The sequence below is a fragment of the Oryctolagus cuniculus genome, chromosome X (genome assembly GCF_051225735.1).
Source record: "Oryctolagus cuniculus isolate XC-2025 breed Fujian yellow rabbit chromosome X, ASM5122573v1, whole genome shotgun sequence".
NCBI classification, from domain to species: domain Eukaryota; kingdom Metazoa; phylum Chordata; class Mammalia; order Lagomorpha; family Leporidae; genus Oryctolagus; species Oryctolagus cuniculus.
Genome location: NC_142888.1, coordinates 99,684,706 through 99,973,063, shown reverse-complemented (window position 1 = coordinate 99,973,063; position 288,358 = coordinate 99,684,706). Strand labels below are relative to the sequence as shown.

Sequence of the window (288,358 nt, the reverse complement as noted above, 5' to 3'; positions counted from 1 at the left end):
TGTAAATATTTTCTCCCACACTGTAGCTTGTCTTTTATTTTCTAATATTTTTGTGCTTTTGATATTAGGTCACTGCTGTTTTCATAAAATGAGATGGCAGTTACTTTTTTCAATTTTTAGAAATTGATATAACGTGAACAAATTTCATGCATTTCATCTATATAGATTTAGGAGCAAAGTGATGCTTCCAACACTATACTCCCTCCCCATTCCTTTCTCATTCTTTAAATTTTTTCTTCAATTTCCTTGAAAGCTTTTTGCAGCATTGCTATTATTTATTTGTCGTCTTTTTGGTAGAATTAACAAGTGAAGCCATATGAGCTTAGGATTTTCTGATTTAAAATATCTTTAACTATAAATTCAATTTCCTTAACAGGAATGAATGCTATTCCAGTTTTCTATATATTTCATAAGTGATCCTTTGTAGCTTATATCTTTAAAGAAATTCATCTATCATATATATATATATATATATATATATATATTCCTATCACATTATTTGTATTAGTGTTTCCGCTTACTTGACTTGTTTTAAACATTATCCTTCTTTGATGGCCCCTTCTTTCCGCTGGGGACTCACTCACAGAGATCCTTCATTTAGAATATTTTTTCACAGTGTCTTGCCTTTCCATGCCTGGCATCCTCCCACAGGCTTTTCAGCCAGACCAGGAAGCCTTCAGTGCTGATTATGAGGTCAAAGTGTTACCTAAAGTGATTGTCATTCTATGAGTCTGCTGTGTGGACTGCTTCTCATGTTGGAACATTCTCTCCTTTTTAATTCTATTATTATTACCAGATACTTGATCCTATTTATATGATCACTTTAATACTTAATCCTACCTATATGTTCACTTTCATATATAATATGATCACTTTAACATTTAAGATGGAATTTTTACCACCCAGATTAATGGGATTTGGAGTCCCATAACAAGGTTTTAACTGTACCCTTAGAAGTAAGTCCATATGAATGTATGCAGAACTATAGAGCTTTAAAGTTACAAAATTCCTCCCCCTTCTTTTATTCTCACACGTATATTTTACTGAGATTCAACCTGAATTGCCTTTATACACATATGATTAACTCTATGTTAAGTAAAGAGTTCAACAAATATTGTGAAGAATAAAACAACAACAAAAAAAAATAAGCAAAAAAATCCTGAAACTCTTCCTTGATAGTCAAGAGAAGGGCAGCTCAAGTCATCCCTTATTGAAGGGTCAATTTCAATTCTATAGATTTCGTTTTAGGTGTTCTATTAGTTCTATGAGATCAGGGAGAACATATGGTATTTGTCCCTTTGGGACTGGCTTATTTCACTAAGTATGTTTTCCAGATTCATTGATTTTGTTACAGATGACCAGATTTCATTTTTTTACCACCGTGCAGTATGCTAGAGTGTACATATCCGATAATTTCTTTTTTTTTTTTTGACATGTAGAGTTAGACAGTGAGAGAGAGAGACAGAGATAAAGGTTGTCCTTCCATTGGTTCACCCCCTCAAATGGCCACTACACCCAGTGCGCTCCGCCAATCCAAAGCCAGGAGTCAGGTGCTTCCTCCTGGTCTCCCATGTGGGTATAGAGCCCAAGGACTTGGGCCATCCTCCACTGCCTTCCTGGGAGACAGCAGGGAGCTGGACTGGAAGAGGAGCAACCGGGACAGAACCGGCGCCCCAACCAGGACTAGAACCTGGGGTGCCGACACCACAGGCAGAAGATTAGCCTAGTGAGCCACGGCTCTGGCACCCCATAATTTCCTTATCCAGTCTTCAGTTGACAGGCATTTAGGTTGATTCCATGGCTCAGCTATTGTGAGTTGAGCTGTAATAAACATGGGGTGCACATAACTCTTATTTACTTGTTTTATTTCCCTTGGGTAAATTCCCAGGAATGGGATGCTTGGGTCATATGGTAGGTCTGTATTCATATTTCTGAGGAATCTCCATACTATCTTCCCTTGTGGCTTTACCAGTTTACATTCCCACCAACAGTGGATTAGGGTACCTTTTTCCCCACACCCTCACTAGCATTTTTTTTTTATTTCTGCATGGAAGCCATTCTAACTGGGATGAGGTGAAACCTCATTGTGGTTTTTATTTGCATTTCCCTGATGTCTAGTGATCCTGAGCATTTTTTTATGCGTCTGTTGGCCATTTGGATTTCCTCTTTTGAACAGTGTTTAACTCCTTGGCCCATCTCTTAACTGGATTGTTTGTTTTGTTTTTGTGGAGTTCTTGATCTCTTTGTAGATTCTGGTAATTAATCCTTTTTATCAGTTGCATAGTTTAGAAAGAATATCTCCCATTCTGTCAGTAGCCTCTTCACTTTCCTGAGTGTTTCTTTTGCCATACAGAGGCTTCTCAATTTGAGGTATTCCCATTTGTTAATTTTGGCTTTGACTGCCTGTGCCTCTGGGGTCTTTTCTAAGAACTCTTTGCTTGTGACAATATCTTGCAGGTTTCCTCAATGTTCTTTAATAATTTGATGGTGCAAGGTCATAGATTTAGATCTTTAATCCATGTTGAGTGGATTTTTGTGTATGGTGTAGGGTGGAGTCTTGTTTCATACTTCTGCATGCAGAAATCAGGTTTTCCCAGCACCATTTGTTGAAGAGACTGTCCTTTCTCCAGGGACTGGTTTCAGCTCCTTGGTCAAATATAAATTGGTTGTACATCTTTGAATTGATTTCTGGCATTTCCATTCTGTTCCATTGGTCTGTTCGTCTATTTTTGTACCAGATTCAGGCTGTTTTGATTATAACTGCCTTGTAGAATGTTGTGAAATCTGGTATTGTGATGCCTATGGCTTTGTTTTTTAGTATAAGAAGGTTTAACTCTTTGAGGTCTCCTGTGGCTCCATATGAATTTCTGCATCATTTTTTCTATACCTGAGCATAATGTCTTTGGCATTTTGATTGGTATCATGTAGAATCTATAAATTGCTTTCGGTAGTATGGACATTTTGGTGATATTTAATCTTTCAATCCATGAACATGGAAAATTTTCCAATTTTTGTATCATCTATTTCTTTCTTTAATGTTTTATAATTCTGTATATATTTGTTAGGTCCATTTGGTCTTTAGTGTTGATTAACTCTGCTGTTTCCTTGATGATTATCTGTGTCATTTATCTGTCCATTGCTGAAATTGGGGTATAGAAGTCCCCCATTACTATTGTATTGGAGTCCATGTCTCCCTTTAAATCTTAACATTTCTTTTAAATAGCTAGGTGCCATTTACTTATGTGCATATACATTTTTAATAGTTACATCTTCCTGTTGAACTGATCCCTTAATCATTACATAGTGCCTTTCTTTGTCTCTTTTAGCAGTTTTTGTGTTAAATTCTATTTTATCTGATATTAGGATGGCTACAACAGTGATTTTTTAATTTCCATTGGCATGGACTATCTTTTTCTATCCTTTACTTACAGTCTGTGTACATCTTTGTTGGTGAGATGTGTTTCTTTTAGGTAGCAGATAGATGGTTCTGTTTTTTTAATTCATTCAGCCAGTCTTTGTCTTTACCTGGAGAATTGAGGCCATTTATATTCGAAGTGACTGTTGATAAGTAACAACTTTTCCCTGCCATTTTTCCAAAATATTCCTATTTTTTTTACTTTGAATTTCCTTTTAACTTTTCCTGGGAGATTTTTTTCCTTTACCCTCTTTCCTAGTAATGACCGTGTATCTATGTTTCTGTTTGTAGCACATCCTTAGGCATCTATTGTAGGGCTGAACTGGTGGTTACAAATTCTTTCAATTTCTGTTTGTTATGCAGGGTATTTATTTCACCTTCATTCATAAATGAGAGCTTTGCAGGCTATAGTATTCTGGGTTGACAATTTTTTTCTCTTAAGACTTGGAATATGTCTCACCATTCTCTCTTAGCCTATAGGGTTTCTGATGAAAAGTCTGTTATGATTCTAATTGGAGATCCTCTGAAGGCAGTCTGGCATTTCTCTTGTGCTCATTTTAGATTATTTTCCTTATGTTTTACTGTGGAGAGTTTTATTACAATGTATCATGGTATAAATCTTTTTTGGTCATGTCTATTAGGAGTTCTATGTGCATCCTTTACTTGGATGTCCCTTTCTTTCTCCAAATTAGGGAATTTTTCTGTTATTATTTCACTAAAAAGGACTTATAATCCTTTCTCTCTTTCCATGCCTTCAGGAACTCCTAGAACGCATATGTTGGGTTGTTTGATAGTATCCTGTAGTTTCCCAACATTGTTTTTCAGTTTCCTAATTTCTTGTTATTTTTTGGTTTGACTGTATAATTTCCTGTGCTTTGTCTTCTAAATTGTACATTCTTTTTTCTGCCCCACTGATTATGTTAAGGCTTTCCACTGCATTTTTATATTTGTCCTATTGAATTCTTAATTTCATTTTGATTTCCCTTTAAGATCTCAGTTTCATGGGAGAAATTTCCTTTCAGTGGTTCATGCATTTTCTTCTCATTGCTTCTATGTAATCTTATGATCTTTTTTTGTATTCCATTTCTTGCATTTCTTCAGTCTCATTGTATTCACAATCTAGTATTGAAGTGTTGTGTTCTTTTGGGGTGTTGAATTGGTGCATTTGTTATTAGCTATTGGTGGAGATACTCATTTGTTTCTTCTGTGTTGTGTTGTGTTTTGTTTTGTTTTTTTGCTGGCTTTTATCTTTGTACTGCTCCTCTGTAGATAAGTGGAGTATCTGCTTTCAGTGAATATCTAGAGGTATGTAGTGGGTGTGGCCAGAGAGCTCTGTTCAGTTCTCCAGGGTTAAGGGCTTGCCTAAGATGACACAACCAGGTTTGGCATGGTAAATCTCCACCTTTTTTTTTTATCAGAAGGGAAGTTTATTCTGCTCAGCTGAGCTCCTCTCCTCAAAGGAGACCAGTGCCTGAGGGCTACCCCAGCAGGTCTAATATTCATCTGCTCTGCCTCAAGGACCAAAGGATCTGTGGAGTCCTTGGTGTAAGCTCAGATTCCCTAGCAATGTCCCTCACCAGGTCACCAGGAAACCCTGAACATGTGGAGTTTCGCACAGTGACTGCCCAAAGTCCCAGCCACGTGGTGAGTCCTCCCACACAGCCTCTGTTTTTTCACAATCCTGGCACACAAAGTCACAAGCACTCAGACCCCTGTTAGTTCTCCCCACCAGAGTCAGGAGTGTCCACTCAGCTGGTTGCTGGGCACAGACACGATCTGGCACAGCTGTTATATATGTCTAAAATGGTACCCACTCTATCAGCCTTTTACAGGACATCATTGTAAGGTGATCAGGGAGAGAGAAACATGTCCCTCCTTTTTTTTCTCCTCTAGTTTGGCAGGTATTCTGTCCCCCACAGGGCTCCAAGCAGGGTTTCCTCTAGGCTCTTCCTGCAGCTTTATATCTAGTGGCTTGGGCTGCTGCAGTCTGGTTTCACCTCACTCTCCAAAACTGGTGTGTAGGCTCCTGGCTGGTGGAGTCCTGAGTTGTGGGCATCCATGCCCTCCATGTAGGTACACTGTGTTACTCTAATTTCCATGGAGTTTCCTCTGTCATTTTCTCCCTAATTCTTCCCTGATTTCCCTAAGACTGCACCCTTCACTCTTTTTTTTTAAACTATCTTCTCCTAGACTAGAGCAGTAAGTTCCCTTCCTACTCTACCATCTTGGAAGCTCTCTTATATATTTTTAAAACTAGGTCTAAATCTGCCCCCAAGACTTATACATGGTTAAAAAAAAGGAAGAAAAGGAGACTGGCAAAAAAAGGGGGCTGGCAAAACTATTTTCCTTAACATTGAACTAAGCTGAGAAATAATGATACAAGTAAAACCTTGGGGCCACTGTCATGGCACAGTTGGTTAAGTGGCCACATGTGATGCCAATTTCCCATATGGGTGCCAGTTCAAGTCTCTGCCGCACCACTTCCAACACAGCTCCCTGCTAAAGCAGTGGAAAATGTCCCAAGTGCTTAGGCCCTGCACTCACATGGAAGATGTGAGCAGGTGGAAGATCCCTGTCTCTGTTTTTCTTCCCCTTTCTCTCTCTCTCTCTCTCTCTCTCTCACTATGCCATTCAAATAAATAAATAAACATTTCAAAAAAATAAAATCTTGTAATTTATGTTAATATCTGTATGGTAAAAAGTACTTAGGCTAAACTTTTTAAAATTAGTTACAAAAGATGGCTTAAGAAATAAGAGAACACAGAAAAGAAAGTGAAATGATCCACCAAGTTGTCTCATGTATTTACTTTCCAGTTTTATAAATCGTTTTTATGGAAAATGGAGGTGATCCAATCCTATTTCCCAGAGACTTTAATTGTAAGTTTAGAAATTGGGACTTGATACCATAGATGTTCTTTTACTGGATTATGGTATATGAAGATTTTAGAATTTGAGAAGTCATATAAATTGAAAAGGTTCAGAAATGAGTCTTTGCTTCCTTACATCATTCTAGCAGCTGAATATTGAAAATGCTTTTGGTTTTACTTCAATGCCTCTGTCCTGGCTTTGCTATCATTAGCCACTGCTGTGTCAGATTACCTTTGAGTTTCCTTCACCAGGTCTCCTTTGGGACATGTATTCAAATCATCTCTATGCATTGCAAATTATCCAGCAACGTCAAAAAGTGACAGTGTTGTGATTTTTATTCTAGAGTATGCACTGTCTAAATTTATTGTGGCAGCCGATTCTATGTGAAAGATATATTTTGAAAGGTGAAGACCGTGAGAGACTCAATGATAAATTTCCATTGTTCCAAAAATGCACTCCAACCTGCTTAAGTAGCAACTTGCTTTCTTCCTATGTTGCTAGACCTTAAGGTATATAGGTAAACAAATCAATATTTTCATTGGCAAAAATTAAAAGTAAAAGTAAAACAATTAAAAGCACAATTTTCTGAGGTAACTATGGAAGTCGATACAACAACAGATATAGAAGACTTTTCACGGTCCAGATTAATATTGTCCATCTAAATTTGTCACTCTGGGACTTCTCTTGCTTTGCATCTGGGGATCTGGGTGAGTAGGAGAAAACCAGTTGACAATCTATGAAGTGTTTCTATAACTCTTGCCCTATAAATTATTTCTGGAGTTCAGCTTCAAAGATCACTGATTTCCTTCCTCTGTTCATATGTTTTGGTTTATTTTGGTTCCTTTTGTTATTTTGAAGGGAAAATGTCCTGTTGGTGTGAAATTCCTCTTACTGTGCTGTCTTATGAAGTCTGAAGAAAGGTTTATTGCTCTTTCTGGAGCACAATAAAGTTCTATCTTGCTTCTACCTGCAAAATAATAGGAAAAAGTTACTACACATACACATTCAGGTTCAGAGTCAGCCAGACCTTAACAAGAAATATATGTCCATCAGAAAAAAAACATTGGTTTTTCCAAGACAAGTTGACACACTCATTCTCAATCTTTTGTGAAAGGAGAAAAATAATTCACTTAGTTTTGCACACAAAGGAGAAAACTTTCTCTCAAAACAATCACTTTAGCATGAGAAATGACTCTTGTTATCTGTGGATGACAAATGTTAAACTCAGAAGAAATTGAATAGATCACTAAGATCCCTGGGACTGGCATTTTAGGAGAATGCACAGTTCTAGGAATAGAGGGAGGTGTGCAAAATGGAAACACATGAAACAACTGGAGAATATATACAAAACATCAGGTAGAAGAGTCTACTGAAACAGAAGGACACAAGATACAATAAGGGTAGTTATGGGGGCAAGTTAGGAATATGGGCATCATTCATCACTATGGATACATAGGAATTGGTTTAATGATCCATTAAAAATGAATTTGTGATTTAGAAGCAACCTTACTTGCATCTGAATAAAAACATGCATAATAAATTATAGAGTAAGAACAGAAGGACCTCTTTTGTATGAATAAAATGATCTCCTTCCTTGTCCTTTTTGTCACATTTAATTCAGGTAAAAAGTACTGAAATTAGTCAGACAATGAGAGATAATTTTGATGTATTCTTAGGAATTATTTTTAAACTTTCCTAGAGACAGATTTTGAGGAGAGCAACATTGAGAAGTGAAAAATGGAAAAACAAAAAAATGCAAATCCTAATTTCCTTTTGGCTATTAATAAGCTTAACTTCTCTTTTGCCAACTTCTTAGCCCTCATTTTCCCCACCTATGAAAAGAGAACTACTTCTAAGTTAATTTCTAAATTCCCTTTCTACTGCTACATTTTTTGCCCTCCACAGATATTTATTCCTAGAGACAGATTGCCTAAATTTGCATTTTGATGGTCACTTAAATGCTGTCTGAACTTCAGTCAAATCAAAACTCTCTAAGCATTATTTTTCTCACCTATAGTAACAGTAACTACATAATAGTGTTATTAGGTAAATTAAGTGAGTCAATATAAATTTTTTTATTTAGTAAATATAAATTTCCAAAGTACAGTTTATGCATTATAAAGGCTTCCCCCCCATAATTTCCCTCCCACTCGCACTCCTGCCATCTCCCTCTCCCATTCCATTCACATCAAGATTCATTTTCAATTCTCTTTATATACAGAAGATCAATTCAGTATATATTAAGTAAAGATTTCATCAGTTTGCACCCACACAGAAACACAAAGTGTAAAATACTGTTTCAGTACTAGTTATAGCATTACTTCACATTGGACAACACATTAAGGACAGATCTCACATGAGAAGTAAGTACACAGTGACTCCTGTTGTTGACTTAACAAATTGACACTATTGTTTATGGCATCAGTAATATCCCTAGGCTCTAGGCATGAGTTGCCAAGGCTATGGAAGCCTTTTGAGTTTGTCAGCTCTGATTTTATTTCAACAAGGTCAAGTGGAAGTTCTCTCCTTCCTTCAGAGAAAGGTACCTCCTTCTTTGATGGCCCCGTTCTTTCCACTGGGATCTCACTTGCAGAGATTGATGTCTGGCACACAGTAAACTTCATTAAAGCTTAATTATTAATATTATTATACGAAACACCATGTTAAATGTTAGAAAATAAGAAGAGATAAGAGATCCTTTCTGTCTTCAAGGAATTCAGTGTCTGTAGGAGGAAGTCTGAGTGGGAAACAAAGGAAGATGGTATTAAAATTACCTAGAGGTTCAGGAAAGGCTTTATGGAGGAGATGACATTTTGAAATAAGACTTACTTGAATTTTTTACTTAGTGTAATGTGAAACTTAAGAGTATAAAATAGACTGAGACTAGATCATTGTAAAAATTAAAGAATGGTTCTGTTAAAAAAAAAAAGAGAAGAAATTATCAATTCCCAACTTGACTCTCACTGGGATTAAACATGACAATAGGTCTGATCTGATTTCATCATCATTTAAAAAATCATCTATTATTTTTCACTTTATGTTTCTGTGTGGGAGCAAACTGTTGAAATCTTTACTTAATGTATGCTAAACTGATCTTCTGTATATAAAGAGAATGGAAAATGAATCCTCATGTGAATGGAAGGGGAGAGGGAATGGGAAAGGGGAGCATTGCGGGTGGGAGGGACGTTATGGGGGGGAAGCCATTGTAATCCATAAGCCGTACTTTGGAAATTTATATTCATTAAATAAAAGTTAAAAAAAAATTAAAGAATGGGAAAGGAAGGAGAAGGGAGGACAGGATGGGAAGCATTACTATGCTCATAAATCTGTATATGTGAAGTGCATGAAATTTGTTCACCTTAAAAAAATTTAAAAATTAAAAAAAGAAACAAAAATGTAAAAAAATAGAATTTTTCCAGACTAAAAGGTACCGAGAGTAAGCCTTTGTCTGGCACTTGAAATGCTGGTTAGGATGCTTGCTTCCCATATCAGAGTACCTGAGCTCGATTCCTAGTTTCAGCTCCTTATTCTAGCTTCCTGCTAATGCAGGTCCTGGGAGGAAGTAGTAATGACTTAAGTGGTTTGATTCCTGCTACCCATGTGGGAGAACTGGATTGCATACCAGTCCCAGCCAGGCCTGCCCCTGCATTGGTGGACATTTGGGCCGTGACCCAGCAGATGAGATCTATCTATCTACCTATCATCTATCATGTATAGATCTATAATTTATCAATCATCTATTTATTGATCATCTATCATCTATATATCTATCTCAGATAGATCTCAGATCTGTAAAATTGTAGTTCAAGTTCAAGGGACAGAATGTATGCCAATGAGTGATAGAAAGTTCTAAGTTATATGGGTCATATTCAAGCTACATAATAGAAAGGATTTTATTATCTTATTGGTTTATTAGTCATAATCCAACTTCAAATACCTCTGTTGATCAGTTGTGGTACACAATAAGGTCTGGCAACTCTCCCATTTGCCCAAGGATAAATTTATTTTTGATTCGTTCTAAACAGTTGGCTCAGTATGGTTAAGATCATAAGAAAAAAACTCTTCCAGGCCAGCTCTCTGCTGTGGCCAGGGAGTGCAGTGGAGGACGGCCCAAGTGCTTGGGCCCTGCACCCCATGGGAGACCAGGAGAAACACCTGGTTCCTGGCTTCGGATCCGCGCGGTGCGCCGGCCACAGCGCACCGGCCGCGGCGGCCATTGGAGGGTGAACCAACGGCAAAAGGAAGACCTTTCTCTCTGTCTCTCACTCTGGCTGTCCACTCTGCCTGTCAAAAAAAAAATCATAAGAAAAAAAGCCTCAAATGTTATACATAGTGCCATTTTCTATACCACATGCCATTGGTGACTATAAGTATTTAGAGTGGCAAGGCCTATCCATTATAAACACTCCTCCAGCAAGAATTCTTGGTATCCTTCATCATACCTACAACTTTGTTAAGTCAAACTTAGCTCTGATTAGAGAGACAATTACTTGATCTCATTTTCAGCCTCACCAAGGTATAATTGACACATAAAATTTGTATATATTGAAAGTATACAACATAAAACATGTATTCATTGTAAAATACTTACCACAGTTAATTAACATATCTGTATACCCACATATATATGTTATTTTTGTGTGTATGTGATAAGAATACTTCAAATCTATTCTCAGTAAATTTCACATATACATTATAATTAACTTTAGTCACTGTGATGTACATTAGAGCACCACAAATTATTCATATTATAATTACAAGGTTGTACCCTTTGACTAATATCTCCATGTTTCTCCTACCTGCTGACTTTGAGTAGTCACCTCTGTATCCTGTTTCTATGAGTTTGATGTTTTTAGACTACACATGTGAATTGTATCATGTATTTCACTTACCATAATATTCTCTAGGCTTACCCATGTTGAATCAAATAAGTCTCAACCCATTAGCTTTGGGGTGCAGGATTGTCTGTCATCTAAATACCTTATTTTTCTTGCTTAGCACGATTCACCAGGAGTCATAGTTACTCCAATGCCCTCAAGTTTATTTAGGATGAGACTCCTGAACGTCATATATCTAGCTATGATGACATACCAATTATATCAGACCTCCCAAATGTGAAGTTTTGACCAAACCATAGCCAGTTCTCCCATATTCTTATGCCTAATGTGTACTTATATGAACTAAGTTTCTTTCCAATAGTTTCTATCTCACTGAGTTGCAGATGTCTCTACCTTCTCCAATGACAAGGTGCTAGACTTCCAACTGGCTATGTGGCTTAGACATTCTGAATTATGGTCACAGAAGAGCTAAAGATGAACTAATATTGTTTACTATTAAATGTTAAAAAACAGACATACCTCATATGAAACTATTGTATGGACCAATCATTTAAAAAGAGTTAAATGAAATAAGGATTATGACTTGTATCTAACCAATGAATCCCAGCAGATTTTCAATAGTTTGCTCTACAGTGTATATTAATATTATGTATGTGTAAGACAGAGGATAAATTATAGTGTAGAATCATCCCAGTTACATGCTTGAATTCTCATGCTTATTATTTCCATCCCAACTGATTTTGGAATTTTTAGTTTTGAGTGCATATGTGGCACTTTGCAGCTTAAAATTGAATTGTTTCTCAAATTGGGCCCATTGATGACCTAGCTGCTGAATACTGTGTGAGAAACAAATTCTAACCCTAATATTCTTGCTTGTTTTTCTTGGAAGCAAATAAATCTATAAATCATCTGCTAAAGATAAGTTGCCTTCTCATTAATTTAGCACAGGGGGAGAACTATAGAACTTAGCTACATTTCCTTTAAATCATTAAAAATGTTCAAAAAGACAAATGTGCATCTGCTGAAATGTCTTTTGTCATATGTAAGTGATGAGGTCAGCATTTGTGAGTCATTACAACTTAACTTTCATGGCTTTACTAAATGAGCTCCAAACGTGAGTGATGGAATACACTATCATATATATCTTAAAGCACTGACATTTTATTTATTAAATCTTCAGGTGATTTTGTATGGTTGTATTTGCTCTCTGGGTCTGAAAATTTGGGAGGCTTAAATTATGAAATAATTATTATAATGTATTGACTAAATATCTGGCAGACCCAAGAATAACAACTTTCAGAACAGATTGAAATCACGTTAAAATTGAAATAACTAAGAATTTAGATTTCAGTTGAAGTTCAAAGTCCTTCCATCCTTCCATATCTATTTCTGTGATGCATCATTGAAGGATCCAGCTTTTTTGTGCACATGATCTATTTGAATAAAATAAGATAAAAGGAAAAACATTGATATTTGTATTCAATTATAGATAATTGAATTTTAAAAATTCTAATCAATCTCATTTTACAGATTTAGTTTGCTCTTTAAGGTACAATGTTCAAGCTCACCTCATTTTCCCACTCACTTCTCGTCATGTGCATTTCTAGTTTCTCTCTCTCTGACTTTTTTCTTTGCTGTTTCTACCTCAAACTTTAATTTCCAATCTCACTGTTTTTCTACCAGTTCCTGGGATACATTATGCCCACTTGTGCCTCAGGGCCTTCAATTCCTCAGGGAGACCTTCCCTGGCCTCAAAACTAGATTGAAACTATCATAGCACCTGAATTTCCTATTTATAATATTTCTCATGCCTGTTTTATGTATTCATTGTCTTCTAGCCTAAAGTACATGAAGTCAGAACTTATATTTAACTTGTTCACTACTGTGGCCTCAGAATCCTCAATAGTTATGAGATAGTTATCAACTTCCTGGTAGGGCTCCCTGGAAGCCATTCTAGCTTAATTTTTCCAGACATTTAGCAGTTAGCAACACTTTCTCTAGAAGTTATGTGTGGCAGGCATTATATGAATTTCCATGTGCTTATCATTGTCCTGCGACTGTTGAATATCTGCCATAGAAATGATTTTATCTTATCAATGAGATTAGTGGCTCCTTGACAGGCAGAATAAAGTTTAATTCCTTCATGTTAAACATCTTGACTATCAACATGCTCTGACTTCATTGAAAATAAGTGCTGTTGTATAAAGATGCAAGAAAACAATAATATTTCCAAATATAGAGATAGTCATCTTGTTTTCTTGACTAAGCTGTGTTGAGTCTTATTCTGAACTAGTATAAGCTTGATTATTTCTCCTCCACCAATATACATCAAGCATTTAAATTACAAGGCACAGGAAATATGTTTAATTTTAAGAAACTAATTTGATTCCTAACAAATATATGTAGGCCCAACTTAACCTCTTTCACAAAATTCCCTGCTCATAAACACTTGAAATGACGAGAGGTAAATGGGTTTACATCTGTTGCTTCATAACCATATAGAATATTGCAATCATTGCATTGATTTGCTTTTGAAGGATCAGAAATCAGACTTAAGCAAATCTCATAGGAGGATGTTTAAAAATGTTAGTATCTGACTAAGATTCAAGCATCTGCTACTGTACTTTGCCCCCTCCACACATGATCTTGCCTGTTCTGTTCTCTAGCCTTGTTTAAATAACAGTTTTTGAAAAAAGGAGACCTTAGAGTCTACAGGCAAATGTATAGGTTGAAAATATTCTATTTTCAGATATATGTAAAATTTAAAGCATGAGACATTTCTCACCAATACTTGTTAGGATCCACTACTCATCCTAGACTTAAAGTGCCAGATTTGGTGCGTTTAAATTAGTGGGGATAATTTATGAAGACAGTAATGTGCTGGCCATGAAAAAAAAAATGAGTGCAGCATAAAATCCTTGGTTTGGAACTTACAAAAATGAATGTTGTTTTATTTGAGAAGGAGACATGGAGGTACAGATGGAGGGAGAGAGAAAGAAAAAGAGAGAGATCAATCTCATCTTCTGGTTCTCAAATTCAGGAGCAAGGAACTAGGCCGGTGCCATGGCTTAATAGGCTAATCCTCTGCCTTGCAGGGCCGGCACACTGGGTTCTAGTCCCGGTCGGGGCGCCGGATTCTGTCCTGGTTGCCCCTCTTCCAGGCCAGATCTCTGCTGTGGCCAGGGAGTGCAGTGGAGGATGGCCCAAGTCCTTGGGCCCTGCACCCGCATGGGAGACCAGGAAAAGCACTTGGCTTCTGGCTTCAGATCAGCGCGATGCGCTGGCCACAGCGTGCCGGCCGCGGAGGCCATTTGAGGGTGAACCAACGGCAAAAGGAAGACCTTTCTCTCTGTCTCTCTCTCTCACTGTCCACTCTGCCTGTCCATAAAAAAAAAAAAAAGAAAAAAAAAAAAAACATTTGTCTAGCAATAGCATCAAGTTTATAGAGCTTTTACATGCTGGTTTTAGCTAAAAATGTTTAGCTAAAAATGTTTTCTAAAGGTTTACTTAGTTGAAAATCAGAGAGAAATACAGAGTGGGAGTTCTTTATCCACTGGTTTACTCCCCCAATGCCCATTAGCAGCCAAGGATAGGTCTGGCAGAAGCCAGGAGCGAGGAACTGCATCCAGGTCTCCCAAATGGGTTGCAGGAACCCAAGTATTTGGACCATCATCTGCTGTCTTGCAGGTATATTATCAGGGAGCTGGATCAGAAGAATAGCCAGGACTTGAGTTGGCACTCTGATGTAAGATGTGTAAGACCCAAGTGACTGCTTAACCAACTGCACCACAATATTTACCCCTACTAATATTTTGATTCTGACAGAATTTTTCACACTCTATTCTGGTTATTTGTTTATGTCCGCAACCTAATTTTAATTTCAAAATAAAATGTGGATTTGAGTTATATTCAAATGACTATAGACTCTTAAAATATCAAATAAATTATACTTTTCTATTGTTCTTTGTTGTACACCCAGAAGAGTACTGTGCAAAGAACAGGCTTTCACTAATGAATATCCTTTGGAACATAAGTCAAGAATCTATATTTTATGATTTCCTCTCTTCAGGTGTTGCTGATGTGGCCTTGGGGCCGTCTTTTAAGAAGTATTGCAAATAAATTTGATATCTCTCTGATGAATGAGGAAGCCAATTTGACAACATCTTGGCAAAACTCACAAAATCTATGGTTGTGGTAGATGTCTAAGAGCTAAGTCTGGGAGTTTCAACAAAACTCATAGTGTGAATGTATAGCAGTGGTGATCTAATACCATCACCAATTCCATATAGCATAATGTATTGATTCTAAGATATATTTCTGTATTGACTAACCATAGAAATGTGCATTCATTTGGCTTGAATTATATCTGAGCAAGAAAAAAATAATCTTGAAAATGCATCTAAGAATTTAGTCAGGGCCGGCGCTGTGGTGCAGCGGGTTAACACCCTGGCCTGAAGCGCCAGCATCCCATATGGGCACCGGTTTGAGACCCGGCTGCTCCACTTCCAACCCAGCTCTCTGCTGTGGCCTGGGAAATAAGTGGAATATGGCTCAAGTCCTTGGACCCTGTACCCACATGGGAGACCTGGAAGAAGCTCTGGCTCCTGGTTTTGGATAGGCACAGCTCTGGCCATTGCGGCCAATTGGGGAGTGAACCATCGGATGGAAGACCTTGCTTTCTCTCTGCCTCTCCTCTCCCTGTGTAACTCTGACTTTCAAATAAAATTAAAAAAAAGAATTTAGTCAATTTAGTCAACTACATTAGGGTACATAGTCTATGATATGCTGGGTAATATTTTTGAGCAAATTTTATTCACTGGAAAATGATGGGACAACACATTTATCAAATGGCATAAAATAATACTTGAAATTTGTTTACAAAAAGCCATTTCAAGGTGACATTAATGTTACTTGTGCTAGTAAGCAAGGAAATTCTATAACTGAATTGTGATCCTATTGTTGCCAAATCGACATTTGAAAATTATAATATTTGAGTCCTTGCTGCTATGATTCTTAACCTAAGAAACTCATTTGAACTGTTATTTTTTAAAGATTTATTTTTGTTTGAAATATAAATGTGTGTGTATATATATATATATATAGAGAGAGAGAGAGAGAGAGAGAGAGGTTTTCCATTTACCAGTTCACTTTCCAAGTGACCGCAAAGGTCAGAGCTGAGCTGATCCAAAGCCAGGAACCAGGAGCTTCTCTGGATTTTCTTCATTCGTGCAGGGGCCCAAGGACTTGGGCCATCCTCTGGTGCTTTCCCAAGCACAGTCTCAGGGTGTGGAGCAGCTCAGGACTTGAACCTGTACCCATATAGGATGCCAACACTGCAGTCTGTGCTTTAACTCACTGCATCACAGTGCTGGTCCCTGAATATTGCAACAAAAGAAATAATTAGTGAAGAATTCAAGAGGCCTGTGTTGTCTTTCAGACTCTACTAATAAATTGGTGTGGTCTTTCCTTTCACTTTCCAGACTTTAACTTCCTCATCTATCAAATGTGGATGATTTTTGCTTTATTTTTCATTTTGTTTCACTTACAATTATTCTGAACCAGTTATTTCTGTAAATGCACATAGCAGTTCTGTGAGATGTATCAGCAGTTCTGTGAGATATTTCTGAAAAAGAAAAACTATTTCAAGGAAGGGTAGTGCAGTTTAATCTGTCTTTTACTCAGGCACACCTATTGATTCTCTGCTGTTCACCAGGGTCTTCTACTCAACATTATACCTACCATGCAGCTTAAACTGCAACTCAGATAATTTGCATGGCGATAGGTAAACTATTTGGAAAGAATAAAATATCTTGTTTAATATATTGTATAACACAAAATATGGTAGAATTGATTTTTTATAATAAAATGTGTCAGAAAAGATGTGTTCTTTCTTTAGGAGAATTTTCATGACATAAAACAAGGGAGGACCATCTTGCCTGAATGAAAAAAAAATGGTACTGTTAGGCTCTGGTACTGCTAAGTTCAATATGATAGCCACTAGCCACATGTGGTGATTTAGTTAAGTAAAATTAAAAATTCAGTTCTCTAGTCAAATTAGCCCTACTTCAAGAGCTCAATAGCCATATGTGGCTAGTAGCTACTATATTAGACAATATAGACATAGACCATTTCTATTATCACAGAAAATTGTGTTGAACAGCACTGCTGCAATGTAATTGTTAACAAAAAAGGAGTGATTGGAAGAAAAATTTACCTTAATAATCATTATTTTCCTTTTGAAAACATAAACTGTTGAAGTTTCTTTAAAACCTCCTCGCTCCTGCTTTTCCCTATTCTAGAAACATCTGATTTCATCTTTCACCCTTAACCTTGCTACCATTTTGTCCTACAGTTTGAATAGTATTAGCAAATGTTCCAGAAACAAAATCAATCTGCATCAGTAAAAGGGGAAGAAACCCAATGCTTTACACTCAAAAAACAAACAAACAAACAAACAACTCAGTGGGAAGAAGATCATTGATTTGCCTACTCATTTTTTCAATCTTGAGGAATTAATTAGCAATTTAAATGGTGAGCTTTTCATTTCCCATCTGTTTCCCCACCTAGCAAGGTAATATGTTAAATTAGATAACTCCCAAAATTCTTGTGGCTATGATTGCTAATACAAGAGCCTCAATGACTATTGTATTAGTGAGAGTTAAAAAGGATTCTTTAATTACTGAGAAGTTGGGCTAATGGCCGCTGAGAATTCTTCCAACTTTAGGACTATAGGGGCCAGCGCCATGGCTCACTAGGCCAATCCTCTGCCTGTGGCGCTGGCACACCGGGTTCTAGTCCCGTTCGGGGTGCCGGATTCTGTTCCGGTTGCCCCTCTTCCAAGCCAGCTTTCTGCTGTGTCCCGGGAGTGCAGTGAAGGATGGCCCAGCTTCTTGGGCCCTGCACCTGCATGGGAGACCAGGAGAAGCACCTGGCTTCTGGCTTCAGATCAGCGCGGTGTGCCGGCCGCAGAACCAATGGCAAAATAGGAAGAGCTTTCTCTCTGTCTCTCTCTCTGGCTGTCCACTCTGCCTGTCCAAAAAAAAAAAAAAAAAAAAAAAGACTGTAGGAGGAATGAGGAATGTCTCTTCTAATTGCTCCTATTATTTTAGTTCTGATTCGGAACCTATGACCTATGTGTCCATTGAAGCCAACTATTTTTTTCCTAACCACAAATTAAAAACAATTCCATGTTGCAATTTTGGAAATATACATAAGATCTATTGTAACCACAAAAAAAAGCTCATTGATACACTGCAAAAATTCATCCAATCACAATGGAAGACACCAGGATTGGTTAACCCGTTACTGAAGCCACATTATTCAATGAACACATTAAGATGGATTTTAAGTTTGAACTATTAAAAATAATAGGGACTGGGACAATTGATAATAAATGGATGTGAAAGCTAAGGTTGTGTTTCTTGTGAGATTTTGGGATCAAGGATTGGGAAGTGAGAACAATAAAACCAATGACCACATTAATGATGCTGAAAGATTTAAAAATGATCTCTGGCTAGATTATTCACCTGAAAGATAGGAATATTTAGCCATCATTTATAATGTCCCTGAGAAGAAAAAGCATAATTAGGTCTCTCATCACTGGGAATAAAAAGATCATATAACATTTAAAGAATTCCCAAATGGTAGTTTAGAGTCTGAACCCATGGCAACCCACAAAGGCTTCTTGGAAAAATCCTGGTGTTATATCCACAGGCATCTCTAAGAGACTGAAAGTAGTACTAACTGTGGTACAAGAAACCCAGATTCCATCATAGCTTTGCCACTAAAGAAATATTTAACCTTGATTTGGTTACTTCTGTTTTTTTGAACAAATCATGCTATACTTAAAAAAGAATGGTTTTCAATTCATATATTAGATAATCAGGTTCCTTCCATCATCATCACTATATAATTTGTTAAGTAACACTGTGACAATAGTGATTACTCCCATTTATTGCATGCTTACTATGTGATAGATGCAGTGTTCACAATGCTTTACATGCATTCAGTGCTCATTGAGTGCTTATAAGAAAGTGAGGTAGGAACCATTACAACCTTTGTCGTTCGATACAAAAATATGAGAGCTCAGAGTTATAAAATAAATTGTTCAAATGAATAGTTGATAAAGCTAGGTGTTCAACAGTGATGTATCTGATTACTGATATCAACTTCTTAAGCACTACGTTGGCTTTCCTATCTAATATGTGACAGTAATGTAAATTCAGTACATATGGATCCCAGAACGAAAATGGCCATGTTTTGTCTTTCTCCTCCTCTGGAATTTCAAAAACTGTTCAACTCTTTAAGAATCCTTGATATTATAATTACTATTTATTGATTATTTTCTTTTTTGTAAACACTGTGCTAAAAATTAACTAATTCTCAGACACTCCTATGACATTTGAACCCTTCCAATTATTCCCTTTCTATAAATGAGAAAACAGAGGCACCAAATTTGATCATCTAATTGAGTTAAAAACAGATGTGGCTTGATAGGTAAATTTAATCCTAGTTCTTCCTGGCACAACACTTTCTATTTTTTAAGCTCTGTATTCTTAGACGTGAATACAGGGATTTATACAAAAGAATTCTCCAGGAAAAACAAACACACAGATACATGCATGTAATATCTCTTTTCCTCTCTCTCTCTTTCTCTCCCCTCCCCCTCTCCCTCTCAGCCCCATTCCTACGTGCTCACACGCACACACACACACACACATCAACATATGCCTTAATTACTCATACCGTTATTTGGAGGATGTCAAGACACATGAAATTCTCAAACATCTGGCACTGAAGCCAACAGGAAATGAGGATGGATGAAAAAAAATTTATTTTAGATCCTTGAGTGGGTTTATGTTGCTCCCACAGCACTCTGTAGTCTTTAATTTGGTCGACTGTTTTTCTATTTCCAAATCTATAGAACAGTTGGTGCATATTTGCCTAACTTTGGCTTCTCATGAAGTATTAATAATTTCTGCCAGCATCTGTCAGTTGAAATCAAGCCTTGTTCCTACTTAGTGTGGGAACCTAGCACATCAAACACTTAAGGAACACAGGCAAAAAAAGCACAAGGAAATATCAAATATATTTATGTTATATTGAGAAAAATAGTCTTAGCAGGAAGTGAGGTACAAGAAACTCAAACTATTTCTCCCCAAGGAACAACATATTCTTAAAATGCAGTTGAACTCCTCAGACTTTTATTTTACTCTGAGATAAACTTATATCTTCTAGATATAATTAATAATATTCAATTATATAACTGAAAATAGGATTTCTAAAGTACTTGCCATAAGGAGATGGTAAAAGTTTAGGGTGATAGATACACTAATTACTCTAAGTTGAGCATTAACCAATATACATTAGTTTAAAAATAGGTACTCTTAGGCCGGCGCCGTGGCTCACTAGGCTAATCCTCCGCCTTGCGGCGCCGGCCCACTGGGTTCTAGTCCAGGTCAGGGCGTCGGATTCTGTCCCGGTTGCCCCTCTTCCAGGCCAGCTCTCTGCTGTGGCCAGGGAGTGCAGTGGAGGATGGCCCAAGTACTTGGGGCCCTGCACCCCATGGGAGACCAGGATAAGTACCTGGCTCCTGCCATCGGATCAGCGTGGTGCACCGGCAGCAGCACGCTGGCCATGGCGGCCATTGGAGGGTGAACCAACGGCAAAGGATGACCTTTCTCTCTGTCTCTCTCTCTCACTGTCCACTCTGCCTGTCCAAAAAAAAAAAATAGGTACTCTTGTAATGAGAGCTGTATCAAATGGATTTTTGTAGGTTGGGTCTTATTTTCTCACAGATAGTCTACACAAAACTCTTTATTGGAAACTAATAAGCCTATATACATATGTACATATATACATGTACATGTGTTTGTATATCAATGAGTTTGAGTAAAATAAGTCTCAATTTTAAGAAGTAATTAAGTTTTTGGTAAAGATTTTGATACTCTTGTGATTTTGTATTGCATTATATCAGTTGTGAACACTTGGTCAACCTAAACCCTTTCATTTGATTTTTCCTGGAGTACAGAAATCCCTACATTGCTGGATCTCAAAAGAAAACCTCTGTAGAGGCTTTCCTTATCTAGAGGTATACACAATATTTCCTAGAGCCAGATCAACACACACACCTTAACAAGCAGAAACTTTTTAACCTCTATTATTAATATTGTTTTGTTGAAGTGTCTGTAGTTAGTGTTGAATAACCAAGTACACTATTTTATCATGGTTGTAAGCCCAAAATGAAACTATAATTGCTTTGCATGAAGGATACCATACTTTTCAACTCTATTCCTAAATAATAAGATTGCGTAAGGAAAACCTTTTCATAAAACAAAGGAATTTGTATATGAGGTGTTTTGGAGGCTTACATCTCTGTACAGGGCCTTTTCATATGAATTAAGGGCATGTTGTCCAATGAGGACAGATATCTATTCCTCACATATCTAAGACTGGCCCTACCTTACAAATGAGTAGCTAAATCTATTCTGCATAATTCTGTTTGATAGTTGAATGTTGAGGGAAAAGGGAAAGAAAATTTATTTTTTAAAAGATGTATTTATTTATTTGAAAGAGTTACACAGATAAAGGAGAGGCAGAGAGAGAGTGAGTGAGTGAAAGAGAGAGAGGTCTTCCATCCGCTGGTTCACTCCCCATTTGGCTGCAACAGTCAGAGCTGCGCCAATCCGAAGCCAGGAGCCAGGAGCGTCTGCTGGGACTCCCATGCAGGTGCATGAGCTCAAGGAATTGGGCCATCTTCTGCTTTGACAGGCCATTGCAGAGAGCTCGATGGGAAATGGAACAGCCCCTTCTTTAAACCGGCACCCATATGGGATGCCAACGATTTAGGCCAGGGCGTTAACCCACTGTGCCATAGCGCCGGCCCCAGGAAAGAAAATTTAAACCATTGTCTAAATATTAGTTGAGGTTATAGATCCTTAAAATTAAAAAGAAACCTTTGAAATGAGATTAATGTTTGAATATACAGCTGAAGAAAATGAAGGCCATAAAACAGAAGTGACTTGACCAAGACCACACAGCTAATCAGTAGTAGAACTAATACTTAAATGATGTTGGCATTTATGTATACCAGACAATGCACTGATAGATTAAATTTCAAACTACAGTTGAAATATCAAATATACTTGAAGATTGGGATGATGTTCCAACCATAGAACCTTTGCATTGCTGGCTTTATTAAAAAAAAAATCCGTGGGTTGGAGGGCACTGAGATTTATTCTGCATTGTGCTCAGGGAGTATGAATTAGGTTGCAGCAGAAGTGATTTAAGTGGTAGGTTTCATTTCACAGTTGATCACAGCAAAGACAGAGACCATTTGGTGCCTTTTTCAATGTCTGCCAAAAGTTACTTCGTGTCTCAAATACTGATTGTTTCATTGACGTGCAGACAGAATTTAGCCCCCAAGGAAGCCTGTAGAATTGGTTGAATGCCAGAACTGGTTTATTTCTCTGGTGAAATTGAACTATTCTTATACTTTTAAATAGTATTTTATTTCATTTTTTTCTAAAATCTGTGTGTTCCTAATGGAAGAACTGATAAAGCTTGGTTTTATTTAATTTTGTGCTTATATTCTATATAGCCTTTTTTTCACTTCTTGGCATTTAAATACTTAATTCCTAAATGTTACTTTAGGAAATAGATTTAAAATTGTTTAAAATTAGTGAACTGAGAAGATTTCTAGATGAGATGGAATACAAGGAATATAGTGTTAGGAAAATAGATGCCCTTTTATTTCCTTTTTTTCTAATCCCAAGCATGAAATCACCAGTTAAAAAGTCAGTCTGCACAAAATCCCCATTAAAATATTATACTTGATCTCACTTGCATGCTCTCTCTCCCTTCTTTCCTCCCTCCCCACAACAATGTAAATAGGCACAAGTGAAAGCACACTGGTGCAGAGAGGAATAAATGAAAAAGCACAACAATTGGAGATACAAAAATAAAGGTCTTGAGAGGATGACCATCAGGTACATTGCAGATGTTGAATTTTTGTGACTCTTTTTATTAAATATATTTTACAGACTAAATAATACCTTGAATTTCTTTTAAAAATCACTCCCCAATTACAGACTAGGATCAAGTAACATGAAAATTCACTTTTTATATAACTTATAAAGAAATAAAGGACAGGCTGGGACAGGCATTTGGCATTTAAGAAATTCTGCATCCCATATCAGAGGCCCTGGTTTGAATCCTTGTTACTTTGCTTCCAATCCAGGTTCGGCTAATAATGCACACCCTGAGAGGCAGTATAAGGTGGCTCAACTACTTGAATTTCAGCCACCCATGTGGGAAACGTGGAATGAGTTCCAGGCTCCTAGCTTTGGCCTGGCCCAGCCTCAGTTGTTGTAGGCATTTAGGGAGTGAAGCAGTAGATGGAAGTGCCGTTTGTGTGTGTGTGTGTGTGTGTGTGTGTATGTGTGTGTATCTGTCTCTCTGCCTTTCAAATAAAATGAAAATAAATCAACTTTTAAATACTGGATGCAAGATTAAACATATAAAAAATAAGGAAATGAAAATGCTAGTTACCCTAATTTGATCAGTACATGATATATTATATGTACTAAAATATCACACTATACCCATAATATGTACAATTTTTACACATTAAACAAACATTTTTAAAAGTTAGAATGAGCACATATGTATTATTGGTGGTCCCTCAGCTAAACTATACTGGATTAACAATAGATTTTCTAACATGAGCTTCATCAAGTTTAAAATCAGGCAATTCATAATTCATTATAGGTCCTAAACTGAAAGAAAAACAGAGGAACAGAGGTAAGTATGGAAATATTATGTATATAGTTCATATTGTATTGGGCTTTACAGTTGGTTCAGGACTCCATATTTCAATCATCAGCCCATCTTGGTATGCAATTAAGGGATGCAAAATAGAACATTGCATACACATAATGTGGAGCTGGAATACCTATAATACCCATGAAATGGTTTGATAGCCAGTTTCTATTCCCATGAACTCAATGGTAGAGCCCAGAAAGTATACAGAGTATATAAGGCTACAAATTAGCAAATCATAAAGTGGTTTATGTAGGCACGTCAAAGAGTGTGCAGAGCGAGTGAGTGTTTGTATAGTGGTTTGGGTGCCACCTGAGATGCCTGCATCTCATACCAGAGTGCCTGAGTTCAAGTCCCGACTCCACTAACTTCATGCTAATGTGCACTCTAGAAAGCAGCAGGTGATAATGAATCAAGAACTTGGATCTCTGGAAGACCCAGATTGAGTTCTCGGCTCTTGGTTTTGTGTGGGTACTATGAGCTTTTGGGGAAGTCAGTCAGTGGGTGGGAGATGTCTCTCAGTCCATCTCTTGCTCTGTCTCTGTCTTTGTCTTTCTATGTCCCTGCCTTTCAAATTAATTCAACAAATACATTTTTGAAAAGCGAGAAACTATGCTAAACAAAACCAGGTGAGAATGCATTGCACCTAAAGATCTAAAAACAATGCAATGCATTGTTAATTTTCTTGCCAATATTCTTATCTATCCTTCTGTTTCATATTGAAGTTTTTTATTAACTACATAACAGCACACCTTGTCAATACAGCCTTCAGAACATTTTTGCTTTGTCCACTTTTGCAAAATAAAGATGAAAGCTCAGGCAATCATATAACTTTTGACTGAAAATAGACGTTTTCATCTTTGTCATTAAAATAATCAAGGTCAATGACCTTCACCTGATTTTTCTGAAGACATTGGTACAGAAACCATCTTTTAACAGTTTAAAAAATCAATCTTAATTAAAAAAATCTAGGACCTATTCAAGACAGTCTTAAAGAATACACTTCCATAAAAACACCTGCAATGCACTTTGGAGATTTTTAATTTTCGAAAATAGAGATTTCAGGAAATCCCAGCTGCAATATGAGGTTATTCAATGTGTTTCATCAAAGCAAAATAAAAAAAATTAGAAGATTTAAAAAGAAGTATTGATGCCCTAGATGACTACACTTAATGCAAAAATGCAATTATAGCACCCATTCATTTCAGCATAATTATAATTCAAATGCTTTCTTCAAAACTGTCTGCACTGCTCTCACTCTTGAGAGTCCATTTATATGCTTTGGATTTGTTGAATCTCAGATCAGTATGCTTTCTATTTCCTAACATATGATAAGCACTCAACAAATGTTTGTTGACCTGAAATGTAGTTTAAGGGAATTTTCAAATGATTTTGCATGTGAAACAAATGGGTTTTTAGGCATTTAATTTCTATGTATAAGTCAAGTGTGTTGATCATTTATATCTGTACAGTAATTGCAAACAACTACTCAATCCAAAAATGAAAATTAACTAGCAAGGTTTTGTCAGCTCCAGGGATGTGGACATCAATAATTCTTGTATGTTTCATGACATTAGCAGCACTACCCCATTTATAACTCAGTGCAGTCTAAATTGGAGGAAAAATTTAGGGTGTTCATAATCACTATAAATAGGTATCCCTTGACTTCAAATGAACAGGAACAAAAACAGCCTTTCACGCTCAACAGAAAGCAAACTCTCACTGCAACAATTCAGAGTTATATTTGTACCACTAAGATAGCAGCAATTGCTCTCAGTAAAAGATTCGACAGCAAATGGTACCATGAGGGTACTCAATGTCTGTATGTTGAAATGGTTGAGAGAAAGAAATAGTGCATAACTTAGTTGTGTTACTATAGATGAGGTCTGGTTACATAAAACAGAAACATAAAATAAAGTAGCTTAAAAATGACAGGGAATTATTTCTCTCTCATGTAAAACAAGTCCTGAAGTAGGCTGTCGAGGACCTACAATATGACAGCACTATAGCCATGAGGCAGCCTGACTTGTCTAGCTTTTTGCAGTTTGGTTGCTATGATATGGCTTTGATCCTTCCGGTCCAAGATGGCTACTGGGCTCCTGTCATCCTCTCCAGTTTTCAAGCAGCAGGATGGAGGAAGGGAGGAAGAAATCCATATTCCCATCCTTGATAACATTACTTCTGGAAATTCTACAAAGCACTTCTGTATACTCTTTGTTATTGGTGGAAACTTAATCATATACCATCCTCAGGTACTAGGAAGGCTGTAAGTTCAGTCTTCAGTGTGCTCCTCTAAAAGTCAAGGTTATGTTCATTTAAATAGAAAAAGAGAATACATAATTGGTATCTAACTAGCAATCTCTGAGGTGCCTACCTTTGTAACAATGGAAATTAAAATCTTGATTAAGTAGGAACCACTCAGATTATTTTTAAATATTCCTGACACCACCAATGGTTTTCAGAGTTTGGTATCATTTGTTGGCCTATAGTTTGGCAGGTTTTACTGATTGCAAGACCACATGCATCTCATTGACAACACATCTATTAATAACTTTCATGTTTCACAGAGTAAGATATCACATTGTTTAAGGAGAGTTGAATGGCTGAATGTATTTCATTTCTATTCTATATTTGATTGAAGGTAATCTTTTCCATTTTCTGCAGGAAGAATTCTGAATATGATAGGCTAGTGTCTTGACTTTTGACATCACTGTAAACCTTTCTTACCAGATGATTTTACATATCAGGCCATTATAAAGCATATCTCTCATGGACAATAAGTTTATTTTTAATTTATATTAGATTGCATATATAAGTTAGTGGAAAATAAGCATCTTTCTTTAGTGAGAAAAATGACCATTCTAGCTAGAGAAAGGGAAAGTTGAAGAAATATTGAGAGTGTAACACTGATCCCATTTTCAGATAGCTACCTTCTGCTTTTCTTCACATTTTTCCTCCTCTGCTTTCTTCTTTGTCACTGTCACTTTTCTCCAGGCTTCTGCAAGGCTTGGCCTTTTTTACTTTAATGCTAAAGGAAACAAGATCAGTGGGGTGTGATGCATGACATATTTGGAAGGGCGGCAAATGTTTAATAGATGATATGGTAAATAATGTATATAATTTAGCAAGAAACAATGTAAATATTTCATGGATTGCAGTACAGCTGTTAGGTTGGAATTAAACCCTTGAGTCTAGAGAAAAGCTACAGAGTACTTGCTGCTCTGGGATCTCCAGTCCACAACCTAGGAGGAGTGGTTGGCATATAAAGTGTAGCCACATTTTGGATAACACCATGATACGAGTAATGTGGATAATTAAAAACAGTGAACAATCCAAATGCCAATCTGGATGCAGAAGTGACTTCTTTTCTTCATCATATTAGTTTAATGATGATATTGACAAGAAAATTTTACTCTACCCTGTATTCATGGACTTAGACAAGCTGGCCCTGGATGAAAGATTTGCCACAGATCATCAGATGCACTTCTATAAAATGCAAGTGTGGCTGTGCAGCCTTCTCTCTCGGAGCTCCTTTGGGAATCAACCAATTTTTATAAGGGAAGTCATGCATCTCTCTGACCTACTTGGAAAGAGGTTGAAGAACTAAGCAATCTCCAAGTGTAGGGAAATCACCATGTCCAAGCTGAAAAAGCAATAGTTGTTTACTTGTTACTAGTCTTCCGCTGGGTGTGTGCTATGACCCCAACACTGCATTGAGAGCCACAGAAAGTATTGAATTTCTGTAAGAAACATTCTCTTGCTTAAGAAAGTTACAGTTAGACAATGTTTAAGCATAAAAAAAAATTCCCAACCAATAAAATACTAACTGGTGTGTTTTGATAACTAATATTGTTAGGAAATGGATTGAATTTATTTCACATTCATGCTTATTAACGCGGGCACTCTCTGCAGCTCTGCAGACCTTTCTAGTTTGATCTTGTCCCTAATGACGTTTCTCCAGAAGTGCTGGTTGTAACAAAGTCCAAATATTCCTAACTTTAACCTTAACTTTTCTCTTCCTACATTCTTTGCTACCATTAGATGACTTCAATTCATATCTTTCCTGCAGTGATTAGAAGTATTTTCTTTTCAATCTTAAAATTATTTTTTTTTACTCTTCCATCTTCCACTACAAGTAACACTAACTATATTTATCAAAGTCAAAATTTCTGACTTAGGAAAGGCTATGCCTTCCTATGCCAATGGAAATGTGGCCTCTCAATATCCCTTCTTGCTTTTATCATCATTATATTGCTTTAATTTGTTTAATGTTCCTCTGTACATGTAATCAACATTTTTTATCATGATGCTAAAATAAGATAATGATGTTGATAATGGTATTTAGCATTTATTGAACATCTAGTTTTAAGCACTGCCCTAGGTTCTGGGTAAAGAATCAACTTCTTTTGGTATTTGCTGTACTGGGTGTCCTGGCTTCCAGGTCCTCTTAGTGGAGAGAGCTATGGAAAAAATGTATATGTATATACAGATGTATCTTTCTAGCTATCTACAATTATATTAAAAACAGTTCACAATGATTTTAATCCAATATCGCAAGGTTAATTCTAGCCTTTCTTCCTTCTCCCCTTGTAATTAATTTGTAATTCATTTGCTGACAGTGAAAAAACCTGGTTTTTGTTATCTACAATGTATTTACTAACTTCCATAATCCTACAACACATATGATGTAGTTATAGAATTGCTAACCCATAATCCTATGAAAAATAAACCTGTTTATTAAAAGATTAAAACATAATATTTGCTGTGGTTCTCTATGTGTCTTTTCCATTATTTATTTATTTTTGAACTTTTTATATTTTTTAACTTTTATTTAGTAAATATAAATTTCCAAAGTACACTTTATGGATTACAATGGCTTTCCGCCCCATAATTTCCCTCCCACTCTCACTCCTGCCATCTCCCGCTCCCTCTCCCATTCCATTCACATCAAGATTCATCTTAAATTATCTTTATATACAGAAGATCAATTCAGTATATATTAAGTAAAGATTTCATCAGTTTGAACCCACACAGAAACACAAAGTGTAAAATACTGTTTCAGTACTAGTTATAGTATTACTTCACATTGGACAACACATTAAGGACAGATCCCACATGAGAAGTAAGTACACAGTGACTCCTGTTGTTGACTTAACAATGTGACACTCTTGTTTATGGCGTCAGTAATCTCCCTAGGGTCTAGTCATGAATTGCCAAGGCTATGGAAGCCTTTTGAGTTCGCCAACTTCGATCTTATTCCGACAGGGTCATATTCAAAGTGGAAGTTCTCTCCTCCCTTCAGAGAAAGGTACCTCCTTCTTTGATGGCTCTGTTCCTTCCACTGGGATCTCACTCACAGAGATCTTCCATTTAGGTCTTCCTTTTTTTTTTTCCCAGCGTCTCTTGGCTTTCCATGCCTAAAATACTCTCATGGGCTCTTCAGCCATATCTGAATGCCTTAAGGGCTGATTCTGAGGCCAGAGTGCTATTTAGGAAATCTGCCATTCTATGAGTCTGCTGTGTATCTCACTTCCCATGTTGGATCATTCTCTCCCTTTTTGATTCTATCAGTTAGTATTAGAAGACACTACTCTTTTTTGTGTGATTCCTTTGACTCTTAGACCTATCAGTGTGATCAATTGTGAACTAAAATTGATCACTTGGACTAGTGAGACGGCATTGGTACATGCCACCTTGATGGGATTGTATTGGAATCCCCTGGCATGTTTCTAACTCCATCATTTGGGGAATGTCCAATTGAGCATGTCCCAAATTGTACATCTCCTCCCTCTCTTATTCCCACTCTTATATTTAACAGGGATCACTTTTCCATTAAAATTTAAACACCTAACAATAATTGTGTGTTAATTACAGAATTCAACCAATAGTATTAGAACAAAAAAAATACTAAAAGGGATAAAGTATTAAATTGTACATCAACAGTCAGAACAAGGGCTGATCAAGTCACTGTTTCTCATAGTGTCAATTTCACTTCAACAGGTTACCCCTTTGGTGCACAGTTAGTTGTTGCCGATCAGGGAGAACATATGGTATTTGTCCCTTTGGGACTGGCTTAATTCACTCAGTATGATGTTTTCCAGATTCCTCCATCTTGTTGCAAATGACCGGGTTTCATTGTTTTTGACTGCTGTATAGTATTCGATAGAGTACATGTCCCATAATTTCTTTATCCAGTCTACTGTTGATGGGCATTTGGGTTGGTTCCAGGTCTTAGCTATTGTGAAAAAGAAATTAAAATGATACAAATTGGGAAGGAAGAACTCAAACTATCCCTCTTTGCAGATGATATTATTCTTTATTTAAGGGATCCAAAGAACTCTACTAAGAAACTACTGGAACTCATAGAAGAGTTTGGGAAAGTAGCAGGATATAAAATCAATGCACAAAAATCAACAGCCTTTCGATACACAGGCAATGACACGGCTGAGGAAGAACTTCTAAGATCAATCCCATTCACAATAGCTACAAAAACAATCAAATACCTTGGAATAAACCTAACCAAGGATGTTAAAGAACTCTACGATGAAAATTACAAAACATTAAAGAAAGAAATAGAAGAGGATACCAAAAAATGGAAAAATCTTCCATGCTCATGGATTGGAAGAATCAATATCATCAAGATGTCCATTCTCCCAAAAGCAATTTATACATTCAATGCAATACCAATCAAGATACCAAAGACCTTCCTGTCAGATCTGGAAAAAATGATTCTGAAATTCATATGGAGACACAGGAGACCTCGAATAGCTAAAACAATCTTCTACAACAAAAACAAAGCCAGAGGCATCCCAATACCAGATTTCAGGACATACTACAGGGCAGTTGTTATCAAAACAACATGGTACTGATACAAAAACAGATGGATAGACCAATGGAACAGAATTGAAACACCAGAAATCAATCCAAACATCTACAGCCAACTTATATTTGATCAAGCATCCAAAACCAATCCATGGAGTAAGGACAGTCTATTCAATAAATGGTGCTGGGAAAATTGGATTTCCACATGCAGAATCATGAAGCAAGACCCCTACCTTTCACCTTACACAAAAATTCACTCTACATGGATTAAAGACTTAAATCTATGACCCGACACCATCAAATTATTAGAGAACATTGGAGAAACCCTGCAAGATATAGGTACTGGCAAAGACTTCTTGGAAAAGACCCCGGAAGCACAGGCAGTCAAAGCCAAAATTAACATTTGGGATTGCATCAAATTGAGAAGTTTCTGTACTGCAAAAGAAACAGTCAGGAAAGTGAAGAGGCAACCAACAGAATGGGAAAAATATTTGCAAACTATGCAACAGATAAAGGGTTGATAACCAGAATCTACAAAGAGATCAAGAAACTCTACAACATCAAAACAAACAACCCACTTAAGAGATGAGCCAAGGACCTCAATAGACATTTTTCAAAAGAGGAAATCCAAAGGGCCAACAGACACATGAAAAAATGTTCAAGATCACTAGCAATCAGGGAAATGCAAATCAAAACCACAATGAGGTTTCACCTCACCCCGGTTTGAGTGGCTCACATTCAGAAATCTACCAAAAATAGATGTTGGAAAGGATGTGGGGAAAAAGGGACACTAACCCACTGTTGGTGGGAATGTAAACTGGTTAAGCCACTATGGAAGTCAGTCTGGAGATTCCTCAGAAACCTGAATATAACCCTACCATACAACCCAGCCATCCCACTCCTTGGAATTTATCCAAAGGAAATTAAATTGGCAAACAAAAAAGCTGTCTGCACATTAATGTTTATTTTTGTTTTATTTGAAATGTAGTAAGACAGATGTAGAGATATCTTGCATGTACTGGTTAACTCCCCAAATGCCAGCAATAGTTAGGGAAATGTCAGGTTGAAAGCAGGAGCCTGGGATTCAGTTTGGATCTCCTATGTGTGTGTCAGAGACTCAAGTATACAAGCTACCAATTGTTCCCACTCAGAGTGGGCATTGCCTGGAAGCTGTAGCAGAAGACAAGTAGCTGGGACTCCAACCAGGCACTCTGATATGGGATGAGTTTGTCCCAAGAGAGGACTTAACTGCTGTTCCACACACCTGCCGCTCTAATATGTATTTACCTGAGTTTATATGGTTCCAAAATAGTATGTTACAGTGTTACCTGAGTAAGTTACCATCATCCTGCCTACCTTCATAGTGATTAAGCTTAAGGTATCCATTTGACAAGCAGCTTCATTTATTTCTGTTTGTATTTAACATCTGAACTTTCCCCCCATCCTTGTTAAATTAATGCACTTTTTCTGCTGTGTTTATATAATTTTGAATATGTAAAATAAAAACATGGTTCAAAAAATTAAGACTATTTAGAAAGAAAGACTAGATTTTTGACATCTCAATGCATTCTAAATCACTCACATCTGCAATCCTTTCTGTCTTGTTCCTACTCACCTACTGTGTAACCAGTCTCTTGTTTCTGACTTATCTTTGCTATGTTTCTTTTTTTAAAAAATCGGGAGTTATTTGTATATTCTATTGTTTTTCTATATTTATTATGAAGCTAGCATACCATAGATACTCTACACTTCATTTTAATATATCCTAGAAGTTACTCCCTATCAGTTCTTACATTCTTCCTCATTGTTTCTTGCAGTTGTACAATATCCCATTGTGTAAACTGATGCTAGTTTATTCAACTATGTTTTTACTGGAGGGCACTTAAGGTATTTCCAGTGTTATATATGTATAAGAAAATGCTGCAGCAAATAACCCTGTATTTATACATTTTTTATTGTTGAAGTTGCATTTTCAGGATGAATTCTGAGAAGTTACGTGGTTGTTTTGAATGATAAGCACATGTACATTTTACATATTATCCAGTTCCCCTTCATAAGGGTTTGTAGCAATGCAATTCATACTCCCACCAGAACATGGAGCTGTATGTATATGTACTTATTTTTACACAGTCTAACTAACAGAATGAATATGCTTTCAAAGCAAACTTTTACATTTGAGAAAATTTTGTATTTACAAAATATCTTGGAGACAGTGAAGAAAATTCCCATATACTCTATATCCAATTTCCCCTATTGTTAATATTTCATATTAAGGTACAATTTATAATTAATGAATGAATGTTTATACAATATTAACTAATTCCATATTTTATTGAAATATCATCCCTTTTTCTATTTTTTTTCTTTTTCAGGATCCCAGTCACAATAAAACATTTTGTTAAATCATCTTAATTCCTTAGGTTCCTCTATATGGTGACATTTTATCAGACTTTGCTTGTTTTTCATGATTTCAACATTTTTTTTTTTTGACAGGCAGAGTGGACAGTGAGAGAGAGAGAAAGAGAGAAAAGTCTTTTTTTTTTTTTTTTTTTTTTTTTTTTTTTTTGCCGTTGGTTCACCCTCCAATGGCCACCGCGGCCGGTGCACCGTGCTGATCCGATGGCAGGAGCCAGGTGCTTATCCTGGTCTCCCATGGGGTGCAGGGCACAAGCACTTGGGCCATCCTCCACTGCACTCCCGAGCCATAGCAGAGAGCTGGCCTGCAGATTTCAACATTTTTTAAGAGAACAGATCAAGTATATTGTAGCTTGTCCCTCAGTTTGAATTTGTATGATGCTTTATCTCATTGTTAGATTTGATTATAAAAGTTTTGGTAGGAAGAGCAGAAGAATAAAGTGTCATTTTCATAATTCTCAAGGGGACATACAATTAACATTATTTATGATTTATCTTGATCACTCACTAGCTTTTCATCACTGTAAGAAAATATGAGAAACTATTTACAAAGGAAAAGGTTTATTTTGACTCTCGATTTTGGAGGTTCATAGTCCATGAATGTATGGGTACCATTTGTTCAGGTGACGCCGGAGGATGGCAATAGTGTCACAAACACAAAAGATAACAGGGCAAATGAGGCAGATAGTTTTAGCTAGGCTCCATTCATCTTTAATAATCAACACACTTGGGACAACTACCCTCTGAGGGCCCTCCCCTATTGCTCTAAGGACCTCCCACTAGGCCACCTCTATGACATCATAAATGGATTAATTTTCCATATTCTTACTACCATTATCACTTTGCTGAAGTAATGCTTGTTAGGATTTTTCACTGTAAAGTTAATCTTTTGTCCATGCTATAATGTCAGAAAGGAAGTTATTATGCACAGATGTGGAGAATTATGTTTATTTCCTGAAGTGCAAAACTATATATAAATTACTTGGAATTTTTCTGAATTGGTGATGCTTCTACTTTTCCTCATTTAATTATTTATTCCTTGTATAATTGTATAAATTTGTGGACATTTATTTTAGACTGGATTTTAATGCAATGCTATTTTATTTCATTAAATTTCTTTCCAGTTTTGGTTGTGAGTGCTCTTCAAGTTGGCTCCTGGGTCTCTTTGATATATTCCAATCATTGTGTGTTGGTTGGTTTGCTTTAGCATTTCCTTACTTCATGGCATGATAGCATGAACGACAATCATCTTAAATATTTACTGCCATTGTCCTGTGATCACCCTTTCTTCAAGGGCTCTTGGTTCCTTTCATAGAAAAATGGTATTAGAAATCAATGTCTGGATGCTAGGTAAGCTCTTGATACTGGGAAGTCTCTGCTTCTAGACTTTTGCAGTGGATGTAATTGGGAAATATATGTTATACTAACAGACATATCTATCTATCTATCTATGTATCAATTATCTATCGATCTATATAGTAAACTAAGCATTAATTCATATTGATGTTTCTAATTCTACTTCATTACTACATGGATCAGGCATGCCCCCTCTACTGTCTTATCTGTTACCTCCCACTCCTACAGTGAAAAACTCAAATTCTGCCATTCATCATCCATTTAATTTTTCCAGAACAGTACATGTATGAGTACATTAATATCATAATATTTACTCTTATGGAAAACCTTATTGTACTAAAGTGTTTATGTACAGTGTTTATGTATGGCTTATTTTGCTTTTAGTCCTATGGTTTCCACTCGTTTTCAGGTTGTCAACACTTTCTCCCCACCATTTTACAAGAGTCTCTTCCATTCATTTGTAACATAATTAGATTATTTTGTCATGTTCTACATTCCATTCTGCATCCTCTGACTTTCTAAACAAATTTCCCTTTTTAACAGATTTATTTATTTATTTGAAAGTCAGAGTTATACAGAGAAAGAAGAGGAGAGGAAGAGAGAGAGAGAGAGAGAGAAAGAGAGAGAGAGAGAGATCCTTCATCTGATGGTTCATTCCCCAACTGACCACAACGGCCAGGGCTGTGCCGATCCGAAGCCAGGAGCCAGGAGCTTCCTCCATGTCTCCCATGCGGGTGAAAGGGTCCAAGGACTTGGGCCATCTTCTTCCTGCTTTCCCAGGCCATAGCAGAGGGCTGGATTGGAAGTGGAACAGCTGGTACTTGAACCAGCACCATATAGGATGCTGGCGCCTCAGGCCAGGGAGTTAACCCCTACGCCCAGATTTTCTAAAATTTGTATACTTTAAGATTGACTGTATTGCAAAGTTTTATATCTTTTGATGAATGTATAATGTCATTACAGCATTTTACTGAATATAGTCATTACACTAAAATATGTGTCATGCTTCACTTATTCAACCTTTCCACCCTCAGACTTCCTGATAGAAACGACTTTTATTTGCTCTCTAGTTGCCTTTTCCGTATAAGATTCATCTGTATCATTTCTTGGCTTAATATACTATTTTTTTCTGAATACTATATCATATGACTGTAACACAGTATGTTCTTCCATTCACCTATAAGACATATTGATTGCATCTAAGTTTTGGTGATTATGAATAAGGCTGCTATGAAAATTCAGGTGCCATAAACATTCCGTGTGGACATAGTATTTGATTCAATTTGGTTAAACTGTATAATCATGGTTGCTGGTTTGTGTAGTAAGAAATTTTACCTTTGGAAAGAAATACTATGCTTATCTCACTAAGTATAATGGTTTCCAGTTGCATCTATTTTGCTGCAGAAGACAGGATTTCATTCTTGTTGATGGCTGAGTAGTATTCCATACTCTGTGTGTGTGTGTGTGTGTGTGTACCCCACATTTTCTTTATCCAGTCATCAGTTGATGGACACCTGGATTATTTCAATATATTAGCTATTGTGAATTGAGCTTCAATAAACATGGGAGTATAAATAACTTTCATATTCTGATTTCATTTTGTTTGGAAAAATTCCAAAGTGGAGGATGGCTGGGTTATATTGATAGATCAATTTTCAGATATCTGAGGTGGAATCTCAATACTGTCTTCTATAATGTTGTACTAGTTTACACTCCCACCAACAGTGTACTAGTATAAACTTTTCCCAACATCCTCACCAGCATTTATGATTTTTTTATTTCTGGATGATAGCCATTCTATCTAGGGTGAGATGAAACCCCATTATGGTTTTTATTTGCATTTCCTTAATGGACACATATCTCAAGCATTTTTTCATGTCTCTGTTGACTCTTTGTATTTTGTAATTTGAAAAATGCCTTTTCATGTCCTTTGCCCATTTCTTACCTGGATTGTTTGTTTTTTTGTTGAGTCTCTTCAGCACTTTATAGATCCTGTATATGAATATTTTATCAGTTGCATAGTTTGTTGATTGATTTTTCACTTTATTGAGGGTTTCCATTGCTCTGCAAATCATTCTTGGCTTAATTTTATCCCATTTGCCTATAATAGCTTGTATTGCATGTTTTTCTGGAGTCTTGTCTTTTTTTTTTTTTGTTTTGTGTTTGCCAGGCAGAGTTAGACAGTGAGAGAGACAGAGAGAAAGGTCTTCCTTCCATTGGTTCACACCCCAAATGTCCGCTACTGCCGGTGCGCTGCACCGAACTGAAGCAAGGAGCCGAGTACTTCCTCCTGGTCTCCCATGGGGATACAGGGCCCAAGGACTTGGGCCATCCTCCACTGCCTTCCTGGGCCACAGCAGAGAGATGGACTGGAAGAGGAGCAACCGGGACAGAATCCGGCGCCCCAACCGGGGCTAGAACCCAGGGTGCTGGCGCTGCAGCTGGAGGATTAGCCAAGTGAGCCGCGGCATCTGTTCTAAGAAGTCTTTGCCTGTGTCAGTATCTTGTGGTTTCCCGGATGTTTTCCTCCAGTAAGTTGATGGTATAAGGTCATAGATTTTCATCCTTGATCCACTGTGAGTTGTTTTATTTATAAGCTGTAAGGTAGGGGTCTTGTTTCACACTTCTGCATATGTAGATACATTTTTTTCCAGCACCATTTATTAAAGAGATTGTCCTTTCAATTGGCTGTAAATTCATGGATTAATTTCTGGGCTCACGATTCTATTGCATTCATATGTATCTGTTTTTATACTAGTACCAAATTGGTTAGAAATCAATTCAAACATCTAAAGCCAACTTATATTTGATCAAGCATCCAAAACCAATCCATGGAGTAAGGACAGTCTATTCAATAAATGGTGCTGGGAAAATTGGATTTCCACATGCAGAATCATGAAGCAAGACCCCTACCTTTCACCTTACACAAAAATTCACTCTACATGGATTAAAGACTTAAATCTATGACCCGACACCATCAAATTATTAGAGAACATTGGAGAAACCCTGCAAGATATAGGTACTGGCAAAGACTTCTTGGAAAAGACCCCGGAAGCACAGGCAGTCAAAGCCAAAATTAACATCTGTGATTGCATCAAATTGAGAAGTTTCTGTACTGCAAAAGAAACAGTCAGGAAAGTGAAGAGGCAACCGACAGAATGGGAACATTTTTTTGCAAACTATGCAACAGATAAAGGGTTAATAACCAGAATCTACAAAGAGATCAAGAAACTCCACAACATCAAAACAAACAACCCACTTAAGAGATGGGCCAAGGACCTCAATAGACATTTTTCAAAAGAGGAAATCCAAAGGGCCAACAGACACATGAAAAAATGTTCAAGATCACTAGCAATCAGGGAAATGCAAATGAAAAATACTATACAGCAGTAAAAAACAATGAAATCTGGTCATTTGCAGCAAAATGGAGGAATCTGGAAAACATGTTGAGTGAAATAAGCCAGTCCCAAAGGGACAAATATCATATGTTCTCCCTGATTGGTGACAACTAACCGATCACCAAAAAGGAAACCTGTTGAAGTTAAATGGACACTATGAGAAACACTGAGTTGATCAGCCCTTTTCCCGATTCTTGATGTACAGTTTAATACTTTATCCCTTTTAGTATTTTTTTTTCTACTTAATACTATTGGTTGAACTCTGTAATTAACACACAATTATTCTTAGGTGTTTACATTTAACTGAAAAGTGATCCCTGTTAAATATAAGAGTGGGAATAAGAGAGGGAAGAGTTGTACAGTTTGGGACATGCTCAATCGGACTTACCCCAAATGGTGGAGTTAGAAATGTGCCAGGGGATTCCAATAAAATCCCATCAAGGTTGCATGTACCAATGCCATCTCACTAGTCCAAGTGATCAATTTCAGTTTGTTTTAGAAACTACAGTTTTATAATATGCTTTGATATCAGGTATTGTGATGACTCCAGCTTATTTATTCTTGTTCAGGTCACTTTTGCTATTTGAGGTCTTTTATGATTTGATATGAATTTTAAAAGATTTTTTTTCTAACTTTCTCTACTGCCATCAGTATTTTGATAGAGATTGTGTTGATTGTGTAAATTGTTTTAGGTAGTATAGATATTTTGATGATATTGATTCTTATGCATGAGCAGGGAATAACTTTCCATCTTTTTTGACCTTGATTATTTTCTTTGAATCTTTTCATTGTAGAGATCTTTAATTTATTTGCCTAAATTTATTCCTAAATGTTTGATTAATTTGTTGTTATTGTGAATGAGCTTTCTTTTTCTCTTTCTGTGAGTTCATCATTAGCATCCAAAAAAGCTACTGTTTCTTTGTATGTTTATTTTGTAACCTGTAACTTTACTGAATTGGCTTATTTTAATTCTAAGATCTTTTGAATGGAGTGTTTAGGTTTTCCATGAACAATATCAATCTTATCTGCACATATGGATAATTTGACTCCCTCTTTTCCCAATTTAATGTCCTTTATTTCTTTTTCCTCCCTAATTGCTCTTGCTAAATCTTCTAGTAGCATATTGAATAAGACTGGTCTGTTTCCAGATCTGAGGGGAAATACTTTCAGTTTTCCCCCATTCAGTATGATATTGGCTGTTGTTTTGTGATATACACACTTTATGATCATTTAACGTTTTATAATTTTCATTGTGGAGATCTTACACATCCTTGGTTAAATTTATTCCAATGTATTTAGATTTTTGGTAGCTATTTTAAATGAGACTCCTCTTACAAGTTCTTTCTGAGCCATAGCATTTTTTGTATGTGCCAAAAGCTTTTGAATTTTGTGTGTTGATTTTATATCCTGCACATTTACCAAAATCTCTTTCTGGAGGGTTTTTTTTTTTTTTTTTTTTTTGGTTTGTCTCCCCTTTTGTGTGTGAGTGTGTGTGTGTGTGTGTGTATGATTATGTCAATAAATGCAAAGAAATCATTTGATATACTACAACATCCTTTCTTGATCATGTCATTTGCAAACAGGTATAATTTGACTTCCAACTTTCCAATTTGTATCCATTTGATTTCTTTTTCTTGCCTAATGGCTCTAAAACTTCCAGAAGTATATCAATTAGCAATGGTAAAAGTGGAGCTTCTTAGTCTGGTTCCAGATCTTAGTAGAAATGCTCCCAACTTTTTCCCATTCAATTTCATATTGGCTGTGTTTTTCATATATTGCCCTGATCATACTGAGGAATGTTCCTTTTATATCCAATTTGCTTAAGATTTTTTATCATGAAATGATGTTGCAGTATACCAAATGCAAATAATTTCTTTGAATTTATTGAAATAATCATATGTTTTTCATTTTTCCATTTGATAATGTGATATATCATGTTTATTGATTTGTGTATGCTGAAATATCCCTTCATAACAGGGATAAATCCTACCTGATCCAGGAGAATGATCTTTTTGATGAGTTGTTGGGTTTCATTAAGTAGTATTTGGTTGAGAATTTTTCATCTATGTTCATCAGGAATATTGGTCTATAGTTTCTTTATTGTATCTTTTTCTGGTTTTGGAATTAAGGTGATATAGGCCTTATAAAGGAATTTGGAGGGTTTCCCTTCCTTTCAATTATTTTGAATAGTTTGAGGAGAATTGCAATTAATTTTTCTTGAAGGTTTGGTAGAATTCTGCAATGAAGGCATCAGATTCTAGGCTTTTCATTGTTGGGTCGTTCTTTATTACTGATTCAATCTCCATCTTGATTATTGGACTATTTACGTATTCTATGTCCTCATGACTCAAATTTGGTAGATTGTATGTATCCAGAAATCTATCCATTTCTTCTATATTTCTGTTTGTTTGTAAATAGCAGTTTGCAGTAATTCCTGGTGATTCTTCTTATTTTTGTAGTATCCATCCTTACATCTCATTTTTTATCCCTGATTTTGTTAATTTTGGTCTTCTCCATATTTTTGATTATTTAGGCCACTAGTATATTGGTTTTATTTTTTTTCAAAAAAATAAGCTCTTCATTTCACTGGAAGTTTTGTATTACTTTTTTGTTTCAATTTTGTTTATTTCTTCTCTAAGATCTATTATTTATTTATTTTTTGCTTGATTAGGAATGTTAATTTAATTTTTTAAACTTTTATTAAGTACATATAAATTTCCAAAGTACAACTTTTGGATTATAGAGGCTTTTCCCCCCATAACCTCCCTCCCACCTGCAACCATCCCATCTCTCACTCCCTCTCCCATCCCATTCTTCATCAAGATTCATTTTCAATTATCTTTAAATACAGAAGATCAATATAGTATATACTAAGTAAAGATTTCAACAGTTTTCACCCACACAGAAACACAAAGTATAAAGTATTGTTTGAGTACTAGTTATACCGTTAATTCACATAGTACAACACATTAAGGACAGAGATCCTACATGGGGAGTAGGTGAACAGTGACTCCTATTGTTGATTTAACAATTGATAATCTTGTTTATGACGTCAGTAATCACCCAAGGGTTTTGTCATGAGTTGCCAAGGCTATGGAAGCCTCTTGAGTTTGCCAACTCCGATCTTATTTAGACAAGGCCATAGTCAAAGTGGAAGTTCTCTCCTCCATTTAGAGAAAGGTATCTCCTTCTTTGATGGCCCATTCTTTCCGCTAGGATCTCACTCACAGAGTTCTTTCATTTAGGTCATTTTTTTTTTTTTTTTTGCCAGAGTGTCTTGGCTTTCCATGCCTGAAAAACTCTCATGGGCTTTTTAGCCATATCTGAAAGCCTTAAGGTCTGATTCTGAGGCCAGAGTTCTGTTTAGGACATCTGCCATTCTATGAGTCTGCTGTGTATCCCACTTCCCATGTTGGAACGTTCTCTCCTTTTTAATTCTATCAGATAGTATTAGCAGACACTAGTCTTGTTTATGTGATCACTTTGACTCTTAATCCTATTATTATGATGAATTGTGAACTGAACCTGATCACTTGGACTAGTGAGATGGCATTGGTACATGCCACCTTGATGGGATTGAATCAGAATCCCCTGGCATAGATCCATTAACATTTGTTTTAAATAGCCTGACAATCTAGCATTGGGTGCATATACATTTACCATAGTCATAACTTCCTTTTGAAATAATCCCTTAACCATTACATAATGCCTTTTTCTCCTTTGACAGTTTTTGTCTTAAAGTCTATTTTGTCTGAAGTTAGAATTGTTACTTCTGCTCGTTTCTACTTTCCATTATCATGGATTATTTTCCATCCTTTCAGTTTAAGTCTGTGTATATCTTTGCTGCTGATTTGTGTTTCTTGGAGGTGGCAACTAAACGGATCTTGTTTTAAAATCCATTCAACAAATCTGTATCTTTTAATTGGAGAGTGTAGGCCATTTACATTCAACGTTATTTTTGATAAATAATAACTTGGCCTTGAGATTTTCCCTTAAATGTTCCCATTGTTTGTTTTAGATTTCCTTTGTACATTTACTAGGGGATTTTTCTGGCTTTACATTCTCTAACTATTATGAGAGAATGTATGAGAATTATGGCTATCTTTCCTTTTTCTGTGTGTAGCACATCCTTAAATGCCATTTGTAAGGCTGGATGATTGGTGAGAAATTCTTTCAATTTCTGTTTGTTGTGGAAGGGCTTTATTTCACCTTCATGCATAAGTGAGAGCTTTGGAAATTATAATATTCTGGGTTGACAGGTTTTTTTTTACTTTTAAGACTTGGAGTATGTCTTTCCATTCTCTCCTAGCCTATAGGGTTTCTGATGAGAAATCAGATGTCAATCTAATTGGAGCTCTGCTGGTTGAAATCTGGCATCTCTGTTGTGCTCATTTTAGAATCTTTTCTTTATGTTTTACTGTTGAAAGTTTTACTACGATGTGTCATGTGAACATTTCTGATCATGTCTGTTGAGAATTCTGTGTACTTCCTGTACTTGGATGGCTCTATATTTCTCCAAATTAGGGAAGTTTCCTGCTGTTATTACACTGAATAGCTCTTCTAATCCATTCTCTCTTTCCTCACCTTCAGGAACTCCAAAGACACATGTAAGACATATGTTTAGTTTTTTGATAGTATCCCTTAAATCTAAAACACTAATTTTGGTTTTCCTAATTTTGTATACTCCTCCTCTTCTGTCTCCTCTTCCTCTTTCTCCTCCTTCTTTTTTGTCTGACTGAGAGATTTCAGAGGATTTGTCTTCTAGCTCGGATGTTCTTTCTTCTGCCTCACTGTCTGTTGTTATGGCTTTCCACTGTATGTTCCCTTTGACATATTGAATTCTTCATTTCTAATATTTCAGTTTGATTTCTCTTCAATATCTCTATCCCACAACAGAATTTATCATCCATATCACACATGGATTTCTTTAATTCATGTACTTGCCTCTCTTTGTTTTTAGTAATCATATGATCATTCTTTTTAATTCCCTGTCAGGCATTTCATCAATCTGTTTGTCCTCACTTTCTAATATTAAAGTGTTGTTGTGTTCCTTTTGGGAAGTATTGTCTTCCTTGTTCATTTTGTTTTTGTATTTCTACGTTTATATTTAGGCATCTGTAGAAACACTTGTTGGTTTTCTCCTCTGACAGCTTTTTATCATTGAAATATGCCTCTGTGGCTTAGTTGAATATCTAGTCCTTCAGTGAATACCTAGTCCAGTGTGATACCCCAGATGGGAATGGTAGATCTACCCTATCATTATCTAGGGGAAGGGTATGATTGCATCAGATAGTGTGATCACAGCATTAGCCCCTCTCTGCTAAGGTGAACCAAACACCAAGCATGGGTCCATAGCACCAAGGCAACTCACCCATGCAGGTGCCTGAACCACACAAATGATCTGTGAGCCCCTCAGTGTGATTGTGGAACCCCAAGCCTCTGAAGCCAGATGCAGTGACTACCTCAGACCCAACCACATGCTATCACATGCCTTATCACACAAAGAATTTCCACAGTCACATGGTACAGGTCTCCCACTGTCACATGGAGGAAGGATCCACTCAGAGCCCTACAAGCCTCCCTTACCCACAGAAAGAGCTGTGGTGTTTCCAGTGTCACCTGCTCAACTGAAAAGGGTTGTTCAGTGCTCCAGTTTGGCTAAATGTTTCCAGGTGCCACGATAGAGTAAGGGTAGGGGAGTGCTTCATGAGCCTAAGTGGCACCTTGCTTCCTGTCAACCCTCCAGGCCAGACTCAAAGCCAATGGGGATCACAGATTTATTTCTCTAATACAATCTACCACTTGTGCAGTACAGCAGCCTCTACTTGCCTTTTTAAGATGGCGTTTCCTCCCTGCTGGTTGTCAAGTACTTTGCTCCAAGAAGATGGCTTCCCCTCATCCGCTGGCTGTGTGAGTCTCCCATGGTTTCCTGCTTAGTGCTGTGTGGTTGTAACATCCCCACTGCTTTATGACAGGCATCTCTCTTCTTTTTGTAGAATTTCTACTGTGAATTTCTCTCCAAATGTCCCCTGGGAATGCTGTTATTTCCCCTTTTCTTCTGTTCCTTTCCTGTGTTCAGAATCAGAACTTCTTTTCCCTTTTCTATTTTGGATCTCTGTCTCAAAGCTGTATACATTTAATGTATATAACAGTCTTGCCATAAGCATCCTTCACCTCCATGTTTTCTCTTGTCCTCTTTATTTATAGTAATATATTTATTATTATTTGTGGTAAGGAGAGTTAACATAATGTCTACCTTCTTAGCAGTTTTTCAGTATACAGTGCAGTATTGTTAACTATAAGAACTATGGTATACAGTACAAAGTATCTTCAAAAAGTTCATTAAAATCCATATTGTAAAAATTGCATGTGTATCAAAAATTTTTACATCAAAATAAACTAATACACAAGTGTCTCTAGGACGTACTCTGGCAAATCTGGAACTTAATACACTTGAATAGCACCTCCCAAGTTCCAATGCCTACCAACTCCTAGAAAGCACTATTTTACTCTTCACTTCTACCAGTTTGATGATTTTAGATTTGTTGTCTGTTATGTCATGTAGCAATTCCCCTTCTGTGTCTGGCTTATCTCATTTAGCATAATACCCTCGAGGTTCATTCATGTTGTCACAAACGATAGGTTTTCTTTTTGTAAAAGGCTGAATAATATTAAATTATATGTATATACCACATCTTATTTTTTTAAAGATTTTATTTATTTATTTGAGAGGTAGAGTTACAGACAGTGAGAGGGAGAGACAGAGAGAAAGGTATTCCTTCCGTTGGTTCACTCCCCAAATGGCCACAGTGGCTAGAGCTGGGCCGATCCGAAGCCAGGAGCCAGGAGCTTCCTCCGAGTCTCACACACGGGTGCAGGGGCCCAAGGACTTGGGCCATCTTACACTGCTTTCCCAGGCCACAGCAGAGAGATGGATTGGAAGTGGAGCAGCCTAGACTAGAACCGGCACCCATATGGGATGCTGGTGCTGCAGGAGAAGGATTAACCTAGTATGCCATGGCACTGGCCCCATATATCACATTTTCTTTATCCTGTCAGCCATCAACGGACATTTATGTCACTTGCATGTCTTGGCTACTGTGAATAGTGCAACAACGAAGATTAGAATACAGATATCTCTTCAGCATACTGATTTCAATTCATTTGGATTTGTTCTCAGAAGTGAGATTTCTGTATCATATAGCAGTTCTACTTCTAATTTTTTGAGAATATCTACACATAAATACAACGAGTGGCAAGGATATGGAACAAATGGAATTCTTGTTAAGTCATAATGGGAATATAAGTTGATTCCACCATGATGGAAAATGTATGTAGTTATTCTCATCTTCATTATTACACTATTCGCAATAGCCAAGACATGCAAGAAACATAAACATGTGTGTGTTTGTGTGCATATAAAAAAGCCATCCTAAAAGCTGTGAGGTGATACTTCATTATGGCTTTGATTTACATTTCCCTAATGATTAATGATGCCAGACATCTCTTCATATACCTGTAGGTTTTTTTGTATATCTTCTTTAGAAATGTTTATTTCATTTCTTTGTATATTTTTCAACTGTTTTTTTTTTTGCTTGAGTTATAGGAATTTGGGCATACTAATTGGTGTAAAATGGTAGTATATTGCTTTATTTCTTTATTTTAAAGCAAGAAGGATGGGGAGAGAGATACAGAGACAGAGACAAAGAGAAATCAGAGAGAAATCTTCTATCTGCTTTCACTTCTCAAATGCCTGCAATACCCATGGCAAGGTCAAGACAAAGCTCAGGGCCTAGAATTCAATTCAGGTCTCCCTTATAGGTAATTTAGACCCAAGTACTTCAGCCATCACCTGCTAACTCCCAGGGTGTACATTTGCGGTAAATGCGAATGAAATGTGGAGTTAGTAGCTAAACTCAGGAACTCTGATATGTGCAGCGGGCATGGCAAGAGATGTCTTAGCAGAGTACTTGAAGATCAGTACTTGGGTTTGGGGCCACATATACGCCCAGGAGATTCAGGGAGATGTGCAGAAACATTTAGAGATTGCGCATAAAGGTCTGAAGTTGGAGCAAGCTCTCTTGGTTAAAACCACTCGGTGTCAGCAGCCAGCAGGTAATAAGCTCCCTGATTTGTTGCCTCCCATCTCGGAGCAGATGCAAGAAATGACAACATTTTGGGAGAAAAACCAAGGCAGCAAGTTGTTTAATCACCTGTTAGTTGTCAGCAAAAGCATCCAGGCCCTGGTTTGGGTGGCTATGGCTCCCTATTGAAAGAAATGAATGATGCTGCCATGTTTATACAAACCAAGTCTTCAAGGAATATAAAGATGTGGATAGAAAAATGTAGACTGGTTCAAAGCTTAACTTGAGTATGTGGACAGAGCTCCAGGCTTACGTTAAGGAGCTCCATACCACTAGACTGGCCTGGAGCAAAATAGGGCCTGTGTCAAATGGTAAAAAAAAAAAAAAAAAAAAAAAAAACTGAGTGGATTGGCATCTGGACCCTCTGCTGGATCAGGTCCTCATCCCCTATGCCTGCACCATCCCCCCTCTCCCGCCCTCACCGCCACATTTCCTACCAGTTCAGGCTCTAATGACTCTGTGTCCTGCTCAGCATTGTCTGTGTAGATTAATCAGGGAGAAAACATCACAGATGCCTTGAAACATGTGTCTGATGATATGAGGAATCACAAGAAACCTGCCCTGAAGGCTCTGAGTGGTCCCGTATGTGTGGCCCGAAACCCAAACCATTCTCTGCACCTAAACCGCAAGCTGCCCACCCCTCAAACAAGCCACAAAGAATAAACCAGTTGTACTTGAACTGGAGGACAAGAAATTGATAGTGGAAAATCGAGAAAATGTTTCAAACCTGGTGACTGATCACATAGAATTGAAACAGGTGGCATACATACACAAATATGTCAACACAACATTGCACATCAAGGGCAAGCTTAACTCAATTACAGTAGATAAGTGCAAGAAAATCAATTGTGTATTAGATGATGTGGTGAGCATTGTGGAGATAATCAGTAGAAGGGATGTCAAGATCAGGTAATGGGTAAAGTGCCAACCATTTCCATTAGCAAAATGAATGGGTACCACACTTACCTGAGCAAGAATTCCCTAGATTTTCCGTGCCAAATCATCTGAGATGAACATTCTCATTCCTACGGAAGGCAGTAACTTCAATGAGTTTCCAGTCCCAGAGCAATTCAAGAGTTTATTGAATGGGCAGACGTTGGTCACCACCGTGACAGAAATCACCAGTTAAATGAAATACCACTGAGTTCTTTGCCTTCTCTTTCAAACCATGGGATAAGTCTGTATCAAGATGGTTCTTTTCTAGATTTCCTCTACATTTCTGCTCTGAAACTATTTATCTGCCCTGAGAAGCACAGCTATCACGGCTACCTGCCTTCACTGAAATATACTTCAGCCTGAGATTTGGGACAGGATAGCAGGTCAGTTTATCTTCAGGAAGATGCAGCTTCTTTCTATCAGAACAACCACACACCACCAATTCATTCTTAAGAAACTGCAGACAAGGACTAGGGCACTTTTGCTCTCAGCTTTTGGAGTTATTTGACCAGTTACAGTCCTTTGGGAAGAACAAATGAGTCCCAGGAATTAACAGATCAGAATGTTCACACTAGAGAAGCTTTTCCTAACAATGAGCAGATAGGTAGCAGAAGCTGTTGTTATTCCAAGTGGTTCTTCTAACCAAATTAATCTTTCACAGTTGACAAGTGAGGCAAAGGTTGCATCGGACTAAAGGCTGAGACTTCGTCATATAGCATTCTAAGCAAAATTGTTTCCTACAATTTTGTAGGATTTTGTAGATTCTAGATTCTATTGTAAGTCTGCCTCAAGCATGAAACAGTGGGTTCTCTGGTAACAGCTGCTGTAGCAGTGCCCATCACTGAAGGCAGTTGGATCCTTTCTTTTTCTGAGCTCCCTGATCAGCACCTTTCTATAGAGATGACTTTTTAAAAAAAAAAAAAGTAATATACCATTCCAAGGAATCTGGCATTCTTCTTCCATTCCCACTAGGTGCCTGTCACCCATTGTCTCCTTTGCTTGTCATACCCAATGGTGTGTGGCTTCTGTCCAGGCACCTAAACAAAGGATTAAAACCTCCACCATGGGCTGGTTATAGATATTAATGTATGTAATGATCGTGCACAGCATTGTTAATGTGATGTCAGGTTTTCCCTCTAGAACAAACAGTTACAAAAATATGCAAATTTTGTCATGGGAATAGAGATTATCCTGTGATTTCTACCCATTTCTTTAGTGCTGTGGAAATAAGCCTTTTTGTACTTAAAGTTATACAGAAAATAGAATAACATTAATTTCAAACTTGCTTATGTGTTTGTGTGTGTGTGTATCTGTCTTAACCACCAGGCAAAGATCTGTCTGTATACTGTTTTAATGTACAAGTTCCTAATGACAAATAAAATTGAATATCATTTTTTTTTGACAGGCAGAGTGGACAGTGAGAGAGAGAGACAGAGAGAAAGGTCTTCCTTTGCCATTGGTTCACCCTCCAATGGCCGCCATGGCTGGCGCGCTGTGGCCGGCACACCGCGCTGATCTGATGGCAGGAGCCAGGTACTTATCCTGGTCTCCCATGGGGTGCAGGGCCCAGGCACTTGGGCCATCCTCCACTGCACTCGCTGGCCACAGCAGAGAGCTGACCTGGAAGAGGGGCAACCGGGACAGAATCCGGCGCCCCGACCGGGACTAGAACCCGGTGTGCTGGCATCTCAAGGCGGAGGATTATCCTAGTGAGCCGCGGCACCGGCTGAATATCATTCTCATCTGTATCCTTTACCTTTATGTAAGCAGATATTTGACCTCCTTTTAAACTTTATTGTATTGTTAAAGTTTTTGAATTCTTTGTATATTTTTAGTATTTCGTGTATCCTTTATCAGATACATGATTTGCTAATCTATTCTTCAAGTCTGTGCCTTCTCTTTTCAGTTTTCAATCAGTGGCATACACAGTCTAGATGTTTATATTTTCATAATGTCAAACATCAACAGTTTTCAATAAACTATGCTTCTTGTGTTATATATAGGACTTCTTTGTCAAACTCAAGGTTATAAAGTTTTTTATGTTTTCCTATAGTTGTTTTATAATTTGCATTTTACATTTAGACATGAAATATTTTGAGTTAATTACTATGAAAGATGTAAGTCTCCCTCTGTGTTGGCAATAGGTATCCAAATATTCAAAAATCATTTTTGAAATAATATTAATACTTTATTAAATTGACTATGCTTTTATCTGAAATCAACTGACAATGTTTGTGTGAGTCTAATTTTGGTCTCCTATTTTTTTCTGTTTATCTACTCCGTTGACTACTGTATGTTTATAAAAATCTTTAAATTTGGCGTTGTATATTATTTCAACTTTGCTGTGCTTCAGGATTGCTAATTATTTGCTTTGTATTCATTTTCTATGACAACTATAACAGAAAAAAAACCACAGATTTCATGACTTAAAAGCACAATTTTCTGTTATATTATAGTTATGTAGATAGTATATATGGCATTGGTTTAGCTGTGCTTATATATAGATAGAGCTGTGTTCCTCCAGGGAGAATCCATTCCTTTATCTTCTCCACCTTTTAAAATCTGCCCACATTCTTTGGCTCATGGCACCCATCCATCTTTAAAGCCAGCAAGTTCTCTCATACTGAATGTCCCAGACTTCTTTGTTTCTTTCCTTTCTTTCACTTTAAAAGTCATTTGTAAGGACTGCATTGTGGCACAGCAGGTTAAACCAACAACTGGGACACTGGCATCCGATATGAGAGCTGGTTCTTGTCCTGGCTGCTCCAGTTCTAATCGAGCTCTCTGCTAGCGCAAGTGGGAAAATAGCGGAGTATGGCCACTTATTGGGAGACCAGGATAGAGTTCAAAAAAACCATTGTGATTAAATTAGTGTCAGATAAGCCAGCATAATATTCCTATAAGTCATCTAATTATTTTTTTATTTCTTTATTTTTTTTAATTTGTTATTTAGTAAATATAAATTTTCAAAGTACAGCTAATGGATTACAATGGCTTCCCCCCCCCATAATTTCCTTCCCACTCACAACCCTCCCATCTCCCGCTCCCTCTCCCATTCCATTCACATCAAGATTCATTTTCAATTATCTTTATATACAGAAGATCAGTTTAGTATATATTAAGTAAAGATTTCAACAGTTTGCACCCACACAGAAACACAAAGTGTAAAAATACTGTTTCAGTACTAGTTATAGCATTACTTCACATTGGACAACACATTAAGGACAGATCCCACATGAGAAGTAAGTACACAGTGACTCCTGTTGTTGAATTAACAATTTGACACTCTTGTTTATGGCGTCAGTAATCTCCCTAGGCTCTAGTCATGAGTTGCCAAGGCTATGGAAGCTTTTTGAGTTGACCAACTTCGATCTTATTCCAACAGGGTCATAGTCAAAGTGGAAGTTCTCTCCTCCCTTCAGAGAAAGGTACCTCCTTCTTTGATGGCCCATTCTTTCTACTGGGATCTCACTCACAGAGATCTTTCATTTAGGTTTTTTTTTTTTTTTCCAGAGTGTTAAAATACTTTCATGGGCTCTTCAGCCATATCTGAATGCTTTAAGGGCTGATTCTGAGGACAGAGTGCTGTTTAGGACATCTCCCATTCTATGAGTCTGCTGTGTATCCCACTTCCCATGTTGGATCAATCTCTCCCTTTTACATTCTATCAGTTAGTATTAGCAGACACTAGTCTTGTTTGTGTGATCCCTTTGACTATTAGACCTGTCAGTGTGATCAATTGTGAACGGAAATTGATCACTTGGACTAGTGACATGGCATTGGTACATGCAATCTTAATGGGATTTAATTGGAGTCCCCTGGCATGTTTCTAACTCCACCATTTGGGGCAAGTCTGAGCATGTCCCAAATTCTACATCTCCTCCCTCTCTTATTCCCACTCTTATATTTAACAGGGATCACTTTTCAGTTAAATTTAAACACCTAAGAATAATTGTGTGTTAATTAAAGAGATCAACCAATAGTATTAAGTAGAACAAAAAAATACTAAATGGGATAAAGTAACAGTTTTTAAACTTTGGTTTAATCTGTGTAACTTTCATTCCCTTTTCTTATCTTACTGGAATAGATAGGACTGCTGGTATGATAATGAATAGTAGAGGTAAGAGAGGATACTCTTGCCTAGCTCCTAATCTTAGGAGAAAAATACTCTGACTTTCAACATCAAGTACTATGTTAATGATAGGTTTCCTATAGATGTGCTATATCTCATTGAAGAAATACTCTATATCTTTTTTCTTATTTTTTAAAAATATGAATATGCTTAGAGTTTTGTCATATGATCAACTGATGCTGTCATTTTTCTTGTTTGGCCCATTGATTTGGGGGCTTATACAGCTTTATGTTACATGACAAAGCAGTTACATAGTGGAAATATATATCTTAGTCATGGTATATGATTCTTTTGTATACATTATTGACTTAAATTGTCTATTTTTGGTGCAGGTTTGTGCATGTGTGATCAGATTAGATGCTGACTTATAGTTTACTTTTCTTGTGATGTTTTAGCATGATTTTTTAAACTTTTATTTATAAATATAAATTTCCGACGTACAGTTTATGGATTACAATGACTTTTTCTCCCCCTTAACTTCCCTCCCACCTGCAACCCTCACATCTCCTGCTCCCTCTCCCATTCCATTCACATTTTGTTTTGAGGTAATGCTGGCCTCAAAGAATGTTTTAAGAAGTGTTCCTGTTCTTTCTGTCTTCTAGAAGAGATTGAGGAGAATGAATATAATTTCCTCTGTAACTGGTAGTATTCACCAATGAAGATATCTGGGCCTGCTGCATTACCTTTTGGTAAGTTACTAATTATTGATTCAGTTGTTTGAGAGTGATAGGCTTTTCAGATGATCTATTTTTTCTTATATGATTTTTCATAATTTGTGTGTTTTAAGGAATTGCTCCATTTCATCTCAATGATCAAATTAAAACAGCCATGGATTTTCAATTTATCAGGTTTATCAGGTTTTTCTCTAGTTACAAGAATGTGAGTGACAACTTCCAAAGTCTTTTACATTTTGGAGCTTAACCATGAAATCTTGTATTATTTGTTGTGCACCTGATAGTTGAGATATAGTATCTCACTGTAGGTTCAATTAACATTTGCTACATTTCCTTATTTATATGTGAGGAGCATCTTTTCATATGTTTAAAGAACATTCTTACTTGTGCTTTATATATTCCTCTTTCTCAATTTTGTTAATGGCATTACCATTATCCCTATGACCACTGCTTCATCTCATTCCTTTCACATAATATGATTCACTAAGTGTCACTCATTTTTAAATTTAACATTATAAGTACTGACGTGTTGGTTCAAAATCTGCATAATACAAATTTCCAAATATGTCTATTGTATTTCCTTCTTGCCCAATTTAGTCTTACATTTGTGCAAAAAGATGCATTATCAGACATTTTGGGGGCTTATATTATGTTTATTAATAAGTCCACCTTTGGATTTAACTGACTTGATTAGTTTAGTGTTTACCTCTTATAGCCATGTGATGCTGTATAAGCCATTTTACTCCTCTCAGCTTTAATTTCTTCGTATTCTCAATGAGAATAATCGTATTTACTCATAGTTAATTTTATGGTTTATAATATGTTAATCATGACCACTGTTTAATCATAGAGATGATTCACATATATGATTTTTGGTCATAGATTTTTGGAAGCTTGTTTAGTGAGCATCAATTTTTTTCTTCAATGAGTGAGGTAGATCTGTTCACATGCAGACTCATTATAGATACTTCTTTTTTACAGTCCCCACTAACCCCAAAGCATATGGAAAATGCAAGCTTTTGGTCCTAGTAAGGACAAGTTTACAGAATATATATGAATATATATAACTCATTTAAGTTAATCTCTTCAAATGGGAAACTGAATATATTTTAGATAACTCATTATTAGTATCATTTGTAGCTCCATGGAAACTAACATTAGGTACCTTGTTTTAAGCAGAAAGAGGGAATTCAAGAATAACATTGCTCCCACATCATACGAAGTTTGAATATATATTATAATTCATATTTTGCCTTTATAGAACACACTAGATTTAAAAGAAACCAACCTGATTTATACCAACCTGAATGCAAAATTCAGCAGCAGTTACTTATCTTATGTGCTCAAGAGATCACAGTACTAAGTTGATTACAAACAGCTGCACCATTCAATTGCCATTGAAATGTTATTCAAAGAATAATTAAATGTAAAGTGCCCATATGTAGACTCTGTTCTATATCCCCTGCATAGCTCACGGGCTGATGCTGACTGACCTTCAAGACACATGTGGTAGGTATGTTAATCACAGTAATCAAAATTTTGGGAAGCCACTGACTAGGTTAAGTACCATTAAGTTTTTATAAGGACCTTTTAGAAGAAGAAGAAGAATTTGAATTCTTCAAGACTTCAAGTAAGTGTGTATATGTATAATAATAGCATTATATAAGCATATTTTTTTCTAGTCCAAAGGACATTTTTCCCAAACAAAACTTAGTAGATAACATTGAATCCAGCCATGCATGCAATATTTGTTAATGCAGACACTAATGTTCAATGGCTTGAAAATTTTTAATGAGAATAGTCTTCTATATAGGACATACTCCTTCAAAACAAGAATGTAAAGTAAATATTCTCTTTTGCATGATTGCAAGTCTCCCAGAAATATGGAAATAGCTCCATTTTGAGATTCTGAGCGTGTTAACAGAGACATACCCCTTAGAAGTCCCACCTGGGGTGTTACAGGATGCTTAATAATAAATTTGGGATATTAATACACATTGTGGGTTCTTGCCTCATACTCAGAGAAGAATTTTGAATACTGGCATAAATAAATGAGGCAACATGATAAGTTTTAAGCTTTTATTCAGTGAGAGAAATGCATAGGAGAATGAGGGCTCTATCTAAGAAAGAGAGGGAAATCTGGATTCATACAGAGCACCAGGAGCCAGCCATATGGAAGAGCATCTAGGCTAGGAAGCATAGAGCAGGTGGCCAGAAGGCCATGTACCTTGAAAATGCAGGGGCAACATGCAGGTCCAGGGCAAAAGGAAAATGTGCTGGGACCAGCGTGCATCAGACCTTTTAACCACTTCCAAAGGGGTGTGGTTAATTATGCTGATTGGCAGGTACACACACAGATATGGTCAGGTTGGGGCATAAGGTCACACAGTGGTATGGTGGAGGCATGGTCTTCCAGTTCTCAAATCTAGTCAATTTTATCCTATATGCCTACCTACAACAAGTGTAGACTTTGACAGTCACATGGTGCTTGCCCATTGGCTTTTCTTTTTGCATGTATCTGAATGAATGGGACTATTTGCTTTCTTTTTTAATGTTTTTATTAAAGATTTATTTATTTATTTGAAAGTCAGAGTTACACAAAGAGAGGGGAGAGGGGAGAGGGGAGAGGGGAGAGGGGAGAGGAGAGAGAGAAGAGAGAGGTCTCCTTCCACTGGTTCACTCTCCAATTGTCTGCAAAGGCCAGAGCTGTGCGGATCTGAAGCCAGGAGCCAGGAGCTTCTTCCGGGTCTCCCAAAATGGGTGCAGGGGCCCAAGGACTTGGGCCATCTTCCACTGCTTTCCCAGGTCATAGCGGAGAGCTGGATCAGAAGTAGAGCAGCTGGGACTCAAACAGGCACCCATATGGGAAGCCTGCACTGCAGGCATCAGCTTTACTCTCCAAGCCACAGTGCTGGCCCCCACTATTTGCTTTCAAACTGCAGGAAGTGTTAGATATTTTAGTACTAGATATCAATATGGATCTAATAACAACTAAGTACAAGAAAGAAATATTTTCTAAATAGCCAAATGTATAAACCCAATAAAAATAGCCCTTGGAAAACATTAAAAAAAAAAAAAACAACAAAGAAGCAGAAGCTTTATGACAGAGATTAGTGGGGAGGGGGCACATTTAAAATGGCCCAGAATGGGTCCTGTGTAGAGGTGGCATATAAATTGAGACCTGAATGACAAAAGGTAGCAGTCTTGCAAATACCTTGGTAGAGAAACCTTGAAGGAAGATTTTGGAGAAAGCACTAAAGACATAAAAGAAGGTCATTATGGTGGGGTACTTCAGAAATTCACGGAAAATGGAATTAAAATATAAGTTTATTTTTATACTAAAAGAAATCCATGCATACAGAGGTACTCCAAAAAGTTCTTCAAAATGCATATTGCAAGGGCTTGGGCTGTGGCACAGTGGGTTAAGCCACCACTTGCAACCTTGTCATCCCATATTGGAGTGTCAGTTGGAGTCCTGGCTGCTCTGCTTCTGATCCAGCTGCTGACTAATAAACCAGTGAAGGCAGCAGATGGTCCAAGTTCTTGGGACCCTGCCATCCATGAGGGAGAACTTGGTGGAGTTCCTGGCTTCTGGCTTTGGCCTGAGTTAGCCCTGGATGTTGAGGCCATTTGGAGAATTAACCAGAGGAATAGGAGGTCTTTCTATCTCTGTCTCTCCCTCTGTTGCTCTGCCTTCCAAATAAATATATGTGTATATATATATATATATATATATATATGTATATATAAATAAATCTTTCCATAAAAGAAAATTATAGAAATACTATGAAAGGATTTTGATAATTTTGCCTCAAAATAAACTATTTTTAATTCCATATTTCCATGAATGTTTTGAAGTACCTCCATGTTTATGATATAATGAAGGACAGAATGAGTGTTCATAAGTACACCTGGAGAATTAGGGGAAGGGTTATTTAGGGTTTGTAGGCCATTTTAAGGATTTTCAATTGTATTGTAAGTACATTTTAAAATTGTTGAAGTTTTTAAGCAGAAAGGTCATATTATTAGTGTATAAAAAATCATTCTAGTTACTTCATATAGAATGACCAATTAAAAGGCAATCGTGGCAACCCAGATAAGAGATAACAGTGTCCTGTACTAAAATGAGACAGTGATTATTTTTAATTCACATATTTCATATATAGGATTTTCTGATGGGTTAAATATATGTGTGTTTGTGCAAATGTATGAGTGTGAATTCTGAGGAAAATATTGAGACATAGATGATTCCATATCTTCTAGCTCAAACATGTAATTGGATGGTAATATTGTCTTCTGAGCTGAGTAAGATTTGGAGAGAAATAAGTTAGAGGGAAATAATGAATATAATTTTCATCTCCAATTTGAGATATCTATGAAACACCTAAGAGACAGTAACATAAAGTATTGGTTGTAAGTCTCTAGTGCTCAGGAAAGATATCTGGGCTGGACATATACATATACATACATATATATATATATATATATATGAACTAATATCTACTCAGATAGTAATTGGTGCTGTGGAATTATTTAAACACCTAGACAGGGTGAAGATAAAGAAAAGAAAAAAAAAAAACAAAGAATTGTTTCTTAAGGAATCTCAACACGATAGAGATCTTTTGGAGAAAGAGTCAAAAACAGGGCTAGAATAATAGCTTGTGATAGAGTAAAGAATAAGGCATATTTATATATACAATTATCAAGTGCTTTACACGAAAATAAACTTTATTTGCATTTTCAACAAACTTTTGAAGCACACTCATATGTAATGGAAAAAAAGAGAGGAAACAGAGAATTGCAAAATTTGTTCAATGCTGCTAAGAGGCTGGAAATCATGAAGATAGAAAAATGTTTATTACATTAAGCAACATAAATGTCATAAGGGCATTTTCTATGAAATGATTTGGATGGAAATCAGAAGCAAACAATAAACACCTGGTTAAAAAGTCACCACATTTTCATGCTGTGACATAGCCTTTCCCCATCAAACAAATAGCAAAGATAGAATTTAAAAAGTATAAGTGTTTTTGAAAGTAAGATAAATATCTGTCTTCAGTAAACACTAGTCTGTGTGTGTCAGAGGTGCTGAAGGAAAAAAAAAATAAGTTCATATGATGAAACGAAGGAGGGAACACAGAAGCATGTCTGAAATTCCTTGCTTGCTAGAACCTCTATTCCAACCATCATCAGTTCCACATGAAAGGAAACCTATTGAAGCCCAGATCACTGACAGTGAAAAGAATTCACCAAGCAGACTGAACACACATAGGTTTACTGAACATACTGCAAGGAAGCAGTGGACAGGCAGGTCAGGTAGGGAGTGACAACTGCTGCAACAGAGTCTGTAATCTGAGGGTTATACCTGTTGTGGCAGTTTCATTTTAGTTAACGTGACTATTACCATATGCTTGTAAAGGAGCAGCTGGCAGGACAGCCAGAGGCTGTCCATTAAAATATAGACTAAAATAAGCATACTTGTAACTGCAACATTTCCTTAAGATGAGTTTTCTATGGTCTAGGAGGTGATGACAGGTAATGCTTGCATCTTTAGTTGAAACTGGAGAGCTGATAGCCCCCTTTGTCTGGAGAGACTCAAGAAAATGCCCCAGGGCTGCACTCCACATTAAGTAACATCTTTATGACAAAAACAGGTATGGAGACACAAAGTAGAGAGTGAAGGCAAATCTGCAGGTCTAGAGAGATGAGTTCCTGCAGGATAATGAAAAAATGAAATCCTGTAGCTAAAATATGGGTGCTACAGCAAATCATACTGCCTGAAGCCACAAGCTAACACAGGGCTCTTCATACCTGAGAAAATTCTGATAAGCCTATTGTTGGCATTATACATGGGGATACTGCTTTACTTGAAGCTGTGCATATAGTGAATAGATAAGGACCCGGTAAGGGAACCAAGGCCTCCACTGTTCAACTTACAGAATTTTAAATATCTTTAATACCACTATAAGTTTGGAAATTTTAAAAATGATTATATGATCTGGTCCTGTTCTGATTATCTGAAGGTCATGTGAAAGCAAAGATAGAAATAACAAGGAAGGGAGAGATGTGTATACAGAAAGAGGGGATATAGAAGGAGAAAAATATAAACAACCTCACATTTAAAATGACTTTCCAAACAAAAATTACAAATCATGAAAATAATAAAATAGTCACCTAATACTTAGAATATGAATTTATTCCAGATGAAATTAACTTTATTAAATAGAAAGATGATAAGATAATAATACAAGCATATTGGTTACATGTTTGAAGAAATAAATATAGCCATATCAGTTGAAAAAAATTTAAAAATCAAAGAACTAGAAACATTTTTGTAGTAAAGAATAAAATCACTGAAATAAAATAAATTAAATTAAGTGGGCTAAACTCTAGACTGGAAAATTCTAGTTGTGAAGAGAAGGTTACTTATAAGAGAGTACTGAGCTATTTACTCAAACTGCTTTTCAAAAGAACAAAGAGATTCACAGAAGAGTCTCAGTTCAGACATCTACATCAGATGACAGAATAGGACTTTCCCGCTATCATCTTCCAGCAGAAACCTCAAGTTTAACAACTAGTTACATGCAAAAATACCTTCAGAAATGCTAAGGAAACCAGGTAAGAGGTAACATCTCTTGAGTGAGGCACAGTACTGTCTGTTTCCTTCCCTCAACACTAGGCAGCACTCATGGAAAAAGATACCCACCAAATAGGGGAAGGAAAGAAAAATGAACACCACATTTTGTTTCTGCTCTAATATGGGGCTCTGAAGCTAGTAGAACTCAGATCTAGACACATCACACAAGGCCCAATACTCTAGAGAGAAACCATGAATTGAACCTTTAGACCTGTCTTGATGCCAGGTCAGAATCCACAGCCTAGGGCTCCAGAGTTGCCTGAAAGGCTTGGTCTCAAGTGATGCCCCATGGCCAGGCCAAGATTCCAATTTAGCCCAACACTATGTCATGTTAGATAAGAAGGTAGACATTAGCTTATGTGTATGAAAGGGGCTGACAAAAATAAGAATCTTGTGTGTTGAATGAGGGAAGAACCTTAGAAGCACACCACCATTTGTACATCAAAAGTCTTGACCAAGTCCAAGAACATTTTGAGGTGGATCCCAGCCCTGCTCCAGGGACAGCTTGGAATCTTCTCTTTTCCTGGGAGTGGGGTGGGGCTATTAGGTCCAACAACACTGTACTGATTAAAGTTCCAGGAGGAATTTCATGAATCCCATGCCTGGAAATCCCTCCATTCAGCAATATCCCACAAGAGGGAGAGAGGAGGAGAAAGAGGGGGCCAATATCTGTAAAAACTCCAGTCTGAATGAAGATGGGACTCTCAGTTCTGTGCTGAGATGCCTGCTGGTCTGTCAGGTGTATTCCCTTAATTAAATTCCACTAGCATGCTTAATGCTACTCTCACTTCTGAAATTCTTTCCTTATGCATAGGCAAGGATCTCAGATCCAGCCATCTCTGGTAACACTGCTGTTTTTTTCCTCAGGATTGTTGTGGTAATTTGGGGTCTTCAGTGGTTCTATATTATTTAGTAGTCTTTTTTCTATTTCTGTGAAGATTGTCATTAGTATTCATTTAAGAATTGTATATGTATATCATTTTGGTTAGTATAGACTTTTAATATTAATTTTCTCATCTACAACATGGAAAATATTTCCAATTTTCCTGTCCACTTCAATTTCTTTCATTACTGTTTTTAAATTTTCATTGTAGAAATTATTCACCTACTGGGTTAATTGTATCTCTAGGTATTTTGTTTTCTGTAGCTTTTTAAAATAAATTTTATTCTTTTATTCATTTCATTTTTTAAATAGATTTCATTCTTAAGTAATTTCATTGTTAGTGTATAAAACTTTTTCTGTATGTTGATTTTGTATCTTGCAACTTTAATTCATTTATCATTTCTAGCACTTCATTTTGGGGGTAATTTTAGCTCTTTTCTATATACAAAATCATGTTATCTGCAAACAGGGATAGTTCAATCACTTCTTTTCATACTTGGATGCCGTCTTTCTTTCTTTCTCTTTCCTTATTTTTCTGGCTAGCACTTCCAATAGGTTATTAAGAATAATGAACGTGGAATCTTTGTTTTGTTCCTGGTCTTAGAAGAAACAATTTCAGATGTTCATTTTAGGAATTTTTAGGGTTTGAAAAAGGTGAAAAAGCAGTCAATGAAAGCAGAAAAGCTTTTTATTGTAGAAAACACAGCATAGTGGAGTTTAAGATAGGATTGTAGGGCACCCAGAGAGAATTGGTAGGGAGGCTGAAGTGAATATTCAGTAGTTAGGGCAATGGTTACTCCTTCCCCCAGTGCTGGGATTGAGATCACTGGAGCAGTGGCTGGATCTGGGTGGCTTTTAGAAGAAGGATATTGTCAACATGGGTTTGAGTTGAGATTCTGGACCACTTAATAAACAAATCATTTTAGCAGCTGAAGGATGCATGGCCTTAGAGAGACAAAAAGAAAAACTGTTATGAGTGGAGTGAGAAGGCATGCAAGTGATGATAGCCAGAAGGGTTTTTGAAACCAGTGGTTCCAATAATCAGATGTCTACTGTCAAATTTTAGATACCATGTCCAGCAGCATGTGAGCAGCACACATAAAACAGCATTCTTCCTCTAAGAATAGACAACTCGTTTTTCTGCTCTTAGTGGATCATAGTCCTGTAGATTTTGTAAGGTTACTGCTTCCAAAGAGCTGACTTGGCTTTGAACTTAAAAGAGGCCTTACCATAGCCTTGGCAGCTCATGACAAGAGCCTAGGGTGATTACTGAGGCCATAAACAAGAATGTCAATTTGTTAAGTCAACAACAGGAGTCACTGTGCACTTACTCCTCATGTAGGATCTTTGGCCTTAGTGTGCTGTACATTGAGATTTAATGCTATAACTAGTACTCAAACAGTATTTTTCACTTTATGTTTCTGTGTGGGAGCAAACTGTTGAAATCTTTACTTAATGTATGCTAAACTGATCTTCTGTATATAAAGAGAATCGAAAATGAATCTTGACATGAATGGAAGGGGAGAGGGAGTGGATAAGGGGAGGGTTGCGGGTGGGAGGGACGTTATCGGGGGGAAGTCATTGTAATCAATATTCTGTACTTTGGAAATTTATATTCATTAAATAAAAGTTAAAAAAAATAATAAAAAAGGCCTTACAATATATCATCTAAACTGTCTTGCATCTTTTTGTTTAAGAATTATTTTATTTATTTGAAAGACAGAGATACAAAGAGAGGTAGAGCCAGAGAGAGAGAGAGGAATGTCTTCCATTCCACTGGTTCACTCCCCAAATGGCTGCAACAGCCAGAGCTGAGCTTATCTGAAGCCAGGAGCCAGGAGCTTCTTCTGGGTCTGCCACATGGGTGCAGGGGCCTAAGAACCTGGGCCATCTTCTGCCTTCCCAGGGGCATCAGCAGGGAGCTGGATCAGAAGAAGAGCAGCCAGGACTCGAACTGGTGCCCATATGGGATGATGGTGCTGCAGGTTGGGGCTTTAACCCACTGTGCCACAGCACAGGACTCTGTCTTGCATCTTTTAAGAAGGGTCTGCAAGTAGGAGAGGGATGTGGCAAGTCCTCCTACTTCCTGCCTACCCCAACAGCAATTCCTAAGCTGTTAGGAGTGATATTAGAGTGACAGCTCTTTTCTGGCTGATATTTGCAGTTAGATGAACTGGTAGAGATTGTTTTTGGTGGAGGACACATTAATGTTAGGAGACAGAAAAATAATAGAGAGTACAAGTTCAGATCTAGTTAGTGGAGAGGCAGAGGTAAGTGTTGGTCCCACAAATGAAGAAGCCCCCCTGTTCCTGTAAGCAAGTTGTCAGATGGATGGAAAATAGATGTTTAAATGCCTAAGTGCCTCTTGCTGCTCCTGGTTTGTTCTACCAGATATTGAAAGTGCCCACCAATATGGTGCCTGTGAGAAGTTGTAAAGCATTGTTGTGGCTAATTTGGGTTGCTCCTTGTGATTTATTTTCATAAAGAATAAAATGCGGGTATCTGTGAGGAATGAATTGGTAGAATTTTATATACAATTAGAAGAAGGTATTGTGTAGTTAGATTTTCTGAGATAAGTCCAGGGAATGAACCCATGCTATGTAGAGGGACAGCCCACATAATACTGGGAAATAGGGTTAATAGGGTCAAGAATACAGAAGAGTGGAAGGAGCTGAGAACAGGGCTGGTTGTGTGATGAGAGACAGAGTAATGTGACTGAATGTGATCTTGATTATTACCCCACAAAGCTCAAGAGGTATCCTCCAGGGTAATGTTGCCTTGGGTATGGTCACTTTTGATGCAAAAAGGGGCTTTGGCTAGGAGTAGTATATTGGTGGTAATTGGGCTGAGTATCAGTATTTTGAGATAAGGAAATGTTGTGATACTCAACACATGTACCTCATAAAACCTAATGGTCCAGTCTGCTTGGACTGTAGAATATGAAGAAAATTCCTTCTGATCTGAATATGCTAAGCTGTGGTGTTAACCCATGCAGTCTGGGGGGTGGGGATTGCAGTGTAAGCAGAGATGGTTAGGGAGACACATAACCAGTTGCTATTCACAAGTTGGATGTTTGTTTTATTTAGAAGTGAAAAAGGTGATATTGAGTGTGTGGTCCAAGTGATGTGCAGCAAAATGCCTTGTATGGGGACTAGACAGGAGGAAGGCAGGGCAGTGCTCAGGAGAAGCAGCATGCAAATCTTCTTCAGGTGTTAGGGCCCACAACAGAGCAATATAACCAGAGCTAAAGGCAGTCATGTATATTGTCAATAAAGTCACCTTGGAGAAAGCAGTCACACAGGGAAGTGAGGAGTTCTTATTCTGATTGGATAGGGGTGTGACAGCTTTCTCAAAGGGTCAGGACAAGATGATAGAATTGTTCAGGGTCAGACATGGGAGGGAGTCTCATGATCTTGTGGGTGATCATTTCATTCTCTTCAGAGTCCTCTGAAACAGTGTTGAAGTAAAGATACATAGGTGTCAGGGCTTGTGATCACCACCTTAATGGGGTCTCACGTTGATTGGTATCTTCTTAGGTTGGGAAGAGTTTAACCTAGAAACATTAATGAAGGAAGAAAAGCCTGGCAGTTTGTCAATTGTGAGGGTAGTCAAAATAACCAAATGAACCCCCTCCAGCAAATGGATCAGGATTGAGTGAAAGCAGACATGTTATGGGTGAGATTAAGGGTCATCAATGAGATGGGAAAGTAGGAGATGAAGGGATCTGTTTCCCACAAGCAGTTGAATGTAGAGGGAGCTAAGAAACCCAAAGCTCCTCTGTTTTGGAATTATTACTTGGCCATTTTTAAGAAGCCAGTCCTCTGGTGTAATTACTTTCTGAAAGGGCGAATTTGTCTTTTCTTCTGGTGAGTATTGGGGAGGCTCAAGTGGGAAGGCTAAGAGCAGGGAGGTTAGTAGAAAATAGGCATGGCATGGGAAGCCTGGTATGTTGCTTCTCTGTCTGCTTTGTTGTTTGCCAGGGCAATGAAAGTTTTTTCTTTGATGTCCTTTTCAGTAGAACATAGCTACTTGCTGTGGTAGTGTTACTGCCTGTAGTAGTTTTAGAATAAAACTGTCAATGATGTGAGAGCCATGATTTGTAATATATGATCTTCTTGACAAATGGGGGGTGGAGAGTATATGATATGATAGGTATATTTGCAATCTGTATGTATTTACTTTCAGATCTTTGGCCAGGGTAAGGGTATGGGTAAAATCAATAAGCTCTGCCTGTTGTGAGGTTGTACCTGGTGGTAAAGGATTTGGCTCTAAGACAGAGTCAATAGTAATGATGGCATAGCCTGCCACTGAAGAGGCCTTTTTTATTAGTGGAGCTTCCATATAAAAATCAATGGGGAATGGCTTTATGCAAAGGGGAGTCATAGATGTGGGGAAAGGATGAGATCAAGAATTTCATCACAATTATTCTGGAGGACTTTTGTGGAATATTTTATGGGGGTGAATATGGAGTATAATTTAGCCAACATGTCCCCACCAAGGAGCAGAATCAGACAGGCAAGTAAGACAAGGAAGCTGAGTGAAGACAGAGATCCTATTGAGCAAATGAGAAGCTGAGTGCTGAGGGCTTTGAGATTTGGCCATTAGCTCCCATAATAGAGAGGAAAGCACTAAAGGTCCTATGTGTTCTTATAAAACCAAATACATTACCCCTGTGTCTAAGAGAAAGTAGATTTGGGTTTCGCATTGGTGATGATGATGGTGGGAGCCCTCTAATCCAGGCCAAGTTGTTCTACAGCAGCCAATACAAGGAGGTTAGGAAAAAACAATCCCAGCTCAGATCTGGGATTGGAAGGAGTGACCCAACTTCCAGAGAAATGGGGGTATTCAGAATTCTGGTGTCCTCTTACTTTACACATTGGGCATGTCTCTAACAGAGCCCAGGGAATGTGGCAAGCTCTTACCCAATGTTCTTCCTTGTTATAATTGAAACAGGGTCCCAGAGGCTCAGAAGGGCATCAGGCAGAGGATTTTTTTTTTCTGGCACCCTCGAAGTGCAGAAGCAAGTAGATGGTACTTATCCTGATCTCTTTGTAGTTTTAAATTCCTCTTCTCTATTACTAAAGACCCTTTTTTGAGGGTTCTATGGTCCATCTTCAAATTTTTAGAGTATTTTTTTTCTGAAGTCTGGGGATGCCCGGGAAATAAATTGAGTGTGGAGGTAGATTCTCCTGCTTCCAACTCCAGATATAAGTTGGTATATTTGAAGAGGGCCTCCAGGAGTTAGTTCATAAAAAATGTGGGATTTTATCAAGGTTTTGGGTGATCTCTTGAATTTTATCATAATTTACAGCCTCAAGGGCAGTTTTTTTTCATTCCTTGTAATATACAGATTAGAAAATGGGCCATTTTTCCTCTGGCTGTTGTGAGTGTTAACAGGTGGTAGGAGAGAAGGAATGAGAAAATCAGAGAGCAATGGACTGAGAAAATATTTGGGAGTAGGAGATGATTCCTGAGAATGGCTGCTGGGGGTATGAGTGGGTGGTGTGGGGAGAGTTTGGAGGGTGAAGGAGGTTCTGAAGAGGGAGTTGAGGTGGCATAAGGATATAGATGGAATGGGCCAGATGGGTATGATCTGAATGATCTGAATGATCAAAGTCAGGCTTGGATTTGGAGGTTCAGGGATTAGAGGTTTGAAGTTCTTTATAAGAGGCTCAGTTGTTAAAGACTTAATCTTTTCCCTGAGGAGGAGAATTTAGACTAAAATTCAGGAACGATAGAATGAGGGATGGTTATGAAGGTAGAAAAATGCCCATACATAGGGAGCCTCCAGCCATTTTCCATTGCAATTGATAAAGTTATCTAAGCCTCAGAAAATTTCAGGGTCAAAGTGTTACAGACAGGAGACCAAGCAACTAAGTGGCACTTGAGACTTTCAGGAGAAAAGGCACACAATTTATTCACACGTGCAGACTTCACTGAACTCATGTCATTAGGAGTCAAGAACTGATCCTTTCTCTACTTTTATACATTAAACCAGCAAGTCATAGTTACAATGTGCTTTCACAACCAGTAAGTCAATTACAAGGTAGTTTTATGAGGCACACAACTATCTTAGGCATACAACTGGGTTTTAGGTGTGATAGCAAGTGGGGAGGGGGTCCGTGAAGTCAGCGGGGACAGATTCCTGAGTTTAGGGTCTGTAACATCTCCTCCTCATCTTTAATGTGCTTTAGAATCCTCTAAAAGCCTATCTTCTAGGGGCCAGTACTGGGTAAGGGCATTGAATAATCAGGGGCCAATAGCAGGAGAACCCAGGGCCCAATAAAAGGTGATTTGCAGGGGAGCCAATCTATCAGGGAGTTCCACCATGTGGATGTTGACAGAGCCTCACACCTTGTATTCTGTCCTGAAGTTTTTGTAGGGTATCTCAAACCATGCCTGACTCATTAGTATAGAAACAGCATTCTTCTTGGCAGAATAGACCGATGCTTCTATGGGCAGCAGTCAAGAGATCTAGGCTTCAGCAGTTTTGAAGAACCACAGTGGCTGAGGAGTCTAACTGTCATTGGAGGGCCAAAGCAGACACTGTCAGGTCTGCAAAGTCTGTAATGATTTGTTTGGTGAGAACCTGGTATTAAGCATAGGACAGCCCTATGCTTGTAGTGGCCAGAAGGCTGACAACCAGGGCGAATAGACACTACCAGGCTGCGTTTATATCTACGTGGTTTGTCGGGCAAGGAGGAGGTCTGAGACACTGGGATTAGGGAAAGATTAGGCAGGAGACTAACTATCTGGCAAGAAGAGTTTATCTAGCATGATGCAGTAAGAGACACCATGCGAGCAGGTTAGGGCAGTGTGTTTGGGGATATAGACCCTGGTATACCCAGGTAGAATAGGAGAATTTCCCTAGATGGGAGCTGGGGCCCTAGGATGGTGTCAGTGGAGCCCTGACTCAAGGGGAGAGCTTCGGAGAAATTGACAGCTAATCCAATATATTGCAAGAGCCCTGGGGTCATATAGATCCAGCAGTCCCTAACTATGTTTTGGTTGGATAGGTTGAGATCAGCATGGGTAAAGTTGACAAATTTGATTAAGTTGGGCCACAGTCTCTTGTTTTGAGGAGAGTCTGCAACTACTGGGTTGTTCCAGGGGGAATAGCTCAAAAACCCATGTGCGCAGAGAATAACCTGACCATGCAACTTGGAGCTTACCAAAACAGAGACTATAAGACTTAAAATATTCCTATATAGAACATAGCTAGAGCAACTCTTTAGCTCTAGTCCTTTGGGACATCCTTGGCTAAACCTATGGACAGCAGCAAGGCCAATATTATCATTAATCTCAATGGAATATGGTAACATCATGACTCTAGTTCCCAGGTATCTCTTGAGTTTTCCAGGTTTTCGCTGCATTGACCATTTGGCCCCCAGGTTTGTGACTAGAGTGATGGCTGGAGATTCCTTAAGCTTCCATGGTGTATAGGCTGACCAACTTTTGGTATGTGGTCAGGGCAGAGTGTCAGTGTTTGTATTGGGTGAGCTTTGCAGAGAGGATGGCTCTTGTGATTGGCTGTCGGGATTCTTGGACAGGCAGAGTTGTAGTGACTCCCCAGAAACCAGGTTGGATGACCAGGTGGCATGTGGGGACAGCATAACCCAAGTGTGATGAATCCATGGGATCAAACCTGCAACTTTGAGAACAGTGGGAGTAATGAGCATAACAATATGGTCCCTGCTCTAGGGCTTAATGGCTTAAGGTGTTCTGTTTTCTAACCCTTGACCAAAATGAGCTTGCCAGGATGGTAGGGGTGAATGTAATTGCCTAGTGTGACTAGGGTTCATTCCAAGGCAGTTTTGTGGATTTGGTGGACAATTTTTCCCAGGTCACTTTCTGGTGAACATCTCCCAATGCTTGAAGACTATCCTTAAAAAGGCGAGGCAAAGGGGGAAGTTGGCCATAAAGTATCTCAAATGGTGAGTTCCCAGTTGGCCCTGAAGTGGACTTGATTCTGAGCAAGGCTAATGGGAACAGGCTGACCCATGGCAATCTGGTTTCAAAACACAATTTTCATAAAATATTCTTGAGAGTGTGCTTTACTCTTTCAACCTTTCCAGAGCTTTGTGGTCTCCAGGCTGTATGGAGCTTCTATTTGATTCCAATGGCAGTGACCAGCGGTTGGACTCTGTTGGCCACAAAGGCAGGATCATTTTTGTTCCTTAGTGTTAGGGTGAGTCCTAGGAAAGCCTTTACCACTTCTCTGGCCCGTTTGGTCAGGGTAGAGAAGGCCTGTACCCCTCTGAAGAAGGTGCAGACCATCACCAGGGGGTAACTAAATCCATGGCACAGATCTGGCAGTGACTGGTCATGGATGTATTTAGAGAGGACAGATGGGGCATAAAGAAGACTTTGGCTAACATATCTATTGGTGCTATTGTTCCTAGTGGGTGAGTTGGTGATATGATTTTACTAAGACATAGGCCAAATGCTGGGGCATAATCCAGTGCATGTCAGACAGCACCCACCATCCATGGGACTTCCTTTTTCCTCCCTCTGGGCCTACTCTTCTGGGGTACAGGCAGGTATCCCAAGATGCTCCAGGTCTTTTACATGTACAGTGAGTCCTTGAGCAGCTGGTCTGCTCACATTTACAACAGCATGTCTTGTTTCTCTGTCTGCCACAGCATGGCCTTTTGGATGCAGTCAGTGCCAGTTTGGTGGCCCCATCAGTGCATAATTTCCACGTGTCTGGGATCCAAAACAACTTCAAGTAACTTTAGAATCTCTTTCTTATTTCCTTGCCACTGGCATTGAGGAAACCTCTTTCCTTGTAGATGGCCCGATGGACATGCTGGGTAGGAAAAGTGTACCTAGAATCGGTATAGTTAGTGACATTTTTCCCCTTGCCTAGCTGGAGTACTCATATTAGATTCTAGAGTTCAGCCTTCTGGGCAGACCAGGTCCCCAAGAGGCATCCACTTTCCACTAGAGCTGTGGCATTTACTACTGTGTTGCCACCTGGTTGTCCCTCATGGACTAGGCTGGTCCAATCTGTAGAGTTTCACATGTGGGTTGGGGGACAGCTGTTAAGCCTTATCAGGTCGAAAAGACATCATTCAGGAGCTCCTCACAGTCCAGGTCAGGGGGTCCCTCCACTTCTGGTAAGAAAGTAGCAGTATTTAGAGTCTGTACAGGCTCGAAGGTTACATGTGGGTTTTCACATAGCACCTGGGTCACAGTATTGGGTCATTCTTCACTGTGATAGCCAATGGTGGCACTTATTGTTTAGCAGAGTCATCACTGAGTGGAGAATCTTAAAATAATACAATTGTTTTACTGCTTCCTGGAACAGGAGGACAGAAGTGGGTAGAGATTGGAGACAGGGTAGCCAACCACTGGCAACTGAGTTGATATGCTTGGATAGGTAGACCAACAGTCTATACCATGGCCCCATGGACTGAGTGAGAACCAGTAGTGTCTCTTTTCTTTCTCCTGTACAAAGAGATAAAGGGTTTAGTCACATCATGGAGGCACAAGGAAGTAATTGTCTGTAAGGCAGCCTTAAGGGTGTTGAAAGCTTGGTGAGGATGTTCTGTGAATACAAAGGAGAAGATATGGGTTCCAAGAGGAGCTGGTAGAAGGATTTAGCTATCAGGGAGAATCCAGGAATCCACATGTGACACTAGCCAGCTGCTCCAAGGAATTTGTGGACTTGCCTCCAGTTTCTGGTCTCCGGAATATTGCACACCACTAATTTTCTTTTGCAGCCCAGGGCCCACAGTTGTTGAGTGATTTGGAATCTTGGGTACTTGACAGTTTGTGGAGTTATCTGGGCTTTCTTCCAGGACATGTCATATACTACTTCTTGTTACAGGGTCAGGAGTACCCATGTCCCCAGGTCACAATCAGCCTGTGTTTCTGCTGCCATAAAGAGATTGTATACATACTGCAGCACTGTGCAATTCAGAATCAGCAGTAAACTATTTATTTTAGGTCTGCTGTTAGTGCTTCCAAAAATAAAGTGGGGTAATTTTTGAATCATTGAGGCAGCCTTGTCCAGGTAAAGTGTGTCTTTCTGCCCATGTCAGGGTCCTCCCATTCAAAGGTGAATAGCAGATGGCTGACAGGGGCCAATCTTAAGCAGAAGAAAGAATCTTTTAAGTCCAAGCAAGTGAACCAGGTGGCCCTCACTGGAACTAGTCCTAAGAGGGTGTAAGAATTGGGAAACACCAGGTGTAATGTTACCATGGCTGTGTTTGTGGCCCACAGATCCTTGAGTGGTCTATATCCTATTCCTCTTGTTTTTTTGTTTTTTTTTTTTAACTTTTATTTAGTAAATATAAATTTTCAAAGAATAACTTATGGATTAGAATGGCTTTTACCCCCCATAACTTCCTCCCACCCGCAACCCTCCCATTTCACGCTCCCTCTCCCATTTTCATTCACATCAAGATTCATTTTCAATTATCTTATATATACAGAAGATCAATTTAGTATATATTAAGTAAAGATTTCATCAGTTTGCACCTAAACAGAACATAAAGTGTAAAATACTGTTTGAGTACTAGTTATAGCATTAATTCACATTGAACAACACATTAAGGACAGAGATCCTACATGAGGAGTAAGTTCACAGTGACTCCTGTGGTCGACTTAACAAATTGACACTCTTGTTTATGGCGTCAGTAATCTCCCTAGGCTCTAGTCATGAGTTGCCAAGGCTATGGAAGCCTCTTGAGTTCGCTTACTTCAATCTAATTTTGACAAGGTCATATTCAAAGTGGAAATTCGCTCCTCACTGCAGATAAAGGTACCTCCTTCTTTGATGGCCCGTTCTTTTTACTGGAATCTCACTCACAGGGATCTTTCATTTAGGTTGGTTGGTTTTTTTTTTCTTTTTTTCTTTTTTGTTTTTGCCAGAGTGTCTTGGCTTTCCATGCCTAAAATACTCTCATGGGCTCTTCAGCCATATCCAAATGCCTTAAGGGCTGATTCTGACACAAGAGTTCTGTTTAGGACATCTGCCATTCTATGAGTCTGCTGTGTATCCCACTTCCCATGTTGGATCGATCTCTCCCTTTTTGATTCTATCAGTTAGTATTAGCAGACACTAGTCTTGTTTGTGTGATCTATTTGACTCTTAGACCTATCATTATGATCAACTGTGAATTGAAATTGATCACGTGCACTAGTGAGATGGCATTGGTACATGCCATCTTGCTGGGATTGTATTGGAATCCCCTGGCACATTTCTAACTCCACCATTGGGGCAAGTCAGCTTGAGCATATCCCAAATTGTACATCTCTTCCCTCTCTTATTCCTACTCTAATATTTAACAGAGGTCAATTTTCAGTTAAATTTAAACACCTAAGAAAAACTGTGTGTTAATTGCAGAGTTCAACCAATAGTATTAAGTAGAACAAAATAATACTAAAAAGGATAAAGTATTAAATTATACATCAAGGGTCGGAACTAGGGCTGATCAACTCAGTGTTTCTCATAGTGTCCATTTAACTTCAACAGGTTTCCTTTTTGGTGCTCGGTTAGTTGTCACCAATCAGGGAGAACATATGATGTTTATCCCTTTGAGAATGACTTATTTCACTCAATATGGTGTGTTCCAGATTCCTCCATTTTGTTGCACAAGACCGGATTTCATTGTTTTTTTTTTACTGCTATATAATATTCTATAGAGTACATGTCCCATAATTTCTTTATCCAGTCTACTGTTGATGGGCATTTGGGTTGGTTCCAGGTCTTGGCTATTGAGAATTGAGCTGCAATAAACATTAAGGTGCAGACTGCTTTTTGTTTGCCAATTTAATTTCCTTTGGGTAAATTCCAAGGAATGGGATGGCTGGGTTGTATGGTAGGGTTATATTCAGGTTTCTGAGGACTCTCCAGACTGATTTCCATAGTGGCTTTACCTGTTTGCATTCAACCAACAGAGGCTTAGTGTCACTTTTTCCCACATACTCCCCAGCATCTGTTGTTGGTAGATTTCTGTATCTAAGCCATTCTAACCGGTGAGGTGAAATCTCATTGTGGTTTTGATTTGCATTTCCGTGATGACTCTTGATCCTGAACATTTTTTCGTGTGTCTGTTGGCCCTTTGGATTTCCTCTTTTGAAAAATGTCTATTGAGGTCATTGGCCCATCTCTTGAGTGGCTGTTTGTTTTGATGTTGTGGAGTTTTTTGATCTCTTTGTAGATTCTGGTTATTAACCCTTTATCTGTTGCATAGTTTGCAAATATTTTTTCCCATTCTGTTGGTTGCCTCTTCACTTTCCTGACCGTTTCTTTTGAAGTACAGAAACTTCTCAATTGGATGCAATCCCAAATGTTAATTTTGGCTTTGACTGCCTGTGCTTCCGGGGTCTTTTCCAGGAAGTCTTTGCCAGTACCTATATCTTGCAGGGTTTCTCCAATTCTCTCTAATAATTTGATGGTGTTGGGTCGTAGATTTAGGTCTTTAATCCATGTTGAGTGGATTTTTGTGTAAGGTGTAAGTTAGGGGTCTTGCTTCAGGCTTCTGTATGTGAAATCCAGTTTTCCCAGCACCATTTATTGAATAGAAAGTCCTTACTCCAGGAATTAGTTTTAAATCCTTGATCAAATATAAGTTGGCTGTAGATGTTTGGATTGATTACTGGCGTTTCAATTCTGTTCCATTGGTCTATCCATTAGTTTCTATACCAGTACCATGCTGTTTTCATTACAACTGCCCTGTAGTATGTCCTGAAATCTGGTATTGTGATGCCTCTGGCTTCGTTTTTGTTGTACAAGATTGTTTTAGATATTTGAGGTCTCCTGTGCCTACATATGAATTTCTGCATCATTTTTTTCCAGATCTGAGAAGAATGTCTTTGGTATTTCACTGGTATCACATTGAACCTATAAATTGCTTCTGGTATTATGGATATTTTGATGATATTGAGTCTTCCAATCCATGAGCATGGAAGATTTTTTTTTCTTTTTCATCTAATATCTAATATATTTTTTTAACTTTTATTTAATGAATATAAGTTTCTAAAGTACAGCTTATGGATTACAATGGCTTCCCCCCATAACGTCCCTCCTACCCGCAACCCTCCCCGTTCCCACTCCCTCTCCTCTTTCATTCACATCAAGATTCATTTCTGATTCTCTTTATATAGAGAAGATCAGTTTAGCATACATTAAGTAAAGATTTCAACAGTTTGCTCCCGCACAGAAACATAAAGTGAAAAATACTGTTTGAGTACTAGTTATAGCATTAAATCTCAATGTACAGCACACTAAGGACAGAGATCCTACATGAGGAGTAAGTGCACAGTGACTCCTGTTGTTGACTTAACAAATTGACACTCTTGTTTATGGCCTCAGTAATCACCCTAGGCTCTTGTCATGAGCTGCCAAGGCTATGGAAGCCCCCTGAGTTCACTGACTCTGATAATTTTTATACAAGGCCTTGGTCAAAGTGGAAGTTCTCTCCTCCCTTCAGAGAAAGGTACCTCATTCTTTGATGACCCGTTCTATCCACTGGGATCTCATTCGTGGAGATCTTTCATTTATGTCTGTTTTTTTTTTTTTTTTTTGCCAGAGTGTCTTGGCTTTCCATTCCTGAAATACTCTGATGGGCTTTTCAGCTGGATCCACATGCCTTAAGGGCTGATTCTGAGGCCAGAGTGCTGTTTAGGACATCTGCCATTCTATGGGTCTGCTGTGTATCTCACTTCCCATGTTGGATCATTCTCTCCCTCTTTTATTCTATCAGCTAGTGTTTGCAGACTCTAATTCTTTCTTTAAGATTTTGAAATTCTCATCATCGAGATCTTTAAGGTCCTTGGTTAAGTTTATTACAAGGCATTTGATTGTTTTTGTGGCTATTGTGATTGCGACTGATATTAGAAGTTCTTTCTCAGCCGTGGCATTGCCTGTGTATACAAAGGCTGTTGATTCTTGTGCATTTATTTTGTATCCTGCTACTTTGCCAAACTGATCTGTGGGTTCCAATAGTCTTTTAGTAGAGTTCTTTGGATCCCTTAAATAAAGAGTCATATCATCTGCAAAGATGGATAGTTTGAGTTCTTCCTTCCCAATCTGTATCCCTTTACTTTCTTTTTCTTTCGTAATAGCTCTGGGTAAACTTCCAAAACTATATTGTATAGCAGTGGTGAGAGTGGGTATCCCTGTCTGGTACCAGATCTCAGTGGAAATGCTTCCAATTTTTCCCCATTCAATAGGATGCTGGCCATGGGTTTTTCATAAATTGCTTTCATTATATTGAGGAATGTTACTTCTATACCCAGTTTGCTTAGAGTTTTCATCATGAAAGGGTGTTGTATCTTATCCAATGCTTTCTCTGCATCTATTGAGATAATTATATGTTTTTTCTTCTTCAGTTCGTTAATGTGCTGTATCACATTGATTTGCGAACATTGAACCATCCCTGCATACCAGGGATAAATCCCACTTGGTCTGGTTGGATGATTTTTCTGATGTGTTGTTACATGCTATTGGCGAGAATTTTATTGAGGATTTTTGCGTCTATGTTCATCAGGGATCTTGGTCTGTAATTTTCTTTCAATGCTGCATACTTTCCAGCTTAGGAATTAAGGTGATGCTGGCTTCATAGAAAGAATTTGGGAGGATTCCCTCTTTTTAGATTTTTCTGAATAGTTTGAAAAGAATTGGAGTTAGTTCTCCTTTAAATATCTTGTAGAATTCATCTTTGAATCCATCAGGTCCTTGGCTTTTCTTTGTTGGGAGGGCCTTTATTACTGTTTCAATTTCTGCCTCAGTTATGAGTCTGTTTAGGTTGTATATGTCTTCCTGGTTCAATTTAGGTAAGTTGCATGTGTCCAGGAATCTATAAATTTCTGATAGATTTCCCTGTTTGCTGGCATACAAGTCCATGTAGTAATTTCTGATGATGCTTTTTATTTCTGTGGTGTCTGTTGTTACATTTCCTTTCTCATCTCTGATTTTATTGAGTTTAGTCTTTTTTCTACTTTTTTTAGTTAGTTGAGCCAATAGGGTGTCAATTTTATTTATTTTTTCAAAAAAAAAAACTGCTCTTCGTTTGGCTGATTTTTTGTAATCTTTTTTTGGATTCAATCCTTTTGATTTCTTCTGTGATTTTAATAATTTCTCTTTTCCTACTAGATTTGGGTCTGGTTTGCTGCAGTTTTTCTAGATCCTTGAGATGTGTTGAAAGTTCATTTATTTGGTGCCTTTCCAATTTCTTGATGTAGGCACCTATTGTTATAAATTTTCCTGTCAACACTGCTTTTACCATATCCCATAAGTTTTGATATGTTGTGCTGTTATCCTCATTTACTTCCAGAAAGTTTTTGATTTCTCTTTTGATTTTTTCTATGACCCAGTGTTCATTCAGGAGCATGTTGTTCAATCTCCATATGTTTGCATATGCTCTAGGGATTCCTGAGTTGCTAATTTCCAACTTCACTCCTTTATGGTCTGAGAAGCTGCATGGTATGATTCTAATTCTTTTGAATTTGCTGAGACTTGCTTTATGGCCTAGTATGTGGTCAACCCTAGAGTACGTTCCATGTACTGCTGAGACGAATGTAAATTCTTTATGTGTAGTATGAAAAGTTCTGCAGATATCTGTTAGATCCATTTGGGCTATAGTGTCATTTAAATCTACTGTTTCCTTGTTGATATTCTGTCTGGTTGATCTGTCTATTTCTGAGAGTGGAGCATTGAAGTCCCCCGGTACTACTGTATTGGAGTCTAAGTCTCTCTTTAAGTCCCTTAACAAATCTTTTAAATAAACCGGTGCCCTGTAATTAGGTGCATATATATATTGATAATAATTATATCTTCCTGTTGAATTGATCCCTTAATCATTATATAGTGCCCCTCTTTGTCTCTCTTAACAGTTTCTGTGTTAAAGTTTATTTTGTCTGATATTAAGATGGCTGCGCCCACTCTTTTTTCATTTCTGTTGGCATAGTATATCTTTTTCCAGCCTTTCACTTTCAGTCTGCATGCATCTTTATTGCAAAGATATGTTTCTTTTTTTATTTATTATTTTTTATTTGATAAATGTGAATTTACAAAGTGCAACTTTTGTATTGTTGTGGCTCCCCCCCCAACCTCCCTCCCTCCCGTGGCCCTCCCCTCTCCCACTCCCTCTCCCATCCCACCCTTCATCAAGTTTCATTTTCAATCACCTTCATATACAGAAGATCAACTTAGTATACACTAAGCAAGGATTTCAACAGGCTGCACTCACACAATCGCACAAGGTATAGGGCATTGTTCGACTAGTTGTGTTGTTTTTAAGTTTCATAGTAAAACACATTAAGGACAGAGATCCTACGTGGGGAGCCCGTACTCAGTGACTCCTGTTGTTGATTTAACAATTGGCACTCTTATTTATGACTTCAGCAATCACCTGAGACTCTTGCTATGAGCTGTCTAGGCTATGGAAGCCCCTTGAGTTCACCAACTCTGAACTTGTTTAGTCAAGGCCATATCACAGTGGAGGTTCCTTCTTCCCTTCAGAGAAAGGCGCCTCCCTCCTTGATGGTCTGTTCCTTCTGCTGGGGTCTTGTTCACCAGGATCTTTCATTTAGATTGTTTTTTGCCACCATGTCGTGGCTTCCCTTGCCTTTGAGACTCTCATGGACCTTTTAGCCAGATCCGAATGTCCCAAGGGTTGATTCTGCGGCAGGAGTGCTGTTTTGGGCATTTGCCATTCTATGAGTCTGCTGTGTGTTTTGCTTTCCCCGCAGGATCATACTATCCCTTTTAATTCTATCCTTCATTGTTTGTTTACACTGGTCTTATTTGTGAAATCTCCTCAACACTTACTCTATCTTTTTGATCGGTTGTGTATTTATACTTATCACTTTACCAAGTGCACTGGCATTGGTACCTGCCTCCTTGGTAAGATTGAGCTGAAATCCCCTGGCACATTTCTAGTTCCACCATTGGAGGTAAGTCCGAGTGAGTATGTGCCGACCTATACATCTCCTCCCTCTCTTATTCCCACCCCCATGTTCAACAGAGATCACTTTTCTGTTAATTTTAAAACCCAAGAATGATTGTGCATTGATTACAGAGTTCAACCAGTGGTCTTATGTAGAACAAACAGAGCAACAATAACAACAACTAAAATACTAAAAGGAATAAAATAGTAAGTTGTTCCTCAACAGTCTAGTTAAGGGCTGATCATGTCATTGTCTCTCATAGTGTCCATTTCACTTCAATGGGTATGATTTTAGATGCTCCTTTAGTTGCCATTGATCAGAGAGAACATATGATATTTGTCCCTTTTGGACTGGCTTGTTTCACTCAGCATGATGTTTTCCAGATTCCTCCATTTTGTTGCAAATGACCGGATTGCATTGTTTTTTACTGCTGTATAGTGTTCCATAGAGTACATATCCCATAGTTTCTTTATCCTGTCATCCATTGTTGGACATTTAGGTTGATTCCATGTCCTAGCTATTGTGAATTGAGCTGCAGCAAATATTGAGGTGCAAATGGCTCTTTTTTTTCTCCCCTTTAATTCCCTTTGGGTATATTCCAAGGAGTGGGATGGCTGGGTCCTGTGGTAGTGCTATATTCAGGTTTCTGAGAAGTCTCCAAACTGTCTTCTAGTGGCTTTACCAGTTTGCATTCCCACCAACAGTGGATTAGTGTCCCTTTTTCCCCACATTCTCCAGCATCTGTTGTTGGTTGATTTCTGTATGTAAGCCAATCTAACTGGAGTGAGGTGAAACCTCATTGTGGTTTTGATCTGCATTTCCCTGATGGCTAGGGATCCTGAGCATCTTTTCATGTGTCTGTTGGCCATTTGGATTTCCTCTTTTGAAAAATGTCTGTTAAGGTCCTTGGCCCATTTTTTATTGGGTTGTTTGTTTTGATTCTGTGGTGTTTTTTGATCATTTTATAGATTCTAGTTTTTAATCCTTTATCTGTTGTGTAGTTTGCGAATAACAGGAAAGATGTGTTTCTTGTAAGCAGCAAATAGATGGGTCTTGTTCTTTATCCCATTCAGTTAATCTGTGTCTTTTAACTGGAGAGTTGAGGCCATTAACTTTCAAACCCGGAAAGTTCTCTGCTAGTATCTCACTAAAAAGGCCTTCTAATCCTTTCTCTCTCTCTATGCCTTCAGGAACTCCTAGAATTCGAATGTTGTTTTTTTTTAATAGTATCCTGTAGATTCCCAACAATATTTTTTAGATTTCTAATTTCCTCTTCTTTTCTTTGGTTTGATGGTATACTTTCCTGTGCTCTAAGTCCGATATTCTCTTTTCTGCTTCACTGAATTTGTTTTTAAGGCTCTCTAATATGTCTGTAATTTGATTTATTGAGCTCTTCATTTCATTTTAATTTCTCTTCATTATCACACTTTTCTGTTCTACTAGTTACTGCATTTCATTTTGATTCCTCCTTAAGATTTCATTTTCACAAGAGAGATTTTCTATCCTCTCCAGTAAGAATTTCTGTAGTTCAAGAATTTGTTTTTGAAAACTTCTAAATGTTCTTATCATAATTTTTTTGAAATCCGTATCTTGCATTTCTTTTATCTCATCATCTTCATAATCTTGGCTTGGGGTGTCTTGTTCATTTGGGGGTATCATAATTTCTTCCTTGCTCTTGTTTCCTCGGTTTCTGTGTTTGTTGCTTGGCATTGTAGAGATATTCTTTGGATTTTTCTTCCCTCGCTGTGGTGTTTTTTTCTTGTTATACTATGACTGTATTAAGGGGACTGTCTGCTTTTGAAGGAGCCTTAGAGGCTTGAGATGGGTGTGGACAGAGAGCTCTGTTTGGTTCTTCAGGGTTAAGGGTGTGCCAAAGGTGACTCACTCAGGTTAGGCATGGTAAATCTCTCTCTCTCTCCCTCTCTCTCTCTCTTTTGATTCAGAAGGGAAGTAATTCCATACAGTTGAGTGGAATTGAAGGTAGCCAGCTTCCAATCTCTGGATCCTGTGGGTATAACATCCATCTGCTCTTTCCCAAGGGCCACACAAAGAATCTGTTCTGCCCTCAGTGTGGGCTCAAATTCTCATGAAGTCTCCCACTGGGTTGCCAAGGTTACCGAATTGTAGCATCTCTGGAGAGTATTCACATGAACTCCGTGAGTTCTCTCACCCACCATCTCTTTTTTCACAGTCTCAGTTCATTAGCTCCACACATTCACTAGGTCCTAACCTCCTGTTATTTCACCCCCCCCCCCTAGAGTCAGGTTTTTCTGTTTGGCTGAGAGCAGGTGCAGCCCTGGGGTCGCACAGCTTTTATGTATGTCCAAAATGGCGCTTGCTCTTTGTCTTGCTCTCCTTTGAGAAGTGAGCAGAGAGAGACTCTTGTCCATACCAGTCCTTTTTTTTTATTTTAAAAAAAAGTTTATTTATTTATCTGAGAGGTAGAGTTACAGACAGAGAGAGAGGGAAAGACAGAGAGAAAGTTGTTCCATCCACAGTTTCTTTTTTTTTTTTTTTTTGCAAAATAACATTTTAATAAAGTAATAGAGGAGTCATAGAGTGATATTTATTTCTAAGTGGTTAATTCAGGAAATACTTGCTGTGTACAGTTCAGAGAGGAGGGAAATGCGTCCTGACTTTTTTTTTGCTTTCAAACTTTTATTTAATGAATATAAATTTCCAAAGTACAGAATATTGATTACAATGGCTTCCCCCCATAACATCCCTCCCACCTGCAACCCTCCCCTTTCCCACTCCCTCTCCTCTTCCATTCAAATCACGATTCATTTTTGTTTCTCTTTATATACAGAAGATCAGCTTAGCATACATTAAGTAAAGATTTCAACAGTTTGCTCCCACACGGAAACATAAAGTGAAAAATACTGTTTGAGTACTAGTTATAGCATTAAATCTCAATGTACAGCACACTAAGGACAGAGATCCTACATGAGGAGTAAGTGCACAGTGACTCCTGTTGTTGACTTAACAAATTGACACTCTTGTTTATGGCCTCAGTAATCACCCTAGGCTCTTGTCATGAGCTGCCAAGGCTATGGAAGCCCCCTGAGTTCACTGACTCTGATCATATTTAGACAAGGCCATGGTCAAAGTGGGAGTTCTCTCCTCCCTTCAGAGAAAGGTACCTCCTTCTTTGATGACCCATTCTTTCCACTGGGATCTCACTCGTGGAGAACTTTCATTTAGGTTTTTTTTTTTTTCCCCAGAATGTCTTGGCTTTCCATGCCTGAAATACTCTCATGGGCTTTTCAGCCGTATCCGCATGCCTTAAGGGCTGATTTTGAGGCCAGAGTGTTGTTTAGGACATCTGCCATTCTATGGGTCTGCTGTGTATCTCACTTCCCAAGTTGGATCGTTCTCTCCCTTTTTGATTCTATCAGCTAGTATTTGCAGACACTATTCTTGTTTCTGTGATCCCTTTGGTTCTTAGTCCTATCATTATGATCAATTGTGAACAGAAATTGATCACTTGGACTAGTGAGATGGCATTGGTACATGCCACCTCGATGGGATTGAATTGGAATCCCCTGGTATGTTTCTAACTCTACCGTTTGAGGTAAGTCAGCTTGAGCATGTCCCGAATTGCACAACTCTTCCCTTTCTTATTCCCACCTTACATTTAACAGCGATCACTTTTCAGTTAAGTTTCAGCACTTAAGAAGAATTGTGTATTGATTACAGTATTCAACCAAAAGTATTAAGTAGAACAAACAAAAAAAAATACTAAGAGGGATAACATATCAAGTTGCTCATCAACAGTCAGGGTGAGGGCTGATCAAGTCACCGTTTCTCCTAGTGTTCATTTCACTTTAACAGGTTTCCTTTTTGGTGCTCAGTTTTTTTCTTCTCTCCTCTAGTTAGCCTGGTGAACTTTCCCCAGTGGGGCTTCAAGCCTCATTCCCTCTAGGCTCCTTCTGCCATTTCCCCGCCAATTTCTCAGGTTACTGAGGGTTTGCCTCATCTCCCCTTCCAGCACAGATGCGTAGACTCCACAGCTGGGCTCCTGAGCTGTGGGCTTCCTTGCTCTCCCCGAAGGTCCTCCATGTCCAACCAAGGAGTTTCCTCTACAATTTTTTCCTGAGCCTTTCCCTGAAACTACAGCAACACCACTTTTATTAAATTATCTTTTCCCAGACTATCAGAGTGCATCCTCACTATTCTGCCATCTTGGCTCCGCCCACCCTCTTGGTTTCTTGACTGGCAGCAGGGGACTATTCCACTGGGATGCACATTCAATGAGGATACCTGTTGCATGCAGGAGGTGATAAGTTCTTTTGTCTAAGCTGGGCTTCTCAGGGCACAGGGTACTGCTGTTGTTTTCTTGGGGTGGCTCCTGGCTTAAGGCCTGTTATTACGGGTGCATGGTTCTTGGCCATGCCTGGTGGGTTATTTTCAGCCAAGACCTGAGGGAATGTTTACAGGAAGTTTTCCCAGTTGGCCTCAGGAGCCCCTCTCTCCCAAATTTTATACTCGCCTTTGTGCCTGACTGAAGGAGCAGAGCCATCAGGTAGGTTGTCAGGCAGAGTTAAATTGTTGGGTCTGGTGGGGCAGAAAATTTTCTGGGCCCCGAATTTTCTGAGGAGGTCCCATTTTAGGAGTGGCAACTGGGTATCATGGTTGATATCTAGTGACCACCCAGGGTACACATTCTTATTTTGAATAATGGTGTTTCAGTTTGAGTTCCAGTGGCCCCCATGATGACAGTAGTCTTTTTCCTAGAGGGACTACTGGTCAAGTCATGATGAAGTGTTCAGCTCCAGTGTCCACTATAAACTTTAGAGATTGGTCCCCTACCTTCCTTGAGACCATGGAGACCAAAGGAGAAGATACGGGTTCCAAGAGGAGCTGGTAGAAGTGCTTAGCTATCATGGAGGCCAAGGGTGAGTGAACCTGGTCTGTCTCAATCCTCTTTGACAAATTCAATTAGCATCTGTTACTTGGGCTCAGGTTGGGATTTTTGAATTTCAGTCATTTCTCCAGTGGCCCACTTCCCTATAGTAGAAACACTGATCCCTTTTTAATGGACTTGGTTTCCAATTCAGCAGCCCTCTACTGCTGTTGCTGGGTTTGTTCTGGGAGAATGAAAGTGCCTGAGCAATGGTGGCCACTAGCAGGGTTGCATGGCATATTTTCTGGCGATCTGTTTCTTTCTTCATAGTCCCAGTTAGCAAACACTTTGTTGGCTATTTCTAGCAGGTGTCAGGGGTATATTGAGCCTCAAAGGCACTGTTAACCATCCACTGGTTTTCTGGAGCCTCAGAGTCAAAGGAGGTATACATTCTGAATGCCTCACATAGCCATTCAGAAAAGTCTCCTAGTGTTTCATCATTTTTTCTGGGTAACAGTTTTTGTTTAAGCCGTGTTTGTGGGCTTCTGGGCTCCTGCCCAGAGACTTCTCAGAAGTTCCTCTCAGTAACAGACCAGGAGGGCACTTCCCTCTACCTTCTAAACATCCCAATCTGAAGCTTGGTCAGGAACAACTTGGGCTGCCCATGCAGCAGGGCCCTGTGTTCCAACTGGGGTTTGTTGTTGGGCCCATTTGCGGGCCTCAAGGAGGACTCTTTGTCTCTCTTCAGTGTTGAGGAGGCCTAGGAGGAGTTGGCGGCAATCGCTCCATGTTAGACAATGGGCTTGGAAGATGGAATCAAATAGGTCCAGAAGTGCTTGAGGATTCTCCAAGTAGGAGGCTGTATTTTGTTTCCAGTTTAGGAAGTTAGTGGTAGTGAAAGGCTGATAGTAAATCATTACAGCCCCTGGCAACAGTGCTATCTGCTTGAATAACAGGAGGGCCCTGGTCTTTCTCAGTGGCATCTGGAGGATTGGTGGGAGGTTGTTCTGAAATTACCAGAGATGTTGGGTTATTGGAGGGGTCTCTGGTGCAAACCCAACTGGGGTTGCAGCTGTGGAGCTGGAGAAAGTAGAGCTTCTTGGGTGGGGCAGAGTATCTGGCAATTCCACTGGCAGATTAGTAGGTGTCAGTGGGGCCTGGTAAGGTGGTGGCAGGACTTTTTCTTCCTCTGCATCATGCTGAAAAACTTTTGGCAAAGATTTTTGCAGGGTCAGGGCAAGTATCTTTGTATTTTGAACTATCACAGGCTGGATCTAGGGTGGCTTCATTTGAAGCATGGGCAGCCATGAATTGATCTGGATGTATGGGCTGCCTTGTGACTACTCGCTAGACTGTTCAAGCTATGGCAACATCTGTTGTTCCCTCCAAATGCCAATCGACATTGAAAGTGGGCCATTCAATGGCACATAATGTCCAAAGTCTACTGGGAGGTCAGCCTAGTTCCATAATTCTCACCAAAACAATTTTTGAAATTTTTGAGCATGATATATAACACCGTGGACTTAGAAGAAGATCAATCTAGTGTCTCCCCTATGATTGGAGACACAAGACAGACATAGGATGGGTGCCTCCAGTTGGAGACGAGTCAAATGCCTCTTTGGCCACTTCCTTCATGGGAATTTAGGTGCTTTTTAGCTGAAGCAGAATCACAAAAATTATGTCAGTCATCCTACAGCTGTATGAGGATCACCACAGAACCATGGTTTCAGGCCCACACACAACTAGTAGCTTGTGCCATGGATCAGCAGATTTGAATCACTAATTCATGCAAGAGCATTTACGCACCTCTTACACAGAGTTTAAAATGTTCCCTCCTTCTGAGGGCCAGTTCTATCTTGAAATCCAATGAAGGATTTTTTGGGGACTGATAAGGTCCCCCTTCTGCCTGGAGGAGGAGTCCTGTCAAGGACTCCAGTCTTCAGGGACTCTTACCTTGTTTGACATTTCCAGATCCAATTGTTCTGGGTCTCCTTGAGTCTGGGTGGATGGTGGGGGCCAGTAGAGCTGCAATCCCTGCTGTCTGGAGGACTTCCCCATGAAGTCTTGGGAGTGGTGCATGGTTGTCCATTCAGTGGTGGTCATTGTTGCTACATCTGCACCCCAAACTCTCGGCTCAAAGGGTCACTGTCATTGGTTTCCCAGTCGGTGGATCAAATGTTATAGACAAGAGACCTAAGAAATTCAGGAGGAAAGGCAGAGTTTATTCATGCCTGTGGACTCAACTGGACTCATGTCCCTAGAAGTTAAGTCCCAATCCCTGGTCTGTCTTTACTTGCTTAAACCAGCAAGTCACAGTTACAAGGCAGTTTCACAGCCATTATAGCAACCAGTAAGTCACAATTACAAGACAGTTTCATGAGGCACAAAACTATCTTAGGCATACAGCTGGGTTTGGGTGTGCAAGCAAGGGGGGAGGTGTCCCTGAATTCTGTAGTGGTCTGTCTAGGATGAGGTGGCCACCCTTGCTAATGGAAGGGGAAATTCCTGAGCTTAGGGTTTGTAAAAAAAGGTCTCTTTTTTGGTTAATGACTATTATTATCTAGTTTATATTGTGGCCAGATTGAATTACAGAAAAAGATGAGTTTATTTGACTTAATTTGTTTACCTGGATATGTTATGGAGGAAACATCCAAGAAGTGAATTCCTAGGCAGTTGTGTGAGTTTCCCACATGGAAATGTAGTGTGGGTGAGTTTCTGAGAGTCAAAAAATGGAAGTGGTAGGCAGATAGATAGGCATCCCCAGATCTTTCTCCCCCATAAAATGGTGAAACATCTCTTAGCTCCAGGTGTCCTTGGATTAGTCAGACTGAGGCCAGAAGGGCCAGAGAGGGACCCTGAACTAGCACCGGGATTTTTATACAGATGGATGGAGCAGAAATGCAGTAAGGCCCTCTGGACAGGACTCAAAAGAACTCACCTCACTTCCCAGAATTGTGACTGGTGTGGTGTGTCAAAGGAGCAATGGAGAGGTAGAGGTCTCCCATAGACTGGTCACCTTGAAATTATATTCCCATATTTTGGTAAGAAATATTAGTTTTAGGAATTTTTAGGGGTCAAAGAAGGTGAGGAGGAAGCCAATTAAAGTAGAAAATATTTTTTTGTAGAAAAGACAACATAATGGAATTTGAGATAGGATTGTCCACTGCCCATAGAGTGGGAGGAAAGACAATGTTCACACTCTTGAGAGCAGGGGATAGCCTATGTTGCTTATTGGGAGAGGTTGTGTGGAAACACAGAAAAGCCTTTGGCTAAAGTGACTTATTTACAATGTATTATATTACTGGTTTGGAATGTCCCAGGTGAGGGGCTATTTTGAGCAATAAAAATTCCACTAGCCTTCAGATTAGCTATCTGCTCCCAATTTCTTTAGGTTTGTGGTTAACCATTTGTGCCTCAGTGGCCTAACAAGTCCTAACAGAAGGGACTTTGAATTTCTTCAGCATCTTTTGAGATGATCATATGGTTTTTGTCCTTTGTTGATTTGCATATATCAAGCCATACTTTAATCTTTGGGAAAAATTCTACTTGGTCTTGATCTGTAATCTTTTTGATGAACTTTTGGATTTTGTTGCTCGTATTTTGTTAAGAAATTTTGTAGATATGATCATCAAAGGTATTGGCCTGTAGTTTTCTTCTTTGATGTTGTGCCCTTGTCTAGTTTATTTTTTTAAGATTTATTTATTTACTTATAAGTCAGAATTACAGACAGAGAAAGATCTTCCATGCTGTTTCAATCCCCAAATGGCCCCAATGGCTGGGGGCTGGGTCAGGAGTTTCTTCCGGGTCTCCTGCATGGGTGCAGGGGCCCAAGGACTTGGGTCATCCTCCACTGCTTTCCCAGGTGAAGTAGCAGGGAGCTGGATGGAAAGTGGAACAGCCAGGACTCACACCAGCACCAGCCCCAACCTCATCTAATTTTGAGATCAGGTTAATTCTGGCTTTACTGCATGAATCTGAAATGTTTCAATGTGTTAGTTCTTTGGAATCATTTAAGAATAATAGCATTAGTTCTTTAAGTTTTGAGTAAAATTTAGCAATGATGCTATCCAGTGATGGACTTTACTTTGTAATGAGATATTTTATTACTGATTCAATCTTGTTACTTTTTATTGTACTGCTTAGTGTTCTCTGTCCTCATAGTTCAATTTGGTAGTTTATAAGTGTCAGAAAATTTTCCATTTATTCTATATTTTCCAATATGGTGTCATAAACTATAGAGGCTCATTAGGAACTATTATGATATTTTTTCCTGTAATTAGGATGCTCCAATATTGCATGTATGTGTGTGCAGTACATATATACACACATACAGTTGTATCTTATTGTGGAATTGGTAACATTATCACTATAAGTAGTGATAAGTATAAGTAGCTTTCATTATATATATTTCTTCACTGATAAAATGAATTTCTAGTCTTCAGCATATCATTGCATCTTGCTTTTTACCTATTTGGTCATTCTATATTTGAATGTAAACACTAAATTCTTCAAGTAAAAATATATTAACACACACATATATAATTATATAGTATAGTCTTTGTTCCTCTCATTCATCTTTGTGCTTTGCTATTTTTATGTATTGGTAGCTTTGATTCTCTTCCCTTTCTTTATTAGATATCTACTCTACTATTGAACTTATACTTTTGCATGTTTCCATAATGATAACTATAATCTTTCACTTTTATGATATCCTTAATCAGTTTTGTAGGGTCAGTCTGGTTTTGATGACTTCTTTCAGTTTGTGTTCATTTTGGAAAGGCTACTTCTTCTGGCTAATGTCCAAACATTTTCAAATTATATTAATGAGCAGGATAGCCTCCACATGGCCCCTCATTTTAGAGAGTCTATCTCTATCTTAATTTGTGTTGAGATACATATTCTGTGAAATTCACGGGATCCAAGCAACAGTTTCCTCTGCTTTTGACCCAAAAGTCTAGAAATCTTTTCTAGCACTGATCTGCATTTGTATCTCATTTACTGTTCACAGAAATACTTGTCTTGATACTGAGATCAACAATGCAGTTGAATTTTTCTCTTTGGATATTCTCTCCCTTCTCTGGTTTCAACTAGAGGGGAAATGATCAAGGACTGCTATGGCTATCTTGGTGTTGAACTCGATCAATTTTACATATACAATATGCAAAATGAATGAGTAATAACAAAGAACTGAATCTTTATCTTTGCAAATGGAAGTCAGACATGTAAAACAGTTACAGAAATTTAATATTTTGTGTCCAGTCTGTATTCAATATATATTTATCGAATCTATACTGGTTAAAAAGTACCACATTACAAATTATAGGAAGCTTGATGATATAATTGACATGGCCTCTTCCCTGAAAAAGTTTATAATTGAACAAAGACTGAGACAGGAGTAAATGTATCAGAGTGCCTACACATCTGGTTATAGACAGTTTATGGTTATTGTCCTAACGTGGCCCAAAGAAGAAAGGATCTCTTTCATATATCTTTACCTATCTAAAAAACCCTCTTTGCAAAGACTTCTCCAAAGACTTCATCAGAAGAAAGTAACTCAAAGTACTATAAGATTATGTAGCTGTTAAAAGCAACATTAGCACAGTTTAACACATTTAATTCATAAGAACATGGAGATGACAGCTTCCAAATTCATTATGTGCGAACATTCAGGACACATCTTGGGCACTTGACTGAAGCCATCAACCAGTCTTTTGAAGATTGCAATCAGTAATTGAAGCTTTGTAAATTTGAAAGGTAAAAATAGCATGTTTGTCACAGTGCAAACTAAGTGAAACTGAGATGAAAACTAATGTTGGTAACTTCTTCTTAAAAATCTGTCCTTAATGTGTTGTACTATGTGAATTAACGGTATAACTAGTACTCAAACAGTACTTTATACTTTGTGTTTCTGTGTCGGTGCAAACTGTTTAAATCTTTACTTAGTATATACTAAATTGATCTTCTGTAAACATAAGAGTGGGAATAAGAGAGGGAAGAGATGTACAATTTGGGACATGCTCAAGCTGACTTGCCCCAAATGGTAGAGTTAGAAACATACCAGGGGACTCCAATTTAATCCCATCAAGGTGGCATGTACCAATGCCATCTCACTAGTCCAAGTGATCAATTTCAGTTCACAATTGATCATAATGAAAGGACTAAGAGTCAAGGGGAGCACATAAACAAGTCTAGTACCTGCTAATACTAACCGATAGAATAAATAAAGGGGAGAGTGATCCAACATGGGAAGCGAGATACTCAGCAGACTCATAGAATGGCGGATGTCCTAAACAGCACTCTGGCCTCAGAATCAGCCCTAAAGGCATTCTGATCTGGCTGAAAAGCCCATGAGAGTATTTCAGGCATGGAAAACCAAGACACTCTGGGGAAAAAAAAAAAAAAAAAAAAAAAAAAAAAAAAAAACCCTTAATGAAAGATCTCTGTGAGTGAGATCCCAGTGGAAAGAACAGGTCTTCAAAGAAGGAGGTACCTTTCTCTGAAGGGAGGAGAGAACCTCCACTTTGACTATGACCTTGTCTAAACAAGATAAGAGTTGGAGAACTCAAGGGGCTTCCATAGCCTTGGAAACTCATGACTGGTGCATAGGGAGATTACTGATGCCATAAACAGGAGTGTCAATTTGTAAAGTCAACAACAGGAGTCACTGTGCACTTACTCCTCATGTAGGATCTCTGTCCTTAATGTGCTGTACATTGAGGCTTAATGCTATAACGAGTACTCAAACAGTATATTTCACTTTGTGTTTCTATGTGGGTGCAAACTGTTGAAATCTTTACTTAATGTATACTAAACTGATCTTCTGTAAAAAAAAAAAAAAAGAAGAAATTATCAATTCCCAACTTGACTCTCACTGGGATTAAACATGACAATAGGTCTGATCTGATTTCATCATCATTTAAAAAATCATCTATTATTTTTCACTTTATGTTTCTGTGTGGGAGCGAACTGTTGAAATCTTTACTTAATGTATGCTAAACTGATCTTCTGTATATAAAGAGAATGGAAAATGAATCCTCATGTGAATGGAAAGGGAGAGGGAGTGGGAAAGGGGAGGGTTGCGGGTGGGAGGGACGTTATGGGGGGGAATCCATTGTAATCCATAAGCCGTACTTTGGAAATTTATATTCATTAAATAAAAGTTAAAAAAAAAAAGAAGCTGGAACTAATGAGAGCAGATTATTTTACTCTTGACTCAAGTCTCGTATCAATAAAATGTTACTCAACCCACAAAGAAAAAGATAATTGAAAATGAATATTGATGTGAATGGGATGGGAGGACGAGCAGGAGATAGGATGATTACGGGTGGGAAAGGAGGTCATGGGGGGAAAAAGCCACTGTAATCCAAAAGTTGTACTTTGGAAATTTATATTTATTAAATAAAGTTAAAAATTGTGATGTCATAGAATACTTATAGCGATATAAACCAAATATTCTGGTGTCATTAAACTACCAATGTGGCATATAATCAATTGCAAAACAACCCTAGTGATGTGAAATGACTTTTGTGATCTCATAAAACTAGCATTGTGGTGTCATAATCAATTTTGAAATAATTGGGACATCATACACTTATCATTGTGACATCATAATTAATTGTGAGACCATAAACTAACCATTATGATGTCATATTCAATTGTGAATTCATAAAATCCATTGCGATGTCATACACCTGTAATGATATCTCAATCACTATGTCATAAGCCAGTATTGTGATAGAATGATCAATTGTGATGTCAGAAGCTACAATATTGATATGATAGTCAATTCTAATATATTGAAAACTATTTTGATATCAGATACTAATATTGTGCTGCCATAAATATATAATAGTCATGTAATAGATCCAACATTGTGTAGTCATGATGAAATCTTGAAACAACAGAAATCATTGTGATGTCATAAAACTACCATTGTGAGGTAATAATTACAATATATTATAAATGACTAAAGCTATCATTGTTATAATAATTTGTGATTTCATAAAAATTATTGTAATTTCCTATCAACTACATTGTTAATGCATACACCTACAATTTGATTTCAGTCAATTAACTCATAAAAACCATTGTAATGGCACATCTACCAATATGAAGTCATGTTTGTAATGCCATGTACAACGATTGTGATATAAGCAATTGTTATTCCATATAAACCACTGTGATTTTGTGTCAATTTTCATGTTATAAACCACCATTATGTTATAACCAATTGTGATGTCATAAAAATCTATTGTGATGCCATAAGCCAATATTGCAATGGCATAACATACCATTGTGTTATAAATGTACCATTGTTATACTATAATCAGTTGTGATGTCATAAATGTCAAAAATTCAACCGAGAGATAATAAACAACCATTGTGATTTAATTATCCATATTAAATCTTGAAAGCCACTATGATGTTATCAGCCTATCATTGTGACATTATAACCAATTCTGATGTCAATAAAACATTGTGATGTTATAAATCTACCATTTTGATGTGATAGTGTGAACTCATAAAAATCATTATGATGTCACAAATCTACCTTTTATAAGTCATAATCAATTGTGATGTGGTAAACTGCCATTGCAATATGATAATTAATTGTGATATGAAAACCACTGTTTTGCTATAAACCAGCAATAAACCAGCAATTGTTATGTCACAAAAATATTTTTGAGTTACAAATACCTACCTTATCTTGTTTAAACAATTACTTTACAAACTTAGAGTGAAAAGTGTTAGTTGTTTCTTTTTTCGCATAGTAAATAGGCCATTAATTTAAATCTTCATTATATCACAAATAGAGGTATACTCTGGCTCCTAAAATACATACTTTGGCTATATTTTTTATAATCAGACCACTTATATTCAAATCCTTGCTCTGTTATTTAGTAGTTGTGTGGCCTTATACAAATTATTTAATTCTATTGGTGTTGATTTTTCTTTTACATATAAAAGAAAATTACCTTCTCAGATAGCTATTGTGAAGGGGAAATATAAAGTATTTAGCATGGTGCATGGAACAAAATGAGAGCTCAGTATATATTATCATTAATTAGTAATATTAAGTTTTTAGGGAAAGATATTTGCCTTCTATAGACTTTCTTTAAGTCCCAAATAAGAGTATATCTTATAGTAGCATAACAGCAATTAAGTGCTATAAGGTATATCATCTTATTTAAAAAACAAAGAAATTCTGATAGAAGTTTTTACTGTATAAATTCCACTTGTTATAAATGGTAAAATCGATGTGATTCTTGCCAGTAATTTGGAAACCAGTTGCCCTTTGAATTAAGAAAACAACACATAATGGACTAAAGAATAAAAATGAAAAGTCACCTTACAAAACAGATCAAGATATAATGAGCAATTTTAACAGTAAATACTTGCCTTCTGTGAATAGAGCACATCAGGCTGTCTTAGTTCAATGTCATCAAATATTCAAATCATCCAACTAACTGTATTCACAAGCTGCCTTCTAATTATATTTTTACTCACTTAGTAGTGTGTTAATAGAAAATTCTCTGGTCATGCTTATACAAACATCTGGTCCCACTAACAATTCTATCTTATGTGTATGAAATATTGATGGCAGTTATTAAGTTGCCATCCATCTCTTAAGTACTTCACAGCAACAATACGACAAACTCCTTGACAATTAGAAGATTGAGTTTATTAGCTTATCTTTTTTGGAAGTTTTTTTTTCCTTTAACTTTTCTTATGCTTTCACACTCTAATTTTCATTATACTCACAATTTAATTATAACCCAAAGAAACTTTGGCTTTTTGAAAACCTACAGTTATTAGAGGGCAGGTGACTCTCAATCCTGGGTTCTTTGGAAAATAATCCAAGGAGGAACAAATTTAGAAATCCTTATATGTCTCAATCCCTCTTACACGTAAAATGTAATATTCTGTTGATGAAGTAGGCTTACCATGTATACACAGCATTAATATAAGATCAGGAATTGAAATCTAAACCACCTAATACTACTTTTCTTTGTACTGTGACGTACCATTTCAGAGTTATAGAATAACATTCTCTCTAGATGCCTCACTGATGGTTCTTTCAAACTATTTGGTTTATTTTTAGGGTTATCTGGATACACACAAGTCTAGTACAGGAAATATTTCAACATGAATGAACTAATGGAAGGTGTAGATAATTAAAGCAGTGCTTGGAGGGGTCTACTTAGATGTCTGAAGCAAATTAATAGAACAATTAAGGGAGATAAGAAGAGAAGGGAGTACCAAAAAGAAAGACATACATATTAGTCAAGGCAATAAAAGTTTGTAATAAAAATTACAATGAGAAAGGTCTATATTCATTGTTGCAGTTGATTTCTCAACAATGTTGCAGTGGATTAATTTCTGACAGGAGGAGCGTGGTGGGGGCAAGAGGCGCAGAGTCACCACACAGACCCCAGGAGTCAGATGAAAGTGGGCTTGAGGCAAGCAGCCCACAAACTCGTTTATTTCAGTTGGTACAACATCTTATATAGCCAAGACCAGCCAATCTGGTCAAGGGGCAGTCTATGCCCCAACCAATCACAGCCTGTTGCCAGGCAGTTTCCAAAGCCATCCAATCACAGCCTGTTGCCAGGCAGGCTCCATTGCCAGGTGGGATTCAAATCCATCCAATCACAGCCTGTTGCCAGGCAGGCTCTGTTGCCAGGTGGGTTTCAAAGCCATTCCTGAGTAACTGATGCTCACTTGCCAGCGGCCACCTTGGCATGGCCTTCTCATTCCACCAATTCATTATGTATTAAGTGCTACATTCTGCCCATGGGTAATCTCACATATGTATGAATAAGAAAGAGATATGAAGCCAGCATTGTGCTATAGCAGATTAAACCCCTGCCTGTAATGCAGGCATCCCATATGGGCACCAGTTCGAGTCCTGGCTGCTCCACTTCTGATATAGCTCCCTGCTAATGAGCCTAGGGAAGCATGGAAAAAGGTTTAAGTGCTTGGGCCCCGTGCCCATGTGGGAGACCTGCATGAAGCTCCTGGCTTTGTGCTGGGCCCAGAGCTGGCCTTTGTGGCCTTGTGGGGAGTGAAGCAGCTGATGGAAGATCTCTCCCTCTCTCTCTAACTCTGCCGTTCAAATAAATACATCTTAGAAAGTGGTATTACTTGTTTTAATAAACACACAAATCCTAATATTATGTGAATCATTCAAACAATGATAGATAAGATTGTGTGTAGGAGAAATAAAAAATAATATTTAATTGAAAACATTGAGTGAAAGTGTGCAATTCGATTAAATACTTATCATCAAGACAAGGAATGCTAGAACTGAAAGGTCCCTTTCATTTTGAAGGAAGTATTTGTGAACAAAACTGGAAATCTCACCTTACAAAAGAGGCAATATTTATGGAATTAAGTATTTCAAAAGAGATTATTTGAAATAAAATTGAAGTAATTCCTTAGTTATTCATTTCAGAGGATATTTTAAGAGATCATGTACTTTCTGAGACTAAAGTGTGGCTCATATAAAAGGATTGGCACATTTCCTTTCTATGACTGATATTGTTTCCTGTTGAGTTGAGATCCAGCCTCACAATCCTTCTCATCCTGGTTTCAGGCAGCCACTTTCATGTGAGGGAACTTAGTCTGCTGTTAATTTTTATTATGAATTCCTCTCTGTGTATGTTCATACTGTGAAGGACTATGTTTTCTATTTTATTGTAATGCTGGAAACACGTAGTTCTCACATCATTTGCCAAATGAAAAAACACAAGATAAATATTAGGAAGATTATCTGAATATCAAAATAAAACTTTTCAGAGGCAGGCATTGTAGTGAGTGGGTTAAGCCCTTATTCGGGATGCCTGAATCCTATGCAGGAGTGCTGATTTGAGTTCTGACTGCTCCCCAGCCAGCTACCTGTTAATGTGCTTGGGGTGCAGCACATAATAGCTCTAGTCCTTGAGTTCCTGCCACTCCTGTGGTGTCGCTCCCCGTCTTTGTGGAGGAACGACACAGGACCCTGCGCTGTTCTTTTGTCTGCTCGGCCCTCCCCGGGTTTGCTGCTGGTTCTTCCCGGGTTGGCTGCCGTCCCTTCCACCTCCGTGGAAGGGCGGTTCCCCCTGGCCACTTTCCCCACTTCCGCAGGGGAGTGGCACACTGCCAGCCGGCTCTCTCGGGGGCTGCACAGGTGTTCCCCTTAGATGTTCCTGGTGCATGTTGTCTCTCTCCTCCTTTATAGTCCTCTTCCACCAATCCCAACTCAGCTGCCCACACGCCGAGTACGCTGCTCTCCTCCAATCAGGAGCAGGATCAGCTCCTGGAGGTCATCACTCAAGTTGGCAAGAGGCAGCTGCGTAGAAGCTGTTTTCTCCTCTCCCAGCGCCATATTGTGGGAGAGCAGATGCATAGAATAAGTCTTAATTCCAGTAACTTAGTCTAGTCCGAGTTGCTCCCCACACTGTGGGAGACTCCAATAGCTAAATGCAGGAACTGGCTGTTGCAGGCATTTGAAATCTTTTTCTCCCTCTGTCAAATAAAATCAAATAAATAAATCTTTTAAGAACTCTCTTTAGTCTTTTTATCTTCTCTCTTGTAACCCTATGGATGATACTTTACGTTCTTCATAAAGAATACTGAGTCTAATGGCAATGAAGATGGAAATACAACATATCAAAACTTATGGCATACAGCAAAAGCAGTGTTAACAGGGAACTTTATAGCAATCACTGCCTATATCAAGAAATTGGAAAGGTACCAGATAAATGAGCTATTAATGCATCTCAAGGACCTAGAAATACAACAACAAACCGAACACCAAATTAGTAGGATGAAAGAAATAATTAAAAGTAGAGAAGAAATAAGCAATCCTGAAACCCAAAAAACAATACAATGATCAGTGAAATGAGCTGGCTTTTTGAAAAATAACCGAAATTGATATAGCATTGCTAAAATTAACCAAAAAAGAGGGGGAAGACACACAATAATTAAATAAAAAGATGAAAAGGAGATGTAACAAATAATACCACAAATAATAAAAAAAATCATCAGGAATTACCACCAACATTTGGAAAATTTAGAAGAATTATAGATTCCTGGAAACGTACAACTTTCCAAAATTGTGTCATGAAGACACAGAAAATCTAAATAGACCAACAACCAAGACAGAAATTGAATCAACAATAAAGACCCTCCCAACGAAGAAAAGCCCAGGATCAGATGGCTTCACTGCAGGATTCTACCAGACTTTTAAATAAGAACTAATTCCAATTATTCTCAAGCTATTCAAAAACAATTGAAAGGGAAGGAATCCTCTGAAACTTCTTCTATCAGGCCAGCATCTCCTAAATTTCTAAACTAGTAATAGATACAACTGAGAAATTATTCCATAGTATTTAATTTTTTTGTAGCTATTGTGAATTGGATAGATCTTAGAAGTTCTTTCTCAGCCATGGCATTGTCTGTGTATATCATAGGAATTGATTTTTCTGTGTTCAATTTATATCCTGCCACTTTAACAAACTGTTTTATGAGTTGCAATTGTCTCTCAGTGGAGTCTTTTGGATCCGCTATGCACAAAATCATGTTATCTGCAAATAGAGATAGTTTGATTTCCTCCTTTCCAGTTTATATCCATTTGATTTATTTTTCTTACCTAATGGCCTTGGGTAAAACTTCTGGTACTATATTGAATAGCAATGATGAGGGTGGGCATCCTTATCTGGTTCTGGATCTTAATGGGAATTTTTCCAACTATTCCTCATTCAATAAGTGGCTGGATGTGGTTTTATCATATATTGCCTTGATTGTGTTGAGCAATGTTCCATCTATACTCTGCCACAAAACGGATGCGACTGGAAGCCATACTTAGTGAAATAAGACAGATTCCAAAGACAGATAGCCTGTGTTTTCCCTGAGCTGGGGTAAGTAATAAAGTACCTAAAATGTAATGTATTGGAGGGAAATGGACATTTTGAGATTTGATGATTGTTAAAGCCCTTGTCTCTTCTGTTCTAGAAGAGTGTTCTTTTTCTTCATTATTTGTTGAACTCTTTACTTAATGGAGGGGTAACCTTATGAAGTAACCTGAAAATAGACATTTGTAAAACTTTAGAGTGGAGATAGGAGAGGGAGAATAAAGAAGCATTGGAGCTTGGGCAGGAGGGATGGTACAGTGGGAGTATGACTCTGTTCCTAAACCTGTATATATGAAATACATGAAACTTCTATAAGGTAAACACAATTAAAAAAAAAACTAATAAAAGAGCTGTCTGCACCTCAATGTTTAACACAGCTCAATTCACAATAGCTAAGACATGGAATCAACCTAAATGCCCTTCAACAGAAGAATAGATAAAGAAATTATGAGTGGGTCCTCAAGATGGCGGAATAGGGAGGAAGCACACTGATAGTCCAGGAAAAGACAGTTTAATAAAAGTGGAGATACTTTAGTTTCAGGGAAGACTTATAGAAAAAACTGCAGAGGAAACTCTTCCAGAACTAGTGGGACATGGTGGACCTACATGGAGGGCACGGGTGCCCACAGCTCAGGACCCATCTGCCGAGTCTACACACTAGTGCTGGAAAGGGAGGTGAGCAAAACCTCAGTAGCCTGAGACACTGGCAGAAAAGTGGCAGGAAGACCCTAGAGGGAATGAGGCTTGAAGCCCTGTGGGGGAAATTTCACCAGCCTAACTTGAGGAGAAAAAATAAATAAATAAATAAATAAATAAAAGGGACTTGTATGGACATGGTTCTCTCTCTCCACTCACCTTACAAAGGCAAGCAAGACAAAGAGAAGGCACCATTTTGAACATAGGTAAAAGCTGTACTCACCATCGGCCAAACAGAAAATTCTGACTCTGGTGGGGAGAAATAACAGGAGGTTAGGGCCTAGTGAATGTGTGGAGCTAATGAACTGAGACTGTGAAAAAAAAAAAAAAAACTCAGGTTGTGTGAGAGAACTCATGGAGTACCCAAGATGTGAGTACTCTCGGGAGAGTACACAAACTCAGTAACCTTGGCAACCCAGTGGGAGACTGCAGGGGAATTTGAGCTTACAATGAGGACTGAGCAGATCCTTTGTGTGGTCCTTGGGAAAGAGCAGACGAATATTATACCCAGAGGAGCCAGAGTTCAGACATTGACTACCTTCAATTACACTCGGCTGTGCGTAATTACGTCCCTTATGAATAGAGAGAGAGAGAGAGAGAGAGAGAGAGAGAGAAGATTTACCACACCTGACCTGGTTCTGTCACCTTTGGCACACCCTTAATGCTGAAGAACCAGACAGAGCTCTCTGTCCACAACCAAGCCTCTAAGGATCCATCAAAAGCAGATAGTCCACTTAATCTAGAGTCATAGTATAACAAGAAAAAACACCACAGCGAGGAAAAAAGAAAAAAAAAACAGAAGAAGAAACCAAAGAATATCTCCACAATGCCAAGCAACAAACACAGAAACCAAGGAAACAAGAACAAGGAAGATAATATGATGCCCCCAAATGAACAAGACACCACAATTCGGGATTATGAAGATGATGAGATAGAAGAAATGCAAGACACGGATTTCAAAAAATTTATGATAAGAACATTTTAGAAGTTCTCAAAAACAAATTTTTGACTAGAGAAATCCTTACTGGACAAGATAGAAAATCTCTCTCATGAAAATGAAATATTAAGGAGGAATCAAAATGAAATGCAGAAACTAGTAGAAAATGAAATTGTGATAGTGAAGAGAAATCACAATGAATTGAAGAATTCAATAGATCAAATGACAAATGCATCAGAGAACTTTAAAAACAGAATCAGTGAAGCAGAAGAGAAAATATCGGACTTAGAAGACAGAACACAGGAAAGTATACAGTCAAACCAAAGAAAAGAAGAGGAAATTAGAAATCTAAAAAATATTGTTGGGAATCTACAGGATACTATTAAAAAACCCAACATTTGAGTTCTAGGAGTTCCCGAAGGCATAGAGAGAGAGAAAGGATTAGAAGGCCTTTCTAGTGAGATACTAGCAGAGAACTTCCTGGGTTTGGAGAAGGATAGAGACATCCTAGAACAGGAAGTTCATAGAAACCCTAATAAACATGGCCAAAAGAGATCCTCACTAAAACACGTTGTAATCAAACTCACCACAGTGAAACATAAAGAAAAGATTCTAAAATGTGCAAGAGAGAAACATCAGATTACTCTCAGAGGATCTCCAATTAGACTCACAGCAGAACAACATGCACCATAATGAACACTGGTTCATAGAAGAAATCAAAAGAGAACTCAAAAACTTTCTGGAAGTAAATGAGGATAACAACACAACATGTCAAACCTTATGGGATACAGCAAAATCAGTGCTAAGAAGAAAGTTTAGAGCAATTGGACCTACATCAAGAAATTGGAAAGACATCAAATAAAAGAGCTTTCAGTTCATCTCAAGGATCTAGAAAAACTGCAGCAAACCAGACCCAAATCTATTAGGGGAAGAGAAATAATTAAAATCACAGAAGAAAACAACAGGATTGAATCAAAAAAAAAATTACAAAAAATCAGCCAAATGAAGAGCAGTTTTTTTTTTGAAAAAATAACTAAAATTGACAAGCCATTTGCCCAACTAACTAAAATGAAAAGACCCAAATCAATAAAATCAGAGATGAAAAAGGAAATGTAACAACAGACACCACAGATATAAAAAGAATCGTCAGACATTACTACTTGGACTTGTATGCCAGCAAACAGGGAAATCTATCAGAAATTTATAGATTCCTGGACACATGCAACTTACCTAAATTGAACCAGGTAGACATATACAACCTAAACAGACTCATAACTGAGGCAGAAATTGAAACAGTAATAAAGGCCCTCCCAACAAAGAAAAGCCAAGGACCTGATGGATTCAAAGATGAATTCTACAAGATATTTAAATGAGAACTCACTCCAATTCTTTTCAAACTATTCAGAAAAATCTAAAAATAGGGAATCCTCCCAAATTCTTTCTATGAAGCCAGCATCACCTTAATTCCTAAGCTGGAAAGTATGCAGCATTGAAAGAAAATTACAGACCAAGATCCCTGATGAACATAGACGCAAAAATCCTCAATAAAATTCTTGCCAATAGCATGTAACAACACATCAGAAAAATCATCCAACCAGACCAAGTGGGATTTATCCCTGGTATGCAGGGATGGTTCAATGTTTGCAAATCAATCAATGTGATACAGCACATTAACGAACTGAAGAAGAAAAAGCATATAATTATCTCAATGGATGCAGAGAAAGCATTGGATAAGATACAGCACCCTTTCATGATGAAAACCCTAAACAAACTGGGTATAGAAGTAACATTCCTCAATATAATGAAAGCAATTTATGAAAAACCCACGGCCAGCATCCTATTGAATGGGGAAAAATTGGAAGCATTTCCACTGAGATCTGGTACCAGACAGGGATACCCACTCTCACCACTGCTATACAATATAGTTTTGGAAGTTTACCCAGAGCTATTACGAAAGAAAAAGAAAGTAAAGGGATACAGATTGGGAAGGAAGAACTCAAACTATCCATCTTTGCAGATGATATGACTCTTTATTTAAGGGATCCAAAGAACTCTACTAAAAGACTATTGGAACCCACAGATCAGTTTGGCAAAGTAGCAGGATACAAAATAAATGCACAAGAATCAACAGCCTTTGTATACACAGGCAATGCCACAGCTGAGAAAGAACTTCTAATATCAGTCCCATTCACAATAGCCACAAAAACAATCAAATGCCTTGTAATAAACTTAAACAAGGATGTTAAAGATCTTGACGATGAGAATTACAAAATCTTGAAGAAAGAAATAGAAGAGCATACCCAAAAATGGAAAAATCTTCCATGCTCATGGATTGGAAGAATCAATATCATCAAAATGTCCATATTCCCCAAAGCAATTTATGGATTCAATGTGAAACCAATCAAAAAACCAAAGATATTCTTCTCAGATCTGGAAAAAATGATGCTGAATTTCATATGTAGGCAGAGGAGACCTCAAATAGTTAAAGCAAGCTTGTACAAAAAAACAAAGCCAGAGGCATCACAATACCAGATTTCAGGACATACTACAGGGCAGTTATAATCAAAACAGAATGGAACTGGTATAGAAACAGATGGATAGACCAATGGAACAGAATTGAAACGCCAGAAATAAATCCAAACATCTACAGACAAATTATATTGGATCAAGGATCCAAAACCAATCCCTGGAATAAGGACAGTCTATTCAATAAATGTTGCTGGGAAAACTGGATTTCACATACAGAAGCCTGAAGCAAGACCCCTACCTTTCACCTTACAGAAAACCCACTTAACATGGATTAAAGATCTAAATCTACAACCAAACACCATCAAATTATTAGAGAGCATTGGAGAAACCCTGCAAGATATAGGTACTGGCAAAAACTTCTTGGAAAAGACCCCAGAAGCACAGGCAGTCAAAGCCAAAATTAACATTTGGGATTGCATCAAATTGAGAATTTTCTGTACTGCAAAAAAACAGTCAGAAAAGTGAAGAGGCAACCGACAGAATGGGAACATTTTTTTGCAAACTATGCAACAGATAAAGGGTTAATCACCAGAATCTACAAAGAGATCAAGAAACTCAACAACATCAAAACAAACAACCCACTTAAGAGATGGGCCAAGGGCCTCAATAGACATTTTTCAAAAGAGGAAATCCAAAGGGCCAACAGACACATGAAAAAATGTTCAGCATTAGGGAAATGCAAATGAAAATCACAATGAGGTTTCCCCTCACCTGGGTTAGAATGGCTCACATACAGAAATCTTCCAACAACAGATGATGGGGAGGATGTGGAGTAAAAGGGAAACAAACCCACTGTTGATGGGAATGCAAACTGGTAAAGCCACTATGGAAGTCAGTTTGGAGATGCCTCAGAAAGCTGAATACATCCCAGCCATCCCACTCCTTGTAATTTACCCAAAGGAAATAAAATTGGCAAATTTAGGAGCTGTCTGCGCCTTAAAGTTTATTGCAGCTCAATTCACAGTAGCTAAGACCTGGAATCAACCTAAATGCCTATCAACATTAGGCTAGGTAAAGAAATTTTGAGACATGTACTCTATAGAATACTATACTGCAGTAAAAAAACAATGGAATCCGGTCATTTGCAACAAAATGGAGTAATCTGGAACACATCATGTTGAGTGAAATAAGCCAGTCTCAAAGGGAGAAACATCATATGTTCTCCCTGATGGGCAACAACTAACCGAGCACCAAAAAGGAAAACCGTTGAAGTGAAATGGACACTATGAGAAACAATGACTTGATCAGCCCTTGTCCTGACTTTTGTGAACAACTTAATACTTTACCCCTTTTAGTATTTTTTTCTTCTGCTTGATACTATTGGTTGAACTCTGTAATTAACACACTATTATTCTTAGGTGTTTAAATTTAACTGAAAAGTGATCCCTGTTAAATATAAGAGTGGGAATAAGAGAGGGAGGAGATGTACAATTTGGGACATGCTCAATCGGACTTACCCCTAATGGTACAGCTAGAAATGTGCCAGGAGTTTCCAATATAATCCCATCAAGGTGGCATGTACCAATGCCATCTCACTAGTCAAAGTGATCAGGTTCAGTTGATAATTGATCATAATAATAGGTCTAAGAGTCAAAGAGATCACATAAACAATACTAGTGTCTGCTAATAATAACGGATAGAATTAAAAAGAGTGAGAACGATCCATCATGGGACATAAAATGGCAGATGTCCTAAATAGCACTCTGGCCTCATAATCAGACCTTAAGGCTTTCAAATATGGCTGAAGAGCCCATGAGAGTATTTTATACATGGAAAGCCAAGACACTGTGTTAAAAATAAAAAAAAAGACCTAAATGAAAGTTTTCTGAGAGTGAGATCCCAGTGGAAAGAACGGACCATCAAAGAAGGAGGTACCTTTCTCTGAAAGGAGGAGAGAACTTCCACTTTGACTATGACCTTGTCCAAATAAGACAAGGATTGTAGTTGGGAGGGAATTTATGGGGGGGGAGCCATTGTATTAAATTTCAAAATTAAAGTAAATTTCAGAATTGTGAAAGGCCCAGTTAGTGACTGTGATAAACTAGAAGTAGGCATTAACAAGTAAAGTATATATAACTGATAGAATCAAAAAGGGAGAGAACGATCCATCATGGGAAGCAGGATACACAGCAGACTCATAGAACAGCAGATGTCCTAAACAGCACTCTGGCCTCAGAATCAGCCCTTAAGGCACTCGGATATGGTTGAAGAGCCCATGAGAGTATTTTAGGCATGGAAAGCCAAGACACTTTGGAAAAAAAAAAAAAAAAGAAGACCTAAATGAAAGATCTCCACGAGTGAGATCCCAGTGGAAAGAACGGGCCCATCAAAGAAGGAGGTGCATTTCTCTGAAGGGAGGAGAGAACTTCCACTTTAACTATGACCTTGTCTGAATAAGATCGAAGTTGGTGAACTCAAAAGGCTTCCATAGCCTTGGCAACTCATGACTAGAGCCTAGGGAGATTACTGACGCCATAAACAAGAGTGTCACATTGTTAAGTCAACAACAGGAGTCACTGTGTACTTACTTTTCATGTGGACTCTGCCCTTAATGTGTTGTCCAATGTGAAGTAATGCTATAACTAGTGCTGAAACAGTATTTTACACTTTGTGTTTCTGTGTGGGTGAAAACTGATGAAATCTTTACTTAATATATACTGGATCGATCTTCTGTATATAAAGATATTTGAAAATGAATCTTGATGTGAATGGAATGGTAGAGGGAGCGGGATTTGGGAGGGGTGCGAGTGGGAGGGAAATTATGGGGGGGAGCCATTGTAATCCATAAACTGTACTTTGGAAATTTATATTTACTAAATAAAAAAATAAAAATAAAAATAAAAAACAAGTAAAGTATATGTAAGAAAGACTTGGTTAATAGTGTCTGCAAATAATAATTGATAGAATTAAAAAAGAGAGAATGATCTAACATGGTAAGTAGGATACACCACAGATTCATAGAATGGCAGATGTCCTAAACAACACTCTCGCCTCAGAATCTGCCCGTAAGGCATTCAGATCTAGCTAAAAATCACAGACAGTATTTCAGGAATGGAAATCCAAACACTCTGGCAAAAAAATGACCTAAATGAAAAATCTCTGTGAATGAGATTCCAGTGGAAAGAATGGGCCATCAAAGGAGGAGGTATCTTTCTCTGAAGGGAAGAGAGAACTTTCACTTTGACTATGGGATGGTTGCAGGCGGGAGGGAGGTTATGGGGGAAAAGCCTCTATAATTCAGAAGTTGTATTTTGGATATATATATTTATTAAATGAAAGTTGAAAAAAATAAATTATGCGATATGTACTCTATAGAATATTATGCACCAGCAAAAAACAAATGAAATCCAGTCATTTGCAACAAAATGGAGGAATCTGGAACACATCATGCTGAGTGAAATAATCCAGTTCCAAAGTGACAAATATATGTTCTCCCTGTTTGGTGACAACTAACTGTGCACCTAAAAGGAAACCTGTTGAAGTGAAATGGACACCAAGAGAAACAATGACTTGATCAGCCCTTGTCCTGACTGTCGGGGAACAATTTACTCATTTATTCTTTTTAGTATTTTTTGTTCTACTTAATACCATTTGTTGAACGCTTTAATTAACACACAATTATTCTTAGGTGTTTAAATTTAACTGAAAAGTGATCCCTGTTAAATATAAGAGTGGGAATAAGAGAGGGAGGAGATGCACAATTTGGGACATGCTCAATCTGACTTACCCCAAATGGTGGAGTTAGAAATGTGCCAGGGGATTCCAATACAATCCCATCAATGTGGAATATACCAATGGCATCTCACTGGACAAAGTGATCAGTTTCAGTTCACAATTGTTCATAATGATAGGATTAAGTGTCAAAGGGATCACATAAACAAGACTAGTGTCTACTAATACTAACTGATAGAATTAAAAAGGAGAGAATGATCCAACATGGGAAGTGGGATACACAGCAGACTCATAGAATGGCAGATGTCCTAAACAGCACTCTGGCCTCATAATCAGACCTTAAGGCTTTCAGATATGGCTGAAGAGCCCATGAGAGTATTTTAGGCATGGAAAGCCACGACACTGTGTTAAAAATTAAAAAAAAGACCTAAATGAAAGTTTTCTGAGAGTGAGATCCCAGTGGAAAGAACGGGCCATCAAAGAAGGAGGTACCTTTCTCTGAAAGGGAGGAGAGAACTTCCACTTGGACTATGACCTTGTCTAAATAAGATCGGAGTTGGCGAATTGAAAAGTATTCTGTAGCCTTGGCAATTCATGAGAAGAGTCTCGGGTTATTATTGATGCTATAAACAAGAGTGTCAATTGTTAAATCAACAACAGGAGTCACTGTGCACTTACTCCCCATGTAGGATCTCTGTCCTTAATGTGTTGTACTATGTGAATTAATGGTATAACTAGTACTGAAACGGTACTTTATACTTTGTGTTTCTGTGTGGGTGGGAACTGTTGAAATCTTTACTTAGTATAAACTAAACTGATCTTCTGTATATAAAGATAATTGAAAATGATTCTTAATGTGAATGAGATGGGAGAGGGAGTGGGAGAATGGAGGGTTGTGGGTTGGAGGGAAATTATGGGGGGAAAATGCTGCTATAATACAAAAGTACTTTGGAAATTTATATTTATTAAATAAACGTTAAACAAAGATGATAGCAGCATTTCCTTGATGAATTACCAATTTATAAATATCTATAGTAAATTTAATTCACATCTCATTTCTATGCAAATGAATTTGTTAATGTATTTAAGTTTCTTCAATGAATGCACACACACATACACACACACACATATATATATGTATGTGTGTTTATGAATATTTATCAGACATCCAGAAAAATCATATTATTTTCCTTGTTACTGTGGAATTATTATTTTTGTTGTCTATCCTTTTCAAAATAAATTATGTTTCAGTTATGTAAAGAAAAAAAGCAAATAAAATAAATAGCTGAGTAAAAAAAAACTTTAAAAACCAGAAAAAATGTCAAAAAGAAAACTTAATAAACCAGAGGGACAGAATTAGTAAGACAGAAAACAATGAACAAAATGAGAAAACTGAGTTCTTCCCTCTCCATAATTTATTTAAATTTTAATGAGTTAAACTCTCCAATCAAATGCTCTAGAGTGGTTGAATGGATAAAAACAAAAACAGTCTGTAAGTATGAAAACACACAAAGGCTGAAACTGAAGGTCTGAAAAGTATATCCGCACAAATGGTAAGCAAGAGATGGTGATAGAAAAGAAGTGACAACGCAATCCTGTGTTGTTTGTACATAGGAGTGTGTTCTGAGAACTGCATTGTGGGGCCAGTGCTGTGACATAGTAGATAAAACTGCTGCCTGCAGTGACGGCATCCTGTATAGGTGCTGATTTGAGTCCTGGCTGCTCCATTTCCAATCCAGCTCTCTGCTATGACTTGGAAAAGCAGAGATGTTCCAAGTTCCAAGGCCCCTGCACCCACGTAGGAGAACCAGAAGAAGCTCCTGGTTCCTGGCAACTTCATCTTTGCAGACAGCTGGAGAGTGAACTAATGGATGGAAGGCCTCTCTTTCTCTGCCTCTCCTTCTCTCTTTGTGTAACTCTAACTTTCAAATAAATAAATAATTTTTTAAAAAATAATTGCAGTTCTTCAATAATATATTAAATTTAGCTTACTATAACTTTTTTACCTTATATGGCTTTATGTTTTAAACTATATTTTGTGCTAGCTCTTAGCTTAAAATAAGAACATTTTAGAGTTACACAAAATATTTTATTTGTATTCTTATTTGATAAGCTTTTTTCCAGTGTTAAAACTTGTTATTGGTATTTTAACTTTTTAATTTTTTTTTAAATACTAAAACACAAACACATACATTAGCCTAGGCATCCACAGGGTTTCATGAAGAAACATCTCAAGGCTGTTTTAACAGTTAATATTTTCTAGGTAAGAATACACTCTAAAATGGTGAAAATAAATAAATACATAGTAACATAGTTGTTTAATATCAAGTATTATGTACATAACTGTATATGTGATAGTTTTATATGACTGTCAGCACCGCCGGTTTGTTTACACCAGCATCACCACAAACACATCAGTAATGCATGACATTATGAGAACTACAACCTCACTAGGCCAAGAATATCCTGACAGAAAATTAATAAGGAAATAGTAGATTTAAATACCACAGAACAAAATGACCTAATGGACATCTAAAGAACATTTCACCTATGCACTGCAAAATATACATTTGTCTAGCATACAGATAGAGCATTCTTCAGAATAGATCATAGAAACAAGTCTTAATTTAAGAAGATTGAAATCACACCAAATATGACTGTCTTTTCTTCTGAGCACAGTGGTATAAAACTGGAAATCAACATCAAGAGGAATTTCAGAAAATTAAAAAAATATGCTCTGAACAACTACTGGGTCAAGAAGAAATTTAAAATATAACTTTAAAATATTGTGAGACAAATGTAAATGGAAACACAACATACCAAAACTCATGAGATGCAGCAAAATCAGATCTGAGAGGGAAGAATATAAAGATAAATAAAAAACAGTAATAAAAACAGATAATAATAATAGATAGGAATAAAAAATAAATAGAAAAGATGAAAGATCTCTAATAAACAACCAACTTCATGCATCAAGGAACTAGAAAAAGGAAAACCTTACCCAAATTTATCAGTAGGAGGAAAATAATAAAGATTAAAGCAGAGGGGCCAGCGCCATGGTGCAGGAGGTTAATCCTTCGCCTGCAGCTCTGGCATCCCATATGGGCACCGGTTCTAATCCCGGCTGCTCCTCTTCCAGTCCAGCGCTCTGCTGTGGCCTGGAAAAGCAGTAGAAGATGGCCCAAGTGCTTGGGCCCCTGCACCCACATGGGAGACCAGGAAGAAGCACCTGGCTCCTGGCTTCGGATTGGCGCAGTTCCAACTGTTGCGGCCATTTGGAGAGTGAACCAATGGAAGGAAGACCTTTCTCTGTGTCTCTCTCTCACTGTCTGTAACTCTACCTGTCAAATAAAAAAATAAAATCTTTAAAAAATATTAAAACAGAAATAAACAGGGTAGAGAACATAAAAATGATATAATTGAATAAACAAATATCTTTTTTTGTGAAAAGATAAGCAAAATTGATGGATCTATAGACTAAAAAAAAAAAACGGGAATATCACACATAAAAATGAGAAATGAAAGATGTAATAAAGAAGACCTGTAAATACCACAATGAACAAACTGCAAACACTTGAAGAAATAGATAGATTCCTAAAAACATACAATCTACCAAGAATGAATCTTGAAACAATACAAAATCTAAAAAGAATTATAGCTAGTAGAGATTGAATCTATAATCCAAAACCTCAGAACAATGACAAGCCAAGCACCATATGGCTTTGCTAATGAACTTCATCGAATATTTAAAGAATAATGAATGATAATCCTTCTCAAACTCTTCCAAAAATGGACAAGAAATGAACACTTCTAAACTCCTTTAACGTTTTCAGTGTTACTTTGATAAGAAGGCCAAAGACACTAAAAGGAAAGGAAATTATAGGCAAATATCCCTGGTGATTGTACATGCAAACTTCCTCAACAAAATATTAGCAAACTGGATTCAATGGTATGCTGAAACGGATCAAATACCATGTCCAAGTGGGCTTTATCTATGTGATGCAAGGATGTTTCAATATAGGAAAACTAATTAATATTATACACCTTACTACAGCAATGGAGGATGAAGATCACATAACCATCTAAACAGATGGAGGAAATTCTGACAAAAATTGTAACCTTTCAGGACAAAAATTCTCAATTCTCAACAAAGTAGGAACAGGAGGAAATTACTTCAACATAATAAAGGCTACAATTAAATAGCACACAGTTAACATAATTAATCTGGTGAAAAACCAAAAGCTTTTCTCTAACATCACTCTCTTACCACAACTATTCTACATAGTCCTGGATGCCCCAGCCATAACAATTTCTCAAGGAAAAGAAACAAAAGTCATCTGAATCAGTTATGAAGAAAGGAAATTATCCATATTTGTACATGAAAAGATATTATACATAGAAAACCCTAAAGAATCCACAAAAAAAGTTAGATCTCATAAATGAATTCAGTAAAGTTGCAGGATAAAAAAAAATCAACATACATTTTCCTTGCCCATTTAGTCTTAAAATGAAGAAAATTTTGCCATATTCAAGAAAATGGATGAACCTGGAAGCCATTATGCTAAGTAAGATATTTCAGTCACAGAAGGATGCAGAGAAATTGAAACTCATGTTCACTGTTGGGGAGGGGGATATAGAATGGTGCAGCTGCTATGGAAAATGGTACTTTGGTTCTTAAAATTTTAAAAATAGAACTTCCATATGGTCCAGCAATCCCACTTAAGTGTACTTACCCAAAAAACTGAAATCATGATTTTTTAAATTAGGATTTTAAAGAGAGAATTGTACTCTCATATTCAATGCAGCTTTATTAACTATAGTCAAGACATGGAAACAATGTAAGTGTTCACCAAGGGATGAATAGATAATTAAAATGTGGGATATACAACTGAATATTATTTAGAATAAAAAAGGAATCTTACTACAGATAAGAATATAGATGAATCTTGATATTATTCTAAATGAAATAAACTAGTCACAGAAGGACAAATACTATATTATTCCAATTATATAAGGTAATTAAAATAGTCAAATTCAGAATCAGATAGTAGAATGGTGGTTACCAGGGACTGGAGTAAGAGGTTAAAGATCAGTTGTTCAGTGCATAAAAAGTTTCAGTAATGTAAGGTGATTAAGTTCTCCAGTCTGTTATGCACCATAATGTGTATAAAATAAAAATACATTGTGTATTTGCATAATTGTTAAAACTGAAAATACATGTTAGATGTTCTTACAATACACAAGCACACACAGACAAAATCAAAACAAAATAAAGTTCATGAAGAAACTTTTGGAGGTGACTAATATATTATTAGTTTGTGGTTATGTGTTCATAAATATATGCATATGTGCAAACTCAGGAAATTGTATACATTTAATATGTGCAGAGTTTTTGTGTACCAATTATACTTTAATAAACTTGTTAAAATCAATGTACAAAAAATCTAATATATTTGTATGTATAAAAATATTAAAAAAGAATCTCCATTTCAATCACATTAAATAGAATAAAATATTTAGGAATAAATTTTAAGAGAAAGATTTTTATAGTGCAATCTATAAAACATTTATAAAAGTATTCAAAAGATGATAAAAGCAAATGGATAAATGAAAGACATCCTGGATTGATGGATTGAAAATTTTAATATTGTTAAAATGTATGTACTACCCAAAACATTACACAGATTCAATGTAATTCCTATGGAAATCACAGTTATTTATTTTTTTTACAAAATTGTTAGAAACAATCCTAACATTCATATGAAAACATCAAAGACCCTGAAAAATCAAAGAAGTCTTCAGAAAGAAGAACAAAACTAAAGGCATCATAGTTCCCGATTTCAAAATACATTAAAAATCTAGTAATTAAAACAGTAGGGCTGGCATTATGGCATAGCAGGTAAATCTGCTCCCTGTGATCCTGGTATCCCATATGTGTGCCAGTTAGTGTCTCAACTGCTCCACTTCTGATCAAGTTCCCTGCTAACGGCTTGTGAAAAGACAGCCCAAGTGGGAGTCCCAGATGAAGCTTCTGGCTACTGGTTTGGCCTGGCCCACCTCCAGCCAGAAGTTACCTTTTTTCATAACTGATTCGGAAGCCTTTTGTTTATTTTCTTTGAATAATTGTTTTGGTGAATAATATTATTGGTAAGAGAGTGATGTTAGAGGAAAGCTTCCAGTTTTTCACCATTAAAATTGTATTATTTGTAAGACTGAAGTAATTTACTCCTGGAAACAGGGTTCATCTTTAAAATGATAAGGAGCTCCTAAAGGAGTTAAAACTCAATAGCTAAAATAAATATCCAATTTTAAAATGGACAGAGGAACTGAATAAATAATTCTTTAAAGAAGACATACAGATCATCCATAGGTATGTGAAAAGATGCACAGTATCACTAATCATCATGGAAAGGCAAATCAAACCACCATCAGATATCACATCGATTAGAAAAATCAAAATAAGGGCCAAGAATTTGGCACACAGTTAAGTTGCTACTTGGAATGCTTGCTTTCCACATTGGAAAACCTGGATTCGAGCCCTGGCTCTGTTCTAAATTTCAGCTTCCTGCACATGCACACTATAGGATTCAGTTGGTATTGGCTCAAGCGGTGGTATCCCTGTTACCTACTCAGGAGACCTAGAATGAGTTCCAGGATCCTAGCTTTGGCCTGGCCCAGATATGACTGTTGCAGACATTTGTGGAGTGAACTAGCAGATGGCAGATCTCTGTCTCTGTGCCTTTCAAATAAAAAAAATAATTAATTTTTAAAAAAGTGTTGTTGGAATGTATATACATTGAAACCCATGTACACTGTTGGTCACCATGTAAAATGGAGCTACTAAAATAATATAATTTGGAGGTTCCTCAAATATTAAAAATAGAGTTTCCATATGTTTCAGCGATCTTACTTCTGGGTATTTTTCCAAAGCTGCAATGAGAGTCATGAAGAGATATTTGCATTCCACAATAGGCATGATATGGAAACAACCTAAATTTTCATCAGTAGATCACTAGATAATGGAAATGTACTATATACATAAAAAGGAAAATTCTTTTGCCTTAAAAGAAGAATTCCTGCAGTGCATGACAACACGTATTAACCTTGAGGAAATTATGGTCAAGCAAATAAGCCAGTAACATAAGGACAAATGATGTATTATTCCTGATATGTGGTATCTAAAATAGTCAAATTTATAGAAGCAGAGTAGAATAATGCATGCCAATGACTGGGAACATGAGGGTGTAGAAAGATGATATTCTCAACTACAAAGTTTTGGTTTGGTGAGATGAATAAATTCTAGAAATCCGGCCAGCACTGCAACTCACTAGGTTAATCCTCCACCTGCGCGTTGGCACCCCGGGTTCTAGTGCCAGTTGGGGTGCCTGGTTCTAGTCCCGGTTGCTCCTCTTTCAGTCCAGCTCTCTGCTGTGGCCCGGGAAGGCAGTGGAGGATGGCCCAAGTGCTTGGGCCCTGCACCCGCATGGGAGACCAGGAGGAAGCACCTGGCTCCTGGCTTCAGATCAGCGCAGCGCTGGCCATGGTGGCCATTTGGGGGATGAACCAACGGAGAGAAGACCTTTCTCTCCGTCTCTTTCTCTCTCTCTAACTCTGCCTGTCAAAAAAAATTCTAGAAATCCACTGTACAATATCTTAACGATAGTTAATGATACTATATTTTGCACCTAAATATTGTTAGTAAAGCAGTCTCATCTTAAATATGCTAACTACAATAAAAAGATGAATCCTGGGTTTGGGAGGGAGAAATACATGGGATCTTCCTTGCATTCTATCTCATAATCTTGCCAATTTACATATTCATCTAACACCTGCAAATTTCTTTGGATTTTATACATATGCATGCCTTTTGGGGGGGGTGAATAACCTTTCTTCCTTTTCATTCTATGTAGTTTTACCCTTGTATTACTACACAATTGAACTCCTGCACCTTTCATATAAAGGTGGTTATAATGGGCATTCTCACCTTATTTATGATCATAAGGGAAAACTTCAAATATTTCATAAGTAAAAGTGATATTTGTTTTTAAAGAATATCCTTTATTAGATTAATGCAGTTATCTTTTATTCCTACTTTGCTAATTGTTTAAGTTAATAATAGATTTTGGATTTTACTAATTGCCTTTGCTGAGATATTTTTATTTCTATTTATAAGGGAAATTAATTGACCTTGGATGTCTACAAACCATCTTTGTATTCATGTCATAAATCTACATTTTCATGATATATTACCCTTTCATATATAACAAGATTCAGTTCCATACTATTTTCTACATATTTTCCCTTCATACATATGTGAAAGATTGACTTGAATTTTATCTTCTCGGTATATCATTTTGATATTCTAGTAGCAAAGTTAAACTGGTCTCCTAAAATGAGGTAGATGGTAATCTCTCTTTATATCTTCTTTGTATGAGCTTGTATTATTTTGTTGTTCAAGGTTTAATAGAAATAACCAGTGAAATTCCATGATGTTAGCTTTGTCTTCAGAGGTTTTAAATGCTGAATCCAATTTCTTTATTAGATATATGTCTATGCAGAACATCTGTTTATTCTTATGTTGAGTTTTTTTAGTTTTCCTAGGAATTAGTCCACTTCATGTATATTTATCACTTTAGATTTATTCCCAGGTCAGTGATTATAAGGAAAATTGACAAGCAATTAGGGTGAAATGATTATCTTTTTTTTTCTGGTTTTATCTCCCCCATCAGCTTTATTAAGGTATAATTACAAACAAAATTGCATATATTTATGGTGTATAATGTGATGTTTTGATATATGTGTATCTTATGAAATGATTAATTTATGCTAATTAACATATCCATCACCTCCCATACTCACTCATCATATTAATGTGATGAGAACATCTATGATCTAATCTCTTAGCAATTTTATTTTTTTTAACTTTTATTTAAAAAATATAAATTTCCAAAGTACAGCTTATGGATTAAAATGGCTTTTACCCCCTATAACTTCCCTCCCATCCACAACCCTCCCATCTCCTGCTCCCTCTACCATCCCATTCACATCAAGATTCATTTTCAATTATCTTTATATACAGAAGATCAATTTAGTATATATTAAGTAAAGATTTCGTCAGTTTGCACCTAACCAGAACATAAAGTGTAAAATACTGTTTGAGTACTAGTTATAGCATTAATTCACATTGAACAACACATTAAGGACAGAGATCCTACATGAGGAGTAAGTTCACAGTCACTCCTGTGGTTGACTTAACAAATTGACACTCTTGTTTATGGTGTCAGTAATCTCCCTAGTTCTTGTCATGAGTTGCCAAGGCTGTGGAAGCCTTTTGAGTTCGCCGACTCTGATCTTATTTAGACAAGGTTATAGTAAAAGTGGAAGTTCTCTCCTCCTTTCAGAGAAAGGTACCTCCTTCTTTGATGACCTGTTCTTTCCACATGGATCTCACTCACAGAGATTATTCATTTAGGTCTTTTTTTTTGCCAGAGTGTCTTGACTTTCCATGCCTAAAATACTCTTCAGCCAGATCTGAATGCCTTAAAGGCTGATTCTGAGGCCAGAGTTCTGTTTAGGGCATCTGCCATTCTATGAGTCTGCTGTGTATCCCGCTTCCCATGTTAATAACTGATAGAACTCAAAGGGAGAGAACAATCTGACATGTGATTATCTTTTTTAACATTTTTGGTGCAAGCCCTTTGGATGATAAAGGCATTAGCTTGAATTGCATATCAGCAAATTTTTAACTCAGTGTCATGGGCAGTGTTTCAGGCAGTAACACAAAAAGAACATTGTGATCACAGTTTAAAGCAAATGATGATAAGTATTAGACTTAAAAAAGTACTGAAATCATAACAGAATTGATTGGTAGCCAAGGGATAAACATTGAACAGGACTAGCTTGGGTGAAGATATTATTGTACCTTGTACTTTTATAAGAACTAGAGATTAGAGAAAGGTTAAAGTGGTAAATAATGTCTTAAAATATCAGAGTTGAGCAAATAAGAAAACATAGTGTAATGATTTTTATGACTTACTTGGTACTCATACGATGATGGAATTTTGGATATATAAAGTTACAGATATATTTTTTAATTTTAATTTACCTGAATATATGAAATGTTCATCATTTCATTCCACTTTGTATTAACCATGGCTATGATTGTTCCTGATATGTAGAATGTACTAACAATTATTGAATAAAAAATTAATGAGTGAACGCTGAATGAATATCAGCATGGAAAGAACATAGGCTTGATATAAGGGCACATTAACTATCTAAGGGAGTATAAATTCATCCTGTTCCCACTCCTTAGTCCTGCCAAAAGACATCACAAGAACATGACAGATCTGAAACCAATTCCAAAGAGAAGAACGGAATTTACAGTGAGAGCCACCTAGGATGCCATCTCACATCATTCTGTATGCCAGAGAAGGGCAGAAAATAAGACACATGTATTGATGATATGCTCAGGCACCAGAAAATGTCAGAGATAACTTGACCTACTAACAAATTAATCCTATAGTAATTGATGACAGTTTTTTTGGCCTTTGTTGGTAAAAATTCATTTCAAACCCTAAAATGTCTTCATTACGCCTAAGGGTGCTATAATACCAATGGCTGTGATTTTCTCCTCTTTCCCCCACAAATCATATATTACTGTATAATTAAAAAAATAAACAAAAACATTAAATCAAACACAACAACTTTTTTGAAGCTACCTCAATGACTTAACAGTTGTATTAAATAGTATTGCTTGGTCCTGCTACAAGAGATTTATTTCAACCAGAAATCATATTGCTAATCTCAGCTTTTTGGCTAAGATAAGTGTAGTCCCAAAGGAAGTTTAGGATACAATAAATACATTTCTTCTACCAGGCTGAGTTTCTTATATCCAGATTACCAGGTAATATTAAATGACATTAAGCCCCTTCATATCACAGTACCACTATTTCAAATAGTACCTTGAGTCACATACTTTTGTGTACAGTTCACTTTCAGTATATCCCTTTAGTTCTGCTTCCCAACTTGAAAAACACACCATAAAGGTTTTTAATTAGAACTGCTGTGTATGTGCATGTGAAATTATGAGCTTTTTGAGACAATGCACACATACAAGGGTATTTTAAATATTTATGGAAAATGGGATTAAATAATATTTTGGTGCAAACATTTTTGAAATCCATGCATGGATCTTTTAATAACATGCATTTCTTATGAACTTTTTGATGACCCCTTACATGGATGAATTTCTAAATTTTTTATACCAAAATAAACATACACTTTAATTTCATTTTCTGTGAACTCTGTGAAGTCTCCTAATATGGTGATTAAATATTAAAATTAGGCAATAAATGATTAAATGTGAAAACTGGTGGTTAAGTCAAGAGCTAGAGAAATGAAAACATAAGGATGGACTGGTATGGTAATGAAAATGCTTCATGAATGTGGTTGAACTTAACAATTGTAGGGAGAATTTAGATAGCTAGAAAAAAAGATGAATAGTGCATCATAGGCAGATAACACAGTAATGAATAAAAGCAAAGCATCTCTAATTTGCATAAGATAATTTTGAACCACTGATGACAATTTCCCACCTACTATTACCTGTCTGCTACAAAATACTCAGATTGGAAGCAACAGAAGAAATGGTTGGATAAGCAGAACAATGCTACCCTATAATTTCAATTAAGTATATAAATGTATAATGAATTCCCACATTCATTAGGTAAAACTAAAAGGAAGAAAGAGGAACCAATTAGGATCAATAGTGGACAGCAGTTTCCAAGATATCAGAATACAGAAAGGAAGCACTGCTTTAGACTAGGGAAAAATAATAGCAAAAAAGAAGAGGAAGTGCATTCCTAGGGGAGGTTTGGAGAGAAATCTACAATAGAAATTCTACAGAAGGAAGAGTGATGCCATGGATCATCGTGGACGTTGTAGATACACAGCAACAGGCACACACACCACATACAACCTCCGAAGCTGAGAGCCAGAGGAAGCACTAGCTTTGGAGAGTGAGGTGAGAGCTGACTGCAGCATCCCATGCCACTGGCACTATAACCAGGAGAACCGAGTGGAATACAGTGTCTTTGAGTTCAGCCTGGAGCCCTAAGGGGGACAGAGTACCAGCCTAACCCAGTGAAAAAGGGTATGTTTCTCTCTCCCCATCCCCCCAAAATGGCTCCTGGCAACCAGCTGAGAGAGGGGCCATTATGACATCAGTAGTGGCTGTGATGTCTCTTGTACATGGGCCCAGCAACTGGTGGGGACAAGGTGCCATCTTAGTAGTAGTGGCTGTGGCAGCTCAGGAGCACACACCTGGCAACAGGCAAGGAGAAGGCACCATTTGAAATCAGTGGCAGCTGTAGTGGCTCTTGTGTACACCTGGCAACCAGCAGGGAGAAGCTGCCATTTTGACATGAGTAGTGGCTATAGCGGCTCTTGTGCACACTTATGATCCAGGGATTGTACCTGAGTGAAAAATCTTCATTGCCCATTAATGTTGAGTCTGTCTGGGAGGATTGACAGAGGGCTGGGCACTCACATAGGACAATGAGGTGCCCACAGCCTCTCAACATATCATTGGCTCCAGGACTCAAACTGTCAATGCAGACCACCCACAGGCAGCTGACTCTGGGAGCGTCTCTAAATCTCTGTGGATGTGATAGGTTAGTTGGGTGGAGCAAATACTCTGCAATCTATGCCTATGGGAGCCATGTGCTGACTCTGTGGGAAGAAATCAGAAAAAATAAAAACAGTGTTGGAGATTTATGGGATAAAATAAAACAACCCAACATATAGGTCTTAGGAGTTCCTGAAGGTATGGAAAGAGAGAATGGATTGGAAGTCCTACTCAGTGAAATAATTACAGATATCTTCCCTAATTTTGAGAAAGAAAGAGATATCCAAACAGATGAGGCATATAGAATTCCTTGTAGACATGACAAGAAAAGATCTTCACCATGACACACTGTAGTCAAAATTTCAACAGTAAATAAGAAAAGATTCTAAAATGTACATGAGAGAAACACTAATTTCTTTGAGAGGATCTCCAATTAGACTCACAGCTGAATTCTCATCAGAAACCCTACAGGCTAGCAGAGAATGGAGACATAGTACAAGTTTTGGAAGAAAAAACTGTCAATCCAGTGAACTGTCCCATGCAAAGCTATCATTTATGAAAGAAGGTGAAATAAAGAGCTTCAATAACAAAGATAAATTGAAGGAATTTGTCACCATTTGTCCAGCCATACAAATGATGCTTAAGGATGTGCTATACACAGAAACAGAATGATCATCATCATTATGAAAAAATGTGAAGGCAAAAAACCGTCCAATAGAAAAGGAATTCCAATGCAAACAATAGGAATATTTATGCAAAATGCCTGGCAGTGCCAAGTCATTACTGTCAAAAGTATCCTTGAATGTAGAAGGTCTAAATTCTCCAATTAAAAGATACCGATTGGTTGAATGGATTAAAAAATAAGATCTATTTATTTGTTACCTTCAAGAATTACACCTTACCAATAAAGATAAAGCAGACTAAAAGTGAAAGGATGGAAAAACAAATATACCATGCTAATGTAAACCAAAAAAACAGCAGTTGTAGCCATCCTAATAGCAGGCAAAATAGACTTTAACAGAAAAACTGTTAAAGGATACAAAGAAGGGCATATTGTAATGATTAAAGGATCAATTCAGCAGGAATACATGACTATAATAAATGTGTATGTAGCCAATGCCGGGGTGCCTGGCTATTTAAAACATACATGCTAACGGATTGGGGCTGGTGCTGTGGTGTATCAGTAAAGATGCCGCCTGCAGTGCCGGCATCCCATATTGGCACCAGTTCGAGACCTAGCTGCCCCACTTCTGATCTAGCTCTCTGCTATGGACTGGGAAAGCAGTGAAAGATGGCCCAAGATCTTGGGCCCCTGCACCTGCATGGGAGACCAGTAAGAAGCTCTTGGCTTCCAGCTTTGGATTGGCTGTTGCAGTCATCTGGGGAGTGAACAGCAGATGGAAGATCTCTCTCTCTCTGTCCCTCTCTGCCTCTCTGTAACTTGCATTTCAAATAAATAAATAAATCTTTTTTAAAAATAAAGTAATGCCAATGGATCTAAAGGGAGACATAGACACCAATAGAATAGTAATGGGGGACTTCAACACCCTACTTTCACCATGGACAAATCAACTAGATAGAAAGTCAACAAAGAAATAACAGTGATAGGGGCCGGCATTGTGGTGTAGCGGGTAAAGCCACAGCCTGTAGTGCAAGCAAACCATATGGGCACTGGTTCAATATCCAGCTACTCCACTTCTGATACAGCTCTCTGCTATGGCCTGGGAAAGCAGTAGAAGATGGCCCAAGACCTTGGGACCCTGCACACATGTGGGAGACCTGGAGGAAGCTCCTGGCTCCTGGCTTCGGATTGGCACAGCTCCAGCTGTTGCTGTCAATTGTGGAGTGAACCAGCAGATGGAAGCCTTCTCTCTGCCTCTCCTTCTCTCTGTATAACTCTTTCAAATAAATAAATAAATCTTAAAAAAAAAGAAACACTGAGGTAATTGACACTATGGGCCAAATGTACCTGATTGATACCTATAGAACAGTTCACCCAAAGGTGCAGAATACACATTCTTATCAGTGCATGAGATTATTTTCAAGGATTTACCATATGCTAGGCTGTAAACCAAGTATGAGGAAATTAAAAAAAGGAAATCATACCATATATCTTTTCTGACCACAACAGAATGCAGTTGTAAATTAAGAACTCAAAAATCTCTAGAAGATACTGAACAACATGCCCCTGAATGAGCAGTTGGTAATAGAAGAAATCAAAAGGGAAATCAAAAATTTTCTGGAAACAAATGAAGATGACAATACAATATATCAAAACTTATGAGATAGAGCAAAAGCAGTATATGAGGTAAATGTATAGCGATTGGTGCCTACATCAAGAAATTGAAAAGGCAAAAAAAAAAAATGAGCTGCTTGTATTTCAAGGATTTAGAAATAATGACAAATCAAGCACAACCTTAGTAGGAGGAAAGAAATAATTAAAATTAGAGAAGAAATAAACAAAACTGAAACAAAAATACAACAAATGATCAGTGAATTGAAGAGCTGAATTTTTTACAAAAAAATAACTAAAATTGATACATTAGTCCAACTAACCAAAAATAAAAAAGACACAAATTAATAAAATCAGATGAATAAAGGAATGTAACAACTGATACCACAGAAATAAAATGATTTATCTGGAGTTAAAACAAAGAGCTATATGCTAACAAATTTGAAAACCTAGAATAAATGGATATATTCCTCGACATACCAAAAATTGAGTCATAAAGACACAAAAAATTTAAGTTGGCCAATAACCAAGGCAGAGATTGAATCAGTAATAAAGACCCTCCCAACAAAGAAAAAGCCAGGAGTGGATGGATTTGCTGCAGGATTCTACCAGAATTTTATTTTATTTTATTTTATTTCTTTTTAGAAAGCTTTTATTTAATAAATATAAACTTCACAGGTACAGCTTTTGGTATATAGCAGTTCATCCCCCCATATTTGCCCTCCCACCCCCACTCTTGTCCTGCCTCCTATTCCCTCTCCCATCTCATTCTTCCGTAAGATTCATTTTTAATTATATGTAGAAGATCAACTCTATACTAAGTATACTAAGTAAAGATTTCAAGAGTTTGTACCCACACAAACATACAAAGTATAAATTACTCTTTGTTTTGACAGGCACAATGAGAGAGAGAGGCAGAGAGAAAGGTCTTCCTTCCATTGGTTCACCCCCCAAAATGGCCGCTACGGCCGGAGCTACACTGATCGGAATCCAGGAGCCAGGTGCTTCCTCCTGGTCTCCCATGCGGGTGCAGGCCCAAGCACTTGGGCCATCCTCCACTGCCTTCCCGGGCCACAGCAGAGAGCTGGACTGGAAGAGGAACAACCAGAACAGAACTGGTGCCCCAAACAGGACTAGAACCAGGTGGGCCGGCGGAGAATCAGCCTGGTAAGCCATGGCACCAGCCTAAATTACTCTTGAAGACAAGTTTTACTATTAATTCTCATAGTACAACTCATTAAGGACAAAGGCCCCACATGGTGAGCAAGTGCAGAGTGACTCCTGTTGTTCATTTAACAATTGACACTCTAATTTATGAAATCTGTGATCACCTGAGGCACTTGACATGAGATTCCAAGGTTATGGAAGCCTTTTGAGTCCACAAACTCTGATCTTATTTAGTCAGAGCCATAAGCAAAGTGGAAGTTCTCTCCTCCTTCAGAGAAAGGTACCTCCTTCTTTGATGGTACCTTCTTTCCACTGGGATCTCACTTACAGAGATCTTTTATGTAGGCCATTTTTTTGCCACAGCTCTACCAGAATTTTAAAGAACTAATTTCCATTCTTCTCAAGCTATTCAAAACAATTGAAAGGGAGGGAATCCTCCAAAACCTCTTCTATGAGGCCAGCATCTCCTTCATTTCTAAACCAGAAAAAGGTACCTCATAGAGAGAGAACTATAGACCATTATACCTGATGATCATAGATGCAAAAATCCTCAACAAAATGCTCTCTAGTTGGATCCTTCAAAACATCAGCTCATTCACCCAGACCTATTGGGATTTACATCTCATATGTAGGGACTTATTAACATATACAAATCAATAAATACGATACATCACATTAAATAATTGAAGAATAAAAATCATTTGATTATCTAAATAGATTCAGAAAAAGTGTTTGATAAACTACAACATCCTTTCACGATGAAAATCATAAGCACGAAGGGTAAAGATGCAACATTCCTCAACACACTCAAGGCAATATATGATAAAACCAAACCCACATCTTATTGAATAGGGAATATTTGAAAAAATTTCCAGTATGATCTGGAACCAGACAAGGATATCCGCTTTCAACATTGCTATTGAATATATTTCTGGAAGTTTTAGCCAGGGCCACTATGAAAGAAAGATAAATCAAATGGATACAAATTAAAAGGAGAAAGTCAAATTACCACTGTTTGCAGATGACTTCATCCTGTATATAGGGAAATGCAAAGGCTCCACTAAGAGACTATTGGAACTCATAATGCAGTTTGGTAAATTTGCAGGATATAAATTTAACACAAAAATCAATAGCCTTTGTATACATAGACAATGCCATGGCTGAGCATCAAATTGTAACTTCAATCCCATTCGCAATAGCTACACAAATTTTTAAATACATTGGAATAAATTTAACCAAGTGGTGAAAAACCCTAAGATGAAAATTTTAAGACATTAAGGAAAGAAATGGAAGAAGACAAAAAAAATGAAAAATCTTCTATGTTTCTGGATTGGAAGAATTAATATCATCAAAATGCTAATACTACAACAGTAATCTACAAATTCAGTGTGACCCCAATCAGAATACCAATGACATTCTTCTTAGATCTAGAAAAAAATTATATGGAAACACGTGTGACCCTGAGTAGCTGAAACTATCTTATACAACAAAAACAAATCTGGAGGCATCACAATACCAGTTTTCAAGGCATGCTCCAGGGCAGTTACAATCAAAACTGCGCAGTTCTGGCACAAAAATAGACATATAAACCAGTGGAAGGAAACAGAAACTCCAGAAATCAATCACAGCTCTATAACAAACTATTATTTGACAAATGAACTCTGGAAAATGACAGTCTCTTCAACAAATTGTGCTGGTAAAATTGGATCTCCATAGTCAGAAGTATGAAGCAAGACCCCTATGTTATAACTTAGTGAATAATAAACTCAAATTGTATCAAGGATCTAAATCTATGACTGGATACCATCAAATTACTAGAGGAGAACATTGGTGAAAATCTGTAAAACATTGGCATAGGCAAAGAATTCTTGGAAAACACGTCAGAATCACAATTAAAGCCAAAATAGACAAACAGGATTATATCAAGCTGAGAAGCTTCTGTACTGCAAAAGAAACACTTAGCAAAGTAAAGAGGCAACTGACAGAATGGGAGAGAATCTTTTCAAACTATGCAATTCATAAAGTTTTTTTTTTGTTTGTTTGTTTGTTTTTTTTTTTTTTGCAGGCAAAGTTAGACAGTGAGAGAGAGAGAGAGAGACAGAGAGAAAGATCTTCATTCCATTGGTTCACCCCTCAAAAGGCTGCTACGGCTGGCACACTGCGCCAATCCAAAGCCAGGAGCCAGGTGCTTCCTCCTGGTCTCCCATGTAAGTGCAGTGCCCAAGGACTTGGGCCATCCTCCACTGCCTTCCTGGGCCACAGCAGAGAGCTGGATTGGAAGAGGAGCAACCAGGACAGAATCTGGTGCCCCAGCTGGAACTAGCACCCTGGGTGCCGGCGCCACAGGTGGAGGATTAGCCTAGTGAGCCATGGTGCTGGCCAATTGATATGTATTAATATCCAGAATCTATAAAGAGCTCAAGAAACTCAACAACAAAATGAACAATCCATTTAAGAAATGGGCACTTTTTTCCAAAAGAAAAATTCAAATGGCCAACAGATACATGAAGAAATGCTTAAGATCACTAGCCTTCAGCAGAATGCAAATAAAAATCACAATGATCTATTATCTCACCCCAGTTAGAAATCAAATAAGAATAAATGCTGACAAAGATGTGCAGAAGTATTACCCTAATCCACTGTTGTTGGGAATGTAAACTTGTACAAATATTGTGGAAGATAGCAAGGAGATACCTCGGAAAGCTGAAAACAGATATATCATATTACCCAGCCATCCCACTCCTAGGAATTTACACAAGGGAAATGAAATTAGCATATAAAAGTGTTATCTGTGCCCTCATATATATTGCAGCTCAATTCACATTAGCTAAGATATGGAATCAACCCAGATGCCCATTAACTGATGAATGGATAAAAAATGGTGTATATATAGACTACTCAGCTGCAAAAAAGAATTAAATCCTGTCTTTTGCATAAAAGGCAAATACCTTATATTTTACCCAATCTGGGGTAACTAATAGAGAAGCAAACTGCAATGTATAGGAATGTGATTGGCATTTTGAGCTTTAAAAATTGTTTACAGCCTTTGTATCTACTGTTGAGGAACAGTGATTCTTTTTTCTTCTTACTATTTGTTGAACATTTTATTTAGTGTAGAGTTAAACTTATGAGTACAAAATATACTGAAAGTTGTTCATTGTAAAAACTGAAACAAAAAAGGAGGAGGAGGAAGTATGGGCGCATGGGTGGTTGGGAGGTTAGGGTGGGAAGTGTCACTGTCTAAATCTGCATCCATAAAATACATGAAATTTGTATACTTTAAATAAAACATAGCGGGCAGCAAAGAATAACAATGTAGGGATTGGAAAAAGACACGAATAAAAGAAAAAATAACAATTGTGGAAACAAATTGGTTCACTGAGGATAAATCAGAATGGATTATTTAAAAACAGAGTATTTCATCAAAAGTTAAAGCTACATTAATCTAAGTTTTAAAAAACAAAAATATTATAAAAGAGATGTTTCATGTTGTGATAAAATGATATCTCCTTGGTGGCTATGCAGAATTTCTTGGATTTAACTGATAAATTTGGCAAATATTTCTTCTCATAATCAAGTTTTAGGACTGTTAAGTCTGATAATCTTACTTTATAGGATTTCTTTTTCTTTTACCCTTAAAAAATTTTCCACTCACTATAAAATCTCTCCCTTGGCACTCATGTAGCTTAAAGGCTCCAGAATGTATCAAACCTTAAGTAGTTTCAGATACTAAATTTTGTCTCTACACTGCAGGTGGTGGTGTAAGCCTTTGTGCCAAAGCACTGGCCCCAGCCTTAAAATCTCTCCTGAGTTACCACCATACTTTCCAATTTCCTACTGAATATTTACATATTAATATCTCACTGCAAGCCAATTTGACATATGAAAATAAACCTCATAATATTCTTCACCAAATATCCTCAGCTACTTTCCTACCTGAATGATAGCATTGTCATTCATGTCCTTGTTTTCTCACACTTGAATTATTAAAGAAGCCCATGTATTTGTTACCCTGATTATATCTTTAATTTTTTTAGAAATAATATATTCTCTTGTTAAAAAATTTCAGGTGTGAAATTGGAAACAGAAATTTTTGGTAATGATGCAATTACAAAGTGAAGTCTGTGAATGACAAAATATGCAGCTCCAAATGTCTGTCCTCCAATGAAACACACACAAAAGATGCACAAGAGGCAGGTATTTGGGGCAGCAGCTTAAGCAGATGATTTGGATACCCACATCACATGTGAAAGCACTGGTTGAAGTCCTAGCTCTTCCTCTTTTGATCCAACTTGCTGCTAACATGCCTGGGAGGGGGGAAGTCAATGATGGCCCAAGTACTTCACCCATGTGGCAAACGATGGAGTCCTGTCTTCACAGATTCAGCTTGGCTCATTCACAGCTGCTGTGACCATCTGATGGGTGAGCAGCATATGGAAGACAGTGTGCCCTTTCCCCCCAACCCCCTCTCCCTCTCTCTCTTTTCCTCCCTCCATCTTTCCCTCTGTGTCAACTCTACCTTTCAAAAAATAATTAACTGTTCAAAAAAGTAGAAATTGTCAGAATTCTAAAAACAGTCAAAAGTTTACAATAAACAAACATTAAATTAGCAAAATGGAAATGTAAAAATATTTGGCTACATTGGTAGATGTAATTGACCCTATCTAACCCTCTTGCAAGCTTGGTGGTAGTCTACAGGGTAGCAATCTGTTCATCTGTACTAGCAATGTGGGATCTGGGTATCTGGTTATGTAATAAGAAGGGCAGACACTTTTTCCAAATTATTTTGTTTGTTTGTTCTAACACATTGTGGTGGTGTGAGCAGCTAGCTGAAGGACTAATTCAAGATATTAATTTCTGTTTAATGTGGTACTCACTCAGGCTAGAGAAGTGGTGAGCACTGATCAAAGCCAATATAACACAAATGGAAAATCTGCAGTGTCCACGTTGCAGTTCAGAGATCTAATAAACAGTCTGATGTATATGACAAAATGATTAGATGATTAATATAGGGAGATTTGGGTATTTAAAAGTATCTGTGTATACTGGGGAATTTAAAAATCAATATACAAGCCTTGGCATAGCTGCATGTTCAGAAAATATCTGAGAAGACAGCTTTTGTATTTGACCAAACTCCAAGCTGAGTGAAAGATGGAATTGAAGAATAAGGCAGGCTGGCGCCACAGCTCAATAGGCTAACCCTCCGCCTGCGGCGCTGGAACACCAGGTTCTAGTCCCGGTTGGGGTGCCAGACTCTGCACTCTGTCCCGGTTGCCCCTCTTCCAGTCCAGCTCTCTGCTGTGGCCCGGGAATGCAGTGAAGGATGGCCCAATTGCCTGGGCCCTGCACCCGCATGGGAGACCAGGAGAAGCACCTGGCTCCTGGCTTTGGATCAGCGCGGTGCACCGGCCGCAGCATGCCAGCCACAGCGACCACTGGAGGGTGAACCAACGGTAAAGGAAGACCTTTCTCTCTGTCTCTCTCTCTCTGTCACTGTCCACTCTGCCTGTGGGGGAAAAAAAAATAAAGCAGAGATTTAAATTTCCTGATTAAATTTGAAGCATCCTGTCCAAAGCCAATCCATAAAGATTTATAAAGACGTTTTTCTCATTTTTAAAAAGACTCTAGAGTTCAAATAAAACTGTCAACACGTTATATGAATACAAAAACAAAAAAAAAATGACCAAAGATAGCAGTGAAAGGCAGTAAGATCCAGGAAATCAGATAATAGGTACCAAAATACAATTTGATAGGAAGAAAAAATTATAGTGTTTTATAGCACATTAAGGTGACAAGAGTTGACAATTATTCATTATATGTTTTAGAAAGAGCTAGAAGGAAAGAGTTTGAAGCATCCCTACACAAACAAAGGATAACCATTTAAAGAGAAGGACATACTAATAATGCCTATTTGGTCATTACATATTGCATATACAGAACAAATATCTCATTGTACCCCATAAATATGTAGAATTATTATGTATCAATTAAAATCAAAGTAAAAAGAATGGAAGATATAATAAAATAAAGTAAAATAAGAGAAATAATCCAAAAAACACAAAAGTTGATTATTTGAAAAGATCAACCAATTTGAATCATTACTGGAAAACTGCTGACAAGTTCAAGGTCACAATGTTTTAAAAAACAAACAAAACAAATATACATAAATTAAACCTTATCTAAATTAAAAACTTTATGCTTTATAGAGTATTATTAACAAAGTAAAAAAAATTGTACTCTGGGAAAAATATTTAAAAACCATACATTTTATAAAGGTGAAGTATATAGGATATATTTGAAGAACTTTTACAACTTAAAAACATAAAGGTGGGCTGGCACCGTGGCTCACTTGGCTAATCCTCTGCCTTCGGTGCCAGAATCCCATATGGGCGCCGGGTTCTAGTCCTGGTTGCTCCTCTTCCAGTCCAGCTCTCTGCTGTGGCTCGGGAAGGCAGTGGAGAATGGCCCAGAGCTTGGGCGCCTGCACCCGCATGGGAGACCAGGAAGAAGCACCTGGCTCCTGGCTTTGGATCAGCATAGCTCCAGCCGTAGCGGCCATTTGGGGGGGTGAACCAATGGAAGGAAGACCTTTCTTTCTGTCTCTCCCTCTCACTCTCTGTAACTCTACCTGTAAAATAAATAAATAAAAATCTTAAAAAAAACCACAAAGGTAAAAACAATTGTTCAAGGACTTGAATAGACAATTTTCTGAAAGAGTTAAACAAATTGCCATCAAATATTTGAAGAGATGCTCAACATCATTAGTCATCAGGTTAATGCAAATGAAAACCACAATGAGGTACCACTTTATATCTATTATGATGGCTATAAAAGTTTTTTTTTATACATGAAAAATAGAAAGTATTGGTGAATGTGTGAAGAAAGCAGAGCCCTTTTACATTACTTGTATGAGTGAAAAGTGCATAATTTAGTGTGGAAAACAGTCTGTCAGTTCTTTAATCAGTTAAAAAATTACTACATGCTCCCAAAATTCCTTTTCTTTCTATATTCCTGAAAGATATGAAAATAAGCACTGAATCAAGTACAAAAGCATATAGATTCATGGCATCAATATTAATAACTTTCAAAGTAATAATGTCCAAATGTCCAGCAACAGATCAATCAATAAATTATGCAACACACATGCAATAGAACAATATTCAGTCACATATGGGAATTAAATACTAACATACTATAAAATTTCAAAGAACCTCTAAAACACAATACAGGCCAGCACTGTGGCTTAGCAGGTAAAGCTGCCACTTGTGGCTCCTGCATCCCATATGGGCACAGGTTTGTGTCCTGTCTGTTATACTTCTGATCCAGCTCCCTGCCAATACATCTGGAAGAGCAGTGGATGATGGCCCAAGTTCTTGGGACACTGCACCCACGAAGGATATCCAGAGGAATCTCCTGACTTCAGACTGGCCCAGCTCTGGTTATAGTAGCCATTAGTGGAGTGAACCAGTGGAAGCAACACTGATCTCTCTCTCTCTCTCTCTCTCTCTCTCTCTCTCTCTCACTGCCTCTCTCTCTCACCTACTTCAAATAAAGAAATATTTAAATATTTAAAAACATAATAAGACAAATTTTACAGATATTATTATCCCATTTATATGAAATTCCATAATAGAAAAATCCATAGAAACATGGGGCTCAATATTTTAAGATGACAACTTTTCTAAATTGTACTATACATTCAAGCAACCTCAATCAAGATTCCAGAAAGGATTTTGGTAGAAATTGAGAGCCAGACACTAAGATTTATAGATAAAATCAACAATAGTAACAAAGTATTGAGAAATTAGAAAGTTGGTGGATTTCTTCCAATTGCTTTCAAAAGCTTACTCTAGATCTCTAGTAAATAATACGGTGCAGTAACGATCTAATAAGATGTATACAGATCAATTGAAAAAACCAGAATGTCCTAATATTGATGCAAGAAGGTATAGCTTAATCTTTTGCAATCAATGCAATACAATAGAGGGGAATATAGTTTTATCAATAAATAGTGCAACAACGTTGCATGTTATAAAATAAATACACAAAAATCAATAGCGTTTGTATATACATACAATGCCATGGCTGAGAAAGAACTTTAAGGATCCGTACCATTCACAAGAGCAACAAAAATTTTTAAATACCTTGGAATAAATTTAACCAAGGATTGAAAAAAAGTTCTACAAAGAAAATTACAAAATGTTAATGAAAGAAATAGAAAAAGACACAAAAGTGGGAAAAATTTTTCGTTTGATGGATTGGAAGAATTAATGTTTTTAAAATGTCCATACTACCCAAAGCAATTTACAGATTCAACGGGATCCCCATGAAAATACCAGGACATTCTTCTCAGATCTAGATAAAATAATGCTGATATTCATGCAGAATCACAAGATATCCTGTTTGGTCAAAGCAACCTTAAACAGCAAAAACAAAGCAGGTAATATCATAATACCACTTCAAGACATACTTTTGGGCAGTTATAATATAAACAGCCTGGTACAGGAACAAAAAGAGATAATGTAAACCAATGGAACAGAATAGAAACCCCAGAAGTGAACTGACGCATCTACAACCAACTAACATTAGAGTAAGGAACTAAAATCATTCACTGGAGAAAGGACTGTCTCTTTAACAAATTGTATTGGGAGAATTTTATCTCTGAATACTGAAGTATGAGACAAGACTCCTTCCATACACATTATACAAAAATCAACTAAAAATGGATCAAAGACCTAAGTCTATGGCCTTATACCATTAAATTACTATAATAAAACTGCAGAAATTCTGCAGATATTGGCACAGGGAATGACTTCTTGGAAAAGATCCCAGAATCACAGGCAATCAAAGAAAGAATAGACAAAAGGTATTGCATCAACCAAGAAACATCTTCACTGCAAAAGAAACACTCAACAAAGTAAAGAAGCAACTGACAGAATGGGAGAAAATATTTGCAAACTATGCAACTGATAAAGCATTAATATCCAGAATCTATAAAGAGTTCAAGAAATTAAACAAAAATAAAACAAAAATTCCAGTTAAGAAATGGGCAAAGGTAATGAACAGATATTTTTCAAAGGGTGAATTACAAATGGCCAACAGACACATGACCACTAAAAATCAGGTAAATGCAAATAAAAACCACAATGAAGTTTTGTCTCACCCTACTTAGAATGACTATCACCCCCCAAAATAATTTTGGAGACAATGTGGAGAAAAAAGATACCCTAATATATTGTTGATGAGAATGTAAACTAGTACAACCATTATGAAAGACAGTATGGAGATTCCTCAGAGATCTGAAAATAGATCTACAGTAGGATCCAGCGATCACACTCCAGGGAATTTACCCAAAGGAAAAGAGTTATTTGTACCCTCATGTATATGGCAGCTCAGTTCTCAACAGCTAAGACATGGAATCAAATCAGATGTCCATCGACTGATAACTGGATAAAGAATATATGGTAAATATACCTTATGGAATACTACAATACTATGCAGTCATAAAAATCAATGAAATCCTGTCTTTTGCAACAAAACTGATATAACTAGAAACCATTATTACTCAAATAAGCCAGTCTAAAAAAGGCAAATATGTTTTTTTCTTATATGTGGTAGTTAATAGTGAATACAAAAAATGTATAAGAATGAAGCTGACATCTTATGATTTGATTATTGTGTACTGCCTTGTCTATAGTCCTGTGGAACAGTGGTACTTCTACATTTTACTTGCTAAACACTATGGTTAGTGGTGCTTTAAGTCTGTGATTATAAAGTAAGTTGAAATTGTTGTTAGAAAGCTTCTAAAAAATAAAGAAAGGAAGTAAGAGAGTTGAGGGAGGGAGGGAAGTATGGTTATTTTAGAATTATATCTATGAAATATCCAAAATCTGTTCTTTTTATATCAATACAAATTTTTAAAAAGGTAATAATGCTGAACCATTTGAATTATTACAAAAAACATGAACTGTCCCCTAACATTACATACAAACACTATGACAAAATGAATCATGTGTGAGAAAAAAATACAAGGATTCAAGAAGAAACATAGGAGGCTATCTTTATGAACTTCCAGGGTTTTGAAGATGGAAACATAGAGCTTATTACAAATGAAACTGATTATATACTGGACTTTAACAGCCCTACAAAGTCTGTTCTTTGAAGAATATGAAGGAATCAAAAATATAAGACAATGGGAGAAAATAATTGATTATCTAATAAAGGATTTGTATGCAACGATTATAAGGAACTCTGCTTAAAAAAGGCAAATGAGTCAATATTTTAAGTGCTGAAGTATTCTAGCGGATACTCCACCAATGAGGACATAAAAATTTCAAAGAATTGGATTGTTTATTGTATTGCTTTTGAATTTTTTGAGGTCCTTATATATTCTCGATATGAATCCTTTGTCAGATGTATAGTTTTCAAATATTGTCTCCCATTTGGTCAGTTGTCTCTTCACCTGACATTTGCAACAAAAGAGATAGACCTGGATGATCTACAATATGCTAAGTGTAAATAAGCCAGAGCAAAATAATACCATATATTTTCTTTCATATGTGGAGGTTAATACACATAGAGTATAAAAACTGTGTGGATGTCAGATTATCTGGTAAAATACAATGGTAAATATTGTCTTCATTAATCATACCATCTACATAACAACATACCCTTCTTTTCTCACTTAATGATCACTGTCATGAATTCCACATAATGTGTTAATAACATCTTTATTTTGAGGAAAAATACTTTATGTTTATGTATATAATATCTTCATATGAAGTGAATATGGCAAAATGTTAAGAATTATTGAATCTTAAAATATAAACACAATTTTACAATTTCAGCTAAGCACAAAAAACATGCTTACCATCATTAGCCATCAGAAAAATACAAATCAAAATACAATGGATATGTCTACTCTTAAAAGTAGTCTTCAAAAAGTTTGTGTCAGGGGTCGCATTGTGGCATAGTGGGTTAAGCAAATATATTTCTTTAAGTTCATGTCAAATACATGGTACAAAAAAAAACTATGCATGGATTTGAATTTCTTTCTCCAGCAAAATAAGCTTATCTTTAATTTTTGTTAAAAATTTACCAAAGAAAATATGTGAAGTAGTACTCAATGAGTTCCCACATATCTTTCACCACATTCCCCCATTAACATCTCATATTTGTCACAATTAATGAGCCACACCCAGCTTTCCCTATCTATTCTTTTTTTTATTTTTATTTTTTTTATTTTTTGATAGAGTGGACAGTGACAGAGAGAGACAGAGAGAAAAGTCTTCCTTTTGCATTTGGTTCACCCTCCAATAGCCGCCGCAGCCGGCGCGCTGCAGCCGGCGCACCATGCTGATCCGATGGCAGGAGCCAGGTACTTATCCTGGTCTCCCATGGGGTGCAGGGCCCAAGGACTTGGGCCATCCTCCACTGCACTCCCTGGCCACAGCAGAGAGCTGGCCTGGAAGAGGGGCAACCGGGACAGAATCCGGCGCCCTGACCGGGACTAGAACCCGGTGTGCCGGTGCCGCAAGGCAGAGGATTAGCCTAGTGAGCCACGGCGCCGGCCATTCCCTATCTATTCTTTATGCTCTTACCCCTTCCAGCCTCAAGTAATCAACATTCTGTGTTCAGATTTTTCAACAGATTTTTTTGTATATTCTAGGTAATGCCCTTGACACATACATGCATGACATATATTTTTCCTTCAGTTTGTATTATGACTTTTTCACACTAATATTCTTATAAACAGAATTTTAATGGAGTCCAATTATCTTCTGTTTTATGGTTGGTTATTTGGTTAACCTCAAGGTCATAATATATTATGTTATGCCTTATAAGCTTTATATCTTTAGATTCTATAGGTAGGTTTATAAACCATCTTTATGAGTAGTTATATTCTATATGTGGTCTGGGAAAGGGACAGTTTTCCAGAGTTATTTAAGTACCATATGCTATTCTGTTCTATTGATCTAGTTGTCTATCCTTATATCAATATCACTTTATCTTGATTACCACATTTTTATAAGTTTTGAAGTTACATAGAATAAATAATCCAACTTTATTTTTGTAGACAGATTTAGATATTTTATGTTCTTTGCAATTCCACATATATTTTAGATTTTACATTTAATCAACCTTTCCATTAAAGCTTATTAGTATTATGACTGAAATTTCATTTAATCTATAGATTGATTTGTGGAGAATGACAGTTTAAAATATTGAATCTTCCAATCTACATACATTTCATTTCTTGATATATGTAGGTCTTCCATACTTTGCCTCAACAGATATCTTTTGTTTAGTCTTAAATATTTCAAAGTTTTGATGGTACTGCAAATTGTATTTTTTGTTTCCAATTGCTTGGAATATTTTCAATATTTGTCCTTTACCTTATATTATTTGTACTGTTGTACATTATCAATCTTTTCATACATGTTAGGTGGACAGAAAACTTGATGAGTAGTTGAATGTCTGAAAAATGGTTTTATTAATTTCTCATGGCTGATGGATGATTTAATACAATTTTGCTAAAAATATTGAAGGCAAGTACCAAAACCTTCTGAATATCCATTTTTGCTCATAGAGATATAGTATGCTAGTATTTTTGCTGTTTGTTCATAGTGGAAGTTTTAAAGGATCTTTTAGTATGTTTCTTTTATACTTAGTTGGCAGCAATTTCACAATTATGTTTTTAGTGATGGGTCTTATTTCCCACACATCTTGCCTGGCTTTCAATGGGCCTTTTCAGGATAAAGACACATGTCTTTCTTCAGGTTTGGAAAATTTTATTTCTTTAGAGTTTCATCTTTTTTATTTTAATAATTCTCTCTGACACATTTATTAGATTTTATGCACATTGAATTAATTTCCTATCTTTATTCTCATAAATTTCTGTCTCTGAATATTTTCTTTTGACTCTGTAAAATTCCCTTGATACCATCTTTCATATGCATTTTATACTTAGTATCATATTTATTTAATAATTTATTCCTTTGTTCTCACTCATAGCACCATATCCTTATGTTATTTCTGCAATATATTCTTGAAACTTTTAGAGCACTCATATGATATATATATATATATATATAATTCCATATGTATATTTTGTACAGATTAATATATTTATTTTTCCAGGGGTAAATATTCCATCTATTTACTTTGTTTCACTTATGTGAACCTGGATTTTTAGATATCTAGGATTCCTCTGGTGTCTATCTGTGTTTAGGAAAGAAGGATAGTTTTTTTCATGTAGGAAGTTAGGATGGACTTCCTTTGTATTTGTAGAGTTTCCTTTTCCTTAATAGGTTTATCTAGTGGAAGAGCTGATTCCAATCTTTCTTTTTTTTTTTTTTTTTGGAAAGGCAGAGTGGACAGTGAGAGAGAGAGACAGAGAGAAAGGTCTTCCTTTGCCGTTGGTTCACCCTCCAATGGCCACCACGGCCGGCGCGCTGTGACTGGCACACCGCGCTGATCCGATGGCAGGAGCCAGGTACTTATCCTGGTCTCCCATGGGGTGCAGGGCCCAAGCACCTGGGCCATCCTCCACTGCACTCCCTGGCCACAGCAGAGAGCTGGCCTGGAAGAGGGGCAACCGGGACAGAATCTGGCGCCCCTACCGGGACTAGAACCCGGTGTGCCGGCGCCGCAAGGCGGAGGATTAGCCTAGTGAGCCGCAGCGCCGGCTCCAATCTTTCTTTATATCAGCAAATCATGCATACAGATGGGCTTTGCTTTAAAATGTGCGTGTGTGAATCTAGCAGCCAGAATACACACAACCGAAACACTCATGCTAAAAAAAAAAAAAAAAAAAAAAAAAAAAAAATTTTTTTTTTCCCCTGAGTTATCAATACCCACACTAGGAGCCTTAATTCTCCACAGGCAGAAATACTTATAGCGTAAAACTTGATTTTTTTTCTTGAGGTTTATACACAGTATACAAAAGAAATTGTCACATAAGCTAATTTACACTGATTTTCTGTAGATAACACTTCAATGAGTTATCATCATTTGTGTCCCCTAACTATTCCTAATCTTTACAATACTGAATTTAATTTTGGACCAACTCTGTGGTTTTGCCTCTAAGGAATAAATGTTCCAATCTTTGCTTTTACCTTATCATTTGTCAGTTTCTGGGTTAAACATTCATCTATATTTATTCACTGATAGGACCTAAATAGTCAAGTTGTATTTTTAGGTTTTTGAAATTCATTAAGATCTGCCTAATGTTATTCTCACATCAATAATATTAAGACATATATTTTCATTATATTCTCTCTATATATTTATTTATTCAATTTTTACTGTAATTTCAATGGATCTTCAGCAGAACAAGGAAGCAAACATAGTATCTGTTTTTAATCTTGTACCAGAAGCCTACATAATACTTACATTGATATATAAGAAGGTACATAAGCCAAATTAAAAGGCAATGATTTAGAAACTAAGCACTAATAATATGTGGGTATTTTGATTTTCATATCTTTGTATCTTAATACTACTACTAATTGCTAGTATTTTCTGTAATTAATATCTGCTAGATTGTGTTCTATCTTATTTTGTTGCTTGTACGGACTCATTTAATTGCTACGATAACTCTATGAGGTTGCTAGTATTATAATCACAATTTTAGGTATGGATAAATGTATGCAGAAAGGTCATGGCTTACCTAGAGATTCATAGTAGTAAATGGTTCTGTTGGAATTCAAATTCCATACAGTCAGGCTATAGATTCTGGATTTAACAACTTCAAAATAAATCACTTATTGTACTTTGTGCATTCAAAAACTTTTGTGACTTTGATTTTATTTCATAATATTTTGTATTCTATTTAATTTTTCACAATTTTTAATAAAATTCACCAAACCAAACTCTAAAATTCATTTTGTTGTCTTAAACTAACTTTGGAATTTCCAGAGAGTGCTTAGGAGTCAGAAATAAATGCATCATGCTATTTTGATTTGTTAAATTATATAAGAAGCTTTTTCAAATAAGAAATGATGTTTGATCTTCTTTGAGTTACATTTGTATTGATATTTTGTTTGTATGTGTTCCAAAAATTGTATGAGATCCCTAAAAATCTGATATGTCTCAGTATAACACTATAACTCATGATTACAGTTATTATGTAACATTAGTGTATGCCACAAAAAATAATACTATCATCAAGAAGAACAAAACAATTACATGAGTTTTTACAGATTTAAGTCAATACATTGCTGATTCTTTTTATATTTTGCTTTGCAGAGTTGAGACAAGGTGCTTTTTTGAAATATCTACATATGTCAGTGATTTGGTAAGTAAGATATTACTTTTGAAAACAACTAAAATATACATATATATGAAAGTACTTATAATAGCTTATGGCAAAAGGAATTAAAAGAAAAGTTTCTGTTGATGCAAAAATTGTTTTGAAATTCACATTTTTCATAATATGTACTTTCCATATAAATTCTAAGTAAAAAATGGGCAGAAAATATGAACGTTTCACAGAAGTATATTAAAATGTTAAAGCATTATTGTATTAAATATGTTTGATCTTTTCAGTATCAAATAGTTACAAATTAAAATAGCAATTGTACATCTTTTTAGGCTATCAAATTATCATGGATTAATACATAGCAGTATTACTTAAAAGGCAAATAAATTAGTACAATCATATATTGCTTGTAAAATTGAAAAATATTTTTCTGAAAATATATTTTTACCTCCTTTCTACAGCCTTCAGACACTTCTATTTATTTTTCTAGGAATCTCTCCAACCTTTCAGAAAATAGGAAAATATTTATATATAAATTATCAATATTAGTACTATCATAATTATAAAAAATAATTCAAATGACACATTATCATTCATTCAAATATTCATTCACAATTGTTGAGCACCCATGACATGCTAGGTGCTTTTTGATATTTCAGAAAAACGGAGGCAACGAGATAACTAAAATCACTTCTTTCAAAGCGTTAACATATTACGGTAAGAAGAAAGGCAATAAAGAAAATATCATAGTGCTATAACTAGTACTCAAACAATATTTTATACTTTGTGTTTCTGTGTGGGTGCAAACTGTTGAAAGCTTTACTTAATATATGCTAAACTGATCTTGTGTATATAAAGAGAATTGAAAATGAATCGATGTGAATGGAAAGGGAGAGGGAGCAGTAGAGGGGAGGGTTGCCGGTGGGAGGGAAGTTATGCGGGGGGGAAGCCATTGTAATCCATAAGCTGCACTTTGGAAATTTATATTCATTAAATAAAAGTTTAAAAAAAGAAAAAAATCAAATATGATAAATATTATAAGGAATAAAACATGAAGTGACAGAAACTGCAGGCTAGTGTTACATAGTTAGGGGTGGCATTATAAAAAGCGGGATCTGAGGGAAGAGTCTTCTGCATTGAAGTAAAAGCTCCGAGACATAAAAAAATATTGTTTAGCTCTGTACTTAGATGTAAAAAAAAGAGAATTGATTCTAGGCAATCAGCCAGAGAGAGAGAGCAGGATTTACATGGGACCTTTTAGGCCACTCTTAGGAATTTGAATTTTATTGTAAATGTGATGAGATGTAGTTGAAAGATCTTGAACAGAATATAACATAAACTGATTGCATTATAATCATTTTGGCTGCTTTTAGAAAAATAGATTATATGGAAAGAAAATTTTAAAATCCTCATGTAATTGTGAATAGCAAATATTACAGATATATTAGAATTAGAAAATATTTGTTTAGGTGAAGTTAATTTTATGTACAAAATATATGCAATAGTTCAAGATATTTGGGAAACTTTCAAATACAGATAGTAAATTTTGAATTACAAATGCATACCTTACAGATCTCAATTGTTAAAAACTTTGGTGTTTTAGCATATTTTTCTTCAAAATTTATGTCACAATTTTTGCTGGTTTATATACATTACTTTTTTGTTAATATTATGAAATAAGATCTTTTCAGTAATATTCCATTGGTCACTATACTATATTGCTAAATTAATGATAATTTTATGCAGTGACCCTGATAATTTACCTTATTTATTCTATAGCTTTTCAGACTATTCTTTCGGATTTGCTAGGCAGATGACTAACCATCTCATCTTAAAAGTTCAGTTTCTTTTTTCACTTCAGAGTCGTTTATTATTAATTTTCCTTTTTTACATTGTTCCATTTCTAGTTCTATACTTCACTTGTATTAGTATCTTATTTCTCATATTTCTTGTGATATCCACTTTTTTTTAAAAAAGATTAGTCTGTTTATTTGAAAGCCAGAGTTATATATAGAGAGAGTAACAGAGGGTGAGAGAGACATCATCCATCCATTGGTTCAGACAACAAATGGCCACAATGGCCAGGGCTGGGCCAGGCCAAAGCCAGGAGCCAGAAGCTTCATCCAGGTCTCCCACATGTGTACAGGGGTAAAAGGATTAGAGCTATTTTACACTGTTCTTCTAAGGCCATTAGCAGGGAGCTGGATCAGAAATAGAGTAGCCAGGACACAAACCAATACCCATAAGTGATGCCAGTGTTATAGGCAGCAGCTTTACTCCCTAGGCCACAACACTGGCCCATCATTTTCTTATAATTTTATTGTAGTGTTCCATAGTACCAATGCCATCTCACTAGTCAAAGCGATCAATTTAGGTTCACAATTGATTATAATGATAGGATTAAGAGTCAAAGGGATCACATAAACAAGACTAGTGTCTACTAATACTAACTGATAGAATTAAAAAGGAGAGAACAGTCCAACATTGGAAGTGGGATACACAACAGACTCCTAGAATGGCAGATGTCCTAAACAGCACTCTGGCCTCAGAATCAGCCCTTAAGGCATTCGGATCTGACTGAAGAGCCCATGAGAGTATTTTATGCATGGAAAGCCAAGACACTCTGGCAAAATACACACACACACACACACACACACACACAAAAGAACCACAAACCTAAATGAAAGATCTCTGTGAGTGAGATCCCAGTGGAAAGAACGGACCATAAAAGAAGGAGGTAACTTTCTCTGAAGGGAGGAGAGAACTTTCAATTTGACTATGACCTTATCTAAATAAGATCAGAGTTGTCAAACTCAAGAGGCTTCCATAGCCTTGGCAGTTCATGACAAGAGTCTCGAGTGGTTACTGACGCCATAAACAAGAGTGTCAAATTGTTAAGTCAACAACAGGAGTCACTGTGCACTTACTCCCCATGTAGGATCTCTGTCCTTAATGTGTTGTACAATGTGAATTAATGCTATAACTAGTACTCAAACAGTACTTTACACTTTGTGTTTCTGTGTGGGTGCAAACTGTTGAAATCTTTACTTAATATATATTAAATTGATCTTCTGTATATATAGATAATTGCAAATGAATCTTGATGTGAATGGAATGGTAGAGGGAGCAGGAGATGTGATGGTTGTGGGTGGGAGAGAAGTTATGGGGGGTAAAAAGCCACTGTAATCCAACAGCTGTACTTTGGAAATTTATATTTGTTAAATAAATGTTAAAAGAAATATTAGGCAGATTATTGAATGGCACCAATGGAAAAATAACTGAACTAACTTTACTGTGTTGTTATATTTTATTTATTTATCTTCAATTTTTTTATTTATTTAAAGAGGCAGAGAGAACTTCTATTTACTGGTTCATTTCCTGCATGCTCACATCAGCTAGGGTTGAGCCATGACCTGAGAACTCAATAAGTGTTTCCCACGCAGATGGCAGGAACCCACACACTTCGGCCATCATCTGCAGCCTCCAAGGAGAGAAGGCAGAAGAGCTAAGACTTTAATCAGGTATTCTAGCATGGGATGCACGGATCCCAAGTGGCATCTTTACCACTACCCTCAACTTTTAATCTGGTGATAAGGAGATAAATACGTACATGGACATCCATAGATGTTCATCCACAAATATGAGAAATCAATACTTCACCTAAATTTAGAAACACTTTTTTGGGAATTTTGCATATAGTAAAATTCATTTGAAATCTCTATATTGACCAATTGACCTCTAACACTAAATTTACTCCTTAATAACAGTGAAACTTAAAACAAGTTAATTTATTTTTGTAGGCATAATTTTCTTCATCTTTAATGGGATTCATTTTCATCCTTTTTCTTCTAATATAAATCGATACCTACTAAATGCAAGCAGTGTGCCCATGGCATATTTTTTATTTTTTATTTATTGATTATCTGAAGCATGGAGTGAAAAAGAGACTGGTGGGGGGAAGAGAATGAATGAATGAGAATCTTTCATTTTCTGGTTTACTCCTCAAATGTCTGCAACAGCCAAGAATGAGCCAGGACAAAGCAGGAGCTAGTAACACTACCAGGTCTCACACATGGGTGTTAAGAGCCCAAATACTTAGGCCATTTCTACCGCCTTCCATGTACAATAGCAGGAAGTTTGATTGGAAGCAAAACAGTTGTACCTTGAACGCTCACTCTGATATGGGAATGTTGGCATAGCAGGAGGCTGCTTAACCCATTGGAACACAATGCATAAATTACATAATTTAAACTTTATAACTCAGTGAAATAGGATTTATCATCCTCGTTTTACAAGTAAGGCAACAGCTATTTTACAGTCAAGTATTTCAAGACATCCAATATTTTAATTTAAAAGCTATTAGGTGAAGAAAAACGTCTCTAGAACTTATTTAAGTAAATGAATTTTAAAAGATACTGCAGTTTAGGTTCAAGCCAATTCTATCATACTGTTAGAGTATCAGTTCTTGCTACTGTAGCATGCAGTTCTAAGAGGCAGCTGAATTATCAATTTTCCCTTTTCCAAAAGTTGAACAATCCTGATAAAAAAGTTACTGAGATTTAAAATTCTGTGATTTTAAACTGAATACCGATTAATCTTACACCTTCCTCATACAAAGACTGTTTTAGGCTGTTATAAATAATAGAAACTTTTACCATACAGTTCTAGAGGCTGAGAAGTGCAAGATCAAGGCATCAGCTTATTCAATGACTATGGAAGACTTGTTTTCTATTTAAACATGTCACCTCTTGCGATGTCATCAAGTGACAGAGGGATTAAAAAGGGCAAAAGGGATTAATAGACCCCTCAAACCCTGTTGTAAAGGTATTAATACCAATCATGAGGGCATAGGCCTCATGTCCTATGCACTTTTTAAATGTCCCACCTTTTAATAGTATGGCATTAGGGATTAAGTTTCAACATGAGTTCCCAGGGAGTACAAACATTCAAACCACAGGAAATGTTCTCTGGCCACAGTTCATTGAATCACATGACAGAAAGAATGTAGCTTAGTAAAAATATCTGAGAATGCACTTCAAACTTTCAAATGGTTGGGAAATCAGAGAGCTTATAGAAGATGATCATTAGAGAGCTGAAATATTTTTTCAGATGACCTAAAATCAACTAAGTGCTAAATAAAGATAATAAATCTCAGGAAATATACTTTAAATGAAATCCCCTGTAGCAACACAGTAGGAGAGAAAGGGGAACAAATTGATGGCAATATGCAACTTCAGGTTTGGCAAGGTATTGAAAGCAACCTGGGTTGTAGAAACAAATCAATCTTACAATTAGTATGTTACATTTTGTCATAATGATCAATGCTAAGGTTTCTCATTTTGCAAAAAAAATTGAGAAAAATTTATAATAACTGTTAGTATACAAATAATGTATTTATTAGAATAATAATTATCATATTTCAGGAACCTGTGTGGTATTCCTCAAAACATACTGAATAATGGAAATTAATTTTAACACAATTTTTGGTAATTGCAGTTCTTTATTATTTTCTTGAAGACAAGTTAGAGCTTTCACTGTATCTTTATTTTGGAGTGTCATTTTGCTTATTTAGGAAAATATCACCTGCCAATAATGTTTTCCTCGAACAGTGGTGGTTGTGGGAAAAGAACTCCAGTTACAAAAACAAAAGCTGTTCAAGAGGAAGTTAGAGTCAACATTGCTGTACATAAGAGTTTCTTTGGTAGACATTAGAATCACATAGAATATGAAAAAAACATTCTAATGCTCAGAATGCAGATAACACAAATCAATTCAGAATTTCTGAGGTATGGCTGATGTGGTGTAGTAAGTTAAGCCACTGCCTGAAATGCTGGAGTCCCATATGGGTGCTCTTTTGAGTCTTGGCTGGCCCACTTCTAATCCAGCACCTTGCTAATGGTGCCTGCGAAAACAGTGGAAGATGGCCTAAATCCTTGGGTCCCTTCACCCATGTGGGAGACATGGAAGAAGCTCTTGGCTCCTGGCTTTGAACTGGCCCAGCCCTGGCCATTCAGGCCATTTGGGGAGTGAGCCAGAAGATGGAAGACTTTTCTCTGTATTTCCCTCCCTCCCTGTAATTCTGCCTGCCAAATAAATGAAATAAATCTTAAAAAAGACTCTCTGAGGGAAACATTCAATCATCAACACTTTTTAAATAAGTTGTTTTGCTTTACACTATGCATTCAAGGTTAAGAACAGTTGCTTCAGACAGGTACAATCGGCTTTATTTGCTTCCCCAGGGTCCAACTCCCAACAATGTAACACATTATGCACATAAAGGAGGTGTTTTTACTCATGCCTGAGAGCTGTGTTGTCTCAGTTCCTAGTCTATTTTAATAAATAAATAAGGTGATTTTTGAGGATATATAATTTGCCTCATCTTTAAGATTCTAAAGGGGATATAATAGAACTTGAATTATTTCATGCTTGTGACCTGATTTCAGAAGCAAAATTGCACACATGATAACACTGAAGAAAAATGAAGATAGTAGATGAAGATTTCTCAATTGGGTAGCACTCATCAGATGTCTATAAGTACACAGAAAAAGGGAGAGATCCTCTTGACCTGTTGTAGCTGGATGTTTTGGATACAATTAGAAATTTGAAAGGTCTTTGGAGGACAAATGCAAAATAGTTAAGTGAATAGGACAGAAGCATATTATCTCCAGTCTTGTAGATACAATCTAAGGTTTCATTTGCTACAGCTCTGCTGCTAAAAGCAAATATACTTGTAGAAATTTTAGTTTCCAAAATCACTTCAGTAGCAGGAAAATTATGGAGTGCATACTTTATCTTTCCAGGTGATTATTGATAGGTACTCATTGCACTGAACATACACTATTCTCTAATTTGCTCTCCACATTTCAGTAGCTTCTAGCTGCCTTGTTCTTATCTTCAGTAAATCTTTTTTTTATAGTTTGAAAATTTTAATTATAATTAAACTTTACTAAAAATATAAATTTAGAATACATGAAAGATTTCAATTATGAGTCTAAATTGTCTTATATACAATGCTTTACAATAACATTCTTCAATGAGAATTTAAAAATCATCAAGGAAATATTACAAAGGAACAAAAAATAACAAGGGTAAAATGACACTTCAGATACTACATGAGACATAATTAATTTTTCCATTAAGTTTAGCTAAACAAGTATACAGTTATATTTTTAATTAATTAATTTATGAGGCAGAGAGACAGAGAGCTCCCATTTGCTGGTTCACTCCCTGAATGACTCGAACAACTAGGGCTGGATGGGTCAAAGCCAGGAGCCAGGACCACAGCCTAGGTCTCCCTCACCGGTGGCAAGGACCCAACTCTGGAGCCATTATGTGCTGCCTCCCAACTTAACCACTAGGTGAAATGCTCACCTCATATAGTAACATTTAAATAGATTCATTTGCTTTGTACAAAAGAAACACCCTAACACAGTAGAGTTCTCATAACGCCTTGGCAAACACCAATTTGATGTTCTAGGATTTTAATGTGTTGTTAACAAATTTTCAAACTCAGGCAAGTTTGGAAATGTCTTCATACTGAATTCCTTCAACTCTTCATCCTTTTAAAGGTCCTGTTTCAATGACAATAGTAGCTGAAAAAGTCTTTTCATTGATGGATTCCAGGATCCCTTCATTTCCTCTGTAGCCTCCATTTAAAACCAGAATTTTTTTTTCCTGGTGCTGGAATTACTGTCTCTAAATGAGTCTGGTCGAGTTTCAGCTTGTCTCCAGAATCAATCATCTTTACAACAGCTGTATACTTGTCAATTACCTCCTTAACAATACCCTTTTTCTTATGATATTTCTCTCCAAGTTTCTTGGTTATAATTTTCACAATGATTTCAGGCTGTAGCCAGTAGTCTGTTCGGGCGGTTCCTTTCTTTTCCTCTTCAATCTCCATGATTTCATCAAGCGCAGATTTCTTTTTCTTCTTTTCTTTGGCCTGAGCTGAGCTCTGGGAAGATTCTTTTCGTTTCACTGCTGCTGCACTCCCTAATGTCTGCAGTGCACTCGGCCCCAAGGATCTTGGTTTGGAAGTATCTTCAGTAAATCTTAACAAATCTACTATTTACCAAGTCTCTGCAAAAAAGTCTTACACTGAGAGAATGTAATGGGTATATAAACTCTTTAACTTGTAATTATGAACCTCAATATCTTATAATACGGTAGTCTTTGGGGCTCACTTTTACTTAAACTATAATTAAAAGAGCAATTCACAAGTTTGATATAATAAACAATCTATGTAAAGGCCACCAATCCTGAAAGAATATGAGCTTCCCTCTTGTCTGTCCATACCACTACATATCCTCGGGAATTTGTTTAATTACAGTAAAGACTTTCAGCATGAATAAGTACCATAAATGCCTACATATCGTGCAAAATGATAACCAAGGACCAGAAAGAATTGCCATACATGATTTATGACTAAGGACTAGCTGGATCTTTAGGAAGGATAAAACTCATTTTGTACAGTCCTTCTGTTTACTGAGTTTGTCCTTCATGTATGATGCTTCCTCAAGCTGTGTATACTGAAAAGCCAAAGTGTTCACAGAACTGAGTCATCAGCATTACTAACATATGTCATCAGTCTGCTTAGAGAACACAGTTAGCCCTGATCTCTTTTGATATTATCAACTATGAGTTTGGAAACCATCAAGGCAGAACTTAGAAAGAGCATTCACAGAATTAGCCAGAAGAAGAAATGAGTCCATTGCCTGTGAGAAAAGGAGGTTAATCTGACGATATACAGGTAAAAAAAAGGGGTGGGGTGGGTAGAAATGGAGACAAATTTAAAAAATCTGCTTATGAAGAAGATATATTTATTCTTTAGCTACTATTCCCACTCCAAAACCAAAGAATAATTAATTAATTGCATTATAATTGAGCAAGAAAATAGCATAAATCAGAAGATATATTTTTATAACATTGAGTCATGTATTTGAAAGGCAGAGTTACAGACAAGACAGAGAGCGAGAGAGAGCAAGAGAGAGAGAGAGATCTTCCATCTGCTGGTTCACTCCTTATATGGCCACAATGTTCAAAGCTGGGCCAGACCAAATAAATGAGAGTCTGGAAGCCATCCTGGTCTCTCACGTGGGCACAGGGGTACAAGGACTTGGGCCATCTTTCCCTGCTTTCCCAGATACATTAGCATGGTACTTGATTGGAAGCAGAGCAGCTGGGACTCTAACCAGTGCCCATGTCAAATGCTGGCCCACTGAGCCACAGTACTGGTCCCATGAATAATATATTTTTAAAGGACTGTCATAAGGTATATTTGGAACAGGTTGGAGGTTGTACTATTCTCTTTCAGGATAATATTTTAAATGTGGGTTTAGAAATATAGTTGGAGTCCTTAGAAATTTCTATAATTTTATGTTAACAGATCAGTAATTCAGAAAACTGTTAATGTCACTAAAAATAGCAGAGCAATAATTGCAAGGATCCATGCTTTAAGCTGGCAAAAACTGTTAGAATCAAATTTTGAAGAACTTTGAGATCTTTTCAAAAAGTAAAATAACCAGGGGAAGACTTGCTAAAGAAAGCAGCTTTTCTTTTACGGTAAGAGAATATTTTAAATCGGCCACTTACCATCTCCCATACTCCAAAGAAGTAGCAGCCATGAGGACAATAGCCATTGAAAAGAAAGAAAAATGGACCTTACTCTGCAAGATTTCTTGTTGTGGGTTTTATGCTGGGTAGGGACTCTGACAAGGACTGGGTCAAAGACTTCCCTTATAGATATTATACTTGATGAATTAATTCATTTATTAAAGGACAAACGTTGCATGGCTCCATTTATATGAGGTACAAAGATTAGGCAAATTCATAGAGATAGAAAGTAGAATGGTGGTTGCCAAGGACTGGGAGAGTAGAAAGTGGGGAGTTGTTTAATTGGCTCAAAGTTTCTGTTTGGGAAGATGAAAAGGTTCTGGAAATGATGGAAATGAACAAAAATTGAACGTACTTGTTTTAATTATAAAGCATGATCTTATTTTCTTATATTTTGATTTTAATTGAATACTTATATATTTATGGGGTACAATGTGAGGTTTATATATAAGCATTATGGAATTATTAAACCCATCTATTTAACATATTCATGACTTCACATATCACTTTTTGAGTGAATACTTTTGAAATATGACATGCATAATTATTAAGAGTTATCACATTGTGTCTTAGATCTCAAAAACTTATAAAACGTACTGAACTGAAGCTTAGTATTCTTTTATCAACATCTCCTCATTCCTTACTCTTCCTCACCAACATCACTGTCCTGACGAAGCTTTCTAATCTCTAGTTCTATAAGTTCAAATTTTGATTTCCACAGAGATGAGATCATGTATTTGTCTATGTCTGGATTATTTCACTTAGCACAATGATATATAAGAACATCCATATTGGTACAAATGACATAATTTCCTGCTTATTTTTTTTGACAGGCAGAGTTAGACAGTGAGAGAGAGAGAGAGACAGAGAGAAAGCTCTTCCCTTTTCCGTTGGTTCACCCCCAAAGTGGCCGCTACAGCTGGCACTTTGCAGGCTGGCACACTGCACCAATCCAAAGCCAGGAACCAGGTGCTTCCTCCTGGTCTCCCATGGGGTGCAGGGCCCAAGCACTTGGGCCATCCTCCACTGCACTCCCTGGCCACAGCAGAGAGCTGGACTGGAAGAGGAACAACAGGAACAGAATCCAGCGCCCAGACTGGGACTAGAACCCGGGGTGCCGGCACTGCAGGTGGAGGATTAGCTTAGTGAGCCGCGGCGCCAGCAATTTCCTGCTTTTTAAAGCTAAATTATAACCCGTTGTGTGTGTGTGTGTGTGAGAGAGAGACATTTTCTTTATTCAATCATTGATGAATATTATGGCTGATTCCATGTTTTGGCAATTATAGAAGTTAGTTGAAGGATTAAATTTTTTAACTTTTATTTAGTAAGTATAATTTTCCAAAGTACAGTTTATGGATTACAATGGCTTCCCCTCCCCCCATAACTTGCCTCCCACCCGCACCCCTCCCATCTCCCACTCCCTCTCCCATTCCATTCACATCAAGATTCATTTTCAATTATCTTTATATACAGAAGATCGATTTAGTATATACTAAGTAAAGATTTCATCAGTTTGCACCCTCTCCCGCTCCCTCTCCCATTCCATTCACATCAAGATTCATTTTCAATTATCTTTATATACAGAAGATCGATTTAGTATATACTAAGTAAAGATTTCATCAGTTTGCACCCACATAGAACATAAAGTGTAAACTACTGTTTCAGTACTAGTTGTAGCATTAATTCACATTGGACAACACATTAAGGACTGAGATCCCACATAAGGAGTAAGTACACAGTGACTACTGTTGTTGACTTAACAATTTGACACTCTTGTTTATGGAGTCAGAAATCTCCCTAGGCTCTAGTCATGTTTCCAAGGCTATGGAAGCCTCTTCAGTTTGCTGACTTCGATCTTATTTAGACAAGGTCATCGTCAAAGTGGAAGTTCTCTCCTCCCTTCAGAGAAAGTTACCTCCTTCTTAATGGCCCGTTCTTTCCACTGGGATCTTACTCGCAGAGACCTTTCACTCTTTTTTTTTTTTTTCAGAGTGTCTTGGCTTTCCATGCCTAAAATACTCTCATGGGCTCTTCTTAAATTATATATATACATAATATATATTATATGTATAATATATATTATATATGTGTGTGCGTGTGTATATATATATATACATATAAATTATCTCAACAGTAAATGCATTTGACAAAATTTAGCATGTGGTGCCAGCACTGTGATGTAATGGGTTAAGCTCTAATATGCAATGCTTGACACCCCATATGAGTGCTGGTTCATGTCCCAGATGCTCCACTTCCAATCCAGCTCCAATTGATGACTTGGGAAATCAGTAGAAGATGGCCCAAGTGTTTGGGCCCCTGCCACCCATGTGGGAGACCAAGATGAAGGTCCTTACTCCTGATTTTGGCCTGGCCAGCCCTAGCCATTGCAGCCATCTGGGAGTAAACAGGAAGATGGAAGATCTGTTTCTCCCTCTCTGTTTATCCCTCGCTTTGTAACTCTTTCTAATAAATAATAAACAAAAATTATCATGTATTCATGATAAAACATCTTAATAAATTACACATAGAAGAAAAGTGCCTCTATAACTAGTACTCAAACCGTATTTTTCACTTTATGTTTCTGTGTGGGAGCAAACTGTTGAAATCTTTACTTAATGTATGCTAAACTGATCTTCTGTATATAAAGAGAATCGAAAATGAATCTTGATGTGAATGGAAGGGGAGAGGGAGTGGATAAGGGGAGGGTTGCGGGTGGGAGGGACGTTATGGGGGGAAAGCCATTGTAATCCATATTCTGTACTTTGGAAATTTATATTCATTAAATAAAAGTTAAAAAAAAGAAAAGTGCCTCAATACAATAAAGGCCATACATGAGAAGTTCACAGCCAACATCACACTCAGTGGTGAAAAGTTGAAAACTTTTCCTGTAAGATGAGGAAAAAAACAGCATGTTTAGTATCACAACTTCTACCAACATAAAAATGGAAGTCATAGCTAGAGCAATTATGTCAGAAAAGTAAATATAAAGCATCCAAATATGAAAGTAAGAATCAAAATTTTCTATGTTTGCTGATGATATGATCTTATATATAGAAAACTCTAAAGATTCTACTTTGAGGACTGATAAATTTAGGAAAGATGTAAGATACAAATTCAACATATAAAAATCACCAGCATTTCTACACCCAAACGAGGAACTATATAAAAAAGAAATTAAGAAAATCATTTACAATATCAAAAAATACTTAAGAGGTACAATTGTAAAACACTAATCAAAGAGATCCAAGACACAAATTAATTTAAAAACACATGTTCTTGAGTTGAAAAAATTAGCATTGTTACAATGTCCATGTTACCCAGAGCAATCTAAAGATTCAGTTCAATCCTTAACAAAATTCTGATGTAAATTTTCAAAGATAGGAAAAACATATGGAATCATCAGCAACTCTGAATTGCCAAGCTATTCTGAGGAAAAAGAATATAGAGGCACAATGCTGCCTGATTTCAAAATATATTACAAGCTATGCAATGAAAACAGCATGTTACTGGCATCAAAACAGCTACACTGACCAATAAAACTGGATGGAAAGTGTAGAAATAAAACCACACATGTACAGTCAATTGAATTTCAACAATGATACAAAGAATACACAATGGGGTAAAGAAAGTCCTCTCTGTAAACAGTGTCATGAAAACTGGACATTCATGTGCAGAAGGAAATGGCCCCTTCTCTCAGTGAATACACAAACTTCAACTGACAATGCCTTAAAGACTTATAGCTCAGACTGGAAACTGTAAAGTTACTAGAAGAAAACAAGAGAAATAATCCACTACATTGGTCTGGGCAATGACATGTGACATACGGCCCCAAAAGTACAGGCAAAAAAGTGATATACAAACAAATGGGATTATATTGAATTTGAAGTTTCTGTATGGCAAAGGAAGAAGCACAGTGAGGAGATATCCATAGACTTGGAGAAAATATTTGCAGACCATGTATCTGATAAAGGGTTAATATTCAAAATAAAGAATTATCACAGAATTCAATAGACCACAAAATAATATGATTAAAACTGGCAAAGGACCTCAACAGACATTATTCAAAAGAAGACATACCTATGGTCAACAGGTATGTGAAGAGATGTTTAGTATTTTTTATTATCAGGGAAATGCATATTAAAACTAGAATGAGGTATTACTTTGCCTGTTAAAATGGTTTTATCTAAAAGACAAAATATAACAAATGCTGGTGAGGTTGTGGAAAACATGAAATCCATGTACACGCTTGATGGGAATATAAAATAGTATAGTCATCACGATTTTGATTTTATATTCAAAGGAATTGAAATGATGACACCATAAGAGATCTGTATTCCTATATTTATTGCAACATTACTCACAATATGAATATATTTAATGCCATACAACTGTACTTTTAAAATGGTTGAAAATAACTATTATTATGTATATTTTATCACAATTTAAAATAAAATTAAAAATATTTAAAATAAGCTTACTCTATCCTTGGTATATGAATCAAATGCATATTTGTTGTTTTATATTTCATCCCTTTCCATATTTTTTTGACAGGCAGAGTTAGACAGTGAGAGAGAGAGAGAGACAGAAAGAAAGGTCTTCCTTTTTCCCTTGGTTCACCCCCAAGTGGCTGCTAGGGTCGGCAGGTTGCAGCCGGCACGCTGTGCTGATCCGAAGCCAGGAGCCAGGTGCTTCTTCCTGGTCTCCATGCGGGTGCAGGGCCCAAAGACCTGCGCCATCCCCCACTGCACTCCTGGGCCACAGCAGAGAGCTGACCTGGAAGAGGAACAACCGGGACAGACAGCACCCCGACCGGGACTAGAACCCGGGGTGCCTGCACCACAGGCGGAGGATTAGCGTAGTAAGCCTCAGCGCTGGCCTCTTTCCATATTTATTTCAATCCAGTTTACAAGTTTTACTATCTTCTTCTTTTATTATCTTCTCTAAATGAATGTATATATCATTATATATCTACTTTTGGTGTTTCTTGTTTTCTAACAAGTAGTGGCAATAGGTTTTATTTGGGTAAAATTTTACTAAAACTCAGATTTTATTTTCAATATTAATTTCAAAATAATTAAAGATATCACTCTGAAGTAGTTAACATAAAATTAATTACTGTGACAAAAAATCTCAATATTTCCAATTAGGCATCATAGAATTTTATTCTTCATTCATGTAACTTTCCAATGTGGGTCAATATTTATAGTTATCAAGTGGTTTCTTTTTTTTTTTTTTTTTTTTTGACAGGCAGAGTGGACAGTGAGAGAGAGACAGAGAGAGAAAGGTCTTCCTTTGCCGTTGGTTCACCCTCCAATGGCCGCCGCTGCAGCCGGCGCACCGCGCTGATCCTGGCAGGAGCCAGGATCCAGGTGCTTTTCCTGGTCTCCCATGGGGTGCAGGGCCCAAGCACCTGGGCCATCCTCCACTGCACTCCCTGGCCATAGCAGAGAGCTGGCCTGGAAGAGGGGCAACCGGGACAGAATCCGGCGCCCCAACCGGGACTAGAACCCGGTGTGCCGGCGCCGCAAGGTGGAGGATTAGCCTATTGAGCCACGGCGCCGGCTAAGTGGTTTCTTCTATGAATAAGTTCTAACTTTCAACTCACTTACAGTTGTGGTGTTGCTCTCTGCTTAGCAGTAATGTGAATGGTTTTACCAGAACTTTTGCATAATATGGTCCTAATTTTGTATCTCTTTCCTGTGCATCTATTATGTGAAGTTTATGATCCTCACCATGAATATTTTGAAAGTGAAATATAATAGACTGTGCTTGCATTTAATGAAAAAAAAAGACAACTGGGTTTATGTTTCTTGAGCTAGAAATTTAATATTTATATTTTATTTGTATTCTTAACATGAATTTCAGTCATTTCATGTAATAAGCAAGGTATAAAATAATACCTGATGTATGGTTGCAAGAACACTTATCTCCCAGTTTCTCTTTTAATACATGTTTGTTATGATTTTTATTATGCATTTATACAATAATATCTATGTAAATATGTACCCACTAAGATTCCATTTCTCAGAGTGGGCATTTAGCACAGTTGTTAAGTCTCTGTTTGGGATGCCTATATCCCATGTTAGAGTTCCTAGGTTGAAGCCCCAGCTCCCCTTGAAGTTCTAGCTCCTTGCTAATGCATATCCTGGGAGACAGCAGCAATGGCTCAAGAAGTTAAGTCATCACCACCCACTTGGAGAGCTGGACTGAGTTCCTGGTTCCTGGCTTTGGCTTGGTCCAACCCCAGCTATTGCTGGCATTTGGGGAGTAAACCAGCAAGATCTCTTTCTGCCTCTCTTTCCCTCCTGCTCCACATCTCTGCATCTCAAATAATAAATTTTGATATTTCAATTTGTAAACACTGATCTATAACTAGTAACTTTTTTTCAATACTCAATAATTTATTAAAGTTTCCAAATTTACTCAACCTTTATTCTCTCTGGTAAGGTTCATTTTTCAAGATTCTAAGATCATTTTGGATTGAATCCCCAGTATTGCTCATAAAGATACATACTTCTAGAGAGAATGAACAGCTAGAAGTTATGTGATGGAAGGCAAGGAAGGAAGGATAGATCTCAATCACATACTACACTAGAAAACCAGTCATTTCAAATTGTAGTCAAATTGCAACAGTAAAATGTAAAGAAAATACTCTAAAATGTGCACAAGAAAAAATCCAGATTAGTTTCAGAGGATCTTCAATTAGATTTAGAGCTGATTTTTCATGAGAAACTCTATGGCTAGGAGTGAATGGAGAGTAAAAGTCCAAGTCTTAACAAAAATGTTAATCCAGAATATTGTACCCTGCAAAACTCTCATTTATGAATTAAAGTGAAATAAAGACCTTCCATAACAAACAGATATTGAAAGAATTTTCAACACTCATTCAGCCTTACAGATGATGCTACACACAGAAACACAGAAATGCAGTCATCATTATGAAAGAATGTGAAGCCAGAAAAACTCCTAGTAAAATTACAAAGTAGTTACAAAGCAAACAATAGGAATATTTATGAAAAAAGGTAGGAACATGTTGTTACTTATCAATAATAAGATTGAATGTAAATGGCCTAAATTCTCCAATTAATACAGACTGGCTGAATAGATTAAAAACAAGACCCTATTCACTACCTAGAAGAAACATATATCACCAACAAAGAAACACAGTGACTCAAAGAGGAAGGATGGAAAAGGATATCCCATGCTAATGGAAAGCAAAAACAAGCAGGTGTAAAAACTTAAAAGAGAAAAAGAAGGGTATTATATAATGACTAAGAGAACAATTCAACAGGGAGGTTTGACTATAATAAAGAGATATACACCCAATTCCAGGGAGCATTTTAAATAAAAAATAAATGTTAATTGATCCAAAGGGAGACATATACTCCAAGACAATAGGGAGAGTTGAATACTCTACTTTTATCAAAAGTCAGATCGACAAAACAGAAAATCAAAAAAGGAAAAATAGAGCTAATCTATACTACGGACCAAATGGACCTAACTGATATCTACATAACATTTCATCACAGAACTGAAGAACATACATATCTTTTCACCAGTGCATGGTACTTCTCTAGGATAGAACATATGCTAGGCCATAAAGTAAATCTTGGCATATTAAAAAATAATTGAAACCATACTATGCATCTTCTCTTAGAACAGTGGAATGAAGCTGAAAATCAACAACTTAAGAAACTCCAGAAAAGATGCAAACACAGGGAAGCTGAACAGCATGCTCCTGAATGAACAGTTGGTCACAGAACAAATCAAAAGGGAAACAAAAATTTCCTGGGGAACCGGTGCTGTAGTGTAATGGGTAAAGCTGCCGTCTGCAGTGCCAGCATCCCATATGGGTGTGGGTTGGAGTCCTGGATGCTCCACTTATGATCCAGTTCTCTGCTATAATCTGGGAAAGCATTAGGAGATGGCTCAAGTCCTTGGGTCTCTGAACCCACGTGGGAGACCTGGAAAAAACTCCTGACTTCAGATCAGCTCAGTTCAAGCCATTGTGGGCATTTGAGGAGTGACCCAGCAGATGGAAAACTCTCTCCCTCACACCTTTTCTCCCTCTCTCCTTCCCTCCTTCCCCCATGTTATTGCCTGTGACTTTGCCTTTCAAATCTATAAATAAATCTTTAAAACAGATTCCTGGAAAGGAATGAAGATGACAACACAACCTATGGTATATAGCAGAAGCAGTGTGAAGAAGGAAGTTTGTAGCAATCAGTGTCTCCATCAACAAATTGGAAAGTTGTCAAATAAGTTATATAGCAATGCATATCCAGAAACTCCGAAACTGTAAATAAAACAAACACAAAATTAGGAGGAGGGAATAAATATTTAAAATTATAGAAAAAATAAAGAAAATTAAAATAAAAAAGTAAAAATGATCAGTGAAGTGAAAAGCTGGTATTTTGTAACCATTGGCCCAACAAACAAAAAAGAGGTAGAAGATCCAAATTAATGAAATTGGAGATGAACTAGGAGATGTAACCGCGGTTACTACAGATAGTAAAAGGAATCATCAGAAATTATCACTAACTGCTATATGCCAACATTTGGGAAATCAAGAAGAAATGCATAGGTTCTTGAACACATACAATACACTAAAGCTGATGAGTGAAGATAATGAAAACCTAAACAAACCAAAAACCAAGACTGAGATTGAATAAGTAATAAAGAACCTCTCAAAAAGGAAAAGCACAGGACAGATGGCTTCACTGCTGAATTCTACCAGACATTTAAAGAAGTAATCCCATCTCTTCTCAAAATATTCAAAAATATTGAAAGGTAGGTAATCCTCTTAATCTCCTTCAATGAGGCCAGTATCACCTTAATTCCAAAATTAGTGTGTTGGATTCCAGTATTATGAAATTACAATAAAGGAAGAGAACCACAGACCAATATCACTGATGAACATACATGCAATAGTCTTCAACAAAATATTAGCTAATGAAATCCAATAACATGTCAGAAAGATCATTAACCTGGACCAAGAGGGATTTATTCCTGGTATATAGGGATGGTTCAACATATACAAATCAATAATTGTGATGCATCACATTAACAAATTGAAGAATAAAAACCATTTGATTATCTAAATTGATGCAGAAAAAAGCATTTGATAAAATAAAACATCCTTTGATGATAAAAACCTTAAATTGGATGTGGAAGGAACATTCTTCAACATAATCAAGGCAATTTATGACAACCCCATGGCCAGCATCATATTGAATGGGGGGAAAGTGGCAAGTATTCTTCCTAAGAATCAAAACAGAAATGTTAACAATTGCTATTGAATATATTCCTGGAAATTTTAGCCAGAGCCATTAGGCAAGAAAAAGAAATCAAAGGGATATACACTGGAAGCAAGAAATCAAATTATCCCTGTTTGCTGATGTCTTGATCCTAAATATAGGGGAACCAAAGACTCCATTAACAGTCTATTGGAACTCATAAGTGAGTTTGGTAAAGTGGCAGGATATAAATTTAACACAAGAAATATCAATAGCCTTTGTATACACAGATAATGCCATGGCTGAGAATGAACTTGTAAGATCAATCCCATTCACAACAGCTACAAACATTTTTAAACCCTTTGGAATAAGTTTAACCAAGGAAGTAAAAGAACATAGAAGAAGATAGAAAAAAACGGAAATTCTTCCATGTTTGTGGATTAAAGAACTAATGTCATCAAAATGTTCACGCAATTCAAAGCCATTTATAGATGCAATCCCAATCAATATTCCATTGATATTCTCATATCTAGAATAAATGATGATAAAATAATATGGAAACACAAGAGACTCCGATTAGGTAAAGCAATCTTAAACAACAAAAACAAAGCTGAGGGCATCACAATACCAGATTTCAAGATATACCACAGTACAGTTAAAATTAAAAAGCCTGGTACTGGTACAAAAACAGACATGTAGACAAATGGAACAGAAGAGAAATTCCAGAAATCAATCTACACATATACAACAAAGCAATCTTTGATAAAGAGCTTAAATCAATACCTGGAGAAAACACTGTCTCTTCAACAATAGTTCAGGGAAAAGTGGACATCAATGTGAAGAAGTATGAAACAAGACACCTACCTTTCATCTTGTACAACAATCAACTCAAAAGGTAGCAAGGATCTAAATCTATGAACTGATACCATCAAATTACTAGAAAAGATCATTGGGGGAACTTCTGCAAGACATTGACATAGGCAAAGGAATCTTGGAAAAGATCCAAAATCATAGACAATCAAAACAAAAATTGACAAATGAGATTACATCAAACAGAGAAGCTTCTGCACTGCAAAGTAAACACTCAGCAAAGTGAAGAAGCAGCCAACAGAATGTGAGAAAATATTTGCAAACTATGCAGCTGATAAAGGTTTTCTACCCAAAATCTATAAGCTCAAGAAACTCAACAACAAGAAAACATGGGCAAAGGGTGCTGGCACTGTTGCCTAGTGGGTAAAACTGCTGCCTTAAGTGCTGGCATCCCATATGGGTGCCAGTTTAATACTGGCTGCTTCACTTTGATTCAGCTATCTGCTACTGACTGGGAAAACAGTGGAAGATGTCCCAAGTCCTTGGGCCCCTGCATCCATGAGAGAGACCCTGAGGAAGCTCTTGGCTCCTGGCTTTGGATTGGCCCAGTTCCAGCCGTTTAGAACATTTGAAGAGTGTACCAGCTGATGAAAGACATCTCTCTCTGTGTGTATATATATATACACACAGAGATATATATACATATATATATATATATATCTTTCTCTCCACCTCTGCCTCTGCCACTCTGTAACTATGCCTTTCAAATAAATAAATCTTAAAAAAACACAAATGAGCAAAGGACTTGAACATGCATTTTTCAAAAGAGAAAATTCAAATGGCCAACAAACACAGGAAAACATGCTGAGGATCAACAGCCGTCAGGGAATTGACAAATTAAAAACACAAAGAGGTTGCACTTCACCCCATTTGAGTTCTTCTCACATGGAAATCAACAAAAAATACATTTTGGGGAGGATGTGGGGAAAAAGGAACTCTGATCCACTGTTGGTGGAAATGTAAACTAGTGCAGCTATTGTGGAAGACAATATAGTGATGCCTTACAAAACTGAAAATGGATCTACTATATGACCCAGCAATTCTAATCCTGGGAATTTACCCAAACAAAATAAAATCAGCATATGAAAGAGTTATCCATGCTCTCATGTTTATTACATCTCAGTTAACAATAGATAAAATATACAATCAACCATGGTATCCATTAACTGATGACTGGGTAGGGAAATTGTGTGTGTGTGTGTGTGTGTGTTCATGCACGTGTGCACACACAGTACTACTCAGCCATAAAAAAGAATGAAATCCTGTCATTTGCAACAATATGGATGAACTCAAAACCATTATACTTAGTAAAGTAAACCAGTCCCAAAGAGACAAATACTATATGTTTTCCCTGATCTCTGATAACTAATTGAGTTACAAAAAATCTAATACATATGAGTGAAATTGACATTTTCAGACTTGATGTTTGCTTACAGCACTTATCTCTACTGTTGAGGGATAGTATTTTTCTTCTATTTGTTGAAAAATTTACTTAGTGTAGGGTAAATCTTGTTAGTATAAGATAAGCCGAAAGTAGATCAATATAAAAATTAAAAGAGGGAATGTGAAAGAAGGAGGAAGGAGGATGAGTGCATGGATGGGAAGGTGGCTAGGGTAGGGAGTATTATTATGCTCCTAAATCCATATATATGAAATACATGAAATCTGCTCACCTTAAAATTAAAAAATAAAAAAGTGAAACAGTAAATGGCAAGTTCTCTCTCTCTCTCTCTCTCTCTCTCTCTTTCGCTTTCATATAAAAATTAATTCAGAAATTTATGAAAAAAAAGAAGAAACTAGTCATCCAATTTAAGGCTACATATGCAAAGGATAACTTGGATGACCTGTTTTCTGCTGTTTCTGTTCAGTTAGATGCAACAGGAAAGGCAAAGCCTGGTGACGATATCATCAAAGAAGGGGAAGCAAGAAAAGGAGCAGGATAAGCAATCTGACAAAAACAGATGTTACAAGTTTCTTTGGCCAGAAAACTAGGAAACTCATTTCCTATCTGGGAAGAGTTCTGGTTCTACATTTGAGAAATTGCACTGCTTTTAGACAGGTAATTTTAGCTTTTTTCTTAGAGAAGATGTTTTGGTAGAAGTCTATTAAGCACTGTCATGTATTTGTTTTTACTCTACTGGCATTGTGAATTTGCTCTTTGCTCTCTTACAATATTCCCTCAGGGTTCCTGTTGTTTTACTTATTAAATTCATGCTGTCATTTGAGGTCACCTTATTTCAAAATTCAATATAGTTGGTCTAAGATTCACATTTTTAGACTAAAGTTGTTCTGATAATGTAAATAAAGCGAAGAATTAATGGAAATTCAAGACCTGAATAATGTTTATACTAGATGAAACTCAAGAGAAAATTTGGTTCATGGACAGGATGAGCTACATAATATGGGGGACCCAGTACTAGTATACATATATGGTGGCTAGTAAACAGTTAAGAATTTGAAGATGATAATACCAGAGCATTAAGCTAAGCACAGAGCTCTTCTGAGATTATACTATGCTTTTTGGTCTTTGGCTAAGATCAAGCGACATCATGATACTGCTTATGACTACTCATAGACGCTTTGTTTAGTGAGATACTCTCAACACTATTTCATTTCATTTTGTTTTGTTTTTAATTTGTCTTGGGAGTACACCACCTTTTACAGCTTCAAATTTAGGTATCTCGTGTTGTATATGGCACTGCATTGCCTAGAATCATCCTGCAATTATTCTGTCACATGTGGACAATGATCCCCAAAATATACCCTCCTTTTTTCCTTAAAAAGATAAACTTACAGCTTTCAACTACAGCCATCTAATTCACATTTTAGTCAGCAGAGCAATCTCTATGAAGAAGCTGAAGAAGGTCTTACCTGCTCCCTTACAGAAAACTTATTTTGAAGATTTTTTATTTTATTTGAAAAGGGGGGGGCATATGGGCATTTGAATAAAGACTGTGTATCTCAGCCTCCCTTGTTATTAGGTACTGTCACGTAATTAATTTCTGGCCAATGAAATGTATCAGAAATGTTGCATGTGTCCTTCAAGAAATTTTCTGTGGAGGGTGGCATTTTCAGCATCCCATGTTGGAGCACTGTCTTGAGTCCCAGTTCTCCATTTCCAATCCAGATCCCTGCTGATGCTCCTGGGAGAGCAGCGGAAATGGCTCAAATGCTTGGACTCCACCACAAGGAGGGGAGAACAGGATTAGAGAACAGGATGGATTCCTGGCTCCGGGTTTCAGCCTGGACCAGTCCAGACTATGTGACGTTTTGGGGAGGGTAACAGCAGATGGAAGTGCTTGCTCGCCACCCTCTCTCCCTCTTTCCCTCCCTCCCTTCCTCCTCCCTCGCTCCCTTTCCTTCATCTTTCTGACTTTCAAATACATGAATCATTCAATTAAAAGAAATTTTCTGTAAAAAAGGTGTAGAGCCTTCTTAAGCTTCTTGATAGAGCTTGCTCTGTTCACTAGACTGTAACTGAAATGGCTAGAGGTGAAACAGGTTTATTAGATATATAGTATTGAACCATTCTTTAATTGATGAACATTTAATTTTTTTCTAAATATTTCACTATTTCAAATGATGGTGAAATGACATCCTGTACCTATTACATTCATGTTTATTTGTGTTGGGTAGAAACTGAAAAATATAGGTTATAGAATATGTACATATTAACAGTGGATTTCTTTTTCAAAGGGCTGTGTCAAATTAGGTTCTGATCAAAAGTTTATTCACTTAAAATATTAAAATTTTATGACATTTAGGAATGATTCTAGACTCTAGGTATACAGAGAAAATATGATTAAACTTTTGTTCTTATGTGGAAGATAAATAATAAAATAAGAAAATAAGTAGCATTAACTCAACCAGTAATAATAGCTATGATATAGTATGGATGACAGTAGTGAAGGTTAACAGTACATAATCTATTTAAATAATGTATAGTTTTAGAACCTAGATTTATGCCAAAGAATAACAAGAAAAAATAAGAATTATTATTCCAGGCAAAAGAAACAGAAAACAGAGACAAGTTCATGTTGTTCTACAAAGGAAAAGTCCAGTCTATTTGAAGAATAGTCTGCAAAGATAAGGGTAGTGTAATATATCTTTGAAAAAGTAGACAGGCTAGAGATCTCACAGGATCTTGAAAACTGTGAAAAGAGTTTTAATGCAACAGGGAGTCATCCAAAGATTCTAAGCTAGGAGAATAACAAGGATGTGTGCTTAAAAGTGAGTACTTTGGGAGATAAGAACAGAGACACCTGTCTTTATGCCATTACATAGCCAAGGCCCAGGTAAGACACGTTGGAGGCTTAGCTTAGCCAAAGGTGGTTGTAATAGAGTGTAAAAGAGATGGAGAGGAGTGAGCAAATTTGGACAAGCCTGAAGATGTAGTTTAGAAAGGTTTGGTTAGTGAGTCAGATGTTGTCATCCATTTCTTTCATTATTATCAGCATTTTATATGATCAAGGCATATATATATGTGTGTGTATGTGTGTGTGTGTGTGTGTGTTTGCCAATTATAAGGATCAAAAATGATTTCATTTGCTTTAAAAGTTCATTTTCCAGGGGCTAGCGCTGTGGCGTAGCAGGTTAAGCCACCATCTGCAGTCCCAGTATCCCATATGGGTGCCAATTCGAAACCTGGCTGCTCCACTTCTGATCTAGCTCTCTGCTATGGCCTAGGAAAGCAGTAGAGGATGGCCCAAGCCCTTGGGCCCATGCACCCACGTGGAAAACCCAAAAGAAGCTCCTGGCTTCAGATCAGAGCCACTCCAACCGTTGCGGCCAATTGGGTAGCTAACCAATGGATGGAAGGCCTCTCTCTCTCTCTCTGCCTCTCCTTCTCTCTGTGTGTAACTTTGACTTTCAAATAAATAAATACATCTTTAAAACAAGAAATTTCATTTTCCAAATTACTAGTGAAGATGATTTTTCTTATTATTTGCTTTGTTATGTGTTTCTTTTGTTTGTAGGATTCTCTAAACTTTTTTAGATATGATTTTTATTCATTATGTATATTTTTAAGATTTATTTATTTATTTGAATGCAGAGCTATAGAAAACAGGAGTGACACAGAAAGAGAGAACCCATTTGCTCTTCGCTCCCCAAATGGCTGCCAGAGCTGGGCTGGTCCAAAGCCAGGAGCCAGGAGCTTCCTCCAGGTTTCTCACGTAGATGCAGGGGTCCAAGTACTTGGGCCATCTGCTGCTGCTTTCCTGGGAGCATTAGCAGGGAGCTTGATCTGAAGTGAAGCAGCCAGGACTCTTACTGGTACCTATATGGGATGCCGGTGCAGCAGGCTGTGGCTTTCTCCACTAAAACATAGAGGCAGATCCTCATCATGTATATTTAAAACATTTTATTCAGCTCTGTTAGTTGAATGTTTTTAAAAATTATGCATTTAGTATGTTGTTACAGTTAAAGGAAAGTTTATTTTCAATGTAATTAAATTAATCTTCTACTTCATGGTTAACATTTTTTTTCATCTTAAGAATGGTTTCCCTAATTACTGACATCATAAATAAGAGTGTCAATTGTTAAATCAAGAACAGGAGTCACTGTGCACTTACTCCCCATGTAGGATCTCTGTCCTTAATGTGCTTTACTATGTGAATTAACTGTACAACTAGTACTCAAACAGTACTTTATACTTTGTGTTTCTGTGTGGGGGCAAACTGTTGAAATCTTTATTTAGTATTGTGGGGAGCAACTCGGACTAGACTAAGTTACTGGGATTAAGACTTATTCTATGCATCTGCTCTCCCACAATATGGCACTGGGAGAGGAGTAAACAACTTCTACACAGCTGCCTCTCGCCAATTTGATGAGCTGCAGGAGCTGATCCTGCTCCTGATTGGAGGAGAGCAGCGTGCTCGGTGTGTGGGCAGCAGAGTTGGGATTGGTGGAAGAGGACTATAAAGGAGGAGAGAGACAAAATGCACCAGGAACATCTAAGGGAAACATCCGGATAACATCTGAGCAGCCCCCGAGAGAGCCGGCCGGCGGTGTGCCGCTCCCCCGCAGAAGTGGGGAAAGTGGCAGGGGGAACCGCCCTTCCACGGAGGTGGAAGGGTCGGTAGCCAACCCGGGAAGAACCAGCAGCAAACCCGGGAAGGGCCGAGCAGACAAAAGAACAACGCAGGGTTTAGTGTCGTTCCTCCACGAAGAGGGGGAGCGACAAGTATATACTAAATTGATCTTCTGTATATAAAGATAACTGAAAATGAATCTTGATGAAGAATGGGATGGGAGAGGGAGTGGGAGATGGGATGGTTGCGAGTGGGAGGGTGGTTATGGGGGGAAAAGCCGCTATAATCCAAGAGCTGTACTTTGGAAATTTATATTTATTAAATAAAAAGTAAAAGTTAAAAATGAATATATGCTGGGGGCTGGCACTGTGGCGCAGTGAGTTAACACCATGGCCTGAAGCGCCGGCATCCCATATGAGTGCCAGTTCAAGATGCAGCTGCTCCACTTCCAACCCAGCTCTCTGCTATGGCTTGGGAAGACAGTGGAAGATGGTCCAAGTCTTTTGGCTCCTGCACCCATGTGGGAGACCCGGAGGAAGCTCTTGACTCCTGGCTTCAGATCGGCGCAGCTCCGGCCATTGTGGCCAACTGGGGAGTGAGCCATCGGATGGAAGACCTCTCTTTTTCTCTCTCTCTCTCTCTGCCTCTCCTCTCTCTGTGTAGCTCTTTCAAATAAATGAATGAATCTTTAAAAAAAAAAAAAGAATGGTTTCCCTAATTAAAAGGCATGATTGTCATATATATTTTAGTTATTTTTAAGGATGTTTAAAATATTTGAGTCTTTATTCTATTTGGAATTTAGGTTTTTGAATATTTTGTCCTAGGAAACACTTTTTTTCCAAATGGTAGCCCTTTGTCCCAGTACCATTTTTTTTTTTTAATTTGAAAGATCACTTTTATTACATGTTCAATTTCCATGTATTTTTACAAGCATGTGGATTTTTCTGGGATATATTTCGTTTCATTGATACACTTGAAAATTCTTGTGGCAGAATAATGTTTTAATTATAATGGCTTTTAATTTTAATTTAATAATGTTTTAATTATAATGGCTTCATAATATGCTCTCATATCTGATAACATAGTATAAGCATGTAGGTGCTAGACTGAGGTTGTCAGTATTTGAATCAGAATTTTCAAACTTATTTATGGAGTACAGTGGAAAAGTTCCTTAATTTTTCCTAGGTTTCCATTACTTCAACTATAAAATGGTTATAATAATTGTTCCTCCCTTCTGGGGTTTCTGTTTGGACTAAATTGGATTTTGAAAAGCAGATGACCCTCACCAATAATTTTATAGCAAGATGAAAATTACTAAGATTATTAGAAAAACAGACTGAGTTCCATGAACATGCAACATATTTAGAGAAAAACTAAAAATGAGCTGGAAGATGTATCCACATTTAAGCAGTTTGAAGTCTGAAGAATTAAAAGAGCTAGAACTTTATGCAAACACACAGGGACAGTTTTATTTTTATTTTACCCATATACTAAATATTTATGAAGAAAACATGATTAGATGAGATATTATAGGTAAAACTGCACCCAGAGATCTAGCCTCCAGTACAATTAGTATTACTAATTAGCTGTGTGACTTTGAAAAAGCCATTAAACTTGTCATTTAGTTTGCCAATTTTACCAGTGGGAATAACAAAGATTATATTCTTTGTAATACAGTTGTGAACATAAAGGGGATTATAGGTGTGAACACTTGTGACAAAGTATTAATACTTTAAACAAATGCACAATATCACTTTTAATAGAATTGCTTGTTGGGGCCAGCATTGTGGCGTAGCTGGTAAAGCCACAGCCTGCAACCCTGGCATCCTATATGCATTCCAGTTCATGTCCCCACTACTCCATTTCCAATCCAGCTCCTTATAATGTCCTGAGAAAGCATGGGAAGATGGTCCAAGTATTTGGGCTCCTGCAACCAGGCGCAAGACCCAGATGAAGATCCTGGCTCCTGGATTTGGACTGGCCCAGCACTGGCCATTGCAGCCATCTGTGCCCATCACTGGCACAGTAAATTCATTGTTAGATTTTTCTTTGGAACATCTCTCTCTGTTGGTTTTTCCCTCTCTTTCTGTAACTCTGACTTTCAAAATAAATAAATAAATCTTTAAAAAAATAGAATTGCTAGTCAACGTCTTAAATGTTCTTGCTCTGTGTAATCAGATATCTGTTGTCATTCACAGAAGTAGTGATGGTGTTTCCTGTAGACCTGAAGGGCATATATATAATCCAGCAGTCATGCAAGTGGAAAAGAAAACTCTCATCTCTTTGATGGTACTTTATTTTTAGTTCCAAACACCTGAAATCTGGGCAGCATGCAGCCCCTGAATTGCAAAGCACTGAGCCGAGTATAAAGCCCTCTATTAGTTCAGGAAGAGTTTATTGCTACATTTGTTCACTATTGTAATTTACTATCAATCACTCTCATATTTCAGGAAAGCAAATAGGCAGGGATTTTGAAAAGATGTTCTTCAACTTTGCAGCGTTGGAATTATTATTCAAGTACACATTGATCTGACACAATCTCAGCAGTTAACAATATACAGAATCTGGGCTTGTTCACAGCCATCATTAGATGAATCACATTGAACAAAACAACAGCAACAACAACAAAACCCAGTCTATGTGGCAGTTTCTTGGAATTTCCCAGCCTTACAACTAGATATATTAGTGTTGGTGGATAAAGAAAAATTACTGGCATGGTCTTGTGCACTTAGAATTTTTTTGGTATTTAAATACAACACAAAAAATGAGCACAACAAATAACTATGAAAGTTCCATTCAGTTCATCAAACACTTCCTGGGAGCTTCACATTGGCCAAGCACGATGCTTGGCACCTAAGATGCCAAGGAAAATTACATAATCCCATTTAGTAAATTCATGTTATCATCAGCTATAAAAAATGATAAATGCTTTTTCCCACTTTTTGGTGAATGCCTGTTATCCAATGCTAGCGTAATAACAGACACTGGTTATTTTTCTAGCAATGAATCAATCATCTATTCTTCCACTCAGAATTAAATCTTAGGTATCATACTTGGCATCTTGGATTTTTAGGCACAAGAAAGATTCAAATTCTATTGATACTTTGTAAAATATCTTATTTGTCCTGTCTGCCTTATTTGCATATCTATTTTTGCTTGGGGATTTTGGATTTCAAGTTCACAAGGTCATGTCACCGCTGTCTCTGGCACATTATATTCATTGTTAGACTCTTCTTTGGTTATATCTAACTTATGCTTTCTTATTTCATTTCATCAAGACTTTATCAATTCTGACATTCTTCCATTCTTATACCCTCAAACCTATGCCCATGGAACTTGCATTAGATTACTTTTTCTCTGTAACTTGTTCACATTAATATGCCACACATTTAAATGGACATAAAGGCTACTTTCAATATGCACCACTGGTTTATATGTTGCTTTTATACCAATAATATATTTTAAAGATTTAATTATCCTGGGGCAGGCACTGTGGCGTAGTGAGTAAAACCATTGCCTTCAGTGCCAGCATCCCATATGGTCACTGGTTTGCATCCCAGCTGCTTCACTTTCCACACAGTTCTCTGTTGTGGCCTGGGAAAGCAGTGGAAGATGTCCTAAGTTCTTGAGCCCCTGTACCCACATGGGAGACCTGGAAGATCCTGGCTCTGGGATTCGGATTGGTGCAGCTCCAGCTGTTGCAACCAATTGGGGCACAAACCAGCAGATGGAAGACCTCTCTCTCTCTCTCTCTCTCTCTCTCTGCATATCCTTCTCTTTCTGTGTAACTCTGACTTTCAAGTAAACAAATAAATCTTTAAAAAGATTTAATTATCCTGTTATTTGACATTTGGTTTATTTCTTCTTAATGATGAATAGTATTCGCTAGGATATGATCACTGAATTGCACTTATTATTTTCCCAAATAATGGGTCCTTAAGTTGTCCTTAACTTCATTTCCAAAAGGAATGCTGTTTGCCTTTGCATGTGACCTTTTATGGATGTGTGCATGTTACTCTTTTATATTAAATCAGGAATGGGATTGAGTCATGGAATTTCTGTATAACTATGTTTGCTAATTCTGATTATATTCAAGGGAATGTCTATGCCAGTCAATCTCCTGGAGGCCAGTTAGGAAATTCCAGGTAATTTTCATCCTTGCCAACATTTGGTTTTCTCAGACTTTATAATGTTTATATAATTTCATTGGTGACTACGAAGTAAAGTCAATTGTTTTAATTTTCAATTGATGACAAAGAGTTGATGCTAACTTTTAAGTCTGTTAAGCCATTTTAGTTATCCTTCTATTATTTTTCTATTTTCATCCTTAGCCAAATTACATGTTTTGTTAACCAAATTTGTTTTATGTTTTGTTATATAATTTATTGATTTCTTTGAAAGGCAGAGTAGCATGCACACAAACACAGATTTTCCATTTGATGATTCACTCCCCATATGGCCAAAATACTCAGGATTGGGCCAAGCTGAAGCCAGGAGCCCAGAACTACATTTGGATCTTCCACATGAATGCAGGGACGCAAGTATTTGAGTCATCACCTGATGAGTTCCTAGCCATAATTAGCAGGAACCTGGATCAGAAACGCAGCAGCAAAGACAAACCTGTACTCTGATATGGAATGCAGGCATCTGAAGCTGCAAATTAACCCATTGTGCCACAATACCCTCCCCTGTGTTATCCTAATGCTTGTTGTTGATTTTCAATTATTATATATTAGAAAAAATGGCCAGTGCCACAGCTCACTAGGCTAATCCCCGGTTCTAGTCCCAGTTGGGGTGTCAGATTCTGTCCCAGTTGCTCCTCTTCCAGTCCAGCTCTCAGCTGTGGCCCAGGAGTGCAGTGGAGGATGGCCCAGGTCCTTGGGCCCTGCACCCCATGGGAGACCAGGAGGAAGCACCTGGGTCCTGGCTTCAGATCAGTGTAGTGCGCCATCTGCATTGCGCCAGCCATAACGGCCACTTGAGGGGTGAACCAACGGAGAAAGGAAGACCTTTCTCTCTTTCTCTCTCTCTCTCTAACTCTGCCTGTCAAAAATAAAAAAATAAATATTAAAACTTATGAGATTTTAATATTGTGAAAATTTTATATTTATTCACCTACTGACATCATCCATGGGGTCCAAGATGAAAAGAAATTCTTAATTTTATGTAGTCAAATACATCAATATTTCACTTATATATGGGTGTATTTTGTGTCTTATTGAAAAAGTTGTTTATAATTCAAAATTGTGCTCCTTTTTATACTTTATCTACAGTAAGCCTTTTAATACATCTAGATTACACTTATACATTAGGGGTCTTCAAATAGTTTATGGAAAACACAAAAAACAATACATGGTTTTCAAATTTTTTGCCCCAAAATGAACTCATCCTTTACTTATTTTCTAGAACTTTTTAAAGTACCCTCATAGAAAACAAATTATGTTTATATATTATCTTTTGTCCTTCAACCTTGCTAACCTCACTTACTCATTTAAACAGCCCATCTGTAAATTCTATGCATTTACCTGTATAGATCTTTTCCAAGCTGGATGACATTTTCTCCCCTTTATTTCTTGACTGCATGGGCTAAAACCTCTATTAAAATGTTAAACAGAAGTGAGAAGAGTGGATATCCTTTCTCTGTTGCTAATCTTACAGAAAAAGCATCATTTTATCATTATATATTATGGCAGATGAAATTTTTCATAGAGGCTATTTTCCAGGATGAGGAATTTCCCTTCTCTTCTGAATTGGCTTTAAGATTTTTGTCTAGAGTTGATTTTATATTTTATCCAATGCTTTTTATGCATCTATGGAGAAGATCATATGATTGTTTGTTAATGTGTTGAATTACATTTATTCATTTTTAAACATTAAGCCAACCCTGCATTGCTGCAATAAACCTTACTTGGTCAGGATATATTATACTTTTATATATTTCCATATAAAATTTATTTAATAGTTTTATTCTTTAAACCATTTGAATATGACTCCACTGCCTCTGCCATTATTGTTTTTTTTATTTTATTTGTTATACATTTCATGTATTTCATAAGTATAGATTTAGGAACATAGTGACATTTTTTCCCTCCTCTCCCTCCCACCCATATTCCAACACTTCCTTATTCTCGCTCTCACATTCTCACTCTTAATTTTGACAAAGATCTCTTTTCAGTTAACTTAATGATCATATAGTTAACCTTATACTAAATAAAAGTGTTCAACAAATAGTATGAAGAGAGAAGAAAAAAAAACACTGCTCCCCAGCATTGTAAACAATCATCGAATCTCAAAATGTTAATTTTACTCCAACACATTAAATTTCATGTATTCTATTAGTTACCTCGGGTCATGGAAAAAATATATATGGTGGCTACTGGCTTATTTCACCAAGTAACTAAGTATAATGGTTTCCAGTTGTGTCCATCTTATTGCAAAAGATAGGATTTCATTTTTTTTTACAGCTGAGTAGTACTCCATAGTGTATATATACACCATAATTTATTTATCCAGTCAACAGTTGATGGACATCTTGGTTGATTCCATATCTTAGATGTTGTGAATTGTGCTGCAATGAACATGGGGGTACAATTAACTCTTTCATATACTGATTTCTTTTGGCTTGGGTGAATTCCCAGGAGTGGAAACATATGGTAGGTCTACATTCAGGTTTCTGAAGTTACTCCATACTATCTTCCACAGTAGTTATACCAGTTTACATTCCCAACACAGTGGAATAGGATTTTGGATGATGGACTCATTTAACCCTAATTATCTCTTTTAGAACATTGTCTCCAATAGAGTGATATTATGAGATACTAGAGATTAGGATTTCTACCTATGAATTTGAGGAGGGGACACAATTTAGCCAATAAAATTTTCTAAAAAAGCTACAACTACCAAAATATGCAGGAATTTATACTGAGCCATTAAATGTAACACATAGATTCAAGCCTTAGAATATTTAATATATCTGGCATCAGCAAATGTTAGTATCTTTGTCACACTGAGCTGTCAGCTTGCAGAATGTCTCTGGCCTGAATCCAAACACATTAGTCCTTTAGATTTCATGGAACAATTCATTCAGCTGAAAAGATGAGGACTAATTCACAAACACCTTGTGTATAACTGAAGGCAAAATTATATTTATTCTTTAGTTGATCAACAATTTGATTCATGATTCTGAGGACTTGCTTTGAAGTGCAATTTAAAATCTGTTCTTTCCTGTAAGAGGAGACATCAATAAATTCATAGAAAATAAAATTAATAAGATGAGATTATACTGGCACAAAATTTTGAAATTCTTGAATAAAAGGGATCTTCAAACAGTTTGTGGAAAGTGAACATTATGAAAACACAAACACCATTCTTAACTATTTTTCCTACATTGATCTAAAATGCATTGTTCAATTCTGAGTGCATCTTCTGTTTTAACTGTGTCTTCTGCTTGCCCCAATATTTAGTGCAAAGTATCAGAGTCTAAATATTCACCATAAGTACTGCATCATCCATCCATTCATTTTCTCTTTCAGAATTACAGAAATATGTGTTGAGCAGACATTGGACATTCCTGTGCAAATATGAATAAGTCATGGACTTGTCCTCATGGATCTCACAGTTTAATATGGAATACAAGTAGTGAAACATATACTACAATAGACATAATATCAGAGAGTTATAAGGGCAAGGAAGAGATATTGATTGCTTATGCCTTAGGAAAGTGGGGAAAGCTTCACAAATGTTATATATTTCATCTATTTTAAAGAATATTTGGGAACTTGAGAAAATGGAAAGAAGTCTTCAATGAAAAATCATGAAAAAAATCTGTACCTAGGGAAATCGCAAATGGTTTACTTAGATAATAGTCAGTGATAGAGCCTAAGAATATAGACTACATTTACAGCTTTCAGAATTTTATCGACTATCCTAAGGAGTTTGAATTTTATTAGAGAAGTAATGAAAGATTTTAGCTTTGAAGTAACATGGTTAGATTTGTGTTCCAGAAGGATTCCAAAACTGAGCCCTTGACCTTCTCCCATTCTTAATTTTTCCTTACAGCTTTCCCCATCTCAATTAATTCATCTTTCCAGCTATACATGCTAGAATCCTAGGAGTTATATCAATTTTCTTTCTCACTTCATATCCGTTAATAAATTTCTCAATTATATCTTAAATCTATATCCATAATCCTAACACTTTTCACTGCTAACAAGTCACCATCATGCATTTCTTGGGTTATGGCAATAGCTTATTAACTTGTATCCCTGGTTCCACTTTTGTCCTAACCCTCTCCTCAGGTTGGTTCTCAACATAGAAGCCCAAGAAATCATGTTAACATCTTATTTAACTCAAGTTACTCTTATGCTCAAATCTAACCATTGAATTCCTATCTCACTCAGATTAAAAGTCAAAGTCTTTACAGTTAATTGAAAAATTCTTCACAATCTGTATCCCTTAGGTCTCTGACTTCACTGTTAGCTATCTACCCCAAACCCCCAATTTCTCTTCCCCAGATATGTTGGCTTTCTTGCTGTTCTTAAATATTCCAGGAACATCCCTGCTCTGGGGGCCTTTGCAGTGTCCTTTTCCTCTGTCTTGAATGCTCTTTCTCAATATATCTGCAAAAGTTTTTCTGATTTACATCAACCACTGGTCACTTCAGTATTACAAGTCCTAACAATGTTATTTGAAATTTCACCCATCTTTTATCATTGTTATTCTTCTCCCTTCTAATTTTTCATCCAATGCACTTAACTGTCTTATGGTATATCATTTACTGATTTCTCTCATTTGCTATTTGTGCCCTCCAATTAGAATATGAGCCCCATGAGGAAATTTTTTAATAATTTAATTTTGGGTAATACGTAATTCCTAGAACAATGCCTAGAATAGGAAGAGTTTAATAAACATATGTAGTAAGCTGAATGAAATTGTAGATGATAGTGTGAAATAAGTAAGAAGGCTTGTGAAAAACTTTTGCAATAGTCTTGAATGTTTGAATTAACTGTTGAGTCATGTAGTCCATATTTTTCTGGTTTCTGTGAAGCTTAGGCCTATATGATGAAACTATTACCTGGAATAAAAACAAAACAAAACAAAACAAAACAAAACAAAACAAAACAAAACAAAAAACAGTGGCTTCTGCCAAAATGAGTTTCTATCACTTGCTGTTATTTTCTGCTATGTCTCTCTCTATTTTTTTTTTTTTTTTTGGCCTTTCCTGTCCTGTCACCATTTTCAAATCTTGTAATCATTTACTTCCAGTTTCATTGCTTTGATCTATTTGCCTAATTTTACCTTTGTTGGTCATTCCCTCCTTTGATTATCTGTTTATTGTAAAATGTTACAGGGGTGGAGCTGGTGTTGTGGCACAGTAGGTTAAGCCACTGTTTACAATGCCAACATTCCAAAAGAACAGTGGTTTGAGCCCAGGCTGCTCCACTTCCCACCAGTTCTCTGCTAATGTGCCTGCAAAGGCAGAAGATGGCTCAAGTCCTTGTGGGACTTGTGGGACATGTGGAAGGCCTGTATGGAATTCTAAGCTCCTGACTTTGGCCTGGCCCTATCCAGCCATTGCAGCCATTATGGGAGTGAACTAGTGGATGGTTCTCTTTCTCTGTCTCTCCCCTTCTCCTGTAACTCTGTCTTTCAAAAAAATATTTTTTAAAGAGTTACAGGGTTATACCATTGCAAGACAGAAGGCAACACAACACATTTTGTTATCTGTGTGTAAGCTGAATAAAAGTTGTACAGTGACCATCAGCTAGATGTGCTTTTCGACAAATGATTTTGAAAGAATAGAATGATTTGTCACTGACCAAGATATCTCTTATTTACATAGTGATTTATGGGATGAAGAGCTGGCAGCAAAGTTCATACTTTAGGCAATTACTCATAGTTAATATATCATAGAAACTTAAATTTAAATGGTGTCATTCATGAGGTGGTGTGAGTAACTAAAGTACAAGGATATCAGACCTTTGGAAAGCAAGGGCTTTCCATGTGTGTATGTCTACATGTATGTTTGTGTGTGTATGTGTGTGTTCCTGAAATGTATTGTGCACACACATAAAACATGTAATTTTAGTTGTTTAAAATTTGATAAATGTGGTCAGGCTGTAAGTAAAAAGGATAAATCACACGAGTTTTAATACCGCATGGCCAACAATTTATTAAATTAACTAAGAGGTATCATTTATTTTAGTATCACAGAACTTTTTGAAGATGCCTCATATGTATATACAGTGCTGTTAAATAAAAAATCCCAATAGAGATTTTCATAGAGTAATGAGTCAAGAAAATAAGGAGGATGTAACTGCCTTACAAGATATTAAAACTTCATATGGAACTACTATAATTAAGCATCTGTAGTATTGGTACAGGTAAAGAACAAAGTACAATTGAGACCTTGAAAACAGAACCATTAATATTATACATTTTTAAAGTTCATGTAAAATGCATATTATTAAAATTTGTGCATGGATTTAAACTATTTATACCAAATAAATATATCTTTTAAATATTTTTATTCAATAAACTTTAGGAAGTACCTTCATGGTTCAATTTTACGAGAATATGGTTAAAACTTTTACTGTGTGAGAATAGCTTATTTCCCCTCATAAGTCCTAATATTTGTTTTGTTAAAATTATTTTATGATTATTTAATAATGTTGACTTTAGAATGTTACATATCTTTCCTTAGATGTTAACCGAAACTTCATATTCTGTGGAACTGTTATAAAAGATGTGTCATTTTAAATTTTATTTTCTAATTCAATTACTTCTGTTTGTAAATTAATTTCACTTAACAAAACCTATAATCCATTGATCGATTTACTTTATTCATAGTTTTGCCTTTTTCAGGATGTCAGATAATTGCAATCACATAGTATGTAGCCTTTTTAGATTGTCTTCTTTCAACTAGTATTATGTATTTAAGGTTTCTGCACAAATTTCTTCAGCTTGGTAGCTCATTTCTTTTTAGTTCTGGATAATATTCCATTGTCTGGGTTGCCTCAGTTTATTTATCTACTCATCTGCTGAAGGACATCTTGGTGGTTTCCAAGTTTTTGCTAGTATGGGTAAAGCTGCAATAAATGCCTATATAGGTTTTGTGTGAAAATGATTTTTTCAATTTCTTTGAATAAACATCAAGAAGCACTGTTGCCGAATCACATTCTAAGACTACATTGAAATTTGTAAAAAAAACAACTAAATTGTCTTTTAAGGTGGTTGTGAATTTGTATTTTCACCAGCAATGAAAGAGAATTTTTGTTGACACATGTTCCCACCAGCATTTCCTTTTTTCAGCATCCTGGATTTTGTTCTAGTGATTTATCCTGTGAATATTTACAAATATTTATATGTTACACCTTAGTAGAATAATTTTGTATATTTTACTGATATAGAATCCTATAATTAGAACTATTTCATATTCTTTTCCACTACTATTTTTCCATGCTTTTGAATGTTATTCTATAAAATAATTTTGAGTGATATTGCATCAGCTGGATGTGCTATTCTTTACTCAATCACTGAATTACCAATCAGCTCTGATCTCATGCCATCAGGCTGTATCAACCCTCATTCTTTATTACTGGGTGTCATTCACCAACCACTGGGTCACTTCTTCCCTGACAACAGTTTCTCAACCATTTTAGAGCCAATCAATCTGCCACTTACACTCACAGTAAATTCAATATACAAGTCGTTATATACACAAGCAGCTGTTCTTTCCATCAACTAGTTTCTTAGTTCAATCTTTACAAGCGATGATACATTCCAGTGATCTTTTTCTTCATTCTATTTCATATACTCGGTGCCATTATCAAAACTTAGATTTCTCTCAAGAACTGAAAGCTCACCACAACTTCAACTTAATGAGTTCCAGCCTATGACCACTACATCTTATATCTTCACTCCAACAAGCCTTTGATAATTCTGGACGTCTAATTTCCTCATCTCCTTGATTTTATTTTTATATATTTTAACCAAATTATAATCGACATTCACTTACTATAAACACTAATTTTAATGTACTTGAAATACCTGTGCCCTTATTTTGCTTTCAAAAATCATAATCAAATCAAATTCACTACTTATTCATTAATTTGAAAAAAAACTTTTTGTTTCAGGAATTTCCTTTCATATATAATTTGAAATTTTTACATATTTTATTTATATGAAAGGCAGAGAGAATGAGATACAAAGTGAGATACAAAGAGAGTTTCCATTCACTAGTTTGGTCTCCAAATGATTAATAACTGGGAACTTAATTCAAGTCTTTCACAAAGGTGACAGCCACATAATACTTCAGTCATCACCTGCTGCCTTTCAAGGTATGTATTAGCAGGAAGCTCAAATCAAGAGTCGAGCTGGGATTCAACCTCAGGCATTCCATTTCCAGATGTGGGCATCACAAGCACTGTCTTAATTGCCAGGCCAAATGCCCATCCCTCCCTTTGTATTCATAAAACCAATAAGCCAAAACGTTCTGGCTTATGAGGGTTACATCTATTGATATTTAAATATCAGAAAGTAAAATTGAAAATTTTAGAATATTTATTCAATCATGTTATGGTAATGTTAAATCCTAACATAAATATTTTATTAAAAATAGCTATTTTCTCCAAAACAAGAAAAATAGTGAGCAAAGTGTCATTAAGCTGGATATTTGTAAATCTCAATGGCATTCGGTTTAAGAATAGATAGCTGGACTCATATCCTTTTCCAACTTGTAACATATTGTGATTTTTTCGGTTGTTGAGCTATGTTGAGTGAAATAAGCTGGACCCAGAAAGACAAATATCACATGCTCCCCCTTACAGGTGGAATCAAAAATTTAAAAACCAAACAAAAAAAGAAATGAATAGAAATATCTGTGTGTATCAGTTTTGCTGCAAATGTAGTTTTGTCAAACTTTGCTTTATGTCTTTGTCTAACCAATGGTTACGAATGTTATACTGGTGCCAGTGTTTGGTATAGCAGGTTAAGCTACTACCTACCAGGCTGGCATCCCATATGGGCTCCAGTTAGAGTACAAGCTGTTCCACTTCCAATCCAGCTTCCTGCTAACACACCTGGGAAAGCAGCGGAAGATGCCCCGAGTGCTTGGTCCCCTGCACCCACGTGGGAGACCCAAATGAAGCTCCTGGCTCATCCTATGCCAACCCATTGCAGACATTTAGGAGTAAACCAATGGATGGAAAATATCTCTCTCAATCATTCTCCTTCTCTCTCTCTCTCTCTTTTTCTGTGTGTGTGTGTGTGTGTGTTCCCTTCTTTCTTTTACTCTTTCAAATAAATAAAACCTTTTAAAAAGAGTTAAAAATAATGTTATGCTACTACTATGGTTTTAATTAGCTGTGATAACTTTAAAATTTACTGTATGTGGGTGAGTCATTTTCTTCTCAATTACTGCTAATATCCATTGTATATATTCCCAGTAAATTAGGATCATTTTGATTTTTACGGGTTAAGTTCTTATTTGGTGAATTATTAAGACTTTTTACTATAACGTGTTTTTTTCTATAACGTATTTTTAAAATATGTTATCTCAGAAACTAAAAAAATGAAAGAAAGAGAAAAGGAAAGAGGGTGGGAGGGAGAGAAGAAGAGAGTATCATTATCTTCTTAGAATTGTTTCTGCAAATCACATTGAATTTGTTAAAAACTAATTTAAAAACTTAAGTACAAAAAAGGGCAGAGTGAGAGAAAAAGGAAGACAAAAAAGGGGAGAGCAATTTTCCATTTGGTGGTATACTACCCAAATGCCTGCAATATCAGGGGCTGTGCTGAACTGAAGCCAGGAGCTAGGAACTCCATCTGGGGTCTCTCAAGTGACCCAAGTACTTGAGCCATCATCTGATGCTTCTCTGGTGCACTAACTGGAAACCGGATTGGACTTCTGGTAGCCTAGACTTGAACAAGGCTCACTGATATGGATATGGATGTTCCAAGCTGCAGTTTCATCCACTGTGCCACAACTCCTTCCCCTTTCCTCATTTATAAAGGACAGTTTTGCCCAATAGGAGATTCTTGGTTGATAGGGATTTTTCTTTTTCAACATTTAAAATATACCATCCCACTACCTTCTGCTCTCCAATATTTCTGATGAAAAATCTATTGATAAGCTTATTAAATATCCTTGTATACCATAAGTTGCTTCACTCTTGCTGCTTTTGGACTTCAATTTCTGTCTTGGTCTTCTGAAAATTCTATTATAATGTGTCTTTGTATCAGTCTGTTTAATTTCATCTTTCATGCAGTTATTTTTTAGATTCTTGGCTGATTATGTTCATGTCCCTCATCAAACTTGAGAAACATTTAGCAAGTATTTCTTCAAACATTGACTCTGTTCTTTTCACTTTTTCCTTCTGAAATTCCATTTATCATCAAGCTTTCAACTTATTTATATATAGATAAACTCATGGTTTCCTATTTTATTCCATTGTTATTCATTTTGATGTTCAAACTTTTCCTATTTTGGCCAACTCAGTCTGGTTTCTATGTCCTTTTCACATGAACCTCCCATTCTTTGAGCATTTCATTTCTTTCTCGCACAAGATGTTCCAGGGCTATCTTGTACTTTCTCTTCTCTAGCCATGGATTCAACAGTTAAAGTGTATTACAAAGAAGGAAAGATCTGGAGCTGGTGTGACTCAGCAGGCTGAGCCACCACCTAAGACACTGGCATATCCAATGAGCACCTGTTTGAGTCTCAGCTTCTCCATTTCCATTTCTGATCTAGCTCCCGGCTAATGTTCCTGGGAAGGCAGCAGAAGATGACTCAGTTGCTTGGGGTACTGCCACCCCCATGGGAGGTCAGGATGGAATTTCTGGTTTCTGGTTTGGCCTGGCCCAGCCCTAGCCATTGCAATCATTTGAGAAGTTAACCAGCAGATGAAAGATTCTCTCTCTCTCTCTCTCTCTGTCTGTCCATTTAACTCTGTCCTTCAAATGAATAAATTACTTTAAAAAAAAAAAGAAGGAAAGATCTATGAACTAGATGTGCTCATTGCATTAGATGTTACTGATTCTAGAATCTGTCAATGTTCAGTGCAGTAAAATGTAAGTATATATTCATACATACATGGGATATATATATATATATATATACACTCAAATATATACAAACACCAATATATGATTTGTATGTATCTACATGGAAAACTAGACATGTAAGCTGCTACCTTTAATTTCAATCCCAAATAACAAAGTTTATTTAAATTCTTCCACTTCCTATATTTGTAAACATTTCCTCCTACGGTGAGAAGACAGGCTTCCATTATTCTTATAAGTATTTAGCTACTTAATCAATCACCTAGTAAGTAACAAATCTCTTTTCTTCTCCACCTGCCTGACCCAGATGTGATCTTCAAAGCATTGTAGTTCTGTCCCCTCAAGCCAGACTGCTTAGCCATTTTGAATCATCCTCAAATTGCATGTCTCTGTTGTCCCAATTAAAAACATTTATTCCCATGTGGGTGTAAATCTTACTCTATATGGGTTCATATTACCCACACCAAGCTACTCTCTCTTATGGATACCCTTCCTATCCTGCTGTTGTTCTTATATGCCACATACCATCCCATCCCACATATAACATATCGTATAGCAAATTCTAGTTCTAGTACCTCATACACATATTGGACTACTCCTTCTCATGGGCAACTTCCTCATGTTAGTTAGACTATGATTCCTCATGGATGCTTCTCCATTTCCTCTATGAAAGTCATCCTTACCCAACCTGAGCTTATACGCTAAACTCCAAGCCACTCCTCAACAGATATGGCCTCATCAATACACTCAGGTTCTGAAACTCAGCACTGGCCTTTGCACTGTTGGGATCCTAAACTCACAACACCAACATTGACACCTATCTTGGTATGCCACACTGAATAGACTTAAGACTGAATTGTTGAAGGAAAGGAAAGATTAAAAAGAGGAAGAAGAAAGAGACTATACTATTATTCAATGAGTTGATAACTGAAATTTTGATTTACTTTTTGATCTAACAATTATCTATTCAAATTATTGAGCAGGTCATTTATATCTTTTTTATTTGACAGACAGAGTTAGACACTGAGAGAGAGAGGGTCAGAGAGAAAGGTCTTCCTTCTGTTGGTTCACCCCCAAATGGCCACCACGGCCGTAGCTACACGGATCCGAAGCCAGGAGCCAGGTGCTTCCTCCTGGTCTCCCATGCGATTGCAGGTGCCCAAGCACTTGGGCCATCCTCCACTGCCTTCCTGGGCCACAGCAGAGAGCTGGACTGGAAGAGGAGCAACCAGGACTAGAACCCAGCGCCCATATTGGATGCCGGCGCCAAAGCAGAGGATTTACCTAGTGAGCCATGGCGCCGGCCCCAGGTCATTTATATTTTAAACTGTGTTTCTAATGTTATAGTGTTATTGTGGATGGTTAGAGAACATAAGAATTCTATATTTTGAAATTTATGATTAATATTAAAATGCCTTTTATGTACTTAAAAGGAATAATCTGTCTTGAGCAAAATTTATATATACAATGTGAATAGCTACATTTTTAATACTTCTATATTTTTAATTCTTTGGTGTTACAGTTTAATTTTAAACCTTGTGTTTAAATCACCTATTTTGCCATTCCATCTTCAGATTTCTAACTGTGTATTTGTATATATGTGTGTATTTGCATCCCTCTTCAATAAACAATGACCATTTTTCTTATTTTTTTTTTACAAACTTTAGTTTCAATGCCATTACTACTACGATGTTTTAGTTTTGTTTGGTTTAGCTATCATAAATTTTAGTCATTTGAGTCACTTTATTTTAGGAATTGTTCTTATAGAGTGCATTTTAAGAATCTTTTTTTTTTCTGAGTCCATATTGTTTAACAGGGAAAATCAAATTATTTACTATACTATATTACTGTAACTGCCACATATTTTCAAAGATACTTTTATCAATTTGCTTTTAAATTTTGTTTAAAATATGTTGATTTTTTTCTGTTACAATATTGACCATAGGTTTTATTTTTTTCTCTTTGCATGTTTACTTTTGTGAAATGCTCATATTTTCTGCTTTAATTGGGCATAGAGTCTTTGAGAAACATAGGCTCGAGTTAAGTTTTCAAGACTTTAATAATCAGCATCATGGAATAAAAAGTGTCTATATACTACTCTTTCATATGCAAAGAAAATTAGCAGTCACTTTCCTTTTCCCACTTTACATCTATCACTGCTATGTTTTAAAGAAATTTGGCTACTTCAATTTAGTTTACTAAATCATACTTCTTTGGAATGAACAATTGTGTCATACTTCTTCATTCATATGCTGAAGTTTTATTCCCTAATTTGATGGTACTTGATGAAGGACCCTTTAGAAAGTAGTTATGTCCTGAAAGTGTAACCCTCAATGATAAGATTATTGCAGTTTGAAAAAGAGACACAAAATAAATGATCTTACTCTTTACCATTTGTAGACAGAGAAAGAAGGCATTGGTCTGCAAACTGGGAAGTAAGCCTTCACCAAGAATTTAATCAGCCATCACAATGATCTTGGACTTTACAGTTTATAGAACTGTGAGAAATAAATATGTCTTATTTAATCCATCAAGTGTATGGTTATAGCAGTCTGAAATAAGATCAGTAATTATAGCTATTGTTTTGACATAATTCCTCAGCTTTTCATCTTTCTTATTAACAAAGTTTTCACAACTGAATTATTTTTATATATGCCTTGAACTCTGTGGTACTTTTTCAAGGAAAGGTATGCTAGAGAATATATTTCACGCATGATATTAAAAGAAATACCAAGTAGACTAACTTGATGGGGTGTACAATCTTTTGTTTCTAAACTTCTTTTCTCAAATCTGTGCCTCTTATATGATTCTATTGTTGCATTTAATAGCTCCAAAATTTCAGATCAATTTTCTATATTAAAAGTAACTTTATTTTCCCTTACTTGAATATCTATACTAATTTTTCTCTATTCAATTTTTTAAAATTTCTATCAAACTACATCTGTGCATAATTATTAATTTTACTTGGTATTTAATGAGCCCTATTATTTTAGAGAGGTGAATAATTACTCAAGTCAGCACAATTTACTTGCATTTTTAATCTTGTATTAATTTCATTTGTTATAGTTTTGTTCATGGTACGTATCTTCTCTGAAATTAACTTTTCCCATGTATTTTATATTCACTCCACACTTTTTTAACATTTTCATTTCTTTCACTTTTCTTCTGAGTTCTGATATATCCTCATATTTGTCCCCTAAGTAAACTGACTCTTTTTTTTCTGTAATATTATTTACTACTTATAATACAGCTTCAAATTTTTCTGTAAAATTAGTGGTATCTTATTGCCCTTGCACTTTCTACAAACAAATATTATCACATCTATTGTAGTCTTTAATGATAACGTACACTTAAGTTGTTTGCACTTACTATACATAGAACTAATATTTTTCACCTGTACCAGGTGTCTTCAAAATCTCCACTTTGCTTCTTAAAAGAATTTTAATCTTCTTATGCATTTATCTCCTGTAATTTAATTAATGAATATCTCAAAGGGAAAATAGGTACTGACTGTTGGTCTCACTTTTTTTAATTAATTAATTTTAACCTGATATAAAACTACTTATACATGGGTGTATAGGTGATGGAGATTAACTGTGCATTAAGGGTTTATATTTTAGTGGGAGAAGGAAGCAATTTAGAAGATAAATAAGTTTAAAAATAGAATTTTAGATAGTGATAAGAACCAAGCAGGAAAAATAAAGCAGTTTCAGAAAAGGGCAATTAAACTATCAAAGTGGTGTCAAAATTTAGATAGAATAAACATGGAATCCCCATTGAATAAAAAGACTTTTGAGAAATTGGAGGATGCAGGAGCTAGTCATGTACAAATTTGATGGAATAATATTGGAAGTAGAGAAAAAAAAAAGCACAATTTCAATGAGGTCTAAGCATGACTAGGTTATCTGTGGCTCAGCAAAGAACTCAATGTGGCTAGGAGACTAGTAAAAACCAAATTCAGAGAGATGGCAGAGGCAGTTTATCTGAGGCTTTATAAGTTTTATAAAGGAATTTTGCTTTTATTCTGAGTGCCATGAATGAGATGGAAGTTCATTGGATAGGTTTCAGCATGATCTTCTCATGTTTTACCAAATTTACCTTTGTGGTTGTGTATTGAAAATAGATAACAAGGGGCTGGCATTGTGGTGTAGCAGGTAAAGCTGCCGCCTGCAGTGTTGGCATCCCATATGGGCACCAGTTCAAGTCCCGGCTGATACATTTCCAATCCAGCTTTCTGCTATGGCCTGGGAAAGCCAAAGTGGAAGATGGCCCAAGTATTTGGGGCCCTACATGAGTGTGGGAGATCCGGAGGAAGCTCCTGGCTCCTGGATTCAGACCTGCTCGGCTCCAGAGGTTGTGGTCAATTGGGAATGAACCAGAGGATGGAGGAACTCACTCTGCCTATCTACTCTCTGTGTAACTTAGACTTTCAAATAAATAAATAAATCTTTTTTTTAAAGAAAATAGATAACAAGAGGGTAGAAATCAGAAGCATGAAAACTAATTAGGAGATTATTAAAATAACACAAGCAGCAAAATGATGGCTGTTGGAATCGTGCTCATAGCTATGAGAATGTCAAGACATGATTAAATTCTAGACCTATTATGAAGACGGAACTGACAGATTAGTTGTAAGCTTGGATGTGCTGTATGAAAGAGAAAAAGAGCATACTTAAGGCTCTGAGGAAAAAGAAAATTAACACCTGAATTGTAATTAATATAACCTAATGAAGATTCTAAATTTCTGTACTATTAAGTCAAAAGCAAAAGTATTTGCTACCAAGAGATTGGAAAGACTACAGAAACAGCTGGTTTGACAGTGAAGGGATAAAAGAAAAATTCAGTTTTGGACACTTGATTTCTTATTAGACATTCTTTTTTTAAACTATTATTTAATAAATATAAATTTCCAAAGTACAACTTTTGGATTATAGCAGCTTTTCCCCCCATAACCATCCTCCCACCCGCAAACATCCCATCTCCCACTCCCTCTCCCATCCCATTCTTCATCAAGATTTATTTTCAATTATCTTTATATACAGAGATCAACTTAGTATATACTAAGTAAAGGTTTCAACAGGTTACACCCACACAGCTACACAAAGTGTAAAGTACTGTTTGAGTAGTAGTTTTACCGTTAATTTTCATAGTAAAACTCATTAAGGACAGAGATTCTATATAGGGAGTAGGTGCACAGTGACTCTCATTGTTGATTTAACAATTGACACTCTTGTTTATGACATCAGTAATCACCCAAGGCTCTTGCATTGAGCTGCCAAGGCTATGGAAGCCTCTTGAGTTCACCGACTCCGATCTTGTTTAGACAAGGCCATAATCAAAGTGGAAGTTCTCTCCTCCCTTCAGAGAAAGGTACCTCCTTTTTTGATGGCTCATTATTTACTCTGTGATCTCACTCACAGAGATCTTTCATTTAGTTTTTTTTTTTTTTTTTTTTTTTTTGCCAGAGTGTCTTAGCTTTCTATGCCTAAGAAACTCTCTTGGGCTTTTTAGCCAGATCTGAATGCCTTAAGGGCTGATTCTGAGGCCAGAGTGCTGTTTAGAACATCTGCCATTCTATGAGTCTGCTGTGTATCCCATTTCCCATGTTGGATCCTTCTCTCTTTTTTAATTCTGTCAGTTAGTATTTGCAGACACCAGTGTTAGACATTCTGAGTCAATGTCATGTAAGATTAGTTATCAGAACCACAAAGCATTAATCAAATTAGTAGGAGAACAAAAATGGAGGAATGAGACAACATTGTGGCCCCATCCTCATATGTGTCTAAGATTGTAACCTATAATTCATTTATATATGAATATTATATGATTATATATTATACAATTGTATATGAATATTATATGATATAATATACCTCTGCCTTGATATAATTCAAACTTCCCATCTATAAAGTAAAATAAAGTAACGGAGAATAAGAACAATACTGATAGCTACCTTAATTAATATAGCTACCTTTTCTCTTCATCCAGTGTTGTTTAGCGTATCATAGGAAATGCTCCCTAACTTCAAGTGACTTCTCAGAACAATTTCCAAAGAATTTAGCCAGACTCATTTCTTAAATGTATTAGCTCTCAAGAATTTCATATATATTCACATTCTTATCTAAGCCCTCTTGACAATACACATATTACCATTATTTGTCTTTGCAAATAACAGACAATCTCATAAGATAAAGAGGGTTTATGTTGAGCATGAGGGAAAAAATGCTTACAAATGTGAATCATTAGGACAATACAAAGCAGGATGTAAGCCAACACTACAGAGTGTGGTACAAACAATTAAATATGTGGGAGCTAAAGAGAAAGTGTTATGAAGTACACAGGTTATGGTTAATCTTATGAAGACTGGAAGATGGGGAATGAGAGATAGAAGATATAATTTTTATAAATCTTTACGCTGAGTTTAACAGCCTGGAGCTTGAAATTGGAATGAAGGTCAACCACTTCACACTTGACATAGATAGGAAAGGTGACATATTTGAGGATTCCCTGTTTAAAATTTTTATTAGTTTTCATTATCTTGCTTTCTGTGTATGACAAAATGTGAAATACTTTTGTTTTGCTCTGAAACATGTATTGTTAATTTAGAGTTGAATTCAAACAAAAATTAAATATTTCACCTAGGTAGCCTAAGCTGTGATATGCCAGAACATATCAGCTTAGCTCATTAGTTATTTCTTTCGATTTTAATTTATTCTTTTTGTGTCAAGGTGGCTTGCACTACTGCTTGCCAGATATTTATAATGTCAAGGATTTTTACTGTTCTATATCCATTATTGACTGTACCATAAATCATATAAAATTATTAATTTAATCATTTTACCACTATAACAAAGATAATTTTTTGCCTCATATAACAGAGGGGAAAACTGAGTTTCCAACTAGTTTAATGATTGTCAATAAGCCAGAGTTATGCATTAGTGTAAAGTTTATTTTCCTTCTGACGTATCTTCTTTTTATAATCTGGTATCATTCATTTTTGAAACTTTAATAACTCAAGGTTTCCTTGATCCAAAAGACTCTCATTATATGTGTTGAACAAATAAAAGAATGGATAGGTTTTAATAGTTTACAATGTGCAGTGTTAAGAGGAAAGTTTATAGCAATAGGAGCCTACATCAGGAATTGGAAAGGCACCAAATAAATGAGCTATCAATCCAGTTAAAAGATCTAGAAAAACTGCAGCAAATCAGACCCAAAACAAGTAGGAGATGAGAAATAATTAAAATTAGAGACAAAATCAGCAAAATTGAATAAAAAAAACATTACAAAAGATCAGCTAAACAAAGAGCTGTTTTGTTGAAAAAATAAACAAAATTGACACACCATTGGCCCAACTAACTAAAAAAAGAAGAGAAGAGACTAAGATCAATAAAATCAGAGGTGAAAAAGGAAATGTAACAACAGACACCACAGAAATAAAAAGAATCATGAGAAATTACTACAAAGAGTTGTATGCCAGCAAACAGGGAAATCTATCAGAAATGGATAGATTCCTGGACACATACAACCTACCTAAATTGAACCAGGAAGACATAGAAAACCTAAACAGACCCATAACTGAGACAGAAATTGAATCAGTAATAAAGGCCCTCCCAACAAAGAAAAGCCCAGGACCGGATGGATTCACTGCTGAATTCTACCAGACATTTAAAGAAGAACTAACTCCAATTCTTCTCAAACTATTCAGAACAACCGAAAAACAGGGAATCCTCCCAAATTCTTTCTATGAAGCCAGCATCACCTTAATTCCTAAGCCGGAAAAAGATGGAGCACTGAAAGAGAATTACAGACCAATATCCCTGATGAACATAGATGCAAAAATCCTCAATAAAATTCTGGCCAATAGAATGCAACAACACATCAGAAAGATCATCCACCCAGACCAAGTGAGATTGATCCCTGGTAGGCAGGGATGGTTCAATGTCTGCAAATCAATCAATGTGATACGCCACATTAAGAAACTGCAGAAGAGAAAACATACGATTATCTCAATAGATGCAGAGAAAGCATTTGATAAAATACAACACCCTTTCATGATGAAAACTCTAAGCAAACTGGGTATAGAAGGAACATGCCTCAATATAATCAAAGCAATTTATGAAAAACCCACGGCCAGCATCCTATTGAATGGGGAAAAGTTGGAAGCATTTCCACTGAGATCTGGCACCAGACAGGGATGCCCACTCTCACCACTGCTATTCAATATAGTTCTGCAAGTTTTAGCCAGAGCTATTAGGCAAGAAAAAGAAATTAAAGGGATACAAATTGGGAAGGAAGAACTCAAACTATCCCTCTTTGCAGATGATATGATTCTTTATTGAGGTGATCCAAAGAACTCTACTAAGAGACTATTAGAACTAATAGAAGAGTTTAGCAAAGTAGTAGGATATAAAATAAATGCACAAAAATCAGCAGCCTTTGTATACACAGGCAATGCCATGGCTGAGAAAGAACTTCTAAGATCAATCCCATTCACAATAGCTACAAAAACAATCAAATACCTTGGAATAATCTTAAGCAAGGATGTTAAAGATCTCGACGATGAGAATTACAAAATTTTAAAGAAAGAAAGAGAAGAAGATACCCAAAAATGGAAAAATCTTCGATGCTCATGGATTGCAAGAATCAACATCATCAAAATGTACATTCTCCCAAAAGCAATTTATAGATTCAATGTATTACCAATCAAAATACCAAAGACATTCTTCTCAGATCTGAAAAAAAGTATGCTGAAATTCATATGGAGGCACAGGAGACCTCGAATAGCTAAAGCAATCTTGTACAACAAAAACAAAGCCAGAGGAATCACAATACCAGATTTCAGGACATACTACAGTGCAATTATAATTAAAATAGCATGGTTCTGGTACAGAAACTGGTAGATAGACCAATGGAACAGAATAGAAACACCAGAAATCAATCCAAACATCTACAGCCAACTTATATTGAATCAAGGATCTAAAAGCAATTCCTGGAGCAAGGACAGTCTATTTAAGAAATGGTGCTGGGAAAACTGGATTTCCATGTGCAGAAGCAGGAAATAAAACACATACCTTACACCTGAAAAAAAATTCACTCAACATAGATTAAAGATCTAAATATATGACTCGACACCATCAAATTATAAGAGAAAATTGGAGAAACCCTGCAAGATATAGGCACAGGCAAAGACTTCTGGAGGCACAGACAAAGCCAAAATTCACAATTGGGATTACATCAAACTGAGAAGTTTCTGTACTGCTAAAGAAACAGTCAGGAAAGTGAAGAGGCAACCGACAGAATGGGAAAAAGAAAGTTTCAAACTATGCAACAGATAAAGGATTAATAACCAGAATCTACAAAGAGATCAAGAAACTCCACAATAACAAAACAAACAACCCAATTAAGAGTTCAATGACTTCAATAGCCATTTTTCAAAGAGGAAATCCAAATGGCCAACTGTGGGGAGCAGCCCGGACTGGACTGAGTTACTGGAATTAAGACTTATTCTATGCATCTGCTCTCCCACAATATGGCGCTGGGAGAGAAGTAAACAGCTTCCGCACAGCTGCCTCCAGTTCAACCAATGAACTGTAGGACTTGCTCCTGATTGGAGAGCAGCGTACTCGGCGTGTGGGCAGCCGAGTTAGGATTGGCGGAGGAGGACTATAAAGGAGGAGAGAGACGGCATGCACCGGGAAACATCTAAGGGGAACATCTAAGGGAACGCCTGTGCAGCCCCCAGAGAGCCGGCCGGCGGTGTGCCGCTCCCCTGTGGAAGTGGGGAAAGCGGCCAGGGGGAACCGCCCTTCCACGGAGGTGGAAGGGACAGTAGCCAACCCGGGAAGAACCAGCAGCAAACCCGGGGAGGGCCGAGCAGACGAAAGAACAGCGCAGGGTCCTGTGTCGTTCCTCCGCGAAGAGGGGGAGCGACATAATGGTGCCGTGACTCGGATATGAAGCCTAGGCAGGGTTTAGTGTCGTTCCTCCATGAAGAGGGGGAGCGACATAATGGTGCCGTGACTCGGATATGAAGCCTAGGCAGGGTTTAGTGTTGCTCCTCCATGAAGAGGGGGAGCGACAGCCAACAGACACATGAAAAAATGTTCAGCATCACTAGCAATCAGGGAAATGCAAATTAAAACCACAATGAGGTTTCACCTCACCCCGGTTAGAATGGCTCACATTCAGAAATCTACCAACAACAGATGCTGGAGAGGATGTGGGGAAAAGGGGACAGTAACCCACTGTTGGTGGGAATGGAAACTCGTAAAGCCACTATGGAAGTCAGTCTGGAGATTGCTCAGAAACCTGAATATAGCCCTACCATACAACCCAGCCATCCCACTCCTTGGAATTTACACAAAAGAATTTAAATTGGCAAATAAAAGAGCTGTCTGCACATTAATGTTTATTGCAGCTCAATTCACAATAGCTAAGACCTGGAATCAACCTAAATACCCATCAACAGAAGACTGGATAAAGAAATTATGGGACATGTACTCTATAGAATACTATACAGTAGTAAAAACAGTGAAATCCGGTCACTTGCAACAAAATGGAGGAATCTGGAACACATCATGCTGAGTGAAATAAGCCAGTCTCAAAGGGACAAATATCATATGTTCTCCCTTATCTGTGACAACTAACAGAGCACCTAAAAGGATACCTGTAGAAGTGAAACAGACACTATGATAAGCAATTGCGTGAACCACCCTTGTCTTGAGTGTTGAGGAAAACTTTATTATTTCACTTAATCTATTTTTATTCTTTTTTTCTTCTTTACTTAATACCACTGGCTGAACTCCTTACTTAATATAGAATTAATCTTAGATGTATTAAGTCAATTTAAAATAGACCCCAGTTAAAAATAAGAGTGGGGGTGAGAGAGGGAGGATTTGTACAGTTCAGCACAAAATCCCATAGACCTACCCCTAAAGGTGAAGCTAAAGACTTGCCATGGGATTCCAATTCCCATTTAGGTGGGTACCACTAACCCCATTTTATATGATAACGTGATCATATTAATATTAACTATGGAATTGATCATATACATAGGACCGTCAGTCAAAAGGATCACATAAATAATACGAAGTGCCTGTTAATGACAATACATATATAATTACAAAGGAGAAAAAGTTCCAACATGGGAAGCAGTCCACACAGCAGACACATAGAATAACAAACACCCTAAACAGCTCTCTGACCTCAGAATCAGATCCTAAGGCCTGACTGAAAACACCATGAGAGCATTTGAGGCCTGGAAAGCCAAGACACAGTGGCAAAAATTGTTCTGCATGAAGGATCCCTGTGATTGAGATCCCAGTGGAAAGAAGGGGCCATCAAAGAAGGACATACTTTTCTCTGAAAGGAGGAGAGAACTTCCACTTTGCATATGGCCCTGTCTAAAAACCAAGAGTTTGGAAGCTCATGTCAAGTGCCTTTGGTAATCACTGATGTCATCAACAAGAGTGTCAGTTGTTAAATCAACAATAGGAGTCACTGTGAACTTGCTCCCCATGCTGGACCTCAGTCCTTAATGAATTATACAATGAGAATTAATGGTAAATTTGTCTTCAAAATGTACTTTATATTGTGTGTTTCTATGTGGGTGCAAATAGTTGAAATCTCTCCTTAGTAAAGAGTTGGTCTTCTGTATACAAAGTCAATTAAAAATGAATCTGGAAAATGGAATGGGAGAGGGAGTGGGAGGTGGGATGGTAGTATGGGTGGAAGGTGGGGATGGGGGGAAGAAACACTATGTCCCTAAAAGCTGTACAGATAGAAATTTGTATTCATTAAATAAAAACCTTCAAAAGACAAATTGAATAAAAGTGCAACACAATCTTGTAAAAGAAAAACCAAACTGTTGAATGGAATCCTTCAGAATAAAAGGAAAGAACACCATAAATAACTAATGGGAGGGTTATCATATTGGAGAAAATTTTTATACAGTTGAAATAGGTTGATCTTAATCCAGTGTCAATACATTAATGTTAATCATTGGAGAAACCACTATGAAAATGACTCAGCAAAAATTAGAGTAAAAATAATAACACAGGAGTTAAAATACTAGGGGATGTAAAAATGTTTTGGAAAATGAAATTAAAAGATAAGTTTCTTTTGGCACAAATCTTTCAAATCCAAGCATAGTTTTTTAAAATATGTATTCTCTATGATCTTTTGGAAGACTTTTCATAGTATAAAATAATATCTATAACAAAAGCAATAAAGTAATAGAAGAATAAAATTGAAGATGCAAATACTCTGTTAGTAACTACTTAACTGAGTGCAAATAGATTAAATACACCAATATCAAAAGACCAATTGACAGAATGGATTTATTTATTTATTTATTTGACAGAGTTAGACAGTGAGAGAGAGAGAAAGAGAGAGAGAGAAAGGTCTTCCTTCCATTGGTTTACCCCCAAAATGGAATTATTGTTAATAATCATTGTCTACATTTAACTTAAACTAGGGTCTTTTTGCTTTGTTCTTGTTTAACTTGCTATTCAGTGAAGTATTTAGCCTTTAAACTTTAAAGTAAATTTTAAATATGTTATTTCAAAAACTAAAAAAAAATAAAAAGATGTGTAGAAGAAAGGAGGGTGAGAGGGAGGATGATCACAACCTTATGTTCTTCCACTTGCATCTACAAATCATATTAAATCGCTAAAAATAATTAAAATGAATAATGAAAAAATGTGATATATATATACAGAATGGAATATTATTCATGCATAAAAATAAACAAAATCCGGTCTTTTGCAACAAAATGGATGCAATCAGAGACCATTGTGCTTGGTGAAATAAGTCAGTTCCTGAAAGACAAACCATATGTTTTCTCTGATATGTGATAGTTAATATAGAATAGAAAAAAGTATAAGGAAGCTGGCATCATGGCGCAGTAGGTTAATCCTCCGCCTGCAGCACCAGCATCCATTTGAGCGCTGGTTCCAGTCCCAGCTGCTCCACTTCCCATCCAGCTTTCTGCCGAAGGATGGCTGAAGTCCTTGGGCCCCTGCACCCATGTAGGAGACCAGGGGGAGGCACCTGGCTCCTGGCTTCGGATTGGCACAGCGTGCCATCCATAGTGGCCATTTGGGGAGTGAACCAACTGAAGGAAGACCTTTCTCTCTGTCTCTACCTCTCACTGTAATTCAAACTCTCAAATAAAATAAATAAAATCTTAAAAAAAAAAGAAAAAGAAAAAAGCATAAGAATGAAACTGACATTCTTTTTTTGTTTTGTTTTGTTTTTTTTTTGTTTTGTTTTGTTTTTTTGAAAGGCAGAGTTAGACAGTGAGAGAGAGAGACAGAGAGAAAGGTCTTCCTTCCCTTGGTGGTGCGCTGCACGGATCCGAAGCCAGTAGCCAGGTGCTTCCTCCTGGTCTCCCATGGGGGTGCAGGGCCCAAGCACTTGGGCCATCCTCCACTGCCTTTCCGGGCCACAGCAGAGAGCTGGACTGGAAGAGGAGCAACATCCGGCACCCCAACACGACCAGAACCTGGGGTGCCGGCGACGCAGGTGGTGGATTAGCTTAGTGAGCCATGGCGCCATCCGAAACTGACATCTTATGATTTGATTACTGCTTGCAACGTTGTGTGTACTCTGGTGGAATAGTGATAATTCTACTTTTTACTTGTTGAACATTATGGTTTGTGGTGCATTTAAACCTGTAATTATAAAGTAAAATGAAATTATGTAATTAAAGGAAAAAAAGAAAGGAAGTAGATGAACTAAGGGAGGGAAGGAATTATGATTGTCTTAGAATTTTATCTATGAAATGCATGAAATATGTTCTCTTTATATTAATAAAAAGAAAAAAGAAGTTCCTGTTTATCTGGGTGGTGCTAACATATTTGTGTGTATTTTGGAATAATTTATTAAACTATATACTTAATTTAGTACTCTTTTCTGTATATAATGTATTGTTCAAATAAAAGTAAAATTAATTTTTAATAGCCTTATTTGGCCCTATAAAAGAATCAAACCAATACCAACTCTTTCAATGAGGCCCCATAGTAACAAGTTATGTGTTACAGAAAGGATATAGTATACTTAAAATGCATCTTGTATCTCAAAATTCAGCTGCAAGTTACAGTCGTAGTGTATTCACATTAAATTTGAGGTGTGCATAGGATTTCTGTAAAGGCATTATGGATTCTCAAATTACTATACATTCTAATGGATGTTCCACTTTCAGTGTGCAGTGCTGATCTTCATAGTTAGCCAAGTGGAAAACTGAGACTCTATCTATGACAGAATATCATTCTCCATTTTTATCATTATTTTCCTAATCCAATGAATATTTGTCAATGAAATGACAGCAATTGGGGTAATTTTTTGCCAATGCAGTAAGAAATCAAGAAAATGCATAAAATTAGGCTGTGGCATGTACATTTATGTCATTTTTTCCACTTGATTTTGAGTAGCACTGTTATCAAACACAGAACTCTCCCTTTCTATCAATGGCTTTGTTATTCTGTGCCACTCAAATTTTAGCATATGTAAGGTACATTTTGTATGATTTAGTTATAAATTTGAGGAATACAAAGAGGAGACTTCTCAGGTATTATCACAGTTAACAAGATTTTGCTCTAGAGTAGCAGATTTATGTCACCTCAGAACTTTGGAACACATGCATATGTTCTCTCAGTCACCATGTCAAACATCATCTGGTCATAAGGAAATTTACCAATGGGCCCATAGATGTTCAGGCATGAATACCAACTAATCTGAGTTCTTCTCATTTTATGATTAGTGGCACTATTAGGTATGGAATACGATTTCCACCTTTGTCTTAGAAACAAATAATCTTCAAATATATGTCTGTACATAAGAAATAGCTCATTTCAGACACAGTAAATATCAATCAACTAAGGGGGATTTTAATGGCCCAAAGATTTTTAGATGTCAAGATAAGGCTGGATATAAAAATCTAATGGTTTATGAATAGAATAGAAAATCAGTGATTCCCTACAAGGAGGCTAGGGCTCTGAAAACCTGCAAATTACTTCCCTTAATTCCAATGACTCAGTGGGAACTTCAAGGTGTGACAGAATAGGAGCAGCTAAGAGAATCAAGATAAATAAAAAAGCAAGGTAGATTATGAAGTTGTATATAACCAGAGCAACATGTCTATAGACTTAGGTATACCATTCAGAGACAGATTACAAAAATAATTTTATGCCTGAGGAAATAAAAAATATGGTAATTCTAAATAGACAAACAGAAATCAAACTTGTGCATCCCAAGTTGAACTCCAATGTAGTGAGGCAGAAAGTGCTATTATAGAAACATGTGTGATTTGTCAGAAAAAGAAAAAATTACAAGAAGGAAGTTTTGAAGAGGGTTCCAAGTAGCTGAAGCCTAGTTAAGATGACAAAATTTTGACAAATAAGACATTACAGGAACATTCAAGGAGAAAATTAAAAACTTTATTACACTTCTCTATGAGAAACATTAAGAACTGAGGAGACTGGAAACAGAAAACCAAAATCATGTCTTAAAAATTAAGCAATGATTAAGAACCTATGGAGTGACGCAAAAGGAATACCTTCATGGGGAAAAGGGAAATTATATCTCTAATTCACATCATGTCCTAAAAATCAATTAAGTGTATAATCAGACTTAAATAGAAAAGGCAATAATATAAAACAGTTACAGAGTAGATTTATAACTTTATTATAATTAAAGTAAGGAGATATATTCACCAAAATATATGATAAAGATATTAAAAAATAAGTTGTATCTTGAAGTACCATATCCCAGTAAGAATAGCTATGGTTCTCTCAGGGAAATGGGTAATTCGAGTTCTTATATGGAAACCAAAAAATATGAGGCTGAAACATCTTGTCAGTCACAAAGGTTACCAAAACTATTAGAGTTTTGCTAAATAGTCAAGATTAGACTTTGGAGAGGATCCCGTTGGCCAAATGTGCATTAATCTGATAATCAATAACAATATGCAAAGGATAGAACCAAATCAAATATTATCAAATCATTCAGTTAATGTAGATAATATAAAAAAAAAACTGATGACCATTAGAGTGTGATACTGAAACAAATGATAAAACAATGTATCACTTTGGATACTGGAATATTTAGTTCAATTTTCTGTATGAATAGAATCACTCTGTAACCAAATAGTGGATTATAATAGATTTTCTGATTCCAATTTAGGTGACTGCTAACAGATTTTTTTTTTCTTCTGTAAGTTTCATACTTTTAAGTCTTATGTTTAAGTCTTTTTTTAGCCAACTTTTATATAAGGTGCATGATAGAGTTCCAATTTCATTTTCTTCCATGTGGATTTACGGTGCTCCCAAAATCATTTGTTAAAGAGTCACTAGTGCTAAAATATTCATACTACCCAAATCAATCTACAAATTCAATAGAAAATCAAATCAAAATCCCTCAGCATGACTAGCATTTGCATGCTTCTAGGGATGGCTTTACCCCATATCAGCCTAGGTTTGAGTCCTGGCTCTCCTCCTTGTTCTGGCTTCCTGCTATTACATTCCATGGGATGTGTAAAATGATAGCTGAAGCACATGGGGGCCCTGCCACCCATGTTGGAGATCTGCATTGAGTTCCTTGCTCCTGATTTCAGTCTGGCCCAGCCTCAACTCTTTTGAGCATTTTGGGAGTGAAGTAGCATATGGAAGATCTCTGTATCTCTCTGTCCCTCTGCCTTTCATGCAGTTCATACAAAAGCAAAGATTTGAGAGACATCTTAAAATTGCTGGCCAGATATATTGGTGAAAATTTTCTTCTACATGATGCCAGTATATAAGAAGAATGGAGAGATAATCCTATTTGTTTAATGTGAAAAAAAAAAAAAACCAACAACATAGTCAATGAGAATGAAGAAACAGGGTAGTATATTCTAAATGAAAGAACATGATAACTCTCAAGAAACTGACTTGAATAAAACTGACTTGAAAATATATGACTTACCCAACAGGAAAATCAAAATAATGGTCACAAATTGCTCATCAAGGTAAGGAGAACAATGTAAGAACAAACTAAGGATTAAGTGTTAAAGTGATCATATAAATAGAATCAAGTGACTGGTAATAATAATAGATAGAATTAAAAAGGAGAGAATGTTCTAACATGGGAAGCAGTCCACACAACAGACTCACAGAATTACAATCAATTTAAGTAGCACTCTGACCTCACAATCATCCCTTACGGCATTCTGGTCTGGATGAAAAGACCATGAGAGCATTTCAGGCATGGAAAGTCAAAACATTATTCCTAAAAGCTTACAAAAGAAATTTGTATTCGTCAAATAAAAACCTTCTAAAAGAAACTAATTATAGGGGTCAGGGCTAAGGTGTGGTGGATAAAGCTGCCACCTGCAGTGCTAGCAACTCACATAGGCACTGGTTCAAGTCCCAGTTGCTCCACTTCTGATCCAGCCCTCTGCTATAGCCGGGGAAAGCAGCAGAAGATGGCTCAAGTTCTTGGGCCTTTGAACCTGTGTAGATACCCAGAAGAAGCTCCAGGTTTCCAGCTCCCAGCCATTGTAGTCATTTGGGGAGTGAATCAGCAGCTAGAAACCACCCCCCCCCCCCGATCTCTCTCTCTCTGCCTCAGCCTCTCTAACTCAGCCTTTCAAATAAATAACTAAATCTCTTATCAAAACAAAACAAAACAAAACAAAAAGACATTGTGGCAAAACATGTACTATATGAAGAATCTCCATGAGACTCCAGTAGAAAGAAGTGGCCATCAAAAGAAGGATGTACTTTTCTCTAAAGGGAGGAGAGAACTTCCACATTGGTTATGGCCTTGTCTATATACTGACAGAGTTTGTGAATTCAAAAGGCTTCCATAGCCTTGACAGCTCATGTCAAGAGCCTCAGATGGTCACTGATGTCATACATAGTGTGTTAATTGCTAAATTAACAACAGGAGTCACTGTGCACTAACTTCGCACAAAGGACCTCTGTCCTCAAAGAGTTGTATTATGAGAGTTAGCCGTAAAACTTGTTCTCAAACAGTTGTGTGTGTGTGCAAATTGTTGAAATCTTTACTTAGTATAGAATTGGCCTTCTGTGTACAAAGTTAATTGAAAATGAATCTTAATGGAGAATGGTACTGGCAAGGGGAGAGGTAGGAGGAGGAGGGGTGGGAGGGCAGGTATGGTGGGAAGAATCACTATATTCCTAAAGTTGTACTTATGAAATTCGTACTCATTAAATAAAAGGTTTCTTTGGGAAAAAATACAAACTAAGAATTTCAACAAATAAAAATACAAAAAAGTACCAAACAGAAATAGATCTAAATGATGCTATAATTGAACTGAAAAATTTTAAAAAGACTAGATAAAGGAAACAAAAGCACTAGTGAATTTGAAGCCAGGTAATTGGAAATTATACCTTCTGAAAAGCAAAAAAATAAGTAAGAAAAAGGAAAAAAAAAGTTGATCTAGTTTAAGAGACTAATGGAACACTATGAAGCATAGCAATGCATGTGTTACCAGTATATCAGAAGGAAACAAAGATAAACAGACAGAAAAACACATTCAAAGAAATCATGTCAGAAAACTTGCAAAGTCTGGGGAAAGAAATAGAAATCTAGATTCAGGAGGCTTAAAGATTATGTAATAAGATTAATCCAAAGATACCCACATCAAAATGTATCATAACCAAATCTTCACATGTTAAGAGGGAGTTTTGAAAGTGAAAACTAAAAGCAAATTGTTACATGCAAGGGACTCACCATAATATTATAGTGGGGTTATTTTTAGCAGAAATCTTGCAGGTCAGAAAAGAGGGGATAGCACATTCAAAATTCAGGGGGGATGGTATTTCAATTAAGAATCCAATACCTAGCAACTGTCTTTCAAAATTAAAAAGTGACAAAGACATTCTGAGACCCATACAAGCTGAAAGAGTTTATCATCACTAGACTTGCCTTTCTAGAATCAGTAAAGGGAGTTATTCAAGTTTAAAAAAGAGAATGCTAATTAGTGACATTAAAACACAAGAATGTATAAAATTCACCAGTAAAAGGAATTATGTTGTCAAATACAAAACACTCTAATGTTGTAATTGCAGTTGGTAAATCAATTATATCTTTAGTAGAAGGTTAAAAGGCAAAACTATTAAGAACAACCAAAGTTACAAAAGTTTGTTAAGGATGCAAATTACTAAAAATTGTAATGTGATCCCAAGGGAATAAACATCATAACATGGGAAAAGGAAGAGTAGAAGATTAGAAATTGTGTATGTGATCAAAATTAGGTTGTTATCAGCACAAAATAGACAGTTATATATTCTTTAAGCCACAAGGTAACAAAAAAGCAAAAGAAATTATCCAGAACAGATCACTAATGAAAGCATCAAACAACACAGTAACAAAGTGGTACAAATAGAGGAAGGAAGAAACAAGGGATTTATAAAACAGCAAGCAAGAATATTATTTTCTTAAAGATTAATTTTTTTGAAAAGTAGAGTTACAGAGAATTTGACAGATGCAGAGATAGGAGTGGGGGGATGGAGAGATAGAGAGAGAGGGAGGGAGCAAGGGAGAGAAAGAGATTGGGGCGATGGAGGGAGGGAGTGGGAGGATCATTCTTCCTTCTGCTGGTTCATTCATCAATGGCCGTAAGTGGTTGCAACTGCCAGGACTGGGCCTGGACAAAGCCAGAAGCCTGGAACCCCAACCAGGTCTCCCACGTGGGTGGCAGGAGTCCATGTACTTGGGCCATCTTCTGTTGCCTTCCAAGGTGCACCAGCAGGGAGCAGGATTGATAGAAGTGCAGTTGGGATTCAAACTGGTGCTCATATGGGATGCTGGCATTTCAGCGTTGGGCTTAAACCATTGTGTCACAATATTGGACCCAAGAAAATATATTAGCAAGATGATAATAAGTAGTCCATACCGTGAAATAATTAATTCTAGTTTTTGTGTAAATTAATGAAATTCTCCATACAAAATCATAAACTGGCTGAATTCATAAAATTCTTGTAACTGAATGTCAAGTTTTTTCTTCCCCAAAATTGTGCTCAAACACCCCAGTACCACTGGCCCCTTCGGGTTGCTGCCTTTCTTGGAGCCCGTTCTCCATGCCACTCTAACTGGAGGTCCTTGAGTCCATTAAATCTTGCTTTTAAATCTAAAACAAAATCAAGACATTGGGCTGATCATTTGGTACAGTGATTAAATTATTGCTTGAGAGACCCATATTCCATATCCCATTCCCTGAGTTCATGTTCTGGCTCCGTATCTGATCCAGCTTCCTGCTAATGAACACCGTTGGAGGCAGCAGGTAGTATCTCAAGTATTTTGTTCCCTGCTACCCATGTTGGAGATCAGCTAGAGTTTTAAGTTACTGGGTTTAGCCTGGCCAAGCTCCCATTGTTGCTGCCATTTGGGTAATGAACCATTGAATGGAGGATTGATGACTCTCTTTCTCATACTCTCTCTCTTTCAAATAAATATATTAATTTATTTTAAAAATGAAAGCTGAGCTATATGTTACATACAAAAGACACTCAGACCAAAACTGAAGGGAAAGAAAGACATTCCATTTGAATGGAAATAGAAAGAGATCTGGGTAGTTCAACTTATTTAATAAAATATAGGTTTATGACAAAATCTGCTAAGAAGATGAAGGTGATAATTCATCAGAAGATATAATAATCATAGATATGTATATATCTAACATCAAAGCACCAAAAGACATAAAGCAAACTAAGTAATTTGAAGAGAGATAGGGACTGCCGGCGCCGCCATAGCTCAGTAGGCTAATCCTCCGCCTGCGGTGCCAGCACACTGGGTTCTAGTCCCAGTCGGGGCACCGGATTCTGTCCTGGTTGCCCCTCTTCCAGGCCAGCTCTCTGCTATGGCCCAGGAGTGCAGTGGAGGATGGCCCAAGTGCTTGGGCCCTGTACCCCATGGGAGAGCAGGAGAAGCACCTGGCTCCTGCCTTCGGATCAGCGCGATGCGCCGGCTGCAGCACACCGGCCGCGGCAGCCATTGGAGGGTGAACCAATGGCAAAGGAAGAACTTTTTCTCTGTCTTTTTCTCTCTCACTGTCCACTCTGCCTGTCAAAAAATAAAAGAAAAGAGATAGGGACTGTAACACTATAAAAATATTTCGATACTCATCTCTCAACATTAGATAGATATCCAGACATGAAATTAATAAAGAGACATCGAAACTGAATAACACTGCTGAACAAGTGGACCTAATGGAGATATACAGAAAATTCTATCCTACACCACAGAATAAAGATTCTTCACACTGTGATCCAAGATAGACCATATATTTGGCCACAAAATAAGACTTAACACATTTAAGAAGAGTGAAATTATATTATCTTTTTGTACCACAATGGTATGAAACTAGAAATAAAAGGAGGAATCCAGGAAAATTAATGAATATGCGGAATTTAAACAATATGTTCCTGAAAAACCATTGCATCAAGTAGGAAATTTAAGGAGAAATTAAAATATATTTTGCAACAAATAAAGAATATCCAAGCTTAATGGATATTAAGTTTATAGCAGTAAGTGTCCATATAAAAAACAGAAACATTTCAAACTTAAAGTTCCTCAAAGAATTACAAAAAGAAGAAATTAAGATCAAAGTTATCAGAAGGAAAGAAATGCAAAAGTTTAGAGCAAAATAAATTAACTGAAACTATGAAAACAATAGACAAGATCGAGTAAGTTTACAGTTTTTCTTTGAAAGCATAAAAAAATTGATAAACCCTTAGGTTTACTAAGAAGAAAAGAGAAGAAATTAAAGTAAATAATCTAAAAAATAAAGAGTAATAATTCGGGGCCAGCGCTGTGGCATAGCGGGTAAAGTCGCCGCCTGTAGTGCCGACACCCCATATGGGTGCCAGTTCGAGACCTGGCTGCTCCACTTCCTATCCAGCTTTCTGCTATGGCCTGAGAAAGCAGTAGAAGTTGGCTCAAGCCCTTGGGCCCCTGCACTCACGTGGGAGACCCAAAAGAAGCTCCTGGCTCCTGGTTTCCTATTGGCGCGGCTCCAGCCAATGTGGCTATCTGGGGAGTGAATCAGCGGATGGAAGACCCCTCTTTCTCTCTCTCTCTCTGCCTCTCCTTCTCTCTGTGTAATTCTGACTTCCAAGTAAATAAATAAACTTTCAAAAAAGAGTAATCATTATAACTGTTGATGTAGAAATGGAAAACATGACAGAATAATTTGTACATACAACGGATAACATATAAATATAAACGATGATAAAAGACTATGAACATTTACACAGCAAAAATTTGAAAGCCTTGAAGAAATGGATAAACGCCTAGAAACTTAGTTGCATTAACCATCAAGCCTGGATTAAGGAGCAATTGGTCTTTTGGAAAGACCAATAATGAGTATGGAACATAAACCGTTAATTAAAAGTCTCCCATAAAAGAAAATCCTAGAACCAGATGGCTTTATGCTTAAATTTTATGAAAAACTTTTAAAAAAATTAATACTAATACTTCTTCAACTATTCTAAAAAACTGAAGAGGAGCTAATACTTCCAGGAATATTTTCAGAGGCCAGAATTAACCTGACCAGAAACAGACAAACAAATGAACAAACAAAAGACACACAAAGCAGATAAAGACATGACAAGCTATCTGTATGCTGTGCCCAGGTCACCTATTCCATAACTGCCAAGCACAATGTTCCTTAGCCCTCAGCAAACCAAGCACCCTGCTCCCTATGGCACTTTACCTACTGCTCCTGTCCCTGACCATCTCCCTCCCTAATATTCTCACCTCCACCTCTTCTTATTCTGGTCCACTGATCACTGGTCATGCATGAGTATTTTTGGAGTGGCTCCAAACATGGTTGTTTTGGGGACACACATGAGTCTGGCTTTTTTAACTGTGGCACAGACATATCATCAGTATGCCTGATTCAGAAGAACCAAAGTCTTGCCCTTAAAGGGATCACATGGCAATAGAGGAGACTTCTCATAAACAAGTCCATTAATAAACACAAGTAACATAGTTCAGATTGAGAGAAGTACTGTAAAGAACATAATTAGGTTAGGAAAGTTGATGGTCAAAGTAAACACTTATGAAGGAGGGGAAATTAGTGTTCCATATTTAAATTTCTCCTGTAGAAGGCTTATTTAGTAAAAAATAATGAAAAATCAAAATACAAAAAAAGAAAATTAAGATCTAATATCAGGAATGAAGATAGATGCAAAATTGTAAACAAAGTACTAGTGAACTATATTTGATGACACATTAAGTGAATCTTTCCTCAGCACAACTGGGATTTTTTATTCTGAGATGCAAGGTTGGCTCAACATATGCAAATCAATAAATACGATTTACTTTAACAGAATGAAGGATAAAATGCATATGATCATCTCAATACACATAGAAAAGTCATTTGACCAAATTCAACAATCTTTCATGTTATAAACTTTTAAACAATTAGTGAAGAAGAATATTCATCACAAAACAAAGACCAAAATTGACAAGTTAACAGCTAACAACAAGCTCAGTAATAAATAACAAAGAAGGCTTTTCTTCCAAATTCATGAGAAAATGAAAATTCTTACTCTATCATTTCACTTCAAAATTGTACTGAATGTCCTAACAGAGCAATTAGGCAAGTTAAAAAAATAAAGTGCATCCTAGAAGTAAAGGAAAAATTGAAATTTAGAATACTATACAGCAGTCAAAAACAAGGAAACCCGGTCATTTGCAACAAGATGGAGGAATTTGGAAAACATCATGCTGAGTGAATTAAGCTAGTCCCAAAGGGACAAATATCATATGTTCTCCCTGATCGGAGACAACTAACTGAGCACCAAAGGGGAAACTTGTTGAAGTGAAATGGACACTATGAGAAACAGTGACTTGATCAGCTCTTGTCCTGAAAGTTGATGTACAATGTAATACTTTATCCATTTTAGTATTTTTTTGTTCTAGTACCATTGGATGAACTCTGTAGTTAACACACAATTATTCTTAGGTGTTTAAATTATAACTGAAAAGTGATACCTGTTAGGAATTTGGAAAAAGTTAAGCTGAGTGAAATAAGCCAATCCCAAAGGGACAAATACCACTTGTTCTCCTTGATAGGTGACAACTAACTGAGCACCAAAAGGGAAACCTGTTAAAGTGAAATGAACACTATGAAAAATGGTGACTTGATCAGCCCTCACCCTGACTGTTGATGAGCAACTTAATATGTTATCCCTCTTAGTATTTTTTTGTTTGTTCTACTTAATACTTTTGGTTGAATACTGTAATCAATACACAATTCTTCTTAAGTGCTGAAACTTAACTGAAAAGTGATTGCTGTTAAATATAAGAGTGGGAATAAGAGAGGGAAGAGATGTGCAATTCGGGACATGCTCAAGCTGACTTACCTCAAACGGTAGAGTTAGAAATATACCAGGGGATTCCAATTCAATCCCTTCAAGGTGGCATGTACCAATGCCATCTCACTAGTCCCAGTGATCAATTACTGTTCACAATTGATCGTAATGATAGGACTAAGAACCAAAGGGATCACATAAACAAGAATAGTGTCTGCAAATACTAGGTGATAGAATAAAAATGGGAGAGAACGATCCAACTTGGGAAGTGAGATACACAGCAGACCCATAGAATGGCAGATGTCCTAAACAGCACTCTGGCCTCAGAATCAGCCCTTAAGGCATGCAGATCTGGCTGAAATGCCCATGAGAGTATTTCAGGCATGGAAAGCCAAGAAACTCTGGGGGGGAAAAAAAACCCTAAATGAAAGATCTCCGTGAGTGAGATCCCAGTGGAAAGAACAGGTCATCAAAGAAGGAGGTACCTTTCTCTGAAGGGAGGAGAGAACTTCCACTTTGACCATGGCCTTGTCTAAATATGATCAGAGTCAGTGAACTCAGGGGGCTTCCATAGCCTTGGTAGCTCATGACAACAGCCTAGGGTGATTACTGAGGCCATAAACAAGAGTGTCAATTTGTTAAGGCAACAACAGGAGTCACTGTGCACTTACTCCTCATGTAGGATCTTTGTCCTTAGTGTGCTGTACATTGGGATTTAATGCTATAACGAGTACTCAAACAGTATTTTTCACTTTATGTTTCTGTGTGGGAGCAAACTGTTGAAATCTTTACTTAATGTATGCTAAACGGGTCTTCTGTATATAAAGAGAATCGAAAATGAATCTTGATGTGAATGGAAGGGGAGAGGGAGTGGGAAAGGGGAGGGTTGCAGGTGGGAGGGATGTTATAGGGGGAAACCATAGTAATCCATAAACTGCACTTTGCAAATTTATATTCATTAAATAAAAGTTAAAAAAAAAGAAATTTTGGGAGACAAGAATGGAGTTCCTGGTTCCTGGCTTCATCCTGGTCTAGGTCTAACCCTGTCTATTGCTTGCATTTTGCAAGTGAACCAGCAGATGAAAGGTATTTCTTGGGGGGAGGTGCTGTGCTGTGGAATATTAGGCTAAGCCTCCATCTGCAGCACTGGAAGCCATTATCAGTTCCAATTCATGTCATGGCTGCTCCTCCTCTGATGTAGCTCTTTGCTTATGGCCTGGGAAAGTAGTAGAAGATGGCCCAAGTGCTTGGGCCCCTGCACTCAGGAGGGAGACCAGGAAGAAGCTCCTGGCTCCTGGCTTTGGATCAGCCTAGCTCTAGCCATTGTGGCCACTTGGGGAGTGAACCAGTGGATGGAAGACCTTTCTCTCTGTCTCTCCCCATCTCCCTCTGTGCCTCTGCCTCTCCAATAAGTAAAATAAAATAAAAGGTATTTCTCTTTTCCTCTGGTTCCCTCCCACCCTCCCTTCCTAACATTGCTTCTCAGTAAATAAAGAAATCATTGAAAACAGAAAAGCCCATAGAACTGTGATCAACAAGAACCAAGCTAGAGGCAACTCAAAACATCAGACCACTTTAAGTATTTGTGGAAAAATATAATTAAAAAGATAAATTCATTTTGGTGCAAAAATTTTTAAATATATACATTGTTTCCATTATATACACTTCCATGGAGATTTTGAAAACCTCCTATATTACAAAGCTATAGTTATCAAACCAGAATATTCTTAGCATAAAAACAGACATAATAAACCATAAAATAGGATGAACAGCCCACAACTAAACCCACACATGTATGCTCAATAGTTATTATCAGTTCTGTGTCAAGAACACACAATGGAGAAAAATAATGTCACCTGAATAAACAGTGTTGAGAAGACTGGATATCCACATGCAAATAAATGCAATTGGACCATTATATCACTCCGTTTTCAAGCGTGAAATAAAATGTATTAAATACTTAAATGTATGACTTGAAAGTATAAAATCATTAGACAAAAAAATAAGGGGAATATTTCATGACATTTGTCTGGGCAGTGATTTCTTTTCTATAACCCCAAAACCAAAGGAAGCGAATGCAAAAATGAAAATGATTTCATCAAATTTTAAGTTTCTTCATGGCCGGCGCCACGGCTCAATAGGCTAATCCTCCACCTGGCAGCGCCGGCACATGGGGTTCTAGTCCCGGTCAGGGCGCTGGATTCTGTCCCAGTTGCCCCCCTTCCAGGCCAGCTCTCTGCTGTGGCCTGGGAGTGCAGTGGAGGATGGCCCAAGTGCTTGGGCCCTGCACCCCATGGGAGACCAGGAGAAGCACCTGGCTCCTGCCATCGGATCAGCGCGGTGCGCCGGCCGCGGCGGCCATTGGAGGGTGAACCAACGGCAAAGGAAGACCTTTCTCTTTCTCTCTCTCTCTCTCTCTCTCTCTCTCTCACTGTCCATTCTGCCAAAAAAAAAAAAAAGTTTCTTCACAGTTAAGGAAACAATAGAGTGAAGAAACAGAACACAGACTGAGAGAAAATATTTGCATACCATAGATGAGGGACTAATATCCAGAATATACAAAGAAATCAAACAATTCAATAGTAATGAAATAAATAATACTATTAAAAAGGTGAATGACTTGAATAGACATTTCTCAAAAGAAGACATACAAATGTCCTACAAATATATGAAGAAATGCCGAGCATCTCTATTCATCAGATAAATGCAAATTAAAATCACAGTGAAATATCACATCATACTTTTTAGACTGGTGAAAGAGCTGATAGTTAATACATAATAGCAAAGATGTGGAGAAAATGGATCCTTTAGATACTGCTGAGTATATTGTAAATTAATAATTCATTTTATGATAGTATAGAGGTTCCTCATACTAAAGATAATATTACCATATGACCCAGCACTCCCACTAATGGATGTTTACAGAAAGGAACTGAAATCAGGATATGAAAGAAATGTTTGAACTCTCATGGTCATTATAGCACAATATAGCCAATATAAGGAAACAACCTAAGTGTACATCAATTGATGAATGGATAAAGAAAATGTGGTAACTATACACAGTGGAATACTACTTAGAATTAAAAACAGGAAATTCTGTCATTTGTGACAACACAGATAATCTAGAAGACATTATTTTGAATGACTTAAGCTTTACATAGAAAGGAAAATATCCTGTGATCTCACTTATATGTAGAAACCAAAAATGTCAAAGTGATTGATGTAGACAGAATGGTGGTTACCAAAGGCTGGGTGTTTGTGGGTGCAGAGAAAGGGAAAATATTGGTATTGGTCAACAGGCAGAAGTTTCAGATAGGAAGAGTAAGTTCTGGTGTGTGTTGCACAGCATGGTAACTATATTTATTATATATTTAATAATGATGTGTAGCATATTTGATATGAATGGCAGAGAGGAGGGAGGGAGGGAAAGGGAGAGTAGGGGAGAGAGAGAGAGAGAGAGAGAACGAATAGAATTCTTCCACATGGAAAGTATCACTATGCTCCTAAATCTGCATATATGAAATATATGAAATTTGCATACCATAAATAAAATTTTCAAAAATACCTACACAAAACCAACTGTTCTAGTGTTCATCTCAAGTGATTGTTGAATTACATGAGTGATAAATGTTATCACCATGACCAATGCAATTAATTGGCATAATAATGTGATCAAAAGTTGTCACAAAATAACAACTAAATGTTTTGTTAATTATAAATTTTTTGAGATGATAGATATGCTAACTAGTTTGATTTGATTTTTCCAAAATGTAGAAATGTATCAATATATTACATTGTACCCCTTAAATATGCAGTTGTTATTTTCAATTAAAATAAAGCAAAACCATAAAACATATTACAAAGCTACAGTAGTTCAAAAATATGGTATAAAATAGTTATAATGAAACAAGATATAAAACCCAGAAATAAACCAACCCACAAGAGTGCCAAGAATACACGTTGAGGAAAGGATAGTCACTTCAAATGATGGTTTTAAATATTGATTTCGATTTTAAATTGAGCATTTTTGCTAAGTTCTCTTAACTTTTGTATTTTGTTTCTAGATTTATTTGTATTTTCTGTGTATATAATCATATCAACTGACAATATTAACGTTTACTTGTTCCTTTAATCAATCCTTGCTGTTTTATCTTTCTTATCTTTCTCTGCTGGCTAGGACTAGCAGTGAAGTGCAGCTTTTTTAGGGTTTATAGAAAGATATAAAAAATAGAGGGATATAGGTGTTTATAGAGAAATAACGCATCACCTGCAGATATAGAAAAATACTTTTAAATATATTCCTATGTACCAAACCTAGCTTCCTATGATAGCTACAACTGTCTTGCCAATAGTAATAAAATCTTTTCTATGTACCTTCTCCTGACATCGATCTTTATCCCTCTTTGGTTTTTTTAGGGAAGGAGAAAGCAGCTTTTCAAGGGAACATATGTTCACTAAACTGCAGCCAATCAATTTGGATAATCTCTAGTGTGATTTTTCACCTTAAGCAGAGAAGTTTTCTACCCCAAAGTAAACCCTGCTTTTTTTAGGAATAACTCAGTTGGTTCAGTGTTCACAGAAGGTGCATGGACATTTTTAATCTTCAGGCAATGTAAGATTAGTTTTCTTTATAAGGGAAATACTGTACATAAGTAAACCTACATTTAGAAACAGGTTATTAATTGACCAGTTTTCAGGTATATATTCTTAAATTACCTGAAAATTAACTGGTTATAAGAAATACAAAATGTAGTCACCTACCAGAGTTTTGCTTTTTATGAATTAGTTTGTATTTAAAATAGATTAACAAAAGAATGATAAATCTATTCAGATAAAGTAGTTACAGAAAAGCAGTTTTAAATTTTGAAGAGGATGTGAGGAATAAAGTTTTATGATTTTAAGTTGTCTGCACGCTAACTTCCCCTTTTCTTTCCTGTTGACTGTCCCTTCACTTACTGTAATGATCCCCCTCTTCCAACAAGGGAACTTTACAAGTAAATAGGTATGTATTGTTACAGGCATGGGAAATTACTTACATAGGCAGGCTTGATACTCCTTTGTGCACTCATGTAATATACTAACTGATCCTAACAGTCTTTCCTGATGAGTCATGACATAGCTGATGATTATTTTTCAACATGGCACTTCGGGTGGTTAATCAATCAAAGCTGGCGTTAGATATGGAACCTATGTATGAGAGCATGAAATAAAATATAACTCTCAGAGGTAGCATTATGGCCATAAAGAAAGGATTTGATATTTTTCCCCTAGAGGTCTGGTTTGTTGCCTGCAGATCATCACACCTAAAAAGCATAGACTATTTCTTTTGATCCATGAGATCAATAAATTCATGATATCAGTAGAATCAGGAGATCAATAAATTCATGTTATATTAATTATCATATTTACTGCATTGCACTAGTATATATTTTTGAGAAAAGAGGAATTGTGGAAGCTTTATAAATTTTGAAAAGGGGACTAATGCAATTTTAGTGTTTGAGTTTTTATCACACTGCTTTCCTAGTTTATTAAAAAAGTCTCAGTTAAAGATTTTTAGAGAATGTTAGAATAAGTCAACAGAATTTTCTTTTGTTTTCCATGTAGCTAGAAGCAGGTGTCCTAATATCTGGTTCAATGCTAAGTGGGGCAGGAGGAGGGATTTGAGAAAAAAATAATTAGTGCTTTGGGCCTCAAAGAAATTTTCAAGGGTATCAATGATTACTATAGAAAGCCATAATTATTTCTGAAAATATTTTCTTTAGGCTGATGTTTGAGTAAATAATTAGCTTATAATGGCTTGATAATTTCTGAAACTGAAGGGTTAAAAAGTTAAAAGCCGCTTCCTCCCCCCCAACCTCCTCTGGTGAACTTTCCTGACCTCGTTAGATAGAAGAAGTCACCATATATCTCTTTGCCTCCTGGAACCCTGACCCCACCAGGTGTCCCTTATCGCCATTCGGCTGCATTCCTAGGTATCATCAAGGCAGTTCCTGCAATCTTGTGTGGCCCTCCCTTTTGGCAATAGGAGGCTTTTTGATACTCCCTGTGTTCATAAATCAACTGATTGTAAAATCACTTAACTTGTATCAATTGTTTACTCTATACCACTGTCTGCTCTACCCAATGATTGATTTTCTTTGTTTAAACGTGTATAAAAACCCCAACCCAAGACTATTCGAGGCCGCTCGCCTGTACTGGGACTGGGGCCCCGACATGTCGGAACATCAATAAACTTTACCCTTTGTTAATTACATGAGAGAAGGTCTCTTGGAGCGTTTTTGGGGTGGCAAGAGCAATTCAACTCTAATTCGACTGTAACAAAACCTGTTACATCAAATCTTCTGATATTATTTTATTAATGCTGAAAATATTCTTGCAACATAGTAAAATTGAATGCAAAGATATTAAAAGTACTAACTGGGAAAGAGAGAGTATATTTTCCACTTGGATTTTAAAATGCAATGATGCATCATAATTACAAAGAGAAGTCAAACTGTAAAATATGGAGGTTATCAACTGTCTATAAAATATCTTATCTTACTTATTTTATTCCATATCTCAAAGAAAAACTATAACATGACAAGCTCCAGTGATTATGGAAAAATAACTACAACATCTGAGGCACTCTGTATTCTAAAATATTGAATACAAAGTAATTATATCCATGCCTTTCATTTATAGAAAGGAGATATGAGAATTTTGATTTCTGTTAAAATTAAGAGTCAATATATTAAACACATGGCAACAAGCAAAGATGCTCCCATTTTTCACACCTGATCAGAGAGGATGAAGTCAGGGAATGGCATATCTAAAACCATACATTATTTTAAATTGTTTGCTAACACATAAAAATTTTACACATTTATGGGCTATCATGTAATGTTTTTATTCAAGTATATATATATGTTAATAGCCAGTCAAGATAAACAAAACATCATTGATCTCTGCAGTCAAAACCCAAATTCAAACTTACTGTATCTAGGGAGTCTTCAAATTAACCATATTTCATTGAGTAAAGCTTACCACAAAAATATACATAGAAAGCACCATGAAGTTTAGAGACTTATTATCTAGGGTTTTGAAATTAAGATTTTTAAAAAGATTAGTTATTGTGCATTCTAACTGTGAACAAATTTATTGTGTACAATGTTGGTTCAGTGTTAACTTGATGCATTTTATTTTGAAATAATGAAATGGAATGGCCATAATTTCCTGAGAATGTTGTAAGAGAGCCTTTATGAATCAGTGTTCACATATTATTAGTTTATAACATATACCTATCAAGAACCATAAAGTGAAATGTAACACTGCTTGGATTAGATGGGCAATTTACATAAATCAATGCTTTCACAAAACTCTTTTTTTTGCTCCTCTAAGATTGCACATGTGCTAATAAGTGTGTTCTGAATCAGAGAATAGATTCCCCTTAAACAATTAACTTTTAAAACATTATAATAGCCCACTATAAGCATGTTTTAGATACAAAAGGCAATCTTATGAATGTTTAGAACACTGAGCAAATTGTATCAATCAGATACTTTAGTATTTTGAAAGCTTTCAATAAGTGTAATTGTCACGACAGCACAAAAAGAGTATAAAAAAGCACAATGCATTCACTATATTTAGTTTTAGTTTTAGTTTGGCAAGAATAAAGATCACTATTTAACCATATTAATTTAGAAGTAAATTTTAAGACTCTTAAATTTAAAATATAGGCCTTTTTTTTTCACTTCAAGATGCACATAAGTGTTATAATCTATTTTTTTACCTTTGTCATCATACTAATACTGAACTGTGTTCAGAGAATCTGTTTTAGTGTGCGACTGCTTCTCTGCAGATAACTGCCATGCAGTAAACCAAGCAAGTTTATACTGTGAAATGCTAGTCAATCAAGCTTTTTTTGAAACAATGTGAACTGAGTTAAAATACAAGTCAATATTTGACTTTTTCTTTGAAAATTAATACAAACTGTTGACAATTATCATGATACAATTAAATCATAAGAAATTCCCTGATATTTTTACTAAATGTTCTTTCTGTAAATATAATTTGAAGAATTTGTTATTGTAGATGTTCGGCCTCTTACTGTCTAGTGTTTGGATTTTTGTACTACCTTATTGTAAGGTAGTAAAAGGTTGCCTTATTTCTATGTTTACATTCAACTTTTCTACTATGTTTGAATGTTAGCTTTATCCTACTTCTAATACTGTTTTGGCCCCTGGAACTAGAAACTTCTACTTTTACCAATTTCTGAAGCATATTAATATTTATCTCTATTCATTTTATCAGAGAACTGATATTAACCTTTAGCTGCTAATTTTAATTTCTTACACAATTCATTAAAATGAGGGTAGCCCATTTATGACTTCTACACATGGGCTGAACATACAAAATGTTTCTTCAAAGAGATTTCCTGTTCTTCATAGTTATACTGAAGAATATTCTGTAATTCTCACAATGGTGTTTTCCTGATACAAACTGCTTCTAGTGCACCAATTCTTATAGAAGCCACCTTTTATGTATTTCAACTGGAAATTTTGAAACATATTTTTATTTGGACGAATAATGTAATGTGAATGTACAGTATGTTTCCTCATTTTTTCCTTTCCTGTGATATTAAAACTCTAAATTTATGTTAAAGTAGCATTCATTTACTTGAGTGTGGATCCATAAGATATCAGACAGTTATATTGTATTATCATACTTTTAGGAAGCTCACTCACCTGTGCCTTTTCCTAACTAGGGATATATTAAATGTTTATGAAAAATACTCCAAATTCCAAAGCTATACTGGCAACATACTATTAGTTTAGTTTTCATTTTAATCACATTATAAAATGGCCAGAAATATTTAATTTGGTTGTAAGAAATGTTGAAGAAAAAAATTGAGAGTCAGATAGACTTATATCTTGGCTCTACCTGTTATGAGTTTAATAAAATAATCAGGGAGGTTTCAAAACCCTTTTTTCTTATTTATTAACGGGGACAACAATGGTGCCAGAACTGTTGTATTAAACCATAGAAAATAATTTATGCCTGGTATACTATAGGCATCAAAATTTCTTGCCAGTTATATCTTTCTCTCAATTAAATGAATGTATTAATTCCCACCAAACTCCAGACATTATTTTAGCTGATGACAATGTGTTACATTTATATTCAGTAGAACAAATAAGTTAAAACTTGGTACAAAAGATATCACTAATTATGTCTAAGGGGGCTGAAATGTGGGTGCTGACACCTATGCTATCTGCTAAGCACTTGAAAATTCCTAGTCTTATCATTAAATTTCCAAGTAATCCTAATAGGCATCATTATTGTCATTTTATAGATAAGAAAAACCGAGCTTTCAAAAAGAAACATTTTGTCTATAGTCACAATCACTAGTAAGGGTACAATAATACAAGAACATACATTATTTCTTTGATTCTTAAAACCCAGGCTATTTCATCTAATGTATGCTACTCCAAAATAGCATGAATTACTAAAAGCCATTTCAGATATTCAGAAGTTTGTTGAGAATCTGAAGTTGGGTATATTTGTGTAGGAAATGATATTGCTATTATCTCATATAAGGATAAACTATTCTATTAGTTCTCAAAGTGACTTTGTTCATATCTTACTTGACAATTTCTGCTAGTCTCCATTATTTGAAAATGGGTTTTTGTGTTCAGGTCTCATTGTGTGTGACCTCCATATTTGATCCTTAGAAATTGAGATTGGCACTTTCAAGTTTATTTACAATTCCTGGTTGATAGCGGATACTTTAGCAACACCTAGAACTGTCCTAGGTGTTCCTATATACACTAGATGTATACAGTTAGTTAATTCATGTGCTCTGTAAGAAATTATGCAGTTCCCAGATATAGCTGGTATCCAGTTATTGAAAAAAGCCAGGAACATTTACTAATATAAAGGTAGTATGTTAAATCACTGTTTTCCAGTGTTCTTTATTTTTATTTATTTATTTTTTTTTTTGACAGGCAGAGTGGACAGTGAGAGAGAGAGACAGAGAGAAAGGTCTTCCTTTGCCGTTGGTTCACCCTCCAATGGCCGCCGCGGCCGGCGCACTGCGGCCGGGGCACCGTGCTGATCCGATGGCAGGAGCGAGGTGCTTCTCCTGGTCTCCCATGGGGTGCAGGGCCCAAGGACTTGGTCCATCCTCCACTGCACTCCCTGGCCACAGCAGAGAGCTGGCCTTCCAGTGTTCTTAATAGTACACATCTTAAGAACTGTCTAGTGAAAAACAAGCAAACAAGCAAGCTAACAAAACAAAAACCAATATGGTTAATTGCTCACATAAATTTGGGACAAGAGTATACCATATCATTCTCTTGGAAATCCATAAATGTATTTTTACATATTAGTACTCTAAGGTAACAGGTAATAAAGGTATTCAAGGCTAGTTTTTATTTTTTTTAACTTAGGTTTCCTAGACTCATTTGACCACAGAATCCTGTGAATACGTATGTGGTATATCAGTTTTAAAATCTATCTCAAAGTTATCCTTGTGCTCCTCTCTTCTTCTATTTATGATTTCAAAAAGCTTTACAGACTTCTGGAATGCTAGCAGCGTGAAAGCTCAGGGAAACTTCATCCCTAGAGAGACATCTATTAGCCTGATCAAATTTAGCAAAAACAAACTTTCAAAATCTCTAGAGCTTGATCAAAGGGCTTACAACCATTTGAGAAGCATTTATTCAACAAAATCTACACAACTTCTGTATAAACAGTAGGAGGCTTTGATTTTAAAGCAAAGACTTCTTCCATGCTCTCAAAGCTCTTTATTTTGGAGGTAAAAATCTGTTTCAGCAAACTTGTCAGCTGTGAGGCATATCTCATCTCCAGATACCTGAAGTAGAAGAGTTACTCTGCGATTTTAGCAGATAGTGAACTTAAGTGCACCCCATTTTTCAAAATCCTGACCTGGAAAAGCCTGTATGTAATGTGTGGCATCAGTCAAATAGCACCCATTTACCTATCTCCACTTCCTACTACAAATGTAGTACCTGACCAGGACAGCTGGTGAAGAGGGAAGTCTTTCTTTCCGAAACAGCACAGTGTTGTAAAAGACCTGTTCTGGTGGCTTGGTTTTGGAATGGAACCTCCCATCTACCCCCAGCTTCTGGCATGTAAGTGCTATTCTGGGGAGAATGATCAGCTGAGGGCTGTCAGTACATCCTATCCTCCCTAGATCTGACTTGTGCAACATCCATGTGTGTGGTGGCCACAGCCAGGTAGTAGCATCAGTTTCCATTTCCACTTACCAGAGTTGCTTCTCTGTAACTCAGATGTACTGCCTGGGATGGGCTTGAGACAGCAGAGGGAGGATCAGAGCAGGCCTCAAAAACCTGAATACCAGTTCCTGCCAATGAGCTAACTTTGAATGAATCACACTGAGTGCTAATATATGCCCCTAGGGAGTTGTTGAAAACAATGAAGCAAGCAGCTAGCAATTAGTAGAAGCTAATGGCTTGGTGTGATATCAATACATGCAGGCCATCCATTAGCTTCCAGGGTTATCAGAGAAAGAAACAGGGAAAGAGCCTAGCTAAATCCAGTTGGTAGTGATCAGGAAGACTCTTGGGCACAGCTAAGGCTGTATGCTCTGAGGAGCAACACTAGAGTTTGAACACAGTGGGGAGTAGACTTCACTAAATTTTGCTAACAAAGTCATTTAAAAGAAACAAGCATAAGAGCAAGCAGCAATAAGTTCCAAGGATGAGTAGTTAGTTTTCAAAATTATCACAATATAGTATTTAAAATGCTCAGTTTTCAAACAAAATTATAAGCAACGTAGAGAAACAGCAAAGTGTGAGCCATAGAGACTTTCAAAGTAGGCTAAAAAGCAGCATTTATGAGGCACAGATGTAAGATAGAGCAGACAAAGCCTTCAAAGCAGCTACTATAAATATATTGAAATATCTAAGGGGAACCATGTTTAAAGAATTAACAGAATGTATAATGGTAATGTTTCACCAATTAAAAACTATGCATAAGGACATATAAATTATAAAGAAAGAAACATGGGGACTTCCAGTTTTTTGGTCGACCATAAAAGAAACTTAGAGTTTGCTTCTCTGCACTAAGTAAAAGCTGGAAAAAAATCTGAAAAAGCAACACCTGTTATTGAACCTGTATAAGAAGAAAGATCACAGGGCAAACCTTTGCCTACAAAATTAAAAATTAGCAGACAGAATATGGTTCAAATGGATTAAGAAGCAGCATGCTATACAGGGCTAAGAAGAAAAAGTGTGGAGAATAGGGTAGGAGGTACACACTCCGTGGAGAAGAGAAGAGAAAACTGCCCTGGAAGCATCACGGGAGAAGGGAGAATGGCTTGCAACTGTGTAGTGAGTGCTAAGGTGCACACAGAGAACTACAGCCACAGACAGCCTGAGCTGGAGACATTATTGAGAGGGCAGGGGGAGGTCAGTCTGTACCAATCTATGGGGATAGAGCCAGAGAGAGCATGGTGCAGGTAAAGACTGGAACCCTGGGTTGCTGGTGGTCACGTGGGGTCCTAGTGGAAGTGGAGGGGAATGGCTGATTCAAACCAACCTCTCTAAAACAAAACCCATGGCCTGGCCAAGACCACACCCAATTTGAGTGTTACCCTGGAAAATAGCCCCACACTAGAGCCTCAGTCAGTGCCCCAGAGCCACATCCAGCACATGCCTCCTGGTATTCACTGAAAGGGCAGACACTCCACAAAGCCATAGAAGCATAACCCTAAAGATAAAAACAAACAGAAGAAAAAAATAAAAAAAAAATTAGCTCAATAGATGCCAAAAAATAAGAGTCAAAATTCAAGAAACAAGAATAAGGAAGTCACATTGACCCCCTCCCCAGAGGAACACAATATATCAATATTAGAATGTTAAGATGAAGAGATTGAGGAAATGCCATAAATGGAATTTAGAAAATTAATCATAGGATTACTAAAATAAAAAAAAAATCAGAAGCAAATCAACAATCTAAAGAAAACTACACAAGACATGAATGAAAGTATTTCCCAGGAAATTGAGAATATAAAGAGAAATCAAAATGAAATTTTAGAAATGGAGAATGCAATGGATCAAATAAAAAATGTAAGGGAAAGTCTTAACAGCAGAATTGATGAAGCAGAAGAAAGAATAAGAGAACTAGAAGACAAATCTTTGGAAATCTTATAATCAGACAAAAAAAAGAGAAGAAAATAGAAAACCTAAAAACAGTGTTGGCAGTCTATGGGATACTCTCAAATGACCCAACATATGGTTCTTAGGAATTCCTGAAGGAATGGAAAGAGAGAAGGCAATAGACAGCCTATTTAGTGAAATAATTACAGAAAACTTGCCCAATTTGGAGAAAGAAAGGGATGTTCAAGAAGAGGAAGCACATAAAATTCCTAACAGACATGACCAGAAAGACCCTCACCAAGACACATTGTAGTCAAACTTTCCACAGTAAAACATAAAGAAGTGATTCTGGGGCCAGCGCCATGGCTCACTTGGTTAATCCTCCACCTGTAGTGCCAGCATCCCATATGGGTGCTGGGTTCTAGCCCCGGTTGCTCCTCTTCCAGTCCAGTTCTCTGCTTTGGTCCAGGAGGGCAGTGGAAGATGGCCCAAGTGCTTGGGCCCCTGCACCGGCATGGGAGAGCAGGAAGAAGCACCTGGCTCCTGGCTTCGGATTGGTGCAGCACTGGCTGTTGCAGCCATTTGAGGAGTGAACCAACAGAAGGAATACCTTTCTCTTTCTCTCTCTCTCTGTCTCTCTCTCTCTCTCTGTCTCTCTCTTCTATAACTCTACCTGTCAAATAAATAAAAAATTAAAAAAAAAAGATTCTAAAATGGGCACAAGAGAAATGCCAGATCACCTTCAGAGGATAGCCAATTAGACTCATAGCTGACTTATCATTGGAACCCTACAGGCCAGAAGGGAATGGAGAGAAGTAATCTAAGTCTTAAAAGAAAGAAAACTGTCAACCCAGAATACCATATCCCCAAGCTTGCATTTATGAATGAAGGCAAAATAAATACCTTCCATAACTAAAAGAAATTGAAAGAATTTGTTTACACTAGTCCAGCCTTATAGAAGATGCTTAAGGATGTGTTACACAAAGAAACAAAGAAAGATAGCCATTATTATGAAATAATAAGAAGGCAGGAAAAAAACACCAATAGAAATACAAAAGAAATCCAAAGAAAACAGTAGGAATATTTATGGAAAAATGACAGGGTCAGGTCGTTACTTATCTATAGTCACCTTGAATGTAAATGATCTCAATTCTCCATGTAAAAGATACAGACTGGATGAATGGGTTGAAAAATAAGACCCATCTATTTGCTACTTTTAAGAAACACATCACACCAACAAATATACACACAGACTGAAAGTGAAAGGATGGAAAAAGATATTCCATGCCAATAGAAAATAAAAAAGAGCTGGTGTAGCCATCCTAATATCAGACAAAATAGACTTTAACATAAAAGCTGTTGATAGAGATGAAAAAGGGCACTATGATTAATGGATCAATACAACAGGAAGATGTAACTATAATAAATGTATATGAACCCAATTACAGGACACCTGGATACTTAAAAAAAAGTTAATAAACCTAGATTCCAATAAAATGGTAATGGGGGACTTCAATGTCCTATTTTCATCAATGAACAGATCAACCAGACAGAAAATCAACAAAGAAACAACAGAGTTAATCAACACTATAGACCAAATGGACATAACGGATATCTACAGAACCTTTCACCACATAGTGGCAGAATACACATTCTTCTCATCAGTACATGGAACACTCTCTAGGAAAGACCACATTCTAGGCCATAAAGCAAGTCTCAGCAAATTCAAAAAAAATGAAATCATACCATGCATCTTCTCTGACCACAATGGAATGAAGCTGGAAATGACAACTCAAGAATCTCTAGAACATATATAAACACATGGAGACTGAACAGCATGCACCTGAATGAACAGTGGGTCATGGAAATAATTAAAATAGAAATAAAATAATTTCTGGAAACAAATGAAGATGACAATACATCATATCAAAACCAATGGGATACAGCTAAAGCAGTGTTAAAAGGGGAATTCATAGCAATCGGTTTCTACATGACGAAACTGGAAAAGTTCCAAATAAATGAGCTATCAATGCATCTCAAGGACCTAGAACATCAACAACAAACTAAACACAAAACTAGTAGGAAGAAAGAAATAATTAAAATTAGAGAGGAAATAAAACAAAATTGAAACAAAAAATACAGAAAATCAGTGAAATGCAAAGCTTTTTGAAAAAATAAATAAAATTGAAACACCATTTTCCCAACTAACCAGAAAAAGAACCAAATCAATAAAATCAGAGATGAAAAAGGAAATGTAACAGATACCACAGAAATACAAAGAATCACCGGAAATTACTACAATGAGCTGTATGCCAACAAATTAGGAAACATAGAAGTAATGGATAGATTCCTAGAAAGATAGAATCTACCAAAATTAAGTCATGAACATACAGAAAACCTTAACAGACCAAAACCAAGATGGAGAATGAATCAGTAAAAAAGACTCTTCCAACAAAGAAAACCTTAGAACGTGATGGATTCACTGCTGAATTCTACCAGACATTTAAAGAACTAATCCCAATTATTCTCAAACTATTCAAAACAATTAAAAGGGAAGGAATCCTCCCAAACTCCTTCTACAAAGCCTGCATCACATTAATACCTAAACATGGAAAAGATACCACAGAGAAAGAGAACTATAGACCAGTATCACTGATGAACATACACACAAAAATCCTCAACAAAATATTAGCCAATGGAATCCAACAACACATCATAAAGATCATTCACCCTGACCAAGTGGGATTTATCCTCAGAATGCAGCAATGGTTCCATATTTGCAAATCAATCAATGTGATATACCACATTAGCAAATTGAGGGGAAAAACCCATATGATTATCTCAATAGATGCAGAGAAAGCATTTGATAAAAAACATATGGCCAGCATACTATTGAATGGAGAAAAGTTGGAAGCATTACCATTGAGATCTGGAAGCAGACAAGGATGCCCACACTCACCACTACTATTCAATATAGTCTTGTAAGTTTTAGCCAGAACTATTAGGCAAGAAAAAGAAATGAAAGGGATAGAAATTGGGAAGGAGGAAGTCAAACTATTCCTATTTGAAGATGATGTGATTTTATACATAGAGAATCTAAAAGACTCCACCAAGAGACTATTGGAACTTATGGAAGATCTGGTAAAGTAGCAGGATATAAAATCAATGCACAAAAATCAATAGCCTTTGTATACACAGACAAAGCCATGTATGAGAAAGAACTTCTAAGATCAATCCCACTCACAATAGCTATAAAAAATCAAATAACTTTGAATAAATTTAACTAAGGATGTCAAGGATCTCTATAATGAGTACTATAAAACAATAAAGAAATAAATAGAAGATACAAGAAATGGAAAATCTCCCTTGTTCATGGGTTGGAAGAATCAATATAATCAAAATGTTCATACAACTGAAAGCAATTTACAGATTCAATGCAATTCTAATCAAAATACCATGGACATTCTTCCCAAATGTAGAAAAAATGATGCAGAAATTCATATGGAAACACAGGAGACCCAGAATAGCTAAAGCAATCTTATACAACAAAAGCAAAGCTGGAGGCATCACAATATCAGATTTCAAGACATACTACAAGACAGTTATAATCAAAACAGCTTGAAAGTGGTACAAAAACAGATGGAAAGAGCAATGGAACAGAATAGAAGCACCAGAAATCAGCAGAATTCTTATAAGGAAAAGACGTTCACCTTTGAGAAATGCTTGTTCACATGAAATGCAGCCATATGTTTTTTGTCTTTCATTCTGTTGATTTGATATGTTTATTGATCCGCACATGTTGAACATTATTGCAATCTAGGAAGAAATTCCACTTGATTATAGTGAATCATTCTATTGGTTATTGAATTTTGGTCATTAATATTTTCTGAGGATTTTTACATCATAATCATCAAAGACATTGGCTTATAGTTTTCTGTTCTCATGATATACTCATTTGGGTTTGGTGTCAGGGTAATGCTTGTAAATGAATTTGGAAGTATTTGCTTCACTTCAGTTTTTTGGAAGGTTTGTGAAATGTTGGAATAAATAATTTTTAAAATGTTAAAAAAAAGAAACACCAGAAATCAACCCAAATATCTACAAACAACTTATTTTTGACAAAGGAGCTAAAATCAACAAGGACAGTCTCTTCAACAAGTGGTGCTGGGAAAACTGGATTGCCAATGCAGAAGTATGACACAAGAACCTTACCTTACACCTTACACAAAAATCCATTCAAAATAAATCAAAGACCTAAATCTATGACCCCATACCATTAAATTATTTGACAACATTGGGAAAACCCTTTACGGCACTGGCACAGGCAATGAGTTCTTGAGAAGGACCTCAGAGGCACAGGCAATTAAAGCCAAAATTGACAAATGGGATTACATCATATTAACAAGCTTCTGTACTGTAAAATAAACAATCAAAATGTGAAGAGGCAACTGACAGGATGGGAAAATTTATTTTCAAACTATACAACTTATAAAGGATTAATAATCAGAATATATAAAGGGACCAAGAATTGCAAAACAAAACAAACCACCCAGTTAAGAAATTGGTAAAGGACTTAGACATTTTTCAAAAGAGGAAATCCAAATAGCCAACAGATGCATGAAAAAATGCTCAGGATCACTAGCCATCTGGGGCATGCAAATCAAAACCACAATGAGGTTTTACCTCATCATGGTTAGAATGGCTTTCATACAGAAATCAACAAACTATAAATGCTGGTGAGGAAAAAGGTACCCTGATCCACTGCTGCTGGAGATCTAAACTGGTAAAACCACTGTGGAAGACAGTATGGAGATATCTTAGAAATCTGAATATAGATCTACCAATATGACCTGGCCATCCCACTGCTGGGCATTTACCCAAGGGAAATGAAATCAGCATATGAAAGAGTTATCTGTACCCCCATGTATATTATAGTTCAATTCAAAGTAGCTAAGACATGGAATCAACCCAAATGCCCGTCAACTGAAGACTGGATAAAGAAATTATGGGAGGGCCTGGCATGTGGCATAGCGGATAAAGCCACCTCATGTAGTGCCAGTATCCCATATGGGCACCAGTTCAAGACCCAGCTGCTCCTCTTCCAATATAGCTCTCTGCTATGGCCTGGGAAACAGTAGAAGCTGGCCCAAATCCTTAGGCCCATGCACCCACATTGGGGACCCAGAAGAAATTCCTGGCTCCTGGCTCAGATCGGCCCATCTCTGTCTGTTGCGGCCATTTGGGGAATGAACCAACAGATGTAATATCTCTTTCTCTCTCTCTCGCTCTCGCTCTCTCGCTCTCTCTACCTCTGCTTCTGCCTTGACTCTGCCTTTGCCTCTGACTTTCAAATAAATAAATAGATAAATCTTGAAAATTAATAATGGGATATGTACACCATGGAATACTATACAGAAGTAAAACAAATCCAGTTATTTGCAACAAAATGGATGAAACTGAAAAACATCATACTTAATGAAATAAGCCAGTCCCCAGTTGACAAATACCATATATTCTCCCTGACACTGATAACTATTAGAGCACCTAAAATACAATCTGTAGAGGTATAATTGGCACTCTGAAATGAAATGACTCTGGAAAGTCCTGGTCTTGACTGTTAAGGAACAGTTTTTTTTTTTTTCTTACTATTTACTGAACCCTTTACTTAACATAGAGTTAATCATATATGTATAAAGTTAATTGAAAACAGATCCTAGTAAAAAATGAGTGGGAATAAGAGAGGTAGGAGGAAAAACGGTGGGAGTGTGGGTGTAAGGGCATATATGATGGGAAGAATCACCATGTTTCTATAGTTGTAATTATGAAGTATATGAGGTTTGTAACTATAAAGCAATATAGTTCTTTATACATTCCTATGGACTTATTTCCAAAGGTACAGTTCAAAAACTTGCCATAGGGTCCCAAATTTTCTTAAGCTGGTGGGGTAAAAATATTATTTTAAATGTTAAAGTGATCATGCAGATAGGATTAAGTGTTAAAGTGATCATATAAATAGGATTCTGTGTTTGGTAATAATAATAGATAAAATTAAAAAGAAGTGAATGCTCCAATGTGGGAAGCAGTCCATAAAGCTAACTCATAGAATGGCAATCAATAAGTAGAATTCTGACCTCAGAATCAGTCCTTAAGGCATTCTGTTCTGGCTGAAAAGCTTATAAGAGCATTTCAGGCATGAAAAGCCAAGACACAGTGGCAAAAAATGTCCTACATGAAGGACCTCTATGAATGAGACTTCAGTGGAAAGAAGTGGTTATCAAGGAAGGATGTACTTTTCTCTGAAGGGAGGAGAGAACTTTCACTTTGCTTATGGCCTTGTCTAAATACTGCTGGTGTTTGTGGATTCTAAAAGCTACCATATCCTAGGCAGCTCATGTCAAGAGCCTTGGGAGATCACTAATGTCATACATAAGAGTGTTAATTGTTAAATAACAACAGGTTTCACTGTGCACTAATTTCCCATGCAGGACCTCTGCCCTCAAAGAGTTGTATTAGGAGAGTTAGCAAAAAAAAACTTGCCTTCAAAGATTTATTCCATTTTAGTGTATTAAGTGGAGGATATACTCATGTCTCATAAGTTTTAGTTATGTCAAAGTGTCCAACTCCTTTGCTTGTTTTATTAAGTGCTTCTTTAATTAATGATAAAACTTGTTCTAAAAAGACTGACTTTCTTTTAATGTATTATGTGGAGGATATTCTTATGTCTCATAAGCTACAGTTATGGCTAAGGGCTCACAAAAGATGCCTTATTCTTGGGTACTTATTTAAAGTTAACTAAGTCCCCACCCCCAAAAAAAAGAAGTGAAATTAACTTCAAGATGCAGTTTCTTTAAACAGCCCTTTCTCCATTAGTGAGAAATGTGGATTTTTTTTCAGTTTTTTCCTTTTCTTTTTTTTTTTCACACAAATTGATGAACTCTTTACTTACTATAGACTTAATATTCTCTGTATAAAGTTAACTCAAAATAGAGATTAGGACAAAATAAGCCTGGGGATAGGAAAGAGTGGAAGATGAGGAGTAGGAGTGTGGGTAGGAGGGCAGGCATATTTGGAAGAATCACTATATTTCTAAAGTTGTACTTATGTAACGCATGAAGTTTATAGCCTTTAAAAAGGGTTTCTCTGAAAAAAAAAAAACACTATGAGTGGGTTTCAAGATATATTTCTACCAAAATACAGTCATATATTTTTATTTTTTGTGTGTTTATAAAGATTTATTTTATTAATTTTATTTATTTGAAAGACAGAGTTACATACAGAGGTAGAGACAGAGAAAGACAGGTCTTTCATCTGCTGGATCACTCCCAAGATGGCCGTAATGGCCGGAGCTGTGCCAATCCAGAGCCAGGAGCCAGGGGTCAGGAGACTCTTCCGGGTCTCCCACGTGTGTGCAGGGGCCCAAGGAAGTGGGTCATCTTCCACTGCTTTCCCAGGCCATAGAAGAGAGTTGGATCAGAAGAGGAGCAGCCTGGACTAGAATTGGTGCCAATATGGGATGTCGACAATTCAGGCCAGGGCTTTAACCCACTGTGCCACAGCGCAAGCCCCCAAGTCATATATGTTTTAAGTAAAAATTTATTTGAAAGGCACGCAGATAGAGACAGAGCACTCCCATCTGGATAACACAGCAAATGTCAGCAACAGCAGCCAGTGATAGGTTCAGGCCAAAACTGAGAGCCAGAAATAACCCAGGTCTTCCACATGAATGGCGGGATCCCAAGCACTAGGACCACCACTGCTGCCTCCCAGAGTCTGAAGTGACAGGAAGCTGGAGTCAGGAGCCAGAACCAGGACTTGGACCTGGGAACTACAATATGGGACGCAGAAGCCTCAACTACTAGGTTAAAGACATTCACCTAAAACTTGCACTTAACACTTTATCCCTTTTAGTATTTTTTTGATCTACTTAATACTATTGATTGAACTCTTTAATTAGCACACAATTTTTCTTAGGTGTTTAAATTTTAACTGAAAAGTGATTGCTGTTAAATATAAGAGTGGGAATAAGAGAGGGAAGAGATGTGCAATTCGGGACATGCTCAAGCTGACTTACCTCAAACGGCAGAGTTAGAAACATACCAGGGGATTCCAATTCAATCCCATCAAGGTGGCATGTACCAATGCCATCTCACTAGTCAAAGTGATCAGTTTCAGTTCACAATTCATCATAATGATAGGAATAAGAGCCAAAGGGATCACATAAACAAGATTAGTATCTGCTAATACTAACTGATAGAATTAAAAAGGGAGAGAACGGTCCAACATGGGAAGTGGGATACCCAGCAAACTCATAGAATGGCAGATGTCCTAAACGGTACTCTGGCCTCAGAATCAGCCCTTAAGGCATTCAGATCTCGCTGAAGAGCCCATGAGAGTATTTTAGGCATGGAAAGCCAAGACACTCTGGCAAAACACACACACACACACACACACAAACACAAACCTAAATGAAAGATCTCTGTGAGTGAGATCCCAGTGGAAATAACGGACCATCAAAGCAGGAGGTAACTTTCTCTGAAGGGAGGAGAGAACTTCCACTTTGAGTATGGCCTTATCTAAACAGGATCGGAGTTGTCAAACTCAAGAGGCTTTCATAGCCTTGGCAGTTCATGACAAGAGTCCCGAGTGATTACTGACACCATAAACAAGAGTGTCAAATTCTTAAGTCAACAACAGGAGTCACTGTGCACTTACTCCCCATGTAGGATCTCTGTCCTAATGTGTTGTACAACATGAATTAATGTTATAACTAGTACTCAAACAGTACTTTACACTTTGTATTTCTGTGTGGGTGCAAACTGTTTAAATCTTTACTTTGTATATACTAAATTGATCTTCTGTATATAAAGAGAATTGAAAATGTATCTTGATGTGAATGGAATGGGAAAGGGAGCAGGAGATGGGAGGGTTGTGGGTGGGAGGGAAGTTATGGGGGGAAAAAGCAACTGTAATCCAAAAGCTGTACTTTGAAAATTTATATTTATTAAATAAAAGTTAAAAAAATAAAACTTGCACTTCCATTTTTTCCACAAGATTTTTCATTATATTCATATATAGATTGGAAAAGTTACCTTCATATGTAAATTGAAAATTATGAACTATATTGAATCTATTAAACTTAATGAAGTTTTTTTAAATAAAGAAAAACCTTACAGGCAAATAGCGATTCACAACTTACCACAGTACAAACTCCACCAGGCAAGTGCTTGGGGTAAGAAAACATTAACTATAGTTGAGAAATTGGAAGAGGTGCATTGTGAGAAACTCTGAGCCCCAAAACTCCAAGGGGACCCAATCAGATTGATACCCCAGACCCTTGTGAGATAAACCTTAAGGAAATTCAATTATTTTCCAGAGTGGACAACACACAAAAATCCTCATTGATCTGTTATGTGAAAGGGATGGGAGTGAATTTGAAATACATCAAAGCATTCTGTTCTTTGCAAGGTGTGACCTGAGGAAAAACGATTTAGCCAGAACCTATATTTCTGGAGTTTGGTCTGAGCCCAACTGACCTGGTAGAAGAAAAATCTACAACTTCAGGCCCCTTTAGCCTTCCAGATAGGAAAACAGACAACTCTAAATGATGTTAACTATCCTGTCCCACCTAAGGATGGGAAGGAATGAGAAGTATGTGTGAAGTTCACAGCACAGAGGCAAGGCTTATTAAACCAGAGACCTAATAATCATAGGGCAATGTAGTTCTTCCTCTGCTCCATCTTATCTTCATATTATCAAAGACCAATTTAGAGTTGTCTTTTTACCCAGAATATTGTGTCTGGCTATCAAGACAATTTAAAAATATACTAAAAAGTTAAAGAAAAAAGCTTAAAGAGGCAGAACAAGAATGAGAATACTAGATGTCAATGTGACTCCACAGAAATAATTGTAGAAAAGCAACAATGGTAAATAAAAATCAATAAAAACCTGTATAATTTTATATATACTTTCTTTCCTTTTCATAGTTTTAAAACTGCCACTTGGGATGCCCATACTCCATTTCAGAGTGCCTGACTTGAGTCCTGGTTGTCCTACTTATCATCTAGCATTCCGTTAATGCATACTTTGGGAGGCAGCAGATGGTGGTTCAAGTGCTTGTGTCCCAGCCATTCACCTGGGAGACCTGGATGGAGTTCCAGGCTCCTGTCTTCATGAGTGTGGCACAGTTCTTGGCTGTTGTCAACATTTGGAGTGAACCAGTGGATAAAAGATCTCTTTTTGTCATCACATGAAATGAAAATCATTTTTAAATTTAAAAATGGAGAATTACCCCAAACAGTAGAGTTAGAAACATACCAGAGGATTCCAATTCAATCCCTTCAAGGTGGCATGTACCAATGCCATCTCACTAGTCCCAGTGATCAATTTCTGTTCACAATTCATCATAATGATAGGAATAAGAGCCAAAGGGATGGCATAAACAAGAATAGTGTCTGCAAATACTAGCTGATAGAATAAAAAAGGGAGAGAATGATCCAACATGGGAAGTGAGATACACAGCAGACCCATAGAATAGCAGATGTCCTAAACAGTACTCTGGCCTCAGAATCAGCCCTTAAAGCATGCAGATCCGGCTGAAAAGTCCATGAGAGTATTTCAGGCATGGAAAGCCAAGACACTCTGGGAAAAACAAAAACAAAAACAAAAACAAAAACAAAAACAAAAAAAAACAACCTAAATGAAAGATCTCTGTGAGTGAGATCCCAGTGGAAAGAACGGGTCTTCAAAGAAGGAGGTACCTTTCTCTGAAGGGAGGAGAGAACTTCCACTTTGACTACGACCTTGTCTAAATATGATCAGAATCGGTGAACTCAAAAGGCTTCCATAGGCTTGGCAACTCATGACAGAGCCTAGGGTGATTACTGATGACATAAACAAGAGTGTCAATTTCTTAAGTCAACAACAGGAGTCACTGTGCACTTACTCCTCATGTAGAATCTCTGTCCTTAATGTGCTGTACATTGTGTTTTTTTTCTTTTTTTTAAATTTTTTTTAACTTTCATTTAATGAATATAAATTTCCAAAGTACGGCTTATGGATTACAATGGCTTCCCCCCCATAACGTCCCTCCACCCACAACCCTCCCCTTTCCCACTCCCTCTCCCCTTCCATTCACATGAGGATTCATTTTCGTTTCTCTTTATATACAGAAGATCAGTTTAGCATACATTAAGTAAAGATTTCAACAGTTTGCTCCCACACAGAAACATAAAGTGAAAAATAATAGATGATTTTTTAAATGATGATGAAATCAGATCAGACCTATTGTCATGTTTAATCCCAGTGAGAGTCAAGTTGGGAATTGATAATTTCTTTTTTTTTTTTTTTACAGAAGATCAGTTTAGTATACATTAAGTAAAGATTTCAACAGTTTGCACCCCCATAGAAACACAAAGTGAAATATACTGTTTGAGTACTCGTTATAGCATTAAGTCTCAATGTACAGCACATTAAGGACAGAGATCCTACATGAGGAGTAAGTGCACAGTGACTCCTGTTGTTGACTTTACCAATTGACACTCCTGTTTATGGCCTCAGTAATCTCCCTATGCACCAGTGATGCATTTCCAAGGCTATGGAAGCCCCTTGAGTTCTCCGACTCTTATCTTGTTAAGACAAAGTCATAGTCAAAGTGGAGGTTCTCTCCTCCCTACAGAGAAAGGTACCTCCTTTGAAGACCTGTTCTTTCCACTGGGATCTCACTCACAGAGATCTTTCATTTAGGTTTGTTTTTTTTTTTTTTTTTTTTTTTTTTTTTTTTTTTTTTTTTTTTTTTTCCAGAGTGTCTTGGCTTTCCATGCCTGAAATACTCTTATGGGCTTTTCAGCCAGATCTGAATGCCTTTAGGGCTGATTCTGAGGCCAGAGTGCTGTTTAGGACATCCACCATTCTATGAGTCTGCTGAGTATCTTGCTTCCCATGTTGGATCACTCTCCCCTTTATATATTCTATCGGTTAGTATTAGCAGGTTCTAGACTTGTTTATGTGCTTCCTTTGATTCTTATTCCTTTCATTATGATAAACTGTGAACAGAAATTGATCACTTGGACTAGTGAGATGGCATTGGTACATGCCACCTTGATGGGATTAAATTGGAGTCCCCTGGTATGTTTCTAACTCTACCATTTGGGGCAAGTCAGCTTGAGCATGTCCCAAATTGTACATCTCTTCCCTCTCTTATTCCTACTCTTATGTTTAACAGGGATCACATTTCAGTTAAATTTCAACACTTAAGAATAACTGTGTATTAATTACAGAATTAAACCAGTCATATTAAGTAGAACCGACAAAAAAAAAAACTACTAAGAGGGATGATGAATTAAGTTGTTCATTAACAGTCAGGGCTATGCTGATCAAGTCACCATTTCTCATAGTGTCCATTTCACTTCAGGAGGTTTCCTTTTTGGTGTTCAGTCAGTTGTCACCGATCAGGGAGAACATATGGTATTTGTCCCTTTGGGACTGGCTTATTTCACTCAGCATGATGTGTTCCAGATTCCTCCATTTTGTTGCAAATGTCTGGATTTCGTTGTTTCTTACTGCGGTATAGTATTCTAAAGAGTACATATCCCATAATTTATCCAGTCTACCGTTGATGGGCATTTAGGTTGGTTCCAGGTCTTGGCTATTGTGAATTGTGCTGCAATAAACATTAGGGTGCAGACTGCTTTTTTGTTTGCCAATTTCATTTCCTTTGGGTAAATTCCAAGGAGTGGGATGGCTGGGTTGAATGGTAGGGTTATCTTCAGGTTTCTGAGGAATCTCGAGACTGACTTCCATAGTGGCTTGACCAGTTTGCATTCCCACCAACAGTGGGTTAGTGTCCCTTTTTCCCCACATCCTCGCCAGCATCTGTTGTTGGTAGATTTCTGTATGTGAGCCATTCTAACTGGGGTGAGGTGAAACCTCATTGTAGTTTTGATTTGCATTTCCCTGATTGCTAGTGACCTTGAACATTTTTTCATATGCCTGTTGGCCATTTGGATTTCCTCTTTTGAAAAATGTCTATTGAGGTCCTTGGCCCATCTCTTGAGTGGGTTGTTTGTTTTGTTTTTGTGGAGTTTCTTGATCTCTTTGTAGATTCTGGTTATTAACCCTTTATCTGTTGCATAGTTTGCAAATATTTTTTTCCCATTCTGTCGGTTGTCTCTTCACTCTCCTGACTGTTTCTTTTGCAGTACAGAAACTTCTCAATTTGATGCAATCCCAATAGTTGATTTTGGCTTTGACTGCCTGTGCTTCCCGGGTCTTTTCCAGGAATTCTTTGATCAAGGATCTAAAACCAATTCCTGGAGCAAGGACAGTCCATTCAATAAATGGTGCTGGGAAAACTGGATTTCCACGTGCAGAAGCATGAAGCAAGACCCCTTCCTTACACCTTACCCAAAAATCCACTCAACATGGATTAAAGACCTTAATCTACGACCTGACACCATCAAGTTATTAGAGAATATTGGAGAAACCCTTCAAGATATTGGCACAGGCAAAGAATTTCTGTACATTGTGATTTAATGCTATAATGAGTACTCAAACAGTATTTTTCACTTTGTGTTTCTGTGTGGGTGCAAACTGTTGAAATCTTTACTTAATAAATGCTAAACTGATCTTCTGTATATAAAGAGAATTGAAAATGAATCTTGATGTGAATGGAAGGGGAGAGGGAGCCAGAAAGGGGAGGGTTGCGGGTGGGAGGGAAGTTATTGGGAGGAAAGCCATTGTAATCCATAAGCTGTACTTTGGAAATTTATATTCATTAAATAAAAGTTAAACAAATTAAATGTGGATATATAAAACTGTGTCAGTAAGTTATTATAACAATATATTTTGTGGTATGTAGCATCCTTATATGTAATATGTATAATAATAGCATCCAAAAAAGGGAAGGATGAATAGAGCTATATATATATATATGAGTAAATTTTTTATATCACACATAAATTAAATAAGTAGACATCTAAAGATGATTCTGGAAAATGAAGATGGACACTACAAGTCCTATAGCGATTACTAGAAAATGACTCAAAAATATACTATACAGGGTCAGCATTATGGTGCAGATTAAGCTGCCACTTGTGACACTGGAATTTCCTATCGGTGTCCTAGTTTGTGTCCGGACTACTCTCTCGATCCAGCTCCCTGCTAATGTACATGGGAAGGCAGCATAATATGGCTCACGTACTTTGGTCCCTGCCAATCATGTGGAAGACCAGGATGGAGTTCCGGGCGCATGGCTGTGGCTTGGCTAAGCCCCTTCTGTTGCAGCATTAGGGGAGTGAATCGGTGGATGGATAATTTGTCTATCTATTCTATTCTGTCACACTGCTTTTCAAATGAATAAATTTATATATCTTATGTATAGAGATATTATAAAAATCATTAAAGAAATTACAATGCTACCACAGAAGCTAGTTATTTAATACAAAAGCATGGAAAGGAGAAACAGAGGAACAAAACAACATGAGTTACATAATACAAAAAATTAAATAGCAAAAGTAAGTCTAATCATATTAATAACATTCCATGTGAATGGATTAAACTATCCAGTTAAAAGAATTTGTCATCAGACTGGATAAAAAAGAAATATCTAACTATATGAAATCTTCATAAGGCATTCTTTGGATTTATAGACACATATAAGTTGCAACTAAGAAGACTAGAAAACATTAAACCACAAAAAAAGTAACCACAACAGAGTTGGGGTGGCTTTATTAACATCAAACAAAATAGAATTAAAATCTATAAAAAAGATCCTAGAGCTAAAGGGAGATATTTTAAAATCATATGTTTCTCACTGTATTAGTAATAAATAACAATTGTTAACATTTAAGCACCCCAAAAGTAGCCCCCAGAATGCATGCAACTAAAGCAGACAAAACCAAAGGGAGAGATAAATATCTCAAGAAAAGTATATGAGATTTCAATACACACTCAGGAAATGAATAGAACAACTATACAGAACATCAATAAGAAGACAGAAGACTTAAACATTATATCCAAAATAGACCCACAAATCCTCTATAGAATAATCTATCCAATAATACCAAGCGCACATGGAACAGTCTTCAGGACTGACCATATCCCAGTCATAAAACTAGCATAACTAAATTTAAAAGGATTGAAATGTTATAATTTATGCTCTCTAATCTTAGTTTATTTTGTATAAAATTAAAAATAATACAAAGAAATAGAGATAGATAATAAAAAGATATTGAAAATGCTCTCAACTCAAAGGAGAAATCACAGAGACACTTTAAACATACTTTCAGGTTAATGGGGAAAAGCAAACCAAAACTTATGGACTACTTATAAGTAATTAATTAGAGGTAATTTTTAGCTGAAATTTCTTTTTCAGAAAACAGAGGTAGTCTTGAACAAATAACCTAGTCTTTTACCTTAACAAACTAAATAAAGAGAGGTGCGAACTCACACTAAAAACAATTGAAAGGAAGGGAATAGTCTAGAATTGAAATTAATTAAATAAACTCACAGAATCAAAATGAACACAGAAAAATAACCTAAAAATTCACACTTTGAAAAGATGAATAAAACTGCAAATTTTAGCTATAGAGAATAAGAAGAAAAAGACTCAAAATTCAGAAGTAAGGAAGAGACATCACTGTCAACATTCAATAAAGATTATATAGGATTATATAGGAATATTGTGTACAACTGTATGTTAACAAGTTACATAATTTAGATAAAATGAACAAATACCTATGAAGATAATAAGAGATTAGAATTTAAAAATGGATGTTTTTTCTATATATATAAATATTTAAGATTTATTTATTATTTGAAAGAGTTTCAGAGAGAGAGGGAGAGCAGAGAGATTTTCCATCAACTGGCCCACTCCCTAGATGGCTGCAATGGTCGAGGCTGGGCAAGGCCAAAGCCAGAAGCCAAGAGCTTCATTCAGGACTCCCATGTGAGTGGCAGGTGCTCAAACACTTGGGCCATCTTCCACTGCTTTTCCCAGGCCATTAGCAGGGAGCTGGATCAGAGGTAGAATAGCCAAGACAAAATCGTCACCAATATGTGATGCTGGCAGTGCAGGTGGTGGCATTATTTACTATGCCACACATCAGCCTGCTTTTCAAAAAATATTTATACTTTAATTTGAAACACAGAGTGACAGAGAGAGTAGGAAGTTTCCATCAGTTGATTCATTCCCAAATGGTCCAGTACCAAGTCAGGAGCCCAGACTCCATGCAGGTCTCCTACATGGGTGACACAATCCCAAGTATTTGTGCCTTCATCAACTGCTTTCCTAGTCACCTTAGCAGGAAGCTGAATCAGAAGCAGAGCAATCGGGACTCAAATTGGCACTCTGATATGGGATGCTGGCATGGCAAGCAGCAGCTTAACCCACTAAGCCACAACACTGATACCTTCTTACTCTCTCTATTCTCAATACAGACTGCCTGTGGCCATCAAAATATTTGGGGATTTTTCCCCACCAACAATCAGTTATGCAGTGGACATCAACTGGAGTTATCTAATTTAGTTCAATTCTGACACTGTCTACCTGGAGATAGCATTAGATTCCACAAGCTGGAGACTCAGTCTTACAAGACTGCTTCCCATCCACTTCAAATGACAATTGCAAATAGTAGGTCATCATCTATATTTTTGACCAATAAGCTATAAATCATGGTTTCCACCATTCTTTGTGTTTGATTAATTTGCTAGAATGGGTCACACACATCAGTAAAAACTTTACTTGCATTTATCTATTTATTGTAAAGGATATTACAAAGCATAAAGATGAAGAACCAGATGGAAGAGAAGAACAGGGTGATTGATACATGGGAGAAGGAGCATGGCAACCCTCAGAACCCTACACATGCTCAGCTCTTGGAAGTTGATCTAAACCATGTCCTTTGGGGTTTTAGGGTGGTTTCATTTTATAGGCATGATTATGTCATTGGAAACAGGTGATCAACACAATGTTCAGCTTCTCTAAACTTCCAATTCTCTAATCATGCCTTGCTCTTTCTGGAAACAAACCCCATCATGAGGCTAACTAAGGGCTGTCATCCACCAGTCATCTTATTGGCATACAAAAGACATTCTTATCATTCCAAAGATCCCAAAGGTTTTAGAAGCTGTACATGGACCAAGACCATATATATGTATGTGTGTGTGTGTGTGTGTGTGTGTGTATATGTATATATATATTGCAGTATCACAGTCTACCATCACTCTTTGAAGATAGATCCCTTAGAGTAGTGGGGAACCTTTTAAGACCAAGAAACATTTGGATATTTATAACATCACTTGCAGGCAATAGAAAATTATCAACTTAAAAATTAGCCTGTTAAAGATTTCTTGAATTTTGAGTCTCGCTTGCTGCTGCTATGGCAAGACCAGACAAAATGATTTTGCTGACATTATACAGCCCATGGGCCAGATGTTCCCCACCCCTGTAACAGCAGAAATATCATTAAAGTGAAAATATCCTAGCAAATTACTGGAATCCCATTGAGTTGTTAATAATTTGTCCAATCAATCACCATGGTGTATAAAAATGTCTCTCTGGGTGAAGCCACTCAGGTTTACAGGCTCCTTCTGGTCTTCCACTGGATCTCACCAGGGTTTAAATTCAGGAGTTGTCTTTGAAAATGTAATACTTCATCCCTTCAGACATCTAGTTTAATTGAGCTAAGAGACTGTCATTCTCTTTCTATGAGCCTCTCATGGGATATGAATACAACATTGGATGTCCTTTATTACATAATCCATTTATCTCATTCCTGTATCCTCAGCTATTATTCCTCCTTCTATCCATTAGTATCCAAACATTTTCACTATTGGGAGAGACAGTAACAATGCTAGTCTATACTGTAGGCAGCAATATTAGTCTAACAAGTACCTCCCTGCCAGTCCACTCTCATTTAGATAGGGTAAGCTTACATCAGTGCAGAATAAGTGAGCTATATTTTACTCACTGCATTCATTCTTAGCCCCAGTTGACCAACCAGTATGAAGGTACATCCCATCCCAATAGGATCTTGAAAATTCTCACATAAGGCTTAAAGATATATTTATAGTTTCTTGCTTAGAAATTAACCCTGTTTCTAGCACTCAGAATTGCAGTTCTGGGTCAGTGATGGCTGCATCATGTAGAAAGCATATATTGAGTTGCTCTGAGGAAGAAAGAAAAAATATGCAATGATTATTTCAGTGCACTCACTCATCCTTAGGCATCCTCATCATTCCCCTCTTCTATCTAACAGAAAGATAGAAGAATGGCTATTTGAGACACTCTATTAGTCCAATTCACATCAACTGTGGACACATACATGGGAAGTCATATAAGCCCAGTGTTCAGGATTTTATTTCCCCTCATTTTTGACAACCAATGTTTTGATTATTAAACTATTATTTTAGAGAGGATATCCCTTTCCTTGTTGTTGTATATTATGGATGTACAGCATATTCTTTGGCCTGAGCAAATGTGATTCAGCCACCCTGTCCAAATGTGTGCAATATCTTCTGTTCTGGTCCTTCTATAGCACTGTGAGCACTCATATATTCCACAATGTAAGCAAAGCCCAGTCCAGAGCCAGTTGTCTATTCCTCATTCCTGACAAGAGCTGTTTGTAGCCCCAAAGGTCTATTTGTTTCACTTTCCAGGGCTTTCCCAACAAAGAGTGTGTCAATAGCAATCTGCCATATTTATGCCTTTTGATGGTGGAAAGAACAGTACTTATTGTCATTATATGCCTGAAAGAGTACAAAAAGAATATATCTAGATTCAGTTCTTCTCTACATTACAGCAGCTCCCCTGCATCTACTTATTTCATGGATCAGCATGGCCACCAAATGACCATCTGAACCTGAAAGGGAGTTCTTCTGATACATAACTTCATGTCCTACTTCTCAAATTTTCATAGGGTTATACGCCATAAAAGCAACATTCTTTTAATAGTTCAGATTTCCAATGCCCTCCTGTCTGTATGGCCAGGGCATTGGCCGCTGCCCATGTTTAAGTAAAATCCAAATACAGAGGCTTTTCCTACTATTCTTCATCACTGCTAAGAAAACAACAGACAATTTATTCCATTGAGCTGATTTGCTTTCACTTTCTTCAGTGTCCATTCATATTTAAATTGTCACCTACAGCCCTTACAGTTCTTTGCAAATTGAGAACTGTTTAAAAAGCACTATCAAAGAAAGGACAGAAACTAGCAACTCACACATTTCCCATGTCAGCTGTAGGAGAAAAAGGGTTTTCTGCTTATGAGTATTTCCTTGCATTCCCTGAGAAGCTTAGTTCTGTACAAATCATTTAAATGCTCTAGTCTGAAGTCCAAGTAGCATGAGGAGGTGTTCAGAGTTTTGCTAAAAATGTCAGTCTATGCCCCAGTAGCATTATCAAATGGAATCTGCCCGTACCAATGCTCCTGCTTCTCTTCTACTAATGTGTGGCCTTGGGTAATTTTATTGATTCCCATTTAACATGTCAAATTAATGTTGCTTGAAGGGTGGATTCGCATGCCTTCCTTTTACAATACTAAGTAGAAGAAACATTCCCAAGGTCACATACAATGTCTATAACAAAAGCATATTCAGGTCAAAGAGATTTAACTGCTACCTGCCCAAAATTGTTGTCCAGTTTCCTGGTGATTACTGAAAAATGTTCAAGGAGGAATTTTCATGCAAAGTAATTGATTTTCAGCAAATAAGGATACCACAGAAAATAACTGACCTCATGATGAGGGAAATGGGTATTTTTTATATAGGGAAAAATTAATACGTAAGAGGGGAAATTCTTGTCATCATAACGGATAGGTACAAGTAAAGGCAAGCTCAGTTTATATACACATTCTAACATAGGTTACATTTCATGGAAATAGGGCTCAAACATCTCCTGGGGCAGAGATCTCAGTATTATATTGAAGCAAAGGGTGAGCTATGGATAACTTTGACCCATCTGTGTAGGACTTGTCCTTGCAGTAGGATCTGGACCTGTTCAGGGTGACTGGCAATTGTATCTCTTCCTGGAATGTGACTGAAAACCTGAAAGACAACTTTCAAGAACATCAGGTTCTTTTAGGATTTTGTAGTAGAAATGAGTCATGATAAAGACTTTTGGGCAACTCTGGGCATTAGCCAGTTACGTAACCACTTCATATGAAGTGTATTCAAATATATCATTTGTACTGCAAATTTTTATTTTAATTCTATCAACCCTTATACCCTTAACAGTGGCTTTCATGAGAACTTTATCATCAGTTTATACTTTACAATGCTAGGAAAGAAAAGTATCACCCAGCCAGACTTAATATCCATTCCTACCGAGAATTCAGATAAAGGAACTGTAATTCCTTTACATAAAACCTGGTCAAATATTCCAACTTTCATATTTTATCAACCCTTACATTTTTATGTTCTAGTCCCAGGAATTTCTCTTCTCCTACCTTTTGACCACTTTACTCGTTTTATGCAAAAGGCTCTATATCCCCAGTATGGGGTTGAGCCAGGGGAGGTTAGCCCTTCTGTCAATCTTTATCATGATGAATTTGCCTGACTTATCCAATTATTCCTCAGACAATTTCTGATGAGATTTTTCATTGTAATGTTTGTCTTGGGAATTTGCAAGTTTCTTTAAGTGAAGTAATACAGCAAATTTGTTGGGAGTCCTTTAATATTGGAGGACTAACAACTTTTTTTTAAAAAAAAAAGTACTTTACTTCTTTGAAAGGCAGAGAGACAAACAGAAAGTGTGAGACAGAAAAAAAGATCTCCCTTCTGGAGGGTTGGTGCCGTGGCTCACTTGGCTAATCCTCCACCTGTGGCGCTGGAATCCCATATGGGCACCGAGTTCTAGTCCTGGTTGCTCCTCTTCCAGTCCAGCTCTCTGCTGTGGCCCGGGAGGGCAGTGGAGGATGGCCCAAGTGCTTGGGCCCCTGCACCCGCATGGGAGACCAGGAGGAAGCACCTGGCTCCTGGCTTCGGATTGGCTCAGCGCCAGCCATTGTGGCCATTTGGGGAGTGAACCAACGGAAGGAAGACCTTTCACTCTGTCTCTCTCTCTCACTGTCTATAACGCTGTCAAATAAAAATAAAAATAAAAATAAATATCCCTTCTTCTGGTTAACCCCTGAAATGGCTGTGACAGCAGGGGCTGGGCCAGGCTGAAGCCAGGGGCCAGAACTAGATCAGGGTATATCATTTGGGTGGCAGGGACCCAACTGCTTGAGCTATCATCTGATGCCTCCCAGGGTATGCATTAGTAGGGAGTTGGAATCAGTCACACAGCAAGGACTTGAATTCAGACACTGTGCAGAATGCAGGTGACTCAGGAGGGATCTTACCTACTGTGTCAAATGCCTGCCCCTACTTATCTCACTTCTTAATAACCATTTAATTTATTTACCTTCTTGGGAATAATTCTTTGACTCTCCCTCTGATTTCACTATTCTCTTGCTAATTAACCTAATTGTTCTTTATTGGCATCTATAAGATCCATGAGAGGAAACTGAGAGAACAAATATGATTAGCTTTCTTGAACTGTCTTTAGATTTTGAGCATACAATAGTAGTTATATGGGGTGTCCATAATTAAAGGGCCTCCCTATCCACAGCATTTACCATGACCTCAATAATGAGGATGACTGGCTCATCAAAAGGTCATTCCCACATGGCCTGCATATAAAGCATATCAGCTGCTTCATCTAGAGCTTTCCTTTTTTTAAAAGTTTAGATTAGATTTATTTATTTGAAAGTCAGAGTTATAGAGAGAGAGGGGGAGAAATAGAGAGATATCTTCCATCTGCTGGTTCACTCCCCAGATAGTCACAACAGCCACAGCTGGGCCAGACCTGAAGCCAGGAGCTTCATCTGGATCTCTGACATGGGTGGTAGGGGCCCACGTTCTTGGGTCATCTTCTGCTGCTTTTCCCATTAGCAGAGAGCTGGGTCGGAAAAGGAGCAGTCAGGTCTTGAACTGGTGTCTATATGGAATTCTTACATTGCAGGTGATGACTTTACCCACTATGCCACAATGTCAGCCCCAATCTAGAGTGTTCTGCTTGTCTTTTGGAGAAGTAGTGAAGTCCTTCTCAGGATAAACACTTCACAGTGGCTTTTAGCCACATAACTAGGCTGGGTATTCCCAAAGGAATAAAGCCCTGTTTCTCTGCATCAAAGGTAGCCATCAGTGATTGTCATACAGTAAGCTATGGGTCCTGCATCAGGGTAGACATGACTCTTCCACTTTTAGCTATCATAAGTAACAATATCCAAGAGTTTGCCTATTTCACTTTTTTCTAATTAGTTTACATTTTCTTATGCATCAAGTAAGTCAAGTACCCAGGAGTTGGATCCATCCGTAAGGAATCAAACTTCCTCATCTCAAACACTTACTTTTTTCCAACTCCCTTCCTACCACTGCTGCCAACTTAAGCTACATATAGGAAAAAAAGATATTTTTCTTACCCTAACTCTACCAAAACTGATACAAAAAAATGGGAAACTTTGCTAGACATAATTACAACACAAAGGAAGTTGAATACTAGCTAAATAATTTTTTTGACAGGCCGAGATGACAGTAAGAGAGAGAGACAGAGAGAAAAGGCTTCCTTTTCTGTTGGTTCACACCCCCCCAATAACAGCCGCGGCCAGTGCGCCGCACTGATCCAAAGCCAGGAGCCAGGTGCTTCTCCTGGTCTCCCATGCAGGTGCAGGGCCCAAGCACTTGGACCATCCTCCACTGCGCCACCGGGCCATAGCAGAGAGCTGGCCTGGAAGAGGGGCAGCCAGGACAGAATCGGGTGCCCCGACTGGGATTAGAACCCGGTGTGCCAGCACCACAGGCAGAGGATTAGCCTGTTGAGCTGCGGTGCCGGCCTAGTTAAATAATTAAACTTAAAGAAAATCCAAAATCTAAGTGACATTTGTGGTGAGTTCTACAAAATATTTAAAGAATTAATACCAATTCTTAACAAATGATTCCAGGAAATAGAAGAGTAGGGAAAAAAATACACTTCAGGCAAAATCAAACCCATATTTTAAAACAAAACAAATAACAAAACTCACATCATCTCAGCAGACAGAGAAAAAGCATTTGGCAAAAGTCAGCATCATTTCTTGATTTTAAAAAGGAAACATTCGTTCAATTAGAAAAAAGGAAACATTCAACTTTGTAAAAGTCATCCATAAAAATATTTCAGTCACCTTAACTCTTAATGAAATGACTGAATGCTTACTCCTATAATCAGCAAGTATGTCTGTTTTTACCAGTTAAACTCAGTAATGTGTTGGAATCATCAGTCTTGGCAATTAGGACATAAAAAAGAAATAAAGACATTAAGATTGGAAAGGAAGAAGTAAAATGACATCTGTGTATAGATGACAGAATCTTGAATATGTAAAATCCTAAGGAGATTACTAAAATACTATTACAACAAATATGAGTTCAGCAAGTTTGAAAGATACAAGATAAATATTCACAAATAAATTGTATTTCTGTATATTATCCAGTAATAATATGAAAATAAAATTGAGAAAAACAATGTAATTTATAATAGCATCAAAAATAACTGTGAATAAATTTAATAAACCACAGAACAGGTATATTTCAAACTATAAAACTCTAAGGAAAGGAAAAAAAGAAGACACAACACATACATTAAAATTTCAAAGTTTATGGATTGAAAATGTAATACTGTTAAGGTAGCAGGGTCCACTGTTTTGTCAGAGCATGTTAAGATGCCACTGGCAATGCTGGCATCTCACATGGGTACTAGTTTGAATCCCAACTGCTCTATTTCTGATCCAGCTTCCTGCTAATGTGCTAAGAAAAGCAGAAAAAGATGATCTAAGTATTTGGAATCTGCACCAATGTTTGAGATATGGATGAAGCTGTGGTTTTGACCAGGCTGTAGCCACTTGGGGAGTGAACCAGTAGATGAAAGATCTCTCTTGTATGTCCCTCTTTCTCTATAATTCTTCCTTTCAAATAAATAAAATAAATTTTAATAAAATATGGCAATTAAATTGGCAAACAAAAAAGCTGTCTGCACCTTAATGTTTATTGCAGCTCAATTCACAATAGCTAAGACCTGAAACCAACCCAAATGCCCATCAACAGTAGATTAGATAAAGAAATTATGGGACATGTACTCTATAGAATACTATACAGCAGTCAAAAACAACGAAACCCTGTCATTTGCAACAAGATGGAGGAATTTGGAAAACATCATGCTGAGTGAATTAAGCCAGTCCCAAAGGGACAAATATTATATGTTCTCCCTGATCAGCTACAACTAACTGAGCACCAAAGGGGAAACTTGTTGAAATGAAATGGACACTATGAGAAACAGTGACTTGATCAGCTCTTGTCCTGACGGTAGATGTACAATGTAATACGTTATCCATTTTAGTATTTTTTTTGTTCTACTACCATTGGTTAAACTCTGTAATTAACACACAATTATTCCTAGGTGTTTAAATTTTAACTGGAAAGTGATCCCTGTTAGGAATTTGGAAAAAATTAAGCTGAGTGAAATAAGCCAATCCCAAAGGGACAAATACCACTTGTTCTCCTTGATAGGTGACAACTAACTGAGCACCAAAAAGGAAACCTGTTAAAGTGAAATGAACACTATGAAAAATGGTGACTTGATCAGCCCTCACCCTGACTGTTGATGAGCAACTTGATATGTTATCCCTCTTAGTATTTTTTTGTTTGTTCTACTTAATACTTTTGGTTGAATACTGTAATCAATACACAATTCTTCTTAAGTGCTGAAACTTAACTGAAAAGTGATTGCTGTTAAATATAAGAGTGGGAATAAGAGAGGGAAGAGATGTGCAATTCGGGACATGCTCAAGCTGACTTACCTCAAACGGTAGAGTTAGAAACATACCAGGGGATTCCAATTCAATCCCATCAAGGTGGCATGTACCAATGCCATCTCACTAGTCCCAGTGATCAATTTCTGTTCACAATTGATCATAATGATAGGACTAAGAACCAAAGGGATCACATAAACAAGAATAGTGTCTGCAAATACTAGGTGATAGAATCAAAAAGGGAGAGAATGATCCAACATGGGAAGTGAGATACACAGTAGACCCATAGAATGGCAGATGTCCTAAACAGCACTCTGGCCTCAGAATCAGCCCTTGAGGCATGCAGATCTGGCTGAAATGCCCGTGAGAGTATTTCAGGCATGGAAAGCCAAGACACTCTGGGAAAAAAAAAAAAAAAAAAAAAAAAAAAAAAAAAAAAAAAAAAAAAAAAAAACCTAAATGAGAGATCTCCGCGAGTGAGATCCCAGTGGAAAGAACGGGTCATCAAAGAAGGAGGTACCTTTCTCTGAAGGGAGGAGAGAACTTCCACTTTGACCATGGCCTTGTCTAAAAATTATCAGAGTCAGTGAACTCAGGGGGTTTCCATAGCCTTGGCAACTCATGACAAGAGCCTAGGTTGATGACTGATGCCATAAACAAGAGTGTCAATTTGTTAAGTCAACAACAGGATTCACTGTGCACTTACTCCTCATGTAGGATCTCTGTCCTTAGTGTGCTGTACATTGAGATTTAATCCTATAACTAGTACTCAAACAGTATTTTTCACTTTATGTTTCTGTGTGGGAGCAAACTGTTGAAATATTTACTTAATGCATGCTAAACTGATCTTCCGTATATAAAGAGAAGCGAAAATGAATATTGATGTGAATGGAAGGGGAGAGGGAGTGGGAAAGGGGAGGGTTGCGGGTGGGAGGGACATTATGGGGGGGAAGCCATTGTAATCCATAAGCTGTACTTTGCAAATTTATATTCATTAAATAAAAGTTTAAAAAAATGGCAATATTTCTCTAAATTGATCTATAGACTTAACATAATTTTTGTGAAAATACTAGATGTGTTTTTAAAATATTTATTTATTGATTTAAAAGGCAGAGCTACAGAGAGAGAGAGAGAGAGAGAGAGAGATAGACAGAAACAGAGACAGAGAGACAGAGATGGAGAGAGAGATTGCCTTCCATCCACTGGTTCACTCCCCAAATGGTTTCATCAGCCAGAACTGGGCCAGGACGAAGCCAGAAGCTTCATCCACATCTCCCACATGGTTGCAGGGACTCAAGTACTTGGGCCATCTGCCACTGCTTTTCCTGTCGGGTTAGGAGGGATCTGGATCAGAAGTGTTGAAGCCCAGACTGGAGCCAGCATCCATATTGGATGCTGGCATTTTAGATGGCGGCTTAACCCACTGTGCCACAAAACATATCATACATGTTTTTTTTTCTTCAAATATCTGCACACTAAATTTAAATTTATATGTAAATGCAAAGACCCCATAAATAATCAAAAAATCTTGAAACACCAAGAAAAAAATAATAAAATTTTTGGAGGACTCACATTCTCCAATTTCGAAAGTTGTTACAAAGAGTAATCAAGGCAGTGTGTCATTGACATAACCATAGACATGCAGATCAATAGAACATAACTGAGAGTTTCAAATATATAGTTCAATTCCAGGTCAATTATTTTCAACAAAAGAATCATGCCATTTCAAAGGAGAAATATGTAACAAACATAATTGGGACAACTGCATATCCATACGAAAAAGAATGAAGTTAGAACTCTTCTTCACACCATATAAATTTTTTCTCAAAATGTATTATAGACCCAGATGTAAGTACTAAAACTATAAAACTGATAGAAGGAAACACTAATTTGTCATGAGTTAGGTAATACTTTCTTGGATATGACACAAAAAGGGTAGCCATAAAAATAAACAAATTACACAATAATAATTGAAAAAATTTGTTATAAACAATACTATGAAGGAAATAGAAATACAAGTCAGAGAAAGAAAAAAAAAACATGTGTTCAAATCACATTTTTTGATAAAGCATTTCCATCTAGAGTTTAGGTAGGGTTTTTACGACTCAGCAATATAGGCTAAATTTTTAAAAAAGCAAATGATCTGATAGACACTTCTCCAAAGAAGAAATAAAATAGCCAATAAAATGACCCGTATGTTCAACATCATTAGTCATTATAGAAATGAGAAGCAAAATCACCATAAAGTACCAAGTCACACTCACTAGGATGAGTGTAATAAAAAAGATGGACACTAACCAGTGTTGTTGGGGATATGGAGGAATTGAAGCACTCATAAATTGTTAATGGGACTATAAAATAGTGTAGCCACCTTGCAAAACAGCTTGGCCGTTCCATAGAATAATAAATATGTAATTATCATATGGCTCAAAAATTAAAGTCTATACCCAAGGTGAATTAAACACTTATATATAAAAACTTGCATGCAAGTATTCATAGCAACATTGCTCATGAAAGCAAAAAAGTCAAAACCACTTAAATGTTGTAAATATACACAAATGCACAATATTTAGCAGTGAAAATTATGAAATATCGATTTGTGCTACAATATGGATACACCTTGAAAACATTTTGTTATATGGTGTCACAAAAGATCAATTCTGTATAATTTCAACACATAACTGTATGAAAATATTAAGTAGATTATTGTTTACCTCAATAGAGATTGATCTTCCATCCACTGGTTCACTTCACTACCCAAATGGTTTCAGTGGCCAGGGATTGGCCAAGCAGAAGCTGAGCTTCTTTCCGGTCTCCCACCTGGGTGGCAAGGGTACAAGCACTAGGGCCATCTTTCATTTCTTAGGCCATTAGCAGGGAACTATGTTATAGAGCTCGGGAATCAACTGGCACCTATATGGGAAGACAGTGTTGTAAGCGGCAGCTTTACCCATTATGCCACAATGCTGGCCTCTATCACTCTTTCATATGTTTCACAAATAATAAGCATCTTTGACTACATCAAATGAACATTTGTCTTGTACACAACACCACTGGAAAGTGTCAGAATACCTTCATTATTTCATGAATTATCCTTCTATGAGACAATAAAGATGGCCAATTATTTCTTTGTCCTTTGATTCTGGGTTTTTCCAAACATCAAATCTTGTGGTGACATTAATCTGCAAGATTCACTTCCAGTGAACTTTTATAGTGCCCAACCCCTTCCCCTGCATACGGCAAAAATAAACTATCTTCTTCCACTGAAAAAAAGAACTATATTTTGTAGTGTTTCTAATATGTCTAATTTTCAGAGGTGTCCAATTTCATAGTTGGAATCTCCCCATTACTGTGACCAAGAATTTCGTTAAAAGTATAGTCTTGGGCTCTATAATAGACATACTTAATCAGTATATATAGTGGTAAAGTTCAAAGGTGATATATTTTAACAAACCCTTAGGTAATTCTAATGTTCGTTAATATTTAAGAAGAATGAGTTTAATTTATATTCCCATATATTGTCTTGGGTTTTACCAGTGACTGCTTTAATAGAAATTGCCTAAGACATTTTCTCTAGCTAGTTTGGAATCATAGGTAGACTTGTTCTGAATATTCAACTTATCTTTATATAGGGGCTGGAATATTATCCTTCTCACATTTCAAAAATTTTAATATGTCTTGTTCTATAAATTTATTACTTCTATCTTCCTAGTGAATTTCCATATTTTAGTTTTTTCTAAAAGACACATTTTATTAGACTATAAGGTTTAATATGTACATATTATTGTCATATTAATCTCTGAAATGGTCCATTCCTTCTAGCAAATTTTGCTTTTTCATCTTTCTAACATTCAACTTACTCACTTCATCAGTCTTTTTCAGTATACCAGAATATGCACCATTTCTTTAAACCTTTAGTTCATTTTTCATTTGACAAGTTGTGAGAAAACTCTTTAAATTCTGGTATTTGGAAATAAGCTCTCTTTTGGTATTAACATTGATTCAATAATATAGCTTGGTATATGTAAACCATGAGTGTATATATAAAGTTATGTGTTCAAGTATAAATCTTTGTATATATAAACATATAGTATAATTTTAGTTGACATGTTTAAACATTTAATGACAAATTAAAACATTTTAAATTGCAGAGAATAGCAACAATATATGTAAAAACAGCCAGTTTTTTGTGATGCCTCTAAATAATCCTATAACAAACCCTACAGTATTATCAAGTTTGTAAACTTAAGCCCTTTATCTTAAACTTGATGCCATGTATGTTAGACAATACAATTTATATTGTATTCTAGTTTGGATACTTGATATAGAGTTAAAATTACTTCACTTTTTCTCCCCATGTATAATTCTAAATTATAATAAATGAATCTCATGAGACATCTCTATATGTAAATGACAGAGGTGATTAAATTTCTCATATAAATTATTAGTATGATTATCCACATATTTCTTGTTTTCCCTTAAGGGAGTTCATTCTGGGTGTTAGGCTGTATTCTTGAATTGTTTAATCTCAGCTGCATTTCTATCACATCCAAAAGGAAATTTGTGTACTTTTTTAAATTATTGGTAGATCCCCCAACAGAAGATTATGCCCAGAAAATCCTTGCCTGATACTGGAAGTATCACATGGACAAAGAAAAGGGATCTAATAAATCCAAGCTAGTCAATGGATGCTACTTCTCCATGGGTGAAGTGTTAACAATGGTTCCTTTTTTTGTATCTTCTCTTTTTAATTACATGTCTAGAAACACCAAAGTCATTACTTGCTATCCTTGACATACTAGGTGAAATGTACTGATAGTACTTCTATGACCATGTTGGTTTGTAAAAGATTTGTACTATATCAATAACAACTTTTCTCCTGAGTGAATCACCTCCAAAGTCCAGATACGTTGACTTCTGGACAATAGCACTATGACGTATATGCTCGTCCCAGAACAGACACATTCATAGGAGTTTCCCCTTCGTGTATATGACTCCTAGCAACCTGTTTTTCCGGTAGCAGTTGTTATATGTCCATGTTTCCTTGGCTCTTCTACAACTATGTAATTGCAGGCTTTTGCAGGGCTTCTCCAGTTTATTCTGTTGTGCTCCCCAAGATGGACAAGTGATGCTAGTCAAAGTCATTAATTTGCAGCACCTTCTGTAAAATCCTTTAATCAGAAGAAAGCATAGTTGAGTAGCACTGAAGTGTCATGTTTGTATTCTTTCAACTACTGTAAACCTTAAAGAGAATATGAATGTTTTTCCATCCTCTTTGTATAATCTTTTATCAACTTATAATAATCAAACCTCTCTATAGTTCTTTCTTGAAGTACATAAGAGTTCTCTATCTCTGAAGAGCGAGTCCAGATAGCTTGGCCAGGCACTAAATCTCTTCTTAAAAATAACCCCAAGTCTTTCCTATAGTATACATTAACATAAAGGCAAAACTTAATCCTGGAATATATCTTAATTTTACAAAATAGTTTAAAAAGTCCATTTAATACAGTTGGGGATAGCACTAGTGATTATAAAGCCCTGGATCACTCATTATCTTTTGACTTTTCTGTAGATGTCAAATTATATTTTTGGCCTTCAAATTCAAATAACAGTAACTATGTTTATAAGTATTTTAATTATCTTCAATTATCTGGGCCAAATAAACAAGAATATTAGTTTATCTATGAATAGTATTTTCATACTGTCTTTACTAGGAAAAGGAAATCATCCCTACTATGAATTTTTTTAGCAGAGTGAAAGACAAAAACAAAAGAAGACAAATTACCAATAGCACAACTTTCAAATTATACTCTTATGTCAGTACTTCCTTTGGGAATTCACTCTTCAAATTCAACTTAGGAAAATCACCCTTGGTATTAATATGATTGCCTCAATTATCAAGTGAGCATTCAATTATAGTCATTAATATGTACTCACTAAGAGGGAAATTTGTTAAATTAGAAAACAAAGGGTCAAGCATAACGAATTGTGGTTAAAGCTTTAAATTCTGTTAACCAGAACAATCCAGTCTGTTAACATTTGAATTTCTTGAAATATGATTATTTAACAAGCGGGACAGCACTTCACTCATCTTATTAGGTAGATGCATTACCCTTATCTTTAAACTTTATTGAGGTATACTATTTTTGTAGTAATAAACAGAGAGGTATGTTGCAAATAGGAGGTGATATGACCCAAGGAACACACAAACCAAAATACTTTGAGAAGCACACTTCTCTCTGCTTAGGGGTTGAGACATACAACCAGGTCAATTGAGAAACTTCTGAGATGAAATACAAAATTTCATTATTTCATCTTTGTCTTACAGAGAGTACATTTCCTGTCTTTAGAGTCTCATGAAAACAGTGAGTGCATTTCAGCAAAAGAGACAGCTGAAATGCTCTATTTCTTTGACCTTTAAAATATTTTCAACTGTGAACAGCTGGCCACTTTGCCCCTTTCCCAGAGGCTGCTTAGACTGTAAACAGGAGGCAAAGTAGAATTGCAGCCAATCTAATTATGGAATATTGAAAAGGTCAAAGCACTGCCCTGGGCTACAAAATAGTAAGATATTCATTTAAAAGAATGCCAAATGCCCTAGCTAGTAATGAAACAGCAGCAACTTGGTTCTTATAGAATTAGTACTTGAAAACTATTTCACATACATAAATTTCTGATTTATCAAAAGCATATATTATAATGTTAGTCAAGATTGTCCAGAAAAGAAGGAGTAATATAGATTGTGGTAGTATCTTCTCATATTTAAGGACAATATATCTTATGAATAATATAGTGCTTTGGTTAGGGTTCAGAGATGTATAATTACAATGTTGAAAAAATAAGGGGCTTATGTAGGGAAATATCTTAGGCATTTGCAGAAAAGTTATTGTCTCTCTGGTGAAATGTTGAAGTTGCTAAATCAGCAGGACCAATAGTTGGGAAGAAAAGGGCACTGGCTCAAGACATGGGAAGATAAAGGTAGAAAATATGATGGATACAGGGCCAATGCTGTGACTTAGTAGGTTAAGCCTCCGCTTGGGAAGCCAGCATCTCATTTCTCCATGGGTTCAAGTCCTGGTTGTTCCACTTCTGATCCATCTCCCTGCTGTGGTCTGGGAAAGCAGTAGAAGATGGCCCAAGTGCTTGGGCCACTACACCCACGTAGGAGACCCAAAAGAAGCTCCTGGCTCCTGGCTTTGGATCAATCCAGTTCTGGCCTTTGCAGTCTTTTTGTGAGTGAATTGCCAGATGGAAAACATATGTATCTCCCTCTCTCTGTGATTCTGCTTCTCAAATAAAATATAATTTTTTTTAAAAAAAGATATGGTGTATATCGCAGAGTTGATGGACAAGTTGAAGCCACCTACCAACTGATGGACCAGCAGATCAATACACACACACACACACACACACACACAAGCAGTTCTGGAACCTATATATGAACTTTTAGAATACAATGGTTTCAATTTTACTTCTACTTTCCAAATTTTGTGCATGTTGCTCTAGTGGTACACTCCAACTCAGAACAATACAGCTTTCAATTTAGCTAGGTTGAGATAATACACAATGGCCAGGCCCAGCTAAGAGAAGCATATCTTAGGGGAACTGAGGAGTTAAAGAGAATTATTCAGTATGTTATATAACATTTGAGAGTTCAGATGGATGCCTCTTGCAATACCTTGATTTTTTTCCTCTCATTTTTACAGTGATCAAGAGCTATATGCATTGCATTTGGAAGGAGAATTGGTCAGGTTTTCTAAAGAAAAGTTAAGAAATTGAATTGAAGTAAAAAATATCTTTCAAAGTTAAATATAGTTGGAAAAAAAGCAAATTGCAGAGTCAGGTTAAATCTATTCATTTTGCCTACTGCATCCTGTAGAAATCCCTATGGTTAATTTCATACTAGTAGATAACAAGCGGATTTGCATGTGATGAGAAACACACTACCACCAGAAACAGACATATTTGGAGTAGATTCCCTGAGGGGAAAATCTGAACTGATTGGAAATCCCTATTGACCAACTTGTCATTCAGTTGAATTATAGACTTTTTTAAAAAATAAATTTTTCCTGAATTTCCTCTCTGATTTTTAATGTAATAATTTCAGCAGATATTCCAGAGTCTGTATTCAAATAAGGTAGTTATATTTTTATGGCTTAGTTGTTTTGTTCCATAAATGATATTTACTGACATATTTCATAGTTAGCATGCATTTCAAACAATATCACAGATGTCACAAAAAGGCCACATGTACTTTATCTACTGTGTTAGGTAATGATGGCCATAATATCAGTATGGTCCACTTGTGGTAATTATCATAGGAAGGGGTTAGAACTGACTGATATGACTTGATTCCTTTCACTTATTTCATGTGAATTTGAACTTCCCAGTCATGTTCATTAAAAAATAGATCATAGCCTATAGCAACTCAGTGGGTGATCAATTCATTAAAATTAATTACATTGGACTGCCTTGGATTGACTTAATGAAACTAGGTTATGGTTGCTTTGATTTCCAAGCCCACAGAAACCCTCTGAAAACTGCTGAAGTAACTACAGTATAGAGTTCTCTAGCAATCTCCAAAAAGTCCTGCCCTTTTGCATTCATTCTTCAGACCCAGGCTCTGATATCACCTAAAATTGAATAGACTTTTTTTTCTGTAGGAGAAATTAATCCTCATCTGTTCTTGATATATATATTTCAAATATTTGACCCAACTTAATGGCCATGAGAGGCTTGTCCTTCATGCTTAGTATCTCATGTTCAGGATGAGGCTATAAAACCTTTATTATCTAGAACACTATTATCGTACAGCATAAATAAAATCACTTTATCCTAACACTGTCCATAGAAATGTTCAAGGCCTAAAGATGTAGACATAGATTATCTGAAGAGATATCAGCAGCCTCGATCATGCTCATTTATAAGAGTTTATGAATAGAACTCGTCCATGATATGGAGGATATTTTGAATTCACACACACACACACACACACACACACACAAATACATACATGCACACACACACATATATAATAAACCTACACCCACACACATAAATAGAAAGATCTTGATTTAAGTTTTTTTTTTTGTTTTTTGTTTTTTGTTTTTTTTTTTTTTTTGACAGGCAAAGTGGACAGTGAGAGAGAGAAACAGAGAGAAAGGTCTTCCTTTTCCGTTGGTTCACCCCCACAATGGCCGCTGCAGCCGGCTCGCTGCAGCCAGCACACCTTGCTAATCTGAAGCCAGGAACCATGTGCTTCTCCTGGTATCCTATGGGGTGCAGGGCCCAAGGACTTGGGCCATCCTCCACTGCACTCCCGGGCCATAGCAGAGAGCTGGACTGGAAGAGGAGCAACAGGGACAGAATCTGGGACTAGAACCCCGGGGTGCCAGCGCTGCAGGCCAAGGATTATCCTATTGAGCCGCGGCACTGGCCCTGATTTAGGTTTTATGATGATACTATTTCCTTTTGTATCATTTTCTCAAGTTAGCCAGTTTTAAAAATTTCCCTGACAGGGGCCAGCGCTTTGGCTCAGCGTGGTAAAGCCCTGGTTTGCAGTGCTGGTATCACATATAGGCGCCGGTTCGAGTCCCAGCTGCTCCACTTCTGATCCAACTCTCTGCTATAGCCTGAGAAAGCAGTAGAAGATGGCCCAAGTCCTTGGGCCCCTGCATCCACGTGGGAGACCCAGAATAAGCTCCTGGCTCCTGGCTTCAGATCAGCGCAGCTCCAGCAGTTGCGGCCAATTGGAGAGTGAACTAGCGGATGAAAGACCTCTCTCTCTCTCTCTGCCTCTCCTTCTCTCTGTGTAACTGTAACTTTCAACTAAATAAATAAATCTTTAAAAAAAAACAAAATAATTTGCCTGAAAAATTTTATGATCGTGAACTTTTGAAAAGAGTGGAATTTTCTTTGGAAATTTGCATTATAAACTATATTTTTTATAATCTAATTCAATATCTCAGACATTGGAATAATGAGATCATCATTAGGGTGGACTTTGTTCAATTTATCTAAGAGACGTCTTATCACATAATGGAAACATTTAAGGTTTTCACTCTGCATCCTAAAATTATATATACATATGTGTGTCCTCTTGTTTTTCATTATTCTGGAAATATAATTGAATATTACATTTTAACAAAGTACTTATGGGTTCAAAACAGTTAACCCTCTTGTACAGAGTACTTCAATATTTTCTCTAGGTGGAAGGATATGAATGGAGTTCTTGGGAAGGTTATCCTTTGCTCTATGAAGAAATTAAGAAAATAAAAATTTTAAAATAGTAAAAACATTGATACTAACTTTAGCTAGACTTAAATTTTCAAACATTTCTATTTTTCATTTCTGTTTTTTTCATTGATTTAAAGTTTTTTTCTGTTTTCTAGGACCTGTATTTCACCACATAGACACACTGCACAAACTCCTGATTATTTATTTATTCATATATTCATTTAATTGATGGGTATGTACTTTTTTTTTTTTTTTTTTTTTTTTGTCAAGTGATTTACTAAAATTGGCTCTCTTTTCACAACTCAAAACAGTAATGAAAATTTCAGGTTTAAGGGTGAAGTTGCAGGCCGGCACAGTTTCATCCCATATGGGCACCGGTTCTAGTCCCGGCTGCTCCTCTTCCGATTCCACTCTCTGCTATGGCCTGGGATAGCAGTAGAATATGGCTCAAGTCCTTGGGATCCTGCACCCACGTGGGAGACCTGGAAGAACCTCTTGGCTCCTGGCTTCAAATTGGTGCAGCTCTAGCTGTTGCGGCCATCTGGGGAGTGAACCAGCAGATGGAAGGCCTCTCTGTCTCTACCTCTCTCTGTAACTCTGTCTTTCAAATAAATAAAATAAATCTTTTAAATAAAAAGAGTGAAATTGTTTGGAGACTATTAATCTGTTGAGAGCTAATCTCTTATACTTATTTTTCTAAGAGATGTAACCCAAATTATTTTATGTATAAATAGAACAGGGAGGCAATTTATACAGCATTGTAATGTACAGTGTACTGCACTGGTTGCTGCCTAGCAAACTCTAAGCTGTTGCTCTTTGTGGTTATTTGTTAACAAGTTGTGACATGTGTGCTTGGGAGTAGGTAGTTTTACAAATGCTTGAAGTGGTAGATAATTCAAAATCACACTTAGTTTTTGTTTTGTTTTGTTTTAGACAATCTATTCACTTGGTTTGACTTGTTGGTATACCTTTGAAATACTGGATTTTAAGCCACAGGTACCATGAGTGAAAACAGAGCTACACAAGTATCTTCTGAAACCAAAAGCATTTACAATTAAAGAAGAGAGAGGGTCATATGATTATAGATTCGATACAAATAATGAAATTCTCATTATGAAATGTCTATATAATAAATGTGTCAGTGTTGGCAAAGTTCATTGATGGAGGAAAGGTAAAATAGAGTCAATTTACATCAATCAAAGTACTTATAAGAATTTCAGTGGTGGTGTGCATAAACATGATTGGTTAGTTTTCAAATATTTTCCATTAGAGGTTAAAAAATAGTATTGGCTTGTTGGCTTGAATAACTGATATGGGTGTCATAAGTGCATAGATTATTCATAAATTTGTCAATAAGTATTTTTTTGAATTTCTAAAACACATATGCTTAGTATACTTAAAATGATGCAATGAGAAATCATTAGGAAGAAGAAAGTATAATGATCCTAGATACCACTGACGAAAATGATATACAATTTTATACGAGAAACCAAATTTCTCTGAAATCACAAGAAAAATGATGATGTCAAAACAAGCCATGTCATGTGAAACCAATAACATATTGTTAAAAATATAATGCAATCCTTCGTTTGAATTGTTTTGTTCATTTCCATCAAAATAATTGTTGAAAAGATTACTAGTCACTTCTTTATATATTTTTGCAATCTATGAAAGGAGATCATATTTGCCCAATCTCCTCTTTATAAGACAGTTTATATCTGTAAAAGATACTCTATTGTCCAAGGATACCTTTTATACAACAAATTATTTTCATTCTTAATGATAATAAAGAATATATAAGCTCTATATTATGATTTTTTCAACTTATTTTAATGCATCTATATCAATTTTGTTGAAATATTCACCAAGTTGAAAACTTGGAGCTTAATCGGTTAGAAATGGGCCATTGGGGGGTAGGGGACAAGACGAATTAGGAAATATATTGACACAAATGAAAAACAAAACAGCATACTAAACTTATTCAATATCATATAAATAATGTCAATGGGGTCATTTACAACTATAAAATTGTACATTAAAAATAAGAATATCTCAAGGTGTAATCTAATTGGTTAACTTACAAAATTGGAAAAATAAAATACAAAGCTAGAAAAAGCAAGGCAATAATAATTATACAGGAGATCATAATAAAATAGAGATTATCAAACAACAAATTCATCAATTAAACCAGTTTTTTTTAAAAAATAAACAAATTTAAGAAACTTTTAGCTAGGCTAAGAAAAAGGGAGGTAACAAGTTACTAAATAAGAAAGGTGATTGTAAACCTTATGATTAATTTTACAGAAATAAAAACTTAGGAGAATAGATTATACAATTTTACACTAAAAATGGGTATAATCTATATGAAATGGACAAATTTCTAAAAATGCACAACCTACCAATACAGAACAATGAAAAAAAAATAGAAAGTCTGAACAGACAATAATTAGTAAGGAAATGAACGCATAAATAAAATTCTCCCAACAGGTAGCCTTAGATTATATGGAATTCTATTACATATATAAACAAAATATATTTTTCTCCATGTTGACTATTTTTTACAAAAAAGTATGTGGGAATTTTATCAAAAGCTTTCTTTGGCATCTCTTGAAATGATTATATGATTCTTAGTCCACATTTTCTTAATGTAGTCTACTACATTTATTGAGCAGAGTATGGTGAATTTTTGCATCCCAGGGATAAATCACACTTAATCATGCTAGTTGATTCTTGTGATGATTACATATGTATTCAATAGGGATATTGCCTTAACTTTTATTTTTTTAGTATCCCTTTCTGACTTTAGTAGCAGAATACTACGATATTCTACAATGAAGTGAAAGTATTTGCTCCTGTTTGAATTTTGGGCAGAGTTTGAGAAACACTGATGTCATTTTTTTTTCTAAATATTTCATAAAATTTACTAATGATTTTTCATTTTAATGAAGTTATGGATTTTCTTTGCCAGGTAACTGTTTTTTAAATATTTATTTTATTTACTTGAAATACAGAGTTCCAAAGAGAGGTAGAGCCAGAGATAGAGAGAGAGGTCTTCCATCTTCTGGTTCACTCCCCAGATGACCACAATGGTCAGAGCAGAGCTGATCCAGAGCCAGGAGCCAGGAGCTTCCTCCAGGTCTCCCATGTGGGTGCAGGAGCCAGGAGCTTCCTCCAGGTTTCCCAAGCAGGTGCAGGGGCCCAAGGACTTGAGGCATTTTTCACTGCTTTCCCAGATCATAGCAGAGAGCTGGATCGGACGTGTAGCAACCGGGATTAGAACCGGAGTGCATATGGATGCCGGCACTGCAGGCTGGGGCTTTAACCCACTGCACCAAAGCTTTTGATTACTGATTATACCATTAAATATCCATACTCTCTATACCATTTCAACCTTTGGCTTTCTTCATTATTTAGATTGTTTATATATCTGAATTTATTCTAGGTTATCCAATTTGTTGGTGTATACTATAATTTTTCATAGTAGACCCTTATGATCCTTTTTATTTCTATGGCATCAATTTTAATCTTTCTTCTTTCTGATTTTTTAGTTTAAAGCTTTTTTTATTTAGCCAAATTTTTGTGGATTGTACATATATATATATATATATATATATATATTTGACAGGCAGAGTGGACAGTGACAGAGAGAGAGACAGAGAGAAAGGTCTTCCTTTTGCCATTGGTTCACCCTCCAATGGCCGCCGCAGCTGGCGCGCTGCGGCCGGCGCACCGCGCTGATCCGATGGCAGGAGCCAGGTACTTATCCTGGTCTCCCATGGGGTGCAGGGCCCAAGCACTTGGGCCATCCTCCACTGCACTCTCTGGCCACAGCAGAGAGCTGGCCTGGAAGAGGGGCAACCGGGACAGAATCCGGCGCCCCGACCGGGACTAGAACCTGGTGTGCCAGCGCCGCAAGGCGGAGGATTAGCCTAGTGAGCTGTGGCGCCGGCTGGATTGTATATATATTTTAAAATTAGTTTTAATTTTACTTTTTTCAACTTTTATCTAATAAATATGAATTTCCAAAGTATAACTTTTGGATTATAGTGGCTTTTCCCCCAATAACCTCCCTCCCACCCGCAAACCTCCCATCTCTCACTCCCTCTCCCATCCCATTTTTAATCAAGGTTCATTTTCAATTATCTTTATATACAGAAGATCAACTTAGTATATACTAAGTAAAGATTTCAACAGACTGCACCCACACAGACACACAAAGTATAGAGTAGTGTTGGAGTAGTAGTTTTACCGTTAAGTGGTATAGTACAACACATTAAGGACATAGATCCTACATGGGGAGTAGGAATTAATTTCTAAAATGTATAAGGAATCTTTACAACTCAATAACAAAAATATATAACTCACTTTAATAATGAGTAAAGTAATTGAGTAGTGATTTCTCCAAAGAAGTAATTAAAATAGACAATAGATATATAAGTAGAGGCTGAATGTCATTAATCAGCAGGGAAATATAAAGCAAACTAATAATCAGGTGCTACTTCATACCTGTTAAATGACTATTATTTTTAAAATGATAAATAATCAGTGTTAAAAAGGGTATAGAATAATTCAAAACTTTGTATAATGGTGATGAGAATGTAAAATTACACAACAGGTATGGAATAGTGTAGATATTCGACAAAAATAAAAAAAAAAAAATTATCCTATGACCCAGCAATTCCACATCTGGGTATAGATCCATAATAATTAATACCAGAATCTTAAAAGAAATATATGCATTCTCATATTTATTGCAACACTATTCACAACAGTCAAGATTTGTAAGGAACATGTCTACTAATAAAGGAAATATGGTATATAAAAAAGGGAATATTAAGATTTAAAAATAAGGAAATCTTTCTATTTACTACAAATAGATCAATCTGGAGGGCATTAGGCTAAATGAAACAAGCCAATGACTTAAGTTATATGAGACATTTATAATAGACAAACTCATAGAAGCAGAGAATTCAATATACAAAAGAACTGAAATAGATCCCAAATAATTGAAATCAGTATCTCAAAGATGTATCAGCTCTTTGACATTTAATGCAGCATTTGTCACAGTAGCAATGTTATGGAAATAATCCAAGTGTCCAAGAGTATATAAATGGATAAGGAAAGTGCAGTATATACATAAAATGGAGAATAATTAAGTATAGAAAAAGAAATTATGCTATTTACAACATAGATGAACATGCAGGATTTTACAGTAAGTGACACTACCAAAAAATAGAAAGAAAAATACTGTGTCCTTCCACTTCCATAAGTTAGCTCTAATAGCAAAACTCATGGAAGCAGATAGTACAATAGGATCTGATGAGCTTTAAGAAGACATAGGAGAATGGATAAATGGATAATGCATAAACGGATAAAAAGTTTAAATAATGCTATATGAATAAATACTAGAGATCTCTGGAACCAAATTGTACCTGTAATTAACAATACAGTATTTCTCTAAAACTTGGAGGGGTAGATCACATATTAATTGTTAGATGTTCTTACTACAAAAAAAAAAAAAAAAAAAAAGAAGCGCAAGAAAACTTTGGGATACTGGATATTGCTATTACTTTGACTGTGGTGAGGTATTACAGGCATTTTCACATGTTCAAAGTTCTTAGAGCTGTTAAAATTTTAAAAATCAAGTCAATCATAAACATAAGTACATTAACAGTAAATGCTACGATTTAAAAACTGCAAAAATTTTGGGGCCAGTATTTTGGCACAGAGTTTACGCTGTCCTCTGTGTCACTGGCATCCCACATCAGAGTACCATTTTCCTGGCTTCTCTGCTTCCAATCCAGTTTCTTGCTAATCCACATGGGAAGGCATCAGAAGGTGGTCCAAGTACATGGGCCCTTGTTACCCATGTGGGAGTCTAGGATAGAGTTCCTGGCTCCTGGATTTGGCTTGAACTAGCCCTGGCTCTTACAGCCATTTTCACAGTGATGGAAACACTCTTGCTCTCCCTCTCCTCCTCTCTTCCTGTCACTCTCTCAAATAAATTAATCAGTCAATATTTTAAAAATAAAATCTGTATTTAAAAACTCAAACTATGTGTTATTGATAAGTGATATACCTAAAACATAAAATATAGGAATATAGATAGGCAATAAAAGGGTGAAGACAAATATACTACATAAATTAACAAAAGGGAAGGTGTTGTAGTTATGTGAATAGCAGGAAAATAGACTTTTTGTTAGGTCACAGGCATCAGATATTACCCAGGGATACTAATTTGACAATGAGTATTTTAGTCCCTTGGTAGCAGTCTAACTCCAGCAGAATAGTGGAAGCAAAACAAAGCCAAACAATCAAACAGACAAACAAAAAACAGAAGAGAGAAAGAAGAGACAGTGGGCTGTTTTGAGCCAAGACCTGAAACTATGGAGCTCCTTTCTACAGCTCAATTGAGTTATGCCAGTAGAAAAAGAGAGGCCTGAAACACATCCCTTTGTATGGTCTTGTCCATTATTTATTTTTGTGCAACTTGAAATCCATACATAGTGTTTTCATAATATACATTTCCATGAACCTTTGAAAAACTATTCCTCTCCCTTTCTATATACACACACACATGATCAGATAATGTAAATCAAAATTTTGCTATTTTGCAACATGTATCCATGGTGACTTCCGGGTGTGGTATCACCATATACAATTTTATTAGTGATAATTTTAACATTTATATGAAGAACTCAGCCTTGGTTTTATAATCAAAGGCCAGACTAATTTAGGTTATGTAGGTGATTTTAAATATTGATGCTGTACTCTACCTTATCTTTCATAAATGAAAATGTCTTATCTATAATATCCCCATTTTCCCAAAAATCACTGAATTTTATAATACCTACAAAAATACTTTTCGTTGTTTCACCTTGCTTATTAATAAACATGTGGTTCAAGCATTCCCCAGACAGTAAAATAGAACTGTCCTCTCCCATATTAATATTCACATACGTTGGGGACAGCACTGTGGCATAGCAGGTAAAGCTGCCACCTGCAGTGGCAGCATCCCATATGGACACTGGTTTGTGCCCTGGCTGCTCTGCTTCCAATCCAGTTCCCTGTTATGGCTTTGGAAAGCAGTGGAAGATGGCCAAGTCCTTGTGTCCCTGCACCAGCATGGGAGACATGGAAGAAGTTCCAGGCTCCTGGCTTCAGATCTGCTCAGCTCCAGCCATTGTGGTCATTTGGGGAGTGAACCTGCAGATGGAAGACTCTCCCACACCTCTGCCTCTTTAACTCCGCCTTTCAAATAAATATTTTTTAAAAATATTCACATAGGCAACTGACAAAATTGAGCGTGTATCTGACTCTAATATTAGCCTCAGAAAAATAAGGAAGAAATTGAGTTGGCATACAATCATTGTTATTTTGTGCTTTTATATTGTCTGCTAGAGAGAATGTATTATCCAAATGATGTTTGTTCATTTAATTTAATTTTATTTTACTTTTAATTAGTTATTAACAGTTTCAATGTGATTTGTATACACAATTCCAAGAACACAATGACATTCCTTTCTTCTATCCTAATTTTTCGTGCTAATTTTAGGGGCTTTTTGTTTTAATTCATATTGAAAACATTTATTTAGTTCACAATTCATAAGCATGAGATTTATCATTAATTAAATATCATTATGCATATGTGCTATTTTACTTTGGAAGATATTTATGATCAGAAAATTCATTGTGTATTCAAAGATAAATTATTCCCAAGTGTTTGTTACATTTCCAGGCTGTCTAAACAAACACTTTTAAGTTAACTTTGTAGATTTTTGGTCCCATTAATTGCATTGTCATCAACTGGATCTCTAATTTTCTCCAAGATAACATCATCTACTTAAAATCTTGAATGAAATATCTGGTGATAAGTATTGGACGTCAATTCTTTTTTATAAATTTAAATTAACAATGTATTCTACACATTTTACCAATGCCTGTAGAAGTGGGGAAAGAATAGTTACCTATTATGATGTATATATATTCATTTGAAATGCAGTCATCTGTCACAGAATTTATTTATTGAGCTCCTATACCAAAAGATATCACAAGAGTGAAAAAGTTTAAAAAACATGAAGGAGATCTGGTATTTGTCTTTTCTAGTTCCACTAATGCTATGAGTATATTCTGTAAATTATGCACATGTAGTTCTAATGAGAAAGACATAAAAACATAAACTGTGTCAAACCAATTAGAGATTTTTTTTAAATTTCAAATTAAAAAAAAAGTCAAGTAGATAGTTTGGCAGAATTAATAATGGGTTGCCTAGCCAATGGAATATGATAAATGATTGGCTGTAGAAAGCCTGTGTGCACAAAATCAAGAGCCAAAGGGAGCACATAAACAAGTCTAGTACCTGCTAATACTAACAGATAGAATAAATAAAGGGGAGAGTGATCCAACATGGGAAGCAAGATACTCAGCAGACTCATAGAATGGCGGATGTCCTAAACAGCACTCTGGCCTCAGAATCAGCCCTAAAGGCATTCGGATCCGGCTGAAAAGCCCATGAGAGTATTTCAGGCATGGAAAGCCAAGACACTCTGGCAAAAAAAAAAAAAAAAAAAAAAATCTCTGTGAGTGAGATCCCAGTGGAAAGAACAGGTCTTCAAAGAAGGAGGTAACTTTCTCTGAAGGGAGGAGAGAACCTCCATTTTGACTATGACCTTGTCTGAACAAGATAAGAGTCGTAGAACTCAAGGGGCTTCCATAGCCTTGGAAACGCATCACTGGTGCATAGGGAGATTACTGATGCCATAAACAGGAGTGTCAATTCGTAAAGTCAACAACAGGAGTTACTGTGCACTTACTCCTCATGTAGGATCTCTGTCCTTAATGTGCTGTACATTGAGACTTAATGCTATAACGAGTACCCAAACAGTATATTTCACTTTGTGTTTCTATGGGGGTGCAAACTGTTGAAATCTTTACTTAATGTATACTAAACTGATCTTCTGTAAAAAAAAAAAGAAAGAAATTATCAATTCCCAACTTGACTCTCACTGGGATTAAACATGACAATAGGTCTGATCTGATTTCATCATCATTTAAAAAATCATCTATTATTTTTCACTTTATGTTTCTGTGTGGGAGCAAACTGTTGAAATCTTTACTTAATGTATGCTAAACTGATCTTCTGTATATAAAGAGAATCGAAAATGCATCCTCATGTGAATGGAAGGGGAGAGGGAGTGGGAAAGGGGAGGGTGGTGGGTGGGAGGGACGTTATGGGGGGGAAGCCATTGTAATCCATAAGCCGTACTTTGGAAATTTATATTCATTAAATAAAAGTTAAAAAAAAAGAAGGAGGTACCTTTCTCTGAAGGGAGGAGAGAACTTCAACTTTGACCATGGCCTTGTCTAAATATGATCAGAGTCAGTGAACTCAGGTGGCTTCCATAGCCTTGGCAGCTCATGACAAGAGCCTAGGGTGATTACTGATGCCATAAACAAGAGTGTCAATTTGTTAAGTCAACAACAGGAGTCACTGTGCACTTACTCCTCATGTAGGATCTTTGTCCTTAGTGTGCTGTACATTGAGATTTAATGCTATAACGAGTACTCAAACAGTATTTTTCACTTTATGTTTCTGTGTGGGAGCAAACTGTTGAAATCTTTACTTTATGTATGCTAAACTGATCTTCTGTATATAAAGAGAAACGAAAATGAATCTTGATGTGAATGGAAGGGGAGAGGGAGTGGATAAGGGGAGGGTTGCGGGTGGGAGGGACGTTATGGGGGGGAAGCCATTGTTATCCATATTCTGTACTTTGGAAATTTATATTCATTAAATAAAAGTTAAAAAAAAAAACCCTAACAAAAAAAAATTGCTCTCATACAGACTAATAGGGGAAACTAAAATGACCAGAAATGAAAAGACACAAGTCCTCTGCCTAATCACTTATTTCTTGTAACTCAGTTACATAATTTTCTGTAACTCTGTTTCTCTGTTAAGTGAAGATAATAATTCTCTATCTTATATACATTTCAAGATTTTTACATTCACAGGAAAAATAGATATAAAACAATTTTGTACATCTCTCTTTTTTAAATAAATATCTATTTATTTATTTGAAAGTCAGAGTTATACACAGAGACAAGGAGAGGTGGGGGGTGGGTCTTCCTCTTCCATGTGCTGGTTCATTTCCCAGTTGGCTGCAATGGCTGGAACTGCGCTGATCTGAAGCCAGGAGCCAGGAGATTCTTCTGGTTCTCCCATGCGGGTGCAGGGTCCCAAAGACCTGAGCCATCTTCCGCTGCTGTCTCAGGCCATAGCAGAGAGCTGGATTGAAAGTGGAGTAGCCAGGATTTTAACAGGCGCCCATATGGGATGCCAGCACTGCAGGCAGCAGGTTTACCCACTACGCCACAGTGCTGGCCCTCAACCTTTGTTTTATAAGACATTACTGAGGGATGGGTTTCATTTTGGTTTGGTTTACATTATGCATCAAATACATGTGTATGCATCAGTGATTTCAAAAGTATTTTCTACTAGAATTGTTTACAGAATAGGGAGGTCATACTTCAGTCGATCTCTATGCAGTTCTTTATTTTTAAAAAAGTACAGTATTCAATCATTTATTTGATAAATATTTTTGAGCACCTACTAAACTCCAGACATTGTACTAGGTTATAGAGAATATATAAATAAATAAAAGTGATAAGTCGTTGCCTTTGTGATCCTTGCATTTTAGTGTAGATGATAGTACTAGGGAAATTCAAAAAAGTTTTGGGGAAAATTAAATTGATTATTTTAATGCAGAAAATCCATCTACTTCTTGAAGATATTTTATATACTGATGATTATCTCCATGGAGGAATAATAAATGAAGGAGATAACGAGTGCTGAAGTTGATGAAAGCTGAAGTAGATGTTTAATTTTAAACGGGATGGCCAGGAAAAATTTTATCCAAGGAATTTTATATTGGAGAAAATAACTCAGAAGCTAATGCAGCAAGTCATGCAGATAACTGTGGAATAACATTGTAGGCCAAGGAAACAAAGCATGCAAAGGGATCCCTAGGCAGGAGAATTTTTTTCTGGAAAAACATTGAATCAGAACAACTGGAGTATAGAGCAATGAAAAAAATAGTAATGATGTTGAATATAAGCTTAATTTTTATTTATGTTATTTATTTATTTTAATTTTATTTGAAAGATAAAGGTAGACAGACAAAGAAAGCTCTTCCATTTGCTGATTCACTCCCTAAATGTTAACAACAGCTAGGGTTAGGCTAGGCCAAGTTAAGAACTTAGAACTCAACCTGAGCTTTCCACATGGATGGCAGGGATCCAATTACTTGTGCCATTGCCTGCTGCCTCCCAGGGTATGCACCAGCAGGGAGCTTGATTTGGAAGCATAGTCAGTACTTAAAACTCAGGCACTCCAATATTGGAAGTGGGTGTCCTAAGCAGCATCTTAAATACTATACCCAATTCCCACCCACATTTGTCATTTAATATAATGAAATTTATTTCATATTTAATATAACATTTGTGGATAATTAAAAATTCAATTTAAGTACAGGTAGTTAAGATGCAGATAAGAAATCTGCATTCTAGTACTTAGGGTAGGATTCTGGCTCTACTCCTGATTAAAATTTCCTGCTAATGTGCTAATGTGAACCATGGGACATAAAAGGGGATGGCTCAAGTAGCTGAATCTCTAACATTCACTTAGGAGGCCTGGATGGAATCCCTAGTTCCCAGATTTAGCCTAGCTCAGCCTGGCATTTGGGGAATAATCTAGTGAGTAGGAGCTTGCTTTCTCTCTCTCTTTGAAATAACTAAAAAACAATTCAATACAATTCTCCCTACCTAACTTGAAGATGAATTTAAAATATATTATAAAATGGTACACATTTCAATACATAGATACTTGATCTCAACTTTAATCAATGATACATTGAAGCAGGTTAGTGCTATACCTGCATAAAACATCATTACAAAATTGACAGCTAAAACTTCTTACCAGTTAAGGAATTGTGAACTACCAATTCAAATACTGTATAATTTTCTGAATGATGTCAGGTCTCAATAAAATTCTAAACAAAATACTATATACTATCATGACAATCATTCCTTTAATTTATGTGCCAGCTGCATTGAAATTTTCAGTTTTTATTAAAATTAATAAAATTGAAAATGCTATCATGTTTCTCAGCTCATATAGTTTCCTAGGCTCAGATCATTATTTATCCTAGATAATATAGTGACTGTCAAACAGGATTTTCAAAAGTTATACAAGGCAAAGAACAGTTTTCTGTGATTCTTCTTCTTTGCATTCATGCCTATTATTACTAAATGTCAGTAGAGTCCACTCTTCATAATTCTCATGACTCAAAATTGTCCCCTAAAATCTACAAAGTGATCTCTAGGGTCTAATATCATTCTTTTTTAAGAACCACTGTACTGAAATGTGCTCTCCCTCTTTGTACTCTCTGTCCCCTGTGAATGAGTCATAGAGAGTATTATAGCTTGGATGAAATTAACTTCTAGCCAATCAAAAGGTATTACCATAAAATTCTATTAACATAGAAAAAATTAAATTTTGAAATAAAATGTTCTTGGTTTACAGGGAAGAATGTGAAGAGCGTACCTTTCTCTCCAATTGTAAGCACCAAAAACCAATATTACTAGGGCATTCCATCAAACTTGCTCTTTTTTTGCCTAAATTACACAGATTCATCCTTGGCTAAAAGCCAAAGAAACCATTAATATAGAGCAAAATTTCTTTTTTTTCTAGAGATTCATAAATTATTTTTGAAATAAAATAGCTTAGAGAGCACCTTAGGTAACTGGTACTAATAATATTTTGACTGGTTCATATACTGGAACTAAGCAAATTGATCTTACTATAAAAACTTCTGCACTGGAAACCAAGGGGAAAATCTCTAACTCAATGGACATGATATGAGAGTTAAAATTTTAAGGTTATAAAGATTTATTCGGGGCCGGCACCGTGACGCAGTATGTCAATCCTCCACCTGCAGCGCCATATACCATATGGGTGCCGGTTCGTGTCCCAGATGTTCCACTTCCAGTACAGTTCTCTGCTGTGGCCTGGGAAAGCAGTAGAAGATGGCCCAAGTGCTTGGGCCCCTGCAGTCATATGGGAGACCAGGAAGAAGCACCTAGCTCCTGACTTCGGATCGGCCATTGCGGCCATTTGGAGAGTGAACCAATGGAAGGAAGACCTTTCCGTCTCTCCCTCTCACTGTCTCTTAACTCCACTCAAAAAAAAAAAAAAAAAAAAAAAAAAAAACTTTAAAAAAAGATTTATTGGATCAAATGTCCATGATAAAATAAATTTTTTTAGATTCCCTTTTGTTTCTAATTGCTTTTTAAAATGAGTCAGTAATTAAATGGACAATTGCAAAAAGTACATATTTAACATCCATGATTATATGGAGGAAAGAGTGATTGCCAAATAAAGGCTTTCCTTTTAAGCATCCATGCTGCAGAAATCAGCCTATTTCAACTTGGCAAGCCAGTAACATGTAAGTCATATTTAAGTTACCTCTGAGGCAACTTTCGCCCTGCTTTGCTCTTCATGTTTCTAAAGGCAGTAATGTTGCAAAGTTAAAATGTTATTTTCAAATGTGTAATTTCAATTTTCCTGTAACTTATACAACCCATTCAAAAAGAATTAATACTAATTTGCTGCTTTTCTCTACAATAATGCAGACAAGACACTTTCATAGTTACCTTATTTGTTTTCTTACATTAACAATTCCTAGGAACTAACAAGCATTAGTAAGCTATTCTTTAGCTTACTAAAATATGTTCTTACCTCAAAGAGATAATTAAATTCTAAGCAAGCAGTAATCCTTATTGAAAAATTAACATGAGCATGAAATACATTTCTTTAAAAAAAGTCTTTAAAATGTCTTTGGGAAATTTGCTGAGAACGTATCTGAAAACTTTCTTATTTTTTCCTCCTTTATAATTTCAAGATGATCCAAAATATACTCGAATGAAAAACTCAGCTTCCTCCTCAGAATGACTTTTGCCACATGGATACCTTTAATCACATCTTAGAACGTATTAAGAATATTGTCTTCCTTCTAAGCAAAGATCTACTCTTTCAATACCCAGTCAAAAACTATTAGAAAAGGGATTGTGAGATTATAGTCAAAAGAATTAATTTCAGGATGTTTAACAATCTATTAATTAACAATACAATGAGTTTTTAACTAATCGCACCTCCAGAATACCTTGAAGGATAACAAACCCTACTGGGAATGATATTTACCAAATGTAGATCTTCTTAAAGCCTGCAAATGAATTACTGAGATTTAGAGAAGGTAAAATTTTTATATAGGGTAGGATTTTGGAGATGTATCTGGAAAAAGAATTTAGAGCAAGTACTTCTGAATTCATATATTTCAGTTTAACCAAAAACATTGGATTTATTTAAAAAGCATATTGTATTACTTTCACCAAACTCTAAGGTGAAATTCAATATACCTGGCATCATTTAAGCCCTGATAGATATAAAGTCTGAGAATGAGGAGAATGAAGACATATTTTATTGAAAGTGCATTTTTTTTCAGTGATCCACAAATGTGCTGTAAAAAGATGTGCTAAGATGGTAGTGGTAAGATTTGTCCTCTGTTACACACACAGATATAATTATATTATAATATATATATATACATATACTGAATTTTTTCTTTAGTTAATGTCTTGGAAATGTAGTCTTTCCTTTGTTGTTCTGGAGGAAAGCACAGGAATTTCATTTCAGCCATCTTCAGCCATCTTGGATTTCCCCAAAATCCATGATCATGAATTTTTCTTTGCCGAGAAAGTTTGTATTACTAATTCAATCTTGCTACTCATTATTGTTCTGTTTAGGCATTTTATTTCCTCAATATTAAACCTTGGTGAAGGGCATGTGTCCAAGAATTTGTATGTTTATTCTATATTATCAAATTTGTTGCCTTATAATTGTCCATAGTAATCTCTACCAATCCATTGTCTTTCTATGGTGTGAGTAATGATGTCTGCATTGTCATATCTGATCCAATGTATTTGTGTTATCTCTTTTTCTCTAGGTTAGCCAGGCTAGTAGTATATCACATTTATCTTTTAAAAAAATTTCTTCATTTCATTGATTACTGTGTTGGTTTATAGTCTCTCTTTCAATTATTTGTGCTCTGAGCTTTATTATTTCTTTTCTTCTACCAAATTAGGGTTTGATTAGTTCTTGTTTTTTTTCCCTCCTAGGGAACTTTTATTTAAAGCATATAAATTTCATGTGTTTCATATATACATATTTAGGAATATAGTGATTCTTCCCACCTTACCTTGCCTCCCACCTTCACTCCCATCCTTCTTCCTCCTCACTCTTCTATTCCCATTGGTATTTTTCACAAAGATCTATTTTCAGTTAACTTCATATTCATAAGATTTTCCCTACACTAAATAGTTCACAAAACAGTATATAAAAATACACAAGGGTTGTTCAAATTCATTGCATTTCAAGGTGTCGATTTCACTTCTATAGATTACATTTTGGGTATTCTATTAGTTACCACAAAGCAGTGAGAACATACTATATTTGTCTTTTTGGGACTGGCTATTTTCACTAAATATAATAGCTTCCAGTTGCATTCATTTTGTTGCAAATGTCATTTGTTACCACTGTGTAGTATTCTATAGTGTACATATCTCATAATTCCTTTTATCTAGTCTTCAGTTTTGTGGGGAGCAAACCGGACTAGACTGAGTTACTGGAATTAAGACTTATTCTATGCATCTGCTCTCCCACAATATGGCGCTGGGAGAGAAGTAAACAGCTTCTGCACAGCTGCCTCCAGTTCAGCTAATAAACTGTAGGACTTGCTCCTGATTGGAGGAGAGCAGCGTACTCGGCGTGTGGGCAGCCGAGTTAGGATTGGCGGAGGAGGACTATAAAGGAGGAGAGAGACGGCATGCACCAGGGAACATCTATGGGGAACATCTAAGGGAACCTGTGCAGCCCCCGAGAAGAGCTGGCCGGCGGTGTGCCGCTCCCCTGCGGAAGTGGGGAATGTGGCCAGGGGGAACTGCCCTTCCACGGAGGTGGAAGGGATAGTAGCCAACCCGGGAAGAACCAGCAGCAAACCCGGGGAGGGCCGAGCAGACGAAAGAACAGCGCAGGGTCCTGTGTCATTCCCCCACGAAGAGGGGGAGCGACAAGTTTTTGAACCTTCGGGTTGATTCCATATTTTAGCTAATGAGAATTGGGCTGAAATGAACTTTGGAGGTACAGATAACTCTTTCATATGCAGATTTAATTTCCTTTGGGTAAATTACCAGGAGTGGGATGGCTGGGTTATATGGTATGTTTATATACAGATATCTGAGGAATCTCCATAATGTCTACCACAGAGGCTGAACTAGTCTACATTCCCACAAAAAGTGGATTAGGGTGGCTTTTTCTGCACATCCTTACCAGAATTTATTGTTTGTTTATTTCTGTATGAAAGCCATTCTCACTGGCATGAGGTGAACCCTCATTGTGATACTGATTTGCATTTCACTGATGGCTAGTGATCCTGAGCATTTTTTCATTTGACTGTTGCTAATTTGAATTTCCTCTTTTCAAAAATGCCTGTTCAAGTCCTTTGCCCATTTCTTAACTGGATTGTTTGTTTTGTTGTTGTTTAGTACCTTGAGCTCTTTATAGATTCTGGATATTAATCTTTAATCAGTCGCATACTTTGCCAATGTTTTCTCCATCTTCACTTTGCTGCATGTTTCTTTTGCAATGCAGAAGTTTCTCAGCTTGAAGTAATCCAATTTGTCAATCTTTGCTTAATTACCTGTGCTTCTGGGGTATTTTATAAGAAGTCTTTGTCTATGCCAATGTCTTGCAGGGCTTCCCCAGCATTCTCTATTAATTTGATGGTATTGGGTCATAGATTTAGGTATTTGATTCATTTTGAGTGGGTTTTTGTGTAAGGTAGGGGTCCAGTTTCATACTTCTGCACATGGAGATACAGTTTTCCCAATACAATGTGTTGAAGAGACTGTCCTTCCTCCAGGGATTGATTTTGGATCTTTAGCTAAAGATGTTAGTTGTAGATGTGTGGGCTGATTTCTAGAGTTTCTATTTTGTTCCATTTGTCTACGGCCTTGCTTTTTGTCCATACCAGGCTATTTTGATTATAACTGCCTGGTCGTCTGTCTTGAAATCTGATATCATGATGCCTCTGGATTTGATTTTGTTGTATAAGATTGCTTTAGCTATTCAGGTTCTCTTGTGTGGCCATATGAATTTTAGCAACATTTTTTCTAGATCTTTGAACAATATCCTTGGTATTTTGATTGGGATCGCATTGAATCTGTAACTTGCTTTTGTTAGTAAGGACATTTTAATTATACTGATTCTTTGATTTTTTTTGTCTTCCTCTATTTCATTCGTTAATGTTTGGTAATTTTCATTATAGAGAACTTTAACATCCTTAGTTAAATTTATTCCAAGGTCTTTAAATTTTTTGTAGCTATTGCGAATGGAATTCATTTTAGATGTTCTTTCTCAGCCATGGCATTGTCTGTCTATACAAAGGCTGTTGATTTTTGTGTGTTTTTATGTATCCTGCCACTTTACCAAATTCTTTCATGAGTTCCAATAGTTTCGTAGTGGATTTCCTATATATAGAATTATGTCATCTCCAATACAGATAGTTTGACTATTTTTCTTGACCAATCACTCTGGCTAAAACTTCCAAACTATATTTAACAGTAGAGGTGATATTGGGCATCCTTGTTGGGTTCTAGATCTTAGTGGGAAAGCTTTCAACTTTTCCCTATTCAATAATATGCTGGCTGTGTGTTTTTTTTTTTTAAGATGTATTTATTTATTTGAATGCCAGAGTTATACACAGTGAAAAGGAGATAGAGAGAGAAATAGGGGTCTTCCTTCCATTGGTTCACTCCCTAGCTGGCCACAAAGGCCAGATGTGCCGAGCTTTCTCCAGGTCCCCCATGTGGGTGCAGGGGCCCAAGGACTTGGGCCATCTTCCGCTGTTTTCCCAGCCACAGCAGAGAGCTGGATTGGAAGTGGGCAGCCAGGACTCAAACCGGCAGCCATATGGGATTCTGGCTCTGCAGACGGCGGCCTTACCTGCTATGCCATAGTGCCGGCCACATTGCCTGTGGGTTTTTGATAGACTGCCTTGATTGTACCGAGAACTGTTCCTTCTATACCCAATTTGCTTAAGGTTTTCATCATGAAAGGATGTTTTATTTTATCAAATGCTCGTCTACATCTATTAGATAATCAATTGTATTTTGATAGTTTGTTAATGTGATGTATCACATTTATTGATTTGTGAAGGTTTAACTATCCCTGCATGTAATTATTTCACTAAATAGGCCTTCTAATCCATTCTCTCTTTCCATGTGTTCAGGAACTCATAAAACCTGTATGTTGGGTCATTTGAGAGTATCCCATAAATTGCAAATATTGTTTTTAATTTTTCTAATTTTTTCTTTTTTGGTCTGACTGTAAAATTTTCAAAGATCCATCCTCTAGCTCAGATATTCATTCTTCTGCCTCACCAAGTCTGTTGTTAAAGCTTTCCACCACATTTTTGTTTGTTCTATTGAATTCTTCATTTCTAATATTTCATTTTGATTTTTCTTTAAAACCTCAATTTCATGGGAAACTTTTCATTCATGTCATGTATGGATTTCCTTAGTTCATGATTTTCTTCTGATTGATTCTCAGTAATCATATGATTAATCTTTTGAATTCCATTTCATATATTTCATCAATCTCTTCATCTCATTTTCTAATATTGAAGTGCTGTTGTGTTCCTTTGGGGCTATCACGTTGTCTTCTTTATTCTAGTTTCTTGAGTGTCTACATTTATTTGTAGGCCATTTGTGGAGATATTTGCGGTTTTTTTTTTCCTCTGTTGGCTTTTATCTTTAGACTATGCCTCTGTGGCTTACTGGATTGTCTAATCTTTCAGTTAATATCTAGAGGTGGTCAGAGAGCTCTGATCGGTGCTCCAGGATGGGACAAGTATCCAGTGTGACACCCAAATTGGACTGGTAGATGTCCTCTTTTTTGTCAGAAGGTAGAGTCTGACAAGTTCTGTTAGCATAGTCACACCCTCACCTAATCTTTTCCAAGGTGATCAATCCCTGGGTGTTAGCCCACAGTGGGTGCAATACTCCTCTGCACTGCTGTGAGAATCAAAGGATCTGTTCAGTCCTCAGTGTCAGCACAGATCCTGTTGCAGTGACCCAGCCCAGGCAATCAAGATGCTATAAGTGTGTGGTGTCTCTCACTATGATTTTGTCCAGAGACCCAGCTACACCCTGTGCTCTCCCATGCAGTAATAGTGTTCCCATAATGTCAGCACACAAGTCTCCCATAGTCATGGGGTCCCAAAGATCTTCTCCACCTTGTGAGTCTGTCCTATCCACAGAGAGGTGGAGGCACTCTCAGAGCCATATGCCTGTGAATGCTCTGCCTAGGCAATTTGAGTCCTAGAGCATGTGATGTGTTGGGAGGTTGGGGGCACTTAACAGTTCTACATGGGTGCCCAGCCTCGTCAATCCTCCCAGCCAGACTGAAGCGTCTCCTCTCAGCTAGTTGGATGGGCACATGGACACAAGCTGGCACAGCTGTTGTGTATTCCAAAATGATGCTTGCCTTCTCTCAGCTGTTAGGGTGCTGTTGTTGGTAGGGTATAGAGAAATATATCCCCTTTTTCCCTCTAGGTTGTCAGGTACTCTGTCCTCCACAGGCTCCTGGCCAGAATCACATGACGCTCACCCTGAATCATCGATGGCATGGGCTTCTGTAGTGTGGTCTCACCTCACTCTCCAAAGTTGGCACTCAGGCTCTCGGCTGCTGGGGTACTGTGTTATATCTGTGCTCAAGTTGCACATCCACGCCCTCCATTAGATCCACAGCATTCCTCTTCTGTCCACAGAATTTCCACTGCAATTATCTCCTGAAATCTTCCCTGAGATTGCACTCTCTCCATTTTTTTAAAACTAACTTCCTTAGCCTATAGCAGTAAGCTCCCTCCATATTCTACCATCCTGATATCTCCTGATTAGTTTTTAGGCAAGGTGGGTTCTTTGAGATACAGTGATAAGTTTTTTATCTGATATCTTTCTGAGCCTTTCATACAGGCATTGATTCCTATAATCTTCGCCTTTAGTAGTGTTTTTGCTATATTCCATAGTGTTTTTTTTCTTTTTTTATTCATTTATTTATTTTTGACAGGCAGAGTTGGACAGTGAGGGAGAGAGAGAGAGACAGACAGACAGAGAGAAAGGTCTTCCTTTTCCATTAGTTCACCCCCCAAATGGTTGCTATGGCTGGCATGCTGCAGCCAGCATGATGCGCCAATCCGAAGCCAGAAGCCAGGTGCTTCTCCTGGTCTCCCATGCGGGTGCAGGGCCCAAGGACCTGGGCCATCCTCCACTGCACTCCCAGGCCACAGCAGAGAGCTGGATTGGAAGAGGAGCAACCAGGGCAGAATCCTGCAGCCCAACCGGGACTAGAACCTGGGGTGCCAGCACCTCAGGCGGAGGATTAGCCAAGTGAGCCACGGTGCTGGCCTATTCCATAGGTTTTTATACATTGTGTTTCCATTTTCACTTCAAGAAAATTTTTAAATTTCTTCCTCGGTCCATTGATTTTTCAGGAGTCAGTTGTTTCATTTCCATGCATTTGTTTGCTTTCCAAAGTTTTACTAGCTATTCATTTCTAGTTTTATTGCATTAACATTAGAAATGATACTCAATATGATTTCTATTCTTTCAAATGTGTTGAGACTTGTTTTGTGATCTACAATATGATTTATCCTAGAAAATGTTCCATGTACTGTCTTTTATCTTTTAAAAATCATTTATATAAAGTGAACAAATTTCAGCATTTCATATATACAGATTTAAGAGCATAATGATAATTCCCACCCATGCTAGAATAGCTTTTCTGGATGCAGTATTCTTTGCTGGATTTTATTTTTCCTTCAGTACTCTAAAAGTGTCAACTCTTTCCTTCTTACCCTGTAAGGTTTCTGCTAAGAAATCTGCACTCAGGCTTATTTGGACTGTTATGTATTATTTGCTTCTTTTTCTATAAGTTAGGAGAATTCTCTATTTTTAACCTTGGAGAGCTTTATTATAATCTGTCTTGAGGTAGATTTCCTTGGGTTGGATCTAACTAATGACGTTTGACCTTTCTGTAGTTGGAAAATTGTATCTTTCTTTAGATTTTTGGAAGTTGGGGTCATTATCTTTTTGAATATTCTACATATTCCTTTGATATTCTCAAGTCCCGTTTGAATCTCAGTAAGTTGAATATTTGCTCCTTTCATACTATTCCACATTTTCTATACTCTTTCTTCATTCCCCTTGTTTTGTTTTGTTTTGTTTTTTCTCCAGCTATGTATTTTCAAATAGACTGCCTTTAGTCTCACTGATTCTTTCTTCTGATAGATCTCTTTTAATCTTTTTTTTTAAGATTTTATTTTATTTATTTGAAAGACAGTTACAGAGAAAGGTAGAGACAGAGAGGTCTTCCATCCACTGGGTTCACTTCCCAGTTGGCTACAACGGCCAGAGCTATGCCAGTCCAAAGCCAGTACGCATGAGCTTTTTCCGGGTCTCCCACGTGGGTGCAGGGGCCCAAGGACTTGGGCCATCCTCCACTGCTTTCGCAGGCCATAGCAGAGAGCTGGATTGGAAGTGGAACAGCCGGGACTAGAACTGGTGCCCATACAGGATGCTGGTGCCACAAGTGGAGGATTAACCTACTGCGCCATGCTGCCGGCCCAATCTCTTTTGTTCTTTATGCTTTCTATCACATTTTAAATCTCACTTAGTGTACTTTTCAGTGGAAGGATTTGTTCCATATCTAGAATATTGAACTTCATTGAGTTTCCTTAAGGTAGCTATTCTGAGATAGTAATCCATGCACTTGGAGATTTCAATTACTATGTGGTTAATTTTTGGCAGCTTATTTTGCTCTTTAGGTGATGTAATGGTTCCCTGGAAATTCTTCATACTTGTTTGTATACAATGTTGTCTGAGCACTGAAGGATGAGTTATAGGAATCTGGTTTAATTTGTTGGTATCCTTCTTGAAATTTTAAACAAGCTTTTCTTTGAGCCCATGAATTTTCTCTATTTTAAATCTAGACAGTATCATAATTTGAGGTTTGCCCTAAGTCACCTGTTGATATGTTTTTACTGATACAATACTACAATATTCCCCAAACTCATATGTCTCAAAACTTCAATTGATGTGTTATTCAGTATAAAGTCACGAAGTGCCTAAAAAAGAGTAGTATATCCCTACGTGCCTATTCCTGGGCCTTTGGTAGTTTCAGACTCCATCCTATGTCCACAAATGCTATGATGCTCTATCACATCTGGAACTTACATCTCACTAGTCCAGTTCAGTCTGTATATATGAACAATGCTCTCCTTCCTATGCTCTGTCTGCCAATAAGATAGGTTCATTGCCTGATGCTGCATCAATCAGCCACTGGCTATGTTGACTGGGGTATTAGATTGCTCAACAGGGACCACAGAACTCTGATGGATATTGAAGCAAATCTGGAAGCTCTGTCTGCAGGTCCTGGACTGTGGACAGATACCATTAGGATCTGCTCAAAGCTGGGTTTTATCAGCCTGGAAGTAAATCTCAATTCAGCTGAGTCTATGATTCCTTGCTGTTTGCCAAGGTTGTAGGTGGGGTAATAGAGGCAGTCTTTCAGCCACTCAGGTAGACCCTGAGTAGATCCCATTCAAGTTCCACAGTCATCTGGCCCTGTGCACACTAGGCCCATGAGAAGCTGCTGGTAATACTTTCCAAAACAAATCTATTCCACCAAGGTTCAGGTCTCTGCCCGATACTGGGCAAAGATCCAAAGATAGGCATTTGCCTAGAAATGGAAGCCATTAGGATGTACCCAGCATTGGGATTTACTGAGTCTTGCACTGAGTTCAAAGGCACAGTTCCATTGCCACTTGTTCTATGCACAAGTTTGTAGGAAAGCAATAAAGGCAGCCCTCTGTCCATCAAGAGTCTCTTTATGCTGGTCACACCTGGGTCCCACAAGCATAAGCCTCCATAAACTCCCAGGAGTATCTGCCAAGCCTACCTGAGTCTAGCAGTGACATATGCTAAAATGAGTCTAACACTTGCTTTTACTCTCTCCCTTGAGAGCACTGGTGCTTCTCTGGTGCTCTCATTCTGAGTGCACAGTCAAGGAGCAGAGTTCTCTAGGCTTTATCAGGTGCCAGTCCCAGCATGGTAAGTTTGGTTCTGACCTCCACGGAGTGATCCTGATCTCACTCTCATGGCCTCTCTATGCAGCTGGAGTTCCACTTGTTGCCACTGTTTGGGGGAGGGAATCTGGAGGCCACGTGGCAATGAAAGTGCCAATACTCTCTCCATAGGTATGGGTCTTTGGGCAGAAGCTGGGGGCCTCAATTTGACTGAATTTTTCTGCAATAGGCCTGGCATTGGGGTTGTTTGCTATCCCTCTCCCAAGCAGAAGGTATCTCTCTATGCCATACACTTCAGACCTGGAGGAGGGATGACAAAGCAAACTCCTTCCTTCTTGCTCTCTTCAATGTGATTTTTCTTGTAATTATAGCAACACAAGGCACTGTGGTCTCTCAACTGACTTACAGAGCTGTGGAGAAGGTGACTTGTCATGTTTCTACAGGGATGTATGAGTTTGTCAGATCCTCTTACTCAGCTGGCACCTTGGTTTCTGTCCAGATATGCCCATTATTTAAACTTTTGACAATTATTGTAAAATTTACTTCCAAAAACATTGTACCAAGATGCAACCACCTCACTAGTCTGTAAAAAAAATTACTTATTTTTCTTAAAGATTTATTCATTTTATTTGAAAGGCAGAGTTAGAGAGAGAAAGAGGTAGAGAGATTTTCCATCTGCTAGTTCACTCCCCACATAGGTACAAGGCCACGATTGGGCCAGGCCAAATCCAGGAGCTTCATCCGTATCTCCCATGTGGATACCAGGGCCCAAGCATTGGGCTATATTCTACTGCCTTTCCAGGCATATTAGCAGGGACCCGAATTGGAAGTGAAGCAGCTGGGAATTGAACCATCACCATATGGGATATGACATTGCAGGCAGTGGTTTAACCTGCTATACCACAGCAGCAGGCCCCACAAATATTACTTCTGTACATTCTCATCTCTAGTAGAAATTATAATTCTTTTTCATTTTTCATAATATGATATGTAAAATCATTTTTCATGTAAAATTAATTTAATTAAAATTAATTGATTGATTTAAAATTTATTTCATGTAGATTAAAATGTCATTCTGGCACTCATTACTTACTGGTGATTTGGAACTCAATGTTAGAATTTGGATGTTAGAAATTTGGTCATTTCAGTGCAGCCCAATCTCCCTGTTACGTTGTAAGCTGCCTTTAATGTTCTGCTGTTGCTTTTTCTGGCAAAAGAAGATCAGTGACTTAGAACTTTTTGATTCTTTACTCTATATTGACTCCTTGTGAATGTGTTTACCCTGCATATATAATGTGCACAGCCTGAGTGTAAAGTTTTTAAGTTGCAGTCCTGCCACACGTTCAGGGCTAAGCAATTCCTTGTCCTCAGTGTTTCGGCTTTTAAGAAAATTTGAGTATGGTGTGTTGGTTTTTATATATGTTATGTTGACATGAAACCTGGTGCATAGGTAATATTTTAACTGAAACCTGAATTTTATCAGAAAATAATATTGACTATTAGAATCTGCATATGACTACAGATAATTGTAATTCTCCTGTGGAAATTGATTCCTAGGATGATAAGACTTTAGGAGCAGAGCTACTCACAGAAAATACCAATGTGCTATTCATGAGAGACACCAATGTGCTATTCATGAGAGATTTTGTCTAGCTGTTTATGGAATGCAATGGGGTTTAATAGAAAAAGCTTCAAGAAGGAAACAATTTCATCCATTTTTACCTCAAACCTACAATGCCAATACATTTCTCCTTCACAACCCTGTGTGGAATCTTGAGCTAATGGCACTAAACCTGCTTCATGACCTATTCACAATCTATTGTGGTCCAAATGGTTAATATAGTCCCTTGCTTTAGGATGTTGGGGTATGTGGCATCTATTGGTTAATTTTCAACCTGGAAAGCTACTGTATAAACACTGAAATTGAAAGTATTTCATTCTAATGTTATACTAGGTTGAAAAAAAAGGCATTTTCAACACAGTCAATAAAACATTAACCCTGTGATACAGTTATTGCCAAGTTTCCATAAACATAGTTTCAAAACCTCATTTACCCTCTATTGTACAAGGGGTTGGGGATACCAGTAACATGCAGTCTCTGTACTGGAGGGGTTTGATTCATGTGGACAGAAAGGTCAAATATAGAGGACACAATTGGAAGGTGATTTTACAGTAGTTGGCTAAGTTTTTGTCACGATTCATTCTGGTGGCTAGGATACTGTTAAACCAATATCTCATATTTCACAAGTTAGCTATGAGAAAGAATTGACTTCCTATGTGTAAAACATTTAATGCACTAGCTTCCATAAGATATACAAGTATTACATGTATATAAAATAATTTTTAAAAATTTAAATGCAAATTAAAAATATTAATATAAAGAGAACAAATTTCATGTATCTTATAGGTACTTCCTAAATAATTAAAAATATTTTGCAGAAAGTACCGTGTATGTTTTATTAATGATGATTATGATTGCAATGATAATGATGATGATTATGGTATTCACAGATAATTTATATGCAGGGTAACAGCAACATCATCTGCCAAAGTAGATGTAGTGCTACCTAATTTCAAGTGTCATTGTAGGGGTTAGTCAGACAAGTATATAAAAGATTTGGTATATATAATGCCAGTTAAATTAACATTGTGTTTCCCCATTGCCATACCCTAGCCATTTTTTTTCTTTTGTCTATAGAATAATGGAAATGGCAGATTAAGGAATTCAGGTCTTGACTTATTTGCTTTTCTTTTAACATCATTGAACCCTCAAGCAGAAACATGGTCTTTTGGCAACTCTACTAAGATTAACGTAATTCTTGACCTATTTAGTAGGCCTATATCTTACTTCAGACTCACAATTTATTTGATAATATAATGTTAACTGGAGATCCCTCCAAATAGTTATAATTGTTACACTCTGATGGCTGTATTAGACAGTTTTTTACTACTATAATGAAATACCTAAGGAAACAAATTACTTATATAGAAAAGTTTATTTAGCTCACAGTTTTTAAGTTTCATGTCAAAATCAGGTGACACCATTTGTTTGGCCTTTGTGAGGGTGGTAGATGTGATGGTGGACTGTTTATGGAGGAAGCATGACATGGCAAGCCAGAAAGAAGAGACAAAGAGAAAGAGGGAGGCAGGCTAGAACATACTTGGCTTTTATAACTAACTCATTCATAAGAACTACCTTATGAGAGCTCAAGATCAATGACTTAAGGACCACCTCTGTATACTCTAAAGCCACCACAAAAGACATCAAACACTGGAGTAAGGGAAAGATTTTATTGATGGGAAAAATTCAACAGGCTAGAGGGAGGGGAGCGAAGAAGAAAAAGAGAACACATGTGCAGGAAGCAAGTCATGTTATACCCTCTCAGGAGGCAGGGAAGTAGGAGCAGTGAAGTCCATTATGGTGAGAGTGGAGCTGATGCCTGTGGTTGGGCCATTTGGTCACCTGACTTCTAGCAAGTCAGTCTGAGCTTAGGGCCAATGTTTACGGTACAGGTTGGCGATGGGGGCCAGAGCATAAGTAACCCAACATAGATGGCATCACAGATAAGACTGTGCCATTTTACTAACATGTACCATAATTGGTCTAAACATCTATACTATTAAAATCATTAACATATGACTTTGTTGTCTAAACATCTGCATGAGATCAGGGCCCAAATCATACAGAAACTATAGCAATTACAACCAATTACTCCTCTAATCTTGGAAGCAGTATGTTACTTAGGAAGTAAATTTGATTGATCATCAAATAGACCTGTCTAAACATTAACAGACAAAAACTTTCTGATTCATTATGCTGCTATTTAACAACATTGCAATATTTTCTAGCATTCAAGAAAAATTCATTGAACATCTGTGAATTACCCACTTTGACAGATATTCTTAGGAGAAATCCACGTCATTAAATTTTTGAGATAGTGTTATTAACGTTAGCAATTTGGGCCCACTGAGGGTCATACTAGCTCTTCAGCCCCCTGTGTAGTTCACTGAGGCACTTGTATACTCAACACTGTTCAATATTTACTACAGCTCAGTTCTCTTTGCTTCCTCACTCTTCTACAGGTATAGATTCCAAGGACAATTCCTTGTAAACATCTATACTTCTAAACTCAACCTAGAATCTCCTTCTCAAATAATTCAACCTTTAATATACTACTGGGTACTTTCTAGAGGGTGTATAGTTTGATGTTTGCATGAGAAAATAAAGCCCCTGCCGTCTAGGAACTTATCTCTCACTACAGATAAAAAACAGTTCATATGAAATAATGCCTATCAATTTATTACTTTATTTGTCTCAATATAAAAGAGATTAGTCACTGTAAGTCAATTATGTTAGAGATGACTTAAAGTATGAGACAAAGCTTGAGTAGCAACTTAACAATCAATTACATTTATATTAATAAAAACAAAAGGGAGACATCGTACATGAGAGGGACAGCATGAATAGGTGTACCCTGGTATATTCAGCAAACAATAAGCATATCTAGCTGACTGGTTAAGACTTGGGGTGGGGAGTTTTGAGAGATAATTTTGGAAAGACAGCAGGTTGTCAGATTTTGGAATGTTTAGAAAGTTGAGTAATGTGTTTTGGACTGGATAAAATATGCATGCCTATAACCTTTAATTTACTATTTGTGAGGCATTTGTCTCATTTCTTCCATTTGTTTAGTTACGTTTATGTTAACCAATGACTCTTATTTGCTCCTTCAATTTGCTGCTTTGAAAGGTCTAAGAATATGAGTCTTAACTTTTGAAGAAATGAAATCTAATGAATTAAATATAGACTAAATCAATTGTCTTGAGTAACAATAGACACTGCTGAAGTTACAAAGTAATGTTGGTCATTTTATCATTTCAAGATACATACATTAACAATTAAATGGAAAATTAGCATTCAGGACTCAAAATTAGATAATCCTTTGTGTGTGGAGGAGGGGAGGGTGTGCAGCATCCAGCTTGAATCTAAAATCCTTTGCTTGGAAACATTCTTGAGGTCACTGGTTCTCAACCAGGACTGATGTTGTCCACCTCCTGGAGGCATCTGGCATATTCTGGATGCATTTCTGATTTTGAAAACTCTGAGAGTCTAATCAACACTTGCTGGACAAAATCTAGGGATGCTGCTAAGCATCCTATCTTGCACAGACAGCTCTCCACAACAATGGCTTATCCAGCCAAACATGACAAGTGCTGTTATTGACAATTCTGCTTTAGTTTATTTCTTTTTTTTTACTTGACATAACTTTATTTTTTTCTAATTTATTTATTTATTTTTTGCTTTAGTTTATTTCTATCTCAACTTTATGTGGACATGCATATTTAGAGGCCAGAAGTTATACTTCTACTCTTTTATAAATGATAGTAGCACTTCAGCATTTCCATGACAATACCATAAACAGTCTCTAGTAAAAGTTACAGGTTTAGGGGCTGGCTCCATGGCACACTAGGTTAATCCTCCGCCAGCTGTGCAGGCATCCCATATGGGTGCCGGTTCTAGTCCCTGTTGCTCCTCTTCCGGTCCAGCTCTCTGCTGTGGCCTGGAAAGGCAGTGGAGGATGGCTCAAGTGCTTGGGCCCTGCACCTACACGGGAGACCAGGAGTACCTGGCTCCTGGCTTCGGATCGGTGTAGCTCTGAACATTGCAGCCATTTGGGGAGTGAACCAACGGAAGGAAGACCTTTCTCTCTGTCTCTCTCTCTCACTGTCTGTAACTCTACCTGTCAAATAGATAAATAAAATCTTTAAAAAAAAAACAGTTACAGGTTTTACTGTCTTATATAGCAGGCACTTGCTATATATGGTTATTAAAACTTGAAATATGATTTATCCAAATTAAAGTGTATTATAAGTGTAAAATATCAGATTTCAAAAACTTAGTATAGAAAATAATGCACAATATCTCATTAATAACTTTTAGCTACAAATTGAATGTTGAATATATGAATATTTAGATACATTAGGTAAAATGAAACAATTATATGCATTTTACCTGTTTATATAACTTTTTAAGTATACCTACTCAAAATGTAAAATGATATATATGGCTTGAGTTATATTTCTGTTGTACAGTGCAGATCACTATAATTGCTCATCCTAAGATCTCCAGATCCTCATACTTATTAATTAGTATACCTAGAATCTTCTGGAAACCTGTTCTGTTCCATCTTTTGAGCTGCCACTTAAAAAAAAAAAAAAAACTCATCCCTCTGATTATCTGAATATGGCAAAGAGTTACAAAACTTTGCTTTTCTATTCACAATTGTCCATACCCTATTTTAGTTATCAGACTGCCTGTGTCTCAGTGAATGCTCTTTCCAGAGAAGGATTTTTACAAACATGATAAAATTGCCCATAAGAGTTTCTCTGTGAAGAAAGCTATGGTTCTACCTTGGCAGGAAAAGCATAAAACTTTGAATGTCATTGGGAGTGACAAAAGGCCATTATTTAATATGTATAAGGAAATGTGTAGATTAATGAGGGAAAAACAAAAAGCTAGTCATTTTAGAGAATAAATTTCAATGTGATGACTTCATTTTCTCTGAGATGAGATGCTTGGTTTGGCAAAATGGAAGGAAACATCACCAGAATGAGAGTTAGCTTTCTAATTCTAATGGTGTGCCTGTTATGTACTCACTGTGTGACCTTAGCTGAGCCACCTAACTTCTCTGAGCATCAATTTATATATCTGTGAGATGAGAAAAAATAGAAAAAAAATCCTCAAAGATTATTGTTAGGTTAATGTAAGAAAGTGAATTTTTGAAAGGTTGATGTAAGAAAGTGAATTTTTGAAATGTAATGTTGCATACATATAAACATAAAAAGAGATATTATATAATCTCGTCTAAGTGCAGTGAAACTAAAAAGTGCATTTAAAAATATGTATGGCAAAGTTAATGAAAAGGAAGAGTAGTTCACAAAATTTACAATGACTCCCTTTACACATTTATGTGTCCACATAAATTAACTGATTTAAATGGACTTTTCTTTTTTCAATTGAATAAGTATAAACTGCTTTCAAAATAACTTGTTTGAATTCAGTGGTGTTTCCAAGTAACGGAAAACACCACCTATGTATTTGTATTTGGTCACCAACCAGCATCAGCTCTCACTATGCAGACTGCTTTATAATAGTAGTCCCATATTTGGAACAACTAGGTTCCCTGGTTGTGGTTAAAAGGCAAAGAGAAGGACATGATCTTATGTTCAGAATATTTGAAGACATTTTTTTCAAAAGTTGAGCATATTTATCTGTCAAAGTACAATAAACAAATAGGAAACAAACTAGAATACACTTTAAAGGCACAAATGGATTTGAGTATTTAAGTGAACTTTTGAGAAGTGTTCAAGATACATCACCATTTAATTTAATCTTTCTGTAGGGGCAAATATTGCCTCTTTTCAATATTTAAACTTAAAATTCTCTGATTACACATGAAAAATTCACAATTTGATATTAAGTCAGTGAAAGGGAATGTGGGATGAGGGGGAAGACATATTTGCTGGTGGCTTAACTCATAAGCACAAGCCTTGTTTTTATTTTCTTGCTTATCTGCTTACCTAATTTAAAGCACATGCCTTTATCACTGAGCCTTCTGCTAGTGACCTTTTCAAAGAACTCACAATTAACTACATTCTCCTTGAAGGTAAAGGTGGACTTTAACAAGTAGAAGTCCAAAATAAGCAACAAATTCCCCTTTGATGAATGAATGAGTCACTGAATGAGCTAAACTATAGCTATTCTGTCACCATTTCTTTCTATTCGCTTTCTATTTCCAGAAATATTTCATTGGAGTTCCTTTCCTTTAGAGATTTATTTTTTCCAGTCTTGTGTCTTGGCAGTACACGTATAAAAGGGATCGGAGATCATTATCACCCAGTATATCTGCAGATTTGAACATGAATACTTGAGAATAACTTCTGCTCTGACAACAGTATTTTAAAAATTTTTCATCAGTATTCAGTGTTTACTGATTATATTGCATTAAATTGTTCTTAACAACTATCAGTAAGAAAACAAACACATTTGGCACTTTTAGACAAACTGCTTATTGTTAAAATCTCACAGCTACATATCCATGGTATTCTAGGTTAACACTTCACACACAGACTCAAACAAAACCCATGATTTTCCAATAGAGTTATTTTGCAAGGGTTGCTAAAAATCAAAGCTTCCTCTATGCTTTCGAAATTGCAGTACAATATATACAGCAAATTTGGTCCTGTTTAGAAGATAATTCTTTCAAAGGCCCCTGTTGTTTACAGTACAGATCCAGTTTCTTATCTTTAATACATATATCACTAGTCTGGTCTTTAATTAACCTCATTCACAAACTCCACAAAGTGGAGACTTTTCCTCACAGATCCCAAAAATATTTTGGAATCTGAATTTCCCTAGTTCCAGGCATTTTTTATTCAATTCCTTTGCTGAAAATTGTACCCCTAACTCTTTTTCTTCATACTAGTATTATAAAGAATTTTTATATTAAATAATATCATTGAGTAAGTGTTAAGTGCAGAGTTAATGTCAGTTAATTCCTTTTCATGAAGGATCTCCTTTAATCCTTACAGCAATCCAATGAAAAAGATACTAATTGATCCCTATTTCTAAGATGAGAACAGAGAGACTAAAAAGATTGCATGTCTTGTTCAAAGTCCGACCAATACACTATATAAGAGATCTTTAATACAAACTCAATTTTATATTACTACAAGGGGTGAGTGTTGACTCTTTTGTTATGCTATCATGAAACACTATTCTCAAAACATTTTTCATAATGCAACAAATTAAAGGTTGTGAACAGTAAAATTTACACAGACGTATTTTAAGCATGATGACATCTATAGTCATATTACAACACCAAGTGAAATCTGCTGTATCACAACAGAACACACGTTTCTATAGTGGATAGGCATAGACTCTTTACTAAGTGATGCATTTATTTAATTAATTAGTGATGTGAATGCCTACTATAATCCAGTTACTATTACAGACAAATCAGTGAACATGAAATTATTCTCAGACAAAATGCAAATATGTAATTATAAATATGTTCAAAATTATGTGTTTTTGTTCTTTTCATTTTGCATTTCTTTTTTAAATTTTATTTAGCAAATATAAATTTCCAAAGTACAGCTTATGGATTACAGTGGCTTTCCCCCCCCATAACTTCCCTCCCACCCACAACCCTCCCAACTCCTGCTCCCTTTCCCATTCCATTCACATCAAGATTCATTTTCAATTCTCTTCATATACAGAAGATCAATTTATTATATATTAAGTAAATATTTCAACAGTTTGTACCCACATAGAAAGTATAAAATACTTTTTGAGCACTAGTTATAGCATTAATTCATATTGTACAACACATTAAGGACAGAGATCCTACACGAAGAGTAAGTGCACAGTGACTCCTGTTGTTGACTTAACAATTTGACACTCTTATTCATGGCATCAGTAATCTCCCTAGGCTCTTGTCATGAGTTGCCAAGGCTATGGAAGCCTTTTGAGTTTGCAGAAATCGATCTTATTTAGACAAGGTCATAGTCAATGTGGAAGTTCTCTCCTCGCTTCAGAGAAAGGTACCTCCTTCTTTGATGGCCGTTCTTTCTACTGGGATCTCACTCACAGAAATCTTTCATTTAGGTCATTTTTTCCCCAGAGTGTCTTGGCTTTCCATGCCTGAAAAACTCTCATGGGCTTTTCAGCCAGATCCAAATGCCTTAAGGGCTGATTCTGAGGCCAGAGTGCTGTTTAGGACATCTGCCATTCTATGAGTCTGCTGTGTATCCCACTTCCCATGTTGGATCGTTCTCTCCGTTTTTTATTCTATCAGTTATTAGTAGCAGCCACTATTCTTGTTTCTGTGATCCCTTTGGTTCTTAGTCCTATCATTATGATCAATTGTGAACAGAAATTGATCACTGGGACTAGTGAGATGGCATTGGTACATGCCACCTTGATGGGATTGTATTGGAATCCCCTGGCACATTTTTAACTCTACCATTTGGGGCAAGTCAGTTTGAGCATGTCCCAAATTGTACATCTCCTCCCTCTCTTATTCCCAGTCTTATATTTAACAGAGATCACTTTTCAGTTAAATTTAAACACCTAAGGATAATTGTGTGTTAATTACAGAGTTCAATTAATAGTATTAAGTAGAACAAAAAATACTAAAAGGGATAAAGTATTATGACCTAGCCTGGGTTCTGAGGGTTTCTTTCTTTAGGAAATGATGCTTGACCTATGTAGATGAAGTGATATACCCAGAAGGAGAAAACATTCTAGGCAGAAGACAGAGAAGATATCAAAGATCCTGGGGGGAGATTTGGCACACTATAAGAACTAAGAAGTCTAGTATAGGTAGACTAGTATAGAAGTCTTGTATAGGCTGAGTCAAGACTAGTCAGAATTATTAAAGATATTTTGGCTATATTTCCTTCAGGAACCTATAGACAATGTTGAAGGCAAAGGGGAGGCAACTGAGGAGAGAAAACTGATCTAGCACCTTTTCATATTTCATTCCATAGGTGTTTCCTGAATGTGATTTAATTCCTATAAACTTTATAGAGAAAAAAGAATGATATTGTGACCCCATGTACTGAAAATGCTTAAATTCAAGTTTCAAGATATGAAACGACATCTTGGGCAAATTTTTTAACACTTCTAACAATAATATTAATCTGTAAAAAACACAATATTCATCTGAATAATAAAGTTAGTTGAAGAATGAATATTTAGAAAAATGAAGGTGTTATTATGTGCTAAGTGGTAACAGCACTTTCTTACTAACATTGAATACACTATTTTCTTTAGACATTGAAAGACTGAGTTCACTACGGAAATACAGAGGTGGTCGAAAGAATTCTAAAGTATAAGTTCCTCTGAAAGATGTTCTTAATCTTCAAAGCTGTGTTTAGGTCACCACTATAGACAAACTTCTTATAACACAAAACAAATTGCATCATTTATTTGTATTTCCTACTGCTGTGAATAACTTGAGGGCAAGACTATGTTTTATTCATCTCTTTGTCTCCAGAATCTATCACAGTTAATCTAAACCATAGATGAAATAGACCTAGCAGATATCTACAAACCTTCCACCTACAGCCACAGAGTACATTTTTTTTTTCTACAGTGCATGCAAATTTCTCTAGGATGGACCATATTTAGGCAATAAAGTGAGTCTTAGCAAATTCAAAGAAATGAAATCATACCATGCATCTTCTCAGAACACAATGCAATGAACCTGGAAATCAACTACTCAAGAATCTCTACATCATATGCAAAGACATGGAGAATGAACAACATGTTACTGAATGGACAGTGGCACAGGCAAAGATTTCTTGGAAAAGAACACTGAGGCACAGAGAGTCAAAGCAAAAATGAACAAATAGAATTACTTCAAATTGAGAAACTTCTGTACAGCAAAAGAAAGTCAGGAAAGTGAAGAGGCAACTGATAGATTGAGAGAAATTATTTGCAAACTATGCAACTGATAAAGGATTAATAACAAGAATCTAAAAAGAGATCAATAAACTCCACAGCAACAAAACAAACGAGTTAAGATATGGGCAAATGATTTAAACAGACATTTTTTCAAAAGAGGAAGTCCAAATGGTCAACAGACACATGAAAATATATTCAGGGTCACTAGCTGTCAGGGAAAAGCAAATCAAAACCACAGTGAGGTTTCAGCTCACCCCAGTTAGAATGGCTCTCATACAGAAATCAACAAACAAGAAATGCTGGAGAGGATGTGGGATAAAAGGTACCCAAATCCACTGTTGGTGGGAATGTAAAGTTGTAAAGGCACTATGAAAGACAGTATGGAGATACCTCAAAAATCTGCATATAGACGTACCATTTTACCAAGCCATCCCACTCCTGGGAATTTAACCAAGGGAAATTAAATCAGTAAGCAAAAGAGTTATCTGCACCTCCATGTTTATTGAAGCTTAATTCACAATAGCTATGACATGGAATCAACCCAGATGTCCAGCAACCAAAGACTAGAGAAATCATGGGATATGTACACTATAGAATGATACACAGCAGTAAAAAAATGAAATCCGGTCATTCTCAAAGGAAATAAAAATGGATCAATCCGGAAAACTTCATATTTAGTGAAATAAGCCATTCTCAAAGGGACAAATAGTATATGTTCTCCCTGATCTGTGTACACTAATAGCGCACCTAAAACGAAAGCTGTAGACGTGAAATTGATAACTTGGTTGATCACTGACATCATAAATAAGAGTGCCATTTTTTAAATTAACAACAGAAGTCACTGTGTACTTACTCCCCGTGTAGGAACTCTGTCCTTAATGAGTTGTATTATGAAATTACTGCAAAACTTGTTCTCAAACAGTACTTTACATGTGGTGTATATGAGTGGGTGTAAAGTGTTGAAATCTACGTAGTATAGAGTTGGTCTTCTGTATATAAAGTGAATTAAAAATGAATCTTAATGAAGAATGGGATGGGAGGGGGAGTAGGAGGTGGGACAGGAGTGGGAGGTGGGAGGTTGGGTACTGGGTGAAGAACCACTATATTCCTAAATTTGTACCTACGAAATCTGCATTGATTAAATTAAAGATTTGCCAAAAAATGCGCTAAAATGTTATCTCAAAAACAAAAAAAAAAACGGAGGGGGAAAGGAAAAGAAAGTGAGAGGAAGGGTGGAGGGAGGGAGGGAGAAAATATCATTATGTTCTTAGAATTATATCTACAAATCATTAAATATGTTAAAAATAATTAAAAATTAAAAGCAGAAGGAGGAACAAGAAAAAAACCTAGTAGCTTAAAACAAAAATCATTTCTTTATTGTAAACTTAGCTCAGGCTCAACCAGATAGTTCTGGCTATCCTGGCTGAACTCATCCATACATTTGCATTTAGCTTCTTGGAGTTGGCTTCTTGTCAACTGCAGCAATGGGAGTGAATGAGTCACATATTTCTTATCATCCAGGAGGCTAGCCCAGGTTTCTTTTATTTGATGGCTGGATTCCAAAAGGGGAAATGGAGGGCAAGATTCAGTGTGCCAAAACTTCTCAAGCTTCTGCTTGCATTGCTTGCTAGTGTTTTATTGGTCAAATTTTATCATTTGTCTAATATCATATTAAAAGCAGAATAGACTCTGCCTTTTACTGGAAGGCACTATATATTGGTAATTAAAGTGGCATGTATACAAGAATAAAAGAAATTATTGGAGCTCCTTTACAACAATCTGTAACAACATGACCTCTAATATTAAAAGTAGGAGTGGGTATTGTGGCACAGTGGGTTAATCCACCACTTGATACAATGGCATTCCATAACAGAATGTCAGTTCAATATCTACTTACTCTAATTCCAATCTGGCTATCTGGTAATGCATCTAGGAAGCAGTAGGTGATGGCTCAATACTGTAGTTCCTGCAACCCAGATCAGGATGGAGTTCCTGGCGCCTAGCATCAGCCTGGCCCATTCCTGCGTGATTTGGCCATTTGGATAGTGAACTGACATATTGAAGAAATCTCAATCTCAATCAATCTTTCTCTCTCTCTCTCTCTCTCTCTCTCTCATTCCGCCTTTCAACTAACTAAATAAATGTTTTTAAAATTTACTTTAAAAGTAGCCACTGGTGCTGGCGTTCTGGCACAGTGGGTTAAAGCCCTGGCCTGAAGCACCAGCATCCCATATGGGTGCCAGTTCTAGTCCCAACTGCTCCTCTTACAATCCAGCTCTCTGTTGCGGCATGAGAAGGCAGTAGAAGATGGCCCAAGTCCTTGGGCCTCTACACCCAAGTGGGAGACCTGGAAGAAGCTCCTGGCTCCTGACTTCAGATCGGTGCAGCTCCGGCCATTGCAGTGATCTGGGAAATGAACCAGCGGATGGAAGACCTCTCTCTCTCTGTCTCTACCTCACTCTGTAACTATTTCAAATAAATAAAAATAAAATATTTTTTTAAAAAAAGTAGCCACTAAGGTAAACATCTATATTCTCATTTCTATAGAAAAATAGAAAATGAAACTCAGAAAGTTGTAATGGATTACAAATACAACACATCAGTAGAGGGAATGGATAAGAAACCAGCTTTCCTACCTCCACGTCCCATGTTAACTCTATTACATGAGATGTCTTCCTGAAGTATCATTAGCACAAGATGTTGACAGCATCTAATGATCCTTGACTCTGAAAATAACATGGTGAAAACACTGTTTCATAAAAATGGAGAAAATGTTGGCGAAAATGGTGTGAGGCAAGATGGAATTTTTCCTTCTGTTGTGGAAACAAAAAGATGTATTTAATTTCAGGCATGTACAAGCATCTTCTGGTATCCAGGAATATAGCCAAACTTTCAGGACCCTAAAAGTAGCTATTTTATGTCTTCATAGAAGAACCAGTCTTATCACATTTCCATAGGCAAATAATTTCCATCTTACATCTGCTTGATAGCTGTACTTTAAAAAAACTCTAGTTTTTATAGCCCTCTAGACATTTGGATGACAAAATGAAAACCATGATCAACAATAAAAATAAGGACTTCATTAAAAGTTTATTTGTAAGCATATCCATTGCAAAATATGCTGAATATTTATTGTACCCCCTATGTGAAATTGAACAAAATGACAGTTTCTACCAGTGAAAAAAGGTGTCCTATTGCAAATTATTCCTATATAGGAATAATTAAGTTTAATACTCAATTGTTCCCTGAAGACACTTTTCATAAATGAACACACATTTCTTATTGCATCTCAGTACTTGGTTTTGAATAAATCATGAAGTGCAAATATGTAATATTTCCAAAAAAACAAATGGTTATTTCCCCAGTGGATTAAGTTTTCAAAAGGATTTGTAGAAAATAGCTATCAATCTTCATTTCCTTCTACTTCCCCTGTGTAGTCAAGATTTCCTTTCTTAGGGAATATTTTGTCCCTAAGCATAGAACATTTGCTGCCAAACGTTTTCCCACCATAGATATTTGAGGTAATGGCTCTGGTTTCATTCTTTCCTATCATAAATTATGAAGCATGTGTACAACTCACAGAAGTTTTAATTCATTTGTTTTCAGAGGAGCTAATGATAATCAATATCTAATATGTATATCAAATACACATACACAAATTCAAGGGTAAAGAAAATAATGGACTGTAAGAATAGAGTTTGGAGTTTAGCCTCTATTCCAAAATTTATTAGCTATTTTGTCTTGAGAAAGATGTCACCTTTTAAGGCTTTAGGTACCTATTTATGAAGTGGCAATAACTACTACTACTATTACTACTTCTACTATTACTACCACCACTACCACCACTTCCACACCTCCCAAAAGGGCTAAATGGAAATATCAAAGACATATATTCTTTGAGTCCTTTGATGCTCCTAACACCATCAATAAGAGACTAAAACAGTTTCTAAAAAAAAGTATTGTCAATAACATTGAATAACTTCAGAAGGCAGTGTTTCCAGAGAAAATGTAGGTGCACAATTTTAGAAGTGAATGTATTATAACCAGCAAATGCAATTTCCATTCTTCCCAAGGTCAAGACAGCCTAGGACTCTGAAAGCACACATTTTAAATTAGGATTTATGCAACTAATCTCATGTGTTATTTACAAAGATAATCAGTGATGGTTAGCAGATATGTACGGTTGTTGAGATTCCTTAGTCCTATTACTCAACTTGTTGCCTGGGTAACTCTGGGTGAATTACTTCCTTCTTTGAGCCTCTGTTTTAACATTTGTAAAATGAGAAGGCGAAATTGTATTGTATGGGTGTGATTTTCCAAGCAGGATACTGCTTGTCACTACAAAATGGTTGGTAGACTAATTATACCTTTTCAAATTAAATTACTTCCAAGTTTACAATTCTTAGGTGCTTCATGATCAATATAAAAGTCAGATATTATAGCATCAGCCCTCAGGAAAATTGTGAAGTGAATGATTTCTAAGCATTGTCCTATTTTTACTGTCTCTTCAAATGTCTTAACAAAAACGAGAACTTCTTCTTCTAGATGACATCTTAAATGACTCAGTATCCATAGCTTGTCCACTCCGATTAGAGCCTCAATGCATACTTTTCTCTGTAACAAAACTTTTTAAAGTAACCACTGGCCTATCCAACATTTTCAGAGCTTTAGTCCTCCAACCAAGATTTATTTCATTTGCTATTTCCTCAGTGACATGTCCTCAAAGGCAAGGATATATAGCAGAGCTGGTGAAAGTGAGAACTCTACTCTGGATAAAGAACATGCTTGCAATATGCCCTTTCTGTAACTGTAAATGCTGAAGAAAAATTTTTGGATAGAGTATAGGCATGGCAATTCCAATTAATAATTAAATAATATGTTTCTATGATATGGTTTTAAGAGTAATAAAATATTGTCAATAACCATAATGCAAATTCTGATGAGGATGAGAATGGCAACTTGTATCCGTAAATTTCACCTGAAACAGTGAGTGTTTCAGTGTTTTCTGAAACCCAAATGATTTATTTCCAATATAAAAGGTTACTAAATCCATAAAGTTTTGTTAAACTGCTTTGACTTATAAAACTTGACACAGCATAGCAATGATGTGTGCCTTGGTTTAAAATGCTCATTTTTAGTCTTCTTTTTACTTATCAGCTACCAAACTTGAATCTCATCCCTTCGCAGCATAAGACTTCTGGTAAGCTAGTAGTCTTTTAGAAAATTGATTTTCCTGTGTGCATTGTTTCTAGTGCCTCATGCTGATGAATTACCCTGCTAGTGAAACACAATTTCTACTAAATCAACAAATACTTGTTATACAGGCTCTAAGTCTTACTCTATTCTTACAACAAAAGTTTCCACCTCCTGCTCATTAATACGTGTGAGATTCAAATAGTGGGGAAAATCCAGTAAGCTCACTTCCTCTTTTACCTATTTCCAATTTATTTAATAAAATTTTGAAGAAGGGTCTCAACTATTGAGACACAATTGTGAGATCTAATATGGGCTGAGATAACTATAAAGGATATGGTCATTCATGTGCCAGTGGAAATATCCTACAATTAATACTATGTTATTGATAAGAATTGAATTTGATAAAGGAAGGGAAAGAAGAAACAGGAGGAAGGAGAGGTAAAATGGAAAGAAGGGGAATGATATGGCTGAATGTTGGTGTTTCCAAAAATTCATGTTGAAATTCATACCCAACGTGAAATAGTTTTAAGAGGGAGGATGTCTGTATGCGATTATGTTAAGAGGGTAGAGCCACCATGAATGGGACTAGTGCTCTTATATAAACAGAAAGGAAGAAACAAATTAATCCCTGTTTACTGTTAATATCATTCTACACATAGGGGAACCAAGAGACTCTACTAAAAAAACTAATGGAACTCATAAGAGAGTTTGGTAAAGTGACAAGATATAAAATCAATACAAAAATCAGTATAATTTGTATACACAAACATTGCTTTTGATGAGAAAGAACTTGTAATATCAGTCCCATACATAATAGCTAGAAAAATTTTAAATACATTGGGATAAATTTAACCAAGGACATGAAAGCACTCTACAATGAACAAGACAAAACATTAAGCAAAAAAACAGAAGACACCAAAAAATGGAAAAATCTCCTATGTCTGAGGATTAGAAAAACTGATAATATCAAAGTATCTTTACTACCCAAAATGATTTACAAAGTCTTTTTTTTCTTTTTTTATCAGAAT

The 288,358-nt window shown here is 36.7% G+C and overlaps 2 pseudogenes; one reads left to right on the top strand and one right to left on the bottom strand.

The window, feature by feature from the left end:
- Window positions 1-45,874: 45,874 nt before the first annotated feature.
- On the top strand, window positions 45,875-47,204 carry LOC100352449 (adenylyl cyclase-associated protein 1 pseudogene; annotated as a pseudogene).
- Window positions 47,205-141,008: 93,804 nt separating this feature from the next.
- Window positions 141,009-267,308, bottom strand: LOC138847562 (DNA/RNA-binding protein KIN17 pseudogene; annotated as a pseudogene).
- Between the last annotated feature and the right edge of the window lie 21,050 nt (window positions 267,309-288,358).